This window comes from Myxocyprinus asiaticus, chromosome 24 (assembly GCF_019703515.2).
Source record: "Myxocyprinus asiaticus isolate MX2 ecotype Aquarium Trade chromosome 24, UBuf_Myxa_2, whole genome shotgun sequence".
Lineage (NCBI taxonomy): Eukaryota > Metazoa > Chordata > Actinopteri > Cypriniformes > Catostomidae > Myxocyprinus > Myxocyprinus asiaticus.
The window spans coordinates 42544916-42788858 of record NC_059367.1 but is presented as its reverse complement, the minus strand read 5'-3'; the positions used below and the strand labels follow the sequence as shown (position 1 = coordinate 42788858).

The following is a 243943-nucleotide window of genomic DNA, read 5'->3' as shown; positions in this document are numbered from 1 at the left end:
CCTCCCATCCGACTAGAATTTTCCACCTTTGGCAACTCCTGTGAGACAGCTGAGGTGTTTAACTTCATCGAACAGGCTGAAAACTTCCTCAAGATCAGGCCACTCCCCAGAATAGAACTCATCAGAACCCTGAGCATGGTGCTAAAGGGACCTGCACTTAGCTGGTGGAAGGCAGAAAAGGCGAAGGTAAAAAACTGGGAATCTTTCAAGGAGGCGTTTATGGCTGCTTTCCTTCAGGAGGATTATCTCATTGAAGTGGAGAATAAGCTGAGGTCGCTGGTGCAGTGCCCTGGACAATGCCTGAGAGATTTCGTATACGACTACCGAGCGCTATGCCTGAAGTGGAAGCCCGATATCTCAGAGGAAGGACTCGTAAGCCGCATCCTCAACAACGTCACTGGCTGTCTGAGAGGGATAGTGAACACCGTGGAACAGCTGGTGAAAGTTGGATCCAAGGTGGAGAAAGACCATCTGGGAGCCAAAGACTACTGGCAGAAAGTCGATGGGCAAAACAGCAAGGGGAAACCAATAAGCGACCTTTTGACCGTAGTTACTCCAGGAATCTGGTGGGTGCATCTATAGCCCAATCACACACTGTGGTGTCGCTGCTCGTGGTGCCTGTTAAGGTGAAAGGGCAAGAGATGAAGGCTGTCCTGGACACCGGACGTACCTTCACCCTCATGCAGGAGAACCTGTGGAGACAGCAGGAGGAAAACCACTCACCACTCACCCCGCATTCACCACTCACCCAGCACTCACCACTCACCCCTCACTCATCACAACGTTTTATTATGGCCGATGGCAAGATACACCAAGCAAAAACCCAGAAATCTATCAACTACTGGTTCTCACCAGGCATTCCCCCTTATAGTGGGTTTGGACTTTCTGGTTGTTACCGGAGCCATAGTAGATGAATGCAAGGGAAGATATGGCCTGAAAGCAGAGACAGGATACATATACTACCCATTCCTGCAGTCTTATATCACCCCGGGATCCACTACAATGGATACAGTTGATTATTCTCACCAGCCGGCTACACTGAGTCTCTATTATACCCTATCTCTGACTGGTGAACACTCACTACACCCTGCCATGACCACAGAAGCCATACCCGTCTGGGACTCAGACAATCAAGAGGAGTTGCAGAGGCTGATTTCCGCCTGGCCACGCGCTACCTCCAATATTCTGGGGAAAACTTCTGTGGAACGACATAAGATCTTATTGGCAGAGGACATGCCTTTTAAATCAAGGGCCTACAGAGTGTCACCCTTGAAGAAAAGGATAATTGAAGACCAGGTAGATTGGATGTTACAGGACCACATCATAGAGCCCTCATTTTCACCTTGGTCCTCACCTGTAGTTCTTGTCCCCAAACAAGATGGCTCCTATAGGTTCTGTGTGGACTATAGGAAGCTCAACAGCAAGACCATGCCTCATGCTTACCCCATGCCCCTGATACATGACATCCTGGAATCCATGGAGGGTGCCTGCTGGTTCAGCACCCTGGATTTGCAGTCTGGATACTTGCAGGAGGAGATGGACAAGATGAGCTGAGAGAAAACGGCTTTTATTACCACAAAGGACCTATATCAATTTCGGTCTATGCCGTATGGCCTCCGAAATGCTGCAGCCACGTTCCAACGGCTCATGGAGAAGGTCCTGGCAGAACTGAGAGGGAGTATCTGTTTTGTGTATATTGACGATATCATCGTTTATTCACGATCCCTTGACCAACACATCCAACACTTGAACAAAATAATGCAAAGACTTACCCAGGCCAATCTCTCACTGAACATGAAGAAGTGTCACTTCTTCAAGAGGCAGTTGAAGTTCTTAGGACACATAGTATCCAACAGGGGGGTGCAAATAGATTCCGAGAAGACCTGTGCAGTTGCAGAGTATCCTCCACCCCAGGATCTGAAAGCACTGCAACATTTCCTAGGGTTGGTTGGCTGGTACCATAAGGTCATACCCAATTTTACTGACATAACCACCCCGTTAAACCAACTGAAGAAGAAAGGGGTGAAGTGGGAATGGACTACCAAGTGCCAGTCAAGTATGGATGCCATCAAAAGAGCCATGCAAGACCCATCTGTCCTAGTACAGCCAGATCTCAACCAGCCTTTTCAGGTGCACACAGATGCCAGTGATGTGGGCCTGGGTGCCATCATAACACAACAGTCAGCGGAAGGTGAGAGAGTTGTGGCTTATGCTTCCCGGACCCTAAGAGGAGCTGAGCTCAACTATTCAACCTCTGAAAAGGAGTGTTTAGCGGTAGTCTGGGCAGTTGAAAGATGGAGACATTACCTGGAAGGAAGACAGTTTGAGGTGTTCACAGACCATACTGCTCTGCATTTAATTGCCCAAAAACCTCTTCTCGTATGACACGGTGGACTCTGAGGTTGCAGCAGTTCAACTTCCAGGTCCATCACCGGAAGGGATGTCTCAACTTGGGACCAGACGCATCATACATGCCCCCGAAGACTAAGAATGGGCCATGCTTAGTCGTCACACCCTCTACAGTTACAACTGACTTACCACATACCCTATACAAAGTTTCCTATGCCCAACACAAGGACAGCACCATCTCTGACCTGCTGGGCGGAAACAAAGTTAGGAACGCACAAGACCACAAGATCACCTTTGAAGAACATTAGGGGTTGTATATTGCTCAGTTCCCTTGAGGGACACTGGAGAGAAGTTCCAGGTAATAGTTCCACAATCTCTAATACCTGGATTTCTGAACTATTTTCATGACAACCCACTTGGAGGACATCTTGGGAGGCTGAAGACTTTACAAAGGCTGTTGGAAATCGCCTGGTGGTCCACTGTCCGGAAGGATGTCTGAGCATATGTGAAAGGTTGTGACATCTGTCAAAAATACAAGCCTGATAACACTAAACCCAGTAGACAGATGCAAAGCACCCAGGTGACAGAACCAGGTCATACATTGGGGATTGACCTGATGGGACCCCAAGAAACAGAACGCCTACCTACTCGTCATCGTGGACTATTACACCAAATGGGTGGAGATGTTCCCCTCGAGAGATAGTAAAACACAGAAGATCGTTAAAGTCCTTAGGGAGGAGATCTTTACACAATGGGGTGTTCCCAAATACCTCATATGAGATCGAGGACCACAATTTACCTCCAGCATACTTTCTGAACTCTGCAAGTCATGGGGAGCAATTCAGAAACTCACAACCTCATACCACCCACAAACTAATTAAAGACCAGTTGTCGTACAGCTTGCTGGAAAGACAAACCAACTTGAAGGAGGAGGTTAAGTGTAGAGTTTGGAACTTTGGAAAACTTCACACACAACACTCGTACGTTGTGTACGGTATTGGTAATTGTTGTGATCACTGTTTGTTTATTGGTATTTACATGTTTAATGCACCTTGGGTTTTTCACACTGCTTGTGTCTGGTCTTCTTCATTGTACATTTTAACATTCATTCACAGTAGGAAAGATAAGTCCCTTAATTCTTGTGTAGCTACGCTAGTGAAGCGGATCGTTACAAGCTGGAAATCGAGCGAGCTCACAGATTCCTGGCTCGCAGATCTGCTGAGGGGGACAGGCCCCGATCAATTCTGGCCAAATTTCTGAGATCATCCGATAAAGATCTTGTGTTGCACGAGGCGAGGAGCAAAGGAAAGCTATCTTGGAAGAATCACAATATTTTCTTGTTCCCGGACTTTGCGAATTCGACAAGAGAGAAATGCTATTCAAGCAATGCAAGAAACTCTTACATCAATGGAAGATCACTTTTGCACTGATGTTTCCGGCCAAACTGAGAATAGATACTATGGATGGCCGCAAAGTATTTATGCGTCCCAAGCAAGCACTGTCCTTCATAAAAACACTGGAGTGTTTTTCACCATTTGGTGTTTCTCATGGAGCTCCAGAGTGGATTAACTTGCTGTACTTACTCTGGCTGTCTGAGGAAGCTGGGTGCAATTTTTGTTTCTGTTTGTGTTGGTTCCGCCTAGCGGTTGGAGTTTGTTTTGTGGAATAACACTCCTTCAAGAAACTTTTGCATGGATGGAAGATTGGTTTTACACTGAAGTTCCCAGCCAGATTGAGAATGGATACTAAGGATGGCCGAAAAATATCTACATGCCTACACAAAGGATGTCTTTTATAAAGTTGACTGACTGAGTAAGTCACGGTGTATTTTTTTATGCGGCCTCCAAGTGAATTTGACTCGCTCAATACACTCTGGACCATCCGAGGAACCAGGACACTTGGTTTGTTTATTTTTGTGCTGGTTCTGCCTAGCGGCTGGAGTTTGTTTTGTGGAATAACACTTCTTCGGGACAGTTGTGGATGAATCTGTTCGTTCTTTGCGCTTATACCTCCTGTTGGCTGGAGTCTGTTTTGTAGAGTATTTTTGCGGGACATTGGAATGATTACGTCATCTGCTGCACTCATAAACAGCTGGCTTACTGAACACTTGTTTGTCTGTCCGAGGAAACTGAACAGCTTTATATCGGCTGGAATTTGTTTTGTGAAGGAACACACCTTCGAGACAGTCCTGTAAATGAATCTATATGTTCTTTGTGTTTATTCTGACTATTGGCTGGGGTTTGTTTGGTTCTGGGGGAAGTTCGGGGTTTGATTGTTGCACTAGTGTTAGAATGTGGTCTGTATGGTCTTGTTTTTAACACACAATTTATTTTTTCTATTATATCAAAATGTCAGAAGTTAATATGAGTGGATTGTCTCTCTCCACATGGAATGTGAATGGGTTGGGGCACCCCATAAAAAGAAGGAAGGTTATTTCTTTTCTTAAGCGTAAGAAATGTGATATAGTGTTTCTTCAAGAAACACATCTTTCCTCGGAGGAAGCTGAAAAATTTGGGAAGATATGGGGTGGGCATGTTTTCTTTAGTGCTGGCTCAATTAAGAGCTGGGGAGTCATTACATTGATAAGTAAACATCTACAGTTCAAATCTCTCAAACAGATTAAAGATACATTTGGGAGAATCATTATTGTTTTAGCAGAAATTCAGGGGCAAAGTTGGTTTTGGCTAATATTTACACGCCTAACGTTGATGATCAGGGCTTTTTTATTGATCTTGAAGGGATGTTGCAAGCCGCTGGCATCACTCATGATATAAAATTGGGAGGAGACTTTAATCTTTTGATGGACTCAGTCCTTGATCATAGTGAAGCAAAAGTGTATAAGCCCCCTAGAGCAACACTGACGCTTCACAGGATGTGTAAAATCTTGGTCTTGCAGATATTTGGCGACTTTTGAACCCATCTGGTAGGGTTTATCCATTTTTTTCAACATTCCATAAGATTTATTCTAGAATAGATTTTTTTTTAATATATCTAAGTCCCTCATTTCATCTGTTTTGGACTGCTCAATTGGAAACATTTTAGTCTCAGATCATGCCCTGGTGAGTTTAGAGATGTTGCCACATACGGAGAAAAAGAAATCATATAGTTGGCACTTTAATGTATCCCTTTTGCAAAATCATGATATCCAACAAATGTTAAAGACTGAAATCCACTGCTTCGGGACAGTGTTGTGGATGAATCTGTTCAGTCTTTGTGCTTATGCCTCCTGTTGGCTGGAGTTTGTTTTTGTGGAGTATTTTTAAGGAACATTAGAATGATTTCGTCATCTGCTGCACTCATAACAGCTGGCTCACTGAACAATTGTTTGTCTGTCTGAGGAAACTGAATGGCTTTATATCTGCTGGAATTTGTTTTGTGGAGGAACACACCTTCAAGACAGTTCTGTGAATGAATCTACACGTTCTTTGTGTTTATTCTGCCTGTTGGGTGGGGCTTGTTTTACAAAGCATTATCTGTTATGTATTTTTGCCTCAAATTTGTATAGAAACACCGGGCTTGAGCAATCCAATGGCAAAGTTGTCACGGGGACTCTCGTATGCGTACATGGACCTTCTGAGTTTAGAGGGATTGACGCCGGTTGGTGCTGTCGTGCATGAGGTTAATGCGCACTTTTTTCTTTTTTCTGTTTGTTTTGTTCGGGGGGAAGTTCGGGGTTTGATTGTTGCATTAATGGGGAATGTGGTCTGTATAATCTTGCTTTTGACACACAATTTTTTTTTTTTATTATATCAATATATCAAATGTTAATGTGAATGGATTATCTCTCTCCACATGGAATGTGAATGGAATGGGGCACCCCATAAAAAGAAGGAAGGTTATCTCTTTTCTTAAGCGTAAGAAATATGATATAGTCTTTCTTCAAGAAACACATCTTTCCCAGCAGGAAGCTGAAAAAATTTGGGAAGATATGGGGTGGGCATGTTTTCTTTAGTGCTGGCTCGAGTAAGACTAGGGGAGTCATTACATTGATAAGTAAACATCTACAATTCAAATTTCTCAAACAGATTAATGATAAATTAGGATGAGTCATTATTGTTTTAGAAGACATTCAGGGGCAAAGGTTGATTTTGGCTAATATTTATGCACCTAACGCTGATGATCAGGGCTTTTTTATAGATCTTGAAGGGATGTTGCAAGCCGCTGGCACCCCTCATGATATAATATTGGGAGGAGACTTTAATCTTTTGATGGATTCAGTCCTTGATGAGTGAAGCAAAAGTGTATAAACCCCCTAGAGCAACACTGACGCTTCACAGGATGTGTAAAAATCTTGGTCTTTCGGATATTTGGAGACTTTTGAACCCATCCGGTAGGGACTATACATTTTTTTCATCAGTCCATAAGATTTATTCTAGAATATATATATTTTTTTGATATCCAAATCCCTAATTTCATCTGTTGTTGATTGTTCAATTGGAAACATTTTAGTCTCGGATCATGCCCTGGTGAGTTTAGAGGTGTTGCCACACACAGAGAAAAAGAAATCATATAGTTGGCACTTTAATGTATCCCTTTAGCAAAATCCTGATTTCCAACAAATGTTAAAGACTGAAATCAATGTTTATATGGAGACCAATTGGTCCTCAGTATCCTCTGTGGGCGTGGCTTGGGAGGCACATAAGGCTGTTCTTAGGGGTCGGATCATACAGTATGCCTTATTCGTCAAAAAATCTAAAGCACGAGAACTTGTGGAGTTGGAAGGGAATATTAAAAGTGCCGAAGAAGAGCTGAAGCGCCGAATGTCGTCTGATGACCTCAGAAAATTAACCCGACTGAAATATAAATATAATACTATTTTGTCACAGAAGGTGGAGTTTTGGTTATTCAGGGCAATACAGTGATACTTTGAGTCAGGAGATTAAGTAAAGTTATGACATCTCTTATACATATAGATCAGGTGGGGTTTATTCGGGGCCGCAGCTCTTCTGGTAACATCAGGAATCTAATCAATATCATGTGGTCAGTGCGAATTATCAGACTCTGATCGCTGCCATCTCACTTGATGCCGAAAAGGTGATTGATATGGTAGAATGGGATTATTTTTTTAAGATTTTGGAAATATACGGGTTCGGGAATACTTTTATTGGATGGATTAAGTTACTTTATAGACACACGGTAGCTGCGGTACAAACAAATGGATTAATTCCAGATTATTTTACTCTGGGCAGGGGCACCCGGCAGGGTTGCCCTCTTTCCCCATTATTGTTCTGTCTTGCCCTGGAACCATTAGCAGCCATGATAAGAAAAGAGGATGATTTTCCAGGGGTGATAGTGGGAGGAGTGGCGCATAAGCTTTAGCTTTACGCAGATGATATTTTATTATTCGTCTCCTACCCCACTAGATCTATGCCTTCCCTCCACAGAATTATCAATTCCTTTTCAAAATTTTCAGGATACAGTGTTAATTGGTCTAAATCCGAAGCTTTAGCTCTGACTGCTTACTGCCTAGTAACGGCTTTTCAGCCGGGTGCCTTCCAATGGCCCAAACAGGGCATTAAGTATTTGGGCATTTTATTCCCAGCAAATTTATGTGATTTAGTTAGAGTTAATTTTGAGCCTTTAATTAAAAGGTTTTCAAGTGATGTGGGCAGGTGGGCTTCATTACATTTATCGATGACTGGGAAGGTTAATGTTATTAAAATGAACTGCATTCCAAAATGTATCTACCTGCTGCAGTCTCTCCCTGTAGATGTTCCCCTCTCTTATTTCAAACAGTTTGATAGCATAGTGAAGTCCTTCATTTGGGATGGTAAGCGTCCCAGGTTACATTTCAATAAGTTACATAGGCCGATTGACAAAGGTGGGCTAGGCCTACCCAAGATTTTGTTATAATATGTGTTCGGTCTCAGGCATTTGGCCCATTGGTCGCTCCCACCTGAGAGAGCCCCTCCCTGGTTTTGTACTGAACAGGAATTCCTTGCCCCATTTCACCATTGCAAAGCCTTTCTATCAAACTAACCAGAGAAGTTAAGTCACACCCCGTTATCTCACATTTGCACATGATTTGGACAAGAGTGGCCAGAGTATTTAATTCAGACATTTATTTAAATGTTGCCTCAAGCATATGGCTGAACCCCAAATTATGTTTCAACAAGTCCCCTTTCTTTTGGTCAGAGTGGATTGTGAGGGGGGTTACTACACTCGGCGACCTGTATGAGAGTGGAGTGTTGAGATCTTTTGAGAATTTGGGTAATCATTTTGGGATTCCAAGATCTCACTTTTATAGGTATTTACAGCTGCGCCACATGCTCTGTACTGTTTTTGGGAGTAGGTGATTACTGCTTTTGGAAAAGGTCATGAGGCATCAGTGTATTACTCCCTGCTAATTCAGAGTCTGGGGATGGAGCTTTAACTTCTATCAAGAGATTATGGGAGAATGATTTGAACTTGGAATATGAGGAAGGAGTGTGGACTAGGATTCATAAAATTTCAAGTCTGCATCTAGAGATGCAAGGGTTCACCTTATGCAATTTAAGATTTTACATAGATTTTATTGGACCCCCTCTAGATTACATAGGCTTGGTCTTAAAGACACACCCACCTGCTGGCAATGCCAATCAGAAGTTGGAGACACAAACCATATCTTTTGGGGATGTGTTAAGATCCAAGATTTTTGGTTAAAGGTTCAGAGTTATTTGTGTGACATTTTGGGCACTCAAATTTTACTTTGCCCCAGACTTTGTATTTTGGGCAATGGAGCAGTTATAAATTTGGGGGACAAATACATAAAAAATTGGGTTCTGACTAGCATGATGATTGGCGGAGATGACAGGTAGAAGGCTGGGGTTGGGGGACTTGTTTTTCAGGAAGTGGGGTAGGTATATGGTGGTTTTTGGGGACTCTCAGGGAAGGGATGAGGAGAGAGAAGTTTAGTTTAATTATGCATGTTTATTATATATTTTATTTTATTTTTATTTTTTTTCTGTGTGTATTATTTTATGTGACCACTGGGGGTGTTCTGTGGGGTTGGGTGGGGCTGGTGTTTGGGGAGGGATATTAGTGAGGGTTAAAAGTTAAATGTTGATTTGGTGTGTATGTGTTGTTTTTCTCTGTTGTGTTATTTTCTTTGAATCAATAAATAAAACTTAATTACAAAAAAATAAAAAATAAAATAAAATAAAAACAACTCTTTGGCTGAACTTGATTAAATCGTGGACAGTGATTTCATCTGCTAGAAATTAGTTTTCTTAGCTTAAAACTATTATGTAATTTCAACACAAACACTATTTTTGTGTGTAGAAAGAACTGAGCTGAATTGCGTACACCCAATAACATTAGCTGTGTCAGTGTAACTCAAATAAATCTCTTATATTTCTTTATGTACTAACATGCTGTTTGTAAGCACTAAAGAGTGTAGTGTAGTAACTATGATATGGTTAGCACAGTAATTTCTCAAAGAAACAAAGAATCAGTTTCATGTGCGACATCGACCTGTCCTCATCGTTAGCTCAAGCTACACTTTTCACCATAATAATAACCCCCAAAACTCCAACATAACAAAACATTAAACAATAACAAGTATCCTCATTTATATTCATCTTGCACAAAAACACATAAAATAACACTTCATTTTAACATTTACTCTCCCTATCGAGTCCCATGCAAAGCATGCTGGGAAATGGAAATGCCCTTCCCAGTTTCATCAATTAACACCACAAAAAGTATTCATGTAGTCCCAACTTGAATGGATTAAGTAAACTTCCATTTCACAAATTTAAATGGGTAGGACACAGTGAAATCAAGTTGTGACAAAATGTTGTACACTGTAAAAAATGTCTGTAAGTTTAACAGTAAAAGAATTTTAAAAATGCTACAGTAAAAAAAACATTAATTGGTTAACGGGCAATGAAGAAAATACATGCAATTTTATGGTAAAATTTTGTAAAAACAACCTTTTTTAGATGTAAAAAGTGTTGTTTTACCATATAATTAACAGTAAAAATGTATATTATGTTTAACAAGAGAGTACATGTACTTTTTACGGTAAATTATTGTTAAAATTACAGTAAAAAACTATAATCGGGCATTCCCAGAATTCCCTGCATGACCCATCATATTTCATTATATTTAATGGGAATAGTTATGTTTCTTCTTATTTTTAATATCAGTTATGTACATTGGGGTGTTCTGTGTTATATTTAATGTAGTTTAGTTTGTGTGAGTGACACTGAGCACTGTCTCTACATGTTTATTGATCATTGCTCCTGGAAGAGCCACTATTGGTGAACTTCATGTCATCATGTGCCTTTCTGTAAATATTACAGTGAGTAACAATACATTATAAAGTGAAAAGCAGATTTTTACAGTTTCAGAAGGTTAAAGTTTCTATCATTTAATAATAAAAAATGGTAATGCTCCGTAAAATATACAGGCATCAAAATTACATCCCGTAAAGCCTAAAGCGTGGTTACCATATTTTTTACTGTGAATTTCTGGCAACCACAGCTGCCAGTTTTTTACCGTAAATTTAACAGGCTTTTTTTTTTCAGTGTAGAATTGTGTTGCTTTAGTTCATTTTAATTAAGTAACTTGAACAAGCAGCAAAAATGACTTTTATGAATGAGGTCATCCAAAATTAAATATGGCTTGATTGCACACTGTAGATTGCGCTGTATGTCGCATCCGCGAGACGACAACAATGAAGTGCACTCCTGAACACAGAGGGTGTTATAGTGATCTACAGGTCTGTTGGCTGAGGTGTTTGTATGTTTGGGGTCTGCAAATGGTCACAGTTAGAATACAGTGGGGTTAAAGGTGGTCTGCTGATTGGTCAGTTTAAATGTATAAGGTCAGTTTGTGGTCACATGGACAAGGAGAGGATAAAAGAAGATTGTAACTTATGCTCTGGGCTCTTTCTCTCTGGGCTCTGCTCTTGGGTGACTGAGATACAGGCCATAAGGCCATACTCTAGCTCTCAGTGGTATCTCTCTCTACACTCTTTCTCTTTCTATCCTCCATTCTTTCTCATTTAGGTAGTATGCATACTGGTTTTTCATGTACATATTTCATACATCCAATCTGTAACTATTGTACCTAAATTGTAACCATCTGATGTAACCTTGTAAGACTTTACGGTTATTAAACATTTCCTTTTTAAACCATGTCTAGTTTAAGTCAACTGTGTAATTAATATTAAGATTAAACATTTAAGTGCTACATATTGTATTACAATAAGGTTATAGTACGGTTCTAAACAATGCTCTCGCACATATTTAGCTATTCTAACTGCGCTTATTTCTGTTGCTGGTATAAGTAGCAGAAGGTGGTTATAGACACGAAATGCACAGTTTTATTCCATCATGCTGTTAACATTTCAGTCACCTTGACATTCCTACAGCTTGAACCACTGTAGTCAAAAAACCCTCCTCACAATACGATGCCACGAACCTTGTAAACTTTGGCAGGTTCTTTATTATAATCATGTTTTGGAGTTTACTAATAAGCCTATACATTTTTTAATTTACAGACATTTGGTTCTTCACATAGCCTATATTTATTTCCTTTTATAATGTTATGCAGTTTCCGTTCAATTCAGTCTATCCTAGCATGTCTCTTAATAGAAAAAATAAATAAAAATAAGATCAGGAAAACTTAATTATATTTTATTTAGTTTAAATTTCAAATTAATAAATTAAGTGTTTTTTTGTTTTTTGTTTTTTTAAAGCAACATTTCATTACATAATCAAATTACCTCTGGCAGTCCCAATATACTGTATGGCTATATTGAGTACACAACACTAAAAACCAAGCACATTATCTATGTGTAGACCTATGATAAGATTAAGAAATAATCTTCTTAATTGTCTCAAAATAAAGCAATTGCCTACATGATAGTATGATGTTACGCCATGGTAGCTTCATTTCTTCAAAACTGTACAAAACTGAATAGAACTACTTGTGTTCAATGTTATGTAAGGGAAACTAGGTGGTTCGTGGAAATTTTCCCATTCGTTTAAGCTGCCATTGGTCGAATAGTAGATGCGATGGATTGTAGGTTGAATTTGAATCCCCCATATATGCTATATAAGTTATGAGTTGGCATTTTCCCCTTTACTCTTGGAAGGCAGGGCCAAGAGGTCAAAGGCACTGTATGGACACCACTAGAGGTGCTCTGGGGTTAGAACAGGCATACGGGGGGTTGTCCACCAGTCTCCTAGTGTCCACTCCCCATAAGCCCCATTATAATTGTCCACAGGGTGTCATTTTGGGCCCTTACCTACTAAAATTGAATTTGTCCTAAAATTGACATATATGTCTCGCCATGGTGCCCTGAGTCGGTGTCCAGATTTCTGCAGCCCTGTGACCTTTTTTAATACTTAATTGGCCCAAAAAGGGACAGCGTCCACGGTCTGCTTATGGATTTTGCATTGTTTAAGTTGCAAGAGGGATGTCTAGAAAAGGGGGTTCCAAAGGTCACAAGACCTTGACATTTGAGATCCTCGACTGTCAGTTTAATACTTTGTTTATGAGGGCCCTACGATGAAGTATTCAAAGCCCCTAGGTCTTAGCATCAAATTTAAGGTTATTTTCACCAGTTCATACAGGAAGTGCCCACGTGCAACCTATTTCAAGGCCGCCAAATAAGTGGTCCGTGGACAGTCATTTTTCATGCAAAATTAACATTTTCAAGACTTGTGGGTTATGTAAACATGTTCAATGGGAAGCCCTTGGAGCCTTGCATGTGGTGTCATCCCAAAGCTCATCCTAATAACTATAAATTATCTGATGAATGTACTGGTGCATTTAGGCCTCTCAGGCAGTCTGTCTCATAGGCTTCTATGATAGGCAGAGAGATCTATTGAAAATAATGAAAAATACTTTTTTCCTCCTAGGCCTTAGTCCTCTTAGTATGTCAATAAGGGGCAATCGATGTATCAGCATGTGAAATTTGGGGTCCGTGGGACCTCTGGGCACTCTGCCAGGGTGCATCCCACGAGCAACTTATTCCATTCATTTCTATAGATAATTCGTGGACACCCCTCAGAAAGCTCCAAATGACTCAAACTTGAAATCTATAGCTTCTCAGGGTCCCCTTAGACAGTGTGCAAAGTTTGAAGTCTGAATGAGTTCGTTAAGTGCTTAATTGGCTGACTTGTGCGCCTAAAATGAAAAAATATTTCCAGAATATTTTTCTTGATTTTTTTTTTAAGTACTTCCGAAAAGGTGAGAGACACAAATTTTTTATACTTTGTTTATGAGGGCCCAAAGATGAAGTATTTGAAGCCCCTAGGTCTTAGCATCAAATTTAAGGTTATTTTCACCAGTTCATACAGGAAGTCCCCACCTGCAACTTATTTGACAGGCTCCACGAAGGATGTTTGACTGACGTTTTTATGCAAAAATATGCATTTTTATGAGTTTTAAATTGCATACATTTGTTAAACGGTGTGTCCTGAGCATTATAAATGTGGTTTTGTCAATAAATATGAATAAATGAATAAAATGTCACTTGTTAATGCATTGTCCACATAATACCTAACTGGGGCCCATTGAAAAAGTTACAGGTGGGCACTTCCTGTGTTATTGCTTAGTCATACAGGAAGTGCCCACCTGCAACTTATTTGACAGGCTCCACGTAGACTGTCAGTAGACAGACGTTTTTAAGCAATAATATGCATTTTTATGAGTTTTAAATTGCATACATGTGTTAAATGGTGTGTCCAGTGTATTATACAAATTTAAAATATTTTTTATTTAAAAATATGCACCTAAATAATAAATATGTCTTGAAAATGGATTGTCCAGAGACCACCTATCTGAGGCCCATCAAATAAGTTGTACTTGGGAGACCATAGCTAAAAAACTCTGTCCAAAACAGCATCCCACCTGCAACTTATTTGACAGGCTCCACGTAGGCTGTCTGTGGACAGACATTTTTTAAGCTCCATAATCATTTAATCTAATAAAAAACCTATTTAGGTGGCTCTGCACTTCATCCTGCTGCCTGTTCATCCATCAAAACTTCAAAGTTCCTCTGTCCATGAACAGCCTTATTATTTTAATAGGATAGGTTGTACACGGGATGTCCTCCGACCTCGGGGGGCATTAGTGTCACTTAGGTGGTAAGGGGGCAGAATAGGCTGTTCATGGACGGACCCGCCCCCGTGGTCAGCCAATCGAAGTTCTTGGAGGGGTGGCCAATCCCAAAAATAGGCAGTCAGGGGGCATCAAAGGGGGTCTGTGGACACGGGGGGCTGCCCCGTACATTGGGGGCATCAAATAAGTGGCAGGGGGGAAGGATAGGCTGTCTGGGTAGGAAGACACCACCCCGTGGAAAGCCGACTAACTGCGAGGAAACAGGCTTTAGAAAGGCAAACTTTTGCGTTTTTAGCCCTGCCCCCGGGGGCCCCAGACGCCGAGGGGAACCTCAAGCCAGGTCGGGGGGCCATCCGGCGCTTCGGGAAAAAATCACCTAGGGGGCGTCACGCAGCGTCCACAGACTGCACTTTAGGCTGTTCAGATACCCCCCGTTGGACTTCCTTCCCTTAGTACCGTGATGCGCATGCACTGTTCTTAAAGAGACAGTAACCATATAAAGTGCAACAGTGCCCGCCAACATTTTCAGCCGTTTTGGTTCCAGAAGTATTTTTACTATTCATTTTTCCCATAGAGATTTCATAAAATCCTTCATAAAAGAGTTGTGCACCATGAACCAAACCAACCAGCTCCTAGGTAAATCACATCACAAACTTTGTTTTGAGGCAAAAAAGTAAGATACACAACTGTGTAGTTACCGTCTTTCATGAGGGAATAAACTACAATCCCATGAAGTATTGCGAATGATGTCACTGAATAAAATACGATGTGAATATATAAAACTATTAATTTTAGGTTGTTGATTATTGAATTAAGTATAGTTAAGTGTAGAAACAATATTTTTATGTTTATTGCCAACTATTCCAGTATTTATAAATAGATAAGTAGTTTAAGAGTATACAGACACTGACTCCATTACGTCATTCACAGTGCGTCTTGGGAGCCTGCAGTTGCTTCTGGGCTCCTTTTGCTGCGTTTATTGGCTGAGGTTCTCTGATTGGTGGATCTTTCTCTGCTGGATCATGGGTAATGTTGTTCTTCACCAGGAGTTCTGCTATCAAACATGATTTTAAACAATTAAATTGAAAATAACGCAGATGGATGGCTTCAACAGAAGCATATACCATCGATGAACGACCTCAGAGCTCATGGTAGGTCTGTTTTTAAAGGTTTGAAATCAATTTGTCTATGGAAAAAATGTATTGGATTTTTACCTCAAGAACCAGTCTGTTGTGCTCTATTAGCAGTGTTCATAACATTTATACTCTGCATTAAAAAATAAAACCACACAAAACTGAAAAAATATACATTATCTTCTGTGTTTTAAAGCATTAACAACTAATCAATTATTTAACTAAATAACATTTGACATCTGAGATTCCTGAAAATGTACGCATATTATTATTATTGTAAATGATGCTGTCAACCTTGAATGAGTCTGTGCCTCACATGGGTCACCCCAGTCAAGAAAGTCTCGACAAACCTCTGTGTAGATAAACGATTGTATGTGTGATTTGAAAGGCGGAATGAAACTGCTGCATTGGTTTCTGTCCGTGCAGTCGATGTTGTTGCGCTATGAAATGTTGGACGTGCAGCTGCTGTCAGGACTGAAGCTGATGTCGCTAATGTCGCTAATGTCGTGTAAATATCCACTCAAGTGACACGTATATATCAGAAGATCACAGCACGATGCGTGAGCGGCTGCTGGAGTAACTGTGTGATTTGTGGAAGTGTGTGTGAAGCAGGTATGAAGACACTTTATACTCTCTCATAATCTCTCCAACTAGCATTAGCTTTCAGCAGCCTGACAATAATCATCAGTACTAAAACATAAAGCGCTTTATTACATTCACACGTACAAGCTCATTATATTTACACCTATATACACATTCAGATATCCTCATAATGTCTTTTATAAAGCACAGATCAACAGCTGAAACACTGAAAGATCATTGTGGGTTGCTGCCCTTTTGGAAAGTCCTTTGAGATTTATTACAGAAAGTGCTTTGGTATCAGATTGAAATACTGCTTTGATATATATATACACACACACACACACACACACACACACACACCATATTTTTGAATGATTACCATATTCATATACCATGGTATTACCATGATTCATGTCCAAAAAACCTGGGTAGAGTGACTTTCATTTGTCATGGTCTTATTTAATCCCCAAATGTTTTTAAATTTAAATCATCTTAAAAGAAAGGCAGAACAACTCATTTTTCATCACATTACGGTAATGAGTGAGGTCTGTTACTTGTTTTGCATTACAGGAGAATTTGGGGAGAAATGTGGTTGGTTAGTTGTCATTAAAATACTTACAATCTTCTTAGGCCTAAACGACAGTAAACATTTTCTAAATACAGAAATATATTTTCATTTTGGATGGAAATGACATTTTTTTGTGAGATTTGCCCAGCAATACCATGACACTTTTTATTAGTGTTTTTAATGTGCATACTATCATATTAATATAATGCAGAAATTATAATAATAATAATAAAAAAAGCTAAAGTGAGAATTAAAATGATGAAAAAAACAAAAAAAAATCCCCAACAAATTTTTAAATAAAATATACACTATTAAATACTATCAGTATAGTGTGTGAAGACACAATCCAGATCCGGTTTGCTTAATATCCTTTTCAGTTTTAAGTTACTCTTACATGTCCTGTCAATAGTTCAGCGAGTAAAAAAAAAAAAAAAAAAAAAAAGACTAGACAATCATGTGTCTGTATAGGGTTTGCTTAGTGAAAAAACTGTTACTTGTGTTGCTTTAGTCCTTTAAAAATCATACTTCAGTTATACTGTAGTTTGATTTTCAAAATATTTGAATATATAAAGATAAAAGTCTCAGATGTATTTCACTCGAGTTGACATTCTTTGCATGTGTGATTTAACAGGAGCGTGATCCTGATCTTTCTGAAGTGCCGGTAGATTAAGGTGACTATGGCGTCCGGCCTGAAGGAGGCAAGCGGAGAGACCTACGTGCTTTCGGGATCAAACAGAATGAATGGAGTGAAACCACCAGGAGCTGCAGCCATGCCACAAAACCACACCAGCCGGCTGTCCCGAGTGACCAGGATGGCCTTGAAAGTGCAGGACAAATGTGCGGCGTATGTGTTGGCATTAAGGCCATGGAGTTTTAGCGCCTCCCTCACGCCCGTGGCTCTGGGCAGCGCTCTGGCGTATAAACTGGAGGGTTCAGTGGACGTCCTCATTCTGCTGGTGTGTGCTGTGGCGGTTCTGGTGGTCCATGGGGCAGGGAACTTGGTGAACACCTACTATGATTTCTCCAAGGGAATCGACCATAAGAAGAGTGATGACAGGACTTTAGTGGATCAGATCTTGAAGCCACAGGATGTAGTGATGTTTGGGGCGGTGTTGTACTCGGCCGGATGTCTGTGTGCTACTTTGTTGTACTTCCTGTCCACACTGAAACTGGAGCATTTAGCTCTGATTTATTTTGGAGGACTGTCGAGTTCGTTTTTATATACTGGAGGTGAATATGGCAATCAATTTTGTGAATACGTTGATATTAGGGCTGGATGAGAGCATCGAACATTCACGATAAATTTTTCTGGCAATAAAAAATTAAACAAAATAGTAAATATCTTAAAGGAATATTCCTGGTTCAAACAGAAGTTAAGTTCATTCGACAGCATCTGTGGCGTAGTGTTGATTACCTTAAAAATTAATTTCTAATCGTCCCTCCTTTAAAAAAAAAAGCAAAAATGGAGGTTACAGTGAGACACTTACAATGAAAATGGATAGGGCCAATTTCTGGAGAGTTTAAAGTCAGAAATCTGAAGCTTATAATTTTATAAAGCACCTACATTCATTCTTCTGTTAAAACTTGTATATTATTTGACCTGTAACGTTGTTTAAATTGCCATTTTAACAGTCATTTTAGGGTTTACAGCAGGGGTCGGTAACCAATGTTTGCACAAGTTTTAACAGAAGAATTAGGGGTAATCATCTGCAATGCGAGAGAGGAGTAGACTTTTATTAATGTGAAATACCGCACCTGCATTCCAATCTACATCTTGATGTAATCCTCATGATCACGCAGCGTGTTTTCATAAGCTGAATGGGAGGCTAAACAAAAAGTTAAAATGTGCTGAGACTGTAGTGTACCCAACAGACCCGTGCAGCGCATGCAAGCCATTAGCGCATCACGAGCCGGCAGCGCTTGACTTTCGGTTAATCACGCGAGTAAACGCGCCCGCTTTGTTTCGGTCAGGCTGCACAGATGACAGCCTACATTCCGTGTTTCATTTGTTTCTTTTTGCTTTCAGAACAACACATCATGTAATAAGGAAAACACCACTATTAATCCTTGAGATTTCCAACCCAACATACAGGTACAGCCTCCTTAAACCATGGTCACACTCAAAATTACATTAAACAATTAATAGAGAAAACATAAACCCACATCATGGGTTCAAAATATAAGTCTATTCGAGATATAAATTAAACCTGGAAATAAAGTTTTAGGATTTTGCAGGTGTGATTCACTGAAAAGGGCTAAATAGATGATCAGCTTGTGATGCGCGAATGGCATGCACGTGCAGCGCGAGTCTCGTCACACTTTAATAGTGTTTAGTCTCCCATTCAGCTGATGAAAACATGCTGCATGATCATGAAGAAGGATTACATCAAGATGTAGAATGGAATGCAGGTGCGAAAAACAGCCATTGACCAGGAAAAAATAAAAAAATGGCACTCCATGTCAAAAAGGTTGCCGACCCTTGGTTTACAGCATTATGTAGTCATGGTAACAAAGTTGTAAAATTGGCTATAACTTTACACAGAAAAGGTTAGTAAGTGATTTTATCAGACTAAAATCATGTTAACAATAGGGATGGAACAATACAATTTTTTCTCTCCCGATACCAGTGTTGTTTTTCTTAATCAGTTTGGAATGTTGAAACCTCACTGTGTTGAACTGATTGGGGGTAGAAACAAAAACATGTAACTACACAATTACACATTTCAAAATGGAGAAAACAAAACAAAAACGATTACATAAAAACTAATAAAATTACATAAAAAATGTGTAGGCTATTAATAAAATAGATACATTTTTAACTAGAGTACTGAATAATGCTGCAATATTTTTTTACAGTAATTCAAGTGAAAGTCTTCTTTCAAAAAGCCAGTAATAATAATAATACTGTAATAATAAGCGGCCTGGGTAGCTCAGCAAGTATTGACACTGACTACCACACCTGAAGTCGCGAGTTCGAATCCAGGGCGTGCTGAGTGACTCCAGCCAGGTCTCCTAAGCAACCAAATTGGCCCGGTTGCTAGGGAGGGTAGAATCACATGGGGTAACCTCCTCGTGGTCACTATAATGTGGTTCGCTCTCAGTGGGGTGCGTTGTGAGTTGTGCGTTGTGCGTGGATGCCGCGTAGAATGTGAAGCCTCCACACGCGCTATGTCTCCGTGGTAATGCGCTCAACAAGCCACGTGATGAGATGCGTGACTGAGATTCATCCTCCGCCACCCAGATTGAGGCGAGTCACTACGCCACCACGAGGACTTAGAGCGCATTGGGAATTGGGCATTCCAAATTGGGGAGAAAAGGGGAGAAAAATATACTGTAATAATAATAATAATTATTATTATTTTTATTAGAATTTTATCATACAAGAGTAATGTATTTCTGTTGTAATTTCTTAACTTTATAACCCTTGGGCTTTTATTTTGACGGAACATTCCAGGAAGACATGATATTAGAGTGTCTATGTGTATGTAGGCTAGTTCAGAGTAGTTTAATTCGCTTTTCATTCAAAATCTGGTGAATTTCTCCTCTGATTCTGATCTCAATGCAAGTAATATGCAGACAGAACTGTCGAGCATGTACATCTGAGATGAAGTTCATGTGGAGTATTCACATATCGCACACTCATTTGTCTGTTCACACCGAAAGCAACAGTGCTGCACGACAACACAATCACAGCCAATCAGAATATATAGTTATGTGGAGTGGGATTTTGGACCAATGAGATTTCACTGTGGGCGGAGCTACCCTGCTCGACAGCACAGAAAAAAAAAAAAACAAGTGACAGAAAAAATGTCCTGGCACATTTCGTGGTCGGGTTGGTTATGATGGTGTTAGATAGGACTGGGTAAAAGTCTGATTTTTTTCTGATTAAAAGTGATCTTCATTACAACGATCTCAATATCGATTCTTAAATCCCAGAATCAGTCTTTAACACTCTGCGCAACCCTCTACAATGTGAGTAAATCACTCGCATGTGCGACCAAATTTCATAATGTAGAAGGTTCCTTGTATAACTAATAACAGCATTAGCTGAGAGAAAATTTTACATCTTAGCAAAATGGACATTATAACTGAAATATACTCAAATGAATTGGAATTGAATTAAATCAAGAGCTTGTGAATCGGATTTGAATAGAATCTGGAAATCGGTATCAATATCCAGCCCTAGTGTTTGGTGCAATATGGATGATGGCATTATCATTGTGAATTCTCACATGTTTCTTTTGTAATTTAATTCTAGGCATAGGACTGAAGTATGTTGCCCTGGGTGACGTGGTCATCCTCATCACCTTCGGTCCTCTGGCCGTCATGTTTGCTCACGCTGTGCAGGTGGGCTACTTGTCCGTTTTGCCGCTGGTCTATGCCGTACCGCTGGCTCTCAATACCGAAGCCATCCTGCACAGCAACAACACCCGAGACATGGACTCGGACAAGCAGGCGGGCATCGTCACCCTGGCCATCCTGGTGGGGCCCACGTTGTCTTACGTCATCTACAATCTGCTGCTTTTCGTACCGTATTTGCTCTTCTGTATCTTAGCCACACGCTATACAATTAGCATGGCTCTTCCGCTGTTAACGCTACCCATGGCCTTCCCTCTGGAGAGACAGTTCCGCCGGCAGTGTTACGCCAAGATCCCTCATAAGACTGCAAAGCTCAATTTGCTCATGGGACTCTTCTATGTTTTTGGGATTATATTGGCGCCGCAGGGTAGCTTGCCATTATTGTGAAAGAACTTTTTGTTTTAAATAATATTAGATTCTTTTTGTTAATCTAAAGTTGAAAGACTTTAATTTATTGTTGTTAATATATTTCAAGGTTTCAGAGGCTGTCAAAGACATCAGTATTGTAAAAGCAGACCAGTTTGTAAACAAACACAATGTCACAACTTATTTACTAGTGATTAAAAAGTTTCAGATATATTCAGGACATTTCTCATTATTTCATTTTTTTTTTTTAAAACATGAACATAAACAGTTTTTTAATCATGATGTTTGATTTGGCATTTTATAAAACCAAGAATAGCATATTCCATGTAAATTTTCAAGTACCAAATCTTGAGTTCTGTCTAATACGGTGTCTCTGAACATTCTTCCAAGACTTCCAAAAATGGTTTCTTTTCTGCGTGTACTTTGAAAAAATAATGCCTTTAGGAAACTGAAAATGGAGGTTTCAACCTTAAACGAATTAGTATGGATGTGGCCTCAGTGTACCTTAAAAGGTCCAAAGTATATGAGGTATAATTAGTATATGCTGAGTATTTTCATGAGGGAACATTATCAGTAAATAATTATTTAGTTATAGTGCCATTGACAACAGTGTGTTGGTTTTTGCCAAAGCCATTCACAAAATAAATGTACCACCCTTAAATCTCCTGAATTTATGGTGTAGAATGCTTCTCAGTATCTCATGTAAAGGGCCATTTTAAAATATGTATTTTTATTTTTTTTTCTAAATAAAGGATATATCAAACCAAGTATGCTCTCCCTCAGTTTACTGCAACTCCGGAAAAATCAAGCCATGGGAAAGTAGTTTTAATTTTTTACATTTTTTTTTTATGTCAAGTTTCCCAACCAACAAAAACTGCTCACCAGAATTTGTTGCTATAGCAAAAATACATTAGATATTTTCAGTATTACATATGATCATATTATTAGGGCTGTCAATCGATTCAAAATTTTAATCGAGTTAATTACATGAATAATCAAAATAATTATAAATGCAGTATATAATATAATATGAATTTAAAATAAGATATTATCAGATCATTAAAATGCATTACATTATTGTGTCAAGACAAGTAAAGCAAAAAAAAAAAAAAAAAGACAACAAAAGATGGCTTTAGAAGTCAAGAAATTGTTTCCATATTACTGAACATTAGCCTATCATTGGCCTGCAGTCCATAGCAATCTATTTTACAATTGAGCTCAGTAATCTTTCCGAGGTGGACTTAAGAGACCCCTAGAGACTAGTCTACTGTTGACACCCCTGCACTGTGATCTGTAAAGCTGTCTCTTATCATCAGCTGTCAGTTTGTTGCCTGTACATCTGGAGCTGCGCTTACTGGGCAGCGTTTCTTAAACCAGTGGTTTCCAAAAAAATGTAAACTACGACACCCCAACCACTGAAAAATAAATAAACACATAAACAAATATGCTACTGAAAGCACTCCTTTATTTAAATTTACATTTAATATTAATTTTAACAAATTATATTTTAACAATGTAACCTTCAAGTGTTAAGCTTTTAAAGCAATTATTCAGAAGCCAGTAATAAAATAGAGAACAGAGTAAACATTGCTTTAGGTTTTTCAGTAACAGCAGCAATTAAACATTGGAAAATTATAATATAAAAACATTAAAAAGTAAGCTAATACAAAATAAAACTACTTAAAAATTATTGACAATCTTTACTGTGTGATGATTAAATATGCGTTAATACTGATTCGATTCAGTCAGAGTTTGACTGAAAAGTAAACCTGTCAATTATATTTATTGGGCTTAAAGCCAATAAAGTATTGGATCTGTGTTTCAACTGTCAAAGCATTTCGAACAGTTTTTTGTTAAGCTGTAGAAACACGATGTAGCTCCTCTATTAAGCTCCCAAGGGAAAGTTCCTCGATGTCATATCCACCTTTTTACTCACAACATAAAGTGTTTCACCGCTGTTCAAAAGCTCCTCGGATTGCATCATCTATATGGATAAATGTTTTCCTACAGAATAGACTAAATATTAAATTAAGCAAATGACAAAATAATACAAAGTAATCTCTTCAGTAATCAAAATACTTTTTGAATGTATCTGTATTGTGATTATCAACGATTTAAATTGTAACTATAGTGGAATACAGTTACTAATATTTAGTATTTTAAATACGTAATCCCGTTACATGTATTTCGTCACTCCCCAATCCTGCAGCCAAGTACAGTGATTGCTTTTCTATTTTTCATGCCAGAATTGCTGTTTGATTAATATTAACGATAGGCTTATAACTGACAGCAGCAGGTATATTAAGCTGAATATTTAAATAAAATATCAGAAAGAGCAAGGAGTGGCAACAATGCATTACATGGGCAAGTTCAAAGTAATGAGTTGCTTTTAATGCACTCGCAGCTCGTGAGAAAGCCGCAACAAATTCGGTCAGAACAAGAAACAATAAAAGAACGTATTAAAATTTAAGTTTTACATTTAAGAGAGAAAAGATACCATTCTGCCAGAGGAATGATGCTGAGCTATATGAAGAAGATGTCTGTCATGTTATTATACCAATCAGGTCAGAGTAAACTGGTAAACGAAAACCTCATCTGATTGGTTACAAGGACAGGTAGACCCTCCTTCCCCCTTGCACTTGCAAAACTCTTGTGAGTGAGAAAGTCATGCCAAAAGTGTGAGCACAACAAAAGACAAGACGGAACAATGTATTTCGGATTGTTGGGAAGTCAGAAAATCAGAGTGTTGGTTACTGTGTGATGTCATTCACTTTCCTTTTCTGATGAGTGGAGAGCATTGAGTATCTTGTGTTCTTCGCAGCACAAGGACTGAACTCACCTGTTGAATCACTAAAGTGCATACAGTATGTTGAGTTTGTTTGTCAGTGACAACATTCCACACATAAAAAAGATACATGTACACATATAAATGCCTAAAGAGAAGTCTCTGTTTAAAGCAAATGCCTTGTGGTTTGACTGTGCTGTTTATACTAAACCTTTCATTAAAGACTGTGAACTTTGAACTCCTGTCTCCTGTGTCCTGATCGACACACCAGTGCAAACACAGCTTACCTTAACCAGATCAATACAGTCCAAAATTAAACTCATTCACAAATGTTGGTCCTTGGAGTCGAAACTGTGTGTTTACACTGGACCAGAATGGCTGAATACCAATCCCAAGGTGCATGTCCTAAACATTCAGTCCACCATCCAGCATATCTGAAAGACTTTGAAGTTCAGCATCCAAATCAACCTAGAGCTCCTCTGACAGCACAGTGCCACATTGGCGAGAAGATTACCAGCATGGTAATAGCAGGAGCTTCTGTATACCCCAGTGGCTCGCCCACTTGATTTCAGTCAATGTAGTTCTGACGAGGGAACTGGCAGGAGAATGCTTGACTCATTAGATAAAAGTTGCCCACAAGCAGAGCCATAGTATCTCATGACAGACCAGTGGAGTGAGCGAGATAAGTATTCTCCATAGATGGAGACCCATGTCTTTCTTCTGGAAATCCAGGGCAGAGTGCATGACCTTCAAAGAAAGAACAGACAGCTTCATCAATCTCAGCTATCAAATGAGGAGATTAGATGACTGTTAGAAATCCAAAAATGTATGCAAATATGCTAATGAGAAACCAGCCAATTCAGCATTCTTTTCTTATTCCTAAGCAACAGCCCTTAGCCGCAACACCTCACCAAGAACTATCTACATAGATCCAGAGAAACCTGTCTAAACCACCCCCTCCTGCTCCACCAGTACCAGCCCCACACAAACACCCTACCCCATGTGGTAAAGAATATATTAATGCTACAGACAGTGAGGCCCACCTTGCTTCACCAATCCAACATCATTAACCAGACAGCTTTGCTGCTGAGAGAGTAACTCATGTTACCTCAAGCACACCTGATCCCTCCAGAAACTCTCAGGTCCCACGGCAGGTGAAGATTAAGATGACAACCTCTACCCCATCCTTACCTGCTGTTCCTTCCCACTTTCAACCCTACTGGGCCCCAGAAAACCCCATGGGGTTGCAGAAAAGTATAGCTAGGCAGGAGACAACCTATAGGGGTCCTCAACCAACCATACCTGAGTTCATCCATCGTGACCCAGGTAATTTTTGCCTGCCTTTAGCTAGCCTTGGGTAATCTGCTACCAGAAGATGCAACTAAGCTCTTCAAATACCAGGTGCTATCTGATCATTTGAAGTAAATGGAAGTATTCCTGATAGCAGACTCATTTCTTAACTCACTCACCCCATATTAAGATACTATGGCAGCACTGATTGAGAGGTTTGGGTGACCCCATCAGCTGGCTCTGAATAAAATAGCAGCTGTCATGGATTCCCCAGGCATCCAACCTAGAGACACAGCAAGCTTTGATTACTTTACTCTTCAAATTCAGGCACTGTTAGGCCTACTTAAGACTTTGGGCACAGAGGGAGATTTTGAATTAAGGTGTGATTCCCATGTTGCTCAACTTCACACTGAATTACCCCCAGAGCTAAGGGCAGCCTTTAAAAGGAACATGAGCCATGAACTTGGTACAATGTACAAGTTCCTTGACTTAGCAAAGTAGCTGAAGTTTGAGTCATGGTGTCAAGACCACAAGAGCTTCGGTGGAGACAAAGCCCAGAGAGGCAGAGTTAAATGCAAAGTGGGTTTCCTCAAAGACCCCAGATTTAGACCCAGATCAGTTAAATCCTTCATGGTACAAATCAACTAACTTCAGCTCAGATGCTGCCACAGCCAGCTGAGAAATTAGAGAAGAGTATTGCATTCTGCCCTTACTGTGATAGCAGAGACCATTAGCTGAATGCTCCACATTCCAAGTACTTTCTAAAGATGGAATCACAGACTGGATAAAGACAAACAATTGATGCTGAAAGTGTGCATGTTCAAAGCAATCTGCACAATGTACACTAAAGAAACTCTGCCGGATCTGTAATGGCAAGCACTTCCATTGCCCCAAGAAGCAAAACAACTGGTGGATATATATCTTGGACTTCTTGCCACTGCAGGTTTTGATCTTCATCAGTGGGCAAGTACTGTGCCCAGTGTGATTGAGCATGTGCCAACAGATGCATGATCTGACAACACTGAGAAGTGGTAATAGCTAAGATGGCAGCGCATGAACAACACGAGGCTCAGCGTCTCTCCAGTTTTTGCAAAATAGTTATTATTTACCTAGTTATTTTCAGCTCAGTTGTTCATCACAACTTTGCATTAACTTCATACAGCCGTCACACACTATTGGACATCAAACTTCTCTGCACAAACACCGCAGTGGATACAACATTAAACCTCCATCTGTTACCTCCAGAGTTACTCCGGTCCCCGGTCTCAAGTGAGTCAGCCAGTCTGACAGGAAGTGCCCGTCGCCGGCGCCACAAGCGTAAACAAAGTCGGGGTAAGCGGGGCGGCCTGCTGGCTAAGTTAAAGCTCAACCCACATTGGCCAGCACTACCGAGCATCTTCCTCACTAATATACGGTCTCTGGAAAATAAGATCGACGAACTACGGCTCTGGATTACTCAGCGAATGTTTTTGGACTGCAACGTTATGGTTTTCACGGAATCTTGGCTCAATAGCATCATTCCAACCAGCGCAATTGAGCTAGAGGGGCGCAATATCTATAGAGCTGACAGAACGGCTGTGGACTCCAGTAAAAGCAAAGGTGGGGGTGTTTGCATCTATGTAAACAGAACTTGGTGCACCGATGCTGTTATTACCAAATCCCACTGTTCTGCTGATATTTAGTACCTCTTTATCAAGTGCAGACTCTTTTACCTGCCCCGTGAATTTACATCCACCATAATGGCTGCAAAATATGTACCCCCCGGATGCTAATGCTAAGCTAGCCATGAAGGAACTCTCTTTTGTTGTTAGTAAACTACAAACAATGCATCCGGATGGAGCTTTTATCATTGCTGGGGATTTCAATCACGCCAATTTGAGGACAGCACTCCCCAAATTTTATCAAAACATTTCTTGCCCTACAAGAGGAGACAACACTCTTGATCATGTTTATACAAACATCTCTGATGCCTACAAAGCCATCCCCCTCCCCCATGTTGGACAATCTGAACACTTATCCCTGTTCCTACTCCCCAAATACACCCCCATCATCAAATGTGTGTAACCCACAGTGAGGACTGTAAAAGTGTGGCTGGAAGGAGCAGACTCTTCACTATAGCATGAGTTCCAGAACACAGACTGGAAAGCGTTTGCTACTCAGGCATACACAAATTCTGTTCTGCAACACATCAACAGGTGTGTCAACAAGGTAACCACCCATAAAACAATTAAAACATACCCCAATCAGAAACCCTGGATGAACAAGGAAGTCCGACTCCCGCTGAAGGCACGTGATGCTGCTTTCACATCTGGCAACCGGGAAGCCAACAATTTATCCAGGGCCAATCTGAAGAGGAGAATTAAAGCAGCCAAACATAATTACAAACTGCAGATTGAGGACAAATTTAAGAACAATGACCCCCGACATATGTGGACAGGCATCCATGCCCTCACAGATTACAAACCAGTGAACAGCACCCCCCCAAACAGTAATGCCACCCTCCCAGACGAACTGGACACCTTTTATGCTCACTTTGATCATGGAAACACAGAACCACCCATAAAAGCTGAGCTCCCACCTGATGATCTGCTGCTAACATTTTCCACCAGTGACGTGTGCTCCACCCTGAGCAGAGAGAATGCACATAAAGCTGCTGGCCCTGATGGCATCCCTGGCCGAGTGCTCAGGGCCTGCGCAGAACAGCTGGCTCATGTCTTCACCAACATTTTCAACCTCTCCTTGGCCCAGGCCATTGTCCCCACCTGCTTCAAAACAGCCACCATTGTACCAGTACCAAAACATGCTGCTGCAGTGGCCCTCACCGACTTCCGCCCTGTTGCTCTTACTCTCATCATCGCTAAGTGTTTTGAGAGGCTGGTCCTCTCCCACCTGAAAACATGCCTGCCCCCAACACTGGACCCATATCAGTTCACCTACAAACCCAACAGGTCAACTGAGGATGCTATCGCCTCAGCTATTCATTCCGCCCTGACTCATTTGGACAAAAACAACAAATATGTGTTAGCTAATCATCATGATGGTGCCGCGGATGGCTGCCTCAGTGTGGAGCTCCTCAGTTCTTTTGTTGTTTTTGCTTGTTTGTCCTGTGTTTAGTAATCTTTTTCCAGTCAGTTTTAACAGAGGTGAACTGCTGAACATTCGACAGCATGTACCAGACAATCTTTTCCCGGTTTTCGAATATTCAGATGTTTTGCTAGACATTTTAGTTGGAGGCGCAGCTCTGCTGTTCAAGAGACGCAGGTGAGGGAGCCGGTGCACTGGTCAAACTCCGTCGGCACGGATTTCGAACAGCACTGCCAAGTATTCACTTAGCGAATCTCCACTCTCTTCCTAACAAAACGGACGAACTACATCTCCTCACCCGCACAAACAAGGACTTTTCAACCTCTGCTGCCTTGTGCTTCACAGAAACCTGGCTGAGTGAAGCCATACCGGACAGCGCGTTACATCTGCCAGGCTTCCAGCTGTTCAGAGCGGATCGCATCGCGGAGTTAACGGGGAAAACGAGAGGCAGTGGAACATGCTTTTATATCAATGAAAGTTGGTGTACAGATGTAACAATGTTAAAGAGGATGTGCTGTCCTAATTTGGAAGCGCTCTTTATTAACTGGCTGACCAACAACTGGCTGATGACCTGAATGTGTTCTGCTGCAGATTTGAAAGGCCAATCTCACACCCCACACCCACTCTGACCTTCACTTCACACAAACACCAACTCCTCATGCAACCCCCCTCCTCCCCCCTCCTGCTACTCAACCTGCACTTAAGATCTGTGAAGATGATGTGAGCCGCGTCTTTCGGAAACAAAAGACGAGGAAGGCTTCAGGCCCAGATGGCGTCTCACCAGTGTGTCTTCGATCCTGTGCCAACCAGCAGGCCCCCATCTTCACACAGATCTTCAATAGATCACTGGAGCAGTGTGAAGTCCCATGCTGCTTCATATGCTCAATCATTATTCCTGTCCCAAAGAAACCAAAAATCACAGGACTTAATGACTACAGACCTGTCGTCCTGACGTCTGTGGTCATGAAATCATTTGAGAGACTGGTGTTGGCCCACCTGAAGAACATCACTGGACCCTTTCTAGATCCCCTTCAATTTGCTTATTGAGCAAACAGGTCTGTGGATGATGCAGTCAACATAGGATTGCATCATATCTTGCAATATCTGGACAGATCAGGGACATATGCAAGGATCCTTTTTGTGGACTTCAGTTCAGCTTTCAACACCATCATCCCAGCTATACTCCAGAATAAATTACACCAACTCTCTGTTCCCATGTCAATCTGTCAGTGGATTACCAGCTTTCTGACGGACAGGCAGCAGCTTGTGAGACAGGGGAAACTCACTTCTAGCACCTGTACAATCAGCACTAGTGCCCCCCAGGGATGTGTGCTCTCCCCACTACTCTTCTCCCTCTACACCAATGACTGCATCACCCCCCAGGGATGTGTGCTCTCCCCACTACTCTTCTCCCTCTACACCAATGACTGCATCACCAAGGACCCCTCTGTCAAGCTCCTGATGTTTGCAGACAACACCACTGTCATCGGCCTCATCCGAGATGACGATGAATCTGCATACAGAAGGGAGGTTGAACAGCTGGCTGTCTGGTGCACTCAAAACAACGTTGAGCTGAACATTCTCAAAACGGTGGAAATCATTGTGGACTTTAGGAGAAACACCCCAACACTGACCCCCCTCACCATTCTAAACAGCACTGTGGCAGCAGTGGAGTCATTCAGGTTCCTGGGCACTAGCATCTCACAGGACCTGAAGTGGGAGATCCACATTGACTCCATTGTGAAAAAGGCCCAACAAAGGTTGTACTTCCTTCGCCAGCTGAGGAAATTCAACCTGCCATAGGCGCTGCTGATACAGTTTTACTCAGCACTCATTGAGTCTGTCCTCTGCACTTAAATAACTGTCTGGTTTGGTTCAGCTACGAAATCAGACATCAGAAGACTACAAAGGACAGTTTGGACTGCTGAGAGGATTATTGGCTGCCCCCCCCCCAAGAACTATACACTTCCAGAATGAGGAAAAAGGCTGGAAAAATTACTCTGGACCCCACTCACCCTGCCCACTACCTTTTTGAACTGTTGCCCTCTGGCCGACGCTTCAGAGCTCTGAGCACCAGAACCATCAGGCACAGGAACAGTCTTTTCCCTTAGGCTATCCATCTCATGAACAGATAAACTGCCCCATTGAGCAATAACTATGTGCAATACACAGTTTAGTCTTTCTTATATTTATCCAACACATCCAACCTCTTCTGCCATTTCATTCCTCTGAAAAAAAAAACAAAAAAAAACATTTGCACTGCACATAACAGATTTGTATTTGCACTGTACATAACAGATTGTATTAGATTTTCACTACCCATGTGTATGTGTGTATGTATGTGTGTGTCTGTACGTATGTGTATAATTAGTTTTCTTTTTTATTTGTTATTATTATCATGTCTTGCTGCTGTTTTTGTATTGTTTTTGTATTGTTTTTGTATTGTTGTACACTGGAAGCTTCTGTCACCAAGACAAATTCCTTGTATGTGTAAGCATACTTGGCAATAAAGCTGATTCTGATTCTGATTCATATGTCAGGATGCTATTCATCGATTTCATTTCTGCCTTCAATACTGTGATCCCATCCAAGCTGATCTCCAAGCTCACTGATCTTGGCATCAGCCCCTCCCTCTGCAACTGGACCTTGGACTTTCTCACTAACAGACCACAGTCTGTTAGGATCAGCAATCACAACTCCTCCACCCTCACTTTGAACACTGGTGCACCACAGGGCTGTGTGCTGAGTCCAATCCTCTGCTCCCTCTTCACCCACGACTGCATACCTGAGCATGGCTCCAACTCTATAATCAAGTTTGCAGATGACATCACGGTGGAAGGCCTGACCAGCGGCGACGATGAGACAGCCTACAGGGAAGAGGTACAGCACCTGGCAGTGTGGTGTGCCAACAACAATCTCACACTCAACACCCAGAAGACCAAGGAGCTGATTGTGGACTACCGGCGGACTAGGAAGGGCCACACATACACTCCCATCTACATTGATGGGGACAAGGTGGAGCGTGTGACTAGCTTCAAGTTCCTGGGTGTCCACATCTCCGAAGATCTTTCCTGGACCTACAATACCTCCACTCTGATCAAAAAGGTGCAACAGCTCCTTTACTTCCTTAGGAAGCTAAGGAAAGCTCATCTGTCCCCCTACATCCTGCTGAACTTTTACAGCTGCACTATTGAAAGTATACTAACAAACTGAATCACAGTGTGGTATGGCAACTGCACTGTCTCAGACCAGAAGACCCTCCAGCAGGTGGTGAAAACTGCCCAATACATTACTGGTGTTCAGCTACCCTCCATCATAGACATTCACCACAAACACTGCCTAAGGAGGGTGAGAAGCATTATCAAAGACACTTCTCACCCCAACCATGGTCTGTTTACTCCTCTCCCATCTGGGAGACGCTATAGGAGTCTTCGCTGTCACACCAGCAGACTCAGGAACAGTTTCTTTCCCTCAGCTGTCAGCCTACTGAACTCTAAACTCAGGTGCTGAGCACTACATCCCACTTAGACTACATTTTTTTTTTTTTTTTGCACATTCCCTTGCACATTTCTTTGCATATAATTTCTACCTCTTGATGCCACTTGCACTGTTATGGTCACCGGCCATATATATATATTTACATATTTATACTTCATTCTGTACAATGCACCTTCAGTGTTTATACTTCTTCATTTGCACCTTGCACTGTATTCATAGACATTTGCATTGAGCTGGTCTCTGCTTCTCTACCTCATAACTTTGCACTCCATAAAAATCTTTATTGTATATACTCATATATATATATATTGCTATTTGCACTTCTGCACTAACTGCATTTCATTGGCTCTGTACCTGTACTCTGCACAATGTTAATAAAGTTGAATCTAATCTAATCTAATCTTATCCCAAGACCGAACTGACACACTGAGATGGCACTGTCAATCAGATCCACTTGGATATACAGTAAACCTTGCCAAGTAAAGCCAGGACAATGTACTCTGTATCACCTCTATAGAGTATTGGCAACCCAGTATGATCCTCTTGGCTTTATCCTCCCATTTACCACACGAGTTACAGTATTAGTCCAAAGGTTATGGGATAAACAGCAGGAAGGGTATGACCCTAAATTACCTGAGGTTCTCCTGAAATCATGGAATGACTGGGAAGGAAAACTCCTTACATTGGCCACAATTACCTTGCCTTGTTGTCTTGTGGCTTCAGATACTGACCAGTCTAGATCTAAAAGACAGATTCACATCTTCTGTGATGCTTCTGATCAGGCTTATGAGTCCATCTCCTATATACGCTCAGAAGATCACCAAGGCCAAATCCAGCTCACCTTTATTATGGCAAAATCCAGAGTGGCCCCTAAACGACTGCATTCCATTCACTGACTAGAGTTGTGTTCAGCCCTGAATGGTGCTTAACTGGCCAAACTCCTCAAGACTAAGCCCACTTTGGAAATCAGTAAAGTAGTCATGTGGACAAACTACACAACTGTCCTTGCTTGGATAAATTCTAAATTATACAGATTCAAAGTGTTTGTTGGGATGAGGATAGCGGAGATCCAGGAGCTAACTGCTGGATGTATCTGGAGGTATGTGGATTCCCATAGCAACCCAGCAGATGACCCCACCTGAGGCGAAACCCTTGCAGAGCTGTCACTGCTGAACAGGTATGTCCATTATACATACTCAGACTTGAATCAGAATGGCCAGTCACCCCTCCTACATTATACAAGCCCCTGAGGATAAAGCTGAGCAATGCAGGGGAATTTTCCGTGGAATTATGAAAGAAGTTACTGCCCCTAACATACCTGAACCTGCTACCTACAGTTTCTGGAGTGAGCTCATAGAGGCAATGGTACAAATCCATAAGAATACTGTATAATGCTCATTCTCCACAAATCACAAATTGACAGTTTCCCTGAGGAGTATAGACTTCTCACAGCAAAGAGGCCTGTACACTTAGCCAGTTGGCTATTAACCCTGGCACCAGAATATGATGAGTTCTGCCAGCTCACCCAAGTTGGTGGTTGTCTGCATCGTGCATAAGGACTGGAGTCATATCTGGCATATCCGCCACCAGCCAGACTGAGACTCCATAAACCACTTTTCTACAATACTAGTATGGACTGTTTTGGGCCATTTCAAATTAAAATAGGCAGACGCTGTAAGAAGAGATGGGAGATCTCCAAAGACACTGACTCTGGTACACCTTGTGAATTATTTTCAGATCAGGGCACCAGCTTCCATGGTAAAGAGAAAGAGAGCTAAAAGAGCCCTTTGTATCCCTCAGCTCTTAGCTTCAGCAACAAGTGGCCAAGCAGAAAATATCTTTCCACTTAAACCCACCAAATGCCCCACACATTGTTGGTGCCTGAGAAAGAGAGATTTAGTCAGAAAAGAGTGCCCTTTGTACCACCCTCGGCTCACAGGTAGACACAGAAGAGGTGTTTCGGAAAATCTTCACCGAAGTTGAGGGGATCCTAAATAGAAAGCCTCTGAGGTACACTTCTTCCAATGTAGCTGCCTTTGATCCTGTTACTCCCAATTACCTGCTCATAGGGAAGCCTGATAGTTCCCTACCACCAGTAGTGTATCCAGCCACAGAGCTCATGGCGGGTGGAGGTGGAGGCAAAGCCAGGTACTTATTGATCAGTTTTGGTTAAGCTTTATTCAACACTACCACTAAGGGCAATTCAGATGTTGATGACATTTCCACTGGTACTGTAGTCATGATTGTAGACCCACAGTTGCCAAGTGCCATGTGGTTGATGGGTAAGGTAGTTAAAACCTTTCCTGCTTCAGATGATGACATTAGAGCAGTGGAAATCCAAGTAAAGGATAAGGTTTATACCTGGCCAATTGCTCAAATAATCCCTCTTCCAAAATCTTGCGAACAAGAATGAACCAATCAATGACTCTGCTCCCCCTAACTGACAATGCCTTAAAAGGAGCAAATATGTTAACATATTTGGGGGCAGCAATGTTGGGAAGTCAGTCAATCAGCATGTTGGTTACTGTGTGACATCAGTCACTTTCCATTTCCGATGAGTGGAGAGCATTAAGCATCTCATGGTCTTCGCAGCACAAGGACTGAACTCACCTGTTGAATCACTAAAGTGGACATGTGTTGAGTTTGTGAGTCATTGACAACATAACAGACATACAAAAGATACCTGTATACATATAACAGATGCCTAAAGAGAAGACTTTGTTTAAAGCAAATGCCCTGTGGTCTGTCTGTGCTTTTTGTTACTAAACCTTTCAAGACTGAACCATTGATGTAGTCCTTTATTTTAGCATTAAATAGTGTTAATCACAAGGGAAATGTAAAAGGAGGAGGCTGTCCTCCCAGGCCCCTCCCCTGACTCATATCATTATAATAATAGTATAAATAAGAATATTTCTGTATTTATGATGGCTTTGTGTTGTACTTACATTGAATCGATGATTATAACTTGCTATTTTACTAGCAATAGTGTTATGCCCTTTTGCTTTTCTTGCTCATGTCTTGAGCACTTTCACTTCTAAACTGTATTGTGTTGCAGTTACTTGGAAACTCACCTTTAATCAACCTGTTGATTGGTGTCCAGTCTGCTCTAACTAAACTCAAATTTACCTGGTTAGCCACTAAAGCCGGCTTCATGCAACAGGCCACAGGAAATGTACTCCATCTTAAGCCTCGAAAAGAGTGATTATGATGAGGTCAAAGCAGCCATCTTGAGGGCTTATGAGTTGGTTCCTGAGGAAACAGAAGGAGAAACTGTTTGATAGATGGTGTACATCTTAGAAGGTGTAAACCAAAGAACAACTTTGACAGTTCATTTTGCTTGAGTTTAAAAGTTGTCTGCCTAAGGCAGTGTCAGTCTGTTTGAATGAGCAGAAGGCAGTGGCAATTGAGCAAGATGCCATCCTCGCAGATGAGCTTGTTTTAACCCATAAGGCAAATTTTAGTTAAAGGCAAACTGAGTATAAGGGTAAAGGCCTGTTCAATAGGTTCCGATATGTAAACTCACTGTCCCCTGCCTCACCAATTGCTAAGAAAATATATTCTGGTAGTTACACCTCAGAAAGGGTCTGTTTATATTGTAAGAAGCCTTGCCAAGTTTAATCTCTGGCATCATCGGTTGTTGATGTTCCACCCAAGAAAGGTGAGTTGGCTTGTTCGTCATCTTTCTTGATGGATGGTTTTGTTTGTCTACTTCTGTTCCTGAGACTAAGCAACCCATCAAGATATGGAGGGATACAGGAGCTGTGATCCTTCATGATGTCTTGCCATTTACTGAAAAGTCTGCTCAGGGTACTGAGGTAATTGTTAAAGCCTTTGGTGAAGGAATTTTGTCTATACCCTTACATTACATACATGTCCAATCAGATTTAGTCTCTGGGGAGGTTGTAGTTGCCATTTATTCCCATATTCCAATTTATGGAGTGTCCTTCATTTTAGGGAACTATTTAGCTGGAGTAGAGTGCTAGCTGTTCCAGTAACATCTTTTCCTCTCATATCAGATGGTCCAGATGAGTTTGAATTGGCATATCCAGACACTTTTCCTGTTTGTGTAACAACTCATGCCATGACTGCTAAAACGCTGACAAGTTGAAGGCAGAAGTTCTAACAATCATCCTGCTGTTTCATTTTGTGATACTTTCATGGCCAAAGGTGATATAGATTTGACCGGATTTGGTAAGATGTTTCCATCTTGTGAGCAGCTGATGCTTGAGCATAAACAAGACCCACTTTATCTCCTCTGTTGGACAAGGTGGTTTCTGATGAAGCACTTTCAGATGTAGCTTCTGGCTATTTTGTCAGTTATTGTGTCTTGATGAGAAAGTGGACTTCTCCAAAAAAGGTTCAAAGGAACACCGTACCCCAATGGAGACCGAAAGGGGGGCGCCAATGTTGGTATCACATACATCCGCGAAAATGGGTAGTTGCGCCCCTGCTCTTTTGTTTATTTCTTTTTTCATTTATGTCATTTATCTTTCAGAAAAACACTTTATTTTTAAATATCTACAACAAAACTAACAATAGTATTATAAAGCAATTTACCATTTAGCAGTTTGGTTTAATACCAGTTGCATTTACTGTCTTCAAATGGAACTAAGTGTATGTGTGTGGTATTTAACTTTTTTTTCACAAAATAACACTTAATTCTTGAGTACTAGCACGAAACAGACTACAAAACCGAAAGAAAATAAATGTTTCTAATAAAAGTGATGTAATGTCATAATTTTGATAAAGTGAAAATCTAATGAAATGGTACATTTGTTTGAAAAACATTTTAATGTTTGCCTCTGATTAATTTCAAAGTGGAAATGTTGCTATTTTAAAAACTAATTTCATGTAAAGATATGGGACATGCTTTTTTCCCTTGTCTCAAGAACCAGTGAACGATTACAATACAAATCAAATAAATTCAAATCAGATTACACAAACTAATAGTTTACCCAAAAACTTGTCATCCCAAACCTGTATCCATCGCACACAAAGGAGATTTTTGGAGAATCTTAACAGTCTGTTTTCATAGTATAACAGTGTTTGGTGCCCAGGGGCTGTCAAACTAAAATATAAGTCGTCCATATGACTCGTGCTCAGAGTTCTGAAGTCATTCGATAGCTTTGTGTGAGGAACAGACCAAAAAGCGCCCTCATCCAGTCGCATAACAGTACTAAAGTACAATATCATTCAATAATAGTAGAAAAAGAGATGGAGAAGGGACTCCCTGTTATATCTGTATAAAATGTGTTGCATTTTAAACCTGGGCTATAATAAATAACATGTCTAGTACCATATAAATGTATTTACATACTTTGTATGACACTAACATTGCAAATTCATTAAAATAATCATAGCAAAAAAAGCTACTATGCTATTGAACACACTCACTCCTTTAGCCTATTTAAAAAGATGAACGTTACGCAAAAGACACAGATCCCATATTTAGAAATATCTGTTTTTCTCTGCTTGCATTCACCCTACTGTTTGCCTTTGGATGACAGGCATTTTGACCATGAAGCACATTAACCGCATGCTGCTAGTGCTCTTCTCCTGAGATTGGTTCTCAGAGCGCATGGGTACTGAAGTGAGTACTACCAGTACTGGTATATCTTTTTTGTTTTTCTAACGACGTGTACCGTTCTGCACTTTTGACATCCCTACTTGTACATTACATTGTAATTTTAATTAATTTTAATGAGAGAGGAACAATTAAACATTCGTTTTTGGTTGGAGTATTTTTGTTTAACCTCTATTTCACACAAAAGAATATCAGATCAAACAATAATCGGCAGACCTCCTGCAGTACCGTCGCGGACCTCTAGGGGTCCTCCTGGTTTACCGCCTAGAATACCCTTGGATTAGACGAATACTTTACCTACAGGCAGGCCCTGACGGAATCTGTGGTCTTTTTTTTTTTTTTTTTTTTTTTGCATTTTCCACTGATTTTGAGAGAAAATCTGCAAAAGGTATTTAAACATAGTAAAATGTGTTAAATTAAGCTCTTACTGGTAGCTGAAAGCATCATCAAATTATGCAAAATATTCTGTAAACAAACATGCAAAGGGTGGGGAATGTGTCGAACTTTTATGAATGACAGTTTGCTATTATGTGGAAATCTGCAGATTTTTCTCGGTCAGCCAAGGTGGGCTGTATAGCATCTGTGGGTGTACATCGGCTGTACACTCAAAATCTATGGATTTATATCTGAGCCACAATTCTGTGTGCATTTTGCATGTGCTTGAACTCAGTTTTGTAAAGCAGTGTAACTTCTTGCAAATATTAATTCATTTTGAGCAAAAAAATAAATAATGTGCACTCAAATATAGTTTGAATGTGTGCTGTCAACAGAATCTGACATTTATGTTACTCCTATATATATATATATATATATATGTATAAATAAACTCAGCAAAAAAGAAAGGTCCTCTCACTTTCAACTGCTTTTATTTTCAGCAAACTTAACATGTGTAAATATTTGTATGAACATAAAGATTCAACAACTAAGACATAAACTGAACAAGTCACAGGGCAGGGACAGGAAGCCTGGGAGGAGTCGGAGGGTCAGAAGTTCCCCTTGTCTGAGATGTCACAGGGGGCGATGGTCGAGCTGGTGAATTGGGAGGGAAATGGCTGATCAGGAGGAGGAGGATGAGCTAATGTCCTGGGTGGAGCCAGCGGAGGAGAAAGGGCCATCGTGCTGGACGGAACCAACAGAAGAGGAAGGGCCATAGGCGGATCCAGAAGCGGAGCAACAGGAGTAGGGATTGGAGATTCAGGAGGTGGAGATCGTGGTGAAGTGGGCTGGGCCATAGAAGGCTCGACGAAGGCAAGTGGAGCCAGGAGAGGCTCGACAGGCGGAGCCAAGGAAGGCGGAGCCAGAAGATGTCCGAGGGGCGGGGCCACGGAAGGCAGAGCCGTGGAAGGCTCGAGGGGCGGAGAGAGCTGGTAGTGACTGGGAACTGACCTCCATGGATGTAAGTGCTAGCATCAGCTGGGGAGCAGGAGTCCTTTTTCTTCTCCTCCTCTTCCAGACAGCTGGGAGCACTGTTGCGGGAATAGTCGAGGCTACAGGCGTTGGCTCCGGGACGGTCGAGGCTACAGGCGTTGGCTCCGGGACGGTCGAGGCTACAGGCGTTGGCTCTGGGACAGTAGCGGCCCGGGGTTCCCGCCATAACCCACAGTGTAAGAGGAGAATGTGACCTCCGTGGTCATTGCCGTTGACGGGGAATCGACAACCGGAGCTTGGAGAGGGTTAGCCCTCCCCCAAAATTTATTTAGGGGGAATGTTGGGAGAGGAGTTACCTTGGGGGTCGTGGTGATAGGAGTGACCTCCACTGTCCAGTGTGTCGATAATGGCAAGGGGCTCTGAGGGGCTCCATGATCCTAATGATTGTGCTCGTCGGTGTTAGTGGAATATTGGAAGCCCCCGCTGAGTCCTTTTTGTGGTCTGTTCTTCTGTCACGGAGAAACTCACGGAGGCAGCGATATGGACTCAACATTGAACAGGTGAATGAAAAAGCAATGTAAATAACAGGTGAGTAAATCTAGATAGTGTTGTGTTGCAAACAGCAGGTAAGTAATTTCCAGACAGGGAAATAATGCGATGTACAGACTCAGATAACTCACAACAGTCCTTTGATCCTTGCAGGTAACTTTGAAGAAGCAGGAGAGTCACAACACTGGACCATAACCAGAGGAACTAACACACAAACCCAGACGAGGAGAACAACGAGATAAATATCCACAGAATATAACACCAGGTAAGTACTAACAGGTAAGTTAGTCAATACTAGGAAGTCCGTAGTTTCTGAGCAAACATCAATGAGAACAGACCAAGAGTGTGTGTGAAAGCTGGGTATAAACACAGTCCTTGATTATTCACTAATGATGGGCAGGTGCGTGTGATCAAAACTCAGGTGAGTGTGAGTGCTGTGTCGGCAGTGAGGGAGAGAGAGCGGAGTGTGGAGTGAGAGAGGGAGTCCGGTGGATCCGTGACATCGAGACTTCTCGTTCTTCCAACTCATATAAAAGATTTGTTCAAAATGATCAAATTGTTCATGATCAACCCATCACTTCAAAGCTATGAGCACATGCAGAGTGGGTATGAGGAGAGATGGAGTTACATACATTTCAGAATTCTGTGCAAATTCACATTCAAATAAACTTTATTCAAGCACAAAACTGACTGTTTGCTCAAAATGAATAAATTTTTGCAAGAAGATACATTGCTTTAGAAAACGAGTTCACGCGTGAGCAAAATATAATTTTGTGACTTGCGCACGCAGAATTGTGGCACAAATATAACACCATAAAAATCAGAGTGCATTGTTGGTGAGAACGAGTGTAGGGTATTTCCTCATTCAAGTAGAAAGAAGCTGGATATGTATCCATAGAAAATATCGCCTGGAAGCGTTATGAACATGGCCACAAAGTGATCTGACTGGCCTTAAAGGGACTTTGTTTTGGACACAAATGTTGATTCAGCTGATTCATTCAGAGCAACTTCATCCTCCACTCCTCCACTGAGTCAAATTTATATACAGTATGAGCCTGTTGTTTAGTCTTTCATTTGGGATCCTTCAATATCTGATTTGATTAATATTTTGGCTAAATTCAAAAGTCTCTCATCACCTATTGCATTAGCAACCAGCAGGCCTGATGATGCACTATTGTGATGCTGAGCGCTAAATGGCTTGCCTTTCCCTTTTTAATTGTTGAGAAAGAAGTAACACATTTTCAGGACTACAAAAATGAGCATTCACACAAGTTTCCAATAATACTCAGATAAACAACATAACAAAATAAATAAAAAAACTAATAATAATAATAATAATAATAAGAAGAAGAAGAAGAAGAAAAGGACAAGGATTTCTCAAAACTTGCTGTGCAATCAAAACTCATGGGCAGATGAATGATTGAATCTTAATGTTTTTTATAAACATGTGATTGTGCTAGTTTGATTGGGGAAAAAAGTCATTGCTAATAGAATTTCTATGACTGACTGTACGGACAAGTAGAAATTAAATAAATAATATGAATAATAATAATAAAATAATTGATAGGCTATAATAAGGTCATAATTAAATTTGAATTACTATATATAAGCTTGCAAGACACGTAATATCAGATTTTTGTGTTTAATGCACTTGATGAAATTATAGGCTACTCATTTCATGGAATGACTCTATACATAGACATTCGTTAAAGTGTAATAATAGTCTGTCTGATTTGTGTTATTATTTTTACTATACCTTAACAAATACAGAGATTTGAGAAAGTGAGTCTGTTTCAGATTTATTTAGATACTTGATCCCAATGATGAAGCAGACGTGTTCTATAATAACAGAGCGATGTCGTTGAATGGCAGCAGCAGCAGTGACGTGACGCAGTGTGGGCGTGTCCAGCCCAATCTCCTTACTGCTGCTAACACAACTAGCGCTTTCAGAAACCATGTCGTATTTATCTTTCTGTATGGTCCGTCCGTGGGGAATTATGTTTCTGCGCGGAAGGTGCGTGAAGCGTTGATGTGATGGATGTGCATCGCAGCGCTCGTAAGACTGTATAAGCACATTGATCGGTGGAGTTTATTCATGTTGTCGACAGGTAAGATAATGCTCAATCTGATGCACGCGGTCACATGTGTGTGTGTGTCTGATTCATGGAACAGCAGTTCTGTCGCGCCCGTACACATTGGTTACTTCTTTGTTTGAACATTCATACAGATGTACATGTTTTCTTTCCGAAGACTTTATTACCCTGTTATTATTATTTATAAAGCATATATATAATCAATATATTACTAGACCAATAATGGATTCCTGCTAGTAATGCACCAAAAAAAAAAAAAAAAAAAAAACCAACAACAAAACATGTATGGTGACACAATATACGTGTACACATACACATACATATACATTATCATTCATATCGTTATGTGATGTTGTTTGAGATGTTTAATGTTTTTGTTTGTTCTGGCAGCACACATTGATGATTCTCTGGTGGTACAATGACAGTATCACATGGTACTTCTGTTATGGTACTATGTTGTTACCATGGTACAGTGATGGTAATAATAACACTTTGATACTCAATGATTACCATATCCATATACATGGAATTTACAGTGTCTATAGTATTACCATGGTAACATGACCAAATGTCTGTTGGCGTTTTGGTTTCTTGAGAAATGAGAACTGTCAGGTACAAATGGCAGTTTTTTTATGCAAAGCATTATGTTGATATTTGTTGAACCTCAGTATTGAAATGGGGGACAGAGTCATTTAGTGGCAGAAATGAACTTTTACATTGAGGCAATTTTACCTTTGTTATGTAAATGTTTTCAGATCATAAAAAAATTATGTCAAATACTCCATTCATTTTTATCAATTTATAAAATACATTCAGTATCTGAGTAATTATATCTAATGTGTTATTCGATAATATGTATGATCAGATGTTACAAATAACACTCATTATGGGGACATTTTTGTCCTCATATACATACCATAATAGTGAATGATAATCATATTCATGCACCATTTTATTTGCTTCAGGATACTTTAAAGAATATTCCGGGTTTAAAGTGAAGCTCAATTGACAGTTTTTGTGTCATAATATTGATTACCACAAAAATTAATTTCGACTCGTCCCTCCTTTTCTTTACAAAAGCACAAATCTGTGTTCCAGTGAGACACTTGTAATGGAAGTCAGTGAGGTCAATCTGTAAACATTAAAATACTCACTGTTTCAAAAGTATAGACACAAGACATAAACTATATGTGTGTTAACATGATTTCTAACCACTTTCATCAGCATAGCTAATATAATGGAATTCAGCTTGTTTTGCACAGAGGGTGAATGAAAGAAAAAAAGGAGCAATTAAATGTGTCTTTCACTGTGCGGTAAGGCGATGTAAGACGATTTAAACTGTAATGTGTTGTGTATGTTATGTTGCTGTGCTGAAGTTCCGCCTTCAGTGCCGCCTATAGCCAATAGAGTCCACTAGGATATTATTATTTCTGGATTGTGCATTTAAATTCACAATTTGACCAATTGTGTGGTCACACTACTTTCTCTGTGTCTAAATAGGCAGAGCTCTAGATTTAACAGCCCTTAAATAAAATTAACTGTTATTTTTTATTCTTCCAGTTATAATTTGCACTGCAAAAAATCAATGACAGCTGTAACTAAACAATCCTGGCAAGTGACCATGGTATAAGCGGGATAATCTATGGCTAGGTGTGCGTTAAACGATTTTAAATGCACTTCGCGGAGGCAACCGCCCTCCGCTTCGTGCATTTAAAATTGTTTAACACACACCTAGCCTTGGATTATCCCTTACTTACAGCTCAAATAATACAAGAGGTTTAACAGAAGAATTAATGTAAGTGCTTTTATAAAATTATAAACTTCACATTTCTGACTTTAAAAATTTACCCCATTGACTTCTATAGTAAGTGTCTCACTGTAACATCCATTTTTGATTTTTTTGAAGAAAAGGAGGGACGAGTAGAAATTAATTTTTGTGGTAATCAACATTATGCCACAAATTCTGTCTTCTTAACTTGTGTTGAACCCAGAATATTCCTTTAAAGAAAGACCATGGTATTACCTTGGTACCATGTACAAAAACACTTTTTGGTAAGTTTCTTTTTGAATATAAAATCATTCAGAACCATCTGTTGAAAGAACAGCAGTTTAATTGCAGAGGTGGGTAGAGTAGCCAAAAACTGTTCTCAAGTGAAAGTACAATTACTTAAAAAAAATTACTCAAGTAGAAGTAAAAGTACTAACTACAACTTTAGTAAGAGTAAGAAAGTATTCACTTAAAAGAGTACTCAAGTAGTAACTCGTTACTTCACAAATTACATAATAGACGTTAACTCCCCTATATTCCATTACATAATACACATTTAAAATGTATTACATAATAATTATTATTATTATTAATGGAAATTCTGTCATCATTCACCATCATGTTGTTCCAAACCCGTATGACTTTCTTTCTTCCATGCAACACAATAAGGAGATATTAGACAGAATAGTTAACTCAAAAATGAAAATCCTCTCATCATTTACCCACCCTCATGCCATCCCAGATGTGTGACTTTCATTCTTCTGCAGAACACAAATGAAGATTTTCAGAAGAATATTTCAGCTCTGTAGGTCCATACAATGCAAGTGAATGGGTGCCAAAATTTTGATGCTCCAAAAAGCATATAAAGGCAGCATAAAAGTAATCCATAAGACTCCAGTAATTAAATCCATGTCTTCAGAAACGATATGATAGGTATGAATGAGAAACATCAATATTTGTAATTTTTTACTAGACATTTTTCTCCCAGCCCAGCAGGGGGCGATATGCAGAGAAGAATCACCAAAAACACGAGAAGAAGAATGTGAAAGTGTGATCTGTTTCTCATCCACACATTCTCACATCACATCGCTTCTGAAGATACTGATTTAACCACTGGAGTTTTATGGATTACTTTTATGCTGACTTATGTGATTTTGTTTAGCTTTAAAATGTTGCCACCCATTCACTTGCATTGTATGGACCGACAGAGCTGAGAAATTCTTCTAAAAATCTTCATTGGAGTTCAGCAGATGAAAGACAGTCATACACATCTAGGATGGCATGAGGGTGAGTAAATGATGAGAGAATTTTAATTTTTGGGTGAACTATCCCTTTAAGGGCTCTTGTCAGATCTGGATGAATTTGTCAGTAAAAAGAGAGGTATGGAAACATTTCTAGTAATTATTACGGTTAAAACGTGAAAAGTAAGATTATGCTTTATCAATGCTTACTTTTGCTATGTCTTAGCTTTTAAAGTCCTCTGTGGATTCTTATTTCAGTGTAGTTACAGTTTTCATTGTCAAAAGAATTTAGATCATTAGTTCTGTATAGCAGTACCGCTGCTCTCTAAATGCAGAGTACGCAGCCTAGTGCGTAGGGCACCAACCCTGGTCGTTGAACACTCGCTGTGTCTGAAACCACCCCCTATCCACTATATAGTGCGCTATTTCGGGTGTCCGCCATTTTGTAGGAGTGTCTGAATTCTGAGTGAGCCACTCGATCCCTACATTTGTTCACTCATTCTTACCCACAATGCACTCTAATTTCAATTGTACATTTGATGTACACTCGATGACGGTTAATTACCCATAATCCACCGGGGGGAAGACGTACCAGCTGGGAGTTTACTGCTTCCTTCACTCCTGCAATTTTTATTTCATGCTGAGTGTATTACATTACTTTTTGACAAATCATTACTTGATTAACATAATAACATATAGAGGCAAAACATACAGATACATTTTCATTTATATTTATACAGAATTTTGCCATTAAGCTGAATAATTATTAATTTTCTAAATAATTCACTGAGGTGATATTATTTTAACTCAGGAGACCGCACACAGTGGAATTTATATTCTGTGGATGAATTAAATATTCGGTTATAACATGTAGGTTATGATAATTTGGAAACGCTACCCAGCTTGTATTGGACTTTAAAGATACTAAAGTATAATAAATAAATAAAATAATGTACATTTGATAAAATGTGTTTACTCTTTATATTAACAAATATATAAAAAATGGCAAAGAGAATGAAGATTTATTGTATTAATATATTATTTAATAAGAATAACAAGTAAGGCCCAAGTATTTTAAAAGTGCATATGTGACATTGTTTCTGCGACAGCCTCAGAGATCCGACGCTTTGTGTATACGTCAGCGTCCAAATTCACTAATTTCGTTCACTCACTGCTGAGATATAGTGCACTACATAGGAAAAAGTGAATGAGTGAACGATTTCGGACACAGCCACTCTCTTCGCTATACGATTGCCTCGTGCCCGCACATCTCTCATGAGCACGCCCCTTGCTTTGCATGCTCAGAAATGCTGTCTGTTTGCACTCCAGTTGTAAATCACATGTACGGCAGAGCAAAAGGCATTTACACTTAATGTGGATGTTTACATGGATTTATACAGTTAATCCGCCCGAAGTAGCTGCAGTAGTTTCCAGTACACCTGCAAGGGCACGGGGTAAATGCGTAAATACTGCTCATGACATGCGGGACGTGGGACAAAGCGCACTGATATGTTGCTGCACTGATTTAAAAATGTACACTTAAAAACTGATGTCACTAGAGCCCATATTTACAGAATCACCCTGAAAATGACCATCACCATGTCACAGAAAAGCCTGCGTTGTCATAGAGTCAAAACTTACCTCGGCGTGCTGCCTTAAGTTGAAGCTGTGATTTTAATCTTGAAATATCAGCTTGTCTTGGTGTTGCATGACGAAACTATTCTTTTTTCACAGTGTGGAGTGAAGAAAGTGTTTCACTTTGTAGCGCTTGATGCTGCAGCAGTGATTGAGTGACAGTCTGTGACAGCAGCGCGCAGAACTGTGTGAACTTTTGCTGTCGTAAAAGTCCCATTCAATAATCTCTCTATAAATTACACATTAATTAAAATTAAACCCAGTAATGTAACGACAGGAACGCCGGCCATTGTAAAGAAGTAAAAGTAAAAAAAAAATCATTAGAAATGTACTTGAGTGAGAGTAAAAAGTACCCACTTTTAAACCTACTCTAAAAGTACTTTTTTCCCCCAAAATGTTACTCAAGTAAATGTAGCGCATTACTACCCACCTCTGTTTAATTATAGAAGGTCAGTCATTTTAGCTCATGAAAATGTTGACGAATCAAAGACACTTAATATGTCCCGATGTATATGCAGATTCAGTCCTATAGCTGTGACAACGTTTTTTTTTTGCCTTTGCAGGACATTTACTCTTGTTGTTTCATTTCTGCTCATGTAAGGTTGCATATATTAGTGGTGCTGTTGTGCAGTGGATATAATGGGGTTCTGATCATAAACACTTTTATGATATATCACTTGCTTGTCTTTCTTAAGCAGTGAAGGTGTGGTTAATCACTGTGTTTGCTCAGTAGATCGAGCTGTTTGTTATCACTCAAACAGAAACCATCCATCATTCTTTATTTCAGCTGTTCAGTGGTCAATTACCAATATTTGTTGCCCAAGGTTTACCTGTTCTTACCAATATCAGTAATAATGTCAGCCCATTAGTGCAATATTATCCATGTTCTCTGTTCTTGAGTTAGCCTTTGAGTTGTTGTTAGATGAACATGTGCTGTAGTTTCACTGAATGTCACAAAAACCTGTCAAGACCTGTCTGTAATATTAAAGGAATAGTTATCCGATCAGTTTTAGCTGAGAACAGACCAAAATATAACTCCTTTTCAGCAGTCTCCTTGGCGATCGTGATTTCATGCTCGATTACAGTTCCTATAGCGTCATCTAGTGCTCTGTGCATGCGTCAAGCCCATTTACTTGCACACCAACATGCTGATTACTCTCTAAAATCAACTTATTTAAAAATCTGACAAGGCAAGAAATACGTGTTTACATGACATTTTAGAATAATCGCGTTATTCTCTACTTCTGATGTCAAACCGTGAAGAGGCATGCGCTCAACACTTGCTGTCATTGGATGAGCCATTAAGAATGCAGAGTAAGGTGTTTACATGGCACACGAAATCGACGTAATGGGCAAAAATCTACCTGTGTCAATCGGGTTATTCATAAGCCATTTATGGCCTTTATGCTGATAAAGGAATGCGGTTTATTGTGTTTACCTGACCGCACATGTTGTTGGCTTATTAAGCACAATCAGTGTGATTAAACTCAAGCTCAATGATTAATGATTAAACTACTGGAGTCTTATGGGTTACTTTTATACTGACTTTATCTCCTTTTTGGAGCTTCAAAGTTTTGGTACCCATTCACTTGCATTGTATGGACCTACAGACATCATATTTTCATTTGTGTTCTGCTGAAGACAGACATAAGGTTGAGTACATTTTTGGGTGAACTATACCTTTAAATTTGAGCTGTCAATTGAATGTGTTAATTCATTGTGATTAATTATATAAAAAGAATAACGCGTTAAACATTTTTTACGCAATGAATCATGTCCCTGGACCGTAATAAGGAATACTCCTACCAGCTTGAAAATCCACAGGGTGCAGTAAGTGAAACTCCAGCTGTATAGAGAACAGACACACTCAGGCTTGATTGACACTATAGTGACAGTACAAGATGAAAATTCATTCTTGCATTCAAACACAGCTTGACGGAGCACAATTCCTAATGCAAGGATCTCGAGACGTCAAACTACATTTAACTCAACACAGCAAACCTAAAAATGAAGCGTTTATGCATTTGGCTACATTAACCCTAACCCTAACTAATTATTTATTACTAACTAACTATAATTAATTAATCATTATATATTGAATTATTGTTATTTGAGGAGCTTTCTCTGCAAATATTTTTGAGATTAATTTGATTCATTAATTAAATTATATTGAGAAATTGTATGAATAGTTTTATATTTTTCCATTGTTTTTCATTTGATAGTTCACAATGCTTCATGGGATTGTAGTTCATTCCCTCATGAAAAAACGGTAAGTTCACAGTCTTGTATCTTTGTCTTTTTGTCCAATTTTCAAATACTTTTTTGCTTCAAATCAAAGTTTGTAATGATGTGATTCACCTCGGAGCTGGTTGCTTTGGTTCATGGCTCTTTTATGAAGGATTTTATGAAATCACTATGAAAGAAATCAATAGGAAAAATACTTCTGGAACCAATATGGCTGAAAAAGTGTGCGGGCACTGTTGCGCTCTATTGAAATCAATTGTATGTCCAGTCTCCTCTGTGCTTCACGTGAGGAGTGCTGTTTGTATGATATCTTAGAAGGCAGCTGCCCATGTAGACAGTTGAAAAAGGATGTATGGTGATAGAGTGGACCACTTCCATAATAATTACTTGATGGTTGTGTTTGAACTCATCAGGCAGTGCAGCACTGTATGGTACCAGTACAGGACTGTTCAACACACCAAAACCTCCACCACCTGACCCTGAGGTCATCAGTGATCATGGGCTACATTTATGATACTTTGATGGGTTTTTTGGGGGGGGGGTTTGTTGTCTTTTTTTGACAGACATGATCACTATTTTCCATCTGTTAGCATACATGATGTTTTTATCCCCATGTCTGTGTATGACATCCAGCAATACCTCATATGTGTGTGGGCACATGTGAGTTTGAGATTTTTGTCTCTGATCTTTTTCCATATTATCATATCTACACACAATATCCCACTGCGCACATGCAGTGGTCCCAAAAATGAAATCTAGATTCTTAAAGCACACCTAACAATGTCTGAATGTCATTGCATTAGATAACAAAATAGTCAAAACAAATGGCATTTATTTTAAAGAAAGATACTATAAGCACGCTTTTCAACAAAACCTAAACCGACCCATTTTTAACAGATTTATGACTAAGTCTACTGATGCTGTCAATATGGAAAACGTTTGTGCTGAGAGATCTTGTGATAAAAAACAAATACTGTTCTTCACGGTTTACATTCTCAACGTAATAGTTAGGATGTTTTGCTAAAAGACAGCATCCATTCCTGACAAAAAGCCTTTTATATTGTATAATCTAAGAGTGTGTAATAGGTCATTTAAAGTAGTTGCAGTCATCTTTTCTGTTTAGGGCTCTTTATTAGAGATGACATTTCATAACTTTGTACTGAATTTGATAAAGGTCCATAGCTTTTATGCCTGCACATGAAAATCTTTATGATTCGTGCACTATGCATTAACTATACACAAAACAAATGATGTTTGTCTGTGTTTTGATAGTATAATATTTTTGATATTTTGTGCATTGGTCATTTAATCTTTGTTAAAAAACAAATAGGACTATATTCTCATATGTTCTTCATAAGATTTTATTTTAATGTGCAAAATTTGCTTGTATGATGTTAGGGTTTTGGGTGGTTGTCATGGCGTTGCTAAGAGGTTTATAGGATGTCCACCAGGTGAAAATCGTGTGTCTGATTGCGGTTATAACACATCTCTCCTCATCAGGCAGTACGATTTAAGGTTTTGCTCTTGTCAGTTGCACAAACTGATCCTGGACAAGTTATCCAACAAAGTTTAATAGGATTAATAGGTTTGTTCAGCTCCCTAACACTAAGTTTTATGCAATACTAATGGAGCGCAACAGTCTGGTTCCAGAAGTAAAAATCCCATTAATTTTCTCCGTAGATGAATGGATTTTCAACGATAACTTCTAAACCTTTATAGACAGACCTACTGTGATCTCTGAGGTTGTTCATCGAAGAGTTATGCTTCTGTTGAAGACATCCATTTATGTTATTTCAAAAGAAATTGTGTTTAATTTGTGAATTGGTGAAGAAGAGAAAGATCAACAATACTTCCGAAATCAAGATGGCTGAAGTGGGCACAGTTGCGCTCAAACATCACTGTTCATAACAACACATTTTAAAACTGTGACAGATATTTGGCCAAAATTACATATTGCTGAACTAATAGTTATGAATATCCTCCTAATTTCTCTGAAAGCAGAGTCAGCACAGTGATGTATTACACATATTGAGATCATATTAAATATGATATTTTGAGCAAATCTGGAAGATTCTTGTTTTCCTTTTTTTGGGGTTTTGAAGCATTTGGACTGCCAGCTGTGGATTTATGTGACCATATTGTATTCCCGTGTAGATTTATTAGCACGGGATATGAACACACAGACAACCTCTTCCAGCCCTGCTGCAGTTGTGGCACTGAACATGGGAAATATGTTTCTTCATTACACAAGCATATGTCTCACGTCACCCTGTATGACAGATGTGTGCAGGTCTTTTCTCATGTGAGGCGTCCCCTCTGCTCAACTTTAAAGGGATAGTTCACCTTAAAATTAAACTTCTGTCATCTTTACTCACCCTCATGATGTTCCAAATCTGTATGACTTTCTTCCATGGAGCAAACAGCCTGATCTCATGAGAATTGCATGAAATATCTGCAGAATGATATTATGTTGTTCATTAAACATGTTACGGCAGTTCTAAGATTAAATGTCCACTGTGTGGTGCTAAAAGCGAGTTAAATGTTCTCCCAAACAAATTATGTTTTTAAGGTTAATAATCGATTGAGTTTTAAATCAACAAAACCGACCTCCCTACCCTAAACATTAAACCTAAACCTGACAGATAGTGTCAGAAAAACAAATGTGAGATGAAAAACACAGCCACGTCATTTTGTGGTGCTTCTATGACAGTTTTGGCTCACATGAGGACGCGCGTGCTCTTCAGGCCTCGTACCCCGGTCCTTTACATCAAAAGTGCAACGCTCTATCAGTTGAGCTACTGCGCAAATTGATCACACAATTCATACAGGGTTGAAACAATATGAGGGTGAGTAAATAATGACAGAATTGTCATTTTTGGGTGAAGAAAAGAAGGGTGGTACAGTGAAGTGGTTTATACTTTTATATCAAACCTGCACCATAGTCTCTGTGTAGTGGCCAGTGCATTGGTTTGCATTTATAGTTCTGTGTTTGTGTGTCTGCTTCACTCTGTGAGTAAACAGCCAAAATGCTAATACAATATATTAAGAGAAAATGTCTTCATGTCTGAAATTATAATATATTTCATAAGTAAAGTTATGTAATTTGTGGATTTAAAAGTATTGATTAAATTACTGTAGCATTAAAAATGAGTTCATCAAAGTATGTTGTATTGCATATTATTTATTATACATGTTGCCTGCCATGATGTTGGAAAATGTTAAATAATAACTTAATAATAAATACATATTTTTGCATACTTTCTCTGCTGATACAAAAAATCAAATCAATAAGTAACTACACGCTTGACTAACACAAAATGGCTGTCGTTTTAAAACATAAAAGCTGGAATTTACAGTGCATATGGACCAATATAACTCTTAACAGGTTTTTGATATGCTGACATAGTGCTTTGTTTTTATAACATATTTTCAAATATACATATCATACAGATGTGAAAGTTCTTGAGTAGAATATTACAAATATTGTGTCGCTCATAGATCAAATATACACAGATGAGCCAAAACATTAAGATGAAGTGAATAACATTGATTATCTCCTAACAAGGCCACATGTCAAGGTCTGGGTAGATTAGATGGTAAGCGAACAATTAGTTCTCGTAGTCAACATGTTGAATGCAGGAGAATGGGCAGGAGTAAAGACCTGAGTGACTTTGACAAGGGCCAAATTGTTATGGCCAGACGACTGGGTCAGAGCATCTCTGAAACGGCAAGGCTTGTGGGGTGCTCCTGGTTAGCAGTGGTGAGTACAAACTGACAGTGGTCAGAGGAGGGACAAACCACAAATCGGTGACAGGGTTTTGGGTGACCAAGGCTCATCGATGCACGAGGGCAACAAAGTCTATCCCATCTGGTCCAAACCGATAGAAGGTCTACTGTGTCACAAGTCACAGGAAATTTTAATGATGGTTAAGGGAGGAACGTGTCATAACACACAATGCATCGCACCCTGCTGTGTATGGGGCTGCGTAGCCGCAGACCGGTCAGAGTACCCATGATGAACCCTGTCCACCGTCGAAAGCACCTACAATGGACACGTGAGCTTCGGAACTGGACCTTGGAGCAGTGGAAGAATGTCGCCTGGTCCGATGAGTCTTGTTTTCTTTTCCATCACGTGGACGGCCGTGTACGTGTGCACCGTTTACCTGGGGAAGTGATGGCACCAGGATGCACTGTGGGAAGACAAGCCTTTGTAGGGAGTGTGATGCTCTGGGCAATGTTCTGCAGGGAACCCTGGGTCCGGCCATTCATGTGGATGTCAGTTTGACACGTACCACCTACCTAAACATCATTGCAGACCAGGTACACCACTTCATGGCAATGGTATTCCCTGATGGCAGTGGCCTCTTTCAGCAGGATAGTGCACCCTGCCACACTGCACACATTGTTTGGGAATGGTTTGAGGAACATGATGAAGAGTTCAAGGTGTTGCCCTGGCCTCCAAATTCCCCAGATCTCAATCTGTTTGAGCATCTGTGGGATGTGCTGGACCAACGAGTCCGATCCACTGCGGCTCCACCTCGCAACTTACTTGAAGGATCTGCTGCTAATGTCTTGGTGCCAGATACCACAGGACACCTTCAGGGGTCTTGAAGAGTCCATACCTCGGCTGGTCGGCGCTGTTTTAGCGGCACATGGTGGACCAACAGTATCTTAGGCGGGTGGTCATAATGTTTTGGTTTATCAGTGTATATTGATTAAAAGCCCTGGGGAAAAAGCACAGAGTATATAAATTGTAAACAGATGTCTTTTTGTTGTGTTTTTGCTTGTAACTTCATGAAATATAAACAGAATATAAAAACAGCAGATGTTCCTGATTAAAATGAGCCCAAGTAAAATGTGATATAATGCATAAATCTTAAAATAATCCTGGAGAAAATGAGATGCTAACTCAGATATCATATTGTCATCCTGGTGGAGGGTCTCTGGTTACAAAGCAGGCCAATCACCCCCGCAGTGGGTCTGTGTTGACACAACCTGGGTTTACATTTTTGGCGAGGTACGTGTCAGGCTACAGCGTAGGTTCATTGCACAAGTATGAATCGGCCTTTAGGCTTTGTGATATATGGAATATTCACAATATATTTGCCATGATCTTGCTGTTTTAATAGTGTCTTTGATGTAAACTTAAGTAGCAAATAGTTAGAATTGATAAGTACAATTAATTTCAATGAATCAGTTCAAACTGTTTGAATCCTCACTCAAAAATTTTCATGGAGGTCTCCTTATGGACTTTTATATATGAAATATTTTAGTACAAACAATCCATGTTGGTAAATGTTATTACATGCATTGTAATATTATTCCACATATACGAAGATGTTTAAAATGATTAAATACCATTGTCTTCATTTAGTAAATAACGGTGTGGGAAAACATGTCTTGATTGTTTAAACTAGATTCTACTGTAATTTGCTTCTTGCTTTAAACATTTTAAATCTGTCTGTTTGGTTGAAATGATGGCCCCTTTAATTGAAATAGAAACTCTTTTAAAATTTGAGATAAATATTGAATATTGTCAAGAGTCCTATATTGAGAACAACAGTGAAATACTTGGCTCAGCTGTACAGTCTGCAGTGCTCAACATGATGCCTAGCCCCGTGCCACTGCCTCAGTGTGGCCTGTCACAGCACACTTTTAGGGACGAAAATAGTCCTGTGATGCCCACTTTCACTCGTTTTCTTGTTTCTTGGAGTCAGAGGGCACGTAATGGGCTGTTTTGGATTGGTGTCATCCATTGTGTTGTGAGATGCCCAATGGACTTGAGCTGATCATTACAGCAGATACATATCAGCAGGTAAACACACAACTGTAACAACATCTACACAAATACACACACACTGGACTTCATGTAACTGAGGTTTATGGGTTTGTTCACTTATAGACTCTGTTGCATGTTTGTATTATTATTTTAGGATTTATTATTCGGGTTTGTGCAACGGTGTCCTCTGCCAGAGAGTGTAGAAATTGTTGCACACTTTTCCTGAAATCTGTATAGGTGAGTCTTCTGAAACCTGTCAAGAACATTCCATATTTCACTCCAAATTCAAAAGAAAGACATATTTTGCGTAAAGAAAATTACGCTTATTTTTAGTACATTTGCATTGTTTACATTCTGACATTATCATGAACATTAAGCACATTCACCAATTTTCATTTGCCCAATCCAAAAAATCGAATTTTCATTACTGTAATAAAAAAAAGTATTTAGTAATTTGTAGTGGATTACTTTGAGTATCATATTACAGTAATACAGTAAAATAATAATTGTTGTATTACAGTAATGAGAATCTAACAAGTATCATCACTGAGAAAGTGATGGTAATTGCGAAAAGAAATATAGGAGTCCAAGCAGTTTGGAAAAGTGGTGAAAATGACCAAAGTTGCCAAATTTAATTACTAAGTACTTTAGTTACTTTGTAGGTATTTGTTCCTCATTTTGAGTTTTCCGAAAAACCTCCTTTTTTTAACTAGACCATTTGTACAATTTGCATGAAATTTTGCATTTATCATCTTGAAACCCTGACAAAAAGATATCAAAAGAATTTAGATTTGTCAAATCTTTTAGAAGAAATAAAGCAATACATTTTTGGCCGGTGGCTTATATCTCTATTTGTCGAATCAAAATTATTTTGATTTATTATTGTCATGAGGGATTTTAGATGCTACATGCAAAATTGTGTGTGAATCAGACTGATGGTCTGCATGTTTTTTCTGGGAAACTCAAACTGGCATAAAAAATTCATAGACGGAAATAAAATCAAGTATTCAAAATGTAGTCAAATATTTCTTTATTTCTTTTGATGTTCTATTGAAAAAAGAAATGAGCTGTGTCCCAAACGATACACTATGTACTTATAAAAAATACTATGCACTCAGCCATGTAGTGTATGAAGTGCAGTATCGTCCCAAGAACACTTAACGTTTTTTACTACACGGAAGCGCTTGCTGTTTAACAGCTGATGGAAGTGATGGTTCAAGCACATGGAATGTGTTGCCACTAGCTCTAGAGCATTAACCAATCTCAGTTTAACACTTGTATCTCAAACAACAAACATATTCACACAGCTTGGGGTGATGGTATAGCATTCAACTCGCATTTGTAAGATGCTGTATCCACTGAAGTTTCGCTAGCTGCTACATTCTTCATTATTTATAATTGATTTGTCAGACCAGCAGTGCAGCCAGGTAACTCCGCCCCTTCCGCTATCAACGGCAAGCAGCGAGCATTGAGTGCATGAAGTGTCCAACATTCCACACTCCGGGTACTTAAAGTACACTTCTTTTTGCTGCATTTACAGTGTAAACATACTACTCACGCTACTTGCACTACAAGATGGCGTAGAATAGTGAAGAAGTGTGTGGTTTGGGATGCACCTATGTTTTCATGAGATTCACCCATAAGGATAAATCAACATCCTCGAGGTACATTCTTCTAAGTATTTTAATAATTTCTGTCTGTGATTGATGTGTTTCATAAGTGTGCTGCTTTCATTCTCATGTCATTATGAATATGATTGGTAGATTATCTGTAATGGGATGATGTTGTCATGTGACCTGTACATGCTGTGCTAATCTGATTTTACACATGCCACTCTGACAGAAATTTCACAGCCTTGAAAATGATTCATGGTAATCGGCTACTGATTTTACACACTGAACCCCAAAGCTGGTTTGTCAGTCAACTTTAATTTGGCAGAAAATATTCAGCAGGAATTTCATGATATAATATTATCACCTCTTTTTTTTTTTTTTTTTGGTACAAGACATTTTGCAACTTTTTATGTATTGTATTTATTTACTACATCAAGGATTGTGATGGACTAAATCATAATTTTAGTGGTGAAACTTTTATGGGCAGATGAACTTCTAGTTATGATTGGAAACTGCTCCATTTAAACAGCGTTTCAATCTATACCTTCCAATCAGTGTGTATTTTAGTGTTTATCCCAGTGCAATGTGTTGCCCAATATAAGCGTAGTAAAATTTTAGCTTGTCTTTTTTTATTGATTTTATTTTCTAAATTATTGTCTGTGGTAATCAACAGCATGCCACAGATGCTGACTATAGTGATTTAGTTGTATTAAACCCAGAATGTTCCTTTAAGTGTTTATCTTATCCTTTTTCTAAAAACAATCATGTCTAAAATCAACAAAAGTGTGACTATTTTTGGAAAATCAACCACTGGAAAAACAGAGATTTTTCTTTTCTAAAGGTGCTATATATAATATTTTTACTGTACTAAATCATAATGTCCATAATATGTCATTAGAGAATTAGGAAACACGCTAAGTTGAAATACTGGCTTCTCAGATAACAATGCTACAGCCAGTATATTCTACTTTTGAAGTTTCCATTCTGGGCTGGAATTTCTGTTTATGTTTTGGCCTGTGTGATCCCGCCCACTGCCCACTCACCAATAGTATATCAACACCACCGGGTCGCCAGATTTAAACAAGTTTGCAGGGAAAGGAACTAGATCAGAGATTCCACCCGATCTAAAAAGCCTCGCCATCCGTCTAAAAACCACCATGACCAGAGGTGTAGTAAAACAAGGATAAATATTGGAGATGCCTTTGGAAGATGGAGACAGCTTAAAGCCCAGAAATGCTTTAAAACAGATGCTGTGTTGGCTAATTCGCGTGTCAACATTCTGGCAACCTGCATGAGTCTCGAGTCTGGGGCTGGGCAGACAACTCTCCAATATTTTGAATTTGGACTGCAGTACCCATTTCAAACACTTGTTGTCAATCTTACATATAACACATTTAAGGTTTGTCATCTTATACAACTTCCTTAAAGCAGAAGAGTTCAGTTAAATAATAGTCCTGTATTCACAAATACCATAATGGAAAGAAATGTCGGACAACATGCTTGCTGTATTTGTTCTAGTCAAGAATAATATAGATTGGGTTTGAAACACCCAAAAAATAATAGTGCAAAGTTCAGTCAAAAAACAAACAGTGGACACAGATCTGAAATAGGAGTGTTAAATTAGTGTTTTTAAATGAAACAACCGAGGATGATTCGATGTGGTATGAAACTTATGGGCCGTAAATTCATTTACATATTTATTATGCTTTAAGATTTTGTAATTACCATATCTCTGTCAAGGCTTTTTGGGTTTGAAACATTTAGCCTAAAAGGGGCATGATACAAAATTCAGTGCCATTGTATTTGGTTTATTGGGTTTTCCTCAGTTCTCATCCCCTTTTTTTCTTTTTTTTTTTTTTTTTTTGCATCTGAAAAATAATGCATCATTTTTAAAGTCTGACTGTAAAAGACGTCTTCACAAGCAGTTTATGATTGTAACAACAACAACATAATATTTCCTGTTTTGCTTTTTTCCAAACTCCGTTTTCATGGCTCAATGTTAAGAGTTTAATCTGTCGTTTGGTTAAAGCAGGGGCCGGATTGGAGAGAACGTCACCTTATGCAAGCAAATTTTTACAAATTTGTTAAACCTTTGTTTACGCAGGCAGAGTACATGCACAACACACGCTAATAAAGTCCAGAATCAACTATATGCTGCTTTAATAATAAATATTAAAGTAAAATAAATAGGAGCACATGGAATTGACCAATTTCATACACCAGAGACATTTAGGGCATATTTACTCTTCGTAACTTGTTGATTGATCAGATTGCTGTCAGATCGGGTTTGCACATTCCAGTTACACTTGACCACAGAAACGTGTCTCGGCAAAATGGATATAGCCTAAATTTTGCTGCACTTGATGTGGCTAATAAAAACTAAAATGGGAGGCGGCTATAATTGTTTCAGTGGTTGCGGTATAAAAGACAAAGCTCGTGTGTGGATTGCAGGGCTCCAAAACATCAGTGTGCTAACAGTTTTGTTTGGGAGGAGTACCTTTTTATGTACATGGGTTGAACAAACATATCCTTTTACATTTGGCCAAGTCGTGTCTTGTATAATGATCTTGATTGCGTCTCGGAAAGTATTTACACTTGGTTTTTTCATGATCATTTGATAAGTCAAAGCTTGGGCTGTCAATTGAACACATTCTGTGCGGTTAATTGTATAAAAAGATAACATGTTAAAAAATTACGCAATTAATCCCTCCCCTGGATTCTAACAAGGCGTATTCCTACTGTTGGAGCAATGGACCTTGTTCACAGTATCACCATCTTTTTTGACAGAAGAGACGTACAGTTTCTTCAATGTGTTGTACTGTTGTTTTAAGTATTTTGCATCATCCTACTGACCAAAACATCTAAAAAAAAATTCAGCAGACAAAAAAACACTTCAGACAACGAGTTGTGGAAGATTGCATGTGATTTAGGAGCTTTTTGATAGCTTTATACAGTGTATGTCACTGAAGAGATGGTACATCTATCCCTTACAGCCTGTTTCTCATTTACATCAAAAATCAAAGATGGCGCTACTGTGAATAAGGTCTATTTAAACTTAAAGCAGAAAATCACCTTCATGTTTTTATGAATCCCAGTCAGCATAGGGCATTGAGTGCAACTCCAGCTGTACAGACAACAAAACACACTTACTGACAGCAGACAGCACAAGATGAGGACGCATTCTTGTGTTCAAACACAGCTGGACGGAGCACAGCTCCCAATTCAGAGGCCTCCAGACATGTTTTTCTAAGTTTCAAACTGTAAATTCAATTACAAATTTTAATCTATTGACAGTCTTAGTGCAAACACAATTTGTATTTGGTACAAACGGTATTTACACTTGGTAATTGACTAATTAGTTCATTTAAAAGAGTTTGTCTGTCTACGATGGTGAAAAATGTAATATTATAAATAGGCTATATCATACTGATATATATATATATATATATTTTTTTTTTTAAGCATATTAAACGTACATTTTTCCTCAAATCATCCCGGGGCTGAGTTGGATGTCTTCACGTGCCATTTTCAACCCAGAGACTGTCTTTGACGCACCTGGTTTAAAGAAATCGTTCACCCAATTTTTTTTACTCACCTTCATGTCATTCCAAACTTTTGTTCTTTCGTGAAACATACAATAAGTTTTTTGTGCAATTCAAACTTGCTGTTCCACATTCGTTTCTGGGACACTGCCAGCTTTAGATATATGCTGCTTGTGTGATTGAGATTTGAGAGCTTCTGCAGAGAGGAAGATTTTCAATGATTAATGTGTTACATATCGGTCTGTTCCTCACACAAAGCTACTGTATGACTTAAGAAGACTTTATGTATGAAGTGCACGAGTCATAAGGACTATTTTTATGGTACTTTTGTGGTGTTTTTGTCCTGTTTAAAGCTTGATAGTATGGAGCTTCACTGGAAGAGGCGGTGTTTTTTCTCAGACACATTTGTAGTTTGTGTTCCATGTGGACTGGATGTGTTTTGGACGGTTCCGGAGGGTTGATGTAATCCCTCTTCAGTGTGCTGTTTATCCTGGATCACTATTGATTTCTAGTCTCTCTTCTCTCCTTCTTTAAACTGCGGGTCACCAAATGTGTCTGACGAAAGCCAGTTACAGCAGCACACTGCCAATTCTGTCAGAGGTGAATGGAAGCTTCTGGACTCTTTCACCGTGCTTTACTGGATTCCAGGCCGCACGCGCGTGAGTGAGTGAGTGAGTGAGAGAGTGAGAGCTCTCTTATGGATTTTATATGGTCATTCTTGCGTGGAGACTATTGGCCCACAGGAAGAGGAAGGGAGCAGTTCCTGTTTCTGAAGTTTCTTTTGAAATGTCATGCCTCCTTCAGCGCTGATGCATATGACCTTAAGTTAATTCATATGACCTTATGACCTTGACTGACTGACCTTGACCTTCAGTTTGATTTCAGTGATTCAGTTTTGGCAATGCAATTATTGTTAATGGTTAATGGGATGTAAGTTTTTGCATGTTACTTATTTTATTACTTTTATATTATTGTCTATTATCCCAAATGAATAGGACTGGGTAAAAATATTGATTCTTCCGATGAATCGTGATCATTATTTGAATCTCAGTATTTTTTCTTAAATCCCAAGATCGATTTCTTTACTCTATGCACAACCCTCTACAATGCACCTCAATCACTTACATATGCAACCTGCATTTCGCACTACATGACTAAAAATGTCTGTGATTCTCCACTGGCTGGTAAATGTTGAGATTTCACTATGCACTGATGAAGTTCAGCAGCAAGATCTTTTTGCTGTGTAATGAGAGTAAAAGTTTAACTCGTTCTGTGTAATGTGTGTCCAAAGACGAGATCCACACAATCCATTTGTCATTGAATAATGTCTCTTTTAATGCCTGTTCTGTTTTCTACAATCAGTTGATGACACAAAAAAGTAACGTTTAATTCTAGTGATGCACCGAAATGAAAATTCTGGACATACTGGGCCAAAAATGATTATTTTGAATTAGACTTCGTTTGGAATAATTAAATTCTAAATGTTATTATTAGGGATGCACCAAAATGACTTTTTCTATACCTTCTATATATTATTTCTATATATTATTGTAATTTATTATATATTATTATTTAGAGATGTGCCATGGTTGTCAACTAATTGACTAGTCGTCCAGCAACTGATTAGTGGATTAGTGGGGTCAACTACTAACATTCATATTTTTAGTGGTGGTGGTTTTAATTGGAGACACAATTCTCAAATTAATTGAGACAGGCAACTTCTTAGAGAGCATTTTTTGCATGATGATAGTTTGCTGTGTTTAACAGAGATCAACAGTTAGCATGGTACAACCCTCTGCAAGAAGTTTCGTCTCTTTAATGTTTTAAGTTTAGTCCATTTATGCACCGCTGCTATTACAGCCATCAAATCTCCACATCATCAACACATTACAGGACGATCACTGTAAGACATTAAATCCTCTGCTGTGAGTAATGTTCCCGCCGCATTTGAGGTGCTTTAGAGTGGTTAAAGTATTTTTGTCTGACACTGCTTAAATAAATATTTGCAGTAAAAAAAAGGATTAAACTGCTGGATGTCATGAATTAGATGTTGTGTACCGGCAATCTTACAGTTCTGTACTTTTGAATGTGCAGATTTATTGCCCTGAAGCATGGTTACAATAGCCTAGTTTCCATCCACTTTTCACGCTAATTTGTAATTGACAAAGTGAAAATGCTTTTATTGATAAAAATGGTGTGCGTGATGACATAATGTTTAAAAAAAACACTTTGTTGCGTAAGTTTTGGTTTATCCCAAAATAAATCTCCCCTTAAGCCCTTTCCATACAGAAATGTGTATTTATCGCTAATTGTGTACCTTTTGCCTCCCAGATGCCCCTAATTGTTTTTCCACCTAAGTTTTAGTAAAATGGGGAGAGTATTGAGACAATTCATTGAAATTAGCAGCTTACTGTCATTTTAATTTCACAAATAAATGCAATCATAAGAGGAGGAATTGCAATCAAAAGGGAGCAGTTGTCCTTCTGATAGGACTGTAATATTGGTCCTGATGTTGCGCCTATTACAGGTTCCGACCCGAAGGCTAATCGTCATGGCCCGATTCAAGCTGGCAACCTGCACCAAGTAGTGGGGGAAGCTTTCGGTCTTAGTATAAGAAGCATCCATCGATGTGTATATGCTGTGTGCACAGCTATTAAAGAAACATTGATGCGGTTTTATATCAGGGTTTATATATTATACATTATATATATTCAGTAGGCTATTTTGAACAATCATCTAATCTAACGCATCGCCATCACAACTGCATTATGTCCCGCATATTTGTCCAGAAACATTTAGGGGGCTTTCACACTAGGCACATTTGCTGCGGTCCGATTCCAAGTGCGATTGTTCCCGGTGCCCCCCGCAGCGTTGGTCTGGTTTCACACTCACTTGATTCTATCAAACCCCGGTCCATTTGCGTTCATCTTACGTCATCACAAACACGCATGGAGAACACAACGTGACTCATCATGCTTTTTTTTTAAATTTATTTTGGTGCTATTATGCACAGCAGAGTGAACGACAACTGCGTATATGTGCGCTTCATGGTGTAACTCATCAGATGTCCAGGGGAAGCTGCTCGTGAACGGCGTTTTTTTGAGGAGACAGCTGATTGCAAGGAATTCATTTGCATCTTTGTTTACACTGCACGCTTACTCACGCTCGTGTCCAAGGTGAAGTTATCGCCACTGTCATCTCCTATTATACCCTATATTTATAACCTATAATAGTATTTACATATAGTATTAATAAGGTGTATAGATAGATAGATGTCGTCATCGGCTAAAACGCATGCGCAGGTTACTTTACTTCCTGAACGAGTGCGCACCCGACTCCGAGTTGCTTTCACATTCATGCGAATCGTGCTACAGTTCCATTGCAACCGAACTCAGACCACCTCCTACAGGTAGTCTCGGGTTCGGTACCGCAGTGCGCTCCCCGGTCCGCATGACAGCTTTCACATTACCAATTTTTCATGTGAACCGTGCTGTTTCGAACTAAACTGCCAGTGTGAAAGCACCCTTAATGACCAACTGAACTTGATTGTCATCTAAAATTAATTTTAGCGTCATAATGCAATTGACATTTTCTGAAGAAGCTCAGCAAATACGATCCAAGGTAAAGAGGTTTAGATTTAAAATATTAGTTTAAAAGTTTTAAGTTTTAAAATGCTCAAAAGCTCGTTTTCTGAAAGTGAACTCAGCATTGGACAAATAGTTCTGATAGTTTATAGTCTTTTCAGACATTCTGAGAATGTCATTCAGCCAACTTTTTTCATCTACAGAACAGGGTAAGGCTATTTTAAGTTTGTGTAAAGAAAAGACATACAGGTGCATCTCAATAAATTAGAATGTCGTGGAAAAGTTCATTTATTTCAGTAATTCAACTCAAATTGTGAAACTCGTGTATTAAATAAATTCAATGCACACAGACTGAAGTAGTTTAAGTCTTTGGTTCTTTTAATTGTGATGATTTTGGCTCACATTTAACAAAAACCCACCAATTCACTATCTCAAAAAATTAGAATACATCATAAGACCAATAAAAAAAACATTTTTAGTGAATTGTTGGCCTTCTGGAAAGTATGTTCATTTACTGTATATGTACTCAATACTTGGTAGGGGCTCCTTTTGCTTTAATTACTGCCTCAATTCGGCATGGCATGGAGGTGATCAGTTTGTGGCACTGCTGAGGTGGTATGGAAGCCCAGGTTTCTTTGACAGTGGCCTTCAGCTCATCTGCATTTTTTGGTCTCTTGTTTCTCATTTTCCTCTTGACAATACCCCATAGATTCTCTGTGGGGTTCAGGTCTGGTGAGTTTGCTGGCCAGTCAAGCACACCAACACCATGGTCATTTAACCAACTTTTGGTGCTTTTGGCAGTGTGGGCAGGTGCCAAATCCTGCTGGAAAATGAAATCAGCATCTTTAAAAAGCTGGTCAGCAGAAGGAAGCATGAAGTGCTCCAAAATTTCTTGGTAAACGGGTGCAGTGACTTTGGTTTTCAAAAAACACAATGGACCAACACCAGCAGATGCCATTGCACCCCAAATCATCACAGACTGTGGAAACTTAACACTGGATTTCAAGCAACTTGGGCTATGAGCTTCTCCACCCTTCCTCCAGACTCTAGGACCATGGTTTCCAAATGAAATACAAAACTTGCTCTCATCTGAAAAGAGGACTTTGGAACACTGGGCAACAGTCCAGTTCTTCTTCTCCTTAGCCCAGGTAAGACGCCTCTGACGTTGTCTGTGGTTCAGGAGTGGCTTAACAAGAGGAATACGACAACTGTAGCCAAATTCCTTGACATGTCTGTGTGTGGTGGCTCTTGATGCCTTGACCCCAGCCTCAGTCCATTCCTTGTGAAGTTCACCCAAATTCTTGAATCGATTTTGCTTGACAATCATAAGGCTGCGGTTCTCTCGGTTGGTTGTGCATCTTTTTCTTCCACACTTTTTCCTTCCACTCAACTTTCTGTTAACATGCTTGGATACAGCACACTGTGAACAGCCAGCTTCTTTGGCAATGAATGTTTGTGGCTTACCCTCCTTGTGAAGGGTGTCAATGATTGTCTTCTGGACAACTGTCAGATCAGCAGTCTTCCCCATGATTGTGTAGCCTAGTGAACCAAACTGAGAGACCATTTTGAAGAATCAGGAAACCTTTGCAGGTGTTTTGATTTGATTAGCTGATTGGCATGTCACCATATTCTAATTTTTTGAGATAGTGAATTGGTGGGTTTTTGTTAAATGTGAGCCAAAATCATCACAATTAAAAGAACCAAAGACTTAAACTACTTCAGTCTGTGAGCATTGAATTTATTTAATACACGAGTTTCACAATTTGAGTTGAATTACTGAAATAAATGAACTTTTCCACGACATTCTAATTTATTGAAATGCACCTGTATAGGTCAAAAAAATATAATTTCTTTCATTTGGTAATTATTTAATTTAATACAGGGAAGTTTGCCAGCATTTTTTCAAAAGTATAAACAATAATTGCTGTTTTTCTCCTAGTATTATATATTTATTTTTAATTTAAAACGTCTTTGTGCATAGAAATATGTTTTGCGTATTATGAGCTAATACCATGACTGCCGTGTTATTTTGAATGGTGTGGAAAAGCAACTTTAATAAATAAACGGATGTCTACCGCGATTAAATTCATCGCAAACAGTGGCCATTCATTTGTTCTCCGTGCACTTGTCAATGTGCATGATACGAGATTTCTGTGTTGGCACTCCAGGAAGTGTCATGTTTGCAGATCGGATCTGTATGCCGTTAAGATCAATCCATAATCACGTACAGTAAATTGACTTTCAAGGATGTATACCTTGTCGTCATAATTAACACAGGCTAATGATTGGGGTAATTTCTGTCGTGTGACACTATATTTTTGTGTTAATGCCAATTTTCTCGACAAAAAGTGTTTCCAAACCAGTTTCTCGCGACATTTGAAGTATCGGAAAAATATTATGTCGACACTTGTGAAATTTTAGCGATAATTTGCGTTTCCATCAGCTTTATTTTGATGCGCTAAACCTTTTTTCGCAAAAAATCCTTGGATGGAAACGTAGTTACTGAAGCATGTCATTCTGCATTCAGGATGCGCATAAGCAGTTTTGTGCTGTTCATTATTGGAGCCTTTCTTATTTCTTACTTTTCCTACTTTTATAGTTTTTTGCAATACGATGTTATAGATATTTAGCCTTTGTATTTGTAGAATGTCTGTTAGTCACCATGCTGAAGTGCTGTGCTTAGCATCCGTATTTCCCTCTGAAACGTGTCTGATCAGGGGCACTTGAGCCCAGGGTCCGAAATTAACACCTGGGAAGCGTTGGTGAATTTCGCGGTGTCATACGCCACCTTGGTGGGCGCTTTTTTGTCAGTTTGTGTTAGCTTGTAAAATAATGTAACATGTTCCAGTTTTGTCATCAAGTGGGTTCTGTAGGTCTTCAGTCAGAAAGGTTGCAGGTCTTTACATGGAACGGCTCTCATTAGCTAGTCCCACTGCTCATCAAATGTCTCAGTTAGCAGTAGGGATACCACGCTCATGTACTTGTATGTGTGGAGCTAGTGTTGTGATGAAGCCGGCTGCTCTGTTTGTAGCAGATTACCGCGAGCAGAGCGCTAATTCAGTTCATACAGACTACATATTTATTTAATTAAAAAGCAGTCGTTTGCAGTTTAATAATCACTTTAAATCACGTAGTGACTGGTGTCATAATCAAATGGGTCCGCCCCCGAAAATGAGTCCGCATCTGACGTCATAGCGATTCCATTGGCTCATAAAACTTAATGAGTACTATATTCACTGCCTGAGTACAAATCCTACACAATCCTTTTATGATGTATGTCAATATAACAGTTTGACATTTAATGACTTTTAAATCACATGTTACACATAATAGTATATTACAACAGCTATAGATTGTGAAATTAAACATTTCTTGTTCTGTTTGTTTTTCAGTTAGCTTACATTTGGCATTATGTGCCACAGAATTACTGAACCACAACATTACAAAATATTTCACATATTTACACACCTTACAATCATATATGCACACTTGCACAGGTTTGAGTACATTTAAGAACATTTAGTTAAAACCAACTTTCCTAAAACCTGTCTTTAACACATGATTGTTTTTTTTTTTTTAAATAAATGTGTTAATTATTTATGTAAAGCCAGTCAAGTTATGTTCATATATATATATATATATATATATATATATATATATATATATATATATAGTGCTTTACATAATACATAGTTTCAAAACCGTTGCTATAACACAATAGGTTTTTGATCAGGCATTACAACGATTTCCCCCTGGGGACTCTATTTGATGGGCAGACTCATTTGATACGACACTGGCTTTTCCGGAGGTGAAAACTTCTGTAGGGTGTGTCTACAGCATTTACACACTGCTGTCACGTGTAACTGACCTATTAAAAAATGTATACTGTGCTGATTGATTATGCAGGAAATATTAAAAATGAGCATATACTGTATCTGTGATTATTAGAAGAAATAGTTTGGAATATCTGGCTAAATACAAGAGAACTGGTGACATTAACAAGCCTGCAATCTTATATTACTCTTGAACTAAATATGTGGACAATCCCTTCACATTATGTAATTTTATATTACGAAACGTGGGGCTCAACACCATTTCCTGCACTCACTCTTCTCAAATCATAATCAAAAGCTGCTCATTTCTCTTTTGTATGGGTAAGTAAACACTCATCAGTCCAAACATGCAGAAAAACATGCATCAGTCCAAACGCAACAGCCAGCATTATCTGAAGTTGTGAAACGCGTCAAAGTTTTTCTGGCGTCTTCTCTTGACCAACATCCAGTTCAGACACTCTGGATCAATATTACCAGCGGTTATTTTTACAGGCCATTTTATAGTAGGTAAAGCACGCTGTAATTTTAACTGGCACGGGAACGCAGTCTGTAAAAAGTCCGGGAGAATCACTGGCATGACCGATTCGCATGGGATTAAAATGACTGAGAACTGAAAAGCTCTGGTAGTTATTACATTACCCCACGTCCCCATATAAAACGTATCCCATCCTAATAGGGCTTAATACTACTACTACTAATAATAAATCAATAGTAATTGTATAATATTTAAACAATTTCTCACACATGTGATGCTCTGTTATGCAGCACTTTATTTGACAAAAATAACTCAAATGTTGTATTTAGGATTGTGCTGTGAGATTCTGAATAACACCATCTCATTTGATAAAAATAACAGTATTATGTTGAAAATTAATTGTTCTATTTTCGTTTAATTAGGGTTTTAATTAAATTAACTTATTTAGACACAATTTTGATGATAACATTGAAATGAACTGTTGATATGGATTTTAGAAAAAAATAAATCAATAAACAGGTATCAGTATCGGCGAGCACTGAAAAGGAAGTATCGGTACTCGATCTAAAAATAAATGATATGAGGGCATCCGTAGTTAGCAGTAAATCTATGAGCTGGCTCTTTATAGTGAATCAAAGAGACTTATGAATCAGTTAGGGCTGACTGAATTAATTGACTAACTCCAAATAAACCAAGAACTGTTACTGTGTTATGTGTCCTTAAAGCTCATGAGGGTCACTTACTGGTCATTTATATGAGAACATGTAGTTTAAAATAAAATGTAGTTGTTTTAATAAGTAAATAATCTGAAAAATAATTAACGGCGCAAAACTACAATGTTAGAGATCTTTTATGTTGTTATGAGAAGGGTAAAAATATTTTCAGTTCATTATTAAACTGTGGTGGGACAAATTATACTGTGGCTGGCTGCCAAAGTCTAGGTAATTAAAGGGAGACACTGCATACAGTATAGTGGAAAGTCTTCCCAGAATAGTGAAAGCTGTTATTGCCACAAAGGGGGAATTCATGCCTATGGTTTTGAAAGTAAATGTTAATCAAAGGAATAGTTGACCCAAAAATGTTAATTACCTTATCATTTACTCACCCTAATGCCATCCCAGATGTATGACTTCCTTTCTTCAGCAGAACACAAATGAAGATTTTTAGAAAAATATCTCAGCTCAGGAGGTCCTTATAATGGATGTGAATGGTAACATGATTTTTGAGGCTCCAAAAAGCACAGACAATCAGCATTAACGTCATTCAAACGACTCCAGTGGTTAAATGAATGTCTTATAAATCAATACGATCGCTTTTGGTGCGAAAAAGATCAATCCTTAAGTACTTTTTAAATATAAATAATAGTTTCCCCGCGCTACAGACTGCGAATAAAATGGTTGCAAATTCGACCAAAAATAAATCATTTAAAATCTAGTCGCCATTGGCGACAGTCGGGTTGCATGCGTTCATATACGGTATCGTCAGATATCATCTCATGAGTTATTGAAAACATCTTAGAGCGCACACCACCAGTGTGTCTCGAGACGCTTTTCACCCGTTCTGTTGTGATGAGCTCGCTGAACCACATGCAACAACAAACCCAGCGCGAGAGAGTCATGAACAAATGACTCTTTTAAACCGAGTCTTTATAATGAATCACCCAAAAAGAACTGAGTGTGTCAACTCAGGAGCTCAGGTTAACAGTTTGAAATAGTCACTTTCTCCGAATATATATATATATATATATATAAGTTTAGGGTCACTTACTCATTCTTTATTTATTTTTTTATTTTTTTCACATTTTAGAATAATAGTAAAGTCATCAAAACTATGGAATAACATAAATGGAACTATGGGAATTATGTTGTGACTAAACAAAATCCAAAATAAATCAAAACTGTGTTATATTTTAGCATCTTCAAAGTAGTCACCCTTTGCCTAGAATTTGCAGACATGTACTCTTGACATTTTCTCCACCAACTTCTTGAGGTATCACCCTGGGATGCTTTTTAAACAGTATTGAAGGAGTTCCCATCTGTGTTGGGCACTTATTGGCTGCTTTTCTTTATTATTTGGTCCAAGTCATCAATTTCAAAAACTTTTGTTTTTATTATAAAATTTTAGTTTTATAATGAAATAAATTAATATGGTGGCACAATTATATTTTTGTCTACAAAACTAATTTCAAACATTTAATCATTCCCCTTCAGATCAAAAGATTTTTAAGATCATGAGAAACATTTCAGGCAAGTGACCCCAAACTTTTGAATGGTAGTAAATGAGAGCCAGCTTTTGACACTTAGGATAATTGAGGGACTCATACACAACTATTACACAAGGTAAACATTCATTGTTGCTCAAGAAGGCAACACACAACTATATGCATACTATGCTTTAGGGCTTCAATTTTGATAATCGATTAATCTAATGATTATTAGAGTGATTATTCGACTATTCAGCAGTTATTGCAACGATTAATCATTAGTTCTTAACCGATTATTCAGCTTGTGCCCCCAACTTAAAAGGTTGTATTAAATGTGCTTACTAACAATAAAGAGGACAAAATCATCTTTTAAAAATACCTCTAAATGACATTCACTGAATGAAAGGGAAAGGAAAATATTAATAAGTTTAATTCAGGAAAGAAATTCACTGCAAAAATTGTTATCAAGAGTTTTTGTCTTGTTTTCCATTTAAAATTGTCTAAAAATCCTTAAAACAAGATATATTTACTTGAGAAGCAACATATAAGATATTTAGACTTGCTTTAAGAGAATGTATCTTAAATATGTGTATTTTGTATATGTGTATTTTTTCACATTGTTTTACTTCTGCAAGTGCAGTAAAGACAAAATATACTTATATTCAAGATCTGTTCTCTGAAAGCAAGTGTAAATATCTTATCTGCTGCTTCTCAGGTGAATGCATCTTTTTTTAAAGGATTTTGAGATATTTTCAAATATTTGTATTTTTAATATTATATTCAACATTCTCAGATAACACATTTGTCTTCTGCAGTATAGCTGCTAAAGTAAATGGATGTTGTTTTAAAGGAGTTTTAGATATTTATATTGGAAAACAAGCCAAAACAAAAACAAATCAAAAATGTATTTTGTTGCAGTGTGTAATGGGGTGAAGACTACCCTCTCTCACCTTTCTGTTCACAATCCATCTTTAACTAAAAAAAAACAAACTCTCTCTTATTAATAAAGCTGCGTATTGCCAATTTTCTTCACTATAAGAAATGCACAGTGACACATATATTATGATTCAATAAGTTGCGAGTCATCATGTTATAATCTAGCTGCATTAAGCGTGTGCGCTCGAGGGATGAGCGTCCCCGTGACAGAGTGTGCATCAGCTGGGTGCAGTTTCAATCTCTTCCCCTTAGATCGGGACATTCACACAACTCATAGAAGAGGTGCTGACCGCACAGACAAATGCCAGTTTCGAAGTTTGTAGTTATTTGCATGATCTGCTTCCGTATTATTTTAACTTTATTAAAGCTATTAAATATAACTGCATTAAAGATGTAACGCCTGGGTGTTTCCTTTAAAGAGCTCAGGCTCCACAATGAGAGTGCTTCTGTATTTACTTATTTGGTATTTTTGCATTATAATTCCATCATACTTTGTGATCTACATCAGCTGAAGCTGTTTGGAAAGTTTAGAGTGTGTCTGGACTGTGAGCTGTGTAATTCTTCCTCTCGTCAGTCAGGTGTGAACTGCAGTGCTGCTCTCGTGCGTCATCATTAGAGTTTAATGTGATCTCATGTTACGTTAAATGAGATCAAATGACTCTTCGACAATGAAAATTTTTGTCGACAATTTTTTATTGTCTAATAAATGTTGACTAATCGTTACAGCCCTACTATGCTTTATGTAAATATCTGCTTATGTAGATTCTGAAGGGCAGTACTAAATAAAACAAATGTTTCATCTCTTATATTTGTATAAATTATGAAAGGGGTGTGAACATTAATGAGATAAAAGGGGAATACAAACTTACGTATCTTCTCAAGTACATATACTGTTTATTAAACCTCTGATCAATGGGTTATCAGCTGTCTTCCTTTTCTTCTGCTTTCTATGTTGTTTGTGAACAACAATCTAAATTGAGCAATCTGAATTACAATTCAGCATCCTGTTTGCTACCACAGTTCAAATGCATTATGAATTCAGTTCTGAATGGTGCACATCTATTGTTTAGTCAGTACATTTGTCTCTCTCTTGCCCTTGAAGGGACCCCTCTTACCTTAGTAAGCTTGCTCAGCAGAAATTCAGCTCAAGGTAACACCTGTAGGACTGGAGGCGTGCTACAAATAATGAAAAGCTTAACCTTTAAAAAAGGCATACATTTACAGAGCCATCTTGGGGTTATTAGAATCGATATTAGATCACAATTAATCAATATTTTTATCCAACCCTACAGATCAGCATTAGGGTAATGTCATGCTTTTGGCAGTTCTTTTCTGTTGATGTCTTTTAAAGGGGTCATGTCATGAGGAATCAAATTTTCCTTGATATTTTGACATATAAGAGGTCATTCTATCATAAAAAATACTGTAAATTCCAGAACTCAAAACTTAATCCTCGATGCAATAAAAGCATTTATTGAAACCAAGCTGCCAAAAACGCCCCATTCCCTACCTCCGTGAAAACCCTACATCACTTGGGGTACTCATTAATTCAAGATGGCCTCTACAGCAACAACATCAACGCCTATTTTAAAATAATTGCACCCGTGGCCCCGCCCACTAGTGCTCACTTGGCTCGTAAACAGAGACAGAGAGTAGGACAAAAGGCGTAATGTCTGTGGCCTAACTACACCTGAACAGGCAAGGGGACCCATCTGGACTATTTTGAATTATTTTTGTATACAAACATGTACTACACAGAAGTCTTTGACTGTTGTCATCTCTCTGGCGCTTTTTTAAAGATGCAGTGTCATGTTTCAACTGAAGAGAAGATGTGTTTCATCAGCTGCTGTGGCTCCTGTTGCTTTGTTGCTTAAACTGCTCAACAAACTGTACTTTCACCTATCAGTGCTATTTTTAATTGTTGGTGTATGTAAACACGCTCTGGACATCTTTGACTGTTTTGATTTTTTTCCCGGTGATGCGCACCTCAGTGCAGAATGATAAACTGGATGTGTGTGTCTTGTGAGTCTTTGCAAAGGAAATGTCACTGGAAGATAAGGGACAGTTAAAAACACTATTGGACTCGAACAAAAATGCAAGTAAACAGATCCATTCATTAATATTTCAAATGTCATGATTGTTTATGATGCTGACACGCTGTCTACACCGGGTGTATCCATTGATGTTACACAACGGCTCGAGGCTGTCTACACCAGACACGTCGACACAAACTTTCTGAAACGTTTCTTTGTGTTGTTGGCAGTAGTAGCACCAGCACAAAATGGAACGGGACACTTGTTTGTTTACTGTGGCCGCTTCTATGGTAGACAGCATCATTGATTAGTGTCCGGTGTAGACAGGGTGTGAGTTTTAGCAGTTGTGCTTGAGAAGAATAGTGTAATTGTAACGAGTGTTGGGAGGGATGGATCCAAGTGCAAGAAAATATAGTCCATCTTGGGATGGGCAATTCGGTCAGACAAGCACAGGAGGGGCAAAATTCCATGTGTGAAGATAAGTAACAGTCCAGGGTGGAGCCGGCGGGAGAGCAGGGAACCAGGACAGAGCTGACGGACAGACAGGATGCCAGAGTGGATCAGGCGGACGGCCAGGAGACCAATGGAGACCAGAGCAGATGAGGTTTATGGCCAGGAGACCAAGGAAACCAGAGCAGATCAGGCAGATGGCCAGGAGACCAAGGAGAAGGCTCAGGGGGGTGGAGCCACTGGACAGAGGTCAGCAGTCTGGACAACAGCCACTGGACAGGGATCATACTGGACGTGGATGGCTGCTGGACACTGAACAGGTTTAATGAATACCAAGAACTGGACAGGCTTGTGAAACTGGACAGGCTCATCGACAGCCAGCATGGTCAGAAGCGCTGTCAGCGACTGGGAAAAGACCTCTGTGGCCGTGAACACTGGCAGTGATGGGAATGACCATCGTGGTCGTGAGCACAGGCATTGACAGGAACGACCTCCGTGGTTGTGAGCACAGGCAGTGATGGTAACGACCTCCGTGGTTGTGAGCACAGGCAGTGACAGGGGAACGACCTCTATGGTCATAAGCACAGGCAGTGAATGGGGAGTAGGAGCCCTTCTCCTCCACCTCCTCCTCTTCCTGACGGCCGTGAGCACTGTTGTGGGAATGGCCTCCATGGCCAAGGACGCTGGCACCGGAACTGTCGAGGCTTTAGGCTCTGGCTCCAGGGCAGTCGAGGCTTCAGGTACTGGCTCCGGGGCCGTGGGCACTTGGGGATGGTCGAGGCTTCAGGCGCTGGCTCGTTGATGGTCGAGGCTTCAGGCGCTGGCTCTGGGACGGTCGAGGCTTCAGGCGCTGTCTCTGGGATGGACGAGGCTTCTTGAACACCATGTCACCCCAATTAAGGCAATTCACCAGTTCACAAAAGGTAAGGGTGTACTCCTCGATCGAGTCAGTCCCTTGACGAAGCGAAAATAAAGCTTCAGCCACTAAATCCATATTGTGGTCAGTTGTTCTGTAATGATTGCCAGGAGTAATCACAGGAGGGATGGATCCAAGTGCAAGCTGAAGTTTATTGAAGTGCAGATGGTGGTGAACAAATGTAAACAGTGCAAAAAACAAAAGGTCAATCCAAGCATAAGAGATAATTACACTACGATGCACACAAAACCGTGTACACAGAGCATTCATTAACAACCGACAAACAGAACAGAAAACAGGGCACTTAAATACAAAACAGGATAACTTGCAAACAAGAAACACCTGGAACAGATAATCAAACAGACCAATGACAAAACAGAACTACAATGGACTACAAACCCCATAACAGAATACAAACAGGAAACAAGAACAAGGCACAGAAAACAGGGATGAAGACCTCCAGCGGTCATCCAGAACATTACACAGATACACAGAACTGAACAGAGTAACAGACCTAAAACAGAGTTCAAGCTTGACGACATTCACCGGTCGCAATGTGTTGGATGTGCGTTATGTGTAAACTGTGAAATTTACATTTCTAATGTTTTGGTGCTTGTTTATTCTCTGCTGATTGAGTTTCAAAAATGGCTGAATTTGAGGGGCTGCAAACTGTTAGCCAATCATAATAGAGGGTGTTTACATGGAAGTTTAAAGGAGGAGCTGAGGCAAAAATCTAGCTTTTCAGAAAGATTGTCAGAGACAGGGTGAAAAATAATCATATATTACAAAATTATGACTGCTTTGGTGAAAAAAACAACAACTTTACTAACATTATCAGTGGACCTCAGGGAAGATAATGAAACTATAATAAAAGAGCATTTCATGACCCCTTTAATCAAACAGTGTGGTGTAGTTTTACTCTGGTTTATCTGTCTTATTTAACCCTTAAATGCATGGGTGTTTCACCAAACATTTTTACATATTTCGGGTCTTAAGTGACCTGGCACTTATATCTATCACAAATGGATCTACACAATGCCCAGATAGTGTACAATTTTCAAAGCATATTCAAGACAATTAGAAAATAATAGAATAGTTGATATTCTGTTATGTTTTGATGTTTTAATTTTCATATATCAAATAGATGATGCAACCAATGATAAAACGTGATTCATTACTTCCATGCTGAAATTTTATGAGACTTAACTGGCTACACACAAATATTTTCTCAGGCAATTTTTGAGTCTAAATAGACACACAACATAAATAATTTCAGAATTACACTCAAATGACAACAGCCAAATCATACTGTTCATGTGTTAGACTTGCTATAGTTTACTTCCACATTGCTTCTTCAAGTGTAAATCAAGTCAATCACTGAAACAACAGCAATTCATAATTAATAATAATAATTAAGCAATTAGAATTTTTTTTTGTGTGTGTGTGTGTGTGTGTTACACTATTTATAAGAGAAAGATTAAGGAATGCTAAAAAGGTGTGGGCACAACTCCACAAAAATGGATGAGGTACAGGGGGTAGATTGAGGTCCCGGGTCACTAAAGACCCAAGGTATGCGTTTAAGTGTTAAGACAATGTAAACAAAATTCCCGCTTAATACCCTGTTCATGATACTGTTGTTTTACAACTTTCCTGTCATAACTCCAGTATCTTCTTAAAACATAGTTAGTAAATTACCATATGAAACCATTAGACTTGTATCAACAAGATGTCAGTGTTAGCAGATTGTAAATGTAAGTTTAGCATTAGCATTACAATATATAAACCTGTATGTTCTAGTTGTGGACATATAAAGTTACTTACACATCGATATATCAGCAATTTTTATTTTCATCATATTCAGATTTTATTCAGCAGTCCTCTCAAACTTGCAGCATTTTTGCTGTGTAAATGTCTTATTCATTTAATAGTGACCAATTGTGTTGTGTAGATGTGTTTTCATTGATCATATTGTTAATGTCCTCTTTTGCTGCGTAACTGTGTTTAAATTCTTCATTTTCTTAAAGATCTTCAACGAAGAAGTACATAGCGCTGACAATCTCTTGCACTCTTATTGCACTTGATCGTCTGTTCACTTCATTCATGTAAATGCATTCATGAACTATTCATAACCTAAAGATCAAACTCTGAGCTGATAGAGAAAGTTGAGTGTCTTGATACCACTTAACCCTAATGAAGCCTGATTGGATTTGGTGGGTTTTTGTCAAACTAAAACCAATCCTGGAATCCTGAATTTGTTCATCTTTCTTTGTGATACATGGCACTGCAGGTCATGACATAATAGATTGGAAATAACTTTACACAGACAGGGTTGGGAAGTGATTCTCTCACGTAAGTCTCTAATGCTAATGTTAATCTTTAAATAGTATGGTTATATTTCCAAAACAGATTTATCCAAAGCTTTTTCCCCCTACAGGACTGATTATAATGAGGTTAATTGCATTTGTATGTGTTGTAATTTTTGTAACCGCCCCATCGCCCAAAACACTGGGGCAAAACGAAATCTGAGTGCCCAGTACATCGCAAATAAAACTCTGAACCTTCAACCAAAACTCTTGGATCTTAACACACCACCAAAAGACATGGGTTGTGTCTCCATCTTCCGATTGACATCACCAGCAGGTGGGTGTGTCTTTAAGACCAAGCCTATTCAATCTAGAGGGGGTCTAATAGAATAGATGTAAAATCTTGAACTGCAAAAGGCGCACCCTTGCATTTCTAGATGCAGACTTTACGGTTTTTTAAAATCCTAGTCAAACTCCCTTTTCCAATACCAAGTTTAAATCTTTCTACCATAATCTTTCGATAGAAGTTAAATCTTCGTCTCCCAGACTCTTAATTAGCAGGGAGTAATGCACAGATGCCTCATGACCTTTTCCAAAAGCAGTAATTACCACTTCTGCCGCTTTAGGGGGGTGCATGCTACTACCAAAAATAGTACAGAGCAGGTGGCGCAGCTGTAAATACCTAAAAAAACTGAGATTTCAAAGGCTCTCAACACTCCACTCTCATATAGGTCACCGAGTGTAGTAAACCCCCTCACAAACCATTCTGACCAGAAGAAAGGGAACTCATTAATACATAATTTTGGGTTCAGCCATATGCTCGAGGCAACATTTAAATAAATGTCAGAATTAAACACTTTGGACACTTTTGTCCATACCGAGTGCAAATGCGTGATAACGGGGTGTAACTTAACTTCTCCTGTTAGTTTGATAGAAAGGCTTTGCAATGGCGAAATAGGGGCAAGAACTTCCTGTTCAATACAAAACCAGGGAGGGGCTTACTCAGGTGGAAGTGACCAATGAGCCAAATGTCTGAGACCGAATGCATAATAATAAAACAAATTCTTGGGTAGGCCTGGCCCACCTTTGTTAATCGGCCTATGTAGCTTACTGAAATGTAATCTGGGACATTTACCATTCCAAATGAAGGACTTTGCTATACTATGAAATTGCTTGAAATAAGAGAGGGGACATCTATAGGGAGAGACTGTAGCAGGTAGATGAATTTTGGAATACAATTCATTTGAATAACATTAACCTTCCCAATCATAGATAAATGTAATGAAGCCCACCTGCCCACATCGCTCGAAAACCTTTTTATTATTGGGTCAAAATGAACTCTAACTAAATTACACAAATTTGCTGCGAATAAAATACCCAAATACTTAATGCCCTGTTTGGGCCAATGAAAGGCGCCTGGCTGAAAAGCCGTTACAGGGCAGTACGCTGTCAGAGCCTAAGTTTCGGATTTAGACCAATTAACTCTGTATCCCGAGAACTTAGAAAAGGAATTAATAATTCTGTGGAGGCAAGGCGTAGATCTAGTAGAGTCGGAGACGAATAATAAAATACAATCTGTGTAAAGCTAAAAGCTTATGTGCCCTACCTCCCACCACCACCCCTGGAAAATCATCTTCCTTCCTTATCGCGGCTGCTAATGGTTCCAGGGCAAGACAGAACAATAATGGGGAAAGAGGGCAACCCTGCCAGGTGCCCATATCCACAGTAAAATAATCTGAAATGAATACATTTTTTAGTACCGTCGCCACCGGGTGTCTATAAAGTAACTTAATCCATCCAATAAAAGTATTCCCGAACCTGTATATTTCCAAAATCTTAAAAAGATAATCCCATTCTACCATATCAAATGGAGTCTGATCATTCGCCACTGCCCATATGATATTGATGAAACGCCTAATGTTATCAGAAGAGCTGCGGTCCCAAATAAACCCCACCTGATCTATATGTATAAGAGATGTCATAACTTGACTTAATCGGTTAGCCAAAATTTTTGACAATATTTTTATGTCTAGCTGGATCAGGGAAATTGGATGGTAACACATATACTCGCTTGGATCTTTATCCTTTTTAAGAATCGGACTGATCCGGGCTTGTGTCATGGTTGGCGGTAGCTTTCCATTCTTTAATGATTCCGTATAAGCTTCAAACAAAAGTGGAGCCAGTTCTGTAGCATAAGATCTAAAAAATTCAGCGGCAAAGCCATCTGTGTCATCCTGCCACTGTGGTTCCTCCCACTCACCACCAGAGGGCACCAGAGCATTGACTCTAATTCCCCGGACTCCATTTCCCATGATCCCCGTATCTGGCACTGATTATCTCCACACCTGTTCCCTATCTACCTAGCTATTTAAGCCGCGCTCTCGCTTTCATACCTTGCAAAGTCTTATATATATAAATTTTTATTTTATTTATTTATTTATTTTTTTGCCTAACCTGTGTTTGACCCTGGACTGTTTACCCTGTTTTGACCCATTGCTGCCTGCCTATTGTTTCTGCTTCGTGACCCTGGATATAACCTGTTATCGCCTGCCGCCTGCCCTGATCTCTTGCCTGTTTTGTGATTATCTCTCTGATTTACCTTGGATACTAGTATTGCTGGTGATTGACCCCTGCCTGTCTGTATTACTTCTTCTGCTATTAATAAAGCTGCACATGGATCCCAACTCTGCTGACTCCTCATTACAGAAGACTTCGCCAAACACCGATCCAGTGGCTTTTCTGCAACTAACCACCGAGGTCTCAGCTCAAGCGAACATATTGGCCGTACACCACCAACAACTCGACTGGCTAACATCGTTAACAGAGGAGCTTGTTAAGATGCTGCAAAACCTCCGTTTACCCACGCCAAACCCTTCAGCTCCTCCATCAAACCCAGCGGCTAACACACTCACTGCTAACCCACGCCTCGCTTTTCCTGAGAAATTCGACGGGTCACCTGCCAAATGTAATGGATTTCTGCTCCAATGCTCACTATTTGTTAACCAACAACCCACACTATATCCCACAGGTGAGAGCCGCATTTCCTTTGTTTGTTCACTGCTTACCGGTAAGGCATTGGTTTGGGCAACAGCAGTGTGGAACGATGACCGATCAACATTCCCTTCATTCAGTTGCTTCCTCCAACAATTTCGTGCAGTGTTTGAACATCCAGTGGGAGGCAAAGATGCCGAAGATCAGATGCTTTCTCTTCGGCAGGGTAATGTCCCCACCACGGAATACGCTCTCACCTTCCGTACACTCGCTGCTCAAACAGTGTGGGTTGAGGATACTTTGAAGCTGCTATTTCGGAGAGGACTGAACTTAGAGCTTCAATCTGAGCTGGCTTGTCATGTTGAGGGAAAAACTTTGGATCAGTTTATTGAATTAACCATCCACATTGATAACCTCCGCCGAGCATGAAGATCCTCCAGCACTCTTGTATCTCACCCTACTGCTTCAAATTACCAGAGTGAATCTGAGCCCATGCACATTGGACACGCTCATCTTACCTCTGAAGAGAGAAATTGTCGCATGAGGCAACACCTGTGTCTGTATTGTGGTCAAGCTGGCCACTTACGGATTTTCTGCCCAGTCCGACCATCTCAGCATTGCCCTATTAAGGTGAGTTCCTGTAGTTCATTAACATGCTCTACTTCATGTGTTGAATTGCCAGTTATTCTAACTTTTTCTGGGAGATCTGTAATTACAACAGCCATGCTGGACTCGGGGGCAGCGGGCAACTTCATTGACGAGGAATTCGCCAGATCTCATAATATTCCGCTTAACCTCTGTGACTCTCTTTTGGCAGTGGCAGCATTAGGCGGATGCCCCCTTGGTGACGGTCATGTTCATCACACCACCAAAGATATTATTCTACAAGTTGGAGCACTGCACACAGAAACCATTCGCCTGTATATCATCCCATCGCCTCATTATTCAATAATCTTAGGACTACCTTGGCTGCAGAAACACAACCCTCAAATTTCTTGGAGCAAACAGCAAATTACTCAGTGGTCCAGCACCTGCATCTCCTGTTGCTTAAAACCCGTCTCTCCGAGGACCATTAGAGCTGCCGCTGTTAGAGTAGAACCCACTACAGTTCCCAACCCACCTCCTGAGTACTTTGACTTAGTTGAAGCCTTCAGCAAAACCAAAGCCTCGCAATTTCCTCCTCACCGTTCCAGTGACTATGCCATAGAGTTACTACCTGGTTCCTCACTTCAACAAGGCAGAATTTTTCCATTGTCCCAGCCTGAGTCTTAGGCTATGAAGTCATACATTGAGGAGGAACTTTCCAAGGGATTTATCAGACCTTCAACCTCACCAGCATCAGCCGGATTCTTCTTCGTGGGTAAGAAGGAAGGTGGGCTTCGCCCATGCATCGATTATAATGGTCTTAATGAAATCACTGTCAAATTTCGCTACCCCCTGCATCTGGTTCCAGCTGCCCTCGAAGAACTAACCGTAACTCCAGGCTTTCATCAGTTATGTCTTCCGAGACTTGCTGAATCAAGGGGTAATCATATATATCGACGACAACCTCATCTACTCTAAAACTTAAGAGGATCATGTCAAGCATGTTCGAGCTGCCCTACAACGTCTCATCACCCATCAACTGTATGCCAAGGCTGAGAAATGTGAGTTCCATCAAACATCGGTATCGTTTCTAGGCTATGTCATCAGCCCAGAGGGTGTGGCTATGGATGACAGCAAGGTAAGAGCAGTTTTGAAATGGCCGCAACCGACTACGATAAGGGAATTGCAACGTTTCCTGGGTTTTGCCAATTTTTACAGGCACTTCATTAGAGGGTTCAGTACTGTGCCCATGCATCTCACATCGATGCTAAAGAAGAGGGGCTCTCTGCTCTCCTGGTCCCCAGCTGCTCTCCAATCCTTCCAGGATCTGAAAGTATGTTTCACCACTGCATCCATCCTTCACCATCCAGACCCTGATCGCCCATTCATTGTCAAAGTAGACGCCTCTAACATTGGTATTGGAGCAATCCTCTCCCAGCGGTACGGTACACCTCTCAAACTCTTCCCATGTGCCTTTTTCTCATACAAACTCTGCTCCACTGAACAGAACTATGATGTCGGGAATCGAGAACTATTAGCTATGAAAGCAGCATTCGATGAATGCCGTCATTGGCTGGAGGGAGCCAAACATCCTTTCCTCATCTTGACTGATCATCGAAACCTAGAGTACTTATGTACAGCAAAGAGACTCAACCCTAGACAGGCAAGATGGGCGCTATTCTTCACACGCTTCAACTTCACAGTCACATATCGCCCCGGTTCTAAAAACGTCAAGGCTGACGCTCTCTCTCATCAATATGAATACTCACTTCAAGCTCCAACCGAGGAACCCATCATACCACCCACACTGATCATCACTCCAGTGCAATGGGATATTATGACAGAAATAACCAATGCACATTCCAATGATCCAACACCTCCCGACTGCCCTCCTGACAGAATCTATGTCCCACACTCATTTTGTAAGAGGGTTATCCAGTGGGTCCACTCCTCCCTCAGCTCTGGTCATCCTGGAATCACCGCCACTCTTCAGTTAGTACGCAACCGTTTCTGGTGGCCCACCTTGCAGGCAGACACCATAACTGACGTCCAGAACTGTTCTACTTGCAACATCAATAAATCATCTAAACAACTTCCTGCTGGGTTATTACAACCTCTACCCATACCTCAACATCCATGGTCCCATATCGCCATAGATTTCGTCACGGATCTTCCTATTTCTCAGGATCACACCACCATTCTCATGGTAGTAGATCGCTTCTCTAATGCTTGCCATTTAATCCCTTTATCTAAGCTGCTTACTGCATTTGAAACTGCTGAACATCTATGTAACTGCGTATTCAGATTCTATGGTCTACCTGAAGACATTGTTTCTGACCAAGGACCTCAGTTCACCTCGCATTTATGGACAGCTTTCTTTCAACAACTGAGCATAAATGTCAGCCTAACCTCTGGGTACCGTCCACAATCCAACGGTCAGACAGAGTGCATGAATCAAGAGTTGACCCACTTTCTCAGAACCTACTGAAATCAGAATCAGTCTGACTGGAGCCGCTATCTACTCTGGGTTGAATATACCCAGAATTCTCTCCGTAAGCCATCAACCGGTCTAACTCCCTTCCAGTGTGTGCTTGGTTTTCAGCCTCCCTTATTCCCCTGGTCAGGGGAGCCCACGGACCTTCCTGCCATCAATGAATGGCTCCTTAGAAGTGAAGCCACCTGGGACCAGGCACACGTCCATCTTCAATGTGCCGTCAGAAAGCAAGAGGAACAAGCTAATCATCATCGTCGTCCCAATCCTGAATACAACCCCGGTCAATGGTCTGGCTCTCCACCCATGATCTATGACTTAATCTACCATGCATAAAACTCAGTCCCAGGTACGTTGGCCCTTTCAAAATACTCAGACAGATTACTCCTGTATCATACTGCCTTGCCTTGTCCCCCACTTATTAAATTTCTCCCACTTTCCATGTCTCCTTGCTCAAGCCTGCTGTTCGTCTGAGATGGGGGGGGGGAGGAGGAGGAGGTCGGGGACCAGGGCTCTCCACCCATCATCGTGGACAGCGAGGAGGCCTAACAGGTGCGAGATCTCCTGGACTCCAGGCGCCGGGGGAGGACACCACAATACCTTGTGGACTGGGAGGGGTATGGTGCGGAGGAACGGTCATGGGTTAATTCTGAGGATATTCTTGATCACAGACTCATTGCAGAGTTCCATAGGACTCACCCACATAGACCTGCCCCTCGACCTCAAGGAAGACCCCAGCGTCGCATGCCTCCTCGCATCATGAGCCGCTCACGGGGGGGGGGCTCTGTCATGAATACCACCTCTGTGGTTCTTTCCGCTCACCACCAGAGGGCTCCATCACCTGAGCATTGACTCTAATTCCCTGGACTCCATTTCCCATGATCCCCGTATCTGGCACTGATTACCTCCACCCGTTCCCTATCTACCTAGCTATTTAAGACACGCTCTCACTCTCATACTTGCGAAGTCGTGTTTTGCCCTGGCTGACATTTCTGAGCGTTTTTTATATATATATATATTGCCTAACCTGTGTTTGACCCTGGACTGTTTACCCTGTTTTGACCCATTGCTGCCTGCCTATTATTTCTGCTTCGTGCCCCTGGATATAACCTATTATTGCCTGCCACCTGCCCTGATCTCTTGCCTGTTTTGTGATTTATCTCTCTGATTTACCTTGGATATTACTATTGCTGGTGTTTGACCCCTGCCTGTCTGTATTACTTCTGCTATTAATAAAGCTGCACATGGATCCCAACTCTGCTGACTCCTCATTACAATCTGGCCCCGTAGCCTTGCCAGCAGGTAGTGCCTTAATTACCTTGCTAAGCTCCCCCAAGGTTATCTTAGAATCAAGAGAATTTTTTTGCTTGGTCGTCAGTTTAGGGAGACCTAAAGGTTCCACAAAGTTTCTAATGTCTTCATCAGTAGATGAAGACGTGGAACTATAGAGATCAAGAAAAGCATTATTAATATCAATGGCCGAGGTAAATATTTCTCCACCAGCAGATTTCACTGAGGGAATGGTAGAAAAAGACTCTCTCTGCTTTATATATCTAGCCAAAAGCTTCCCTGCATTGTTCCTCGACTCAAAGTATGACTGTCTTGCCCTGAATAGCCAAAACTCCACCTTCCGTGACAAAATAGTATTATATCTATATTTCAATCGGGTCAATTCTCTGAGGCCATCAGATGACATTCGGTGCTTCAGCTCTGCCTCGGCACCTTTAGTATTCCCTTCCGTTTCCACAAGTACTTGTGCTTTGGATTTGTTTGGTGAATAAGGCATACTGTATGATTCGCCCACAGAGGATACTGAGGACCAATTGGTTTCCAAATAAACATTGATTTCAGCCTTTAACATTTGTTGGAATTCAGGATTTTGCAAAAGGGATACATTAAAGTGCCAACTATATGATTTTTTTTCTCCGTATGTGGCAACACCTCTAAACTCACCAGGGCGTGATCTGAGACTAAGATGTTTCCAATTGAGCAATCAGCAACAGATGTAATGAGGGACTTGGATATATATATATCTATTCTAGAATAATTTTTATGGACTGATGAAAAAAATGTATAGTCCCTACCAGATGGGTTCAAAAGTCTCCAAATATCTGTAAGACCAAGATTTTTACACATCCTGTTAAGCGTCACTGTTGCTCTAGGGGGCTTACACACTTCTGTTTAACTATGATCAAGGACTGAGTCCATCAAAAAGATTAAAGTCTCCTCCCAATATTATATCATGAGGGGTGCCAGCGGCTTGCAACATTACTTCAAGATCTACAAAAAAGAAATAACCTTCTTCTTTTTATGGGTGCCCCAACCCATTCACATTCCACATGGAGAGAGACAATCCATTCATATTAACATTTGACATTTTGACATATTAGAAAAAATTGATTGTGTGTCAAAAATACAGTTATAAAGACCACATTCCAACATTGGTGCAACAATCAAACCCCGAACATCCCCCAGAACAAAAAGAAAAACAGAAAAAAGGAAAATGTGGCGTCCATCCCTCTAAACTCAAATAGTCCATGCACGCCAACGTGAGCCCCCGCGACAAATTTGCCGTCAGATTACACAAGTCCGGTGCTTCTATACAAATTTTTTGAGACAGAATTACACAACAGAAAATAATCTATAAAACAAACTCCAGCCAATAGGCGGAATAAACACAAAGAACGTGTAAATTCATCCACATAACTGTCCTGAAGGTGTGTTCCTCCACAAAACAAGCTCCAGCCGCTAGCGGAACCAGCACAAAAAAAAAAGCGCCATTCAGTTTCCTCAGGCAGTCAAATGAATGTTCAGTGAGCCGGCCCATTTGGCTGTTACATGATTGTAACAAATTCCCTAATCACTCCAATGTCTTGGAAGAAATATTCCACAAAACAAACTCCAAACAATAGGAGGCATAAGCATAAAAAGGAGCGTTATTCCACAAAACAAACTCCAGCCGCTATGCGGAACCAGCACAAAAAGAAACAAAAAAGGCACTCGGATGGTCAAGTGAATGTTCAGTGAGCCGGTCCACCCGGCTGCATCGAGAATATCACACAATGACTTACTCATTCCATTTACTTTATGAAGGACATCACTTGCAACCTTAGTATCTATTCTCAATTTGGCTGGGAACATCAGTGCAAAAGCGAACTTCTGTTGATGTAAGTGTTTCTTGCATTCCTTGAATCGATCACGTTTCTCTCTTGTCAAACTTGCAAAGTCTGGGAACAAGAAAATGTTGTGGTTCTTCCAAGAAAGCCTTCCTTTACTCCTCACCTCGCATAACACAAGATCTTTATCGGATGATCTCAGAAATTTGGCCAAAATTGATTGGGGCCTGTCTCCCTCCGCGGATCTCCGAGCTGGAACTCTGTGAGCTCGCCTGTTATGTCGAGCAGACTCGGGAAGAACCCGTCTAGAAATTTCACCATATCTCGGCCTTCTTTGTTCTCAGGAATTCCAACAATTCGGACGTTGTTTCGCCGGTTACGATTCTCAAGGTCTTCCAGCTTTTCCCAGATGTGCTACAAGTCTGCCTCGGTTGCTAGTTGGTTAGCAGCTTATTCCCTCTCTGATGACTCCAGATAATTAATCCGTTTCTCAACATCAAATCTCACCGGTTTATGACACAAAAAGTATTAAAACTAGCAAAGAGCACAGAGCTCGCCGTTCACACATCCGAACCTCGCGTGGTGCCACAAGACTCCTATATTGTATTCTTTATATCTAAATGAAATTACCTTTGGTATCATTTTGGCTGTGTCGTCCTTGAATGCGCAATCTTCAAACTTGGTCCTACTCTCATAGAAGTTGATTGGTTGGTTGTCTGATTGGTTGAATGTGGAGTGTGGAAATGTAGATTTAAAAAACTAAATGAATTGTTTTTTGGGGAAATGAATCGTTGATTTTCTGCACATTTTTAAATGTACAACTCTGATCTTTGGTTTTAGAAGGTATCAAGTCTTTCCAAGTCAGAGGGCTCGAGTCCTAGTCAAGTCGCAAATCATTGTTGTCTAAGTCGAGTCGCAAGTCTAATTTGATTATGTCGAGTCGAGTCGCAAGTCATCAAATTTGTGACTCGAGTGTTAAATTCATCCTAAAGTGTGACACAGAATTACTCATAATGAACAAATCAAATTAATCAGTATTTGATTAGTACTCATAAGTACAAAGCACAATGAATGGGCAAGTTCATTCAGATTTGAAAATTGTAAATTTCTTTCACTCACTGAATGAATAAAAGTTGCAATGAAGGCTGTCATTCTGCCTCCTTTATCGTGTTCCACAGAATAAAAAAGTAATATGTGTAAAGAACAACATGTGAGTAAATGATGACAGAATTTTCATTTTTGAGTGAACTATCCTTTTAAGCTCATGAAATGAGAGAATTTGGTCTGAAATTAGTTTGGTTTATGTCTGTGAATTTCAAAAGTTTCTTTGTTCTCATTTGTGTTTTCAGTCACCCCTGATCTGCCTCCAGAGATCTCTCTACTCGGTACCCTTCCGCTACCAGCGCCTCGACCCCAAGCAGCAAACGCTGCCCTACCCTCGGCCCTCCTCGCACGCTCCCACAGGAAGCACGGTGAAGCGGGCCACGGCGGCCAGCCGGCACGCGGGAGCATGGAGGTGGGCATGCGTGTGGTCCGCGGTGTGGATTGGAAGTGGGGTAACCAGGATGAAGGCGAGGGTCACGCAGGTACGGTGGTGGAGATCGGGCGTCAGGGCAGCACTACTACACCTGACAAAACTGTGGTGGTGCAGTGGGACAGCGGAACACGCACAAATTACCGCACCGGCTACCAGGCCGCATACGACCTGCTTCTGTACGACAATGCACAGATAGGTGAGACGCTCTCTAAAAAAACCATTATTGCTGTTTGCAAAAGGAAAAAGGAGAAGATAACTGTAAATGGTACTGGGTCAATGATTTGATGCTCATTTTTTGGTCTGGATCTATTAAGTCATTCAGAAATACATAAAAAGTACAATTCACATAAAATGATTAATTGAATACACCTCTACAATGATAAACATGCTTCCAGTTTCTGAGTTTAAAGTCATTTTGATTTTTTTTAGTGGTGTAACCATCCAGAGATGAAAATCTTAGTAGTGAAATAATTTTGTTTAAAATATTTTTAATAATTGAAAAACTTTTGCCACCAAATCAGTGTCATGTGGTGTAACCAACATGTAGGGAAAAAAAGATTAAACAGAGAGGACCCTTTAGACCTTCAAGATTCTGTGTGAAGTTTTTAAAATATCTGATATTTTGACATTTGTATGAGAAGGCACATTTTGTTCAGGTCAAATGGAGCACACACTAAAGAAACTACTTGACTCAGAAATTGTAAAAAATATTGATTTACCTTAAATTTTTAACAACTTTTTTTACTTGAAAAATGTTTGAAACCTTTTTTGAATTAGTGAATAAGTTGTGTACACTCTTGTGTATTCAAGGTGCAAGGAAAGTATTTTAATACCTTTTTACTTCTTGACATTTTTAAAGTAATTAATTTTTTTGTTGAAAATACTATAAATATTTCTAAAAAAAAGTATGGAACTAACATGGACACAAAGCCCTATTCAGACGGGATACGTTTTATATGGGGACGTGGGGTAATGTAATAATTACCTGAGCTTCTCAGTAATTTTAATCCCATGCAAATCGGTCATGCCAGTTATTTTCCCGGACTTTTTACAGACTGTGCGTTCCCGTGCCGGTTAAAATTACAGCGTGCTTTACCTGCTATAAAATGGCCTGTAAAAATAACCGCTGGTAATATTGATCCAGAGTGTCTGAACTGGATGTTGGTCAAGAGAAGACGCCAGAAAAACTTTGACGCGTTTCACAACTTCAGATAATGCTGGCTGTTGCGTTTGGACTGATGCATGTTTTTCTGCATGTTTGGACTGATGAGTGTTTACTTACCCATACAAAAGAGAAATGAGCAGCTTTTGATTATGATTTGAGAAGAGTGAGTGCAGGAAATGGTGTTGAGCCCCACGTTTCAGAATATAAAATTACATAATGTGAAGGGATTGTCCTTATTTTTAATTCAAGAGTAATATAAGATTGCAGGCTTGTTAATGTCACCAGTTTTTAATATTTCCTGCATAATTAATCAGCACAGTATGCATTTTCTAATAGGTCAGTGGCGCATGAGAGCAGTGTGTAAATGCTGTAGACACACTAGAGCTGCACGATTCTGGAACAATTGAGAATCACGATTTTTTGCTTAGAATAAAGATCACGATTCTGATGAATGTGATTTACAAAACCTGGGCATAAGGGTACTAAACAAAGTAACATGTAATGTACTAGAGGATCTGACAGAATATTCTCTACTTCAATCTATGCAAAAATGTAAATCAAATATATAAATTTAAAATGTCCTAAGTCCACAAGAGGGTGTAACGAATACATTACAAACTAAACAGCACCTTGTTATTATTGCAAAATAAATAAATAAAAAATAATAATTCTGTTAAAAAAGTGCATAAATAAATAAATGAAACCTGTTTCTCACATGCAAAAAAAAAAGCTTCATTTAAAAAAAAATAAAATAATAATAATAATTGTTTATTTATTTATCCCCTTTTCTCCCAATTTGGAGTGTCCAATTCCCACTACTTAGTAGGTCCTTGTGGTGGTGCGGTTACTCACCTCAATCTGGGTGGTGGAGGACAAGTCTCAGTTGCCTCCGCTTCTGAGACAGTCAGTCCACGCATTTTATCACGTGGTTCCTTGTGAATGACACTGCGGAGACTCCGCATGTGGAGGCTCATGCTACTCTCCGCAATCCATGCACAACTTACCACGCACCCCATTGAGAGCGAGAACCACTAATCGCGACCATGAGGAGGTTACCCCATTTGACTCTACCCTCCCTAGCAACCGGGCCAATTTGGTTGCTTAGGAGACCTGGCTGGAGTCACTCAGCACACCCTGGATTCAAACTCACGACTCCAGGGGTGGTAATCAGCGTCAATACTCGCTGAGCTACCTAGGCCCCCGCAAAAAAGCTTCATGAACAGTTTTATGTCAACTTAGTTTTGCACTGGTAGGCAAATATGCAATAAAAAAATTTTATTTTACTTATTTAAAAAAAATATACACTGGCGGCCAAAAGTTTGGAATAATGTACAGATTTTGCTCTTATGGAGAGAAATTGGTACTTTTATTCACCAAAGTTGCATTCAACTGATCACAATTTATAGTCAGGACATTAATAATGTGAAAAATTACTATTACAATTACTATTAAACTACTTCAAAGAGTTCTCATCAAAAAATCCTCCATGTGCAGCAATGACAACTTTGCAGATCTAGCTGTCAGTTTGTCCAGATTCTCAGGTGACATTTCACCCCACACTTCCTGTAGCACTTGCCATATATGTGGCTGTCTTGTCAGGCATTTCTCATGCACCTTACAGTCTAGCTGATCCCACAAAAGCTCAATGGGGTTAAGATCCATAACACTCTTTTCCAATTATCTGTTGTCCAATGTCTGTGATTATTTGCCCACTCTAACCTTTTGTTTTTGTTTTTCTGTTTCAAAAGTGGCTTTTTCTTTGCAATTCTTCCCATAAGGCCTGCACCCCTGAGTCTTCTCTTTACTGGTGTACATGAAACTGGTGTTGAGTGGGTAGAATTCAATGAAGCTGTCAGCTGAGGAAATGTGAGGCGTCTATTTCTCAAACTAGAGACTCTGATATACTTATCCTCTTGTTTAGTTGTACATCTGGCCTTCCACATCTCTTTCTGTCCTTGTTAGAGTCAGTTGTCCTTTGTCTTTGAAGACTGTAGTGTATACCTTTGTATGAAATCTTCAGTTTTTTGGCAATTTTAAGCATTGTATAGCCTTCATTCCTCAAAACAATGATTGACTGATGAGTTTCTAGAGAAAGCTGTTTCTTTTTTGCCATTTTTGACCTAATATTGACCTTAAGACATGCCAGTCTATTTCATACTGTGGCAGCTCAAAAACAAACTCAAAGACAATGGGAGTTGTGTGGCGCCATGCGAGGGTCGGACGTGTGAATGGCGAGCTCTGCATACTTTGCTAGTTTTAATGCTTTTTAGGTCATAAACCAATGAGATTCGATACACTCTGATTCTTGACTGTTGTAGCAAGACAATATGTCAAAGAACTCAAAATCCTCGGGCTCTGTAGACATTAAAAGACACTTACGTGCTCAAGCTGAAGCCCCTGAGCAACAGGCCGGAAGTCCGGGACTCAATTTGGCCAGTGCGGTGAAAGAGATTCAGCTTCAATTGTTGAACATGGTGGCAATGCTGACTAAGGTCGTTGCTGACTTGGAGGAGCTTGCTGTAATACGTCGATTGATCATTGCCATGGAGACGAAATTCACTGAGATGGTTACAAGAGTGTTGGAAGAGTGAACGGATTGATTATCTGCAGTCATCAGAGACGAAATTAGCTGCTAATCTGCTAGCAACCAAGACTGACTTGGAGTGCATCTGGGAAAAGTTGGAAGACCTTGAGAATCATAACCGGCGAAACGACATCCGAATTGTTGGAATTCCTGAAGACAGAGATATGGCGAAATTCCTAGATGGGCTCTTCCCGAGTCTGCTCAACATAACAGGCCCATTAGCTGGAAATCGCGCGAGCTCACAGGGTTCTGGCTCAGAGATCCACGGAGGAAACAGGCCCCGATCCATTCTGGCCAAATTTCTGAGATCATCCGATAAAGATCTCATGTTACGTGAGGCAAGGAGTAAAGGAAGGCTTTCTTGGAAGAACCACAACATTTTCTTGTTCCCAGACTTTGTGAATTTGACAAGAGAGAAATGTGATCGATTCAAGGAATGCAAGAAACTCTTACATCAACGGAAGGTCGCTTTTGCACTGATGTTCCTGGCCAAATTGAGAATAGATACTAAGGATGGCCGCAAAATATTTAAATGCCCACAGCAAGCGATGTCCTTCATAAAGTCAATGGAATTAGTCATTATGTGATACTCTCTATGCAGCCGAGTGGGCCTGACTCAAAGAATATTCACTTGACTGTCCGAGGAAACTGAGCGCCTTCTTTGTTTCTTTTTGTGCTGGTTCCGCCTAGCGGCTGGAGTTTGTTTTGTGGAGTAACACTCCTTCGGGACAGTTTGTGGATGAATCTGCATGTTCTTTGTGCTTATGCCTCCTATTGGTTGGAGTTTGTTCTGTGGAATATTTATTGAAAAACATTGGAGTGATTAGGGCATTTGTTGCACTCATGTAACAGCCGAGTGGGCCTAACTCACTGAACATTCACTTGACTGTCCGAGGAAACTGCCGCCTTTTTTGTTTCTTTTTGTGCTGGTTCCGCCTAGCGGCTGGAGTTTGTTTTGTGGAGGAACACACCTTCAGAATAGTTATGTGGATGAATCTACACATTCTTTGTGTTTATCCTGCCTATTGGCTGGAGTTTGTTTTATAGATAATTTGTTGTTGTGTAATTTTGTCTCACAAAATTTGTATAGAAGCACCGTTCATGAGCAATGTAGGCGTACATGGACTGTTTGAGTTTAGAGGGATGGATGCCGGTTGGCACTGTCGTGTGCTGGGTTAATGTGCACATTTTTCTTTTTTCTGTTTGTTTGGTTCAGGGGGAAGTTCGGGTTTGATTGTTGCACCAATGTTGGAAGGTGGTCTTTATAATTTTATTTTTGACACACAATCTGTTTTTTCTAATATGTCAAAATGTCAAATGTTAATATGGGTGGATTGTCTCTCTCCATGTGGAATGTGAATGGGTTGGGGCACCCCATAAAAAGAAGGAAGGTTATTTATTTTCTTAAACGTAAGAAATATGATATTGTGTTTCTTCAAGACATGCATCTTTCCCCACAGGAAGCTGGAAAATTTGGGAAGATATGGGGTGGACATGTTTTCTTTAGTGCTGGCTCAAGTAAGAGCAGGGAAATCATTACATTGATAAGTAAGCATCTACAATTCAAATGTCTCAAACAGGTTAATGATAAATTAGGAAGAGTCATTATTGTTTTAGCAGAAATTCAGGGGCAAAGATTGATTTTGGCTAATATTTACACACCTAACACTTATGATCAGGGCTTTTTACAGATCTGAAGGAATGTTGCAGTCTGCTGGCACCCCTCATGATATAATATTGGGAGGAGACTTTAATCTTTTGATGGATTCAGTCCTTGATCATAGTAAAGCAAAAGTGTGTAAGCCCCCTAGAGCAACATTGACGCTTCACAGGATGTGTAAAAATCTTGGTCTTAAAGATATTTGGAGACTTTTGAACCCATCTGGTAGGGACTATAAATTTTTTTCATCAGTCCATAAGATTTCTTCTAGAAATCTTTTATATATTATTAAATTTTTTAATATATGTCTAAGTCCCTCATTTCATCTGTTGATGATTGCTCAATTGGAAACATCTTAGTCTCAGATCATGCCCTGGTGAGTTTAGAGGTGTTGCCACATACGGAGAAAAAGAAATCATATAGTTGGCGCTTTAATGTATCCCTTTTGCAAAATCCTGAATTCCAACAAATGTTAAAGGTTGAAATCAATGTTTATATGGAAGCCAATTGGTCCTCAGTATCCTCTGTGGGCGTGGCTTGGGAGGCACTTAAGGCAGTTCTTAGGGGTCGGATCATACAGTATGCCTCATTCACCAAAAAAATCCAAGCACGAGAAATCGTGGAACTGGAAGGGAATATTAAAGATGCCGAGGCAGAGCTAAAGCGCCAAATGTCGTCTGATGGCCTCGGAAAATTGATCCGATTGAAATACAGATATAATACTATTTTGTCACGGAAGGTGGAGTTTTGGCTATTCAGGGCAAGACAGTTATACTTTGAGTAGGGGGACAAGGCAGGGAAGCTTTTGGCTAGATATATAAAGCAGAGAGAGTCTTTTTCTACCATTCCCTCAGTGAAATCTGCTGGTGGTGAAATATTTACCTTGGCCATTGATATTAATAATGCTTTTAAAGACTTCTATCTTGATCTCTATAGTTCCATGTCTTCGTCTACTGATGAAGATATTAGAAACTTTGTGGAACCATTAGATTGTGGAAACTGACGACTGAGCAAAAAAATTATCTTGATTCTGAAATAAACTTAGAGGAGCTTGGCGAGGTAATTAAGGCCTTGTCTACAGGCAAGTCTCCGGGGCCAGATGACTTTGCTGCTGAATTTTTTAAATCTTATGCTACAGAACTGGTTTCACTTTTGTTAGAAGTTTATATGGAATCATTAAAGAATGGAAAGCTTCCACCAACCATGACACAAGCCCGGATCAGTCTGATTCTTAAAAAGGACAAAGATCCAAGCAAGTGTAAGAGTTACCGTCCAATTTCCTGGTCCAGCTAGACGTAAAAATATTGTAAAAAATTTTGGCTAACCAATTGAATAAAGTTATGACATCTCTTATACATATAGATCAGATGGGGTTTATTCGGACCGCAGCTCTTTTGATAACATCAGGTGTCTCATCAAAATCATGTGGTCAGTGGTGAATGATCAGACTCTGGTCGCTGCCATCTCACTTAACGCCGAAAAGCAGTTTGATATGGTAGAATAGGATTATCTTTTTAAGATTGGGAAATATACGGGTTCGGGAATACTTTTATTGGATGGATTAAGTTACTTTATAGACACCCGGTAGCGGCGGTACAAACAGATGGATTAATTTCAGATTATTTTACTCTGGACAGGGGCACCCGGAAGGGTTGCCCTCTTTCCCCATTATTGTTCTGTCTTGCCCTGGAACCATTAGCAGCCGTGATAAGAAAGGAAGATGATTTTCCAGTGGTGGTGGCGGGAGGTATGGCGCATAAGCTTTTGCTTTACGCATATGATATTTTATTATTCGTCTCCGACCCTACTAGATCTGTGCCTTGCCTCCACAGAATAATTAATCCCTTTTCTAAGTTCTCAGGATACAGAGTCAATTGGTCTAAATCCGAAGCTTTGGCTCTGACAGCGTACTGCCCAGTAACAGCTTTTCAGCCGGGTGCCTTCGAGTGGCCTAAACAGGGCATTAAGTATTTGGGTATTTTATTCGCAGCAAATTTGTGTGATTAGTTAGAGTTTATTTTGACCCCTTAATAAAAAGTTTTTCGAGTGATGTGGGCAGGTGGGCTTCATTAGATTTATCTATGTTTGGGAAGGTTAATGTTATTAAAATTAATTGTATTCCAAAATTCAACTACCTGCTACAGTCTCTCCCTGTAGATGTCCCCCTCTCTTATTTCAAGCAATTTTATAGCATAGCGAAGTCCTTCATTTGGAATGGTAAGCGTCCCAGATTACATTTCAGTAAGTTACATAGGCTGATTGACAAAGGTGGGCTAGGCCTACCAAAGATTTTCTTTTATTATTATGCATTCGGTCTCAGACATTTGGCTCATTGGTCGCTTCCACTTGAGAAAGCCCCTCCCTGGTTTTCTGTTGAACAGGAAGTTCTTGCCCCTATTTTGCCATTGCAAAGCCTTTCTATTAAACTAACCGGAGAAGTTAAGTCACTCCCCGTTATCTCGCATTTGTATGGACAAAAGTGTCCAGAGTGTTTAATTCGGACATTTATTCTATGTTGCCTCGAGCATATGGATGAACCCAAAATTATATATTAATAAGTCCCCTTTCTGTCAGAGTGGATTGTGAGGTAGGTTAATACACTCAGTGATCTATATGGGAGTGGAGTGTTGAGATCTTTTGAAAATATGGTTCAACATTTTAAGATTCCCAGATCTCAGTTCTTTAGGTATTTACAGCTGCGCACACTGCTCTGTACTATTTTTGGGGGTAGCATACACCCCCTTAAAGTGGCAGATACTCTGGAAGCGGTGATTACTGCATTTGTAAAAGGTCATGAGGCATGATTCAGTTAATTCAGAGCCTGGGAGACGGAACTTCTACTTCTCTCAAGAGATTATGGGAGAAAGATAAGGTGTTGGAGTGATGGCTGCTGGAATTGGGGCCTGTCTAGATTTGATCAAAAATGACTTTTTTCAAATAGTGATGGTGCTTTTTATTACATCAGTAATGTCCTGACTATACTTTGTGATCAGTTGAATGCCACTTTGGTGAATTAAAGTACCAATTTCCTTCCGAAACAGCAAAATCTGAACCTTATTCCAAACCTTTGGCTGCCAGTGTATATGTTAACAATTTAAATGAAAACAATTTGGCCTTCAGTGTCTCTTGTAAAAATTGCTTCAAGCTTGTAAAGGAATTATTCAAGAGCCAGTATTTAAATAGAGAACAGAGTAAACAGTGCTTTAAGTTTTTCAGCAACAGTAATAAAACATTTTAAACATTATAATATAAAACTTTATAAAAGTAATTTAATGCAAAATGAAACTACTTAAATATTTGACACTCTTTACTGTGGGATTATTAGATCCACATTAATACTGATTTGATGCAGTAAGAATGCCTAAATGCCTATAACAGACAGCATGCAGCTTATATACGTTTAGACATCACACAAATCTAATATTTTGAAGAATTTGTCCCATCTGCTTATGCATTAACGTCTGTGTATACTTTAATATCTCGTCAAGACAGTGCAGATTTAATCCTGTCTGTTTACACTGGTAATTCATTAAGAGCTGTGTTTACATTAATATCGCCTAAAGAGGGGTATTTTGTTTAAAAATAGCACAGAGTCTCACGCAGGAGTGCTGCATTCATCACAAGACACGACTACATGGGCAGACACGCGCATGTGAGCGTTTGAGAGCAGCCGGCTGTAATCAAACAGCTCACAGGTAGCGAATTTAGTCAGATCTGGGTAATGCCTTTTTTCTTTTAGCATCGGTGGCTATTAAAATAATGAACTGAGCAGAGATCATGTCACACTCCTAGCTAATCGTGGCTGCACCCTGCAGTTTGTAAACCACTCTGCTGGACAAACATCTTTGGCTGTTGCATTTTAGTTTATTCAGTGTCTCAGGCAGGAGCACTATGTTTTGTTGATGCCATAAGTTTAAACGATCAACACTTAAAAATGCGTCTTGAAGTGAAATTCTCGTTTCAATTTAGCCTTACAAAGGCATGCCTTAGGAACGTTAATATACATTGCAGAATCGTTATCATTTAGAAATGAGATTGTGTGGGTGTCTGAATCGAGATCGCGATCGTTTAACGATTAATTGTGCAGCTCTAAGACACACCCATGTCTATGATTTTTACAGACATCGCATATCCCGTGCGAATCGACTGTAAATATTACAGATATCTGCAGTAATAATTACTTTATGGACATACAGTTGTGCTCAAAAGTTTGCATACCCTTGGAGAATTGGTAATATATGTACCATTTTTAAAGAAAACATGAGTGAACAGGCAAAACACATTTCTTTTATTTCTTATGGGATTCATATTCAACTGTAGGTTATAACAGAAAGGCACAATCATAAAACAAAACATGGCAACAAAGAAAAAAATGAAATGACCCCTGTTCAAAAGTCTGCATACCCTTAGTTCTTAAGTCTTTGGTCGTCTTGCATGAACTGCACATTTGAGATCTCCCCAGAGTGGCTCGATGATATTAAGGTCAGGAGACTGTGATGGCCACTCCAGAACCTTCACCTTTTTCTGCTGTAACCACTGGAGGGTCAACTTGGCCTTGTGCTTAGGGTCATTGTCGTGCTGGAAAGTCCAAGAGCATCCCATGTGCAGTTTTCATGCATAAGAATGCAAATTGTCTGCCATTATTTTCTGATAACATGCTGCATACATCTTGCCATCAATTTTCACAAGATTTCCCGTGCCTTTAGAGCTCACACACCCCCAAAACATCAGTGAGCCACCACCATGCTTCACAGTGGGGATGGTATTCTTTTCACTATAGGCCTTGTTGACCCCTCTCCAAACATAGCGCTTATGGTTGTGACCATAAAGCTCTATTTTGGTCTCGTCACTCCAAATTACAGTGTGCCAGAAGATGTGAGGTGTGTCAAGGTGTCGTCAGGCATATTGTAACCGGGCTTTTTTGTGGCGCAGTAAAGGCTTCTTTCTGGCAACTCGACCATGCAGCTCATTTTTGTTCAAGTATCGTCATATTGTGCTCCTTGAAACAACCACACCGTCTTTTTCCAGAGCAGCCTGTATTTCTCCTGAGGTTACCTGTGGGTTTTTCTTTGTATCCCGAACAATTCTTCTGGCAGTTGTGGCTGAAATCTTTCTTGGTCTATCTGACCTTTGCTTGGTATCAAGAGATCCCCGAATTTTCCACTTCTTAATAAGTGATTGCACAGTACTGACTTTTCAAGGCTTTGGATATCTTTTTATATCCTTTTCCATCTTTATAAAGTTCCATTACCTTGTTACGCAGGTCTTTTGACAGTTTTTTTCTGCTCCCCATGGCTCAGTATCTAGCCTGCTCAGTGCATCCACGTGAGAGCTAACAAACTCATTGACTATTTATACACAGACACTAATTGCAATTTAAAAAGCCACAGGTGTGGGAAATTAACCTTTAATTGCCATTTAAACCTGTGTGTGTCACCTTGTGTGTCTGTAACAATGCCAAACATTTAAGGGTAGGTAAACTTTTGATCAGGGCCATTTGGGTGATTTCTGTTTTCATTATGATTTAAAAAGGAGCCAAACAATTATGTGATAATAAATGGCTTCATATGATCACTATCCTTAAATAAAATACATTTTTTGCATGATCAGTTATATTTTCAAAATTAATGCCAAAATTTCACAATTTCTGCCAGGGTATGCAAACTTTTGAGCACAATGTATGTCTGTAAAACTAAGCCCGTCTGAATAGGGCTAAAGATGACATTTCGAGAAACTTGACGTGTGTTTAACCTCATGTGACCCCGCATCCACATGCGTGGACGTTGTATTTTGGCTTTGCTATATGCAACGCATAATTTGATTGAATTTAAACCGACTGAATACTGTTCACAAGACTCCAGACTGTCATTTAAGAATTAAACTTCTGAAGCACCGAGTCACGTGACACAACAGCACGCTGTCAATTTCCTCAAAAGTAGAAAAAGATGTTCGTTATTTTGAATAACTTTCAACTCTAACACATCTGTGGGTCATTTCGTTCATTTTAATGTACATTTTGTTATATTTTATTTTGTTATCACTGTAATATATGGTTCTATTCATTAACATTAGTAAATGCATTCATAATAACTTCACAGTCCTGCTAAAATCATGTTCTCCTCAACTGGAAACTCTCTTCATAAACTCCAGACCTTTTTACTCACCTTGGGAATTTACCTTGTTTATTTTGGTTAGTATTTACATTCCAGCCCAGACTTGCATGCGCTAGGCACAACAGATGCTGGCCAATCAAATAACAGAGATTGAGAGAAAATATCGAGACTCCCGATTCATAATCATGGGTGATTTTAACAAGGCAAAACTCAATCAAGAACTCCCTAAATACAGGCAACACATCAAATGCTGCAGAAGAGAAGGAAGAACACTAGATCATTGTTACACAACAATAAAAGACGTGTATCGCTCGGTTTCATGGGCCACTCTGGGTCATTCTGATCATAACATCATTCATCTCATCCCAACGTACAGGCATAAACTAAAAGCTGCAAAACCAGTCATCAGCAAAGTTAAATTTGGACCAGTGGCACCATTGGCATATTACAAAGCTTTTTTGACTCTGCAGATTGGATTGTTTTAAAGATGCAGCAAACAGACGAATACACTGAAACAGTGATGTCATAAATCAGCTTCTGCAAAGACAGCTGCATTCCCACTAAATCCCGGGTTAGATTCAACAATGACAATTGTCCTGGTTACTTTCGTAACCTCCGTTCCCTGATGGAGGGAATGAGACGTTGTGTCGATGTAGTGACACTAGGGGTCACCCTTGGGAGCCCCAAACACTTCTGATCTTTGAGAAAAGGCCAATGGGAATTGGCGAGTGGAATTTGCATGCCACTCCTCCGGACATATGGGTATAAAAGCAGCTGGCTTGCAACCACTCATTCAGGTTTTGTGCTGAGGAGCCAAGACAAGGTCCCGGCCATTTCAGCGGGTAGTTCAGTGTTGTGGCAAGAGGGACACAATGTCTCGTTCCCTCCATCAGGGAACGGAGGTTACGAAAGTAACCAGGACGTTCTCTATCTGTCACTCACTCGATGTTGTGTCGATGTAGTGACACTAGGGGTCCCTATACAAAACGCCACAATAAGCTGAACTGTGTTACGTGGACTGGCGGTGCGAGATGGGCAAACTGCTGTGTGCCTCATAGCCAGCGCACCAGGCCATCACGTAACCACCCCAACGCTCGTACGAGCATCGACTGGTCCCATGCAACTCGGGGAGAAGTCGACTGCCCAAAGAAATGGAGACAGGCTAGCCCAGCCGTGGCCTCTTCTCTTTTTTTCTCCCCAAAAAAGAGTGGAAATCATTTACCGACTGGGGGCCATAAGTGTCCGCATCGGGGGGGTGTCACTACCAAGAGGAAGACACCGTGGAGACCACTCCCCGCCCGGGGGGGGTGGGGTGGTGGGGATGGGGGTAATTGAGTGGAAATACTTCACATGGTCTTACCGAGTTTTGTCGGAAGTATGTCATGTGGAGAAGTCCCGTGGTAGGTCCTACCCAAGGGGGGAGGAGCTCTACAGACACGGTGACCGGGGTAGAGGAACCTCTGCCCAAGGAAGATGCAGTTTAGCAACAGGGAAACCATTTTGCAGAGGATACATCACACGGGGTTACCTATGGGGAACCAGCGCATGTGGAGCACCTACCCCAGTACAGGGCCTAGTTAGCACACATACTGGGCCGGCAGCGTGTTTCTCCGCAAACCCGCCTGCCACAGAGCTAAGGAGGAAGGTCATTCAGGGTCCACAACTTTGTGAACATGACTGGGGGTCTTCACCTCGGGGAGAGGAAAGGCACTATGCGCAAGCAGTACACCCGGCCAGCTGTCCCGGAACTTACCTGCTCATACCTGACAACACACGGGATGAGACCGGCTCAACCCGGAGATTGTAAAACCTTGCAAAGGTGTTGGGTGTTGCCCAGCTCACTGCTCTGCAGATGTCTGCTAAAGAGGCGCCATTGGTCAGGGCCCAGGAGGCTGCCACACTCCTAGTAGAGTGTGCTCATAGCCCCAAGGGGGGCGGCATGTCCTGGGTGTGATATGCCATCGCGATGGCGTTAATGACCCAGTGGGCGATCCTCTGTTTGGAGACAGCGCTCCCTTTCCGCTGTCCGCCAAAGCAGACAAAGAGCTGCTCAGAGCTTCTAAAGCTCTGCATGCGATCCAAATAGATGCGTAAAGCAAGCATCGGACACAGCAACGCCAAGGCTGTGTTTACAGAGATTTTCAACCAGTCATTGGACCTTTGCACTGTTCCTGCCTGTTTTAAAACTTAATCTATCATCCCAGTTCCCAGAAAGCCAAGAATAACAAACCTGAATGACTACAGACCTGTTGCTGTAACCTCAGTAGTTATGAAGACACTTGAACGGCTTGTGTTGGCTTACCTCAAAACCATCACAGATCCACTACTGGACCCACTACAGTTTGCATACGGAGCTAACAGGTCTGTAGATGATTCAGTAAATATGGGTCTACACTTGATGCTCCAGCACCTTGACAGCCCAGGGACCTACGTTAAGATCCACTTTGTGGACTTTAGCTCTGCATTCAAAACTATATTACCAGAGCTTCTACAAGCCAAGCTCTCTCAGCTGACTGTACCTGAGGCCACCTGCAGGTTGATAACAGATTTTCTCACCAATAGGAGGCAGCAGGTACGGCTTGATAAGGTCACTACAGGCCCACTCACTATCAGCACTGGAGCACCACAAGGCTGTTTGCTGTCTCAACTTCTATACTCTCTCTATACAAATGACTGCACCTTATAAGAGGGAGGTAGAACACCTTGTGTCCTGTTGTAGTCTGAACAACTTGGAGCTGAATGCTTTGAAGACAGTAGAAATGGTCATAGACTTCAGAAGGAGCTCTGAACCTGCAGCCCCTCTCACTGTGATAGGCACAAATGTCATCACGGCTCAATCTTTCAAGTTTCTGGGCACTCTCATCACTCAGAACCTTAAATGAAAGGAAAATATTGTCTTTATAGCCATAAAAGCACAAAAAGGTTATACTTCCTGAGACAGCTGAAGAAGTTTAACCTGCCACAGTCACTTATGGTCCAGTTCTACACTGCCATTATTTAACCCGTACTCTCAACATCCATAAGAGTATGGTATGGGTCAGCCATTGCTCACAATCTGCACAGACTCCAGCACATTGTTTGCTCAGCAGAAAAATCATTGGCTGCTTTCTCCCCCTCTCCAGAGTCTGTATAAGGTGAGATGCAAAAAGAGGACTGATAAGATCATCAATGATCCCTCACACCCTGCTCACCACATGTTCCAGATCTTGCCTTCCAGGAAGCTCTGGCGAGCCATCAAAACAAAAACAGCCAGACATAAAAACAGCTTCTTTCCCTGAGCAGTGGCTCTCCTCAGTATCTCTTTAACTTATAACTGACCTGCACAATAATTGGACTGCTTTGCTACCTCACTGATACCACTTTAATTTATTGCTGCTTGACTCTATTTCTGATTTCTACATTACACCATATATCCACACTAATACACACCAGCATGTGCACTGCACTTTATTATAGAGTATGGTATTGTACTGTGTTGTTTATTTATGTATTACATATACTGTTCTTGTATAGTCTATCTGTATACTCATGTATATTGTGTATTGTGTGTATATGCGATATTATGGCAGAGGTGAGCTGCGACCGCCTGTTCCACCGGGAGAAGCTATGAGTAGCCTTTTCCTCGGCATGGTTAGTGATGACGGCAGTACCTCCGACCTGAATGCGCAAAGAGTAAAGTGCACGCCAGGACTTTGTGAGCTCTGCGTGCACCTCAGGGAAGTAAGGTACGCTCCTCCGGACCACGGTTTGTTGACGACGGCTGGTTTGCATTCATCCAGGTGAGACATTTCTGGCTCTTCTGGAGGAGAACACTCAAGACTGAGCTGTTCAACCGCTCTCGTGAGGACGCGAAGAAGCTCCTTGTCTCTGGCATGTGCACGTTCTTCACCCTCGCTGGGGGAAGGGGCAGCAACATCCTCCATGGACCACTCGCCTGAGGCTGCGAGTGACACAGCATCATCCCCATCATCAGATTCGCCAAACGTAATGAGGCCGTGCGCTCCAATAGAGGGCCGGAGCTCATCACATGCATATTGCACAGGCAAGGACATTAGATTGGAAGTTCAGGGAGCTCGCAGGGCTTGCGCCGGCACGAGATCCTCCTCTAATTCTTCCAGCTCAACCTCACTGCCCCGCCGGGCCTCCTCATGTGGTCCATTAGGACTTAACACAGAAGAGGTGGGTGGGAGGGCACGAGAGTCTGGATCTTCCCTCAGAAGAGGTCGATCCTAGAGCGCAACGTCCGGAGATTCATGCCCTCACAATGAGGGCATTCTTTCTCCATGAGAGCTGCTTCTGCGTGGGTGCGGCCCAGGCAGTGAACACAGCTGTCATGCTCATCAGGTGGCGGGATGTGCCATACGCATAGGGAACACTTGCGGAACAACACTTTTATAAAGACACGTATCACACAAGCGGCTCTTTAGTTAATATTTTATATACAGTATATATAAAGGATACAGTAACTCCAGCCTAGCGCTGTGGGAAGCAGGTAGGAGTTTCGCTGAAGCACCGCATTGATCAACGACGAGCGTCTGTAGCAAAGAACCATTCAACGAGAGCGTCTTCAACAGCAATGTGGAGAACTCTTCACCGGAACAAACAGGAAAGCAGAAAGTCTCTCGGTGCAGGCGCTGAGCACAGGCAACGAGTCGTCCTGTTCACTTCTTGCTGAGCAGTTCCGTCTATTGTAAGTGTATATCAACGGTGAAGCAGAAAGGGTTCCAAGACAAAGACGAAGATTGCTGTCTTGAAGGAAGAAAATTCTGAAGAAATAGTGACTGAGTGCCTGCTTATATAGGCCGACTGTGCACCTACAGGGGCGAGGCTCAGAAAACATTGTCAGTCAGAGGATTGGCGTGATTGTATAAGGGTTTTAACAAGGTTGTGAAGAAGGACACTCCCTATAGTGCTTACGGCAATGTCGAGTGAACTGAATCGAAAGGGAACACATATTTGTTGACCACTGGTCAAAAAACTGGTCGGTGTCTATGGTAATAATGGCCCTGAGGTGGGAAAATGGGATTTTAACAGTAACCTTTTCAAATGAAATGATACATTTTTTAACTGTCTATCTGTCAATCTTTCTGTCTGTCTGTCTGTCTCTTTTTACTAGCTAGAAAGTACAATGGGATTACCATGTTTTTGGACATGAACCATGGTAACACTATGGTTTTATTTTAAGTACCTTGGAGTAACATGTGAATACCATGGTATTTAAAAATGATTATCAAACAGTCTTTCAGCAGTAGACTGAGGCTATTGTGTTCATGACGAAACTAAAGAAATGCTTAATGCTAAATTTAAACGCTTTTGCTGCATTATTAAAATCTGCCTCTTCTGCCTTAAACGAGGTGTTTGTGATGAATGAAAACAGACATGAAGACAACATTTTAAGGGCCAACACCATTTTTACAGACGCTGCTGTTTAAGAATGGAGACTTTCCTGACATTTTTCCTGCATATTAACTTTGAGGAAGCAATATTATTAAATGCTGATGACATATTCTCAGGTGAGTCATCCTGATCTTTTGATTATATACACTTATATTCAATTTTTTTTCCATTTAGGTGTCCGACATTCAAATATAATTTGTGACAGCTGTAAGAAGCACGGCATTATGGGAATGCGCTGGAAGTGTAAGGTGTGTTTCGATTATGACCTGTGCACTCAATGTTACATGAACAACAAGCATGACCTGATGCACGCCTTCGAGCGCTACGAGACGGCGCATTCACAACCGTGAGTCCACTTCTTTTTCGTTCTCTTTCTCTCTCTCTTCTGCATGACTAAACTGTAAACCTATCGCTCTCCTCCTGCTAGCATTGTGTAAATGTCCGGCCAGCACTCGCATTTGCAACTCCACACACAGATTTGTAGCTTTTATAAGCACCGCTGGGAGGGAAACTCTTTAAGAAATAGATCACCCACAAATAAATATTCTGTCATTTACACACCCTCATGTCGTTCCAAACCCATATGAGTTTCTTTCTTCAGTGGAACACAAAAGGAGAAATTTGGAACAATGCACAGGTCACTCTTTTCCAGTGATATTTAGTCTTTGGTACACATCTTTGGTTTGTGTCGATGACGGGGTATTTGAGTCTTACTGATGATATGTGAGGAGCTTAATAAGGCCACGTTGACACTAATTTGTTTAAGTTTCAAACCTCTGTTTTCACTTTCCTACCTTCATTGTTTTCCAAAGTATGTGGTAGTGTAGAGCATTTTTTAAAAGGTTAGTTTTCGGTGGAGGAAAATGCTGTTATATTGTAGATGAAAGTAACCATAGCCAAAACGTATGAGTGTGGACGTGGCTTAACCTTGTCTGAGCAAAGTTTTTTATATCCAGTAAGGGTTGGGCAATACAGTCAAAAATTGTATATCATAATATACTTACAAATTTTTATTGATAACATTATCACAATATACAGTACACCTTTTCCTGTTAAAGAGCACCTATTATGGTTTTTCAAATATTACCTTTCATGTAGTGTGTTATATAGCTGTTTGGGAATGTAAAAATGTCTGCAAAGTTTCAAAAATTAAAGTGCACGAAATATGGAGTTACTGACTCCCAAAAGAAAGAACCGATTCTGAACACCTGAAACGAGTCGTTAGTAATTCCAGACTTACTTCCTGTACTAACCTACGTAATTTGGTAACAAAAAACCAGTCTCTGGTCTGTTTACATACAATGTACAGCTAGTGCAGGCTGTTAACCGGCTAACTCACGTTATTGTCAAACTACATATAAACTTACCACAGATAAACGTCCTGTTCTCGTTGTGCTTGCGATTGTGGTTCGACATTTTTTCAGACGGAGCTGAAACTCGGATATGGTTGTGGGCGTTTCCTTTCCGACACGCGTTGTAAGTGGTAGACCAATCACAACAGACTGGGATATCTGCCCAATCAGAGTAGAGTTGGCTCTCTGAAAGGAGGAGTTTAGAATGAATCCTTTGGAACGGATCATAGAAGGAGTCGTTTTTGACACTGGGAAAAAAGGTAATGCTGCAATTTAAATTATGAGCAAATTAAAGTGTTTTTTGACCTCTGATGTTTGTAAATATATTGTATGAGACCTTTAAAACAAAATTAGGCATGTTTAAAAATCATAATAGGTGCACTTTAAAGTGATCCAAAACCTTCTGAATAAAGTTCATTTTTGTCTTTTAACAATGTCTAAAGTAATGGTACCATGTCATGTCCATTGTAATGAAACAACTTTATCAGTACATAACAAATCATTAAAAATAATATTTTATTTATTTGATCTACTCTGCGTCATTAGTTTAACTTTATTTATGATGTAACTGATTACTAGTGACATAATTAATGATGGATAAAACAGTGATTAAAATAAAATGATGATTCCAACCTCTGATTGGAACTCACATTCACTACCATGTGGCGGCATTTTGCATAACCGTGATAGAAACAAAACTCGAAAATTTCTACCGATAGACACATCTGTACCGGGATAATGATTTAACTGGCATATGTTCCACCTCTATATCCAGTAAGTCAACTCAATAACCATTAAGTCAGTAAACACAGAAGCTTTCACAAACACACACACTGCCACCAGCAGGTGCTTAAAGGGATAAACTCACTCATTTTACACTGTCCTAAACACACACACACACACACACACACACTGCGGATTATCATCACTCATACTGTACACGAGCAGTTTACAACATTATTCACTCTTCTGTAAGAAGTTATGTTCAAATTAGGGCTGTCAATCTATTACATTTGTAATCTAATTAATTGTATGACATGTTGATTAATGTATCGAACTAATTGCAATTAATCACACGTATCAGTATTTGCTGAGAAAGGCCCCCAAATAAAGATAATTCAACATAAATAATGCATAGTAATTAAAATAGGCTAATTATAAATATCATATGTGGGGCATATAGTAAATATAATAATTTAGATATTCAGTTTTAAATATATTGCATTATTATGTCTTTAGAAGTCAATATATTGTTTGTTTTAGTCCCATATCATTGAACATAAGCCTTTAGTCATCAGCAATCCATTTTCAATCGAGTTCGTCAATCTATCATGTTTTCACAGGACGTGTTCTTGTGTTCCATCTGCACTATTTGTAATTGCCGTCTATATATATATGAGTCGGACAGAGAGTTTTTGAACCATCTCACTGGTTTTTAGCATCATTAAACTTGATATAGCATCCTAAATACTTGCCGTTTAAGTAGTTGAAACTTTGAAAGTCTTGTTGTTCTTCGTCCAGCTGTCAAGAACACGTCCTGTGTGAGCGGCTCTCATTCTCTGCACTGCTGGTGAGGTTTGTTGAGGTGTGCTGACTGCCTCCTGCTGACGTGGCCCGTAAAAACATGAAGTTACTTCAAGAAAGTATGTACTTGGGGAGTCACGTGATGCCATGCGAGGATCGGATGAGTGAACAGCGAGCTCTGCGCACTTTGCTAGTTTTATAACTATTAATGACATAAACCGGTGAGATTCGATACACTCTAACTGATCTTGGAGGACAATATGTCAAAGAATTCAAAATCCTCAGGCTCTGGAGATATTAAAAGACACTCATGTGCTCTAGCTGATGCATCCGAACAGGCCCAAAGCCAGGGAACTGACATAGTTGGAGAAGTGCGGGAATTGCAGCGAGAGATGCTGAACATATCGGCAGTGGATCTTGCTGTGATACGTCGAACATGACGGCAATGCTGTCGAAGGTCGTTGCTGACTTTGAGGATCTTACTGTAATACGTAGATCGATCACTGACATGGAGACGAAGTTCTCTGAGGTGGTTACAAGAGTGGAGGATGTTGAGAAACAGGGAATTAGCTGCTAATCTGCTAGTGACCAAGGTGGATTTGGAGCGTGTCTGGGAGAAGTTGGAGGACTTGGAGAACCGTAGCCGGCAGAATAATGTCCGAATCATTGGAATTCCTGAAGCCAAAGAGGGTCAGGATATGGTGAAATTCCTGGAAGGTCTCTTTTCGAATCTGTTCAACATAACAGGCCATAAGCTGTAAATCGAGCAAGCTAACAGGGTTCCGGCTCACCTATCCGCTTGAGGGAGACAGGCCCCGATCCATTCTGGCCTAATTTCTGAGATCATTCGATAAAGATCTCGTGTTTTATGTGAGGCGAGGAGTAAAGGAAGTCTTTCTTGGAAAAACCACAACATTTTCTTGTTCCCAGACTTTGCGAATTTGACAAGAAACACGACCGATTCAAGGAATGCAAGAAACTTTTACATCAACAGAAGGTCGCTTTTGCACTGATATTCCCAGTCAAATTGAGAATAGATGCTAATGATCGCCATAAAAATTCACATGCCCACAGCAAGCAATGTCCTTCATAAAGTCGATGGAGTGAATAAGTTACCTTGCTGTACTCATTTTGCAACCATGTGTGGACCCAGCTCACTGAGCATTCGCTTGACTGTTTGAAGAAACTGTGCGCCTTTTTTGTGCTGGTTCCGCCTAGTGGCTGGAGCTTATTTTGTGGAATTTTTTATGCAAAGTCTTTGGGTGAGTAACTCAGTTGTTTGAACTTATGTTGCAGCTGAGAGGACCGACTTACTGAACATTCGTTTGACTGTTTGAAGAGTCTGCATGCTTATTTTTTATTTTTATTTTTTTTTGCTGGTTCCACCTAGGGGCTGGAGTTTATTTTGTGGAGTAACATACCTTCGGGACAGTTATGTGGATGAATCTACTTGTTCTTTGTGTTTATTCCGCCTTTGGCTGGAGTTTGTATATAGATTATCTTTGCTGTTTAATTTTGTCACACAAAATTTGTATAGAAGCACCGGATTTGAGCTTGCGGCTAATGTACAGCACCGGGCGCTCCTCCCCCTCCACCACCTCTGTCTGATGCGTCCGTCTGTAACACAAAAGGTAGAGAGAAATCGAGTGAATGTAAAAGCGGCCCCCAGCAAAGTGCAGCTTTAACCTGCATGAACATCTGTTGACACTGCTCCGTCCACTGGACCGGGTCTGGAGCTCCCTTTTTAGTGAGATCATTCAGCGGGCTGGTGACATCCAAATAATTAGGCACGAACCTCCTATAATAGCCAGCCAGCCCCAGGAACTGTCTCACCCCCTTTTTGGTCTTGGGCCTCAGGAAGGTCGCAATCACCGCAGTCTTGTCAATTTGGGGACGCACCTGCCCGTGGCTCAAGTGGAACCCCAGATACCATACCTCCACCCACCCAATCGTGCACTTCTTCGGGTTTGCTGTGAGTCCCGCTCGTTGCAGCGATCTCAGAACCGCCCTCAGATGCTGCATGTGCCACTGCCAATCATTGCAGTAAATTATGATGTCATCTAAATAGGCAGCGGCGTAAGCCGAATGTGGTCTGAGGATTCGGTCCATGAGATGCTGAAACGTGGCCGGGGCTCCAACCAAACCGAATGGAAGCATCACAAATTGGTGTAATCCAAACGGCGTGGAGAAGGCTGTTTTTTCACGGGAAATTGGTGTCACGGGGATCTGCCAATAACCCTTTGTCAAATCCAGTGTCGAATAAAATCGAGCAGTGCCCAACCGATCGAGCAACTCATCAACTCGAGGCATTGGGTACGTGTCAAATTTAGACACTGCGTTGACTTTTCTGTAATACACACAGAACCGTACAGACCCGTCACTCTTAGGAACTAGAACAACTGGGCTGGACCAATCGCTGTGGGATTCCTCTATTACCCCCATATCGAGCATTGCATCCAATTCTTCCTAGACAATTTTCTTTTTGTGCTCGGGCAAACAGTAGCGATGGCTCCGTACCACCACTCCCAGCTCGGTCTCGATGTGGTGCTGGATGAGGTTCGTACGACCCGGCAGAGGGGAAAACACGTCTGCAAACTCCTGTTGCAATTTGGCAACCTCTGCGAGCTGACACGATGAGAGGTGGTCTCCGTAAATGACCGGGGTAAAATGATTTTGTTTTGTGTTCACCTCTGGCCTGAGCTCCGCCCTCTCCGGAGCTACCGTAGCCAACGTCACAGGGACTGCCTCCCTCCACAATTTCAGGAGGTTGAGGTAATATATATGACGTGTGCCCCCTCTATCGGTTCGCTATATTTCATAATCAAGATCCCCCACTTGTCATATGACCTCAAAGGGTCCTTGCCACATGGCGAGTAATTTAGAGCTCGATGTGGGGAGTAATACGAGTACCTTATCTCTTGGTGCAAATTCCCACAGTCGGGTTCCCCTGTCGTACAGTCGGCTCTGTCGTTCTTGAGCTTGGAGCAAATTCTCCTGTGTTAGTTGCCCCAAAGTGTGGAGTTTTGCTCTAAGATTAAGAACGTATTGAATTTCATTTTTACTTGTTGAAGGTTCCTCCTCCCAAGCTTCGCGTATGATATCAAGCATGCTGCACGGGCACCGCCCATACAGCAGCTCGAACGGTGAAAACCGCGTGGAGGCTTGTGGGACCTCTCGTACTGCAAATAACAGGGGATCGAGCCATTTGTCCCAATTTCTAGCATCCTCATGCACGAACTTACGAATCATATTTTTAAGAGTTTTATTAAATCGCTCCACCAGGCCATCTGTTTGTGGATGGTAAATGCTGGTGCAGATTGATTTAATGCCCAATAATTCGTAAAGCTCGCGTAGTGTCTGTGACATAAAGGTTGTGCCCTGATCGGTGAGGATTTCTTTCGGAATCCCCACCCGGGAGATTATTTTGAAGAATGCCTCCGCAACACTGCGTGCTGAGATATTGCGTAGAGGCACCACTTCCGGATATCACGTTGCATAGTCCACTAGGACCAGTACAAAGCGGTGTCCGCGTGCTTACTCTTCTAATGGCCCGACGAGGTCCAATCCAGTTCTCTCGAAGGGGACCTCGATCAGCAGAAGGGGGCGCAATGGCACTTTTGGGGTGGCTGGTGGATTCACCAGCTGACATTCGCGGCATGCCGCACACCACCTGCGGACATCGCCACCAATGCCCGGCCAATAGAAACAGGCTATTAGGCGGTTCAGTGTTTTTCTTTCCCCTAGATGACCCACCATGGGATTATAATGAGCCGCCTGGAACACCATTTCCCAACGGCTCCACGGTATTAAGAGCTGGGTTGTATCTTCCTTTGTTTGAGTGTCCTGTGTCACTCTATACAACCGCTCCTTTATAATTGCGAAATACGGATATGAAAGGGCGACATTTGGCTGGAGTTGTTGACCATCGATCACTCTCATTTGGTCAAAGGCATGCTTGAGGGTTTCGTCTCACAACTGCTCCAAAGGGTAATCCCCTTCGGATGGGAGGGGCTGTAGCCTCTCCCCCCCTCATGTTATTCTGATGTGGAGCAGACGAAGACGGCCCTGGCTCTGCCTCCCCTGCCAGTGCATCACACATTTCACATCTCACCGCTTTTGTGTAGGACACATCCGCGCATATTCCCTTTAATCATTTTCTAAATTCAGGTCAATTAATCCCCAAAATCAGCGGATGGGTGAGGCGGGAACTAACCGCGGCCTCCACTCTGTTTTGCTCCCCGGAATTTAATCATAAGGGTCACCATAGGGTAGTTGTGAATATCCCCATGCAACTCCAGCAGACCGGCCCAGGTGCCATGCCCGCACCCGTGTCGGCGGACACTTCCACCTGAGGGGGAGAGCGGCGGGGCACTGTCGAGGCTGAGGATGATGCAAAACGGTGGGACTCCTCGCCTCCGTGGGGCAGGAACGGGCTCTGATGAGAGAGCAGAGTGAGAGTGAAGAGGGGAGGGGGAAGAGAGTGGGGAAAACACAAGGGGGAGGGGAGAGAGAGTGGGAGGGCTCTTCCACCCTCAGGTATGCTACCATATGGTCCTCTGCTAGTCGGACAGCTTCCTCCAGCGACGCCGGGCAGTGGCACTGGACCCACTCCACTGGCGGTACTGCTCTGGACTGCGGCCAACCCTCTGCAAGATGGACTTTTTGAGGTCTTCATAGGCCATGAAGGTTAGCTGCCAGCAGTTGTTGGGCAGCAAGCTGGGCTTCCCCGGACAGCAACGGGAGGAGCCTGGCCGCCCACTGATCACGCGGCCAGCTCCAGATCTCAACGGTGCGCTCGAATAAATCGAGGAAGGCTTCCGGGTCATCATCCGCCCCCATCTTCAAGAGCATGGGTGGGGGCAGGGGGCTGTGGCTGTCCGGGGATGCGGCCGGGGTTCTCTCCTGGATGAGGAGGCTCCAAATCGCATGCCGGTCCTCTGCCTGAGCTCTGAGGATCTCAAAGAACCGACGATCCTGGTTTTGACGTAGCTCAAGCAGAGGCTGTTGGTGTGACTGGTGTAGGCCGGCGAGGGTCTTGAGGATCTCGGCCAACTGCAAGGACTCCATGGGGTGTACTTCAGGATTCCTGGGTTTCGGCACCAGTGTGAGACAACTCAACAGCAAGAAGGAAGTAGACACAGGGAATTGGGGTTTCTTCTGGCACAGGTAAGATATTTAATCGGCCACTTCAAGGTTTTTCAAGTTCACAAACTCGTTAGATTCACAGCAGGTAGTCAAACAAACACATCAGCTTCACAGGAACGTAATAACCTCAACACATCAGCTTCACACCCATAACAGATTAAACTGCTTCAGCTTCGGGTACACCATGGCCTTTCTTGTGCCAGACTCTCTCACTCTGCTGCTGGTGGCGTGGCTGGTTATATGCCACTCTCCCCATGCTCACTGGAATTAGAGACAGGTGTTAAACATAATCTAGCTCAGGTGCAAGCGCCCTTACTGCTTTCTCTCTCTCCGGACGGATGATTGACCACGCCCCCACTGCCACAGTATTTCTTCAAGAAATGCATCTTTCTCCGCAGGAAGCTGAAAAAATTGGGAAGATATGGAGTGGGCACGTTTTCTGTAGTGCTGGCTCGAATAAAAGCAGGGTAGTCATTACATTTATAAGTAAACATCTACAATTCAAATGTCTTAAACAGATTAAAGATAAATTAGGAAGAGTCATTATTGTTTTAGCAGAAATTCAGGGACAAAGTCTTGTTTTGGCTAATATTTACGCATCTAATATGGATGATCAGGGCTTTTTTATAGATCTTGAAGGGATGTTGAAAGCCGCTGGCACCCTTCAGGATATAATATTGGGAGGAGACTTTAATCTATTGATGGACTCAGTCCTTGATCATAGTGAGACAAAAGTGTGCAAGCCCCCTAGAGCAACACTGACACGTCACAGGATGTGTAAATATCTTGGTCTTACAGATATTTGGAGACTTTTGAACCCATCTAGTAGGGACTATACATTTTTTCATCAGTCCATAAGATTTATTCTAGAATAGATTTTTTTTTTTATATCTAAGTCCCTCATTTCATCTGTTGTTGATTGCTCAATTGGAAACATTTTACTCTCAGATCACGCCCTGGTGTGTTTAGAGGTGTTGCCACATACAACAAATGTTAAAGACTGAAATCATTGTCTATATGGAGACCAACTGGTCCTAAGTATCCTCTGTGGGCATGGCTTGGGAGGCACTTAAGGCGGTACTTAGGGGCCGGATCATACAGTATGCCTTATTCACCAAAAAATCTAAAGCACGAGAACTCGTGGAGTTGGAAGGAAATATTAAAAGTGCCGAGGCAGAGTTGAAGTGCCAAATGTCATCTAATGGCCTCAGAGAATTGACCCAATTAAAATACAAATATAATACTATTTTGTCGCAGAAGGTGGAGTTTTGGCTATTCAGGGCAAGACAGTCATATTTTGAGTCGGGGGACAAAGCAGGGAAGCTTCTGGCTGGATATATAAAACAGAGAGAGTCTTTTTCTACCATTCCCTTAGTTAAATCTGCTGGTGGTGAAATATTTACCTTGGCCATTGATAATAATAATGCTTCTAAAGAATTCTATCTTGATCTTTATAGTTCCACGTCTTCGTCTACTGATGAGGATATTAGGAACTTTGTGGAACCATTAAAACTTCCTAAACTGACGACTGAGCAAAAAAAATTCTCTTGATTCTGGGATAACCATGGAGGAGATTGGCGAGGTAATTAAGGCTTTGCCTACGGGCAAGGCTCTGTGGCCAGACGGCATTGCCGCTGAATTTTTTAGATCTTATGCTACAAAACTGGCTCCACTTTTGCTAGAAGTTTATACAGAATCATTAAAGAATGGAAAGCTTCCACCAACCGTGACACAAGCCCGGATCAGTCTGATTCTTAAAAAGGACAAAGATCCAAGCGAGTGTAAAAGTTACCATCCAATTTCCCTGATCCAGCTAGATGTTAAAATATTGACAAAAATTTTGGCTAACCGATTAAGTTATGACATCTCTTATACATATAGATCAGGTGGGGCTTATTCAGGGCCGTAGCTCTTCTGATAACATTAGGTGATCATTAATGTCATGTGGTCAGTGGCAAATTATCAGACTCCAGTTGCTGCCATCTCATTTGATGCCGAAAAGGCGTTTGATATGGTAGAATGGGATTATCTTTTTAAGATTTTGGAAATGTACGGTCTTGGGAATTCTTTTATTGGATGGATTAAATTACTTTATAGACATCCGGTAGCAGCGGTACAAACAATTGGAATAATTTCAGATTATTTTACTCTGGATTGGGGCACCCAGCAGGGTTGCCCTCTTTCCCCATTATTGTTTTGTCTTGCCCTGGAACCATTAGCAGCCACGATAAGAAAGGAGGATGATTTTCCAGGGGTGATGGCGGGAGGTGTGATCATCTTTTGCTTTACACAGATGATATTTTATTATTTGTTTCCGACCCTACTAGATCTATGCCTTGCCTCCACAGAATTATTAATTCCTTTTCTAAGTTCTCGGGATACAGATTTAATTGGTCTAAATCCGAAGCTTTGGCTCTGACAATGTACTGCCCGGTAACGGCTTTTCAGACGGGCGCCTTCCAGTGGCCCAAACAGGGCATTAAGTACAGTTGTGCTCAAAAGTTTGCATACCCTTGGAGAATTGGTAATATATGTACCATTTTTTTAAGAAAACATGAGTGAGCAGGCAAAACACATTTATTTTATTTCTTATGGGATTCATATTCAACTGTAGGTTATAACAGAATGGTGCAATCATAAAACAAAACATGGCAACAAAGAAAAAAATGAAATGAAAAAGTCTGCATACCCTTAGTTCTTAATACTGTGTATTGCCCCCTTTAGCATCAATGACAGCGTGCAGTCTTTTGTAATAGTTGTCTATGAGTCCCCAAATTCTTGCAGGTGGTATAGCTGCCCATTCGTCTTGGCAAAATGCCTCCAGGTCATGCAAAGTTTTTGGTCATCTTGCATGAACCGCACGTTTGAGATCTCCCCAGAGTGGCTCGATGATATTAAGGTCAAGAGACTGTAATGGCCATTCCAGAACCTTCACCTTTTTCTGCTGTAACCACTGGAGGGTCAACTTGGCCTTGTGCTTAGGGTCACTGTCGTGCTGGAAAGTCCAAGAGCATCCCATGTGCAGCTTTCGTGCAGAAGAATGCAAATTGTCTGCCATTATTTTCTGATAACATGCTGCATTCAACTTGCCATCAATTTTCACGAGATTCCCCATGCCTTTAGAGCTCACACACCCCCAAAACATCAGTGAGCCACCACCATGCTTCACAGTGGGGATGGTATTCTTTTCACTATAGGCCTTGTTGACCCCTCTCCAAACATAGTGCTTATGGTTGTGACCATAAAGCTCTATTTTGGTCTCGTCACTCCAAATTACAGTGTGCCAGAAGCTGTGAGGTGTGTCAAGGTGTCGTCGGGCATATTGTAACCGGCTTTTTTGTGGCATTGGCGCAGTAAAGGCTTCTTTCTGGCATCTCGACCATGCAGCTAATTTTTGTTCAATTATCGTCATATTGTGCACATTGAAACAACCACACTGTCTTTTTCCAGAGCAGCCTGTATTTCTCCTGAGGTTACCTGTGGGGTTTTCTTTGTATCCCGAACAATTCTTCTTGCAGTTGTGACTGAAATCTTTCTTGGTCTACCTGACCTTGGCTTGGTATCAAGAGATCCCCGAATTTTCCACTTCTTAATAAGTGATTAAACAGTACTGACTGGCATTTTCAAGGCTTTGGGTAACTTTTTATATCCTTTTCCATCTTTATAAAGTTCCATTACCTAACAGCAGGTCTTTTGACAGTTCTTTTTTGCTCCCCATGGCTCAGTATCTAGCCTGCTCAGTGCATCCACGTGAGAGCTAACAAACTCATTGACTATTTATACACAGACACTAATTGCAATTTAAAAAGTAAATCTTTAATTGCCATTTAAACCTGTGTGTGTCACCTTGTGTGTCTGTAACAAGGCCGAACATTCAAGGGTATGTAAACTTTTGATCAGGGCCATTTGGGTGATTTCTGTTATCATTATGATTTAAAAAGGAGCCAAACAACTATGTGATAATAAATGGCTTCATATGATCACTATCCTTAAATAAAAGTTTTTTTGCATGATCAGTCATATTTTCAAAAAAATTTCACAATTTCTGCCAGGGTATGCAAACTTTTGAGCACAACTGTATTTGGGTATTTTATTCCCAGCAAATTTGTATGATTTAGAGTTCATTTTGACCCCTTAATAAAAAAGTTTTCGAGTGATGTGGGCAGGTGGGCTTCATTGCATTTATATATGATTGGGAAGCTTAATGTTATTAAAATGAATTGTATTCCAAAATTTAAGTACCTGCTACAATCTCTCCCTGTAGATGTTCCCCTCTCTTATTTCAAGCAATTTGATAGCATAGCGAAGTCCTTCATTTGGAATGGTAAACGTCCCAGATTACATTTCAGTAAGTTGAATAGGCTGATTAACAAGGGTTGGCTAGGGCTACCCAAGATTTTCTTTTATTATTATGCATTCGGTCTCAGACATTTGCCTCATTGGTCACTTCCACCTGAGAGAGCCCCTCCCTGGTTTTCTATTGAACAGGAAGTTCTTGCCCATATTTTGCCATTGCAAAGCCTTTCTATCAAACTAATCAGAGAAGTTAAGTTACACCCCGTTATCTTGCATTTGCACTCGGTATGGACAAAAGTGTCCAGAGTGTTTAATTCAGACATTTATTTAAATGCTGCTTCGAGCAAATGGCTGAACCCAAATTTATGTATTAATAAGTCCCCTTTCTGCTGGTCAGAGTGGATTGTGAGGGAGGTTAATATGCTCGGTGACCTATATGAGAGTGGAGTGTTGAGATTCTTTGAAAATTTGGTTCAACATTTTGGGATTCCCAGGTCTCACTTCTTTAGGCATTTACAGCTGTGCCATCTGCTCTGTACTGTTTTTGAGAGTAGCATACACCCCCACTAAAGCAGCAGATACTCTGGGAGTGGTGAGCACCCTCGTTTCAAGAGTGGCACACAGAGATGGGCAAGGTGGCGGCATTTGAGGGAATGTCGTATAGAAGGCTAAGTATTATGGATTTGTTCAATAACAAATGGGGCAACTATTTGGCCTTTCTGGAGGGTTCTCGGGGAGGGGCATTGGAGGGAGATTTGTAGTTTTAATTGTATGATTTTTTTTTTTTTTTGTATTTCTATTTGTATGTGTGTATACTTTCATTTTGTATTAGACCACTGTATGTTTGTAGTATGAGGAGGGGAAGGATATATAATTTGATATAATTTGATTCTGTGTGTATGTTCTGTTTCTTCAATCCTGTGGTTTTTTTTTTAATCAATAAAATGTTTATATATATATATATAAGAAAATATGTACTTTTATCAGTTTATCGAGATGACTTGGACTTAACTTAGACTCAAGTCACAAATTTGATGACTTGTGACTTGACTCGACATAATCAAAGAAGACTTGCGACTCAACTTAGATTTTGACAACATTGACTTGCGACTTGACTAGGACTCGAGCCGTCTGACTTGGAACGACTTGATACCTTCTAAAACCAAAGATCAGAGTTGTACATTTAAAAATGTGCAGAAAATCAACGATTCATTTCCCCAAAAAACAATTCATTTCTTTTTTTTAATCTGCATTTCCACACTCCACATTCAACCAATCAGACAAACAGCCAATCAGCTTCTACAAGAGTAGGACCAAGTTTGAAGCATTTAAGGATGACACAGCTAAAATGATACCAAAGGTAATTTCATTTAGATATAAAGAATACAATATAGAAGGCAAGAAAAGTATTGCAACATGTAGAACCTGTGGTTCAAAAATTACAAATGCTTTATCAACAACGTCCAATTTTGTGAGGCATCTGAAAACTCACAGACAGAGGTAAATTGAAATTGTTAACTGTTATGCCAGCTATGGTCTTGAGACTTGAATGCAAACACTTGGGACTTACTTGTGACTTGCAAAACAATTACTTGGTCCTACTTTTATAATGGAATTTACCTTCGGGTCAGGAGGCATTATTACGTTTTTTTACTTGTTATTTTTAGATAATCACACTAAATTAACGTGTTAAATCGACAGTCCTTGTTGAAATGCTAGCACATACTGTCATATGAGTTTGTCAAAACTCCCTCAGAATCAGTGTGACTGTGAAAAATGTTCAGCACTGACAAACATCACATGAGGAAATATCTTGCAAGCATGAAACCAACAAAACACTGTATGAACTTTGAATGAGACAATGTGAACCTTCTACCCTCTGCAAATAATATGGTGATTACAAACCATTCAACTGAATGTTCAACATGGCATTTACCAGTATTTTTTGAGGTTGAGTTAATTAAGTGTGCTTTATTGTCATGACAATAACTTGACATTTGTATTGCTGAAGCAATAAATGAAAAATAATGAGGCAGATCCCTGCCTTCCTTATCGAAAGAGGAAGCAGGAACCGGGTGAACAATCACGAAGACTTTAATAACACAGACACTTCCAACTGAAACACAACATAAAAGTGCTTTCCAGCACAGAGTTTCCGCACACACACACACACACACACACACACACACACACACACAGAGCTCCATGTGATGCTCACTCTGTTGGCCTTCCCAGCCCAACGCAGAATGCACACAATACTCGGCTGCATGCATCTCTCTCTCTCTCGAACTGGCGTCTCCGGTTCCTCTTTATCCCTCTACCGGCTGATTGAGGCAACTCGGCGCCAGGCATCCGTCCTTACGGCCCGGCCATGCCTTGCTCCTTATCGCAAATAACAATAGGGAAAATTACATTTTACAACATGTTTAACAATTTTAACAATTATTATGAAAGATTAAAAAAAATATTATAAAAATTTAACAAATATTATGAAGGTAACCTTAATTAAACACGAGTTAATACATGTTAAAGACAAAAAAATAAGACCAACTATTATAAATAATAATTGTGATGACAAATATGCCATCAAAGGTTTTATACCAACTCAGTCTTTATTATTGCTATTTTTCACATTTCACAGTAATAGTGAAGTCATCAAAAAAGTAAATGTATAATATGGGCTATAAATGAACAGACAAAATGCTTCAGGCACACAATTTCCCTTCTTCATTTGGAGAAGTGGGTAATATATGAGTCATAAAAGTGTCAGAGGTCATATGTGCTATGAGGTGTTTGTGTTAGGACACAATTTAGCAGATGGCCTCACATATGTTTACCAAGACAAGGAACAAAACAGCCTAACTTGTTAAGCTGCTAAGGCAGCAACTAGTTAGCTTCTATCACGTTGTCTTGTGTCTTTGCTAATCTTTCGTGTGTCAAACACAGACACACGAGCAGCCCTGGAAACACAGCTGGTCATGTGACTGTTCATCATCCCTCAGTTCAACATGTAAAGAGGTCATTGGGTTTTCTCATAGTTGTATTGTGAGGGAAAGAATGTAGAAAAATTACATGACATGGCAATTAATTAATCAAATAAAATGTGATTCCAAAATTCTACAAACAATACCCCATAATGACAACGTGAAAGAAGTTTGTTTGAAATCTTTGCAAATTTATTAAGAATAAAAAATGAAAAAAATCACATGTACATAAGTATTCACAGCCTTTGCCATGACACTCAAAATTGAGCTCAGGTGCATCCTGTTTCCACTGATCATCCTTGAGATGTTTCTACAACTTGATTGGAGTCCACCTGTGGTAAATTCAGTTGATTGGACATGATTTGGAAAGGCACACACCTGTCTATATAAGGCCCCACAGTTAACAGTGCATGTCAGAGCACAAACCAAGCCAAGCCATGAAGTCCAAGGAATTGTCTGTAGACCTCCGAGACAGGATTGTATCGATGCTCAGATCTGGGGAAGGGTACAGAAAAATTTCTGCAGCATTGAAGGTCCCAATGAGCACAGTGGCCTCCATCATCCATAAATGGAAGATGTTTGGAACCACCTGGACTCTTCCTAGAGCTGGCCGCCTGGCCAAACTGAGTGATCAGGGGAGAAGGGCCTTAGTCAGGGAGGTGACCAAGAACCCGATGGTCACTCTGACAGAGCTCCAGCGTTTCTCTGTGGAGAGAGGAGAACCTTCCAAAAGAACAACCATCTCTGCAACACTCCACCAATCAGGCCTGTATGGTAGAGTGGCCAGACGGAAGCCACTCCTCAGTAAAAGGCACATGACAGCCCACCTGGAGTTTGCCAAAAGGCACCTGAAGGACTCTCAGACCATGAGAAACAAAGATTGAACACTTTGGCCTGAATGGCAAGCGTCATGTCTGGAGGAAACCAGGCACCACTCATCACCTGGCCAATACTATCCCTACAGTGAAGCATGGTGGTGGCAGCATCATACTGTGGGGATGTTTTTCAGTGGCAGGAACTGGGAGACTAGTCAGGATCGAGGGAAAGAGGAATGCAGCAATGTACAGAGACATCCTTGATGAAAACCTGCTCCAGAGTGCTCTGGACCTCAGACTGGGGCGAAGGTTCATCTTCCAACAGGACAATGACCCTAAGCACACAGCCAAGATAACAAAGGAGTGGCTCCAGGACAACTCTGTGAATGTCCTTGAGTGGCCCAGCCAGAGCCCAGACTTGACTTAATGATTGAATGTATTGTTTGTATCTTATTCACAAAATCAAGTTTAAGTTAAAAGAAGTAATCTGACTATACATTTTCTTTACATAAAAACTTTACTTAAAAACGTAGACCTACAGTTTTAGATCGGTAAGATGTTTTAATGTTTTTAAAAGAAGTCTCTTCTGCTCACCAAGGCTGCATTTATTTGATCCAAAATACAGCAAAAACAGTGCTATTGTGAAATATTTTTACAATTTAAAATAACTGTTTTCTGTTTGAATATATTGTAAAATACAATTTATTCCTGTGATCAATGCTGAATTTTCAGCATCATTACCGTAGTCTTCAGTGTCACATGATCCTTCAGAAATCATTCTAATATGCTGATTTCTAATATGGGCATATTTACAGCACATTTTACACATTTACACCCGAACAGATATTTGCAAGCACAGGCTTCATTGATGATAATGAGGCAGCATAAACACTAGTTAAAATATAATCTAAACATTCATGTTATTTTTATATCATATTACATATCATATTGATATCACACAGCATACAATTTAAATAACTGCTTTAGCCGAAACAACATTTAAAATGTAACTAAATCTTGCCTATTAGGACATATTTCAAATTTCAATACTCTGAATCCTGGCTGGCAAGTCTGGAAATAGTCCAACTAGTAAAATATGTCCATGTTTATATAAAATAGCATGTCAGCTAATGTAAGTAAAGACTTACTCATCCGAAATTGTATCCTCGGCTGGATCAAGTCGCTCTTCAAAATGCAAACGTTCATTGTCGGATTCCCGTTCTTCTTCTGAGGAAAATGTGAACTCTTCTTCACTATCCAGGAGCAGCGTGCCATCTTCCAAACGCGCAGAAAAGTGAATGAACTAATGTTTTTTGGGCACTGTTGGGGGCATTTACCATTTGCATTGATCGCCTCAGCACATTACCGTATGAATAGCGCGCTCTGCTGGTGGGTGTGGTCATATTAGCGATAATTAGCTGAGCCAGGAGAAACTGTCCATCGCTTTGTTTCATACAGATTACAGTGCAGGAGAATATTTGTTTTAAATTTGAATTGTTTTATTTAAAAGTAGACATTTTAAGCTTTCTTTAGACATATATTTCATGTTTGTCTGATAAATATTCACAGAGTTTCAGTTCATTTTTGTGAAAGATGCTCGTGGAGACAGAGATGGCTGAAAGCGCACCCTGTTTATTTCCTTTATTTTACAAAAGCACAAGGTTTTGTTGTTATTGTGAGTGTACACAAATAAAAGTAGACACTTTATAGTCTCTAATGATGTCTTACACATATCTGTATGCCCAAAAATGGCTTTTGGTCATTTTAAGTTGTTTCTGCTGTTATGAGGAAAAAATCCAGCAGGAGGGTTAACAGAATAATATGCTTTTTAAAGTTCTTTTAAATTAGACACAGCATCTAAAATGGCACTCCTGCACAAGACACTGAATAAACAAAGACGTTCGTCTAGCACGCATTTACAAAGAAAAACATTTCTTAGATTAAGCAATGAGTTTTTAAACACTTTGTCAGGAAAGATGTTCAACTGTGGGTCTCGAGATCCTCGCGTTCGGTTCCAGTCTGTTGTGTTCCATCTGATTGAACAGCCCCTGACCTGTGCTCATAGTCTGAGCTGCTTCACCCTCGAGTTCAGCCGAATACCACTGCTATCTGTGAATATTGCTACTCTACATACAACTGTTGTTAATTCAAAAACAATGTGGTATATCGCTGTTATTATGAAGCTTGAGTCTGGAGTAGTATACTGTGGCATCAGTGCAAGTGTAACACCATTTGGACTGCCTATTGAAGTGAGAATATGGACCGACGAAAACTTTATATTTATTTATTTTATGCACATTAGTTGAAAATGAAATTCTATTTTTTAACAGCCAGGAATGTTCTTTGCAGTATTATAACAGTGCTGAATGGTTTATGTATTTATTGTGCCCTCTTGTGGACTAAGGAAACAACATCAGTTTAAGAATCAGCTGACATTAAAATGTGAATATTATTTGAATTTTGAAGATATTTAAGGTAAAAATTCTAATTTAGTTTCTCTGCTGAATTGACAGCCCTATACTGTATCTATAAGTAATCTGCTTTCTGCCTCATTCTATGAATTGAATCCTCATTAGATCAGTGACAGAAGCTGTTTTACCAACTCTGTGATTATATATACAGTTGTGCTCAAAAGTTTGCATACCCTGGCAGAAATTGTGAAATTTTGGCATTGATTTTGAAAATATGACTGATCATGCAAACATTTTCAGTTTCAAAAATGTATTTTATTTAAGGATAGTGATCATATGAAGCCATTTATTATCACATAGTTGTTTGGCTCCTTTTTAAATCATAATGATAACAGAAATCACCCAAATGGCCCTGATCAAAAGTTTACATACCCTTGAATGTTTGGCCTTGTTACAGACAATGCACTGAGCAGGCTAGATACTGAGCCATGGGGAGCAGAAAAGAACTGTCAAAAGACCTGCATAACAAGGTAATGGAACTTTATAAAGATGGAAAAGGATATAAAAAGATATCCAAACATTGAAAATGCCAGTCAGTACTGTTCAATCACTGATTAAGAAGTGGAAAATTCAGGGATCTCTTGATACCAAGCCAAGGTCAGGTAGACCAAGAAAGATTTCAGCCACAACTGCCAGAAGAATTGTTCGGGATACAAAGAAAAACCCACAGGTAACCTCAGGAGAAATACAGGCTGCTCTGGAAAAAATGGTGTGGTTGTTTCAAGGAGCACAATACGACGATACTTGAACAAATATGAGCTGCATGGTCGAGTTGCCAGAAAGAAGCCTTTACTGCGCCACTGCCGTTACAGTATGCCCGACAACACCTTGACACGCCTCACAGCTTCTGGCACAATGTAATTTGGAGTGACGAGACCAAAATAGAGCTTTATGGTCACTACCATAAGCGCTATGTTTGGAGAGGGGTCAACAAGGCCTATAGTGAAAAGAATACCCTCCCCACTGTGAAGCATGGTGGTGGCTCACTGATGTTTTGGGGGGGTGTGAGCTCTAAAGGCACGGGGAATCTTGTGAAAATTGATGGCAAGATGAATGCAGCATGTTATCAGAAAATACTGGCAGACAATTTGCATTCTTCTGCATGAAAGCTGCGCATGGGACGCTCTTGGACTTTCCAGCAGGACAATGACCCTAAGCACAAGGCCAAGTTGACCCTCCAGTGGTTACAGCAGAAAATGGTGAAGGTTCTGGAGTGGCCATCACAGTCTCCTGACCTTAATATCATCGAGCCACTCTGGGGAGATCTCAAACCTGCGGTTCACGCAAGACGACCAAAAACTTTGCATGACCTGGAGGCATTTTGCCAAGACGAATGGGTAGCTATACCACCTGCAAGAATTTGGGGCCTCATAGACAACTATTACAAAAGACTGCACGCTGTCATTGATGCTAAAGGGGGCAATACACAGTATTAAGAACTAAGGGTATGCAGACTTTTGAACAGGGGTCATTTTATTTATTTTTTGTTACCATGTTTTGTTTTATGATTGTGCCATTCTGTTATAACCTACAGTTGAATATGAATCCCATAAGAAATAAAATAAATGTGTTTTGCCTGCTCACTCATGTTTTCTTAAAAAATGGTACATATATTACCAATTCTCCAAGGATATGCAAACTTTTGAGCACAACTGTATATGCAGTTGATAATGTGTAATTTGTAATGTTTACATTGTGCATACATGGCACTAATACAAAGCTAAATGCTATATGTGGCTATAATATGTACCTGTTACCCTCTGTTATTGAATTTTATGATGAATTTTGTGAAAAGAATCAACTTAAGATCATGATAAAGGTTTTTCTCTCTCTCTCTCTTGCTTACAATCACACACAATGTTTTTTGCTCTAATAACCAAACTCATAATGGAGGCTGTTTCAATGCAGGATGCTTAAATAGTGGCGTAGGAATGTAGTTCTACACACAAAAGTCACTGGAAATGTCCTGAACACTTATCATAGCAATTACTTAACTTTCATTTTCTTCTTTTTAAGGAAAGTCAGAAGATTTCCTTGAACTGTTCTCTTGGCCATTTTTGAAGGTGCATAAAAACTGCTGAAAACTTGGATTACCTTCAGTGGCGTATGTTTAAAGTGAACACTGGAAAGGACATGTCAACCCATTGCTAAACTCCAACATACCTGTTTGTCTGTATTTTCAGATCAACAATGGCTTTTTAGCAGTGGAGAGAGAGCTTGGTTGCCAGATTGCGCAAATAAAGCATAACATTGGCTGAATATTTCCAAATTTTGCAAGTGTAAAGCCCCATTCACACCGCAAACGACATTGTCGCTTGGTATAGCTAGACTCTGCGATCTGTGTCGCTGGTGGGCATTCCTACTGCAGTCGCTTTAATGTTATTGGTGGACTGCTTGGTGGACTGCTTTCATAGTAGCTTTGGAAATTTTGATTAGAGATTATACTGCCAGTAAAACTAATAATCATTCTAATTTGACAAGGAATCAGTTCTATTGTCCCTAAAAATTTACATTTTGCAGGAGAGAATGTTTTTATATAACATGAGCAGTGCTCAATGCATTACATCATGAACAATCTATCAATGTGAGCTCCACTGTCTTCACTCTCATTTGTAGTTGCTTCTGAATGTCTCTCGTCATTTGCATAAAGATTACATTTTCTCAACTTGTCTTGTCGCTTGCCACAGCGCTCTGTGTGACAAACGGTCACTGCAGCTCATGTTGCCAGAAGTCACTCTGCTCTCATTGAAAATTTATGGGATCATGTCGCTTTGTCGTGGGATGTCAGCAGCAGTGTGAATGAGGCTTAAAGCTCTGATTGCTCCTCTATAACTTTGAGGCTCTTTGGAATATCCAGTTGATTTGCTAATTGCCATTATTTAAAGTCTTTAATTTATAAGTTGTTCTAAAGGGGATGGTGGTTTTACAGAGGGGATGTTTTTTGTCATTTCTTTCAACAAGGGGGTAGCGTCCTCTCTCGTCCCCCCTCAACTTGAGCGCTCTGTGTTTCCTCCCAAAGATTTTGTGTTCCCTCGCAATAATTTTTGGTTCCGTCACAAAAGCTTAATCCATCCCTTATCAAAATTTACCATTGTTTTACTACAGTAACCATATTTAACCATGATATTCGTGGTAAAACCATAGTGATAATACAGGAAAATTACAGCTATGGTAAAATATATATATATATATAATCATTCTACCAAAAAAAAAAAAAATAAAAATTGTTTTAGGATAGTCTACTATGTAAAACCATGGTTGATTTGTGGTACATGTACCATGGTTTTTAAAATGATGATTTGTACCTCATATATTGTGTCTTGTTGAACAAAGGTGTGCTATTACTTTTCTAAGCGATCTGGTTTTTCGCCCAGCGGACGATAAAGTGGTAAAAGAAATCCCATAGATTTATATTGAAGGAGGGACCTGAATATAACAGTTTTATGCATCTTTTGTCTCTTGTTCATGTGTCTTTTGGTTTGTAGTTATTTCAATACTTTTATTTTGAAGTTTGTTTCTTAGTTCTTGTTCTGTCTCCTTTCCCAGTTCCCCTCCTGTTTATTCTCCAGCTGTGTCTTGTTCCCCAATTAGTCTGTGTGTGTATATATGCTCCAGTGTTTGACCATGTTTCATTGTCAAGCTCTGTTGGTGTAATATGTTTGTTTAGTGTGTAGCTGTTCAGTTTGTCGTGCCTTGTTCCTCATTAAACTCTGCATGTGTGTTGCAAGCCTCGAAAACATCATTAAACTCGGCCATATTTAGAGAGACCAGAATATCATAGAATATTTATTATCATGATAAATCTTGTTACTGTTACTGTTGTGTAATGAGAAATAAAAAATATATAATCAAGCGAGTAAAGATGCTGACTACCACCCATGGAGTTGTGAGTTCGATTCCAGGGCATGCTGAGTGACTCCAGCCAGGTCTCCTAAGCAACCAAATTGGCCCGGTTGCTAGGGAGGGTAGATTCACATGGGGTAACCTCCTCGTGGTCGCTATAATATGATTCGCTCTCGGTGGGGCACATGGTGAGTTGTGCGTGAATGCCGTGGAGAATAGTATGAAGCCTCTACAGGCGCTAGGCCTCCGCGGTAATGCGCTCAACAAGCCACGTGATAAAATGCGTGGATTGACATTTCAGACGCAGAGGAATCTGAGATTTGTCTGCCACCAGGATTAAGGTGAGTCACTACACCACCACCAGGACTTAGAGTGCATTGGGAATTGGGCAAAATCAAGGACACTTTGTAAATAAGTAACTAGAGTAATTGGAGGTACTGTTGCAGCCCTAACTGTAATTTTTACATAAAAATACTTCCCAGACAAGAGTTTAAGAGATATTGCTATTGCGATGCACATAAGAGTAAAATAAAAATGTGAAAACAATGCCAGATTAAGAAGGGCATATATGCAAGCATTGATGAAGCGTATATATTGCTTACAGAATACAGGTGGTGGTTTTCAGTAGCGTGTGTGCCATCTCTGTGGCAGTGGATTACTAGAGTTTCTATGTCAACAGGCTACAAGACAAACTGACCTTGATTGTGTGGCGTAGAGTGATATAGACAATCGCTACGTTTACATGTACACCAATAATTCTAAGATAAAAAGAAGTTCTAAACAGCCAAACAACGGTATACTGTTCCCAAACATTCAGACACCCGCCACACCACTGTGGGAGACATTTAGAGGAGTATTTAAATATGAAGACACTACATGTAAAAACGAAACTAATGTGATATTAAAATGTGTTATCAATGACTTTATGCCTCATTCTATGAGTAGAATTCACACAAGGTCAGTAAAAGAATTAGAAGTTGTTTTAACCACTCTATGATGATTTAAAGTAATATATGCAGTAGATTATGTGTAATTTGTCTTGTTTACATTCTGCATTCATGACGCTAATGCGCTAACATGCTATACGTGGCCATAATATGCGCCATTTACACTCTGTTATTGCAGTTTATGATGACACTGATACTACTGCAAAGATTGGTGTATAAAAGAGTGTTAAAATTCATAATACAGACAAAAGAATGATGATAAGAGAGGCATATGTTACTTTGGGCAGATATGTGAATGACTTTCGCTACAGATGGCACATGAGTGAATGAGCACTTGAGAGTATTTAAGTAGATTTGATTCATTTTGTAGACGAATTGTCCAATTAACATTTTTTATTGATTCAAAAATACACAACAGAGAAAAACACAACACATACACATCGAATCAACATTTAACATTTAACCCCCACTAATATTCCTCCCCAATCACCAACCCCACCCTGACCCCCAATGAAACACCCCTGTGGTCACATATAATAATACACACACACACAAAAATCACATGACATTGTCTTGCACGAAGGTGTGTTCATGTTGAATACTGACTGAAAAAACGTAAACAAAGTAGTAGGTGGAGCTTCATGTCACACCTACCAATGACGTGGACCAATGGCAGTAAGGTGTTTAGCAGTCAGTTAGACGTTTTCCTACAAGTTCGCTAAGGCAAGCTGCTGCGAACCATCGAAATGAATGCAAAAACTCCTCCTTTTGGACAGATTTAGTTCTAAATGATGTAATACATACGTTCTTTGATTTTGTATGAAGTATATCTGGGCCTTCAAGTATCAAGGGCCTTAACTATGAACATGTTCCCCTTATGTTTAACAGCCACAAAGTGTCACAATACTACAGTATCTGACTTAGTTTGGATGCTGTATCTACTGTTATTGTTTAGCATTTCAAACCTAACAAATGTATTTTTGTGAAATATTTTTTAATATTTCTTTAAATAATAAATATTCTTTAAAAAAAATGCCACATCCTTCATTTTTAAGTGTGACTTAAGTGTCCAGATAGTTCTTGGGGCTTTTATATATTATATGTTAAAGCATGATTTCCAATGACGTTTGTCTTTTAAACTGCTCAATGAGGACTTTTGAGACATTTCAGACATTACTGCATCATTTTATGTTACAGCATAATTTTCTTTGAAATGATGTGTTGTGAAATGCGCTTTACAAATAAAAAGGATTTGATTTGACTTATAGAGCAATAATGGGCATTTTCTAAGATAATGGCAAACATTTTTATTTTCCATAAGATGCAGACTAGTTTATGGTGTCAGTGCATTGTTAGGCACATATTCGGTTTCACCTTTGTGTCAGGTTCAAATTTGTGATTCTCGATCTCTGTTGCGTGTACACACATCAACACACAAAGCATCTGTGGATTACCTTTGATCTCTAGGATTTATCCTGATGCTGTTTTAAGCCTTCAAATGGTACAGGTGGTGCCATATGCTGAGAGACGGCACGTCAGGAGAAACACAAATCTACCACGCTCTCTACGCTGAGAAAATGAGAGCGGTTTGAAGGGAAAGGTCTTCACCTTTGCTACCTTTTGTCCGATTTGGACCAACATTAGATTAATCTTTTGGAGTTCATGCTTTGGAATAGTACCAGCTGAAGAGCAAACGTTGATGGTTGAGCGTTTGGATAAATTATGGGAATAGGCAGTTCCTTTGCTCCGCGATCAGATCAGATCTTTACTATAAGGTACGTGCCGTTATTCCGTTATTCCGTTTAGCATGTAGTGTTTGCCAGGATGTTTCGCAATTTGCTCTTGAAGAGTTCCCAAGTCTGCTTTAGTTTGTTGACACAAGACAGCCTGTCTGTCATTAGCATGTTTCAAATCGTGCTGTGCTTGTACAAAATCTGTCGTAAAGTGCTGAAATACACATTCACATATGAGAAACATCAGACTCGTGCTGCCCTCTGTGAAACAATTCAATATGGTTTCATTGTATCACTTTGGCATGAATTCCCATTGTGCAAAGGCTCTTTTTCAGTTCAGTGTTGCCTTCTCTATCTATACACTCATTCCTGCTGTTGTATACTTGCTTTCTATTTGTAATCATGCTGCTTTCTTCTCATCGCTCTAAATGAATGTGTAATCAGTGATTTTGACATTGAAAATGTCCTTTATCTACAAGCTGATGAGATGTTTTCAGTGCTTGACTTACCCTACTTCTTAGTTTTTCTACAAATCTCTTTTAAGATATTTTCATATTTCAGTCCTTAGTTCATGGTAAAAGGAAACCAAGACTAATTTCCTCAAATTTAAGCTTGCATGTAAATGGTGATTCTCTCAAATCTTATGATTGCTGTTTTTGAATTATTTGCATTATGAAAAGTGCTGTTCAGCTAAAAATGAAATTTAAAATAGGAATGGCAATTTTCAGAAATGTCCATAATTAATCATTTCAATGAACAACCTAGAAGTTGACTAATTGAGGAAACTATGGGAAATCAAACTAAACTGAGACTGTACTTCAAGTGAAAATATTTGTTCTTACTCCTTAACAGATTTACCATAGTTCTTCCATTGTGGCATTTTTACAGTTGTAGCCTCATTACTGTGATAATGGGTAAAATAAAATAATATAAATAATTAAACTAAATTAAAACTAAGTCTCATAAAATTTCCCTGAGAGATCATTTATTCAGAAATTTCTGCTCCAGTTAACTGTTCCTTTTTAGCAGGGGTGAAGATGTGTAGTTTGAAAAACCCTGTACTTTGGCGCATTGTACTTTTTTCATAATCAGAAGTGGTTTGAGATGTTTGACTTCCTCTATAGCACTTTAAAGTAGAAAAACGTAACTCGTGTAAGTTTTGTGGTCTGCGCCGCAATATAGAGAGGACCTGGATTTAGTCACGCAAGTTATCGGGTCTGCGTTATACTGTCTCTGGTGTGCTGAAGAGTGCATTGGTGCGAGTGATTCTGTGATGGTTCACGCGACACACCTGAAAACAGGCTTTAATAGTGCCGCACAGATGCAACTTTCAGATGAGAAGCATATTTAGTGCTTATGAAGCACCTAACACGAGATTAATATTATTGAATTTGCTTTAGCGCCCGAAATTTCACTTGGGCGGCTGCCGAAAAGTTTTCAATGCAGGAAAAAACCTGCTATTTGTAAACATCATTTTTTTTTTTAGGTAAATTTGCTGTAAATATTCAGATTACAAAATTACAAGTTAGATTTTTTTATAGATATAAAAGAAATTCAGAACTCCAAATACAATTGTCTCAATTAAATTCATATGGTCAACAAACTAGGCCAAAGTTCAAGCTTCCCTGAAAAGTGAGGTTATCAGAATAGTCAAATATTTTGGCCAATCACTGAGCTACCAAAATTCTCTGGTGCGGTCCGATGTTCATTTTCAAATGTTAATGTTCATTGTAGATCATGTCTACAACATAGTTTTACTGTACAATTAATTTTTCAGTTTAAATCGGCATAAATGAAAGGCACCACGACTTGTGATGCACCGATGCAAAGGTATCATCGGTATTGGCTGTGATACTGACATTTTTAAACGGATCAGATATTGGTCCGACGAGCCCTATCCAAATCGTCCATGGTCATTACTGTCAAGCTCCAAAAAAGACATAAAAGAACCACAAAAGCTCCAATAAAGTAGTCCATATGACTTGTGCATTTTATTCAAAGTCTCTAGAAGACATACGATAATTTTGTGAATAGCAAAGGCTACGTTTAATGAGTAAATATATAGTATGCATGCGCATGTTTCAGTGAATGCATGCTGCTCTGTAGACATACTGTTTTCAGCCCTCATAGTGACACGAAAAAATGTAAACACACCACATGAACTACATCTCAGATGTAGATGCTCGATAGTTCGGTTCACGAATTACATGCATTGAGATCTGCAACGGAAGAGCATTTAATCAGATTTTTAATAAGAAGCAAATTAAACTACTGTGAACTAGCTTCCAAATGGACACTTACAGGACTTCCAAGAGTATGCCGTCAAAACAAAAGCCAGAGGGTTTTAATGTAAAGAAATTACGACTGAAATATATTACTATTGTACAATACAATTTTAAAAGTGAATAAAATAATAATAATAAATGATAATAATAATAATAATTATTATTGTTGTTATTATTTGTTTACAGTTTAAAACAGTAATTAAGGTGATACTAAGAGTTCAGGTATCGGAATTGGATCGGGAGAGAAAAAGTGGTATCGGTGCATCCCTAAGCACAACAAATACTATAAAGGGTAATGAGAATAATTGTCATGAAAATAATGTCACAATGCAAACTTCATGGACAACAGTCTTAATAGTCATAAAAATAGCCTTCATATTCTTTCATCAAAAAATCTTTTTTTATTTTGGGGGGAAATTCTTAAAAATTTCCTTTTTTTCTCTTAAACTCAGAGTGAGCTTGACGCCCCGACAGAACCTGTCCAGAATCATTCTGAAGGGAATCTTCCAGGGCGTGAAGGTGGTCCGGGGACCTGACTGGGACTGGGGCAATCAAGACGGTGAGGAACACGCTCACTTACACCACAGATAATCCATCCAATCTATTTCTACTTCATCTGATACTGTTCAGTTAGAATGTTTTATTTACTTATAGAGTTACCTTCAAATGTCCACGTTTTATTATTCTATGTCAACAGTTTAACTAACTTGCTCAGTTTAGAAGGCCCCAGCAACCTACGTCTCGCGAGAGCCTCATTCGCTGTTACTAAGGTTAGGTTTAGGTTTAGGGGTAGATGTAGGGTTTTTGCAGGACTCTAAATAAACACAAAAACACAGTGTGTTTACATTCAACGCGGCTCTCACAAGACTTTATGTAACTGGGGGGGGGTTACCTTCTAGACACGACCATGACAGTAGCTGAAAGAGAAAACTGACTGTAGAAGAAGACAGTTTACATGGCTGCCCGCTATAGCGCCCCTCGTGGCAGTGCTAAGAATGCAGCACATGTTTGCGTTGCTTTAAGAATTGTGTTCTGACACATTTCAGAATGCAGCAACGTGTGAAATCCGGCTGTGCAGCTAGAGGCATTTGCTTTCACATACTTTGTGTTTCGGCCCTTAGTTTAACAGAGGTCTAAATTTAGCCTGTAGTTCTCTAGTTTGCTGTTTTATCATTGCATTCAGGGCCGGAACCACAATATACTGTACACTGAGTGGGACAAGTCCCCCCCAATCAGATATGGCCAGAATGCCCCCCCCCCCCAATAATTGATATCCTTGTTGCTGTTCTGCTGCAGTTCATTATGCACCGCTGTCTAATTGTCATTAAGTTGTTACAGGGATTACATAATGGTTTAAATAAGTTTAACACCACTCGTCAATGTCATTTGAGATGGCCAGTCAAATCGATTGTGACTTCTATTGAGTTTTTAGGTTTTGGTAAGGACAGTGTCATATATTTTTAATGCAAATATTATTAGGTAATAGTTTAGAATCAATTTAAGATTTTCTAAATAATTTCTTTGTCTTTCATTAATTCTGAATTTTGTACAGCATCTCCTAAGAGTCTACTTTTATTTTGAGGATGAGCCACCAGTTAAAGGAGTAGTTCACCTAAAAATGGAAAATGTACTTTTACTCACTCATTTGCTCACCCTTATGTTGTTCAAAACCCATATACTGGGTTTTTTCTTGGAACTTAGATATTTTGAGCAACTCTATTCCATAGAATAACAGTTTATAGTGATACTATAAAGCACTATTAAAGGTTCAATATAGAGACATTATAACAGTAGTCCATATGACAAGTGCACTTTATTCCAAGCTTTCTGGAGCCATGTGTTGTATGGACTACTTTTATGATATATTTATAAAAATAAAAATAAATTATCTTTGGACCTTGACAGCAGTGGTCAGTATGAAGTGTTTTTGCATGGAAGAGTACAGCGTTAGGATTCTTGAAGAAAAGATTGTGTTAAGATTCTACTGGGAGGAAAAACACAATAAGGGACAACTTGAGGACAGTAAATAATTTTGTGTATTTTCTTTTTGTTAGCCAGCTGACACAATTTACAGATTCATCAGTGATGAAAAGAAATTCTAATTATATTGATCTTTCCTTTGGGACAATACAAAAAAGAAAGAAAAGATGACTGAAACAGGCAAATTGCTAGCAATGTAGAGACAGTGGTAGTCTTGTAATGTGTGAACTTTAAAAAAAATATGTATCTATTAAAACCAAAAATTAAATGCTTTATCGCATTTAAAGCCTTTATTCAGAAAATTATTGCATTCGGCTCCTTAAATATTTTAAAGGAATTATGAGGCCCATTACACCGGTGGCCCCAGCCCCAAAATGGTTTGGTCCACCCCAGTGCTCAAGACATGGTAACGGTCTTGATTGCATTAACTTTGTTAGCTTGTAAGAAAAGTGTGCTACATCACTTTGCTGGTATTTCTTAATATGTATAACAGAAGCTCATTGATACTTTGTGGGTTATGTGAGCGCTGGATACTGTCATGATATTTTATACTCCACAACATTGTTTCCTGTAATGACTGTGTATGTTCTCATGTGAAGATCTGTAACCATTGTAAAGAATGCACATTTGAAGGGTTTTGTCATGAAGACTGTAATGCCGAATGAGTCAATATGTCCATGCAAGGTTCTTCACGTGTTCACTGCTTTGATCAGTATTTCCCAACAATCACACTAGATGTTTTGTCCTGTGTGTTTTGTTTCTGTGGTCTGAAACTGTGTTGAGTGTCATCTTGCAGTCATATTTTGTGCAGTAATTTGTGTTGATTAGTTTGTAGTTGTTAATGGCAGGAAGTGTGTGTGAAGAACATGTCTGGGGTTATATTTCAACCCACCTTTCAAAAGAAAAGAAATGATATTTTGCATAAAGGAAGCCTTTTTTTAGGACCATCAAGAGATTTTCATTGTGACATTATTTTCTTGATAATTAATAACATTTCACCAGTACAATAAGAGCTACCAGGATGTGTAAACACTTTACAATTTTAATATCCCTTTTTTTTTTTTTTTCATAACGGTAATGCGAATTTGGGGGTAATAGTGTCTGGGCATTTGACTTTTGAGTTTTTTTTTTTATGGTGATTCTCATTTATTTTTAATTAATGGAATAAAAATGAATTTTTTGTTTATTTCAGCATAAATTAAAGTAATTACAATACAAGCTACCTGGATGTGTAAATAATTTCCCATTTGAATAATAGTTATTTTTCTTTTAGTTTTTTCAAAAAACAACTTGCATCTCGGTAATGAGAATTTGGGGTAAATTTGCTTAATTGTCCTTAAAAAAAAAAAAAAAAAAAAGTCTTCAAATAGTCTTTAAAATTAGGTTTCATTTTCTTTATGAAAAAATTATATAATTTATTATCTATGCTTTTCCTGATTTTGTGGTGAAATATAACCTGGACATAATGACAGATGTAGTGATATTCTCCCATGTTCACCTGTATTTGACGTGGTTTTGCTTTTTGAGCGGCGGTCACACTTGTATTTTCACAATCAAGTGAAATGTTTGATTTGGTTCAGGTTAATTGCTCATGTGTAGATGTGAATAACTTCAAGTGATTTGAAGATCTTACTGGATTGAAAAAGCAACTATAACGGGGTGTTCTGTGATTTAGTCTAACGGGAAATTAAATGATATTTCATTTTTCATCCAAATCAATGGCATGCATTTTAACGTATAAACCTGACATTGATGTTCTCCTCTCTCACGTGCTTATACCCTCCACAGCTGCTGACACTGTTCTTAGACTCCTGCCCTGTCCTGCTTGTGTCCCTGTGTGTGTGTGTGTGTGTGTGTGTGTGTGAGCAGGTGGTGAGGGGAAGGTCGGGAAGGTGGTGGATATCCGTGGATGGGATCAGGAATCGGGTCGTAGTGTGGCTAGTGTCACATGGTCCAACGGCACCACAAACGTCTACAGGATAGGTCACAAGGGGAAGGTGGACCTCAAATATGTGTCTGATGTTCAAGGAGGATTCTACTACAAAGAACATCTGCCCAAATTAGGTAAACACAATAAACGGCAGTAAAACAGGCCCATCCGTGTGTGCGTTTGACAGTGTGTGTGTGTGTGTGCAGGTGAGCACGCGGAGCTGCAGCGGCAGGAGTGTGCAGACACTCACTCGTTTCAGCAGGGCGATAAGGTCAAGTGTCTACTGGAGGTGGACATCCTCAGACAAATGCAGGAGGGACACGGAGGCTGGAATCCCAAGATGGCTGAGGTGATACTCTACAGTTGTGATTGTCTCTCTCTCGTGACGTGAGTACGTGTGTACATGGCCTCTTTAAAGCAAAAGTTTATGAATAATGAACATAAGAGGAGATATTCATGCTGCTCTTTTCAGTATAATGTAAGCAGACAGTGACCAGGGTCTGTCAGGCTTCAAAAAGGAAGAAAAAAACTCCATAAAAGTTCAAACATTCAACCGGTGATCCAGAGTGCATAGAAAATAAGGTTTCAACTTTCAGTAATAACCTTGATCTGTCTATATATTCAACAAACACTTATTGATTTCTTTTGATTGTATTTGATAGTACATCTCCAGAATCGGGACGGTGCACAGAATAACAGACCGTGGAGATGTAAGAGTCCAGTACAGCAACAACATACGCTGGACATTTCATCCTGGAGCTCTGACCAAAGTAAGCCCAACGCTCAGTGCGTTACAGAAACACTGCATTCATGTATTTATATTTGGGGATGTGTTTGATGTTTCTGGGTAACAGACTGTATGTAAATCTATTTGGGCTGTGTGTTGGTTCAGTAACTGTTAATATCATGAAGTCTACTCTGTTTGGAAAAAGACAGGCCATTAATAGCTGGCCATGCCTGTTTATTTCTGTTCATGCTGGATGAGGCTGCCAGATTGTGCGTTCTGCGGCAGCGATTAGCTAAAGCCTTAGACGACTTTGACTAATGGGTATTTCAGGAAGTTGGTGTTCCTATAATAGCATCTGACCTCTTCATGCTCCAACACTGTCTGATCAAAGCTGTCTCTCTCTCTCGGTCTTTCTGCAGGTGAATACGTTTGCAGTGGGTGAGCTGGTGAAGGTTTTTGATGACATTGACAGTGTGAAGAGGTTACAGGTCGGTCATGGAGAGTGGACAGACAGTATGGCTCCAGTAGGTTGCTCACGTCAACATGCACTATATTATACAACACACATGGTCTGGGAATTATGTTGAATATTCACAATATATTTGTGGTGACTCTGCTGCTGATATAACTTTAAGCACTGTTGTGAACTTGTTGGTTTTGTGGAGTTTGATATATTTCCATTGATCAGTTCAAAGTGTTTCAATAGCTGGGTTTCCATCCACATGCAAATTCTCACATAAAAAAAGAAAAGGATTTAATTTTGTAGAATAAAATCTCCAAAATGACGATGGAAACACAAGTAGTGAATATATTCCTATAGAATGTATAGTATATAGGAATACAGATGCACAACAAGAGTCATGTGCTTAGAAAAAATAATAAGAAAGCCACAGGGAAAGATTGAAAAAAAAAATTGAGATAAAAATATGATGACATGATGATTGATGTGGGGAAAAAAAGGTTGTTTTGTAATTCTGAAACATTTTTACAAATTTTTCTTTTTTTTTTTCAGTTCCAAACAATAAAACTCACATTTGACATTATGATTGAACATTACAAATTCATATAATGTATTCAACATGCTTTACTGTTTCGGATTTTGTTTCTTTATATTATACACAAATAATGATCATTATTATTTAGTGCTGTCAGTCGATTCAATTTTTTAAAATCGCGATTAATCGCATACATTTTTGTAGTTAATCGCGATTAATCGCAGATTTTGAAAATGTGGAAATTTTACACTATAAATACTTCTTTTCCTATCAAAATGCATTTATTTCCATCTTAAGAAAGAAAACAAAGCAAGATTTACTATTAAAATGCTTTATTAACATTTTATAAAACAAAGCCTTCCACAGAATAGACATAAAAATGCACTAACATTAAACGTTTCCCAAAGTGTAAGTGGGAAGTTACTGCAGCAATAGTGAAGCTGCGGTCATGATGGCATCAGCGCCGCTTTGAACGTGACATGACGAGCGCTTGCAAACAAAAACATCTCATTCTGCATTTTGGTGATAGTTAAGATTTAACGTGCTTCTGTGGTAATTAAAATGCGTCTTATTTTATTTCTGTCACAAGTCCCATCTGGGCTTGTTTTGTACATCAAATAGCGTTAAGAGGTCAATTCTCCATCATTTTATCACGGAAGCACTGTTGTGTTTGTGTGCAGAGATTCTTTTAAATACTGAGATAACGATGTCTGCAGCTCTGTCATAGGAGAAAGTGTAATGGTCAACTAGCACGTTACAACTGTAGCCTTCCACAATAGAATGTCTATGAGACTGCTGTGTTATGATAAGCTTGTAGGCTTACCTTGGTAGAAGGGCTCTGGCATGCATGTGTTTGTTTGTAGTGTGTCTGTCAGTGTAATGACTCTGGGTGGACACATTACAAAGGTCCTGCGCTTCCCACAAATGTTTATTCTGGTTTATGCTGTATTAATGATTAATGCGTTAATCACGATTAAGAAAAATTTATGTGTTAAACTTTTTTAATTAATCGCATGCGTTAACGTGTTAATTCTGACAGCTCAATTATTATTTATGATAAGCCCTCGATTTAACCCTCCTATGGTATTGAAAAAATGTCACTTTCCTGTGGTATTCATGTCATTTTTGACCGGAAGGGTCAGATGTGTAACCCTCTTTTTTTTTATGATGATGATGATGATAATGATTCCATTTCTTCTTCCCTGAAGTAAAAACAATAAAATTATGCATTTCTTTTGGGATTTTATGCTATTTTGATTTTATTTACATGTACATTTCTAAATTTTACCATTAATTTGCATATACAATTAAGCACATTATATATAAATATATATATATATATTTTTTTTTTTTTTTTTTTGCAAATCCGGAACCTACACTTCTATATGTTGAAACATGACAAAGATTTGCGAATGTAAATTGGAGGCAGATTGTTGCCATCTGGGGAACAAAATATAAATAATGACCACCTACTGTGTAGTTTGATGGCTGTTGTAACCTAATTTTATATTTGATCACAAGATATGCATTTGTATATATATATATAATACAGTGTATATATATATATATATATATATATATATATATATATATATATATATATATATATATATATATAAACATTATCAAACAAAAGTTTAGCCTTTTAAATTGATTTGAAGTGTCATTATGCTGCAATCAAACCTGACCATGGTGTTACAAAGAGAAGAGAGAAACTTTTTCTACCAATAATTTATTTAAAACATAAAAATGTAATAACTCAAAGTAAATGCATAATAATATCAATAAAATGAACATCAAGAAACAGAAATGAACTGCAAAATTCTGAAAATTCAATTAGAGTATAAAACAGAAGAATCAGAGTAAACATTTTGCAATTTCAAACTTTCTGTAGTAAAAATGTATTTTGAAAACGTGTGTGAGAGTGTGTCAGATTGCTGTCATCAGCTGGAAAATAACAGATGACTTGTAATGCCAACAATGACCAAAAGATGGTTGTAGAGCTCAAGTTATTGATGCCCTGGTTCTGTGTGTGTGTAAGTGTGTGTGTGTGTGTGTGTTCTGCATTGTGAGTGTGTTATCATCTCACCCCTTCATTTCTGAGTATGTGTGTGTGTGTGTGTGTGTGTGTGTGAGTATGAGTGTGTGTGTGTTCTGCATTGTGAGTGTGTTATCATCTCACCCCTTAATTTCTGAGTGTGTGTGAGTGTGAGTGTGTGTGTGCTCTGCATTGTGAGTGTGTTATCGTCTCACCCCTTCATTTCTGAGTGTGAGTGAGTGTGTGTGAGTGTGTGTATGTGTTCTGCATTGTGTGTGTTATTGTCTCACCCCTTCATTTCTGAGTGTGTGTGAGTGCGTGTGTGAGTGTGTGCTTGTGTGTGTGTGTGTGTGTTCTGCATTGTCAGTGTGTTATCGTCTCACACCTTCATTTATGAGTGTGTATGTGTGTGTGTGTTCTGCATTGTGAGTGTGTTATTGTCTCACCTCTTAATTTCTGAGTGTGTGTTTGTGTGTGTGTGTGAGAGAGAGAGTGTGTGTGTGTGTGTGTGTGTTCTGCATTGTCAGTGTGTTATCGTCTCACCCCTTCATTTATGAGTGTGTATGTGTGTGTGTGTTCTGCATTGTGTGTTATTGTCTCACCCCTTCATTTCTGAGTGTGTGTTTGTGTGTGTGTGTGTGTGTGTGAGAGAGAGTGTGTGTGTGTGTATGTGTGTGTTCTGCATTGTGAGTGTGTTATTGTCTCACCCCTTCGTTTATGAGTGTGTATGTGTTTAGCATTGTGACTTATTAATTAATTAATTTATTTATTATTTATTGTTGACAAATGTAAAAAAAAAAAAAAGCTCTGTGTTATAGTCGCACACAGTTCATTTTTGTGTTTGTGTAAGTGTGTTTGTGTGTGAGTGGGTGTGTATGTTTTGCACTGAGGATGTTTTAGAGTCTCACCCTGTAATTTCTGTCTGTTTATTTATTTATTTATTTTTCTGCATTGGGCTGATTTATTGATTGTATGTGATGGATCCAAAAAAAAAAGCTTTGTTTTTTGGTCTTTCCCATTCATTTTCAATGGTTGGTCAATTTTGACCACTATTAGCTAAGGTTTAGCTTTTTTTATGACCACTTAGACTTATCAAATCAAGCCCAGTTTTTTTTTTTTTTTTTTTTTAATGTTCAGATGGCAAATGGAACAAAAGTCACCAAGTCTTGTACTGCCCAGAACCATTTTTATTAAATTAGAGAAATGTATTTAAGTCAAAAATGACAGAAAAAATAAATGACTGTGTGTGTGTGCTGTCAGGCTTTGGGACAGGTTGGGAAAGTGTTGAAGGTGTATGCAGATGGTGACCTGCGTGTGGCGTTTGGAGGTCAGACGTGGACCTTTAACCCCGCGTGTCTGTCTGCTCAGCCCGGTGAGGTCGATGCCAATCTGATGACCGCTGAGAACTCCAGCGATTCAGGAAGTAAGAACTCACAGAAAGTACCTGAACGCACCACTCCTCTCTCGCCCCCTTGTCATATAATTTCATACTTCTCTTACTCCACGACTCATGTTCCTTTGTCTTCTTCTGTGTAATAACCACATCTTCTGTTTTCTTCCACTCTTTCCTGCATGATAATGGGATTGTTTTTCACTGTATATGTATTTCTATATTTCACATGCTGTCCCATCGCTGGATTTCTTGTGATAGATGTGTGTGTTGCTGCATGGTGACATTTTGACTCATTCTAAGTGTTTTGAGCTGTGGGAGAGCAACGGTTGACTATGTTATGTTGAACGCAAAATATAAGGGATGGTTGACCCAAAAATACAAATTCTGTCATCATTTACTCACCCTCATACTAAACCATGACTTTTTGTCCTTTGTGGAACACAAAAGGAGAACGTTTTAAGAATGTACTGGCCGCTCTTCCATTATATAATGAAAGTAAATGGGGACTGGGACTGCCAACATCTGAAAAGACAAAACTGCACCATAAAAGTATCATATAAAAGTAGTCCACGCATCTCATTTGCTGTTTTCCAAATCTTTGAAAAAGGAGAAAAAATGTGCCTTTCATGTTCCACGGAAGAAAGAAATTCATATGGGTTTGGAACGACTTGTGAATTTTCATTTTGGGTAAACTCCTTTGAAATGATCTTTCCATTTCTTTCCCTTCCTCAATGTTGTAATTTTGTAACAGGTACGGTTATTTCAGTCCTGGAGAAGTTGCTGTCTCAGTCCACAGATCAGGATCATCCAGGGCGTCTGGTCATCGAGGCGGCACATGGGAGTGCCCTTAAAGTGCGTGAGCTGGTGCAGAAATACCCAGACAAGGTCAGTGTGAGTGGTTTGCCCACCTCTGAAGAAAGTGGACTTTGTTTCTGGTGTGTTGGAGATGTTTGTTCATTAGTTATCTGATGGTGGGGAATCTCTGGTCATTTTAAGTTATTTCTGTCTCAGAAGGTTATAGCCTTTTCACGGCCCACCAGAGGCCCGCTATAGTGACTGTTCCATCAACTAGCCCGTAACTCTATCACACTGACCCATCCTTAATGTTGAGCTCTGTAAATAGTCTATGTGATGTCTTGATCTTCAGATCGGGTGCTAGTTGAACAGAAGTCAAAGCTGGAATGTCAAATTTATCAGCATTACGAATACAAATAAAATGTACAGAATTTAATTTGAGTAAATCTGCCACTGATTGCGTCTCCATTGGCATTCACTAACCAAATGAAACCTCCTGCTGGACAGAAAGTGGTGTGGACGTGTTTTCACAGTTAAATATGGTGAAGATATTTGCGGAGGTGTATGTGAGTGATGTGTGTGTCTGTGTTTAGGTCGATATAAAGAACCAGGGGAAGACGGCTCTGCAGGTAGCGGCTCATCAGGGTCACGTGGAGGTGGTGAAGGTTCTCCTGCAGGCCAACAGCAGCATTGAAGCTAAAGATGAGGACGGGGACGCTGCGCTACACTACACTGCTTTTGGGTGAGCACGCATGCTTATTCCTTAATGAGAAAACACCCTATGCACACTCATTTGGTAAGACACCAGAGCAACTAAAATTGTAAACAGTAACAGAATCTTTTAGATTACACTTTGAGATAATCTAATCTGATTAATTTTGAGCTCCATTTGCACCTTTCATTAACATTTGTTTCATATCCAGATAGTACCTGAATATTCATTAGCCGATAAAGATCTGATCAAAGTTACCCGTGCAAAATAAAAAATGCTACTTACATATTACATCAGAGGCTTTGCTAACTGAAAATTCCCCATCTTTTATAAAAAATGTAAAAACATTGATGGATAATTCACATGCTTTCCATCACTTTGACAGTCAGGGTTTTCTCTTCATTGAACATTTTTTGGCGGTCGCCGAAGCAAATTTAATGAAATTCATCTTGTGTTCGGTGCTTTATAAGTGTTAAATATGCTTCTCATTTGAAACACGCAAGTGAAGTCTGGTTTCACATGAGTGTCTCATAGTGAATAGTAAAACAGGAGAGAGACAAGAGCGAGTGGAGAGTTGAGGAGAGAGACGAGATATTCCAATGGAATAATTCATGGGATTTTGTTCATTGTTCATTTGTTGCACTGAAACACTGGTTAAACAATTTTTTGTTTTCTTGAAGTTTTGTGACTTTTCCTCCTTTAGGATCATGAATGTGCATGAAATGTGTGGACACACAGATGTGGTTTGTAGAGGCTGTACAAAGTTTGTATGTAACGATGATGTTTGCTGGTCAGTTTGACCTGCATAATTTTATGTTCGAAGTTATCTGCAAACACAAAATATATATATATATTGTTTATGTTTCTTTGTTGTGTCTGGGTCTCACTGTCCTGTGAGGGCAAAAAGAACTTTCTCACACTTCTTTTCAGTGTTGTAACAGGCTTTTGTAACAGACTTTGTCAGACACAGATTTTGGGCTGTGAAACTAAAATGAATAAAGGAATTTCAGAGACAGACAGAAATGTGGTTGAAGATCCAGATCCTGAATTGTTTGTGGATAAAGAGGGCAAGTAGCTGAAAATCCAGAAGCAGAATTTTCCTTAGAGAACAAAAACACACTTACTTTGTGCTTATTATGTAGAAAGTAATGTGATAAACAGGATGAAATATTGTCAACAGTAACTGTTAATGAGCTTACTTTTACAAAAAAAAGGGGGAAATTAAAAATCAATTTCATGACAGAGCAAAATCAAAATGTCACACAGTTGTCTTACAGTTTGTGAAAATAAAAATGAAAAAGTTTAAAAACTATTACTCTTAAATTTAGTTTATAGTCACAGTTTGTGAAATTAGAAAATATAAAAAAAAAAAAGTTTTTACCTGATTCTTTGTGTTTTTGTATGCTGTTATTGTATGATTTTTGGTGAATTGCATTAAAACTAATTGAGCTCAGTTTGACCCCTACCCTAAAGAGTGTACCCATTTTTTTAATAGGAGGGCTAAGAGAATTGTTGTTTTTAGGAAATTATAGGGATTGGACATGTGTTAAAGGCATCATGACACTGAGAGAAAAAACAATACACGACTTAGTCTATACAATTTCCCTAAAATAAGGTTACCCACCAGAGAATGCTCTGACAGGTGTGTTTGACAGATATGAATGTGTAAGATGTGTTTTGCGGGTGTGGAAAGAGCCGGGTCAGTTAGAAATCAAACTGGAAAACAGCAAATAGGATTTCTGCAAGCACAACTGAAACTCCTATTGGTCAGTGGAGGTCTACATTAGAGTGTGTTGCAGTAAATGTTAACATCATCTAAATTTTTGGTTGCGCAAATAGCTATTTTCGACTGTATCCTTGACACAACATCCCCATTGAAACAGATTTTTGTAGATACTAGGGGTGGGTAAACAATGTATTGCATTACAAATCGTGACTCTTGAGAGAAACTATATTAAATCGTCTCCCAGATGAAAAATTATTTTTTTTTTTTTTATAGAAAAGTTTCACATTTAGCATAGTATGCTAAAACAATGATAAATAGATATAGGTAGCTATAATTTGTGCCTAATTTGTGTAACCTTGTGCACACAGATTGCTTGTTGAACGAGCACACTGTCAGCATTGTTTCAAAAACATGAGCAAAGATGCACACTCTTAGGTGCTTTCAGTATCTGTTCAGTTTCAATCAAAAGACTATTTGTGACTATTTTTCCTGCCTGCTGATTTTCTGTTGCGTATGAGAAATATCAACAACAAACATTGCAAAAGTGTGATGAAACAACGCTGGTGACGGTCAGTTTGTGGCGTGAGCACACAGCAGCAGACCATCCTCGACCATGCAGTGCAGAACATTTAGAAACAGTGGAAAGCATTTGAATTCTTTGTTACAAACACCTATGGAAAAAAACACAAATCTTTTGGTGATTACACTAGTTTAAAACCATACCTAACAAACCCCAATATTCTAAACAGCATTGACAGAAAAAAGGAGAAAATATTATGCCATGCACAAATAAGTAGAAGGGTTTTCAATCATCAAATTACCACCTTTAAAAAAATGTACCATGGATTTACTGTAGTAAATCCACTGTAGGTTGCTGCCGGCACGCAGCACGAGTCTGTGTTTGTAGCTTGCTAGCCTGCTTAGCATTGCTTATTCTTATAGGTTCATCATTTTATCCTTTGTCATTTTACCGCGTGCTTTGTTTTTTTCCGCTTTTCTACTGTTTCATCTGTGTGTATTTTATCACGCGTACCTGTTTCTCTCTTTTTTTCTTTTCTTTTTTCCGCTTGTCTACATCTCGAGTCTTGACTGCATGCATTCATTTTCTCCACTGTGTTTTACACGGATTATTGCATCAATCTCAAACATCTGCTGATCAGGAACCACATCGATCTCAAACCCTCGCCGCTCAAGAACAACCATAACAAAAACAACAACAACAAACAATTGCGGTAAGTCATGGCATCCACTCATGTTATTGCTTCCTGCATTACATGCCACATGTTTAGTATAGCGTCTTCCGTCAGCAGTGAGGGGTTTACATGTGATAAATGTAAGGAATTAGTCAGGCTGACGGAGAAGGTTAATGAGCTAGAGGCACGCATCCGAACGCTAGTGGTGAAAGAGCCCTAATAATTGGTGGAAATAGAGACTCTAGCCACTATTGTTTATTTTTTCTCCCCATTTCTCCCCAAATTTGGAATGCCCAATTCCCAGTGCGCTCTAAGTCCTCATGGTGGCGTAGTGACTCGTCTCAATCTGGGTGGTGGAGGACGAATCTCAGTTGCCTCCGCATCTGAGACCGTCAATCCGCGCATCTTATCACGTGGCTTGTTGAGCGTGTTACCGCGGAGATGTAGCGCGAGTGGAGGCCCACGCTATTCTCCGCAGGCATCCACGCACAACTCACCACACGCCCCACTGAGAGCGAGATCTACACATTATAGCGACCACGAGGAGGTTACCCATGTGACTCTACCCTCCCTAGCAACTGGGCCAAGTTGGTTGCTTAGGAGACCTGGCTAGAGTCACTCTGCATGCCCTGGATTTGATAGATTTTCTAAAATTGTTATTCATGTCAGCACTAATGATGTCTGGATTCGTCAGTCGGAGATCACTAAAGATAATGTTAAAGAGGTGTGTGAACTTGCAAAAACGATGTCAGGCACTGTAATATGCTCTGGTCCCCTCCCTGCTCATCGTGGTGACGAGGTTTGTAGTAGATTAGTGTCACTGAACGGCTGGATGTCTGAGTGGTGTCCAGAGAATAGCATAGGATTTATAGTTACAATTGGAAGAGTTTTTGGGTTAGACCTGACCTGCTAATGCGAGACGGACTCCATCTCTCCAGGGAAGATGCCACTCTCCTCTCTAGTAATTTGGCTCATAATCTTAATAATGATAGTATTTGACTAATTGGGGCTCAGGTCAGGAAGCAGACAAACTGGTTAATCCGAACATCTTCTAAGTGCCTTGAGATGTCACACAGGTCACATAAACTACAAGACATAAAGACTTTATCACCTAGATATCATATACAGACTGTGTCTGTTCCCCAAACTACCAGACACAAACCCCTCACTAAATCATTTAGAAAAAAATTGTTTAAGGTCAAACTTGAAAAATTAAATAAAAATATATTGAAGATAAACATAATATAAAGGTAGGGCTACTAAAAATTTGATCTCTGTCAACCAAATCTCTAATTGTAAATGAAATTATTACAGATCATAGTTTGGATGCACTCTGTTTGACTGAAACCTGGCTTAAACCAGATGAATATATTAGTTTAAATGAATCTACTCCCCCAGGTTGTTGTTATAAACATAAGCCTCATCTGATATAAGTTTATGTCTTTTGAAGTAATAATTCTTAATGTGACACCGTCAGATATAAATAAATAACCTCTGTCATCTTTTGCGCTTGCTACAGTATATAAATCACCCGGGCCATATTCTGATTTCCTTGGTGAATTTGCAAATTATCGATCAGATCTAGTAGTTACTGTAGATTGAGCTTTATTTGTTGGTGACTTCAGCATTCACATAGATAATGCAAATGACACATTGGGATTAGCATTTATCGATATTCTCAACTCTCTTGCAGTCAGACAAGTTTGACAGATCAACTCATCGCCATAAACGTGCTAGATTTAATTCAGTCATATGGAGTTGATGTTGATAATATAGAAATTCTACCACAGAGCGATGACATCTCAGATCATTACCTTGTCTCTTGTATTCTGCGATCAGCTAATGTTACTCAATCTACACCACACTATTGTTCAGGTAGAACATCATGGTTACTGGTGTAACCTCCGCTCCCTGATGGAGGGAACGAGAAGTTGGTGTCGATGTAGTGACGCTAGGGGTCACTCTTGGGAGCCCGAGACTCCTCTGGTCTTTGATAAAAGGCCAATGAAAATTGGCGAGTGGTATTTGCATGCCACTCCCCCGGACATACGGGTATAAAAGGAGATGGTATGCAACCACTCATTCAGGTTTTATGCTGAGGAGCCGATATAAGGTCCGGCCATTTCAGCGGGTAGTTTAGCGTTGTGGCAGGAGGGACCAACGTCTCGTTCCCTCCATCAGGGAACGGAGGTTACACCAGTAACCATGACGTTCCCTATCTGTCACTCACTCGACGTTGGTGTTGATGTAGTGACACTAGGGGTCCCTATACAAAACGCCACAAGGCTGAACTGTGTTACGTGAACTGGTGGTGTGTGGTGGGCAGACTTGCTGTGTGCCTCATAGCCAGCACACAGGTCAACATGTATGAGTGTCGAACGGCCCTTTTTGGGGACAAGTCGACTACCCAAAGATAGAGACAGGCTTAACCCAGTTGTGGCCTCTTTTCCCCTTCTCTTTTTCCACTCCCTAAAAAAGAAGGGGGATTATCTGACTGGGCCACCAGGTCTAGTTGGGGGGTGTCCCTCCCAAGAGTAGGACACCGCGGAGACCACACCTCGCCCTAAGAGAGGGGGGGATATTTTTAAGTGGAAAAGTACGTCACATGGTCTTTCCAACCATGTGGAGAGCCTTCAAGGTAGATCCCGCCCAATGGGGGAGGAGTTACTACAAACATGGAGACTGGGGCAGAGGGGCTCTGCCCAAGGAAGACGCAGTTTGCCAACAGGGAAACGAATTAGCGGAAGATATAGATCGCATGGGGTTAGCCTTACAGGGAACCACCACATGCGGAGCACCTACCCCAGAACAGGGCTCTTAGCGCGTGTACTGGGCCGGCAGCTAGTCTCCCCCCGAAAACTCGACTGCCACAGGGCTCAGAGGAAGTCAACCAGGGAACAAATTTTGTTAACACTACTGGGAATTAACGGCGCACGTCTTCAGCTCAAAAGGAGGTGGAAGGCACTGTGTGCAAGCGATACACCCGGCCGGCTATCCCGGGCTTATCCGCTTGTGTTGCGTGCCACTACCTGGGACGAAACCTGTTCCACCCGGAGGTTGTAGAACCTTGCAAAGGTGTTGGGTGTTGCCCAGCCCGCTGCTCTGCAAATGTCTGTTAGAGAGGCACCTCTGGCCAAGGCCCAAGAAGCCGCTACACCACGGGTAGAATGGGCTTGTAGCCCTACCGGGGGTGGCATGTTTTGGGTGAGATATGCCATAGTTATGGCATCGACGAGCCAGTGGCCGATCCTCTGCTTGGAGACAGCGCTTCCTTTCCGCTGTGCACTAAAAGCAGACAAAGAGCTGCTCAGAGATTCTAAAGCTCTGCGTGCGATCCAAATAGATGCGTAAAGCGCGCGCCGGACACAGTGACGACAGGGCTGGGTCTGCCTCCTCCTGGGGCAGCACTTGCAGGTTCACCACCTAGTCCCTAAAGGGGTGGTGGGAACCTTGGGCACATAGCTCGGTCAGGGTCTCAGGATCATGTGAGAGTAACCTGGACCGAACTCCAGGCACGTTTCGCTGACAGAGAACGCTTGCAGGTCACCTACCCTCTTGATAGAAGTGAGCGCAGTCAGGAGGGCAGTCTTCAAGGAGAGTGCCTTATGCTTGGCTGACTGCAAAGGCTCAGAGTGGGCACTCTGTAGACCCTGAAGAACTACAGAGGTCCGATGAGGGAACGAGGCACGGCCTGGAGGGATTCAGCCTCCTGGCACCTCTTAGGAACCTGATGATCAGGTCGTGCTTCCCTAAGGACTTACCGTCGACTGTGTCGTGGTGTGCTGCTATGGCAGCAACATACACCTTCAAGGTGGAAGGGGACAGCCTCCCTTCCAACCTCTCTTGCAGGAAGGAAAGCACTGATGTAACTGCGCATCTCTGGGGGTCTTCCCGACAGGAAGAACACCACTTAGCGAACAGACGCCACTTAAAGGCATACAGGCGCCTCGTAGAGGGAGCCCTAGCCTGAGTGATTGTGTCTACCATCGCAGGTGGGAGACAGCTTAGGTCTTCCGCGTCCCGTCCAGGGGCCAGACATGGAGATTCCAGAGGTCTGGGCATGGGTGCCGGATGGTGCCCCTTCCGTGAGAAAGAAGGTCCTTCCTCAGGGGAATTTGCCAGGGGGGAGCTGTCGCGAGGAGCGTGAGGTCCGAGCACCATGTCTGGGTGGGCCAGTAGGGTGCTACCAGGACGACCTGCTCCTCGTCCTCCCTGACCTTGCACAGGGTCTGTGCAAGCAGGCTCACTGGGGGAAACACATATTTGCAAATGCCAGGGGGCCAGCTGTGTGCCAGCGCGTCTATGCCGAGGGAGGCCTCGGTCAGGGCGTACCAGAGCGGGCAGTGGGGAGGATTCTTGGGAGGCGAACAGGTGCACCTGTGCCTGTCGAATCGACTCCAAATCAGCTGGACCACCTTAAGGTGGAGTCTCCACTCTCCCCTGAGGGTAACCTGTTGTGACGACGCGTCCGCTGTAGTGTTGAGGTTGCCCGGGATGTGACTGGCTTGCAGCGACTTGAGCTGCTGCTGACTGCAGAGGAGGAGACGGCGGGTGAGTTGTGACATACAACGAGAGCGCAAACCACCCTGGCGGTTGACATATGCTACCGTTGTCGTGTTGTCTGTCTGAACTAACACGTGCTTGCCCTGGATCAACAGCCGAAATCTCCGCAGGGCGAGCAGAATTGCCAACAACTCGAGGCAGTTGATGTGCCAATGCAGTCGCGGACCCTTCCAGAGGCCGGCGGCTGTGTGCCTGTTGCAAACTGCACCCCAGCCCGTTTTGGAGGCGTCTGTCATGACCACGACACGCCTGGGGACCAGTTCTAGAGGAACACCTGCCTGTAGGAACGAGAGGTCGGTCCAAGGGCTAAAAAGACGGTGACAGACCAATGTGATGGCCACGCGGTGTGTCCCGTGGCGCCATGGCCGTCTCGGGACTCGAGTCTGGAGCCAGTGCTGAAGCGGCCTCATATGCATCAACCCGAACGGGGTGGCCACCGCCGAGGATGCCATTTGCCCCAGGAGCCTCTGAAGAAGTTTCAGTGGAACAACTGTTCCCTGTTTGAACGCCTTCAAACAGGCCAGCACCGACTGGGCGCGCTCGTTCGTAAGGCGCGCCGTCAAGGAGACTGAGTCCAACTCCAAACCGAGAAAAGAGATGCTCTGAACCGGGAGGAGCTTGCTCTTTTCCCAGTTGACCCGAAGCCCTAGTCGGCTGAGGTGTGAGAGCACCAGGTCCCTGTATGCGCACAACACATCTCGAGAGTGAGCTAGGATTAGCCAGTCGTCGAGATAGTTGAGAACGCGAATGCCCACCTCCCTTAACGGGGCAAGGGCAGTCTCGGCGACCTTCATAAAGATGCGAGGAGACAGGGACAGGCCGAAAAGGAGGATTTTGTACTGATACACCTGACCTCGAACGCGAACCGCAGGAAGGGTCTGTGTCGAGGAAGGATCGAGGCGTAGAAGTACGCATCCTTCAGGTCTACCGCCGCGAACCAATCTTGATGCCGGACGCTTGCCAGAATGTGTTTTCACGTCAGCATCTTGAATGGGAGTCTGTGTAAAGCCTAGTTCAGAACTCACAGGTCCAAGATTGGCCTCAACCCACCGCCTTTTTTCGGTACGATGAAGTAGGGGCTGAAAAACCCCTTCTTCATCCCGGCTGGAGGGACAGGTTCTATCGCGCCCTTCGGTAAAGCGCAAGCCATGCGTCCAAGTTCCATGCAAGGGAGACCAAAGGGACAACGTCATCGGATGTACCGGCAGGTGGGGCCTTGTGGCGGGGCAGAGCTCGAGGTGCCACACCACGTCTTGGCCGTGCTGAGTCTAAGGACATCGAAGCACTTACCTGGCTCCTTGTGACCACCCCCGGAACAGCCTGGGACGGGGGAGGAAGAGGCCTGTCCTTGTGACCCATGGAGACTGTCACATCGGGGGTGGATTTGTGCCACAGCTGGGCCCTCAGGGGCGGGAGACCGCCGCTGGAGCGCCAAACCTGCCAAATGGAGTGGTGGACGGTGGTCGTGATGACGGCCGTACACACTGGATACATGACCCAGGGAACAAGGAAACCGCTCTTGCTGAGCTCTTGAGTACTGCAGCCACTTGGGCATGCAGTGCAAAATGCAAAAGGTAACAAAAAGATGAAGATCTGCTTACCAGCTCCAGAGCAGCGGGTTTCGTTGTCCCTGGGTCGCCCGTCTCAAGGGCGCTTTGAAGCCTTTCACGGGTTCTGGGCGGCTGCGAGACGGGTGGCGTCTGCTTCCTGCGGTGGGCTCCACAGCGGGGCCGGGCCGAAGGGGCGGGCTGCGGTGGAGCCAGTGCAGTCACCGCAGGGGGACGCCCTTGGCGATGAGTAGACGGGGTGCGGGATCTTGAGCCGCGCCGGGGCAGGATATGCCGGCTAGCATCCATCTACTGCTCTACCATTTAGAACTGCTGGGCAAAGTCCTCGACGGTGTCGCCGAATAGGCCCGCCTGGGAAATGGGGGCAGCAAGGAATCGTGTCTTTTCGGCCTCACCCATCTCGACCAGGTTGAGCCAAAGGTGGTGCTCCTGGACCACTAGTGTGGCCGTCATCCGCCCGAGAGACCTCGCCGTGACCTCCGTCGCTCGGAGAGCAAGGTCAGTTGCCGAGCGCAGTTCCTGCATCAATCCCGGGGCGGAACTACCCTCGTGCAGTTCCTTTAGCGCCTTGGTGGACTTGCAGGAGAGCCTTGGCATGCAGGGCGGAGGCGGCTTGTCCAGCGGCACCGTAGGCCTTGGCCGTCAGAGACGACGTAAACCTACAGGCCTTGGATGGGGGCTTTGGGCACCCGCGCCAGGTGGCAGCGCTCTGCGGGCATAGGTGCACCGCGAGCGCCTTTATCCACCGGGGGATTGCCGAATAGCCCTTGGCCGCCCCACCATCGAGGGTAGTGAGGGCGGGGAAGCTGAAAAGATCGGGACCGGGCAGTAAAAAGTTCCTCCCGCAACCTTGTCAATTCTTCATGCACTTCCGGGAAGAAAGGAACGGGGGCGGGGCGTGGCTTTGAGCGGCGCCGCGAGCCCAGGAACCAATCACCGAGCCGTGAGGGTTCAGGGAAGAGCGGTGAAATCCACTCTAACCGACGCTCGCGGCTGCCCGGGAAAGCATGTCGTCATATCCGCGTCAGCCTGTGACTGGGCAATCGACCCCGAAGGGAGGAGCCCAGCTGAGGCTTCTGACTGGACGAGCCCGTTCTCCGATGCTGCGCTCGAGAGCTCATCACTTTCGTGGGCTCCGAATAAGAGGTCGAACTCGCCGTGAGACGAGCTGGCAGACTCACCCGGAAGCCCGATCGGGGCAGACGAGCGTGCTGGGAAATGGGAGGTCCGCGGGGGGATACCCAGCAGAGGCGGTCCCATTGGAGTCCCCAAATCGTCCCCAGTGCAAGCCGCGCTGGCCTCATGCCCGTGGGTAAAAGGACCGAGGCGGGAGCCTCTGGGGTGGCTCGCTTTCTTATGAAGGCGAGCCGCGACCGCAACGTTGCCATGGACATATTCTCACATGACCATCCACGAACGCTGTCTCCGCGTGAGCAGTGCCCAGACATGAAAGACAGTGGTCATGACTGTTAGAAGGCGAGAGATAACGAGCACAACCAGGAATAACACACAATCGGAAAAGCATCTTTAAAAAGACGTTCCGTGTGTGCGCTCTTTTAGAGAAATATATACTCTTTTAGAGGGGAAAAATGCTCTTTCAGAAAATATACTCTCTAGTTTTTCTGCCGAAGCGCCCAGGGGCGTTCTCTGCAGTGCACCAGTGCAGAGGGGGGAGAAGCTGCTGAAATGCGCCGTCAGATACAGCAGAGGTGAATGAACAGTAGTATTCAGCTCAATGAGCATGACCGTTCGGCTCCGAAGAGAAAATCTGAATGAGTGGTTGCATACCAGCTCCTTTTATACCCGTATGTCCATGGGAGTGGCATGCAAATACCACTCGCCAATTTTCATTGGCCCTTTATCAAAGACCAGAGGTGTCTCGGGCTCCCAAGAGTGACCCCTAGTGTCACTACATCGACACCAACGTCGAGTGAGTGACAGATAGGGAACTATTATTTTGACCACTAAAGATAGCTTCACTAATAATCTTCCAGAAATGCCTCACATACTCAGTAAGCCAAAAAGTCTAGAAGAACTTGATGTAATAACAGAAAATATAAATACAGACTTCTCTAGCACTCCTGATAGTGTCGCCCCCTTCGATTAAAGAAATTTAAATAAAAAAGCCCTGCACCATGGTACAATGATCACACTCATGCTCTCAAGAGAGCAGCTCGGAAAGTGGAGCGCAAGTGGAAGAATACAAAATTAGAGGTATTTCGCGGTGCATGGAAGGATAGTGTCTGTAGCTACAGACAGGCACTAAAAGCTGTCAGGTCAGCATATTTTAGCAAACTCATAGAAAATAAACACAAAAATCCTAGGTGTTTATTCAGTACTGTGGCTAAATTGGTTAGGAATAAAGCATCGACTGAACCAGATATTCCATTGCAGCACAATAGTATTACTTCATGAATTTCTTTACTGATAAAATTGAAATAATCAGAAATAAAATTGGAATTATGCAATCAACTGTCACAGCACCTCAGAAAACAGTGTCTCATAATTTTCCTCACAAGCAACTTCAATCCTTCACTGTCATAGGTCATGAAGAGCTAACAAAACTTATCAAAATATCAAAAGCTACAACATGTATGTTAGATCCAATACCAACTAAGCTCTTACAAGAGGTATTCCCTGTAATCTCAGAACCTGTTCTTAATATTATTAACTCCTCGCTATCCTTAGGACATGTCCAAGAAACTTTAAAATGGCAGTTATCAAACCGCTTATTAAGAAGTCACAGCTTGATCCTGGCAAATTGGCTAATTATAGACCAATTTCAAACCTCCCATTTATGTCGAAAATACTCTAAAAGGTAGTGTCCTCCCAACTATGTTCATTTCTACAGAGAAATGGTATAAATTAACAATTTCATCAGGATTTAGGCCCCGTCATTGTACAGAGACTGCACTTATCAGAGTTACAAATGAGTTGCTCTTATCATCTGATTGCAGCTGCATTTCTCTTCTAGTGCTTTTAGATCTTAGTGCTGCCTTTGACATAATAGATCACAGCATTCTCTTGAATAGGCTGGAGAATTATGTTGGCATTAGTGAACTTGCATTAGCTTGGTTTAGGTCCTATTTATCAGACCGCTACCACTTTGTTTGTGTAAACAAGGAAGTGTCAAATCAAACAAAAGTTAAGTATGGAGTGCCACAGGGATCAGTTTTAAGGCCTCTGCTTTTCTCCTTATATATGCTTCCCCTGGGAGATATTATTAGGAATCGTGGAATAAGTTTCCACTGTTATGCCAACAATAACCAACTTTATATTTCTTCTAACCCTAATGAAAATTCACAATTCTCCAAATTAGCAGAGTGTATCAATGAAATAAGATAGGATGGCCAGAAATTTCCTTCTACTCAATTCTGACAAAACAGAGGTACTAATTATTGGACCAGAAACCTCTAAAAATAAGCCGCTAAAATATAATCTGACTCTCGATAGATGTACTGTTACGTCGTCTTCTACAGTGAAGAACTTAGGTGTTATATTTGATAACAATCTGTTCTTTGATAATCAAATTTCCAATGTTTGTAGAACAGCATTCTTCCAAAATGCAGCAGACAGAGTGCTGACTAGAACCAAGAAATATGATCATATTAGCCCCATTTTATCCTCGTTACATTGGCTACTTGTTAAATTTCGTATTAATTTTAAAATTCTGTTATCTACATACAAAGCTTTGAATAGTCTATCTTCACTGTACTTAAGTGACCTTCTGACATGCTGTATTCCGTCATGTTCATTACAATCACAAACTTCTGACCTGTTAATAGTTCCTAGAATATCAAAATCCACAAAAGGAGGTAGATTCTTTTCATATTTGGCTCCTAAAATATGGAATAGTCTCGCTAATACTGTTCGGGATGCAGACACACTCACTCAGTTTAAGTCTAGACTAAAGACTCATCTATTTAGCCAGGCATACACCTAATTTATCCATCAACTCACAATTAGGCTGGTTTAGTTAGGTCTGCTGGAACCAGAAACATCCATTATGATTTATAACACTGCATAAAATTGAATGGCATCTACGCTAATATTAATATTTTTGTTTCCATGTCTCAGTCTTGGGATTCATATCCCGAGGTTACCAGAGCCAACCAGATCTAGCTCCGTTCCTGCTTGGTGTCGGACTCCACTGCTATGTGAGTGATGGCGACAAACTACAGCCGGTGCTAGCCAGACATCACTTCAGTATTTATCAAAGGACTTCAGAGAATGAACTGATGCCAACTCCAACTGTAAGACATGGGATACTTCATATGCCACTGCCTGAACCTTGGACTTAGGATGGACCCCACCGAACCTCACCGAAATGACCTGCTGGTTGAACAGGGTTGCACCTCACTGATCTCTGCCTGCATCACCTTTGTCTATTGATGGACTACACTCTTGAAATGAAATACATAGTCTATCATTTAATTTTCAACAAAAGCCTTCATCAGCCAACTAACAAAGGACAGTGCATCTATGAGAATTTCTGCAGTTAATCCAGGATGAACTTCAAAGACATACATTTTCCTCAAGACTGATGATGATATAGTACATGTGTAATGTTCTTACACTTTGAAATGTTATAAACATGTTTTGCTGTGTTTATTATGGTAATGCTGTGTATGTTTATAATAGAGGTTTAATCACAGAAACATCTCCCACTGTCATCTATCGTTCACAATCATATGTGGTCTGTAGATTTGTGAAAGTTAAAAACACATTAAATGCCAACCTCAACTAATCAAACACAAAACATTCCTCGTGCTTGATATCATAACTGAATTATTTGTCAGGTTCAAGCCTTTCTTTGTTGTTTATGATAATTTATTTCTCACAACTTCAGAAAGAAACTTTTTGTGTTGTCTGTGCTACAGTTACACACTGTTGTCTCATTTGATTTACATTTTAATAATGCATGTTTTGTGCTGTGTTTGTTTGTGTGTGTGTGTAGGAATCAGGCAGAGATTGCGCGCCTGCTGCTCAGTAAAGGAGCCAGTGTGAATCTGTTGAATAACTCCATGTGTACAGCTCTGCACATCGCCGTCAATAAAGGCTTCACAGATGTCGTGAGAGTACTGACAGAACACTCCGCTGACATCAACCTGCAGGTGAAACATACTACACACATTTACAACATTTACTACTTAGAAGGCGTGGCATAATATGACATTTACCTTTGTTTATCCAACAAGCAACTTTTAGATATGTAAAAAGAAGTGTTGAAAAGCTGTGCATTTCAGTTTTATCTTGTCATGGCTGATGTTTCCATTGAAATACAATACATAAAAATGAAGTAAATATAAAAGTCTGTACATTTAAATATGTAGTTAATAATATTCAGGAACTGTATCTAAATGTATTAAGGGGCAATAAATAAATACTAATGCAACAGACTGTAAAAATGGTCATTTATTCATTGTAAGTCGCAGGACCTTTTAGATGAAAACAAAAACATGATGAGGTTATTATGCCTTTACTTATCAATACAACATTTTACTATGTGTGTTAACCCATTCATAATGTGAAGATTTTCCCCCAAAATCAGCCAGAAAATGTGGGAAAAAAGTCTGCAGATTCCATCTGGGCCTGTGTATGATTGCGGGGCACAGACTAACACTTTTGTAAATGCACTTGAGGTTCAAAGTATTTTTCATATTAATTTGACACATGTCTGGTACAAAAATGTGGTCTGGTTTCATGAATACAGTGTGAACTTTTTTCATTATCTAGCTGGAAAGAAGTGAAGTGAAATGTTACTATGTACCCCATAGGCAGCGGATGTTGTAACAAGACCATATGACATATGCTTAAAATCCCCCTCTAACATCTGTATCTGATCTAATTAAAATTAATAGAATTAATAGAAGATCAAATAAATACTTTTTCTGTACACAGTGTTGGTATGGCAACAGTTAAACGAATTAAATTTCATCATACCAGTTTGTTCGTAAACTCTTAAACCATGTGTGTTAGTTTATGCCCCGCTCTTCCCTACTTTGGGAATGCAAAACCCTTTCATGTAGTGTTCACTTTTGTGTAATCCCAAATAAATTTTTAACATTGCAGTTAATTATTAAAAGTTATTGACACAGAGTTAAATCTAAATTGGTAATTAGAAGGTCCCATACTCAAACATCAAAAGAACTGGATGCCCTATTGTGTGAAGAGACCTTAATTTTACCCAGCACTACAAGACAACATTTGGACGTGGAAGATCATTGATTGAGTGAATGTTGTGTCGTCAGGATTCGTATGGAGATACACCGTTACATGACGCCATCGCTAAAGACTTCAGAAGCATCATTGAGATTCTCACTGTGGTGCCCAACATTGATTTCACCCAGCAGAACAACCGTGGCTTTAACCTGCTGCATCACGCCGCCCTCAAAGGAAACAAACTGTGAGTGTACAAGGAAAATACCTGCAGATACTTAATTCTCATGTCCATTAAGTGTCCAAATAGGTTATTCAATGTGTATTTGGATTCATATGTGATGTGTTTATGTGGTCTTCTTCTGGTTTCCTTGATCTTTTGCATCTGATACTTCCAGATCACAGCTAGATGAACTGTAGTGACATGTACATCACATCCTGAATGTTGCATTTCCTGTGGGCTGCAGCAGTCAGTGGTGGATATTTCTCTTCTGCTGCTCGACATGATCTATGGCACACACACCCACACACACACATCTCTTCCACCGGCACGAGAATACTGACCCAGATTATTTCTCAACACTGACACAGTTCACTTAAACTGCCACAGGGACACACTACCATCACACACACACACACACACACACACACACACACACACACACACACACACACACGCACGCATGTTGTCACACTTAATGTGATTTACACAAGTAGGACGTGTTCCTGGATCTACATTCCAGTCAACCAATCAGATTTCAGGATAATATTTATGGTAAGAGTTCGGCCTGGAGTTACGGGTTTATCCACTAGGACTGTCACAATTATGACATTTTGGCTGGCAATTTACTGTCATAATTGCATTAATATACAATTATAATAACAAATAACAATAATGATAATAACTGAAATGGAACAATTTAATTATCTATTTCGTCTGTTACAGTGCAAGTTTAATTCACATACTGTAAACATACACAAGTCATTTATTCACACTGAATGTGGAAACATACAATATATGGTTTTTTAAAGTCTTTATAAACTAACATAATTTATAATATTTATATTATATAAATGTATTGTATATACAGTATATATTTATACCATGGTCTGTTCTAATACTCGATTCTGATTGGCTGTGCATTAAAACTGTTTAATGCACAGGTAGTTCCAGTCAGTTTTAATCACCGTTCTATATTAATGCACCTTCTCTGCTGTCCCACGTAATGACACATTGTGAGAGTTTTATGCAAATATAGTCTCAGATCTGGGATTAACCGTCACATCACAAAACAACTTCATCAAGTCATGCAGTGCCGTGTTTAAATCAATTGTGAAGCACTCACCTAAAACGTTTGTTAGGAAAGTCTTTCTCTGTCTGACAAGATGATTTATGTTGTAATATGATAAATATTCATCTAAAATGTCTGCCCTACTCAACATGTGCACCTGTAACCGCTAGAGGGCACCCCGCGATCACGCATCGCTGACTGAACCTCTGAATGGAGACGTTTTTTGCGGTTTAGTAATCGTGCAAGGCCACATCGTGATTTCATTCTTAATCCGTTCAATTGTGTAGTAATAATGGATACCATATTGATGTCTCAGAGTTCAAGAGGATTTTCTCCTTATCATGAACAGTAAGTGACACTTTTACAACTGTCACATCAGCAACGGCGCTCTTCCTCATTATTGTGAAAATGACAACGAATAGGAATTGAATTATACATGTTCTCAGGAGTGCCAACCCTTCTACATTATGTTGCTTTATTATATCTGGATTGAGTATTTATATTCAAAGTTTTTAAAGAGTGTTTGGTCTCCAAAAAAACTATATTATCGCACTACTATATCTCTGTGTCTGATTTAAAATAGACAAAACTCTAGATCTAACAACCTGTAGGTAAAGTTAACCATTATTTTTAATTCTTCCCGTCCAAATTTGCGCTGCATTAATTAATGACAGCTTTAACTAATCAATGCTAGCAAGTGACCATGGTATAAGCAGGATAATCCATGGCTAGGTGTGCATTAAACAATTTTAAATGCACTTTGCGGTGCATGGTTCTTCGTCTCCACGTCGTGCATTTAAAATGGTTTAATGCACACCTAGCCGTAGATTAGCCCTTTTATATATATATTTAATTAGGGCTGGGAAATTTAACTCATTAATTTCTGCGATTAATATTTGACTGTTAAACACGTTAGAAACATTAACGTAAAAAATGCAGTTTCCATTTTTTTTTTACTTCCTAAAACTTCACTAATGTTATCCCCACTTCCTGTGGCTAAAATAGGCATACATAAATTTCCAGGAGATACACGCTCGACTCAACTGCACATCCTAGCACAGAAAATTGTGTTTCAGAAACTTTCCTCCATAAACAGTTTCATATTTTATTGTCTGACAGCATTGAATCAAACAAGTTTTTGCCAGGTGCTCTGTGCCACACATGGAAAACATTATTCCAACATTAATATCAGAAATTAATTGAATGCACAGGTGTGTACATTTGTTTGGTTTGACTCTTTCAATATACACAAGATATCAGGGTGAATCTCATGAAACCAGTCATATTTCGCCCCAAAATGGAAAGATTTTTTTGCATTTGCATTATTTTCATCACAATTAAGCACATTTCACCCCAAATTCTCATTAATCTAATGTGAAAAATTATGATGAGGTTACATTATTTAATATGTTAAGCATTTACAGTTGAAGTCAGAAGTTTACATACACTTAGGTTGAAGTCATTAAAACTCATTTTTTAACCACTCCACAGATTTAATATTAGCAAACTATAGTTTTGGCAAGTTGTATTTGTGCATGACACGAGTAATTTTTCCAACAATTGTTTACAGACAGATTGTTTCACTTTTAATTGACTATATCACAATTCCAATGAGTCAGAAGTTTACATACACTAAGTTAACTGTGCCTTTAAGCAGCTTGGAAAATTCCAGAAAATTATGTCAAGCCTTTAGACAATTAGCTTCTGGTAGGAGGTGTACTGTATTGGAGGTGTACATGTGGATGTATTTTAAGGCCTACCTTCAAACTCAGTGCCTTTTTGCTTGACATCATGGGAAAATCAAAAGAAATCAGCCAAGACCTCAGAAAAAAAAAATTGTGGACCTCCACAAGTCTGGTTCATCCTTGGGAGCAATTTCCAAACATCTGAAGGTACCACGTTCATCTGTACAAACAATAGTATGCAAGTATAAACACCATGGGACTATGCAGCCATCATACTGCTCAGGAAGGAGACGCATTCTGTCTCCTAGAGATGAACGTAGTTTGGTGCGAAAAGTGCAAATCAATCCCAGAACAACCGCAAAGGACCTTGTGAAGATGCTGGAGGAAACAGGTAGACAAGTATCTATATCCACAGTGGAACGAGTCCTATATCGACAACCTGAAAGGCTGCTCAGAAAGGAAGAAGCCACTGCTCCAAAACCACCATAAAAAAGCCAGACTACAGTTTGCAAGTGCACATGGAGACAAAGATCTTACTTTTTGGAGAAATGTCCTCTGGCATAAAAGCATACCTCCAAAGTTGGGGCAAAATGGCTTAAGGACAACAAAGTCAAGGTATTGGAGTGGCCATCACAAAGCCCTGACCTCAGTCCGATAGAAAATGTGTGGGCAGAACTGAAAAAGCGTGTGAGAGCAATGAGGACTACAAACCTGACTCAGTTACACCAGTTCTGTCTGGAGCAAAATTCCAGCAACTTATTGTGAGAAGTTTGTGGAAGGCTACCCAAAATGTTGACCCAAGTTAAACAATTTAAAGGCAATGCTACTAAATACTAACAAAGTGTATGTAAACTTCTGACCCACTGGGAATGTGATGAAAGAAATAAAAGCTGAAATAAATCATTCTCTCTACTATTATTCTGACATTTCACATTCTTAAAATAAAGTAGTGATCCTAACTGACCTAAGACAGGGAATGTTTTCTATGATTAAATATCAGGAATTGTGAAAAACCGAGTTTAAATGTATTTGACTAAGGTGTATGTAAACTTCTGACTTCAACTTTACATGTGTCAACATGTAACATGACCCAGAGCAATAGACAGTCATTCATTGGATTTGTCACTTCATATTTGCTCTTTATTCCTATACAGTATGTACTTTAAGAGATAGTTCACCTAAAAACAGCTATTGTAATTTACTTACCCTCATTCCAAACCCACATAGCTTTCTTTCTTCTGTAAAACACAAAAGGAGATGTTAGGCAGAAAGTTCACTTCAGTCACCATTCATTTTCAATGTATGGAAAACAGATGCAATAAAAGTGAATGGTAACTGCAGCTAATGTTCTGCCTAACATCTCCTGAAAATGTTGTACTACAAAGAAGAGCTGATAAAGGGATATTTATTCTCTCATCATTACTCGTGTTGTTCCAAACCCGTATTAATTTCATTATCATGGAACTCAAAAGGAGAAATTTTGTACTAGTCAAAAACAGCAATCAAGCTTCAAAAAGGACACAAAAGCACCATAACAGCATCATAAAAGTACTACATGCAACTTATTAGGGGACATGTTTTTTAAAATATAACTTTTTAATAGTGAATTACTTTTGAACCGTTTGTCCTACACGCACAAATCATATATCCTCTGAGTCAAGAAATCTAAACAATGGCTATTTTTGGCCATAACATTTTAACCGTTTGTCATGAGTTTGGTGTTTTTGGTTATCTTGGGTCATACAGAATCTGTTAATACCTATTTTTACATATGGCCTGTCCACCATTTTAAATTACAAGCCCCCCCCCCAAAAACCCTGTATCTCACCAACAGTTTGGCGTATCAAAACACACCGTGCTCTGAATTGACCTGAGCAGTTTGGGTACAGCACCACCTAGTGTTAAAATATTACATACAAGTCTTTGTAAATTTAGAAATCTTTGACATAAATTTATGATTCTGATCTCTTCAGATTCATTGTTTCATACTGAATATCATGATACTAATCTTTTCATAGTTTGTGATACTTTCATTGATTTTCATTTTTATCTGCTGTTTTGAACCAGTCTGGCCAAAAATGTGATCTCAGTGATTTGGACCGTGGGATGATTGTTGGTGTCAGATGGGCTGGTTTGAGTATTTCTGTAACTGCTGATCTCCAGGATTTTCACACACAACAGTTTCTAGAATTTACTCTGAATGGTGCCAAAAACAAAAAACATCCAGCGAGCGGCAGTTCTGTGGATGGAAACGCCTTGTTGAGGTCAACAGAGAATGGCCAGACTGGTTTGAACTGACAAAGTCTACGGTAACTCAGATAACTGCTCTGTACAGTTGTGGTGAGAAGAATAGCATCTCAGAATGATATTCTGAGATGCAGGTTGGCGCTGTTTTGGCGAGGAGGACCTACACAATATCAGGCAGGTGGTTTTAATGTTGTGGCTGGTCGGTGTATGTGTGTATGTATATATATATATATATATATATATATATATATATATATATATATATATATTTAGCTGAAAGAGTAATTCAGACAAATACATTTAGCTTAATATAATTTTCAGTTTTCATGTCAAAAGTTTGGCGAGTAAAAAAATGTCAATAGTGATTCTTAGTCCAATGTGACTGTAAAGGGTTGGGTGGTACTGTCTGTTTCATCAACCAATGGTAAATGGAGGGAAACCAGCTTAATGAACCAACCCGTGAGAAGAAAATCTCTGATATGGGTTTTTGTAGCAATGTGTGTATGTGTTTTTTTTGGAATCAAGGTCAGTACTACAAGCAGATTAGTAACATGGCCAATTAGACTGACACACGACTGGGAGTCTGACCAGATGCGCTTCGACACACACACACACACACACACACACACACACACACACACACACACATATATGGTGTAGAGCTGCTGAATCCTGATAGACATCTGCTTAAACAACTGCACACACTTCAAAACATTGATAATTCACCTCACACACACACAGCAGCAGTTTTTCATCACATATTACACAACTCTCTGGAATATTTCAGATTATTTTGATTGGTCAATCGCAGCATTCTGCAGTCAAATATATTTTTTAATAATGAGTGCAAAAGTGTCTAAATGACCGTTGTCCCAAACAACTGATTTCTCTTGTATCACTCCACACTCTCTTTTTTTCAACTCAAATCAATACGTCAAGATACATTTTTTTGCTAAGTAGCCATGTAACAAACGTGATAATATATATTCTCACATTTTCAGACATTTGTGCAAAATAAACCCCTGACGCAATGTGTGAAATGTATTCATGTTTCACTCGTCTCATTCACTTCAGTAAGAACATTTCTAGAAGAAAAATGGATATAAATATAGAATGTAAATATCTAAACTTCTTGGAGTAAATCTTAAGTCTTGGAATAATATTGCTGATATCCTGGATGTCATTTGAGGCTAACTCTTTGTGTATTTCTGTGTGTGTGTGTGTGTGTGTGTGTGTGTGTGTGTTTGTGTGTGTGTGTGTGTGTGTGTGTGTGTGTGTGTGTGTGCACCTCCAGAGCAACTGAAATGATCTTGGCACGAGCACGACAGCTGGCTGACATTAAGAAGGAAGATGGTTTCTCTGCACTGCATCTGGCCGCCTTGAACAACCACCGTGATGTAGCCGAGATACTCCTCAAAGAGGTGTGAAGGACCTTAAATCAATTTACCAGGGATCAAATAAAACGTTCCACACAATATCTGTGACATGCTGTCGATTACCACAGAACATAATTTCCAACTCGTCTCTCATTTTGTAAAAGTAAACAAACAAACAAATAAAACACATTTACAGTAATGCACTTATAATGGAAGTCTATGGGGCAAGTGTGCAGCACTGTGAATAAACCTTTAAAATATGCAACTGTCTCGCTGTTTTAAAAGTATAAGCAAAACAGTTAAATATACAAGTGTTAAACGCATGAGATTGATATGATGGAATCATTAACCCATCCTGTCTATGTGAATTTTACCCAACTTTTCAACTCACGTCATGATCAGTTAGAAAAGTAGACCCAGAAACTTTCGCTTTGGATATCAGGAAAGGATGTTAGGTAATGCATCTCTGAATCTGTAAAGCACTGTTTACATGGAGCTGACTTCAACAAACAGGAGATACATTAGAAACACTACACCAGATGTTCATCCACACAGAAAGGTACAGTAGTACCACCTCAAAAGGACGATTTAGACATGCTTTCAACACAAATAATAACCGCACATTTTTCCTCTAAAACCATCTTGCACCATAGACATCCATTGTAAGTGCGTTACTGAAAACATTTCTACATGTCACAGTAGAGTTTTCAGTCAATGTGTGGGGCTTGTTAAATTAGTGTTGTGACATAATGGAAATTATAATATCACTATTATCACTTGCTTGAACAAGAGTCATACCCTACGTTCATTTTGTTTCCTAAACGCAACCATTTTTTGTCTCATGTCACTGGAAAGCTTAAAGTATACTTCCATTTTGATGCGAACGCTTAACATCAGCCGTCGAACGCGAGCCTGTCAAATTATACTCCATATAACTGTGCACACATTCACAGGCGGCCGGCAGATGCACGCTACGACTGATAAGAGATACTGCACTATTTATCTTTATATAGTCTTTATACTTAATTTATATTTGTCTACAAAACTCATTTGAAGTATTTAAGTATAAGCTTTTGAATCAAATGGTTTTTTAAGATCATGAGAAACTGATCTTAAATTCAGTCAAGTGTGTATTTTTAACCTGATTGTTCACTTTTTCCTGTTTAGGGTCGCTGTGACATCAACATCCGTAACAATCGTAATCAGACGCCACTGCAGCTGGCCGTGACTCAGGGTCATGTGGCTCTCTTGACCCTGCTGGTGACAGAGGGTGCGGACGTGAACGCGGAGGATGAGGATGGAGACACGGCCATGCACACAGCACTCAGCAGACAGCAGCTGACCACCGTCATGAGCAGCAGCGAGGGCGAGGGATCCGTTCTGTACAGCAGGGTGAGAACAAGAGGGGGTTTTATTAATGACAAGCAAAACTACAAGAAAACATTGCCGTTAACTGATATGAAAATACTCTAAAATATAATTTCATGACCCCAAAACTTACTGAAATGAAAATAAAATGATCTTGTTTTAGTTTTTGATAGGGCTGTCAATCGATTAAACATTTTAACCTGCTGAGACCCAAGCATAACTGCTGTGTGCATTTTCCATTTCCCTTTTTGATTTGTAACTAGTAGCACCTAATAAACAAGCAAAAAATAAAAAATAATAATAATTCTAGAGCAAATAGTTTTCCTAAAAATTTATGTCCACATATGTGGACAGCGAGACTACATTGTGAAATTTTAAATAACACTAAGCTATAGAAAGTCAGATTTTTTTCATCACATTGTTTATTATGTTTCCAGGAGTGTTGATTATTCATGTTTTTGAGATGTTACAGACAATAGATCAGAAATTAGCATAATTAATTCTGATTTAAAGTAATGTCCAACATCATCCAATCACTGCCAACCATGTTAAAATAAAATGATACATGATAAATTCTGAATCTATGTACTGATTATCATTGTCACATGTCTGTCAAACATGTTGAGTGATCCAAACATCATCTGCAGCCTGAAACTGAACTTTTGATCTGATTTTAGGAGTGAATGCACTTAGATGCATAGAGAGATATAGGATGCTCCCTTGCTCCCTATTTAGTGAATGACTTAACCTCCAGTGTGCTGTCTGACTGCACTGGTCTCAGAACAGTTTGAAATGCACCTTAACTCTATATAAAGCCTCTGAAAGCAACATTTTCCAGCTTTTGGATGAACTCATTTATTCTCAGTGTGATAATGCACAGTAAATATAGGAATGCATTTACTAATGTTAATGAACAGAATCATATTGTACAGTGATAACAAAATAAAATATAATAAAATGTATATTAAAATGAAGCTAAATGATCCAGAGATGTGTTTGTTGAAACATGTTTTTTCTACTTTTGAGGAAATGCGGTGTGAGTTTCCACATATGTGGACATCATGTTTATCAGCGTGCTGACTCGTGAAAAATGAATGGATTTTTTAAATGCGGCATATCAAACGAAACTATATTCTCTCCTCTTTACAACCAAACAGGTTTCAATCAAAAAACTTTGAGATATTTCTTACCACAGGCACTTTTGTTGACGCTGCTTCTGTAGGAGCGCTTCACAGAAATCAACAGCATGCTGTTGTGTCACGTCACGTTTAACCCTTAAATGACAGTCTAGAGTCTTGTTCATTTACATTATGCATTGCGTATAGCGAAGCAAAAATATAGCGAAGCCAACATGTCCAGCATGTGGATGCGGGGTCGCATGAGGTTTATCAAATATTTAATAAGCACATATAAATCAAAATTGGCTGAGAAAGATCCCCAAATAGAGATAATCCAATATATAATAATAATAATCAAATTAAGTATAAATATAATAATCAGATCGTTCAAAGACATTACCTTATTATGGCTAAAAATGATTGTGAATTATCAATTTCAATAGCCACAAAAAAGTGGCTTTACCTTACAAAATCATGAAGATGGAATTTCACGCTTAAATTGCTCCATTGGCAGGAAAATGTCTTGTTACATATGGTTAAGGGGCATGATTTGTGTTAATTACACATTATTTTCATATAATTAATTGCACTGAATTAATGCGTAAAATCAACTAAATTAGTTTTTGATACACAGTTTATTATAAAATTTGAACTCACCTTTAGTTAACATGAAAATGCCACTAGACAGTGGCAACTCAACAGAGTTGTCTGGATGATGATGATGAGAAAGATTGTTTGTGTGTGTGTTAAGTTGTGTAGCTCAGGTCTGATGGGGAACACAGAGCTGAATGTTGGTGCCGCTATTGCTTGCTTCCTGGCACAGGAAGGGGCTGATATCAGTTATGCCAATCATAAAGGTAAAAGTCCTCTGGACCTGGTGACGGACAGCACTGTACAACAACTCATCAGGAGCTTCTCCGAGAAACACAGGTGTGTGTGTTTGTGTGATTTGTACAGATTTGTACTTGCCCTGCCAGTATTTTCACCAGTGTTGTGGAGTAGTTATCTGAAAGTAGTGACACTACTAACTTAACTACGGTACATGTTTCAGTAACGTGACAGTAGTTCAGTTTTATCCACAATAGTGTGCACTTCCAGCAAGTAGCACTGTAGTGTCACAAAACACTTCATTTGTCACATTATATTGTGAACACAGCAGTGGAGTCGAGGAAGTAATCAAGGAAGTAATCAAACACACCAAAACCAAATATTTACGTTGCTAGGTGTAAAGACACATGATCAACAAATGTAAGATCATCCATCCTGATATGTATTAATGCGTTTCTCTATTGCTGTGGTGTTCACTGTTCACTGATTTCACAACTCATTCATCAGTAAATATCAGAACAGGTGTGAATGTGATGTGTGTTTGTGTCTGTTAAGACTTCAAGCGGTCACGTGTGGGACGGGTATGAGCAGCAGCAGTCTGAGGCGGGTTCACACTACACCCAACACCATGACGAACCTGGCCATGCCCAGTGTGACGGGCCCCAGCGAGTGCCTCATCTGCTCTGAGCTTGCGCTCCTCGTGCGCTTCTCTCCTTGTCAACACAGCGTCACATGCGAGGGTGAGATCACACATGCACACACACACACACACACACACACACACACTCCAAAAAGGACAAGTTAATAGGAATCAACATATGAGCAAACATACAGTATTGTCCACATATGCGGATCTGTTCCAAACTCTAGGAAGCTGTCTATCTAGAAGTTTTTTTTAGGTGTCATACGCCTGATGGCTACACCAAAAGTTAGGAAGCATTTCTGGACTGTCTTATATAGGGTTCCAATTCTTATGGAAAACCTGGAAATATCAGGGAATTTTCTGATTGTGATTCTAGGCCTGGAAAAGTCATGGATATTAAACAAATCTTTAAAGTCATGAAAAATAATTTTGAATGTACATTTTTCTAGTTTTCTTCTGCTCTAAAAATATCTCATCAGCTAGATGTTGCTCGTGTCGAGTAAAACTGGTTCACGACAGATTTAGTGGAAATTTTCATCCAATATGGTAAACATGTTGATTATATTTAGGCTGGGAAAAATACATTAATTTCTACATTTAATAGTTGACTGTTTAACATGTTTTAAAAATTAACACAATCCATTATCTGTTTTTTTTTTTTTTTACTTCCTGAAAACATCTTGGTTACTTTCATAACCTCCGTTCCCTGTTGGAGGGAACGAGACGTTGTGTCGATGCAGTGACACTAGGGGTCACTCTTGGGAGCCCCAAACACCTCTGATCTTTGAGAAAAGGCCAATGGGAATTGGCGAGTGGAATTTGCATGCCACTCCCCCGGACATACGGGTATAAAAGGTGCTGGCTCGCAACCACTCATTCGGGTTTTGTGCTGAGGAGCCAAGACACGGTCCCGGTCATTTCAGCAGGTAGTTCAGTGTTGTGGCAGGAGGGACACAATGTCTCATTCCCTCCATCAGGGAACGGAGGTTACGAAACTAACCAAGAGGTTCCCTATCTGTCACTCACTCGATGTTGTGTCTATGTAGTGACACTAGGGGTCCCTATACAAAACACCACAATAGGCTGAACTGTGTTTCGTGGACTGGCAGTGCGAGATGGGCAGACCACTGTGTGCCTCTTAGTCAGCGCACCTGGCTGTCACGTAACCTCCCCCAACGCTCCTACGAGTGTCGTATGGTCTCCTGCACCTCAGGGACAAGTCGACTGCCCAAAAAAATGGGGACAGGCTAGCCCAGCCGTGGCCTCTTCTCCTCTTTTCTCTCCCAAAAAGAGTGGAAATCATTTATCGACTGGGGCCATAAGTGTCTGCGTCGGGGGGGGGGGGTGTCACTCCCAAGGGGAAGACACCACGGAGACCACACCCTGTCAGAGGGGGAGGAAATTGTGTGGAAATATGTCACATGGTCTTACCGAGTCTTGTCGGCTGTGTCTCATGTGGAGAATCCCCGTGGTAGGTCCTACCCAGGGGAGGAGGAGCTCTACAAACACGGTGACCAGGGGCAGAGGGGCCTCTGCCCAAGGAAGACGCGGATTCACCAACGGGGGAACCATCTCGCGGAAGATACATCACACAGGGTTACAAATGGGTAACCAGCGCATATGGAGCACCTACCACAGTACAGGGCCAAGTTAGCACACGTACTGGGCCGGCAACGAGTTTCTCCGCAAACTCGCCTGTCACAGAGCTAAAGAGGAAGGACATCCAGGGTTCACGACTTCGTGAACACGACTGAGGGTGAAAAGCGCACATCTTCGCCTCCGGGAGGGGAAAGGCGCTATATGCAAGTGGTACACCCGGCCAGCTGTCCTGCAACTTACCTTCTCGTACCTGACAACACACGGGATGAGACCGGCTCAACCTGGAGATTGTAAAACCTCACGAAGGTGTTGGGTGTTTCCCAGCCCGCTGCTCTGCAGATGTCTGCTAAAGAGGCGCCATTGGGCTGAACAAACAGCGACAGATCGCCGTGATGCCCACGTGATGTGCCCCATGGCGCCATGCCCATTTCGGGACTCAAGTCTGGAGCCAGTGCTGAAGCGGTCTCATATGCATCAAGGGTTGAGATCTCCGCACGCAGGGCAGTGACGCTCTTGCCCTTCACCGAGGTGAAGTGGACGCCGTTGAACCTGGGCGGACGCCTGGCGAACTGGATCGCATAGCGGAGTCGGATGGTCTGGGTCAGCCATCGCGATGGGCTGTAGAGGCAAGCCATGCCTCCAAACTCTGGGCGAGGTGGACCAAGGGGACAATCACGTCAGACGTACCGGAGGGTGGGGTCTCGCAGCGTTGAGCGGGCTCGAGCCCCAAACCTGTGGCCGTGCTGAGTCTGGGGACGTTGAAGCACTTACCTGGCTCCGGATACCCACCATAGGACCGGTCAGGGAGGGGGGAGGAGGGAAGTCGTCCCCGTAGTCCGTGAAAACCACCCTGGTGTGGGTATGTTTGTGCCACAGCTGGGCGCACTGGGGCAGGTTGCCCGCCTCCGGGGTGCCATGCCTGCCGTAAAGGGGCGGTGTCCAGCGGTCGTGATAACAACGGCTCTGAGCACCGGTTGTGTGACCCAGGAGATGTGGAAACCGTGCTTTTGTTGAGAACGTGGTTACCGCAGCCCTCTGGGCATGCGGCGAAATCAACAGAAAAGGAAACAAAAGATTCTCCTCCCGGCCCTCCACCGGGGGATGGAGTGGTCTGTTCACCATCTCCAGTGCAGCGGGTCTCCTTGTCCCTGGGTCGCCTCCTCGGGTTCTTAGCGGTGGGCCGTGAGACGGGGTGTCTGCTTCTTAACTGTCGAGAACTACTGGGCAAATTCCTGGACGGTGTTGCTGAATAGGCCAACCTGGGAGATGGGGCGTCAAGGAATCGTACCTTGTCAGCCTCCATCTCGACCAGGTTGAACCAGAGGTGGTGCTCCTGGACCACCAGGGTGGACATCGCCTGCCCGAGAGACCACACCGTGACCTTCGTCGCCCGGAGGGCGAGATCGGTTGCCGAGCGCAGCTCCTGCATCAATCCCGGGTCAGAACTACCCTCGTGCAGTTCTCTCAGCGCCTTGACTTGGTGCACTTGCAGGAGAGCCATGGCGTGCAGGGCGGAGGCGGCCTGTCCAGCAGCACCTTAGTCGCTAGTGACGACGTAAGCCTACAGGCCCTGGACGGGAGTCTCGGACGGTTCCGCCAGGTGGTGGCATTTTGCCGCCGAGTACCTCCTGGCAGCCCTACCGTTGAGGGTATTGAGATCGGAGGAGCCCATAAATCAGGTCCGGGCAGTGAAAGGTGCCCGCCACAATCTCGTGAGCTCATCATGCACCTCCGGGAAGAAAGGACCTGGGGGGTCGCGGCCGTGAGTGGCACTCTGAGCCCAGGAACCAGAGCCACGAGGGGTTGAGCCGCGAGGGTTCAGGGGGGAGTGGGGGGTTCCACTCCAGCCCAACGCTCGCAGCCGCCTGGGCAAGCATGGCCACCAGCTCAGCGTCAGCCTGCGACTGGGCGACCGCACCCGAGGGTGGGAGCCCAGTTGAGTCCTCGCCGTCAGACTGGACGAGCCCGCTCTCTGATGCTCTGATGCCGCTCTCCACTTCACGAGCGCCAAATGAGATCGCGAACTCGCCCTGAGGTGAGCCGGCGGACTCATCCCAGTGGGGTGAATGAGCGCGCTGGGGAATGGGAGGTCCGTGGGGGGTTACCTGGCGGAGCAGGGTGACTTTCCCTCTGAGGAAGGAAAGCTGCGACTGCAACGTTGCCATGGTCATGCTCTTGCAGTGAGAACATGACCCGTCCATGAACGCCGTCTCCATGTGGGCAGTGCCCAAGCACATAAGACAGCGATCGATGCCATCGGAAGCGGAGAGGTAACTCCACAACCAGGAATTATACACAAACGGAAAGCCATTTTTAAAAAGACGCTCTCCGTGTGTGCCACTCATTTAGAAGGAAAATATACTCTTTTAGAGGAAGAATATACTCTTTTAGTCTGCTGAAGCACCCAGGGGCATTCTCTGCACACAACGTCGAGTGAGTGACAGATAGGGAACTAATGTTTTTCTCCACTCCCTGTGGCTAAAATTGGCATATATAAATTTCCAGGCAGTACACACTCGACTCGACTGCACATCCTAGCACATAAACTGATTGTGTGAAGCAGTGCACGCTTATTCATTACACACAACGACTTCCTCCCAAGTCATTGTCAGTGCTTGTCACACATCTAAAATTGAAATGCACATTGTTTGCATTCAAATGTGCATTTTGACCATGTTGTAACATGAATGACCATTAACAGAGTTACTTTCAATTCAGTTATGAGCGTCTATTCAGCTAGGATGCTGCACTAGAATATAGTTCCCTATGTATACAGTATACAGCGTGGTATCTTTTCTAGAGTTGGAACAGAGCCATTATGTTAACAATGGCATTTGAGTAATAAAAGATCTCTCGTGCTGTGTTGTGTGTTTATTCAGAATGTGCTCACAGAATGAAGAAATGTATCCAGTGTCAGGTGACAATAACAAAGAAAATTCGACAAGGTAAGTGTTTTTAAAAGTTACACTTGAATTATGATGGTATCACTGCCGAAAACAAAGCTTAAACCAACCTGAGCTTGTTCACTGGCCTTAGCTGATCTCTCCTGGTCAGACTGTCTGCTTGGCTGGTTTTTGAAGGGCTTTGGGCACTTTAAACTTAACCCTTTAAGCTCAGATGGGCCCATGAGAAAAAAAAAGAATCATCAATATTTTAATAACTACAGTCTTGACAAAATAGGTATCGTTTGAAAGTTTAGAAGCTCTACTTTACAATGTATGCAGGTATTATGACCAATTATGATATATATATATATATATATATATATATATATATATATATATATATATATATAAATTGCACTGTACATATTATTATAATCTGTAAAAACATCAGACTCATCAAATAGACATGTGTCATATGTTGTTGGAAAGCTCTCAAAGAGTAGAATATAACCAGTCTATTTGTTTTACTCACAGACAAAAATATAGCGAATAATAGCTAAGTATATGTCTTTGACAATTATGTTGGTGTAGTTTATATGCAGTATTTTCGCTTATAACTTCATGAAAAATAAACAGAACATAAAATATCACATACCATTACTTAGAGGAGGTGATTATCTTTCAAACAAGTTCACACATAAGATAATCTGATGCACAGATCATTAGATAATCCACATGAAGCACAATCTTACATATGGCCACCAGGAGATGCCGCCAAATACATGACACAGACTCAATGATGACTCAATGACACAGAATGAAACTCATTCTGTGAAATCTCATTACTAAAATCATGTCTGCATGCAATGTAAACCTTTAGTCACTGTTGTGTTTGCATGTGTAGTTAGTTCTTATGTACAATTATTATGTTTGATTTTTTTGGAGAGGCTTTTGGTCACATGGAGACATTTTAGGACACTATGATATATTATTTTGTAATGCTGTAACTTTTGATTGTTTTGTCATATCATCACAAAATGCTTGTCAGATACAGATGACATGACTGGGAACAAAACAATAGCAGTTTTTTGGAGTCACCTTATTTACACCCAGAGATATACAGGTGCATCTCAATAAATTAGAATGTTGTGGAAAAGTTAATTTATTTCAGTAATTCAACTCAAATTGTGAAACTCGTGTATTAAATAAATTCAATGCACATAGACTGAAGTAGTTTAAGTCTTTGGTTCTTTTAATTGTGATGATTTTGGCTCACATTTAACAAAAACCCACCAATTCACTATCTCAAAAAATTAGAATATGGTGACATGCCAATCAGCTAATCAACTCAAAACACCTGCAAAGGTTTCCTGAGCCTTCAAAATGGTCTCTCAGTTTGGTTCACTAGGCTACACAATCATGGGGAAGACTGCTGATCTGACAGCTGTCCAGAAGACAATCATTGACACCCTTCACAAGGAGGGTAAGCCACAAACATTCATTGCCAAAGAAGCTGGCTGTTCACAGAGTGCTGTATCCAAGCATGTTAACAGAAAGTTGAGTGGAAGGAAAAAGTGTGGAAGAAAAAGATGCACAACCAACCGAGAGAACCGCAGCCTTATGAGGATTGTCAAGCAAAATCGATTCAAGAATTTGGGTGAACTTCACAAGGAATATTCTGAGGCTGGGGTCAAGGCATCAAGAGCCACCACACACAGACGTGTCAAGGAATTTGGCTACAGTTGTCGTATTCCTCTTGTTAAGCCACTCCTGAACCACAGACAACGTCAGAGGCGTCTTACCTGGGCTAAGGAGAAGAAGAACTGGACTGTTGCCCAGTGGTCCAAAGTCCTCTTTTCAGATGAGAGCACGTTTTGTATTTCATTTGGAAACCAAGGTCCTAGAGTCTGGAGGAAGGGTGGAGAAGCTCATAGCCCAAGTTGCTTGAAGTCCAGTGTTAAGTTTCCACAGTCTGTGATGATTTGAGGTGCAATGTCATCTGCTGGTGTTGGTCCATTGTGTTTTTTGAAAACCAAAGTCACTGCACCCGTTTACCAAGAAATGTTGGAGCACTTCATGCTTCCTTCTGCTGACCAGCTTTTTAAAGATGCTGATTTCATTTTCCAGCAGGATTTGGCACCTGCCCACACTGCCAAAAGCACCAAAAGTTGGTTAAATGACCATGGTGTTGGTGTGCTTGACTGGCCAGCAAACTCACCAGACCTGAACCCCATAGAGAATCTACGGGGTATTGTCAAGAGGAAAATGAGAAACAAGAGACCAAAAAATGCAGATGAGCTGAAGGCCACTGTCAAAGAAACCTGGGCTTCCATACCACCTCAGCAATGCCACAAACTGATCACCTCCATGCCACGCCGAATTGAGGCAGTAATTAAAGCAAAAGGAGCCCCTACCAAGTGTTGAGTACATATACAGTAAATGAACATACTTTCCAGAAGGCCAACAATTCACTAAAAATGTTTTTTTTTATTGGTCTTATGATGTATTCTAATTTTTTGAGATAGTGAATTGGTGGGTTTTTGTTAAATGTGAGCCAAAATCATCACAATTAAAAGAACCAAAGACTTAAACTACTTCAGTCTGTGTGCATTGAATTTATTTAATACACGAGTTTCACAATTTGAGTTGAATTACTGAAATAAATGAACCTTTCCATGACATTCTAATTTATTGAGATGCACCTGTATAATGTCAAATAAGAAAATTAATTAAAAAAAGGTAAATTTTTGGCTCAGTTTTTTGTGTGTAATTTTTCAGAAGTTTCTTTGGCTGAGAGTCTCAGTATGTATCATAATCTATATAATTAAAAAATATGAAAAGTTTTCTTTACAAAGATACCAAACATTTGGCCATCTTTGTTGTTATATAGAGTTCTAAGCCTTTAATTTTGGGTATGCCACTGAAACAGGAAATCTTTAAAAACACCTTCAGAGCTTAAAGGGTTAAACCAGCTAAGACAAGCAAACTAGCTTAATGTTAATTAGAGCCCGACCGTTATGGGAGTTTTGAGACCGATACCAATTTTAGAGAGGAAAAATTCACCGATTACCGATATGGTGACCGATATAGCTAATTTTTGAGCTGGAATGAAAACAGACCTTTTCTATGTGGATTTTTCACCGATATGACTATGCAAAGATACTCAGAAGGCTGCTTTCTTAAACAAATAGTTTTATCAAAGAACATTTGACATTATTATTATACATTATCAACAAATGCTAGAAATGAACACTAAGAAAATAAAGAATAACTAAAAATACAATAAATAGCTTAATAAACATCAGTACTGTTAGTATAAGTCAGTTGCTGACCATTTAAATAAATAATAAATAAAATAAAATAAAATCAGTACTGTATGTTCAGTATCAGTCAATTACTGACCATTTAAATAAAGAATAAATTCAAATAAAATAAATAGCTAAATAAACATCAGTACTGTATGTTTAGTATCAGTCAAATGCTGACCATTAAAATAAATAAAAAAAATACAAAAATAAAAAGCTTAATTAACATCAGTACTGTTTAGTATCAGTCAAATGCTGACCATTTAAATAAAGAATAAATTAAAATAAAATAAATAGCTAAATAAACATCAGGGGCCGGTTGCACCAGCTATACGTAGGTTACAACTTATCCTAGTTGTGGTATAAAAGTCACAATTTACGCTCTACTAAATATTTGAGCGTTGCACCATTAAACTTAGGTAGAGCGTAACCCTACGTATTAACTAAATATTTACGGAAGCCTCCGACCAGGAGTAACTGATGGAATAAAAAAGCAGACTCAATTAATGACATCAATGAGCTCATGTTTTGCATGACAGGCTTCGGTCCTTTCAACATATATGATGGTGTTAGCATTTACACTCATTTACATTTATGAGAGAGAAAAAAAACGTTATTTTAAGGGGGTCTTCATCATGAAACCGATCTAACGGTGCAGTTTTCAGGGTGCGTCGCCCGGTGTCAAGTTTAAACACATTCAAAATATATATATATATATAAAGGATATTAAAATGTCTATTTTTCCAGCCTGTTGTATTAGTATTTATTTATCACCCCTTATTATTTTAGATACACTTCCTATATATTATTATTTACACAGGGCAAATATACTATTTATATTTAAATATACTTTTATTACGTATCCTATTTTAATGTCTGGAAAACCAGACTTTTAAATATTACATTTTATAAATGCAATGACTAGAATTGTTCAGTTGAAGGGGTACCAAACTGTGAATCCTGAACAAAACAGTTTGGTGAATACATGTTTACACATTAGCTTCCACTCAGCTGACAACGTGATTAGCTATTTAGCTGTAAGCTTGTCATCACGGAGAGTAAAAGATGGACTTTATTTACTTTCCAGCATTGTGTCTCACCAACTAGGTAACAGCGAAGCATGAAATCAACACTCACCACACACAATCCACCACCGCACTGTTGTCTGCTGAGCTGCAAAAAGATGCTCTGATGTTTACCTTTCATTCTGCTACAATACTGACTGCACTGACAAACTAAAGCTGGCTAACAGCAAACTGATGTGATAAACATGAGTGACATGGTTGTCAGGGACAGGGTTAACGTTATATTAGTTATATAAAATGATGGGGTAATTTTTTATTAAGTTTCCAGTATGTATTTCACAAACTATTTAGCAATTTAATGAGAAGAGACCGCTCAAATCCGCACCGTTTAACTCCGCCCTGTCTGCAGAGCCACCGTCAGTTCAGAGTCAGCTCTGTAGACAATGGAGTCGGAGCGCGCTCTACTGGACAAACTACGCTATGACACCAATTCTAAAGCATTGTTTTCTGCATTATATGTTCTGAAAAAAAGTTTTCATATCGGCACATATCGGTAAAATATACGCCGATACTGATATATCGGTGAATAATATCGGCCGACCGATATATCGGTCGGGCACTAATGTTAATTATCACACAGTTCCCTATCTGTCACTCACTCGATGTTGTGTCGATGTAGGGACACTAGGGGTCACTCTTGGGAGCCCCAAACACCTCTGCTTTTTGAAAAAAGGCCAATGGAAGTTGGCAAGTGGAATTTGCATGCCACTCCCCCGGATATACGGGTATAAAAGATGCTGGTATGCAACCACTCATTCAGATTTTCTCTTCGGAACCGATCGGTTCTATTCATTGAGCTGAATTCACCGAGTTAATTCACCTCGTCTGCTGGATTTACGGCGTATTTCAGCAGCTTCTCCCCCTCTGGACCCGTGGACTGCAGAGAACGCCCCTGGGTGCTTCGGCAGAACAGCAAAAAGAGAGTATATTCTAAAAGAGTATATTCTCAACTCTAAAATAGCGGCACACACGGAACGTCTTTTTAAAGATGCCTTTCCGTTTGTGTGTTATTCCTGGTTGTGGTCGTTATTTCTCCGCTTCTGATGGCCACGATCGCTGTCTTACGTGTCTGGGCGCTGCCCACGCGGAGACTTCGTTCGTGGATGGGTCTTGTCCTCATTGCGAGAACATGACCATGGCAACGTTGCGGTCGTGGCTTGCCTTCGTAAGAAAGCTAGCCACCCCAGCGGATCCCCGCCTCAGTCCTTCTACCTATGGGTATGAGGCCATGTCGGTTAGCACTGGGGGCGATTTGGGGACTCCAATGGGACCACCTCCGCCGAGTACCCCCCACGGACCTCCCATTCCTCAGCACGCTCGCTTTCCCCGGCTCGTCTCAGGGCGAGTTTGACCTCTTATTTGGGGCCCGGGAAGATGATGAGTTAGAGCGCAGCATCGGAGAGGGGGCTCATCCATTCTGATGCAGAGGCTTCGGGTGGGCTTCTCCCTTCGAGCATGGTCGCCCAGTCTCAGGCCGACGCAGAGATAACGGACATGCTTTCCCAGGCAGCCGTGAGCATCGGGCTAGAGTGGAAACTTCCACTCTCCCCTGAACCCTCGCGGCTCGGTGATTGGTTCCTGGGCCCAGAGTGCCACTCACGGCCGCGCCCCGCCCCGGTTCCTTTCTTCCCGGAAGTGCATGAGGAACTGACAAGATCATGGGGTCATCTTTTACCACCTGGTCCCGATCTTTCAGCTCCCCTGCTCTCACTACCCTCGATGGTGGGGCGGCCAATGGGTATTTGGTGATCCCCCAGGTGGATAAGGTGCTCGCGGTGCACTTGTGCCTGCAGAGTGCCACCACCTGGCACGGGTGCCTGATGCTCCCGTCCAGTGCCTGTAGGTTTACGTCGTCTCTGACGGCTAAGACCTACAGTGACGCTGGACAAGCCGCCTCCACCCTGCACGCCATGGCTCTCCTGCAGGTACACCAAGCCAAGGCGCTAAAACTGCTGCACAAGGGTAGTTCTGACCCAGGATTGATGCAGGAACTGTGCTCGGTGACCGACCTCGCTCTCCAGGCAAAGAAGGTCACAGCGCGGTCTCTCTGGCAGGCGATGTCCACCCTGGTGGTCCAGGAATGCCACCTTTGGCTCAACCTGGTCAACATGAGAGAGGCTGACAAGGCACGGTTCCTTGACGCCCCCATCTCCCAGGTTGGCCTGTTCGGCACATCATGAGGCAGTGGATGGTAAGTATTTGGGGAAGCACGACTTGGTTATCAGGTTCTTGAGAGGTGCTAGGAGGTTGAATCCCTCCAGAACGCACCTCATGCCCACGTGGGACCTCTCTGTAGTCCTTCGGGGTCTGCGGGGTGCACCCTTTGAACCCTGGAGACAGTAGAGCTTAAGGCACTCTCTTTGAAGACTGCCCTCCTGACTACGTTCACTTCCATCAAGAGGGTAGGGGACCTGAAGGCGTTCTCTGTCAGCGAATCGTGCCTGGAGTTCGGTCCGGGTTACTCTCACGTGATCCTGAGACCCCGACCGGGCTATGTGCCCAAGGTTCTCATGACCCCATTTAGGGATCAGGTGGTGAACCTGCAAGTGCTGTCCCAGGAGGAGGCAGACCCAGCTTTGGCATTGCTGTGTCCGGTGCGTGCTTTACACATCTATTTGGATCGCACACAGAGCTTTAGAAGCTCTGAGCAGCTCTTTGTCTGCTTTGGTGGACAGCGGAAAGGAAGCACTGTCTCCAAACAGAGGATCGCCCACTGGGTCGTTGACACCATCGTGATGGCATATCATGCCCAGGACGTGCCGCCCCCTGTGGGACTACGAGCCCACTCTACAAGGAGTGTAGCAGCCTCCTGGGCCCTGACCAGTGGCGCCTCTTTAGCAGACATCTGCAGAGCAACGGGCTGGGCAACACCCAACACCTTTGTGAGGTTCTGTATTCTCTGGGTTGAGCCGGTTTCGTCCCATGTGTTGTCAGGTCTGAACAGGTAAGTTCCGGGACAGCTGGCCGGGTGTACCGCTTGAGCATAGCACCATTCCCCTCCCATGAGGTGAAGATGTGCGCTTTTGACTCCCAGTCGTGTTCACAAGTTGTGATCCCTGGATGACTTTCCTCCTTAGCCCTGTGGCAGACGAGTTTGTGGAGAAACTCGCTGCCGGCCCAGCACGTGTGCTAACTAGGTCCTGTACTGAGGTAGGTGCTCCAAATGTGGTGGTTCCCCGTAGGTGACCCCGTGTAATATCTTCCGCTAAATTGTTTCCCTGTCGGTAAACTGCATCTTCCTTGGGCAGAGGCCCCTCTGCCCCTGGTCACCATGTTTGTAGAAACTCCTCCCCCTCGGGTAGGATCTACCATGTGACTTCTCCTCATGACACACTTCCGACGAGACTCGGTAAGACCATGTGATGTATTTTCACTCAAAATCTCCCCCCCTGGGCGGGGTGTGGTCTTCGCAGTGTCTTCCCTTTCGGAGTGACACCCCCCCCCCCCCCCCGACGTAGACATTTATTGCCCCAGTCGGTTAACAAATTCCACTCTTTTTAGGGAGAAAAAAGAGGAATAGAGGCCATGGCTGGGCTAGCCTGTCCCTAGTTGTGCCCTTTTGTATAGGGACCCCTAGTGTCACCACATCGACACAACGTTGTGTCCCTCTTGCCACAACGCTGAACTACCTGCTGAAATGGCTGGGACCTTGTCTCGGCTCCTCAGCACAAAACCTGAATGAGTGGTTGCATACCAGCTCCTTTTATACCCGTACGTCCGGTGGAGTGGCATGCAAATTCCACTTGCCAATTTCCATTGGCCTTTTTTCAAAAAGCAGAGGTGTTTGGGGCTCCCAAGAGTAACCCCTAGTGTCACTACATCGACACAACGTTTCGTTCCCTCCATCAGGGAACGGAGGTTATGAAAGTAACCAGGACATTTTTTTTTTTTTTGTCAATATGTTCGCCTTTTGATGGAAGTGAATATGAATCATGTCATATTCATGCATTTAGTCAGTTTTACTCTGTCTAAAATTACATATAATTTTAGACAACAAAAATAATATATTTTAGTTGACAATGTGCAAAATGACAAAAATAGACAAAACCTTAAACATTCTGAAAAATGTTTTAAACATGTATCAAACATGAAAGATGAATATGTTTAATATGTAAGATTAAACAACATGAGAAAACTGTCCTGAAAACTTGAGCTCCAGAAGTAATTACATACTGTATAATGAATATACTGATGTATGAGCTACTTTTACAAGTGACTCTCTTGTGAATTCCTTACGTTTAGTTTAGTGTTATTGCATTATTAATATCTTGCAGTGTTTTTTTTTTTCTCATCATATTTTTGTCATATTTTCTTTCATTAAAACCACTTGATTATCATCATGATGCATGTTTTTCGGCTTCGTTATCGTTGTCAGAATTAAGAAATCCTTCATCAACGAACATTTTCATAACACTACTAACTTGGGCTGGTTTAAGCAGTTTTTTTTAACTTCCTTTTTCCTCTATTTTGATAAATTTGTCTGTTTCATCTTCTCCATGTCAGATCAAACGGAAGTGGAGTGCAGCCCGAGCTCAGACAACTCAGAGCAGCATAACCTGCTGGAGCAGCTGCAGTCGCGTTACAGACAGATGGAGGAGCGCATCACCTGCCCCATCTGCATCGACAACCACATCAAACTGGTGTTCCAGTGCGGACACGCATCCTGCATCGACTGCAGTGCTGCGCTCAAAACCTGCCCCATCTGCAGACAGACCATCCGTGAGAGAATCCAGCTGTTTGTCTGACGGACGGCGAGCACATTTCATGTCCAATCAGAGAGTTTGTGCTTCATTGTCTGTCCTGTCGAGCATCTTAATTTAGACATAATGCTGCCGCCTGCAAGAGCTGGACCAGTGAACAGAGGATGTTAGTGGGCAGAAGATGGCTTGACAATGTATGCTTGTCTGTGTGTATCATCTGAGGTTTTTTTGATCGATGGACAAGAAAAATTTGATTCAGGAGAATGATGGATTTGTCGAATATGTTTCTTCACTGGTGAATTCTGCTGTGATAACTGTAACTGAAGTAGTTCATTAGAGATCACCAGATGTTCTACATGCTGCTGAAGTGATAGATTACAGTAAACCACAACACTCACTTACTATTTCTTCTGCTTGAACTAATCTCATTAGTAGAATTACAGCTCTACGGCTCGATATCACCAAACCTGTCAAAAACACATTCTCACATTGTGAATTTGTCACAAATTATTTGATTATTTTGTGACTTTTTGCACTCCAATTCATTACTGTAATTCACAGAATCTCACCGTGGTGTGGAGCAAGTAAATATATGTTCTTTACATTGTTAAAAAAAAGTTGTTGTATTTCTACATCATGGTAGTGTTTGTTGAACTGCCTTTAATTTATGTTGATGTAAAGGGGGGGGGGAATCTTTACTGTAATACATAAAATTGCTTAATTAGAGTAATGAGAATATAATGAGAATCATCGTTGAGAACAATGACAGTTACAAAAAAACATTTCGATTCATTTCAGTAATGAGAATGAGATCTTTTTAGACTTAATTGTTCAAAAAAAATCTTAATTCAAATTATTTGGATTTGAGAAAAATCTGTTTATGTTAATATAGATACCTAAAAGAAAAACTGTATTACAGTAAACATGACTGCTGTATTGCAGTAATAAAAATTCATCATTAAGAATAATGGAAATGATTTTTTTGCTTTAAAGTAATTAGAATTTGGAGGGGAAATATACGTAATTGTCATGAAAATAATGTCACGAAGCAAAAATATTAATAGTCCTAAAATTGGCTATATTTCATGGTAGTATTTGATGGGGGGGTGGGGGGGGGTGTGCTTGAAATTTATCTGACAATGCAAAAAAATATCAATTCAAATGATGCTAATATCAACTAAATGATACAGAATCAATGTATGCTGATATACGCTACCGGTCAAAAGTTTTGAAACACTTACTCATTCTTTATTATAATTTTTTTCTTCACATTTTAGAATAATAGTAAAGTCATTAAAACTATGGAATAACATCAATGGAACTATGAGAATTATGTTGTGACTAAACAAAATCCAAAATAAATCAAAACTGTGTTATATTTTAGCATCTTCAAAGTAGTCACCCTTTGCCTAGAATTTGCAGACATGTACTCTTGACATTTTCTCAACCAACTTCTTGAGGTATCACCCTGGGATGCTTTTTAAACAGTATTGAAGGAGTTCCCATCTATATTCGGCACTTATTGGCTGCTTTTCTTTATTATTCGGTCCAAGTCATCCATTTCAAAAACGTTTTTTTTTTATTATTAAAGTTTAGTTTTATAATGAAATAAATTAATATGGTGGCACAATTATATTTTTATCTACAAAACTAATTTCAAACATTTAAGCATACGCCTTCAGATCAAAAGATTTTTAAGATCATAAGAAACATTTCAGTCAAGTGATTCAAAACTTTTGACCGGTAGGGTAAGTGGGACATTTTTTTATTACAGTATAGATTACTGTAGTTTTGCAGTAATGAGAATCATCATTGAAAATGATTAATGGAAATTACAAACAAATTGAAAACTAAAACATCTTAATGCATTACAGTAATGAGTGTTTGGATGCAAAAATCACAAAGCAACAAATCTTAATAGTTCTAAAATGTTATATTTTGTTGGGTGAAATGTGGCCCTGACATGTTTTCATGTGTTCTGCGAGCTGTCTCTCAGTTAATGAGTAGAAACACATCTCTCTTCAACCCTCTTAACTCCTCAAACACTAACTCCAAGACTGATCTAATCATGTTAAACAGCAGCACTCAACAGTTGTTGAAACTGTCCACTATGTTCTTTTAGTCAACACATCATTTGGGACATTGTGAAGTGATGCGCCTGTACTCGTAACGTTTGCCTGTAGCACACCACTTGCACAGCTAGAAACTCACCACAAGCAAGAGATAAACATACAATGCATGCTGGTGAGCATATTATCTGCGTCATATATTGTGTCATGGAAATCGTTTGTAGTGTTATACGTACAGATTGCTGTGTGTCTGTAGAAGACAGAGAGCATTTTTCAGACCCTCAATAGTAATCTTGTAGATGCATTTGTCAGCAAAGATGCACAATGCTTTCTAATGTTTGGGGTTATTTTGTCCTCATGGTTCATGCAAGTCAAATTCAAAGGTCAAAGGTCTTCAAAACAAAACAAGCTGTCACATATGGCAAGCCAAATTGACATTTAATCACGTGCAGGACATGAATTATAGATATCAACAACAGTTCAATTTTCACAAGTTAAAATATTCTTGAGAGGAATGGAATTGGATTCAAATTACTATTAGTGAAAATGATCATTTCTGATTTCAGTCATTTAATTGTTGATATTGGGAATGGACATTTACACTAGTAACTGTGTAATTATTGATATCAAAAATCATCATATTTACTAGTAAAAAGTGCATTATTAATGCACTTGTAAGAAATTAAAGTAACTCTTACAATAAGGTTCCATTTGTTAACATTACTTAACAGCATTAGTTATCATGAACTAACAATGAACAATACTTTTACAGCATTTATTAATCTTAGTTAATGTTCATTTCAACATATACTAATACATTTTAAAATCTAAAGTTGTGTTTGTTAACATTAGTTAATGCACTATGAACTAACATGAACTAATTATGAACAACTGTATTTTTATTAACTAACATTAACAAAGATTAATAAATGCTATAATATATTGTTCATTGTTAGTTCATGATATCTAATGCATTAACTAATATTAACGAATGAAACCTTATTGTAAAGTGTTACCAAAATTAATTATAGATATCAGTAATTGTATTTTGAACAGGAGTGAAAAAAATACGTTGAAATTCCATTTTTCATATCAAGAATGTGTATTTCTGTGAGTAGTGACGTCATGTTTTATATCAAGAATGAAGTGCAAATGTGTTTACTGATATAAAAAATCAGCTCTTCTATTCCTAACATCAATAATTAGCATTTTAATTAGTGAAAATTGATTAGTTGCGATAAGCCCTATTCTTTCTGTCAACTCAACATGATGTAAACTTTACAGCCTCATCCATTGGCATTGCATGACATTATTTATGAAGTATTTGTCTCGTATATCATCATAATCAGTAAAGTGTTGGTATTGACATGACTCGAGGAGAACAGGAGACGCTCTGATTTGAAATGTGAACTGGCACGACGTAGATTTACAAGTACTCGTTGCTTTTTCAGTGTTCAAATAACACCGTTCAAATAATAGGTTACCCAAAAATGAAAATTCTGTAATTGTTTACTCACCCTCATGTTGTACCAATCCATAAGACTTTTTATCTTGTGTGAAACATAAAATTAGACATTTTCAAAGAATCTTCATGCAGAATGCACCACAAAAAGACTATAAAAGTGGTTTGTATAACCTGTTTGCTATATTACATGTCTTCTGAACCGACCAAAATTTAAGTAGTTATTTACTTAAAGTCTTCCCCTCTGCCAAAGCTCACATCTAACATGCATTTGTGTCCAAATGTAAATTTGGCATTGAAGAAGACTTGGACTAAAGTGCACAAGTCATATGGACCACTTTGTTTTTTGTTGTTGTCCTTTTTGAAAATTGACTGTGTTAACTGTCGTTGTATGAAAAAGTTGCTATAAAAAAATAACAGCACATGTGTTTAGGACAGCATGAAAGTGAGGAAATAATTAAAGAGTTTTCATTTTTTAGTGAACTTGAAATGTTTATCGCTTTTCGCTAACTATTACGATGTAAAAATTATGTTAGAATGGCAGCTGAGTGTGCTTTGTCGAGAAGTGTATTTAATAAGTGTCAGTTCAGCTATTTGAAATGTTCCCCATATCCAACATAAATTGGGCCTTTAACTACTTTAGCTTCATGCATCCCCTCGTATAGTCTAATTGTCCATTAAGTGTTTTGTTCCAGAAGGGCTTACTGTATGCATATATAACATTTGTTGCATTTTAATGTATACATCGTCCCATGATGGGGGTTTTTGTAGATCCCACTTTTGGGATAGCCAACACAAAGATGTAAATTTGAATGTTCAACATAGTATCTTGCTGTGCACCAACCATGAAAGGTGATGGCGATATCAGTGCCAAAATTTGTCAATGTGTGCAGAAGGGCAAACTTACTTACAAGAGCGTCATGTCCATATGAAGCCTTTGTAATATTTTCATTTCATTTAATTGGTTGGTTCTCGTTACATGGATACTTTAGTTGCCCTGGCTTTCAACAAGTCAGTTTTGCTTTATAATTTGTCTACGGTTTATATTATTATTATTATTATTTCTCAATGAAAAGGACAACGGTTTAACATCAAAGACAGCCTTGGCTTTTTTTTTTTTTTTTACAATATATGGATGGTGTTTTGTCAAGTCTTAGTAAGCTTATCTGCTAACAGCTCTTAATACACAATTTCTGTCCTTAAGCCGTTTACAGAGATCAATTCCACTGAAAATTACTGTTAAAAGATTACAATACCTGTGTCATAAATTATTCCTGTTTATGTTACTATTCTATACAAAGTGTCCTAGGTTTAAAATACTGTGTAAATGGCAAACATCATGTACAGTCATTTTTCAGCATGTGTATTCAGATATATTTTGGTTCACACTGGGGTTAGAATCAAAACTGACTCTGAATTCCACCATTAATGAATCAGAATTATTAGGTGAACATTAGTTATGGTAGTGAGAATTCAAAATTCAAATACAGGATTGTTTTTATTTGATGGTCTCTTTCAAATGTTTTTTTGTTGGTTACGTGTGAGTTGTCAGCAAATAAGGGCAAAAACATGCTAGTGGACGACAGAAATTGTATGTTGAGTTTTGCTGTAAGGAAAGTGTACGTTAAAAGATTACAGTTTGTACAGTTCATTATGTGGAGTTCTGATGTTGGCCTTACTGTCCATTTCCTATATTTATTTAGTTTTTTCTTTCTCACTTTTTTTTTCTCCAAGTTTTACTCTGTAAAAAATATTTTGCAGGAAATATTGAACTGTTTTATAAGCATATATTTATGGTTTTGTCTGTTGTTTATTTGTTGTTTTGGGAGCTGTAGTGTAGGGATCGAAGAATCTCACCAGTGAATAAAATTGATGACTTTTTAGTGCTTTTCATCTTCAGCGTTTCCACGAAAGAATCATCGAGGTGTTAAGAATCACAAAAGTATTACTAATGCTCAGAATAACTCACTGAATTGGCAAACGCCACTTCTAAATGAGGATTATGCCAAAATGAAACATTTCAAAGTGTACAGATTGATTAAGGAATGCCTTTATGTATATGTATCATTAAACCGTTTTAGTTGCATGACTGTAAAGGCAGCTTAACAGCTATAATTTTCAATACAAACTATTGATTCATAAATTTAATAGCAATGCAATAATAGATTATCTAATATTTCTGGGTTCTTTATATAAATACATAATTTAATCCATATCAAGTTTCTTGGTGTTAGAAAATACAGAGTAAATTACGACACCAAACTTTGTAAACTGCTCTCAAATCCCACCCAGTAAATGCAAAGACATTAATTAATTTCAAACTTAATGACACTTAGTAGCCTACACATCGACAACAGGGTCCCCATGAACAAAACTTCTCATAGATTTTATCCTAAAAGTATACTGAATGCGTATGCACAAAAGTTTTCAGATTTATAAAGCCATACGAATGCTAGAACCTGCGAAAGATTCCCTTAATAAATCCCAGTTAGCAGAAAATAAAAATCAGAACTAGCAAGTACAATCCCCACAACATTTATATAGTATATGAGGTGAGTGTGATTCTGAGTGTAAACAGAATTCACCTTGGGTGTGTCTTATTTCGCTCCCTTTGTCATGAATCAGTTTATCACGAACACAAAGTTGGTCACAAACGAGGATGTTAATCCACTGAACATTGGGACACTTATGACTTACTTATGAGGCACAGATGAATTACAGACCGGGTTGATGGGGCCAGGTGTCCGGGGCCCTTGACTACCAGGGGGGCCCTGGACTTTCAGGCCACGCAATCAATCTACAATGAAAACAAATCTTTATACGTGATTGAATATGTGGGCCACATAGCCTATACAAGACCTCTCAAATAAGGCCATAGGAATTTCAGGGCCCCAAACCCTCTTATAGGACCATTGTGTCTTCTATTACATTTACTTGAGCCACTCTTCGTGTGTGCTACACACAGTCCTGCAAGAAAATGCTTTTGAATTCTCGTAAACAAGCTTGACAAGTGGAGGCGTCTCCGTTTAGGCACCTCTCTCCCTATCCCAAAATGAATAGGGTACTCAAGCTTACCACATCCCGTGCATTACCACCTTTACACGCTTCTAATAGATAGTTTTTCATTCTACAACCCCAATTCCGATAAAAGTTGAGACAGTAATTCCAAACTTTTTTGGAATTGGGGTTGTATGTCCCTGCTCGATTTAAACATGGATCTTATCTGCCTGCACATGACATTTCATCTTTAATTATTAGTGCAATAAATGTTAACGTTACATGATATGCAAATCTATTACGCTTATTTCACGATTTACAGTTTATTTGTGTGTTTGCATTAAGTCACTATGTAGCATCAGACATTATGTTATTTTTTATTCATATCAGATATTTATTATGCATGTGGCATGAAGTATCTATATGTGACTCTAGTGCTCAAGCCTGGTGCATTTCTGTGCTGTCTAAATTAGGAATGTTCAGTAAAAACTTTTATTCTTTTTTTCTGCATATTTTTCTAAATAAATATGAATCGTTTCAAAATTATAAAATTGGATCGAATGAAATCGTGACCAAATTTCAGATTTCACGATGCATCGTAATCATTTGGTAATGAATCGTAATCAAACTGAATACTTGTCAGAATGAATCGTTACTCCCCTAGTTCCTGATGGTTCTAGCACCATGCAGCAGTGACCAGAGCCCAAAGAACTGTTTGCTCCAGCTCTGAAAAAGGTTAAAAATGGTTGCCAAAATGTCTTCATGTTTCAATAAAACTTTCAAGCCTCGCTGCGATTGCATGGAGTTCAGATATATGCACAAAAATGCGCTCATTTCCAGTTCCTCACGTGAACGCTGTCACACTGCATGACCGCTCCCTGACACAGCTGAACCCCTGTGTCCTCTAGCCCATTACCTGGACCCATGGCGTGGTCTTCCGGGCATTTCCAGTTGAGTATTGCACACAATCAAACTTGCAAGGCGGCCGCCTCGCTTCGACTGCGTTCTTTCCTCCACAGTGAAGATACAAATTCTCTTCACCAAAGACATGATAGAGACAGTGTGGGCCAGTGCGCGATGCATAGAAACTTTCTACTTTCTGAATTGGATACTTGTGAAGTCTCTGTTCAAGATGGTTACTCAGACACAAATTTTTCTCACATTCATCCTCTGGACTGGTTTGTGTTAACTGACCAGAAATACACATACTTTCATGTGACAATAGCCCCTCATCACAGGCGATTCTTGAGATTTGCCTTCGAGAGTACTGCATAACAGTTCAAAGTCCTTCCCTTAGGCTTGTCCCTAGCTCCTCCACTGAGGGTGAGCTGCATCCATGTTCTCAATGACCTCGATGAGTGGTTGCTTTTAGCGCAGTCAGAGGCACAAGAATGCGAGCACAAGGACCTGCTGCAAGTGCATTTGGAGTGTTTGGGCCACAGTCAATTGGGCGAAGAATGTGTTGGTGCCCAGTCATCAAGTTTCCTTCCTTGGAATGAAACTTTACTTGGTGATCATGTCAGTGCATCTGACCGACGAACACAGTGAACGCTTTGCCACTGAAACACATTCAACGAGCCTTGGGATTGATGTCACCGCTGCCACCGTCACCCCATTGAGCTTATGAGGCCTCGCAAGTGCTGGGTCAACTAAAGAGTCCCTCTTCATTCTTATCGACACGGCCGCTTATATCTTGTAGTGAAGCGGTGCTGTCTAGCCATGCTAGCTATTTGGAAAACGGCTGCATTTTATCAGGAAGGCGTTGCGCTTAGCAACGTGGCCAGATGCAAGGTTGTAACAATGAACTCATCCAACATGAGCTGGGGAGCCCTGTGTGATGGTTATCCAGCCTCCGGCACCTGGACAGGTGCACATTTGGCGTAGCAGGTAAATCACCTGGAACGGCTTGCCTAGATCTTAGAGCTTTTAGGTCAGTTGAGCAGGGATTTTACGTACTGATCCGAATGGACAACACAGTGGTTGTGGCATACATAAACCACCAGGGGGCAACCGGTCACACCCAGTGTTGAACCTGGCTTTCCAAGTTATTCTCTAGTACAAGAAGCTTCTCCTGTCAGTACGTGAGACGCATGTCCCCAGTTGCCTGAACTGCGGTGCAGACTTGCTCTCGCATCAGGTGATCAGCCAAGAGGAATGGAGACTTCATCCTCAGACAGTTCAAAGGATTTGTGAGGTATTTGGGGAAGCCAAAGTGGAACTGTTTGCCTCCCCAGAGACCACGCACTGTCTTCATGACGCGACAGGGCTTGGACGCCATACCTCGTAAATGGCCAGCGAAACACATATGTCATGGAGTGACCTTGATGTGAGAGCAAGTCTGCACAGCAGTTCAGGTGGCCAGGGAAGTTCACTGCATGTATCGATATGAAATAAGCCTCGCTCCAGAGAAGAATCCGGCATGCCGGTCAAAGGGTTCGTACAGCTTTTTAAAAGTGACATTTTTCTGCAGCACTTTCAAGTTACTTAATCTTTTTCAAGCACCTCGAAGCTTTAAATGTTATTGTAGCAGGGTGAGCAAGAGACAGACACAGTGGGTGTGGCGTCAAGCCTCAGAGAGGCATTTATTGGAAATAATAATAAACGTAAAATGTCCAAAAGGGGTAATAAAGTGTACAAGGGGGAATAGTGTTCATAATAAAGGGGGAATCTGGCATCCTCGCGGTGAACGGAGCTCCGTGAAAGGGCTGGGTAGTGTCCATAGGAAAGCCCAGGCACAGGCTGGGTCAGTTGGTTGCTCACACTCCCTTCCAAAGTCTACAGCGCGAGGGGCGGCGGCATCCCATGTGATTTTTTTTTTGTTTTTTATTTTTAATAAATTTGCAAATATTTCAAACAAACTTCTTTCACGTTGTCATTATGGGGTATTATTTGTAGAATTTTGAGGAAAATAATGAATTTAATCCATTTTGGAATAAGGCTGTAACATAACAAAATGTGGAAAAAGTGAAGCGCTGTGAATACTTTCCGGATGCACTGTATATATACACTACCGGTCAAAAGTTTTGAAACACTTACTCATTCTTTATTATAATTTGTTTTCACATTTTAGAATAATAGTAAAATCATTAAAACTATGGAATAACATCAATGGAACTATGAGAATTATGTTGTGACTAAACAAAATCCAAAATAAATCAAAATTTTGTTATATTTTAGCATCTTCAGAGTAGTCACCCTTTGCCTAGAATTTGCAGACATGTACTCTTGACATTTTCTCAACCAACTTCTTGAGGTATCACACTGGGATGTTTTTAAACAGTATTGAAGGAGTTCCCATCTATGTTGGGCACTTATTAGCTGCTTTTCTTTATTATTCGGTCCAAGTCATCAATTTCAAAAACTTTTTTTTTTAAATAAAATTTTAGATTTATAATGAAATAAATTAATATGGTGGCACAATTATATTTTTGTCTTCAAAACTAATTTCAAACATTTAAGCATACACCTTCAGATCAAAAGATTTTTAAGATCATGAGAAACATTTCAGTCAAGTGTTTCAAAACTTTTGACTGGTAGTGTGTGTGTATATATATATATATATATATATATATATATATATATATATATATATATATATATATATATATATACACACACACTGGTGGCCAAAAGTTTGGAATAATGTACAGATTTTGATGTTTCAGATGGAAATTGGTACTTTAATTCACCAAAGTGGCATTCAACTGATCACAAAGTATAGTCAGGGCATTACTGATGTAAAAAAACAGCACCATCACTATTTGAAAAAAGTCATATTTGATCAAGTCATATTTTGATCCAACACCTTATCCTTGAGTAATCATGCTAAATTGATCATTTGGTACTAGAAAATCACTTGCCATTATACCAAACAGAGTTGAAAGCTATTTGGTTCGTTAAATGAAGCTTAACATTGTCTTTGTGTTTGTTTTTGAGTTGCCACAGTATGCAATAGACAGGCATGTCTTAAGGTCAATATTAGGTCAAAAATGGCAAAAAAGAAACAGCTTTCTCAAGAAACTCATCAGTCAATCATTGTTTTGAGGAATTAAGGCTATACAATGCTTGAAATTGCCAAACAAACTGAAGATTTCATACAAAGGTGTACACTACAGTCTTCAAAGACAAAGGACAACTGGCCTTAACAAGGACAGAAAGAGATGTGGACGGCCAGATGTACAACTAAACGAGGATAAGTACATCAGAGTCTCTAGTTTGAGAAATAGACACCTCACATGTCCTCAGCTGACAGCTTCATTGAATTCTACCCGCTCAACACCAGTTTCATGTACAACAGTAAAGAGAAGACTCAGGGGTGCAGGCCTTATGGGAAGAATTGCAAAGAAAAAGCCACTTTTGAAACAGAAAAACTAAAAGAAAAGGTTAGAGTGGGCAAAGAAACACAGACATTGGACAACAGATAATTGGAAAAGAGTGTTATGGATCTTAACCCCATTGAGCTTTTGTGGGATCAGCTAGACTGTAAGGTGCGTGAGAAGTGCCCGACAAGACAGCCACATCTATGGCAAGTGCTACAGGAAGTGTGGGGTGAAATGTCACCTGAGAATCTGGACAAACTGACAGCTAGAATGCCAAGGATCTGCAAAGCTGTCATTGCTGCACGCGGAAGACTTTTTGATGAGAACTCTTTGAAGTAGTTTAAGTAGTTAACATTTTTTTCAAATTCTAATAGTAATTTTTCACATTATTAATGCCCTGACTATACATTGTGATCGGCTGAATGCCACTTTGGTGAATAAAAGTACCAATTTCTTTCCATAAGAGCAAAATCTGTACATTATTCCAAACCTTTGGCCACCAGTGTCTGTATGTATATATATATATATACCGATCAGTCACAACATTAAAACCACCTGCCTAATATTGTGTAGGTCCCCCTCGTGCTGCCAAAACAGTGCCAACCCGCATCTCAGAATAGCATTCTGAGATGCTAATCTTCTCACCACAATTGTACAGAGTGGTTATCTGAGTTACCGTAGACTTTGTCAGTTCAAACCAGTCTGGCCATTCTCTGTTGACCTCTCTCATCAACAAGGTGTTTCCATCCACAGAACTGCCACTCACTGGATGTTTTTTTTGTTTTTGGCACCATTCTGAGTAAATTTTAGAGACTGTTGTGTGTGAAAATCCCAGGAGATCAGCAGTTACACAAATACTCAAACCAGCCCATCTAACACCAACAATCATGTCACGGTCCAAATCACTGAGATCACATTTTTTCCCCATTCTAATGGCTGATGTGAACATATTAACTGAAGCTCCTGACCCGTACCTGCATGATTTGATGCACTGCACTGCTGTCACATGATTGGCTGATTAGATAATCGCATGGATGATTGTTGGTGCCAGATGGGCTGGTTTGAGTATTTCTGTAACTGCTGATTTTTATGGTAAACTAACGGTACATTTGTATTTTTTGCATAGTTTTTTTCAATGTTCCACACTGTCTGGTGATTACCAGAATGTTTTGAATTACGTGAAAATAAGTGATTTTGTAACATTGTAAGAAAAGCACACTACACACTAATAGTAAACCAAACTCAGAGTCAGAACACTACAGATATGGATGGAGTTTGTGTGGTCTGTTCGCTGTTTGCGAGCCGCTGAGACAGTTGAAAACACAGTGGCTGTGCTTAGATAATCTTAATCCAGACTAAAAGTCAATTTATTTAATGAAATTAGCCTTTTGTGGGTTTTAATAAATCACACTGTGCCTTATCACGATTTCAAATGTAACTGTACAAGACAGTACACTTTTTTCAACTGGGCTTAGAGCGTATTTCACAAATGAAGCAAGGAGTTGTAACATCAGTAACAAATTTTCTTAAAAGATGAATTTTTTAAGATGGTGTCATTTTCCTCACAAAACATACAGCACTGATCAGACTAAAATCAGTAAATCATACCAGTAAATCATTTTTGATTTTCTTTTACATGAACATTAACCAATGTAACAACAATGACATATTTAAATGAACCATGTGAAAACATTATAGTTAAAATGTAAATTAATAACTTTTTCAACATGGTGGGAAAATCACTAAAAGCACATTTGAGAAGCCTCTTCTTCCTCTGAACTTTGACCTTGGAAATTCTTTTCCACAATTTTTGAATTTTCAAAATACAAGTTTGTAACACTGATTACACTAATGATATGAGATCAAGAGACCAACTCAAAATTTAAAGTGTTTTTTTTTTTTTTTTTTTTTTTTTGCCTTTTTTGTGGCTTTTTTGCACATTTGTTAGACCTTGCACTAATGTGAGTAAAAAATAAACAGATAATTAACTGTTATAGAAGTGCTGTATCAGATGAAGGGAACAAGGTTTTTTTTTTTTTTTCAGACAGTTGACAAATTCAAAAATATTTTCTAAAATTCTAACTGTATAAAACAATAAAGAGTCGAACCATTTCATATTATTTAATAAAAGGTTAGGTTATAGAATGATGCCTTTTAAATGGGGTTTCTTGACTATTTGAAAGTAAAGGGACATGTTTTTCAGCATATTTTGTAAATGGCCCAAATAATGAAGACCTAATTATGAGTCTCTAATAAGTTGTATTATTAGAGATTTTAAGTGTGTCACTTTAACCTAGATTTGTGCTTTGTGTGTGTGTGTGTGTGTGTGTGTGTGTGTGTGTGTGTGTGTGTGTGTTTTAAGAAAAGGAGGGGCGAGTCTAAATTTTTTGCAGTTATCAACATACTGCCACAAAGGCTTTTATTGAACTCGGAATATTCCTTAAAATTTGGATAGAAAGAAAAGTAGATAATAAATAAATAAATAAATAATAATAATAACAATAGTAATTTGATAATTGTATATTACTTTTTACATATATATATATATAAACATTAACATTTGTAGGTGTCTTATTTGCATATCTAAATTGTTACCGGAAGTCCCCAATCTGTCCTCTTATTCTGTAATAAAAGCGCAAAACGTCCAGATTCACCGCGATTAATGTTCGATGCATACGCGGTGTAAACTACATAATCATAACTGAATTCATCAAATAACAGACATTTTCGATAAAAATATCCAGATTCCTCAAGACGTTTTTTGCAGCTATTGAAATTGAACTGTGACTTTTATTTTGACAAGCGAATGATTTGATGTGAGATCAATGTTGCTGTTATCACACCCAATAAACTGACATATGATCAGCTTTACTGCTCACTGAAAAGTGTGTCCGCGCTCAATATAGATATATATATATATATATATATAAATGTGAACACAGAAGAAGAAGAAGGTAAATAAACATATTCATTCGTCATCTGTCACTGTGGTTTAGCTCAGGCCTGCTGTTGTTTACGATATCTAACAGAAATAATACACTCATATTTACGGGCCTTTTGCTTACAACAGAGGAACATTTCACTGTTATCTGTTCAATGGAAAAATGAATAAACACTAAGTTGCATGATATTTAGCATCTGATACAAGTATCACTTGACGAAACATCGTTAAATGTAACTGTAAGGATATTTAATCTGTCACATAATAGTTTATATGAATGTGTGTTTGAGTGATGGAAAGTGTTTTAGAATAACCACAGAATCAGCTGAGCTCATGGCCTCATTAGAGGACACATGTGAGGTGAAGGAGGGCTTCTTATGCCCACTCTGTCTGAAAGATCTCCAGTCTTTCTACCAGCTGCAGGAGCACTATGAGGAGGAACACTCCGGAGACAACAGACATGTTACTGGACAGCTGAAAAGTGAGAAAACACACTGTACTGAACTTGACCACAACATGACAATTAATACAGATCTGCACCATAAATAGAGGTAAAGGCTGTTTACACAAATACGTACTTCAAGTATAAAAATGCAGCATTGCAGTGAGGTCAGATTAGAGCAGCAACTTATTTCTTTAGTAATATTTAACTCTGAATGGGCAATTATGGCTGGCTGAATGTACATCATCACTCTAATTACACGGCAATTATAAATAAATATATTTTTTTCTCTCTCCCCTTTTCTCCCCAATTTGGAATGCCCGATTCCCAATGCGCTCTAAGTCCTCGTGGTGGCGTAGTGACTCGCCTCAGTCTCAGTCAGGACGAATCTCAGTTGCCTCCGTGTCTGAGACCGTCAATCCACGAATCTTATCACGTGGCTTGTTGAGCGCGTTACCGCGGAGACCTAGCATGTGTGGAGGCTTCACGCTATTCTCCACAGCATCCATGCACAACTCACCACGCCCCACCGAGAGCAAACCACATTATAGCGACCATGAGACGGTTACCCCATGTGACTCTACCCTCCCTAGCAACCGGGCCAATTAGGTTGCTTAGGAGAGCTGGCTAGAGTCACTCAGCATGCCCTGGATTTGAACTCACAACTCCAGGGGTGGTTTTAAAAATTGTACTTCTGTTGAACTCCAAGCCTTCCTGTTGTGTTTAATTACTACGTAGGCTGGACTACATTGCATAATTCCTGCTTGAATTCAAATCCACTTGCCTATAACAACATTTTGTCAGAAAATCGTTTTGTACTCTCATCTTAGAATGTCTATTTGGCATTGCTTTGAAATGTGCCAAAAGCTTGTATAAGTCCAGAAAAAAAATTGTTTACATTTTTTTTTTTTTTTTCACTGTCTGAGTCTTCATGTTGTACTTACAATAATGTAGGCCATTCTTCACTGCATAATTCCTGCTTCAGTTTAGAACTTTTTAGCTGTAGCAGTATTTTCTCAGCAAGCGTTATGTACTCTCAGCTTAGAATGTCTCTCTGGCATTAGGCTGACTTGCCGATTATGTGGCACAGTGGTTAGTGCTTTTGACTGCTATTCCAAAGAATGTGAGTTCGACTTCACCAAAGGATGGTTTTGTACTTTGGTTGACCTTTGAGTCTTCATGTTTTGCGTACTATAATGTAGTCCTTACTTTACTGCGTAATTCCTGCTTCAATTCAAACTAATTTGATGTACCAAAAACATTTTATCAGCAACAGTTTCTTACTTTTAATTTTGAATGCAAATACTAAGATGACTGTGATGACGACTGTGCTTAGGTGTGCTTATTCACAGCTTGATATGTCCCCTTGGTGGATGTTCACCTTGTGGCACCTTGGTGGGGTGGATTGTATTTCTATAAACTTTTCAAAAATTACGACATTTCCACCACAGCAAACAATTTTTCCCTTAACACACACACACACATTTTATATATATATATATATATATATATATATATATATATATATATATATATATATATATATATATATATATGTACACACACAGTTGAAGTCAGAAGTTTACATACACTTAGGCTGAAGTCATTAAAAAACATTTTTTAACCACCCCACAGATTTCATATTAGCAAACTATAGTTTTGGCAAGTAATTTAGGACATCTACTTTGTGCATGACATGCATAATTTTTCCAACAATTGTTTACAGACAGATTATTTCACATTTAATTGACTATATCACAATTCCAGTTGGTCAGAAGTTTACATACACTAAGTTAACTGTGCCTTTAAGCAGCTTGGAAAATTCCAGAAAATGATGTCAAGCATTTAGACAATTAGCTTCTGGTAGGAGGTATACTGAATTGGAGGTGTACCTGTACCTTTAAGGCCTACCTTCAAACTCCATGCCTCTTTGCTTGACATCAAAGGGAAAATCAAAAGAAATCAGCCAAGACCTCTGAAAAAATATTGTGGACCTCCACAAGTCTGGTTCATCCTTGGGAGCAATTTCCAAATGTCTGAAGGTACCACGTTCATCTGTACAAACAATAGTACACAAGTATAAACACCATGGGACCATGCAGCCACCATACTGCTCAGGAAAGAGACGCATTCTGTCTCCTAGAGATGAACGTAGTTTAGTGTGAAAAGTGAAAATCAATCCCAGAACTACAGCAAAGGACCTTGTGAAGATGCTGGAGGAAACAGGTAGACAAGTATCTATATCCACAGTAAAACGAGTCCTATATTGACATAACCTGAAAGGCTGCTCAGCAAAGAAGAAGCCACTGCTCCAAAACCGCCATAAAAAAGCCATACTACAGTTTGCAAGTGCACATGGGGACAAAGATCTTACTTTTTGGAGAAATGTCCTCTGGTCTAATGAAACAAAATTGAACTGTTTGGCCATAATGACCATCATTATGTTTGGAGGAAAAAGGGTGAGGCTTGCAAGCCAAAGAACACCATCCCAACCATGAAGCATGGGGGTGGCAGCATCATGTTGTGTGGGTGCTTTGCTGCAGGAGGGACTGGTGCACGTCACAAAATAGATGGCATCATGAGGAAGGAAAATTATGTGGATATATTGAAGCAAAATATCAAGACATCAACCATGAAGTTAAAGCTCGGTCACAAATGGGTCTTACAAATGGACAATGACCCCAAGCATACCTCCAAAGTTGTGGCAAAATGGCTTAAGGAAAACAAAGTCAAGGTATTGGAGTGGCCATCACAAAGCCCTGACCTCAGTCTGACAGAACATTTGTGGGCAGAACTGAAAAAGCATGTACGAGCAAGGGGGCCAACAAACCTGACTCAGTTACACCAGTTCTGTCTGGAGGAATGGGCCAAAATTCCAGCATCTTATTGTGAGAAGCTTGTGGAAGGCTACCCAAAACTTTTGACCCAAGTTGAACAATTTAAAGGCAATGCTACTAAATACTAACAAAGTGTATGTAAACTTCTGACCTACTGAGAATGTGATGAAAGAAATAAAAGTTGAAATAAATCATTCTCTCTACTATTATTCTGACATTTCACATTCTTAAAATAAAGTAGTGATCCTAACTGACCTAAGACAGGGAATGTTTTCTATGATTAAATGTCAGGAATTGTGAAAAACTGAGTTTAAATGTATTTGACTAAGGTGTATGTCAACTTCTGACTTCAACTGTATATATTTCAAATTATGCAAAAAGTGTAAAATATGATTTAATTGTGTGTATTTAGCATGCATAAAATATTAGTTATAAAATTAGTCTTAGCAAGACAAAGGAGTCAGTCATTTTATTTCAAGAACATTAAAAATGTCATTTCCAGCACAGAATTCTATTAAATACAATACAGAATTTTATGTGCTGGGAATGACACTGTGGTGGGAATTTTTATGAAAAAATGACATTTTCTATGATGTGTCTAACAGCAACATCAGAGCAGTTCTAAATAAAAAACTAAATGCATTTTTATGAGCCTTCTTATTAGTTTTTAAGTGATAAATGCTTACTTATGCACATTTAGTATGTACACTGTAGACAAATTAAATCAACTAGTGTTTTTATTAGTCTTTACTTTGTAGAAGTCCACAGTGATTAAATTGCCTAAAGTTGACAAAAACACTTAAATATATAATTATTCATTTGCATATATAATGAGAGAAACACATTCATAAAAGCTGTGACCTTCACCTTGGATCACTTCTTTAAAGCAGATAGCATTGAGGCAGATTATGCTAGAACAACATGTTCATTTACATCCAAGGTGCCTAGTAACTAGAGATCTTGACTAAGTTTTTAATACTTGTGTTCACATTGTTTCTCAGACCTGGTGCAGAAGGCAAAGAAAGCCAAAGACAAGCTGTTGAAGCGGGATGGAGATGAGCGGACAGAGAGCAGCTATGAGTCCTTTTACTATGGAGGAGTGGACCCTTACATGTGGGAGCCGCAGGAGCTCGGTAAGAACTGGAGAATATCTTGAATCTATGCTCAATTAATCGGAAAAATAATCGAGATTATAATTACAGCTGCCTTAGTTAACTAATGGTGAAATGCATCAATTACAGCATTTCATTTAGGTCCACTCCTATTGTGTTAATATTGTCTATTTACAACATTTTTGGTCTGTTGTGTACATGAAAGCAATGGCAGATCAGAGGCATTTCAATTAGTCTAATAGCACATTAGTTATGCTCACTTTCTGTGTATAATTTATAGTTTAGTGCAAAAGTTTGCACCCCCATTTAAGAATGTATACAAATATAAGATATGAAAGATCATTTTTGTTTTATGTAGTACTGTCCTTTAGGTCATGAAGGCAACAGAATCATGCGTTCTTGTGGAAGATATGTAAATATCTGTCATGTCAAATAACTTCATCAGAGCAGTTCTAAATAAAAAACAAAATGCATTTTTTATTTGTTTTTAAATTATAAACATCCTGCAGATTCTGCAATGGGGATGCAAACTTTTGCACACTTAGTAAACATATGTTTACTAAAATTTGAACACTTCTGTTTTGCATGTAATTGTAATAATAAAGTAATTGAGGAACACAGTTCTTAGCTTGTTTTGGATGTTTAGCCTACATAAAGAATATTGCATGTATAGTTGCCCTACACAAAATAAGTGTTTTAATGTAAATTCTATGAATCAAAATGAATAATCACATTTACAATATCAAGGGAAATAATCAACTGATTTTCGTCATAATCGTGCAGCTTTAGTGGTGATGCACTGTACTTTCAGTGGTATTCAGTCATTAAAGTTTACTGAAGATACTTGTTTTAGTCTTGTTTTTTTTTTTTCATTCAAGCTGTTCCTGTTTTTGGATGTTTGTTTAACTGTAATAAATGTATTGTGTTACATAAGGAGCCACCCGCAGCCACTTGGACTCTTTTAAGAAGCACAGAGCTGCACGAATAGACCATTATGTCATTGAACTCAACAAATGCATCATACGACTGGAAAAGGTGAATATTTGTCCGTTGTACTTCTGATAACAATGCATGTTGAACTTTCTAGCAATCATTAATTGGAAGTGAAGACTAGGAAATAGATACTGTTTATAAAAAGGCTGTAATTTGAAGTCCAGAAACATTGCACTAATCCATTAACCCAGACATGAATTCTTGACCAGCACATTGTAGTCGTGCGGCCCTGTTTAACAAACATAACATGAGTTCTTGTGTTGCTCTGATGGTAACACCTCCGTACTCAAGGGCAGTGTTGGGTGTAATCTTATGGCAAAGTAATTCATTACCGTTATCTAATTACTTTTTAAGTGCCAAAAGTAGTGTAGCGCATTACATTTTGAATGCTTGTATCAGATTACAGCTACTGACTTTTATTACCTGGGTTGCAGATATTTCTAAAATAATAATATTATTTCTGTATAATACATTTAAAATATGAATTACTTTAATACCTTAATTTTTGTGACAGCTGAAGGGCGTTCGCCCCCTTACGGGTCAATAGACATTATTTTGAATTTGTTGAGCGGAAGAACAAATGCTTTCCTGTGAAGGTGTTTTAGAAAGGAACTTAAAAAACAAATTAGTCATTTGTAGTGAATTACTTTTTTCAAGTAACAGACCCAGCTGCTCAAGGGGGCGTTAGTGTTGCCTTTAACATGTGTCTGTGCCGTTAAACCAGGTGAGTCATTAATCAGGATGTTATAAACATGTTATAAGCTAGTTATAACTTAGCAAGATTCTCTTCAAATAGAAAACAGTGTTCAGTAGTTCTTCCATAGAGTGTTTTTCGGGCCTAAAGATTTCTTGTAGATTTAAACTGAAATTGTTTCTCATCCACTGTTTTGCTTTTTGTTCTCAGCTGACCTCCTTTGACAGAAGCAACATGGATGCGGCACAGATAAGATGTGGGTGAACAACATCAAGGGAAATATCTGTGATGTGCTCCATACCGTTAAAGTAGTAATAACTTGAAACGTGACTACCATGTTTCTTTGTTTTCTCAGCACTTGAGAAATCTGTAGTGCCATGGGTAAACGATAAGGATGTGCCGTTTTGCCCTGATTGTGGAGGAAAATTCAACATCCGTAACCGGCGCCATCACTGCCGTCTCTGTGGGTCCATTATGTGTAGGAAGTGCACAGAGTTTGTGCCTCTGCCGCTGGCATGTGAGTTATACACATACAGATAAGCTTGAATAATTCATACTGTGGTTAGTAACAATACTTTGATGTATCCCATGAAAACGTTTAGGTCACATTTCACCCCAAAATAAAAAAAAATAAAAAAAGATGTTTTTGCAAAAAAAGATTTTGCATAAAGCAAATGAAACCATTTAGGACCATTTAGCATAATTTATATTTATATTATATTTATGCTTCTACTGTGTGATATTTTTGCAATGTTGTGCTGTCAGATAAGTTAACCAGTGGAACAAAGGAGGCTCTGTGTGCTCCTGGCAGTCCGGGACAGAGCGGTTCTCCTGGAGCACAGGTGACGCAGCAGATCCCTCGCCGCGGCTCCATTAGCAGCATCTCCTCCATCACCTCTGTGTTAGAAGAGAAAGATGAAGACCATGTGCGCTGCTGTCATCACTGTATGGACTCACTGCTCCGCCATCAGCGCAAACTCGAGGAGAAAGACCACGTGCCTGATATCGTCAAACTCTACGAGGTAAAACAAGACATTTTCACACACACAGTTGTTAACTCTGGGTCATTTTTAACCCTGGGTTTACTTAACCCTGGATTATCCTCTTATTTTCCTTTTGAAAATCAAAATTGACCTCATTTGCTTTCTCAACCTCGTGCGACCCCACGTCCACATGCGTGGACATTGTGTTTTGGCTTTTCTATACGCAGTGCTTAATTTAATTTAAACCGACTGATCTCAGTTCAGGAGACTCTGGGCTGTCAGTAAAGGGTTAAACATTCGACGCATCAAGTCATGTGACAAAACAACATGGTGGTGATCGCAGATGAGTTTGTGTTTGGTTGAAACGGCAACAAAACTACATCTGGTAAGTTTTTAAATTGAAACCTGTTTGAGTCAAAAGATTAGAGTCTCTAGTGTCATCTGATATGCCATTTTTTAAATTTGAGCGATTTATCAAGAAAGGCACACTGCTAAACACAATGATCACGTACATGGATTACAGGCTCATTTTCCTCATTCCTCATTTTAATATTAATGTTAACCAGCTCATTGATTTAGGCTACTGTTCTTTTTCTCTCTGTTGTACGTTGTGTGTAGCCTTTCTAATATTTTCACGATAGTTAACGAAGAAATTGGATGGCAGTTAAGGGTATTGTAATAAAAGTTCCGCCAATTGCAAATAGTGTTCGATTTCCATCGCAACATTTCTTTCTCAATAAATATCTTGTTTCACTTGTAAATTCCTCACTTTACATAAATGAAATGCTTTGCATAGGTCTGCAATGATTATTAAATTAAAGCCTGATTGCAATGATTTGATCTGCTGTTAATGTGTACTTCTAAATCCAATCACATTTTACTATCCAAATGAGGGAATTTTAAGCGAATATAGAAATGCCATGAACGATGTGTTTTTGCATCTCATTTTCCAGTGTTATAGCAGTATGTGAGCACTCCAAATGAACTCTCTTTACTATAACAAACTTAAAAATAAAAGCCTATAATATAATATAATAAAGCTATTCAGGTTGGCTGTGTTCTAAAAACAACAGTGTAAATGTAAAGTGGACCAAGTGTAAAGTTGACCAAAAAAAGAGAAAGATATTCTAAGTATTTGGAAATATTTGTATATTTAAAATATTACTTTTCCTGTCATTCAAAAGTTTTTAAAGCCTTATAGGAAATCATATATCCCTATAATTTATACGATTCCAAGTTAAATATGAACAAATGACTTCTTAAGGTGCATGTGCGTGAAGCACACCTTAAGAAGTATGACAATTTGTATGACAATTAATCTTCATAATTGCAATTATTTGTATGAAAATTAATCGTCAGCCAAATTTCATAATCGTAACAGCCCTAGCTTTGCCAGTACCATCTCATGTTGACTTTAAATGTCTCTGAATTGTAAATGAAGTCTTCACTTTTAATGTTTTTTGACAGTTGAGAATCAGTCAGTCTGTGAGGTCTCTACACAATAATGTTTGTGTCTGTTGTGTTTGCAGAGGTTGAGGACATGTATGGAGAAGGTTGAAGCTAAAGCGCCAGAGTACACGCGCATGGCAGAGTCGCTCAAGTAAGCCCTCAACTTCAGCTGTAAGAAAAGACCTACACACGTGCATTTATTCTCTTTATTAATTCACTGTTCATGTGCTGCCAGACTCTATTTCTGTCTGTGTTGTACAGTTCTGGAGAGACGACCTATAATCTTGAGAATGCAGCTGGACTCAGAATGGAGATACAAAAATACTATGAGCTCATCGATGTTCTGAGGTACGCAACAAACAAGAGAGACACACGGGGTCTGATTTAGAACAGTCTACATCGGCAGTAACTGCTTAACTCGCATGGATGTTAGCATGTCGCTAAGACAATGATCAGATCAACCTGTCAGGCACAAATCAGGACACCTTTCTGGAGGCATTATTAGACATGTTTCCAAGATATGAATTTAATTTATGCAAAAAATCGGAATATCACAAAAACAATAAAAGCAAAGAAAGCATAGTTTTGAGTGTGTTTAATAGAACAAAATTGTCACTTCTGGAGAAACTGGCACAAGATAGAAATAAAAATGGAAGTTGTAGGCACTCAGGTCTCTTTAATTAAATGCAATGGTGTAGATTTGGTTTGAACATTGAGGGGGACCAAATGTGGGTTGGGGGGATTTGGTTTGGGATGTGTTACGATTAATTACAACACATTACACAATGCATAATAACAGTTCAAATTAATGCACAGATAAATAAAATATATTCAATATAGTGATGCTGCGCTGAGTTTTTGACAGAACAAAATCGTGGTTAACCGGTTTTACAATTATTTGCATAAATGATTTGCATCATTTTCTTATTATGCAACAGCACTGATGCAAAAAATGCATATCATATAACAATTGTTTAAATGTCTAAGTGGACGTATTTCTAGGGGATATGTGGACGCTATAATACACACACACACACACACAAAAATTGAGGTAGAGATGCTGCAATCTAGGGCACGACACCGCTTATGCGCATCCCAAGCTCAGTGATGTGATTAAGTGTAAACAGAGTGCTTCAAAAGTGCGTAAATGTAAGATTATTGTAGGTGTGCAATGTGTAGTTCACAGTTTTTTCTTCTGCATCAGTTTATTAAAGCAATCCATTGTTCTGTCAGACACCCCAACATAAAGAATCGGAAACAGACTCGATAAAATTACTGTCCACAACACCTTACAAATAAGCATAATAACGGAAACATTGCTTACAGCAGGCAATTTAAAGTCCAATCATGACTAAAATGTACATTTATTGTTGAACGCGGTGAATTTGTACAGAAGCAATGCTTTAAATAATGAGGACGATTTAAGACGCAACTTTTCAAAGTTTACTCACTGATAGTTACTAGACACAATGCACCGCACACTGTCAGCATGCTTAAACAATACAAAAAGTGGCATCTTTAATTCATCACTTTAAAATCAACACAGCTAAAAATATTAAACTTACTAGTTTGTTGTTGGACGACTAGTGGAGCATCCTGTCCCATTTGTAGAATGTTTCTTTCTATGTCTGCTTGTTTTACATCCGTCGTCTTCAGTCAGTCATTAAAATGCTGCCAAACAGCCAATTTAAGTCACTTTTTTGATGGATATGAGTCTGGTAGATCGAATCCCTCTGTTATATTTTGGAATTGATGTGTTTAAGCTTCAGTTTTACGTGAATTGAAAGTTCACAATCAGTTCACGACACCTGGCCATTAAAGTGCCACACGGCCACCGTCCGTAACCATAGCAACAGCTCCAGTACCCACACAGAGTTTTCCCATTTAGGCTTAAAAAATCTTACAAAAAACTATTTTATATTATGTATTTATACATTATATATAATATTTTTGCCACGTGCAAATAAAGCATTTCATGGTTTTTAACCATGGATTCTAAATTCTTATAGTTAAATGAACCGTTTAATCATCCCTAATTCAATGTATGTTCTCAAATATTTATACACTGTATCATATCAAACATTCAGAAAAAGCATTAGGGTTAATGTTTCAGAAACAATTTACCCTTACCTGCTCATCTGAAATGCCTATCTGCTTTCCTCACCATGAAATTCAACAGATCATTTCTATGGACGCCTTTAACATCTTCACTGACTCCACATATGACTCGTGTGATGTATTTTATGTTTTCTAAATCTATACGAAAGTTTTGTGTGGGTAACAGACCCACAGACCAAAATTGCACATTGTCAGCCACAGACTGTCTTGTGAGTTTTATTCCTGCAGGGGGTGCTTGACGCTTCAAAACCGAATCCTCCATTCATCCGCATTTAAATCTAAGAACGCTTTATATCCATTTGGAGACATTTTACACTGGATAGTTATTTTTAATAAAAACTGATAATTGCAAGGAGTCATACCTGTGAATGAAAATGCACCTCAGCATTATGTATAAAAGCATTTAAAAAAATCCTCATCCAGTAATAATAAACGACTGTGTGTTCATGCATCCTGGCCAGTGCTGAGAAAAGTAACAGGTACCACGTGACACCGCCGTCTAGTTGGGCAATACCAACTCGTACAACAGAGGGGGACTTCAGTTTTTGTCTCAATATGACTCAAAGCCATGCAATTGCAAGGTATCTCATACGAAATTATTTTCAGTGTTGATAAAAATATATAAACAAGGACAGATGCATGATTGGGGTGGAGGGACAAATCACCCCCTTCACAGCACTAGGGGAACTTGTGCCCCCCGTGTCCCCCAGTTCTATGCCAGCAATGACTTGCAGTTTAGAGCGCGCAGGCAAAACGCTCTGATGAGCGTCATGTTTGCTAGTGTTTGGCGACAGATATCTTATGTCTGGGAGTGAAAATGTGTCACACAGTTCTGGGAGGCAGAGGTGGGTAGTAATGTGCTACATTTACTCTGTTACATTTACTTGAGTAACTTTTTGGAAAAAATTTACTTTGAGTATGTTTAATTGTGGGTACTTTTACTGAAGTAAATTTCTTGCGATTTAACATTTTTATTGATTCATCTATTAAATACGAACAGTAGAAAATATATATAAAGAATCAATATTTAACCCTCACTATCCCCCCCAATCCCCCACTCGACCTCCAACAACACCCCAGTGGTCACATAATTATAGACACACAATAAAAATAAATAAATAAAATAAAAAATAAATAAAATAAATAATAAACTAATCACACACAACCCCCACACCTCTCTCTCCACTGTCCGTCCCCGAGAGTCCTCACACAGATATCTGCCCCAATTCTTCACAAACAGGTCTGGCCTCCCCAGTCTTCTGGATACCCCCTCCTCAAGTGCTGCCACTCTGGCCATCTCTGAACACCACTCCTGAAATGGGGGCACTCCAGCTGACTTCCAACTCCTTAAAATGATCTGTCTGGCAATCATAATACTAGTTAGGACCCAGTTTTTCATGTGCTTATTCTCCAAATTAATGACTGCCCCATCTCCTAAGATACAGAGTCTGGGGCAAAATAAAATTTGAGAGGCCAAAACCTCACACATAAAACTCTGAAGCCTCAACCAAAACTCTTGAATCTTAACACATCCCCAAAAGACACGGGTTATGACTCCATCTTCTGATTGGCATCGCCAGCAGGTGGGTGTGTCTTTAAAACCAAGCCTATGCAATCTAGAGGGGGTCCAATAGACTCTATGTAAAATCTTAAATTGCATAAGGCGAACCCTTGCATCTCTAGATGCAGATTTTACATTTTTTAGAATCCTAACCCACACTTTCTCCTCCAATGCCAAGTTTAGATCTTTCTCCCATAATATCTTAAGAGAAGTTGAAGTTCTGTCCCCCAGACTCTGAATGAGCAGGGAGTAATACACTGATGCCTCATGACCTTTTCCAAAAGCAGTAATCACCACTCCCAGAGTATCTGCTGCTTTAGGGGGGTGTAAACCACTCCCAAAAACAGTACAGAGCAGGTGGCGCAGCTGTAAATACTTATAGAACTGAGATCTAGGAATCCTAAAAAGTTGATCCAAATTTTGAAAGGATCTCAACACTCCACTCTCATTTAGGTCACTGAGTGTAGTAACCCCCCTCCCAATCCACTCTGACCAGCAAAAAGGGGACTTGTTGATGCATAATTTGGGGTTCAGCCATATGCTTGAGGCAACGTTTAAATTTTTTTCCAAATTAAACAGTTTGGACACTTTTGTCCATACCAAGTGCAAATGCGGGATAATGGGATGTAACTTAACCTCTCTGATTAATTTGATAGAAAGGCTCTGCAATGGTGAAATAGGGGCAATAACTTCCTGTTCTATACAGAACCAGGGAGGGGCTCTCTCAGATGGAAGCGACCAATGAGCCAAATGTCTAAGACCGAATGCATAATAATAAAATAAAATCATGGGTAGACCTAGCCCACCTATATCAATCGGCCGATGTAACTTATTGAAATGTAATTTGGGACGCTTACCATTCCAAATGAAGGACTTCGCTATGCTATCAAATTGCTTGAAATAAGAGAGGGGGACATCTACAGGGAGATACTGCAGCAAGTAATTGAATTCTGGAATACAATTCATTTTAATAACATTAACTTTCCCAATTATAGATAAATGTAATGAAGCCCACCTGTCCACATCGCTCAAAAACCGTTTTTATTAAGGGGTCAAAATGAACTCTAACTAAATCACACAAATTTGCTGGGAATAAAATGCCTAAATACTTAATGCCCTGTTTGGGCCACTGGAAAGCACCTGGCTGGAAAGCCATTACTGGGCAGTACGCTGTCAGAGCCAAAGCTTCGGATTTAGACCAGTTGACTCTGTATCCTGAGAACTTAGAAAAGGAATGAATAATTCTGTGGAGGCAAGGCATAGATCTAGAAGGGTCAGAGAAGAATAATAAAATATCATCTGCGTAAAGCCAAAGTTTATGCGCCATACCTCCCGCCACCACCCTTGGAAAATCATCCTCCTTACTTATCGCGGCTGCTAATGGTTCCAGGGCAAGACAGAACAATAATGGGGACAGAGGGCAATCCTGCCCAGTGCCCCTATTCAAAGTAAAATAATCTGAAATTAGTCCATTTGTTTGTACCGCCGCTACCGGGTGTCTATAAAGTAACTTAATCCAACCAATAAATGTACTCCCGAACCCGTATGTTTCCAAAATCTTAAAAAGATAATCCCACTCTACCATATCAAATGCCTTTTCGGTGTCAAGTGAGATGGCAGCGACCGGAGTCTGATCATTCGCCACTGACCACGTAATATTGATGAAATGCCTAATGTTATCAGAAGAGCTGCGGCCCTGAATAAACCCCACCTGATTAATATGTATAAGAGATGTCATAACTTTACTTAATTGGTTAGCCAACATTTTTGACAATTTTTACATCTAGCTGGATCAGGGAATTTGGATGGTAACTCTTACACTCGCTTGGATCTTGTCCTTTTTAAGAATCAGACTGATCCGGGCTTGTGTCATGGTTGGAGGAAGCTTTCCATTCTTTAATGATTTCCGTATAATCTTCTAACAAAAGTGGAGCCAGTTCTGTAGCATAAGATCTAAAAAATTCAGCAGCAAAACCGTCTGGCCCCGGAGCCTTGCCAGTAGGCAGGGCCTTAATTACCTCGCCAAGCTCCTCCAAGGTTATCTAGAATCAAGATAATTTTTTTGCTCAGTTGTCAATTTAGGGAGTTCTAATGGTTCCACAAAGTTTCTAATATCTTCATCAGTAGACAAAGACGTGAACTATAGAGATCAAGATAGAATTCTTTAAAAGCATTATTAATATCAATGGCTGAGGTAAATATTTGACCACCAGCAGATTTCACTGAGGGAATGGTAGAAAAGGACTCTCTCTGCTTTATATATCAAGCCAAAAGCTTCCCTTCTTTGTCCCCCAACTCAAAATATAACTTTCTTGCCCTGAATAGCCAAAACTCCACTTTCCGCAACAAAATAGTATTATATCTGTATTTCAATCGAGTCAATTCTCTGAGGCCATCAGATGACATTTGGTGCTTCAGCTCTGCCTCGGCACTTTTAATATTCCTTTCCAACTCCACAAGTTCACGTGCTTTGGATTTTTTTGGTGAATGAGGCATACTGTATGATCCGACCCCTAAGAACTGCCTTAAGTGCCTCCCAAGCCACGCCCACAGAGGATACTGAGGACCAGTTGATCTCCATATAAACATTGATTTCAGTCTTTAACATTTGTTGGAAATCGGGATTTTGCAACAGGGATACATTAATGCACCAACTATATGATTTATTTTTCTCCGTATGTGAAAAACTTCTCTAAATTCACCAGGGCATGATCTGAGACTAAGATGTTTCCAATTGAGCAATCCACAACAGATGAAATGAGGGACTTAGATATAAAAAAAGAAAATCTATTCTAGAATAAATCTTATGAACTGATGAAAAAAATGTTTTAGTCCCTACAATGTATCCCTGTTGCAAAATCCTGATTTCCAACAAATGTGAGTGGTGGTGGTGTAGTGGGCTAAAGCACATAACTGGTAATCAGATGGTTGCTGGTTCAATTCCCACAGCCATCACCATTGTGTCCTTGAGCAAGGCACTTAACTCCAGGTTGCTCCAGGGGGATTGTCCCTGTAATAAGTGCACTGTAAGTCGCTTTGAATAAAAGCGTCTGCCAAATGCATAAATGTAAATGTACCAGATGGGTTCAAAAGTTGCTAGATATCTGCAAGACCAAGATTTTTACACATCCTGTGAAGTGTCACTGTTGCTCTAGGGGGCTTACACACATTTGCTTCACTATGATCAAGGACTGAGTCCATCAAAAGATTAAAGTCTCCTCCCAATATTATATCATGAGGGGTGCCAGCGGCTTGCAACATACCTTCAAGATCTATAAAAAAGCCCTGATCATCAGCGTTAGGTGCGTAAATATTAGCCAAAATCAACCTTTGCCCCTGAATTTCTGCTAAGACTATAATGACTCTTCCTAATTTATCTTTAATCTGTTTGAGACATTTAAATTGTAGATGTTTATTTATCAGTATAATGACTCCCCTGCTCTTACTTGAGCCAGCACAATAGATAACATGCCCACCCCGTATCTTAACAAATTTTTCAGCTTCCTGCGGGGAAAGATGCATTTCTTGAAGAAACACTATATCATATTTCTTACGCTTAAAAAAGAAATAACCTTCCTTCTTTTTATGGGGTGCCCCAACCCATTCACATTCCATGTGGAGAGAGATAACCCACTCATTAACATTTGACATTGATATAATAAAAAAGTAAAATGTGTGTCAAAAACAAGATTATACAGACCACATTCCCCATTAGTGCTACAATCAAACACCAAACTTCCCCCGAACAAAACAAACAGAAAGAAGAAAAACGAGCTCATTAACCCCACGCACGACAGCGCCAACCGACATCAGTCCTTCTAAACTCAAAAGGTCCATGTACGCCTATGAGAGCCCCCTCGACAACTTTGCGATCGGATTGCTCAAGTCCGGTGCTTCTGCACAAATTTTGTGAGCAAAATTACATAACAGAAATACTGTAAAACATACCCCAGCCAACAGGCAGAATAAACACAAAGAACATGTAGATTCATTCACAGAATTGTCTCGAAGGTGTGTTCCTCCACAAAACAAATTCCAGCCGATATAAAGCCGTTCAGTTTCCTCGGACAGACAACCAAGTGTTCAGTGAGCTGGCTTTTTATGAGTATGGCAGATGACGTAATCATTCTAATGTCCCTTAAAAATACTCCACAAAAACAAACTCCAGCCAACAGGAGGCATAAGCACAAAGAATGAACAGATTCATCCACAACTGTCCCGAAGCAGTGTTATTCCACAAAACAAGCTCCAGCCGCTAGGCGGAACCAGCATAAAAAAAAACAAAAAACAGGCATCCCGGTTCCTCAGTTGATCAAGTGTGTATTGAGCGAGTCAAATTCACTTGGAGGCCGCATAAAAAAATTAAAAAAAATACACCATGACTTACTCAGTCCGTCAACTCTATAAAAGACATCCTCTTTGTGAACATGTAGCTATTTTGCGGTTATCCATAGTGTCCATTCTCAATCTGACCTGGAACTTCAGTGTAAAAGCAATCTTCCGTCAGTGCAAAAGTTTCTTGAAGGAGAAGTGTCATGCCACAAAACAAACTCCAGCCACTAGGTGGAGCCAACGCAAAAAGAAACAAAAAAGGGACCCAGCTTCCTTAGACAGTCGAGTCACTGAACATCGAGTAACACTTACAAGAGTTACACGCAGTGGTTTACTCACCCATAGATTCTATAAAAGCCAGTGACTGCTTGGGGCATAAAAGTACTTTGCGACCGTCCTTGGTGTCTATTCTCAGTTTGGCCGGAAACATCAATGCAAGAGCGATCTTCTGTTGATGAAAGAGTTTCTTACAATCCTTGAACCAGTCGCATTTCTCTGTTGTTGAATTCGCAAAGTCAGGGAACAAGAAAATATTGTGATTCTTCCAAGAAAGTTTTCCTTTGCTCCTCGCCTGGCGCAACACGAGATCTTTATCGGATGATCACAGAAATCTGGCCAGAATTTATTGGGGCCTGTCTCCCTCAGCAGATCTGCGAGCAGGGACTCTGTGAGCTCGCTCGATTTCCAGCTTATGGCCTGTTATGTCGAGCAGACTTGGGAAGGGCTTGTCCAGGAATTTCACCATATCTTTGCTCTCTTCATGCTCAGGAATTCCAACAATCCGAATATTGTTCCTTTTGATTCCTATTTTCGAGATCTTCCAATTTTTCCAATGTGTTCCAAGTCTGTTTTGGATGCAGGCGGATTAGCGGATAATTCCCTTTCCGATGACTCCAAATAATCTATCCGTTTCTCAACATCTGCCACTCTTGTGACCAATTCAGAGAATTTTATTTCCATCGCCGTAATCAATCGACGTATTACAGTGAGATCCTCCAAGTCAGCAACAACCTTCGTCAGCATAATAAATGTTGGACAGTTGACGCTGGATTTCATCTCCAGTCGCGCTTTCCAAATCGAGTCCCCGGTTTGCAGGGCTGTCAGAGGTTTCAGCTTGAGCATGTAAGTGTCTTTTAATGTCTCCAGAGTCTTCTTTGCCATGTTTACCTCAAAGAGCAAACATGTAACTGGGTGTATCGAATCTCACTGGATTATAACATGAAAATAATTAAAACACTAGCAAAGTGCGCAGAGCTTGTTCACACGTCTGCTCCTCGCATGGCGTCACGTGACTCCACTGAAGTAAATTTCTAATGAAAAAATTTACTTTTATTTTGTTACAATGGGCGACGTTCATGTTGTTACATTACTGTTTTAATTTAATTAGTGTTATTAAATGTGTAATTTATTGAGTTTTTTGAATGGGACTTTTATGACAGTGGAACTTACAGCGGCGCCCTGTTACTCGAGTTGAGCTCATCACTCCTGAGCAAGCGCTCAAAACAAACACTTTCGGCATGCAATGCCTTTTACACCAAAAACAAGCGGATATTTCAAGATTAAAATTACAGCTCCAATTTAAGAATATAGCTGTGAGCAGCAATTAATGGGGTTTAAGGCCTTTAAGCACATGCGTAAAAAGTTATTATGTTTTATTTAGCAAGCATGTAACCACCTATATCATACATGGAATAGACCATTTACAGCCAATACAGGCAATTTACTATGGAAATAAATGGTTTTTAAAGCTTTTTAAAGCTCATAGAGCCACCTTTGGTCCGATCTCCATAAAAGTCTGCATGCTTGTTTAGAATCATATGTCGCATGTGCTCACTTAATTTCGTGAAGTCCTGAGTTTTTGTTTAGGAATTATGGGCTTATTTGTACACTTGACCATGCCCATTTTCTAAATGACACTGTTATAGCTACCCAAAGGGTAAAGTCCAAAAAAAAATTTTTTTATAATTATTGACCTAGAGAATCCAGAGAATTGTACTGCATTGGTTTTATTGAGGTTGAGCGAAAAACCTAGGACTAGTTTTTACATAATCGTGAATATTTAATGAACGATTTGATTGACAGCAGTGGTTCTTGAGGCAAAGTTGTTCAGAATGAGGATATTTAACAAATGATATAAATTATAGCTGCGTCCCAATTCAGAAGCTGCATCCTTCAAAGGTCGCATTCGAAGGCCTATTGCGTCACTGCTGCGTGACAAAGGCTGTCCCAATTCGAAGGCTCCTTCAAATGCAGCCTCCAAATGCATCTTTCGTTTCCCGTGAAATGAAGGATACAACAGATGGATCCTTCGCGGCCTTGCCTACCCCAGAATTCATTGCGCGCCAGTGACAACAGGATTTGTTTTGAGAGAAATTGCCGAATTACACTTTTAAATATAAGTATTGTGTTTCAACTTACTCAAATATCTAATGAGTTATATATTACTAAGATGCGATTATATATAGTTTATACTCTTTATTATATACAGAAATGGACCATGGTGAAAATATTTAGACAGTTTGTGAACCCTGTTTTGTTTTCAGAAAGTTTAATATAACTTTCAAAAAAGTAAAGTACAAACGTAACAGTCACTCGGCAGATGTCACAGTTGTTAGGTGACAAGAACAGTCCTCCTTAGGCTAGACTGTCCCAATTAACAATGCTCAGTCCGACCTTCGCGGCCTTCGAAGGCATGGCCTTTGAAGTCCGAGTCCTTCGAAGGATGCAGCCTTTGAATTGGGACACAGCCGATCGGCCTCCGTTAGCCTTGTCTAATAGGTGCTCAAACTTCATTGGCCGATAGCAGCCATGTTTTTGAGATACACCAATGTCTTTGACAGTCATGGCACCTTGGACAAAGACACTGCATGCTGATTTTCAACTCAATCAGACTAATGGTTGAGTAGTTAGAGCTGTTTTCATGTTTTTTTCCTGTTATAGCGCCACCAAGTGGCCAAACTCCACGGTTTTTTTTACTGTGACCTCAGATTGAGCTCATACAAATGTGTACCGAGTTTCTCATTTCCTTCGGGCGTTATAGCCATTTTAGTAAAAATGGCCTGCCCTTTTCGAACGTTTTGGCACCCCTTAGCGACCGTGAGTCAAAATTTCAACTTATTTTGATAATTATTGATAATCAGACACCAGAGTATATTTCTGCACTGGTTTGGTTCCGATCAGGTGAAAAACCTAGGACTAGTTCACAAAAGTAGGTTTTTAACATTATCTGAAATATTTACCGAACGGTTTGACAGACACCAATGCTTCTTTAGGCAAAGTTGTTTAGAATGAGAAGAGCTATCAGATGATATATATTACTTGTGTTTTTCACAACACTGCATTATATACAACCATTAACACCTACAAAAATCGTGATAGCACCACCTAGTGGCCTATTCTTTTAAAACTTTGCACAACCCTTTCAGACCAAGAGTCAAATAGGTCCACCAAGTTTCGTTCCGATCGGTCATTGTTAACCTTGTGTAATAGCTACGGAAATTTGGTTGGCCAATGGCGGCCATGTTTTTCAACATACGTGAATGTCCATATAGACAATAATGGCAGCTGAGACAAAGACAATGTATGCAAAGTTTGAAGTCAATAGGATTAACGGTTTCATAATTACAGCCAATTTCATGTTTTTTTTTGGTATTATAGTGCCACCATGTGGCAGAACCATGCCAACTTCTCTGGGCGACCAAAGATTGACCTCTTACATAAGTTTGGTGAAGATATCTCATTTCCTTCAAGAGCCATTTACGTAAAACTGGCCACTCCTACTTCCGATGTTTTCACATACCGTAGCTAGCTCAAGTCGAATGTTCAAACTTTTTTTGATAACTTTTGATATTGAGGCTCTATAGAATCGTTTGGCACTGGTTTTGACCCGATCGGACGAAAAACCTAGGACTAGTTCGCAAAAGTAGGTTTTATGAAAAATCCAAGATGGCGGAAACTTTTTATAGGCGGAAATGAAATTCCCGACAAACAGTCTAGGAGTTATGAGCAGTTTCGCGTTTTTGATCGCTGTAGCGCCCCCTATTGACCGATTTGGCCGAGTCTGTGTTTCTGAGTAGCGAGCAATACTATTACCATCTGACCAAGTTTCAAGTCTCTAGGCCTTACGGTTTGCTCTGCCCGATCAGTTTTATGGCGGAATAATAATAAAAATAATAATACAAATAGGGTTTCAGCACTAAGCGTTTGAACCCCTAAAAACTCGTTGCGGTAAGTTTTGGCAATTTTGTGATAACGTGAGCTTGTCAGTATCATGGTGATGGTCATTTTCAGGGTGATTCTGTATCTATGGGCTCTTAGGACCTCAGTTTATAATTATAAATATTTATATCAGTGCTGCAATACGTCTGTGTCTGTATCCAGTAAACATCCGCATTAAGTGTAAATGCCTTTTGCTCTGCCCATCATGTGCAGTCAGTATTTCTTCATTTGACAGACGTGGCACGTTTTTCTAATGGACAACAGAGAACAAGCTTTGAACACAGAGATAAGGTGCAGTTTACCCTTAGTGTATAGAACTAATGATCTAAATTCTTTTGACGAAATACTGTATCTACACTGAACTAAGAATCAATGCAAGACTTTAAAAAGCTGTGAAGTAGCAACATTAGGCATTAATAAAGCATGATCTTGCTTCGTTTTATTCAGAATTAAACTAAGTTAAAACATAAATGGAGTTATACATCAAGATGGCGCCGTGGATGGCCGCCTCGGTGTGGAGCGCTCCAATTCTGTTGTTGTATTTGTTTGTTTGTTCTGTGTTTAGTAACTTTTTTCCAATCAATTTTACCAGGGACAAACTGTTGAACATTTGGCAGTATATACCAGACAATCTTTTCACTGTTTTTGACTATTCGGACGCTTTTCTGGACATTTTAGTCAGAGGTGCAGCTGTGCTGTTCAAGAGACGCAGGTGAGGGAGACGAGCAAGCGCGCTAGTCAAGCTCCGTCTACGTGGCTTTCGAACAGCGCTGCCAAATATTCATCTAGCGAACCTCCGCTCTCTTCCTAACAAAACGGATGAACTACATCTCCTCATCAATACAAACAAGGACTTTTCAACCTCTGCTGGCTTGTGCTTCACAGAAAACTGGATGATTGAAGCCATTCCGGACAACGCATTACATCTGCCGGGCTTCCAGCTGTTCAGAACGGATCGCATTGTGGATTTAATGGGGAAAACGAGAGGTGGTAGACCATGCTTTTACATCAATGAAGGTTGGTGTACAGATGTAACAACTTTAAAGAAGATGTGCCGAAGATTTGGAAGCACTCTTTATTAACTGTAAGCCTTTCTACTCCCTGCGGGAGTTTTCCTTGTTTATTCTGGTGAGTGTTTATATCCCACCACATGCGTGCGTGAGTGCCGTGCTGCAACAGCTGGCTGATCAAATCACAGACACAGAACAACAATACCTGGTTATTATTATTCTTGGGGATTTTAACAAAGCAAACCTCACACGTGAACTGCCCAAAAACAAACAGCACATTACATGCCCAAACAGAGACCGAAATATACTGGATCACTGCTACACAACAATAAAGGATGCATATCGCTCTGTCCCTAGAGCAGCTTTGGGACTCTCTGATCACTGTCTGGTTCATCTTCTCCTGACCTACAGGCAGAAACTAAAATGATCTAAACCTGTAGTAAAGACTGTAAAGAGATGGACCAATGAAGCAGAGCTGGAACTACAAGCCTGTTTTGACTGCACTGATTGGAATGTTTTTGAGGCTGCAGATGCCAATCTGGATGAGTTTACAGATACTGTTACATCATATATCAGTTTCTGTGAGGATATATGCATTCCTACTAGGACTTATTTAACATTCAACAATGATAAACCATGGTTTACAGCAGAACTTAGGCACCTTTGTCAGGCCAAAGAGGATGCTAACAGAGGGGGGATAAAGTATTTTACAATCAGGCCAGGAACACACTGAATAAGGAAATCAGAGTGGTTAAAAGAAGATACTTTGAGAAGCTGAAAAACAAGTTTTCAGCTAACGACCCTGCATCAGTGTGGAGCGGCCTGAAAGACATTACTAACTTCAAGAGACCTACCCCCAACACTGTAGGGAATCAACAACTGGCTGACGACATGAATGTGTTCTACTGTAAATTTGAAAGGCCCAATCTCACACCCCACAACACCTCCTGCAACCCCCCTCCTGCTACTCAACCTGCACTTAAGATCTGTGAAGATGATGTGAGCCGCGTCTTTCGGAAACAAAAGACGAGGAAGGCTTCAGGCCCAGATGGCGTCTCACCAGTGTGTCTTCGATCCTGTGCCAACCAGCAGGCCCCCATCTTCACACAGATCTTCAATAGATCACTGGAGCAGTGTGAAGTCCCATGCTGCTTCAAATGCTCAATCATTATTCCTGTCCCAAAGAAACCAAAAATCACAGGACTTAATGACTACAGACCTGTCGCCCTGACGTCTGTGGTCATGAAATCATTTGAGAGACTGGTGTTGGCCCACCTGAAGAACATCACTGGACCCTTTCTAGATCCCCTTCAATTTGCTTATTGAGCAAACAGGTCTGTGGAGGATGCAGTCAACAAGGGATTGCATCATATCCTGTAACATCTGGATAGACCAGGGACATATGTAAGGATCCTTTTGTGGACTTCAGTTCGGCTTTCAACACCATCATCCCAGCTATTCTCCAGACTAAATTACACCAACTCTCTGTTCCCACTTCTATCTGTCAGTGGATTACCAGCTTTATGACAGACAGGCAGCAGCTTGTGAGAAAGGGGAAATTCACATCCAGCACCTGTAAAATCAGGACTGGGGGATGTGTGCTCTCCCCACTACTCTTCCTGTATGCAAATGACTGCACCGCCAAGGACCCCTCTGTCAAGCTCCTGAAGTTTGCAGAGGACACCACTGTCATCAGCCTCATCCGAGATGACGATGAATCTGCATGCAGATGGGAGGTTGAACGGCTAGCTGTCTGGTGCAGTCAAAACAATCTGGAGCTGAACACGCTCAAAACAGTGGAGATGATTGTGGACTTTAGGAGGAACACCCCAACACTGACCACACTCACCATTCTAAACAGCACTGTGGCAGCAGTGGAGTCTTTCAGGTTCCTGGGCACTACCATCCCACAGGACCTGAAGTGGGAGACCCACATTGACTCCATTGTGAAAAAGGCCCAGCAGAGGTTGTACTTCCTTCGCCACTTGAGGAAGTTCAACCTGCCACAGGCGCTGCTGATACAGTTCTACTCAGCAGTCATTGAGTCTGTCCTGTGCACTTCAATAACTGTCTGGTTTGGTTCAGCTATGAAATCGGATATCAGAAGACTACAGAGGACAGTTCGGACTGCTGAGAGGTCCCCTGCCCTCCCTTCAAGAACTTACACTTCCAGAGTGAGGAAAAAGGCTGGAAAAATCACTCTGGACCCCACTCACCTTGCCCACTACCTTTTTGAACTGTTGCCCTCTGGCCGACGCTACAGAGCACTGAGCACCGAGCGCCAGAACCGTCAGGCACAGGAACAGTTTTTTCCCTCAGGCTATCCATCTCATGAACAGTTAAAACTGCCCCATTGAGCAATAATTATGTGCAATACACAGCTTAGTCTATTTATATTTATCCAACATACAACATGCCATACCTCATCTGCCATTACATTGTGTGTGTGTGTGTGTATATATATATATATATATATATATATATATATATATATATATATATATATATATATAATATAGTCTTATTGTGTATTTCTATATATAATTTATTTTCTGATAATGTTTTATTTTTATTCTATTTCTTTATTATTATCTCTGTCTTGTTGCTGTATTGTATTGTTGTGCACTGGAAGCTGGACAAATTCCTTGTATGTGTAAGCATACCTGGCAATAAAGCTAATTCTGATTCTGAATTATATAAAGTTGGGCCTGTGTTCACGTTTTTTCACCGTAATAATTACTAGAAAGGTTTCCAAACTTCTCTTCTTATTGACAGAGTGTCCTTAAAGTGATAGTTTAGCCATAAATTTATGTTTTGTCATAATTTTCCCACCTTCATGTTGTTCCAAACCCATGTGACTTTGTGTATTTTGTGGAACCCGAAAGATGTTAGACAAAATATTAGAGACTGACAGTCTCGGGCACCATTCCCTTTCAAAATATGGAGGAATAAAACACTCAGTGAAAGTAAACGGGGACTAAGGCTAACATTCTGTCTAACATCTCCTTGATTGTGGTGCATGGAAGAAAGAAAATAATACAGGTTTGGAACAACATGATGGTGAATGATGACAGAATTTCCAATATAATAATTGTAATAATTGTAGTAATAATAATAATTACTATTATGTAGCACATGTTAAATGTGTATTATGTAATGGTATAATGGGGAGTAAACGTCTATTATGTTTTATGTGGAAGTAACTAGTTACTCACTACTTGAGTATTCTTTCAATTGGATACTTTCTTACTCCTGTAATTATTAACATGAGTACTTTTTCTTCTACTTGAGTAATTATTTTTTTGAAAGTAATACTTTTACTTGAGTAATGTTTTTGGGTACTCTACCCACCTCTGCTGGGAGTTAATAATACACAATCATTTTATTTCACAATAACTACAGCAACATTTCAGATGATATTGATGATATTCTCTGATCTAATTATGTATTCACATCTCTTGTTGAGGCAAAGTCACATGACTTTTCTGAAGTGCATCTGTATTCATATACAGCTCTCGAAAAAACTTAAGAGACCACTGCAAAATGATCAGTTTCTCTGGATTTACTATTTATAGGTATGTGTTTGAGTAAAATGAACATTTTTGTATTATTTTATAAAGTACTGACAACATTTCTCTAAAATTCCAAACAAAAATATTGTCATTTAGAATATTTATTTGCAGAAAATGACAACTGGTCAAAATAACAAAAATATATAGTGTTTTCAGACCTCAAATAATGCAAAGAAAACAAGTTCATATTCATTTTTAAACAACACAATACTAATGTTTTAACTTAAGAAGAGTTCAGAAATCAATATTTGGTAGAATTACCCTGATTTTCAATCACAGCTTTCATGCATCTTGGTATGCTCTCTACCAGTCTTTCACATTGCTGTTGGGTGATTTTATGCCACTCCTGGTGCAAAAATTCAAGCAGCTTGGCTTTGTTTGATGACTTGTGGCCGCCCTTCTTCCTCTTGATCACATTCCAGAGGTTTTCAATGGGGTTCAGGTCTGGAGATTGGGCTGGCCATGACAGGGTCTTGATCTGGTGGTCCTCCATCCACACCTTGTTTGACCTGACTGTGTGTCATGGAGTATTGTCCTGCTGGAAAAAACAATCCTCAGAGTTGGAGAACATTGTCAGATTAGAAGGAAGCAAGTTTTCTTCCAGGATAACCTTGTATGTGGCTTGATTCATGCGTCCTTCACAAAGACGAATCTGCCCAATTCAAGCCTTGCTGAAGCACTCCCAGATCATCACTGATCCTCCACCATATTTCACAGTGGATGCGAGACACTGTGGCTTGAAGACCTCTCCAGGTCTCCCCATTAGATGACCAGGTGGAGGATTGGTTATGATCTGGGGGTACTTCCATCTTAGTTTATGCACGTCTTCCTATCAAATAAAAATACATATCCAGCATGTATAATGTTATCGATTGTTTTTGTAATTTAATGAATTTTAAGTATATTTATAATGAACATTTCTTCTGCTTTGTCCACCACTTTGGATGGATTTTTCCACTTATCTCATCAAAGAGAATTCAGGGATTGCCAGATTATTGGGTGATTTAGTTACTTTATCGAAGAATGCATGCAATGTTGCCTTGAAATCTGGCAAAAAAACGGGATCTTAGGAGGCAGCATAATGAAGTTGCGTAGCCGTACTGTATTTTGCGATGGGTGTATCTGTGTCATGTATGCATTTTTATGGGTATGTGTTTGTATTTAGTAAGAAGATTCTCACACTTGGGTTAAAAGAAGAAGTCCAGCCACACCCGAAAGCTCTCCAGCTGCAAAGGATGGTGCGATATGCAGCTACACTTTTCATACAGGTGAGACACAAACAACACCATCTTTGCCATAAGAAGCCAGAGATATACATTACCAGTCAAAAGTTTGGAGACACATACTTATTTATAGTTATGACTATCTCTGCATTTTAGAATAACAGTAAATTCATCAAAACTATGAAATAATATACAGTAATTGGAAGTATGAGAATTATGTAGTGATTAAAACATGTTAAACATATCAAAACTATCTTCTATTTGAGCTTGTTTGTGAAGATTCAAGCTCTGCACACTTTTTAAACTCTATCAAAGGAGTTCACCAAACTATGTACTGGACACTTGTTCATTCAAAACAATAGACTCACATTCTCCTTTTGAACACTTGCTTTCTAACACCCTACAGGAGAAACTGTTGGGTCTGACGTCCCTCCCCACCAAGGAGAAATACGAGGAGCTGAAGGAGAAGAGGAGGGAGGAGCAGGAGAAAAGGGTTCAACAGGAGAGACAGGTGACAGAACAGCACAGTCATGGCACTCTGTTCATATTTTATCACAATCAATCAGCTAACCCTTAAAGGCGATTCCAGCGTTACGGACGTGACATTTGCAGTGAAAATGTGAAATTTAAATTCACATATAAAGTACTATATATTGCCAGTGTATCAAACAATTTGTATGTATAATCATAAACCCCTGCAGATAGTTCAGACATCAAAGAAGTTTTCAGTCTAGACAAGTTTTTTTCCTGTTTAGATCGGGAAATGAACTTGCGTGAAGGATGTGACTAAAATGGACACATGATTTTGGAGACCACACACTGTAAAAATCCTGTGAAATTAAATGCACAATCCAGAAATAATAATAGCTACAAAATATAGGAGGGTTGGCACTCATAAAATGTAATATTTCATTTTTAATCATTGTCGTTTTAACATAAATGGGGAAAAATGGCTTTATGGACATGGCAGTTACATAATGAGGGAAAACAAAACCTGCAGACTTTGACCTATGAGACATCAATATGATATCAACCAAGGCTGCATGATGAATTGAAATAAGATTGAAATGACCATCTGGCCTTGCACGATTACTAAACAGTAATAGGCTGCGTTTTAAAATATAGTCTGCATTGACCGCTTCAGTCAGCGATGTGTGAACGAGTTGCGCCCACTAGTGGGTGTGTGCAGCACAGGCTGAGCAACGCAAAAATATTAGGTGATGTTTATCATATATTATAATTCAAATCGCAAAGTTTGTAAAAACGATCCCTTCCCAAATGTTGGCTATAGATGCGAAAAGCTTGAAATACGTCACAGATCAAAGCAATAGTCATAATCAGTCATCATGGTTAAAAAAAAACAAGCGGTGGATGTTCCATTCTCTCTAGTAGTCGACTGATATGGGTTTTTTAATGGCCGCTGCTGATATCCAGAGAGCAGGGTATATCACACAATTTAATATAGTAAATAACAAACATAAAATTGCTAAAAAAAACAACTAAAAAAAACTTGTATTTAGCACTGTTTACTCAAGTTCACACAAAACTTTGTAAAAAAGAATCTAAAACAATTATATTGTATTTTAAATGGCAGATAGCAGTTTCTTCAGATTTCTGTTTAGTCATCAAATTTTAATAAATTATTTGCACATGAAGAAAGTGTTAATATATTAGGAAGAAGGAAATTACAGTACACACAGTAGTCCAGTAACCATGGATGGCATGTGCACATTAACAATCACATTTACTCAAAAAATACAGAATCAAACCAATTGTACATACAGTGCATAGTGATTAAGACATATACTCATAGCACACGTGAAGCGTTTTTACTTAGAAGTTGCACCAAAGACTATTTAGCAGAGACTGGCCACTTCTATTAAAATTAATGGGAGAAATTAGGACACCCAACTGCAGCCAATGGTCAATGGAAGTCCAGGAAGTCCCGCCTTACAGGTAAAATCACCTTTTAGATCACCTGTCAGTCAACTTTAGAATGCGCATGCACATTAGCTGTATAAGCCAGGTAAATTTCCTTTTTTTGTTGTTGCGTAATCTGAGGTAAAGAAGCACCATTTATGATACCAGTGTTGTCAGATTTTACTGAGGATTTGAAATATTTTCTTTGATCGTAATCTTGACCAACTGTTTTGGAGATTTAGGTCTCCCCCCATTCAAGTAGATAGGAGCTGCACTGTTATGACTGGATTCCAAACATGGCCGACAATGGGCTGACTTGCTAGAAAGACTTTGGTTGCACTCGAGCGTTCGTGCGGATCCAGCGAGCAGCAGCAATCTTCTGACAGTTTAAACGGCCCGGATCATCTGCTTGTATTGTGACCACTGACTATCATGATTTGTGAATCAGAGGAACTTTTGATCCTGATCCTGAAGTTTTTTTATTCTTTCTGATAGAATACGCGCTTCAGAGGAAGATATTAGATGAGTGCTTGATGGGAAGAAAACGCTGGATTTTCATGATGTTCGTGAAATACATCTGTTTAAACGAGATATTTGCAAATGGTATATATTATACATTTTATTGATATTTGCCTTTTTATCATTAGACAAGACAGTAAAAAGTTACAGGGAACTGCTGAGGTGAGAGGTAAATAAATGAGCGCTCCACAGGATGCTGGACCTGCTCCAGTTGTGAGATTGGTTTATTACATCTGTTTAAATGAGATATGTGCATATTTGCTGGTATATGATATTAGTTTTTATTGATATTTGCCTTTTTATCATTAGACAAGACAGTTAAAAGTTAGCCAAGGAAGGCCAAGGAGTAAAAATTTGTCTTCAGTCTAGATTTAAAGATAGAGATTGAAGAGCACACATAATGTCAGGTGGATTGATTCCATAAGCGTGGAGCAGCAACTGCAAAGGCTCTGTCACATTTTAATTTAAAACGTGACCGTGGGACATAGGAGAGCTTTATTGGCAGACCTGAGAGACTTATGAGATGAATGCAAATAAATAAGGTCAGACATATAAGATGGGGCTTGTCGATTAAGAGCTTTAAAAACAATCAGCAAAATCTTGAATTTAATTTTTGTACTCGTTAACAGTCTAGCCGCTGCGTTCTGTACCATCTGCCGACATGTCAATAATAATTGGGGAAGACCAAGGTATAGAGAATTACAATAGTCCAGGATAGTTTTGGAGGGACCAAAGATAATCACCTCAGTTTTATCATTGTTGAGCTGGAGAAAGTTATTTGCCATCCAGCATTTAATATCCTCAAGACAGTCCATGATAGGCTGCAAAGAGTCTCTAGATTTTAATGGGAGGTACAGCTGAGAATCATTGGCATAGAAATGTAAAGAGATGTTATATATCCTAATGATGTTACCAAGAGGAAGCATGTACAGATTGAAGAGTAGTGGCCCCAAAATAGACCCCTGAGGAACCCCACAGGAGACAGAGACAGATGATGAAAATAACTGGCCAATAGCCACTGAGAATGTCCTGAATTTAAGATATGAATTAAACCAGAGTAGTGCTGTATCCTTAATGCCCACCCACTGTTCAAGGTGTTACAGAAGGATGTTATGATCTACCGTGTCAAATGCGGCACTAAGATACGGTAAAATCAAAACTGCATTATCACCAGAATCAACTGCAAGTAACAAATCGTTCATCACTTTTAACAAAGCTGTTTCAGTACTGTGATGAGTCGTAAAACCTGATTGAAATGGTTCAAGTACCTGAGTCGAGTTCAGAAAAGGAAGTAACTGTGACAAAACAACTTTTTCCATAGCTTTTGAAACAAATGGCAATTTTGAAATGGGACGATAATTATTCAAACACTTTGCGTCAAGATTAGGCTTTTTGAGCAATGGCTGCACAACTGCATGCTTTAAGAAAACTCCTTTATAAAGTCTTTATCTGGCTTAGGAGGCCTGTAGACCAAGACGCATAATTACGGAGTGCAAGCGGATTCTATCAGTACACATTGAGATTCAAATGTAGAAAAGTTCCCAACAGAGATTGTCCTTATTTTTAACCGGTTCCTAAAAACCATAGCCACTCCACGTCCTCTTCCAACACATCTTGGGGTGCTAATAAAGCAACAGTTTGATGGACAGAGTTCACCAAAGATGGATGACTCACCAGCTCCAGTCCATTTCTCAGTTAAAAATAAAAAATCCAAACCGCGGCAGGTGAAAAAGTCATTCAAAATAAGTCTTATTAGACACAGACCTGGCATTAACCAGGGCCATTTTTACCTGGGAATGAACGGTTTGTATCTATGATTGTCGGACAAACTTCAGTGGGCGAATGTTTTGGAGATTCGCACAGTCTCACAGGAGTGGAGTAGTCAGGTGGCTGATTCCGATCCGGGACGATGGGCAGATGATAGGCGTATGTCAAGTCCCATGTACGCCGAGCCAAGTGAAGACCATTATGTCCAGTGGGAAGTGTGATAGAGCAGGAGGAGGATTGTGCCAAAGAAACACTAACTTCTCTCCTAATCCTTACCCAGATACCTCCACAGTTTCCCCTCCTTCTTCAACGTTTTCGCTGGTAAATGATACAGCAAGGCAGCCGGCGAACACGCCATGGAGGGTGAGAGAATGTAGAGTAACAACGGTCATGCACGATGGGACAGTCTCTAGGTTGAGTCTCCAACGAACTTCTGATGTGCAATAATATTTGACGATCATAAGTCATGATAGCATCGACACAGTGAATAAACAGCAGCAGAAAAAACACAAATAAACAGAACACTGGTCGGATATTTAGAATATTTAGAAGCTGATGGGATGGGATAATTGCACATAACAATGATGCACATAACAACAAAATGAACCATGACTGGTCGTTTACATGTCTCAGTCGCTTCACAGGCAAGCAGGTGATTTTCACTGTCCTCAAGAAAAACATCAGCCAAACAGGAAAATTTATCGGCTGATGCTGATAATTAAAAAAAGTCATTCCTAGACGAGTTTTTCCCGAGTCTGTTCGACATAACAGGCCACAAGCTGGAAATCGAGCGAGCTCACAGATTTGCTGAGGGAGACAGGCCCCTATCGATTCTGGCCAGATTTCTGAGATCATCCGATAAAGATCTTGTGTTGCGCCAGGCGAGGAGCAAAGGGAAGCTTTCTTGGAAGAACCATGATATTTTCTTGTTCCCGGACTTTGCGAACTCGACAAGAGAGAAGGAATGTAAGAAACTCTTACATCGGCGAAATATCTCGTTTGCTCTGATGTTTCCAGCCAAACTGAGAATAGAAACGAAGGTCGGTCGCAAAGTATTTATATGTCCCAATCAAGCAATGTCTTTTATAGAATCAATGTCTGAGTAAACCATTGGATGTTTCTCATGTAAGTGGGTCGACTCGCTGTACTTACTCTTGAGGAAGCTGGGCAACATTTTGGGTTTTTTGCGTTGGCTCTGCTGAGCGGCTGGAGCTTGTTTTGTGAATAACACTTTTCCTTAAAGAAACTTTTGCACTGAAGTTTCCTGCCAGTTTGAGAGTGGACACTACGGATGACCGCAAAATATGTACATGCTCACACAAAGGATGTCTTTTATGAAGCCGACAGATTGTGTAAGTCATGGTATATATGTTTATACGGCCTCCGAGTGAATTGACTCGACCATCCGGGGAACCGGGATGCCAGTTTTGTTTCTTTTTGTGTTGGTTCCGCCTAATGGCTGGAGCTTGTTCTATTGAATAACACTCCTTTGGAACAGCTATGGATTAATCTGTCCGTTCTTCGTGCTTATTCTTCCTGCTGGCTGTATTTTGGTTTTAGTTTTTTTACGGGACATTGGAATGATTACGTCATCCGCTGAACTCATAAAAGTTGGCTTACGGAACACTCGTTTGTCTGTCCGAGGAATCTGATCGGTTTTATATCAGCTGGAATTTGTTTTGTGGAAGATCACACCTTTGAGACAGTTCTGTGAATGAATCTACACATTCTTTGTGTTCATTCTTCCTATTGACTGGGTTTAATTTACAAAGTATTTTCTGTTATGTAATTTTGCTTCACAAATTTGTGAGGCAAAATTGAGCAATCCGATGGCAAATTTGTCGTGGGGGCTCGTGGGCGTTCATGGACCTTTTGAGTTTAAAGGGATTGTCGCCGGTTGGTGCTTTCATGCGCGGAGTTAATGTGCACGTTTTTCTTTTTTCTGTTTGTTTTGTTTGGGGGGATGTTCGGGGTTTGATTGTTTCACTAATGGGGAATGTGGTCTGTATAATTTTGTTTTTGACACACAATTTATTTTTTCTACTATATCAAAATGTCAAATATTAATATGAGTGTACTATCTCTCTCCACATGGAATGTAAATGGGTTGGGGCACCCCATAAAAAGAAGGAAGGTTATTACTTTTCGTAAACGTAAGAAATATGATATAGTGTTTCTTCATGAAACACATCTCTCCCCGCAGGAAGCGGAAAAATTTGGGAAGATATGGGGTGGACATGTTTTCTTTAGTGCTGGCTCAAGTAAGAGCAAGGGAGTCATTATATTGGTAAATAAACATCTACAGTTCAAATGTCTCAAACAGACTAAAGATAAATTAGGAAGAGTAATTATTGTTTTAGCTGAAATTCAAGGGCAAAGGTTGATTTTGGCTAATATTTACGCACCTAACACTGATGATCAGGGCTTTTTTATAGATCTTGAAGGGATGTTGCAAGCCGCTGGCACCACTCATGATATAATATTGGGAGGAGACTTTAATCTTTTGATGGATTCAGTCCTTGATCACAGTGAATCAAAAGTGTGTAAACCCCCTAGAGCAACAGTGACACTTCACAGGATGTGTACAAATCTTGGTCTTTCGGATATTTGGAGACTTTTGAACCCATCAACTCAAATCAAATCACTTTTATTGTCACACAGCCATATACACAAGTGCAATGGTGTGTGAAATTCTTGGGTGCAGTTCCAATCAACATAGCAGTCGTGACAGTGATGAGACATATACCAATTTACAATAACATCAAATTAACACAACACAATTTAAAATCTAACATACACATAATTACACACAACACAATATACAAATAATAATATACACTGTACAGTATACAATACACACAATATAGATACACATTATTCAATAAAAAAGTATATATAGAATGTACAGTAGGTTGTATTGTTCTGTATTGACATTCAGGCTGTCGGTTGATAGTAAGTTGTTAAGAGAGAATATAATATAATAATAATATAATTTATGACAGTCCGGTGTGAGATATAAGAGTAAGAGTAATAAAGTGCAGTGCTGTTGTATTTTGATCGTGGGAGATCAAGAGTTCAAAAGTCTGATTGCTTGGGGGAAGAAGCTATCATGGAGTCGGCTGGTGCGGGTCCTGATGCTGCGATACCGCCTGCCTGATGGTAGCAGTGAGAACAGCCCATGGCTCGGGTGGCTGGAATCTCTGATGATCCTCCGAGCATTTTTCACACACCGCCTGGTATATATGTCCTGGAGGGAGGGAAGCTCACCTCCGATGATGTGTCTGGCAGTTCGCACCACCCTTTGCAGTGCTTTGCGGTTGTGGGCGGTGCTATTGCCGTACCAGGCGGAGATGCAGCCAGTCAGGATGCTCTCTACAGTGCAGGTGTAGAACTGTGTGAGGATGTGGAGGTTCATTCCAAACTTCCTCAGCAGTCTCAGGAAGAGGAGGCGCTGATGAGCCTTCTTCACAACGACTTCAGTGTGGATGGACCATGTGAGTTCCTCAGTGATGTGGACACCCAGGAACCTGAAACTGCTGACTCTCTCCACTGGTGCTCCATTGATGGTGATGGGACTGTGTTCTCTGTCTTTTCTTCTGAAGTCCACCACAAGCTCCTTTGACTTACTGACGTTGAGGGAGAGGTTGTGCTCCTGACACCAGCGTGTCAGAGTGTGCACCTCCTCTCTGTAGGCTGTTTCATTATTGTCAGTGATCAGACCTACCACCGTCGTGTCATCAGCAAACTTAATGATGGCACTGAAGCTATGTGTTGCCACACAGTCATGCGTGTACAAGGAATACAAGAGTGGGCTGAGAACACAGCCCTGTGGGGCTCCAGTGTTGAGGGTCAGTGATGAGGAGATGTTGCTGCCTATTCTAACCACCTGGCGTCTGCTTGACAGGAAGTCCAGGATCCAGCTGCACAGCGAGCTGTTTAAGCCCGGAGTTTCTCATCAAGCTTGGAGGGCACTATGGTGTTGAATGCTGAGCTGTAGTCTACAAACAACATTCTCACATAAGTGTTCTTTTTTTTCCAGGTGGGAGAGAGCAGTGTGTATTGTAGATGCAATGGCATCATCAGTGGAGCGGTTGTTGCGGTATGCAAACTGCAGTGGGTCTAGAGAGAGAGGCAGCACAGAGCAGATGTAATCTCTGATTAGTCTCTCAAAGCATTTGCTGATGATGGGGGTCAGAGCAACAGGACGCCAGTCATTTAAGCAAGTGATTTTTGATTGCTTTGGAACAGGCACAATGGTGGATGTTTTAAAGCATGTGGGGACTACAGACAAAGAGAGGGAAAGGTTGAAAATGTCCGTAAAAACACCAGCCAGCTGGTTCGCGCACGCTCTGATGACGTGGCCCGGAATGCCGTCTGGGCCCGTGGCTTTGCGGATATTCACCCATCGGAAGGATCAGGTTACATCCGCTACAGAGACAGAGAGTGAACTAACCTCTGTAGCTTCGGCCGTGAGAGCTCTCTCCGCGAGGGCAGTGTTATTTCCCTCAAAACAAGCATAAAAAGTATTTAGCTCATCCGGGAGAGAGGCAGCGGTGTTCATGGCGGAGTTTTTATTCCCTTTAAAGTCTGTGATAATGTTAATTCCCTGCCACATGCTTCTAGAGTTGGTGGTGTTAAACTGTCTCTCAATCTTGTTCCTGTACTGGCGTTTTGATGTTCTTTTTCGTAGGGAATAACTGGCATGTTTATGCTCCTCCGCGTTCCCGGAATTAAAAGCGGAGGTCCGCACATTAAGTGCCGTGCAAACATCGCTATTAATCCATGGCTTCTGGTTCAGATAGATCCATGTTGTTCTGGTCGGAACGATGTCCTCTACGCACTTTCTGATGAAACAAATTATGCTATCAGCGTAAAGCTCGATGTCATCATCAGAGGCGGACTGGAACATCTCCCAGTCCGTGTGATCAAAACAGTCCTGTAGCGTAGAGTCTGATTGATCCGACCAGCACTGGATTGTTCTGAGAGTGGGTGCTTCCTGTTTCAGTTTCTGCCTGTAAGCGGGCAGAGGCAGAATGGAAGAGTGGTCCGATTTGCCAAATGGTGGGCGGGGGAGGGATTTGTAGCCGTCCCGGAGGGGAGAGTAGCAGTGGTCCAAAACCCGGTCCCCTCGTGTGTTGAAACTAATGTGCTGGTGGTATTTTGGTGCGACTGATTTGAACACAATGAACGCGGCCTCAGTGTTCGCAGTTTCCTGCTTGCTTATAATCCCATACAGTTCCTTGAGTGCCCGGTCTGTGTCAGCTTGTGGGGGATGTACACAGCAGTGATAATGACCACTGTGAATTCCCTCGGTAGCCAGAATGGTCAACTCAGAAGCATGAGAAATTCCAGATCAGGAGAGCAGAAAGACTTGATAGAATGTACGTTGCTCTGATCACACCAGGATTTGTTGATCATAAAACATACACCACCACTTCTCCTTTTACCTGAGAGGTCTTTCGCTCTGTCCGCTCGGTGCACGGAGAACCCCCGCGGGTTCAGTGGCTGAGTCTGGAATCTCCGCAGACATCCAAGTTTCCGTAAGGCAGATAATGCAGCAGTCCCTCGTCTCTTGTTGGAAAGAGATCCGCGCTTTCGGCTCACAGAGCTTGTTATCCAGAGACTGAACATTTGCCAGTAGAATACTGGGTAGCGGGGATCGATTTGCATGGCGTCTTACTCTGATGAGAACGCCGACTCTGTTTCCCCTTTTCCTCCTGCGTTTCCGCAGCCGTGCAGCACAGACAAAGGGCTCCGCTTGCGTACTTGTAAACAGCGGGTCGGCATTGAGGAATTTGAAGTCCGGTTTACGGTGTGTAATTGCTGAACCAATGTCCAAAAGTGTTTGTTTGTCGTAGACAATAAGGCAGACAACATCCAAGACAAAAAACATAAGAATTGTAAACAAAACAAACAAAACACTACCATGTTGTGTCAGAGCTCGCAACGCAGCAGCCATACTCGGCGCCATCTTGAGTCATACCAATCCGGTAGGGACTATAAATTTTTTTCATCAGTCCATACGATTTATTCTAGAATAGATTTTTTTTTATATCCAAATCCCTCATTTCATCTGTTGTTGATTGCTCAATTGGAAACATTTTAGTCTCAGATCACGCCCTGGTGAGTTTAGAAGTGATGCCACATATAGAGAAAAAGAAATCATATAGTTGGCGCCTTAATGTATCCCTTCGGCAAAATCCTGATTTCCAACAAATGTTAAAGAGAGAAATCAATGTTTATATGGAGACCAACTGGTCCTCAGTATCTTCTGTGGGCGTGGCTTGGGAGGCACTTAAGGCGGCAAAAAATCCAAAGCACGAGAACTCGTGGAGTTGGAAGGAAATATTAAAAGTGCCGAGGCAGAGCTGAAGCGCCGTATGTCAGCTGGTGGCCTCAGAGAATTGACCAGATTGAAATATAGATATAATACTATTTTGTCACGGAAAGTGGAGTTTTGATTATTCGGGGCAAGACAGTCATACTTTGAGTCGGGTGACAAAGCAGGGAAGCTTTTGGCTAGATATATAAAGCAGAGAGAGTCTTTTTCTACCATTCCGTCAGTGAAATCTGCTGGTGGTGAAATATTTACCTCAGCCATTGATATTAATAATGCCTTTAAAGAATTATGTATTGATCTTTATAATTCCACATCTTCATCTACTGATGAAGATATTAGAAACTTTGTGGAACCATTAGATCTTCCTAAACTGACGATTGAGCAAAAAAAACTCTCTTGATTCTGAGATAACCTTGGAGGAGCTTGACGAGGTAATTAAGTCCCTACCTACTGGCAAGGCTCCGGGGCCAGATAGTTTTGCTGCAGAATTATTTAGATCCTATGCTACAGAACTGGCTCCACTTTTGTTAGAAATTTATACTGAATCATTAAAGAATGGAACGCTTCCACCAACCATGACACAAGCCCGGATCAGTCTGATTCTTAAAAAGGACAAAGATCCAAGCGAGTCTAAAAGTTACCGCCCAATCTCCCTGATCCAAATAGATGTAAAAATATTGTCAAAAATATTAACATCTCTTATACATATAGATCAGGTGGGGTTTATTTGGGGCCGTAACTCTTCTGAAAACATTAGGCGTCTCATCAGTATCATATGGTCAGTAGCGAATGATCAATCTCTGATTGCTGCCATCTCACTTGACGCCGAAAAGGCGTTTGATGTTGTAGAATGGGATTATCTTTTTAAGATTTTGGAAATGTATGGGTTCGGGAGTACATTTATTGGTTGGATTAAGTTACCTTATAAACACCCTGTAGCAGCGGTACAAACAAACTGATTAATTTCATATTATTTTACTCTGGATAGGGGTACTCGGCAGGGTTGCCCTCTTTCCCCATTATTGTTCTGTCTTGCCCTGGAACCATTAGCAGCAGCGATAAGAAAGGAGGATGATTTTCCAGGGGTGACAGCGGGAGGTGTGGCGCATAAGCTTCTGCTTTACGCAGATGATATTTTATTATTTGTCTCTGAACCTACTGGATCTATGCCTTGCCTCCACAGAATTATTAATTCCTTTTCCAAGTTCTCAGGACACAAAGTCAATTGGTCTAAATCCGAAGCTTTGGCTCTGACAGCGTACTGCCCAGAAACGGCTTTCCAGCCGGGCTCCTTCCAGCGGCCCAAACAGGGCATTAAGTATTTGGGGATTTTATTCCCAGCAAATTTGTCTGATTTAGTTAGAGTTAATTTTGACCCTTTAATAAAAAGGTTTTCGAGCGATGTGGGCAGGTGGGCTTCATTACATTTATCGATGATTGGGAAGGTTAATGATTAAAATGAATTGTATTCCAGAATTCAACTACCTGCTTCAGTTTCTCCCTGTAGATGTCCCCCTCTCTTATTTCAAGCAATTTGATAGCATAGCGAAGTCCTTTATTTGGAATGGTAAGCGCCCCAGGTTAAATTTCAATAAGTTACATAGGCCAATTGACAATGGTGGGTTAGGCCTACCCAAGATTTTATTTTATTATTATGCGTTCGGTCTTAGACATTTGGCTCATTGGTTGCTTCCACCTGAGAGAGCCTCTCCCTGGTTTTGTATTGAAAAGGAAGTTCTTACCCCTATCTCGCCACTGCAAAGCCTTTCGATCAAACTAGCCGGAGAGGTTAAGTCGCACCCCATTATTTTGCATTTGCACTCAATATGGACAAAAGTGTCCAGAGTGTTTAATTCGGATATTTATTTAAACGCAGCCTCGAGCATATGGCTGAACCCTAAACTATGTATTAATAAGTCCCCTTTTTGTTGGTCAGATTGGATTGTGAGGGGGTTAATGCACTTGGTGACCTATATGAGGGTGGAGTATTAGACCTTTTGAAAATTTGGTTCAACATTTTGGCATTCCCAGATCTCAGTTTTATAAGTATTTACAGCTTCGCCACCTACTCTGCACTATTTTTGGGAGTGGCACGCACCCCCCTAAAGCGGCAGGTGCTTTGGGAGAAGTGATTGTTGCTTTTGGAAAAGGCCATGAAGCATAAGTGTATTACTCCCTACTAATTCAGAGTCTGGGGGATGGAGCCTTGACTTCTCTCAATAGAGTATGGGAAAAAGATTTGAATTTGGTATTGGAGGATGGAGTGTGGACTAAGATTCTTAAAAATGTCAAGTCTGTATCTAGAGATGCAAGGGTTCGCCTTATGCAATTTAAGATTTTACATAGATTTTATTGGACCACCTCTAGATTATATAGGCTTGGTCTTAAAGACACACCTACTTGCTGGCGATGCCAATCAGAAGTTGGAGACACTACCCATGTCTTTTTAGGGTGTGTTAAGATACAGGAGTTTTGGTTGAGGGTTCAGAGGTATTTGTGTGATGTTTTGAACACTCAGGTTTTGCTTTGTCCCAGACTCTGTATTTTGTGTGATGGGGCGGTCATGCATTTAGGGGAAAATCACATAAAAAATTGGGTTCTGACCAGTCTCATGATCGGCAGGCAAGTAATTTTAAGGGGTTGGAAGTCAAGTGGAGCACCCTCTTTTTCAGAGTGTTGTGTGGAAATGGGGAGGGTAGCTGCATTTGAAGAGGCGGTAAGTAGAAGGCTGGGGTTTAGGGACTTATTTGTTAAAAAATGGGGCAAATATTTAGTTTTTTGGGGGGAATCTTGGGGAGGGGATGTGGAGAGTGTAGTTTAGTTTAATCGTGTATGTTTATTATTATTTTATTTATTTATTTGTGTAATATATATATAAGAGGCATCAAGAGCCACCACACACAGACGTGTCAAGGAATTTGGCTACAGTTGTTGTATTCCTCTTGTTAAGCCACTCCTGAACCACAGACAACGTCAGAGGTGTCTTACCTGGGCTAAGGAGAAGAAGAACTCGACTGCTGCCCAGTGGTCCAAAGTCCTCTTTTCAGATGAGAGCAAGTTTTGTATTTTATTTGGAAACCAAGGTCCTAGAGTCTGGAGGAAGGGTGGAGAAGCTCATAGCCCAAGTTGCTTGAAGTCCAGTGTTAAGTTTCCACAGTCTGTGATGATTTGGGGTGCAATGTCATCTGCTGGTGTTGGTCCATTGTGTTTTTTGAAAACCAAAGTCACTGCACCCGTTTACCAAGAAATTGTGGAGCACTTCATGCTTCCTTCTGCTGACCAGCTTTTTAAAGATGCTGATTTCATTTTCCAGCAGGATTTGGCACCTGCCCACACTGCCAAAAGCACCAAAAGTTGGTTAAATGACCATGGTGTTGGTGTGCTTGACTGGCCAGCAAACTCACCAGACCTGAACCCCATAGAGAATCTATGGGGTATTGTCAAGAGGAAAATGAGAAACAAGAGACCAAAAAATGCAGATGAGCTGAAGGCCACTGTCAAAGAAACCTGGGCTTCCATACCACCTCAGCAGTGCCACAAACTGATCACCTCCATGCCACGCCAAATTGAGGCAGTAATTAAAGCAAAAGGAGCCCCTACCAAGTATTGAGTACATATACAGTAAATGAACATACTTTCCAGAAGGCCAACAATTCACTAAAAATGTTTTTTTTATTGGTCTTATGATGTATTCTAATTTTTTGAGATAGCGAATTGGTGGGTTTTTGTTAAATGTGAGCCAAAATCATCACAATTAAAAGAACCAAAGACTTAAACTACTTCAGTCTGTGTGCACTGAATTTATTTAATACACGAGTTTCACAATTTGAGTTGAATTACTGAAATAAATGAACTTTTCCACGACATTCTAATTTATTGAGATGCACCTGTATATATATATATATATATATATATATATATATATATATATATATATATATATATATACTGGCGGCCAAAAGTTTGGAATAATGTACAGATTTTGCTCTTATGGAAAGAAATTGGTACTTTTATTCACCAAAGTGGCATTCAACTGATCACAATGTATAGTCAGGACATTAATAACGTGAAAAATTACTATTACAATTTGAAAAAAATGTTCAGAACTTCTTAAACTACTTCAAAGAGTTCTCATCAAAAAATCTTCCACGTGCAGCAATGACAGCTTTGCAGATCCTTGGCATTCCAGCTGTCAGTTTGTCCAGATACTCAGGTGACATTTAACCCCATGCTTCCTGTAGCACTTGCCATAGATGTGACTGTCTTGTCGGGCACTTCTCACGCATCTTACAGTCTAGCTGATCCCACAAAATCTCAATGGGGTTAAGATCCATAACACTCTTTTCCAATGATCTGTTGTCCAATGTCTGTTTCTTTGCCCACTCCAACCTTTTAATTTTTCTAAAGTGGCTTTTTCTTTGTAATTCTTCCCATAAGGCCTGCACCCCTGAGACTTCTCTTTACTGTTGTACATGAAACTGGTGTTGAGCGGGTAGAATTCAATGAAGCTGTCAGCTGAGGAAATGTGAGGTGTCTATTTCTCAAACTAGAAACTCTGATGTACTTATCCTCTTGTTTAGTTGTACATCTGGCCTTCCACATCTCTTTCTGTCCTTGTTAGAGCCAGCTGTCCTTTGTTTTTGAAGAGTGTAGTGTACACCTTTGTATGAAATCTTCATACAAAGGTGTACACTACACCTTTTTTTTGGCAGTTTCAAGCATTGTATAGTCTTCATTCCTCAAAACAATGATTGACTGATGAGTTTCTAGAGAAAGCTGTTTCTTTTTTGCCATTTTTGACCTAATATTGACCTAAAGACATGCCAGTCTATTGCATACTGTGGCAACTCAAAAACAAAGACAATGTTAAGCTTCATTTAACGAACCAAATAGCTTTCAACTGTGTTTGATATAATGGCAAGTGATTTTCTAGTATCAAATTAGCAATTTAGCATGATTACTCAAGGATAAGGTGTTGTAGTGATTGCTGCTGGAATTGGGGCCTGTCAAGATTTGATCAAATATGACTTTTTTCAAATAGTGATGATGCTGTTTTTTTACATCAGTAATGTCCTGACTATACTTTGTGATCAGTTGAATGCCACTTTGGTGAATTAAAGTACCAATTTCCTTCCGAAACAGCAAAATCTGTTTTCAAGTAAGTAAAACTCATTTTTTAACCACTCCACAGATTTCATATTAGCAAACTATAGTTTTGGCAAGTCGTTTAGGATATCTACTTTGTGCATGACACGAGTAATTTTTCCAACAATTGTTTACAGACAGATTGTTTCACTTTTAATTGACTATATCACAATTCCAGTGGGTCAGAAGTTTACATACACTAAGTTAACTGTGCCTTTAAGCAGCTTGGAAATTCCAGAAAAGTATGTCAAGCCTTTAGGCAATTAGCCAATTAGATTCTGATAGGCTAATTGGAGGTGTACCTGTGGATGTATTTTAAGGCCTACCTTCAAACTGCCTCTTTTCTTGACATCATGGGAAAATCAAAAGAAATCTGCCAAGACCTCAGAAAAAAAATTGTGGACCTCCACAAATCTGGTTCATCATTGGGAGCAATATCCAAACGCCTGAAGGTACCACATTCATCTGTACAAACAATAGTACGCAAGTATAAACGCCATCGGACCACTCAGCCATCATACCGCTCAGGAAGGAGACGCATTCTGTCTCCTAGAGATGAATGTAGTTTGGTGCGAAAAGTGCAAATCAGTCCCAGAACAACACCAAAGGACCTTGTAAAGATGCTGGAGGAAACAGGTAGACAAGTATCTATATCCATAGTAAAACGAGTCCTACATTTACATTTATGCATTTGGCAGACGCTTTTATCCAAAGCGACTTACAGTGCACTTATTACAGGGACAATTCCCCCGGAGCAACCTGGAGTTAAGTGCCTTGCTCAAGGACACAATGGTGGTGGCTGTGGGGATCGAACCAACAACCATCTGATTACCAGTTTTGTGCTTTAGCCCACTACGCCATCACCACTCTTTATGTCCTGTATCGATATAACCTAAAAGGCTGCTCAGCAAGGAAGAAGCCAATGATCCAAAACCACCATAAAAAAGTCAGACTACACTTTGCAAATGCACATGGGGACAAACATCTTACTTTCTGTAGAAATGTCCTCCGGTCTGATGAAACAAAAATTGAACAGTTTGGCCATAATGACCATAGATATGTTTGGAGGAAAAAGGGTGAGGCTTGCAAGCCGAAGAACACCATCCCAACCGTGAAGCATGGGGGTGGCAGCATCATGTTGTGGGGATGCTTTGCTGCAGGAGTGACTGGTGCACTTCACAAAATAGATGACATCATGAGGAAGGAAAATTATGTGGATATATTGAAGCAACATCTCAAGACACCAGCCAGGAAGTTAAAGCTCGGTCGCAAATGGGTCTTCCAAATGGACAGTGACCCCAAGCATACCTTAAGCAAAATGGCTTAAGGACAACAGAGTCAAGGTATTGGAGTGGCCATCACAAAGCACTGACCTCAATCTGATAGAAAATTTGTGGGCAGAACTGAAAACGTGTGTGCGAGCAAGGAGGCCTACAAACCTGACTCAGTTACACCAGTTCTGTCTGGAAGAATGGGTCAAAATTCCAGCAACTAAAATAAAAATATTTTTAAATATCCATGAATCAATGATAAATCTGATGACTGAATCAGATATATGAATCTGATGAATAATAGTTGAATCTGATAAGGTTGAATCAATTAATTTGGTAAATCATATCAGTGAATCTGATCAATGAATATGATGAATCAATAGGCCAGACGCTGACTAAAAATGAACATTCCAGTTATAATTAATTAAATAATAAGATAATTATAATTTTTTCACTTTTGTACAATAGAACATACATCATTTACACTATCAGATCATTGTATAATAGTTTGGTCAGTAATTATTTGAGGCAAATAATTATTTTGGGGGTCATCTTGTAACTCTCTCTTTGTCTTGTGTAACTTAGGCCGCCCTGGAGGCACAAAAGCGTCGATCTGAAAATGAGAAGAACCGACTGGCCCTCAGTACAAACGGGGATGTTCCTCGTCACCGCATGACCAAAGCTGGTGGCTGGCTGCCACAATCCGACACCCTGCACACTCGCTCTGAACTGGACGACCCTCTACTACAACAGATTGATAACATCGAGTCATTCTTACAGCAGGCACGCTCTGCAAACCGTACCGATGAGGTAGCCATGCTAGAGGAGAACCTACGGCAACTCCAGGACGAGTTTGATGCCCAGCAGACCAGCCGAGCTATCAAGCTTTCACAGAAGCTGGCTGAGGAGACAGACCTACAGCAGAGACAGATCGAACATCTACAGCAAAGAGAGCTTGAGAACAAAGCCCATATGAGAACTTCCTCTATGGATTTCAGAGACCGAGGAAATGTTCAGAAACGACAAGAGGAGGAAGGTGATTTGGAAGAACATTTGATTGCAAGCCCTGGGTCTATAACTCATTCTGTGAAGTCTTTCCCATGTCTGCTAGAAAACTCTCCACCCTTGGAGAGGCAAAGAGACGAACATACACCAACCCCACCATCAAAAAACCCCTTTGATGAGGAAGAGCCAAGCAACTCCTTGAACAAAGAGTTTCGGAGGGAACATAATCAGGCAGCCAATGGAAAGAAAGGGTACAACCCTTTTGAAGAAGATGATGAAACTGAGGATCCAGACACAGGTAAGACATCTGGAAATCCTTTTGAAGATGAGGATGATGATGAAGATAAAGGTAACCCTTTTAAAGAGGGTTCAAATGAGACTCCGGCTGCCTCAAGTAATCCGTTCGATGAAGACGATGAGGTCTCTGCAATGGACGATATGATTGAGGAAGAGCTACTGCTACAACAGATAGATAATATCCGGGCATATATCTTTGACGCCAAGCTAAGTGGACGCCCTGATGAAGTAGAACTTTTGTCTGAGAACCTGCGGGAGCTGCAACGCACGCTACAAGAGCAGAAACGAAAGAAATAGTGACGGCCATGAACCCTTTTTTATATCTCATATGGCTTTTCTCAGTTATAAACAGGCCACTTCTGCTAAAGTGCACTAGACAATGATGTCAAAAAGCAAATTTGAGGTTTGTGCGCAAGAACGTTTCAGTAGGGAAGCTGAAACGCATGGAATCACAATAGAATGTAACTTCACAATTCAGTTGCATCAAATAGGTCGCTTTGAAATTTAATCAGTTGTTATCAGTTACAAACATAGACTACTATTGCACTAGACAAAAATATGTCATAATGCAAATTTAAGGTTCCTGCACAAAATTCAGTAGGTGAGCAAAGTGAGTGTTAGCATTGCTAATTATTCAAATTGTTAGATGTATGCGATCAAACCAAGTGTTATTTGCAAATAACAGGGTCCTTTTTTTATTGAAAGTGGTTAAAATGTGTGGTAAAGCTTTTACCATTCAACAAAGTCAGTATTTGATGCACATACTGTAGCTTCTGTGAGATTTTGTTAGCAAAACACTAAAGCAATGTTGTAAAAACAGTGAGTCTGGCATGATTGCACACCTGTTGCTTTCAATTGTTCTACTATCACTAGATGGAAAACCTGATGTCCAGCGTTTCTTACGTGGAATTTTTTTTGGCCAAATCTGCAATGCTAATTCCAGTGTTTATTGATGTGATTTCAAATTCTCTTGAGTCTAATTTGTGTGTACATATAATGCAGTTACAAGTGGCACTGATTTCCATTGTGAATAGATAAAGACTGAAAATTATTTGATTTAGAATCTCTACACATACATGCTCTATGGAAACTCACAATTGTTCTTCAAAGGGACAGTTCACCAAAAAATGAAAATTGTCTTTTCTCACCCTCGTGTCATTCCAAACTGACTTCTGTAAAACAGAAAAGATGAAGTCAGGCGAAAGTTTAAGACTGACATCCATTTACTCTCAGTGCATCTTTTTCCCATACAATGAAATTGAAGTCACTAACATTCTCGATAGCACTTTATAATGCTACGTTACAAAGTATTTGTAAAGCATTTGTGGTTGCACTTTATTTTACAGTACGTGTACTTTCAGTTTACTTACAGTGTACTTACCCAAGAAAGTAAGAAAGAGTAATGTTAGGTAACTAAATATACTTAATATGGGTTAAGGATAGGTTTAGGGTTAGTACCTAGTAATTACTGTAGTTGTTGTAATGATATAGTGCGTAAATGTAGAATAGTACTGTAAAATAAAGTGGTACCACATTTGTTTATAGTTTATTCTTTATTCATAAATCATTGTTCCTACATTGTTAATATACTTCTAGAGTATATACAAATAGTATGGTATTCATTTATAGGTCTTGTGCCAAACGATTTATTAGTGTTTAATAAGTTGATATATAAGCAGTTTGATAATGTTTTTTTTATCCTTAGGAAACAACTTGATAATCGTACATAACTAATGTATTTCAGTTGATGCAAACAGTGGAATAGAAGTGTTAATGAGAATATTTAGAGGGCATAAATCAGTAATTAATGAAGGATTTATACATTTACATATGTTATGAATTTGGCATATTAATGCTTAGTGTGTTTAACTGTTTTTGTAACACTATTAAAGTAATTACATAAGTGTATTTCCAATCCTTATATGATTTCTGTATTAACTATGAATTTATGCCATAAAGTGCTCATAAACACTTTTGTACAGGTGTGCATCGGCTAAAATACACAAGTTAGGCACGATGAACAATTTGTTTACTACTAGGGATGAAAAAGCATTAACAAACTGCTTAAAATGAACTTATTAAATGTTAATAAATAGTTTGCTACACTGAACATTACATACTATTCGCATGTAGCCAAATAATGTTTTAAAAATATTAAGAAGAAATATATATAATTTATATTTAAAATTACATTTATAATTTTACTTTAAACTAATGATACCATGTATTTACGAGGGTAAATAAATGACTATTTTGTTTTTAGGTAAATGACCCCTTTCAAGTTTTCATAATTGCTGGTTTTCTTCAGTCTTATTCTCAATAACACATAATGTCACATGCATGTTTCACTAACACTTGGATTATTGCTGAACACTAAGCCAGTTCTGCACTTGTATGGTTGACCATAGTGCTTTGTGTCATTATAATTAACAGAGTAAAATATTTGTAACATTAACAGCCTGTAAGCTGTTGGCTAATGTTGTTAGTTTACACTGAGCAACATCAGGTATCATCAATGCAACACTAATAAAACCGATGTCATCAGAACATGGTCACAAACCAGTGTTCTTTAGATTTATTTGACAAAATAACATTAATAAAGTCACATCCAAACATCACACAGTCTTCGGTTCTTAATTATCAGATCCTGCAGTGAGTTTGGCTCTGTATTTCCCAGTCATTTCTTTGGGACAGGGCACAAGACCAGGATGAGGCACCTGACCCTCCACTTTACTTGTACACTCCCGCAGGAAATACTTCTTGGAGTTCTCAAACCCTGCTAACTTTGGGCCCATCTTAGCCAGAGCCTCGGCTTCAAGAATGTTACTGTGAAAAGATTCAAGAAGAGGATTTATTCAGTCTTTATTAGATCATAGATGAGCAGTGGGCAATTCTCAAACATTGTATAACTAGGACGACATAGACAGACCAGTTTTGGGTTGACATATAGTTGCACTTTTCTACTTAGATCTTTGGATAAAATCTAAAGTATAGCAGCATCATTACAGCACTGTGTTCAATAGGACACAACGGGTTTACAGGTAAAGCAACTTCATTTTTTTTTTATCTGTTTTTGACTTTTATGTAACAGCCTTTCATGTTTAAGTGAGATGTACTACAGAAATGCTTGACACTGTATTTTAAGTGAAATTATTACTGTTGTAAAAATGTGTTTTTACTCTTGTAGTCTATAAGCAATGACTTAAAAATGTACCTACATATCAGTTATGAAAATAGAAAATTAGAGGTCGACCAATAGTGGTGGGAAAGGATGATAACAGATGAATTGGCCAACCGTTTTAAAATGGATTTGTTGAATCAGTATAGTTCTTACTATGCCAAACAAAGACATAGAGGCAACAAGAGTCCAAAATGAATGAAATCCTAACTGCAGTTTATTGTGCAGCCAAAATCCTGATAGAAATCAGAACAAAATGAAGATTTGGTGCATAATGAGGGATGTTTAACTTTGAACAAGAGCGAAATACACCTGGGCCTTTTATTTTGAAGTGTGCTTCCAGTTCACACAAATACACAAGAAAACGTCATGGTTACTTCTGTAATCTCCATTCCCTGATGGAGGGAACGAGACGTTGTGTCAATGTAGTGACACTAGGGGTCACTCTTGGGAGCCTGAGACACCTCTGGTCTTTGATAAAAAGCCAGTGAAAATTGGCGAGTGGTATTTGCATGCCACTCCACCGGACATACGGGTGTAAAAGGAGCTGGTATGCAACCACTCATTCAGGTTTTATGCTGAGGAGCCGAGACAAGGTCCGGTCATTTCAGCAGGTAGTTCAGCGTTGTGGCAGGAGGGACACAACGTCTCGTTCCTTCCATCGGGGAACGGAGGTTACACAAGTAACCATGACGTTCCCTATCTGTCACTCACTCGACGTTATGTCGATGTAGTGACACTAGGGGTCCCCATACGAAATGCCACAACTGTCTGAACTGTGTTACGTGAACTGGCGGTGTGTGACGGGCAGACCACTGTGTGCTTCGTAGCCAGCACACCAGGTCGACACGTAACCTCCCCCTTGGGCTCTGCCCAAAGAAGACGCAGTTTGCCAACAGGGAAATGAATTAGCGGAAGATATACATCGCATGGGGTTTGCCTTACAGGGAACCGCCACATGCGGAGCACCTACCCCAGAACAGGACTCTTAGTTAGCAAGTGTAC

The 243943-nt window shown here is 40.2% G+C and overlaps 3 protein-coding genes across 4 annotated transcripts; all 3 read left to right on the top strand.

The window, feature by feature from the left end:
* The first annotated feature begins 15973 nt into the window (after positions 1 to 15973).
* Positions 15974 to 22174, top strand: LOC127415216 (ubiA prenyltransferase domain-containing protein 1). The gene is made up of 3 exons (XM_051653864.1): positions 15974 to 16151; positions 17321 to 17919; positions 20948 to 22174. Exons 2-3 carry the CDS (start codon positions 17367 to 17369, stop codon positions 21433 to 21435), a joined length of 1041 nt encoding a protein of 346 aa, XP_051509824.1. The 5' UTR covers positions 15974 to 16151; positions 17321 to 17366; the 3' UTR covers positions 21436 to 22174.
* A 19330-nt stretch (positions 22175 to 41504) lies between these two features.
* LOC127415172 (E3 ubiquitin-protein ligase MIB2-like) lies at positions 41505 to 182250 on the top strand. The gene is made up of 19 exons (XM_051653791.1): positions 41505 to 41680; positions 86753 to 87136; positions 104034 to 104205; positions 131707 to 131813; positions 135104 to 135298; positions 135371 to 135513; positions 135827 to 135934; positions 136311 to 136415; positions 140185 to 140347; positions 141069 to 141202; positions 141706 to 141854; positions 155832 to 155988; positions 157126 to 157280; positions 163552 to 163678; positions 164801 to 165025; positions 166871 to 167049; positions 167503 to 167687; positions 172069 to 172134; positions 180968 to 182250. The coding sequence occupies exons 1-19, from the start codon at positions 41611 to 41613 to the stop codon at positions 181207 to 181209; spliced, it is 3066 nt and encodes a 1021-aa protein (XP_051509751.1). The 5' UTR covers positions 41505 to 41610; the 3' UTR covers positions 181210 to 182250.
* Positions 182251 to 194851: 12601 nt separating this feature from the next.
* On the top strand, positions 194852 to 242378 carry LOC127415177 (rabenosyn-5-like). 2 transcript variants are annotated; one of them, XM_051653798.1, is made up of 12 exons: positions 194852 to 194965; positions 195243 to 195433; positions 199233 to 199364; positions 200278 to 200378; positions 201241 to 201286; positions 201386 to 201547; positions 201796 to 202052; positions 203543 to 203613; positions 203724 to 203810; positions 221439 to 221541; positions 221903 to 222007; positions 239044 to 242378. In XM_051653798.1, the coding sequence occupies exons 2-12, from the start codon at positions 195286 to 195288 to the stop codon at positions 240055 to 240057; spliced, it is 2226 nt and encodes a 741-aa protein (XP_051509758.1). In that variant the 5' UTR covers positions 194852 to 194965; positions 195243 to 195285; the 3' UTR covers positions 240058 to 242378. The 2 variants fall into 2 exon arrangements, with proteins under 2 accessions (XP_051509758.1, XP_051509759.1); XM_051653799.1 differs by having other exon boundaries at positions 194853 to 194965; positions 195261 to 195433.
* The last annotated feature ends 1565 nt before the right edge of the window (positions 242379 to 243943 follow it).

Bases quoted from the DNA above. Each gene is read 5' to 3' on its own strand.
- LOC127415177 (XM_051653798.1), top strand. From the start codon at position 195,286: ATGGCCTCATTAGAGGACACATGTGAGGTGAAGGAGGGCTTCTTATGC. The intron at 203,614-203,723 runs GTAAGCCCTCAA...TGTGTTGTACAG, and splicing joins CGCATGGCAGAGTCGCTCAA to TTCTGGAGAGACGACCTATA. The intron at 221,542-221,902 runs GTGAGACACAAA...AACACCCTACAG, and splicing joins CAGCTACACTTTTCATACAG to GAGAAACTGTTGGGTCTGAC.
- LOC127415172 (XM_051653791.1), top strand. From the start codon at position 41,611: ATGTGCATCGCAGCGCTCGTAAGACTGTATAAGCACATTGATCGGTGG. The intron at 141,855-155,831 runs GTGAGCACGCAT...GTGTGTGTGTAG, and splicing joins CTACACTACACTGCTTTTGG to GAATCAGGCAGAGATTGCGC. The intron at 155,989-157,125 runs GTGAAACATACT...TTGTGTCGTCAG, and splicing joins CCGCTGACATCAACCTGCAG to GATTCGTATGGAGATACACC.
- LOC127415216 (XM_051653864.1), top strand. From the start codon at position 17,367: ATGGCGTCCGGCCTGAAGGAGGCAAGCGGAGAGACCTACGTGCTTTCG. The intron at 17,920-20,947 runs GTGAATATGGCA...ATTTAATTCTAG, and splicing joins TTCGTTTTTATATACTGGAG to GCATAGGACTGAAGTATGTT.